Source organism: Misgurnus anguillicaudatus, chromosome 21 (assembly GCF_027580225.2).
Source record: "Misgurnus anguillicaudatus chromosome 21, ASM2758022v2, whole genome shotgun sequence".
NCBI lineage: Eukaryota > Metazoa > Chordata > Actinopteri > Cypriniformes > Cobitidae > Misgurnus > Misgurnus anguillicaudatus.
In genome coordinates, this window is record NC_073357.2 from 35810621 (window position 1) to 36092539 (window position 281919).

The 281919-nt window shown below is 37.9% G+C and overlaps 4 protein-coding genes and 2 long non-coding RNA genes across 11 annotated transcripts; 1 reads left to right on the forward strand and 5 right to left on the reverse strand.

Moving 5' to 3' along the window:
* Positions 1 to 7536: 7536 nt before the first annotated feature.
* On the reverse strand, positions 7537 to 11264 carry LOC129454922 (uncharacterized). The gene is made up of 4 exons (XR_012359960.1): positions 10892 to 11264; positions 10124 to 10156; positions 9849 to 9996; positions 7537 to 8168 (listed from the first exon to the last, which is right to left on the reverse strand). It is a non-coding gene; the product is annotated as an uncharacterized lncRNA (long non-coding RNA).
* Positions 11265 to 31557: 20293 nt separating this feature from the next.
* slc6a2 (solute carrier family 6 member 2) lies at positions 31558 to 62767 on the reverse strand. Its single transcript, XM_073859034.1, has 14 exons — positions 61589 to 62767; positions 60725 to 60856; positions 60276 to 60513; positions 48717 to 48855; positions 46402 to 46536; positions 46220 to 46323; positions 44807 to 44931; positions 44599 to 44711; positions 44371 to 44499; positions 43276 to 43375; positions 38307 to 38407; positions 37962 to 38129; positions 37491 to 37562; positions 31558 to 34089 (listed from the first exon to the last, which is right to left on the reverse strand). The coding sequence occupies exons 1-14, from the start codon at positions 61884 to 61886 to the stop codon at positions 34066 to 34068; spliced, it is 1878 nt and encodes a 625-aa protein (XP_073715135.1). The 5' UTR covers positions 61887 to 62767; the 3' UTR covers positions 31558 to 34065.
* Positions 62768 to 71472: 8705 nt separating this feature from the next.
* lpcat2 (lysophosphatidylcholine acyltransferase 2) lies at positions 71473 to 82337 on the reverse strand. The gene is made up of 14 exons (XM_055205406.2): positions 81879 to 82337; positions 80505 to 80647; positions 79405 to 79622; positions 77946 to 78058; positions 77172 to 77232; positions 76517 to 76575; positions 75850 to 75884; positions 75436 to 75490; positions 75195 to 75277; positions 74990 to 75115; positions 74719 to 74872; positions 73410 to 73508; positions 72160 to 72301; positions 71473 to 72050 (listed from the first exon to the last, which is right to left on the reverse strand). Exons 1-14 carry the CDS (start codon positions 81990 to 81992, stop codon positions 71872 to 71874), a joined length of 1581 nt encoding a protein of 526 aa, XP_055061381.1. The 5' UTR covers positions 81993 to 82337; the 3' UTR covers positions 71473 to 71871.
* Positions 82338 to 83064: 727 nt separating this feature from the next.
* Positions 83065 to 112208, reverse strand: mmp2 (matrix metallopeptidase 2). Its single transcript, XM_073859035.1, has 13 exons — positions 111902 to 112208; positions 110670 to 110896; positions 100803 to 100951; positions 100529 to 100657; positions 100153 to 100326; positions 99843 to 100016; positions 96038 to 96211; positions 95623 to 95778; positions 94230 to 94356; positions 88422 to 88558; positions 85710 to 85873; positions 84915 to 85020; positions 83065 to 84039 (listed from the first exon to the last, which is right to left on the reverse strand). Exons 1-13 carry the CDS (start codon positions 112052 to 112054, stop codon positions 83936 to 83938), a joined length of 1974 nt encoding a protein of 657 aa, XP_073715136.1. The 5' UTR covers positions 112055 to 112208; the 3' UTR covers positions 83065 to 83935.
* A 36-nt stretch (positions 112209 to 112244) lies between these two features.
* Positions 112245 to 182419, forward strand: LOC129444652 (uncharacterized). 5 transcript variants are annotated; one of them, XR_008644555.2, is made up of 6 exons: positions 112246 to 112386; positions 125146 to 125370; positions 154998 to 155083; positions 170432 to 170577; positions 181359 to 181514; positions 181674 to 182419. It is a non-coding gene; the product is annotated as an uncharacterized lncRNA (long non-coding RNA). The 5 variants fall into 5 exon arrangements; XR_012359964.1 differs by lacking the exon at positions 125146 to 125370 and having other exon boundaries at positions 112245 to 112386; XR_008644554.2 differs by lacking the exon at positions 170432 to 170577.
* Positions 180069 to 184822, reverse strand: irx6a (iroquois homeobox 6a). Of its 2 annotated transcripts, none has more exons than XM_055205418.2 (7): positions 184400 to 184822; positions 183362 to 183625; positions 182852 to 182961; positions 182439 to 182734; positions 181701 to 182321; positions 181346 to 181451; positions 180069 to 180637 (listed from the first exon to the last, which is right to left on the reverse strand). In XM_055205418.2, the coding sequence occupies exons 1-7, from the start codon at positions 184463 to 184465 to the stop codon at positions 180598 to 180600; spliced, it is 1503 nt and encodes a 500-aa protein (XP_055061393.2). In that variant the 5' UTR covers positions 184466 to 184822; the 3' UTR covers positions 180069 to 180597. The 2 variants fall into 2 exon arrangements, with proteins under 2 accessions (XP_055061393.2, XP_055061402.2); XM_055205427.2 differs by having other exon boundaries at positions 181337 to 181451.
* Between the last annotated feature and the right edge of the window lie 97097 nt (positions 184823 to 281919).

Consider the following 281919-nt stretch of genomic DNA (forward strand, 5'->3'; position numbering starts at 1 on the left):
GTGTCTATTGAAATAGGACTATTGCAGTGGGAGTTACTAAAATTAATGTTGAGAAACAGCCATTACAATTTTTAGCAGGCTGAAACACATATGGCCTCTCTGTGCCCCATTGGTTTTTAGTTTTCATAACAAGCAATTGTGATTTAATACTGCCTACCTCTAAACCTAACCCAAGCACAACCCTTTCTGCAAATTTATATTTTCATGAAGACATAATTGATTAAACCTCAAACGCACCTCGTTTTCTGTTTACACTACTGGCCCTTGGGGTCTATATGACCTCAAAATTGATAGCATCATTGTAAGAAAAATATACATTTTCAATAATACAAATAATATATCTTTTTTTGTTGTTTACTTAGATCTATACAATAAAGCTGTGTTTTGAGAGATTTAAAGTACTTTTGTACCTGTTTACCACTAAATTCCTCAACTACACCATTAGCTTGCCTGAAAAATATACTTTTTTTAATGAAAATTCACATTAATTATAATCTAAATTTTATTTAAAGTGTTTTTAGATATTGATATAGGTGTTAGGTGTTGAATTCAGCCATCTGTTTTTAGAAAAAAAAAACATAAAAGAATTACAGTTTAGGAATTAAATCATTTCAACCAGCAGATGCCCATAGAGACCCATTTATTTCACTGGATGTGGCCAACTGCTCAAATCACTACTTTGTTTATATAAATATTAGAAGGACATTAAAAATAAATATTATTTCAAATAGTAATTTTTTGTAGTTTTGTAGTAAGTGTGTGTGTCTGTTTGCGTGCTCACGCACGCGTGTATGTGTGTGCGTGTTTGTGTGCGTGCACGTGTGTGTGTGTGAGGGTACATGTGCGTGCATTAAGTCACACCCCTTTATATCTTATTTTCTGCATTTGTGACTGAATTTATTTGCCAAATTCCATACAAATGCTCTCTCTGGCAGTCATACCTGTGTGTGTTTGTGTAAGTGTGTGTTTGTGTATGTTTGTGTGAGCATGTGTTTTCTGCATTGCATTTATGCACTTAAGTACCAGGCCTTCATTTCTGTGTCAACATTTTCAGATTTATGCTGGATTTATTGATATTTATTTTTTGACAAATGGATTTTTTTTGCATTTCCCATTCATTTTCAATTGGGGTCATATTAACCCCAAGGGCCATATTAATAAAACATTTTTTACATACCTAGAACAACCGAATCAGGCCCAGTTTTTTGTGTGTATGTAAAGATAGATTATTTAGCAAAAGTCACAAAATTTTATATCTCTGAGATGAAGGGAACCTTTTTTTTAGACCCCAAGGACCGTTTGAGGGTTAAACTCTTTTTCCTTGAGGGTCGTTGACATACACAATCAATGTTTTCAGGCAAACAGAAATAAGTTACTTGTTTAATAGCTGCATGCACATTTAACATTACAGATAGCATGCACATTATGGTCATGAATCATGGATAGTAAAGTACATCAGGCACACTTACAGGAGACAGTGAGCTAAAAATCTTTTTTTCATAATAGAATTTAACAATTTATTTATTCAGATATCATTGGTGTAATTTACACTGGGGACATGTCCCCACCACTTTTTGAAATGGCTGATTTTGTCCCCACCACTTATTGAAAGCATTTGGTTAAAATGTTATAAACAATCAAGTGATACACTGCAAAAAATGATTTTCATGAAAAAATTCTTAGTATTTTTGTCTTGTTTTCAGTAAAAATATCTAAACATTTTTAAATTAAGATGCTTTTTCCCGATGAGCAAAACGAGCCAAGAAAATAAGTCTAGTTTTTAGACCATAAATATCAAATTTAAGTGATTTTGTGAATTAAACAAGCAAAAAATCTGCCAATGGGGTAAGCAAAAAATCTTGAACATTTTTCTTAAACACAAAATTCAAGAAAAATGCAAGAAATTTAGCTTACCCCGTTGGCAGATTTTTTGGCTTGTTTTATGCACAATATCACTTAAATTTTACATTTTTGGCCTAAAAACAAGATTTATTTTCTTGGGTCGTTTTGCTCATCAAGAAAAGGATCTTAATTTAAGAATTTTTCGATATTTCTACTGAAAACAAGACAAAAATACTAAGTAAGAAAGTCATTTTGTTTTGCACTGCACGACCAGGGTCCAGGGTCACATGTTGGATTGTGTGTTTATGGTGTGTTTTCTTTTACATATGTAATGAATTTCATGGTAATCATTTACTTAACGTGCTGCTGATTTCTACAGTATGGTGCTTTGGCGCTGTTCGTTGAGCTGATGTTGCAGGGACTGTTACATGTGCAGTCGACATTGTTGAGGGTTTTATGCTGAGTATTTTTGTGTTGTTGACTGGCCTACACTATACCCATTTTTGATGTGCCGTTACTCAATATTTTTCCCGTCCTGCTGTAATGTTTTCTCATCTGATCTTTTGTCCCCACCACTTTTCAACACAAACTGACGCCCCCTTCAGATATTATTATGAAACATACTGCAGGAGAGCAACACAATAGCTAATAGTAGGCTAGTAAACATAAATATTTATATAGTAAAAAACAATGCCAAAAGGCAAAGCATCCATTATGTAAGAAAGCTAAATTGTATATGTTGCATATTCAGAAAGAAAAATCAACTAAAGACAACTTAAAGGAATATTTCATTTTCTTAAAAGAAAAATCCAGATAATTTACTCACCACCATGTCATCCAAAATGTTGATGTCTTTCTTTGTTCAGTCGAGAAGAAATTATGTTTTTTGAGGAAAACATTGCAGGATTTTTCTCATTTTAATGGACTTTAATAGACACCAACAATTAACACTTAACTCAACACATAACAGTTTTTTTCAACGGAGTTTCAAAGGACTATAAACAATCCCAAACGAGGCATAAGGGTCTTATCTAGCGAAACGATTGTCATTTTTGACAATAAAAATAACAAATATACACTTTTAAAGCACAACTTCTCGTCTAGATCCGGTCGTGATGCGCCAGCGTGACCCCACGCAATATGTCATGACGTCACAGAAGACGAACGCGAAACTCCACCCCAGTGTTTACAAGTGTGTTGAAAGAGGACCTTTCCTACGTTGTTGTATGTCAACTGATACTAATTAATGTCTTTGTGTCAGTTTATTGTTTACAATGGTCCGCAAATGTGCGTTTTATATATGTAACACGTGACCTACTTACGTCACTACGCATTTACGTTAGGTTGCGCTGGACCGGATCTAGACGAGAGGTTGTGCTTTAAAAATGTATATTTGTAATTTTTCTTGTCAAAAATGACAATCGTTTTGCTAGATAAGACCCTTATGCCTCGTTTGGGATTGTTTATAGTCCTTTGAAACTCCGTTGAAAAAAACTGTTACATGGTGAGTTAAGTGTTAATTGTTGGTGTCTATTAAAGTCCATTAAAATGAGAAAAATCCTGCAATGTTTTCCTCAAAAAACACAACTTCCTCTCGACCGAACAAAGAAAGACATCAACATTTTGGATGACATGGTGGTGAGTAAATTATCTGGATTTTTCTTTTAAGAAAATGGAATATTCCTTTAAAACTTTACCGTGTCTCTTGCGCCCTCCTAAGGCAGAATGTCATCTGTGCATTCAATGGTATGCATACCATGCATTTTGTCTCAAGCCATCCAAACATTTGCTAAAATAATAAACAAGAAGAAAAATGTAATGAAACAACCAAAATAATGTTGATAGCATGCTTGTTTATGAAAATCAAATAAGTTCCTTTAGTTTGCTTTACCATGCAGTAAGGTTATTATCAGAAAATTAAAATGCCAGTGGGCCAGTTTTGACAAGTTCCAATGTCTTGTTGGCTTCATGTGATACGTTTTTTTTACTGTGTATGTAAGCAAGTAAAAACACAGGCTAAGTGGGTTTGTCCTTTAAAGTTATACACTTTACATGTTCCATCTTGTTCACAGATTAATATAAATTGGGATTTTAATAGTATTTGAATTAGTTTTGTTTGATATTAGCCATTTTAATAGATTCCTCTGGACTACTTGAGATCCTGAAGGGTCCAGATGTGCAGATCTTTCTGTTTGTGTAATGGCCACACCCTCTTTTTAGCTTGATTTTTCAGAACATTACCAACTCTTTGGGTATTACATTTAAAGAAGTTAATCATAATTATAGCTTAAGTGCAAGCACTCTCATTCCAGCAGGTTTATAGTAAGTGCTTGGTACATTGCTTCAGGGCTTCTGTCTAAGCACATAACTGCTAAAACATGTGCTTCTCCACTATTATGAAATGTGTTTTTCCATTCTCTCAGTGTTGGTTACAAATGATACTAAGCATCCAGTGAGACATAACTAAAGTAAAAAGTAAGGGATTTCTTTGTTAATAAGATTATCAAAAGTTATATTCTAACTAATTTAAAAGTTCAGATTCCCCTGATGATCAGAATATAAATTCCACTATTGTCCTGTAGATGTAGCCAAAGTTCTTCAGGTCAATTTAGCTGACTCCAGCACAGTCCTTCTTTAACCACAAGAGAGTATTGCTTGGTTTTGTTGTTTACGGAACAGTGAACCAAACGAAAAATGACACACACTTATTACATAATGCTGGATACAATCATATTTCCAGATATTTCTCATGGGAAAGCTCTCTTATTTCCTTCTGGTCTTGATTCAACTGATGTTTTTAAAAACTACTTTTATTAAGCTCAGATTCTAAAGAAGTACAGAAAGTTTTTTGGATATGTATATCTGTTGATGTGAGTGTGAAGCCCTGTCTGTTTAGGAGGACATTCTGGGATAAGCAAGGATTTGTGATGCCCCACACTCAAGTACCACAAGTGGCGTAGGTGACTAATAACTAAAAGTCAAAGTTTTATTTCTGTCTTGAATGGAACCTTTTAACAATGTGCAATCTGATGGACTAATCCCCAATTCCCCATCTCAGTTTATATAGTGTTTGTGACTGAGAGCCAGTTAAAACCAAAAATATGTCTGGTGGCTCTACTCCACACAGTCTTACAGTCCAGCTTTGTGTAGGGGTCTGGGATTTTTTTTCCGGAGTAAAGTCATCCAAGGAGAAGACATACCTGTAATGAAGAGGACTATTATCTCTCAGAGGCTGCATTACCATACTTCATGGTGTGTTTATGTATGCTTGTGTTGGTTTAACTAGCTCTCCTGTCCAACTCTGGAAGGGGATATGGCTTTTAAATTGGTCTTGTAAGCTTGTCAACAACCTAGTGCATTATGTGTCATTCATTTTTAGGTTACCATAATCACTCTATAATATACTAGATTCCATAAGTCTATTATATCATTTATATAATTTAGGCCTTAAGTGTAAAATCATAACATCATTTATTTGAATTAAACTCAGATACTTTAACGTGGTGAAACAATATTGACCCACACTTTCTAATAAACAGTGGTGTTTGCATTTTCTGGCTATTAACTATAAATTTAGGTAGGGCAGATTTTGAGTCATATCGAAGGCTATTTGACTAACCTATGATCAGGGCCAAACGGAATCTGCAGTTTTTTTAGATTTATTTGCAGATTTTTTTTTTTTTTTTTTTGAAAATCTGCGGAATTCAACAGAATGATTTTTAATGTTTTGAAAGGATATTAGAAAATTTGAGTTGTAAATATTACAAAACATTACCTACAGATATATATACACTCACCTAAAGGATTATTAGGAACACCATACTATTTTTGTTTGACCCTCTTTCGCCTTCAGAACAGCCTTAGTTCTATGTGACATTGATTCAACAAGGTGATGAAAGCATTCTTTAGAAATGTTGGCCCATATTGATAAGATAGCATCTTGCAGTTGATGGAGATTTGTAGGATGCACATCCGGGGCATGAAGCACCCATTCCACCACATCCCAAAGATGCTCTATTGGGTTGAGATCTGGTGACTGTGGGGGCCATTTTAGTACAGTGAACTCATTGTCATGTTCAAGAAACCAATTTGAAAGGATCGATTTTTGTGACATGGTGCATTATTCTGCTGGAAGTAGCCATCAGAGGATGAGTACATGGTGGTCATAAAGGGATGGACATGGTCAGAAACAATGCTCAGGTAGGCTGTGGCATTTAAACGATTCCCAATTGGCACTAAGGGGCCTAAGAAAACATCCCCCACATCATTACACAAACCACCACCAGCCTGCACAGTGGTAACAAGGCATGACGAATCAATGTTCTCATTCTGTTTAAGCCAAATTTTGACTCTACCATCAGAATGTCTCAACAGAAATCGAGACTCATCAGACCAGGCAACATTTTTCCAGTCTTCAACTGTCCAATTTTGTTGAGCTTGTGCAAATTGTAGCCTCTTTTTTCTATTTGTAGTGTAGATGAGTGGTACCCGGTGGGGTCTTCTGCTGTTGTAGCCCATCCGCCTCAGGGTTGTGCTTGTTGTGGCTTCACAAATGCTTTGCTGCATACACTGAAAAAAAAAATCCTTTCAATTTACGTAATTTTAATGTGTACATCGGTCCCACATGATCCGATTGTTTAAAACCAAAATAATTTTCTCAAATTAATTTTTATGTGTCAGACCAAAACATTTTAATTACTTTAAGTAGTCTAATAGAAATATGTTGACTCAAAGTGATATTTCTCTTTACTATAACACATTTATTTTGTAATGTTTAAGTAATTTTATTATGTAAGGGGACTAGATTTTCATCTCTAATTCCAACATGCTTTTTTAATGCTTATATTATGGGATTATGTAACTCTAAAGCAATTTCATTATGTCTCTGGCACCAGAATAATCATCCATAATTATCCAAATGTTATTTATTTATTTTTAAATACAAAATACATTTGCATTGGCATAAAAAGCAAAGAGTTTTGTACAAATGTTTAGTGATATTGAGGCAAACCACTGCTTTCAGATCATCAATTCATTTAAATCACTACACATTAATTCATTAACAGCCAATAACTATTACAACAATCAGCACATGCAGTACATACATAAAGGGGCAATTTCCCAAACAGGTTGTAGATTAATCCATGACTAGGCCCTAGTTAGTTATATTAGGATATTTTTAATAAAATAAAGTTTACAAACAAACCTACCTTACAAAAACAACACTGGAGTACATCTTTAGACAAAACAATGGCACTGATATATGGCATTGCAAAAGTCTGGGACTAGGAAAAGCCCCATCTGTGAAACTGACCCAAATGTTTAAAATAGTTACTATCACAGTAGATTTAGAAGTGCTAAAGCACAAACACTGCATTCCAAAGAGACATGCAAAACAGTAAGTACTATTATTTATAAAATGGATTTACAAACTGGAAAATATCACTCCTTCAGAAAGTCAGAGCTACAGCATTTATAAAATGTTAAATCAAAGATTAAACAAAAACAAAATACAACAACCATTTCAAAAATCGACTCTGAGCAGCAAACTGTTAATGTATTAATAAGAGAAAACACATAAAACAGATAAAAAATTCAAAAATGAGCAACACAGTCTTTCTGATCCTTTCACTGAAAGAAACTGTTCGTTAAAGTTACTCTCAATGCAGTTTGGATTTCCTCAAAAATAAAGCGGAGATCAGGGGCACGTTCAATCTCACAACGGTGCACAACGTTTTGCTACGGTTTCCGGGTTGAACGACACGTTTCCTGGAAACGGTGTGCAACGGAATGCAACAGGTTTTAGAAGCGTTTTCTCTTGTTTGGTGGGTGTGTCAGAAATGTCGGCCCAATCAGCGGCAAGATGTATAAAACCACGCGGTAGTAAAGAGACAGCTCGCTCAATGGGTTCAAGTTGGAATGTTGTCTTTCATTCTGGACGGCAAGGTCAGTGACTGTAACATTGAGGGTCTTTTACAGTATTAAACACACATTTATAACGATTTCATCAGACTTCGGAAACATTTAAAAAAGAACACAAAGAATGGCCTCTCAGCTACCGTAGTTGCAACTCTTTCGTCATCACAACAGGGCGTTCAACGCATCACCGTTTCTGTTTAATAAACGTTGTGCAACGTTTTGTCGGGGCTGAACGCAGCCCAGGTTTAAGGCATACATCAGCTCAAACACGATGTTGCAACACCTTCATGGCTTCCAGGACTATACAAATATCCTCTTCTTCATCACAAGAAGCATGTTGTTTGAGAGCACAAATCCCAACATTGGTGTCTTCAAATGACCTCACTGATGCTGACTTCATCCATGCCCTGTACAAAACAAACAAATGTAGTTAAAGAAACAGAAAAAAGGTTACTGTTACAATAAAAGTGTCATTGGAAATTAGTACAATGCAAACAAATATAAATGTAAGTATACAGACCCATGTGCATTACCACAGCATGTTACAATTGGTTACAAATACATGGGTTACAAAGCAAGGCAGCTGCACTGTCCACTGCTCCAGGTGTGTGTGTGTGTGTGTGTGTGTGTGTGTGTGTGTGTGTGTGTGTGTGTGTTCACTAGGGATGCTCCGATCGATCGGCCGATAATGGCATTAAATGACTCGATCGGTGCTCGTTAAATCTGCCGATCTCATAAACCGATCTTTCTGTTTACTTTTGTCATCAAAAGGATCCTGAATGTGGCTGCAATTAAAGACATTTTTTTACGTAGCACGAGCATTTTTTCAACCCTTTGCTCATGTGCGGCGTGCCGATTTGTATGTCTCTCTTTGCCTTTACAGAGATATGCGTATTTTCTATGAGGACGTGCTCCGGTCAACAGCGTGAGGCGTCTTCACATCCCCATCAAACAGCGTATACAACACATATCTATCACGGACAATTGCATCCTCATGCCGAAAGTTTCTTATTTGCATGCGTTTTAAAGTTTTGAGCGTTTAAACTTTTATTTTCCTCACAGCTGCTTGTCTGCGTTCAGCCGCCGCCCACACACACAGCAGCCTGTCATCAGTGCACGTGAACAGAGCGATCTCTCTCTCATGTCTTAAAGCTGCAGTAACCTATTCATCTCTCAATAAAATCACTCTCTGCTCTTGACTAAAGAATTTTTATACTTCATACGAATGCGTGTATATTTAATTAATACAGTAAAGTCTGTGAAGTGTTTTATTTTCAGTACTTTTAGGAGACATAAGTCTTTTTAAAGGCATATTAAATTTCTCTATGCAGAATAAATATTTGTTGTGCTTATTTATTTGAGTCACTATTAAAACAATAATATACCTAATTACTGCAAGTAATATAACAAAGGCAACATCCGTGGTATTATTTTATCTAGAAAAAATGTAACAGTTACAGTCATCAAAGAGCTTGCATATCAGCTTTAAAAAAATCAGAATCGGTATCGGCCGGTCACGAAGATTACAAATCGGTGATCGTATCGGCTGCAAAAATCCTGATCGGAGCATCCCTAGTGTTCACTACACTGGAATGAGTTAAATAAAGAGGCCACGTTTCGAGTGTGTGCTACCACACCTGACAATCACATCAAAAGTGAATTCTCTCATTTTCTCAATCTCATGTTGTTACAGACCTGTATAAATGTCTTTGTTCTGATAAACATGAAGGAAGATATTTATTTTGAGAAATGTTTGCAACCAAACTGTTCATGAGCCCCATTCACTTCAATAGTATTATTTTTCCCCACTATGGAAGTGAATGGGGCTTATGATTGGTTTGGTTACAAACATTCCTCAAAATCTCTTCCTTAGTGTTCATCAGAACAAAGACATTTATAAAGGTTTGTAACAACATGATAGGGAGTAAGTGATGAGAATTTTTATTTTTGGGTGAACTACCCCTTTAAATCTTCCCAGGTGTTTTAATGACTGTGTGCCAAAAGATGTTGTAACTAAAACATACTAAATGTTCTGTACTTCCAACAATGTTTACACATTTTTATGTCTATAAATCTATATTACTTACTTCTGTCATTTGATCATTAATTGTTTGAAGTCTTTTTGCTAGCTGTCATCCTTTCTGATAGAAGAGTTTCATCAGGTTTTTGGATTGGAGGTCCAGGTGACACGCAGGAACATAAGACAGTAGTGATTCTTTTAAATTCAGCATTTATCTGAAAACAAATTAACCAACCATTGTATATTTGAGTACTGCGAGTCAAAGAATAATAATTGTATATTAGTTACAAAAAATAAGATATAGCTCCTAACAGCAGTACAAAAGTGAAAGAAATGACTTACCAATGCTGTGTAGCGCATGAAAGGATGATGGACCTATAAGAGGAAATATTCAGAGGTGAAATCAACACACAACCTCAAATGATGAAGGTCACACATACACAGAACAATAATGAAATTAGTATTATATCTGTCATTAGGACGCAATGTTGGACAAAAAGAGATCTTAAAACAACAAGGTTCTCTTCTGAAAACGTCAGCTTTAAGGTGTGGTCACTTCAAAGCGATTTTTTTTTCAGTTAATATACCAGAAGACACGCGAGAAATTTAAAAAAGCTTTTTCTAATAGAATCAAGTGTTGCTCGTGGCGTAGCGAAGTCACGAATAACTGACGCGGGTCTGTTCATCTGATTAAGCAGACCGTTTGTTTCATACGCAATGTCATTATTAATGTAGTCAATTAATATTATCTGGTAAATTACTTACATGGATAACGTTACTCTGGACAGAATAACTTGGTTAGCGTTTTATTTGTCCTGATACGTTTCCATAGAACAGCTGAGTAAAAAGTGCCTCAAAAGTCAACTCAAATCTGACAGTTTTCAACTCGGATAAAACTACCAAACGTGAAATAACGTTAAACAGCTGACATTTTTAAAACTCTATGTTTTTCTTTATGAGCTTGACTGACTGTTAACTTACTCCACCAACCTCCTCCAAACTAATATTTACTACAAGTCATTGCAATGGCTACATATTGTAAACAAAAATAGTCTATCTAGTGAAGATATATCACGTATGAAGCGAACATAAATAAATAATAGAACTTACTTTAATAACGTGGTGTCCGTCTGATAGAGTTCTTCTGACTGACTGCTGCTGAGTCTTCATTTTGGCGCCCAAAACAAACGATCTTTATTCTTCTTTTATGGCAGTTGACGTCCTTTTCATTGAGCTATACTGCCCCTGCTGCTCAGGAGGTGCCATTTTGTGTGCAAACTCAATTTTATTGCTTTAAGTATTCAATTCAATCAATTTTAATCAATGTGAGAATAATGTGTTCATTTTACATTCAAACAAAACATTTTAATCCTAATCAATTAAATTATGTTTACACAAGGAATATAAATATTTTGTGTTGCATATACATGTTTATTTTATTTAAATTCAAAGACCCACTAAGTCCATTTTTTTCAGTGTACCTCAGTTGTAACGAGTGGTTATTTCTGTCAAAGTTGCTCCTCTATCAGCTTGAATCAGTCGGCCCATTCTCCTCTGACCTCTAGCATCAACAAGGCATTTTCGCCCACAGGACTGCCGCATACTGGATGTTTTTCCCTTTTTTACACCATTCTTTGTAAATCCTAGAAATGATGGTGCGTGAAAATCCCAATAACTGAGCAGATTGTGAAATACTCTGACTGGCCTGTCTGGCACCAACAACCATGCCACACTCAAAATTGCTTTAATCACCTTTCTTTCCCATTCTGACATTCAGTTTGGAGTTCAGGAGATTGTCTTGACCAGGACCACACCACTTAATGCATTGAAGCAACTGCCATGTTATTGGTTGATTAGATAATTGCATTAATGAGAAATTGAACAGGTGTTCCTAATAATCCTTTAGGTGTGTGTGTGTGTGTGTGTGTGTGTGTGTGTGTGTGTGTGTGTGTGTGTGTGTGTGTGTGTGTGTGTGTGTGTGTGTGTGTGTGTGTGTGTGTGTGTATTTATATATATGAAGAGTTTCGTTGCAAAACGAGATAACCACCGTTTTTTTTAATAGTTCAGAAATCTCGTTTTTTGGTTGTGCATTCCAATTAATTTCAATGCAACTGCAGTTGGTTTGTTTTGATTTAAACCTTCATAACTTAAAAAATACAGCTAAGTAGCACCATAAAACAAAATAATAACATGATAACATAATAATAAACATGTTTTGTCAAAATTGTTAAAAAATTTATTTATCTCGTTTTGCAACGAAACTCTTCATATATATATATATATATATATATATATATATATATATATATATATATATATATATATATATATATATATACACACAAATCTCAGAAAATATTTGTTGAAAAATAATATTTTTGTGGGGCCCCACCTATACAGACGGGCCGCACCTGACTGGTACTCCATCCTGTTTAGAGTGAATGCTCCACCCTGTAGTGTTACATCAGTCACATCCCAATCCTTTGGTGTACAGCAGAACAGAAATTAAAGAATCAGCAACAATATCAATGGAAAAAAAATGGGCCCATTCAAGAAAAAAATATACTTTACCCACAGGTGAAATTTGTGAAGTGAGAATTATATTAATGTAGTGCTTTCCTGAATCACAAACTTCAGAGCGTGTGTACTTGCTTTATCACACAAACCTGAAGCAGTTAAAATTAAGTCCATTGTCACTGTTTTCTCTGATATCCAGACAGCAGGCAGTTTTTTTATTTTCTTCTGATTGTGCTTTTGTCACATGCAGATGTTTATGGATTTTTTCACATTGGGAACTAAGTGCTGTAATGTTGCATCACACTGATGAAGTTGATTATGGAATGTGTGGCGCTTAATGGTAGATATTTACAAGAGAAGGGCCAGGTCATTTTACTGTATATATTGTGGGCCATAAACCAGTGTCTTAAATTTGATTCTGTCTACAAGAAGCCAGTAAATTTTCCATTAGCCAGTTTATAAAATTGTTCATATTAAAGATGAGAGAACACACAGATAGATAACCAAAATAATGCATCCCCAATGAACAATTAAATTACGTCTTTTAAAAAAACATTCATTTCCCATTGCCTAATCTCAAAATCTGAGTTTACTTTGTGCTATAAATAGTCTGCCCGGAAAACTCTTTGCTGGTACTACAGAAAACAGAAGCAAAAGCAAGTGCATAACCATTCTGGACGATCAGGAAAGACATCCTTTAAAACCTACAGGAGACAGGGACATACTTGAATTATTTGAGTGTTGTCATAATGAATATGAACATTTACACAAGAAGACAAAACATGTTTAATTATCGTTTTACCTGATTTTTAATGTTGCACTTTCCATTAAAATGCACATTTTAATTTTCTAAAGCACATGGATGGAGTATATTTGGGAAACAACCTTCTGTCAGTCTCTATGTTTGTTTTGCTCGAACTTCCAGAGTTGGTGCGTGTCACAGGTTTAAAACAAGAACACAAGACTCCCATACAACCTTGAAACAGTGTTTATCTCTTCTGAAAATATTATGATGTTTTATGTTTATACTATGACGTTATGTTTTAAATATACAGTGGATTTTGTGTTTATTTGAAATCTTTTCTTTAGTGGCCTTGCCAAGACTGTGATCTTATTATGGAAGATCAAATTGCAAGATAGTCATACCCTATGTTATAATATCAGATAGGGTGTTGATTAATAGATGATTTGATATTTTATAAACATTCATGACCAAACTTTCACCCATTATTGTTCCCTTGTGTCATGACTATGACTGAAAATAACTGACTCTCATACCCCCCCAAGGTTGTGATGGCTATTTCCTCCTGCATTTATGTGGCAGTTTTGAGTAATGTCAAAATAACCCCCCTTCAACTGATCAAGATAAAACCCATGGTATCTGCCTGAACATTTAAAATACTGGAACTGATAGGAATGTGTGATTGTTTCCAAAAATAACCAGAAAAAAAAACTTTCATTAGGCTTTCTGCATAATAGTCACACATTATTGGCATGATATTATTTAATTCCCTAACGAAAAATAAAAATAATTATTTAATTTAAATATAAATACATATTAGGGGTGTAACAATACATCGATAGGAATCGATACATATATTTTATTTCTAACAATCCGATGCACCATCGATGCCACGCGTAAAAAAATCAATTTGAGGTACCTTTATTTTGACATTCTTCACGTCCTCATCACTTGATGTAATGTCCATCTATGCATTTCCGTCAAAGCACGCTTTTTTCATCTGCTAGCGTCAGCAAGTGAATGCGATGCAGCAACAAAGCGGCAAATTTTGGCACAAAATACTGAAAGACTTTGACTGTTGCCATCACAAGCTTGATTTTATGTAACATTTTGCCCATCATTATTACTTTATCTTAATTTAAAAAAGTGTATTTTTGTTAGTTTGTTGTTGTAAATGTTCCAATTGGGAAATAGATTGTAAAAATGTAACTGCTTAACTAGGTTCGCAATATAAAAATAACGATAAATTTGATGTATCTGCAAAAATCTCATTACTGGTGGAGAAAATCGATTTTGTATCGAATCGTAATGAACTGTCAGATTTACACCACTAATATATGAAGAGTTTGGTTCCAAAATGCAATAAATCCATTTTGACAAATTTCGGTAAAAACGTGTTTTCTATACCAAGAAAGTGACTAGATGAAAACCACTATTTTCTGTTACAAACTTTCACATAGCATCTTTAGGTTATAAAAACATAAAAAATTCATATCCATAACTAGATTTTCAAAGATTTATTATAAAAACTGATTATTTTTTCCACAAAATGCAATAAATCCATGACAAGTTTTTATTCAAAATGCTATAAATCTATTGAATAGCCTATATAAATGTGCATTCATCTTTGCCATGTTATATTCATTTAGTTGACTAGTTGTACACACTAATTAAAAATAAAAACATTAATGTCATTAATCAAAACACTTACTTTGTGATATTGAACATTGTCATTGCTGCGGTTATACTTGACGTCGTCTCTTTACATTTTTCACAGCGATCAGCTGTAAAATGTTTTGGTCCTGCTCGATTTTCGTTGACTTTGAGTAAAATAATGAAAGTTTTTCATAAGATCCCCTGGGGTCAATGTGTTAGCATGAGAAACTTGATGCTGTCGGGAGAACAAGCACCCGAGTGCCTCTCGCGAAAATTACTAGATGTTGATGGCTTACGTTTCTTTCCCGTCACAGAAAACCATCACAGGTTTATCAATTCAATTAAAGTATAATTTTATTTTGTTTGTTGATCACGAAGTACAAAGTAGATGAGGAAAACTAGGACTCCGTGTACTCAGCGCGCCGCCATGTTTGTTTACATTGCGTGACTGGTGGGCTGTAAGGAGAAAAGATGACAGAATAACACGGCGGATATTGGATTTTGCGTAAAATTAAGAATTGACTTTTAACTACTGACCTGATATAATACTGATTTTGGCAGTAACTCGTTTTTTTCAAAAATGGCGTTTATCTCGTTTTGGAACCAAACTCTTCATATGTAGGCCTATATACAGTGAAGATCAAAATTAGAGATCAAATCATGAACCCTTGAATGTAATCTTCATCATTCTGAATTTGAAGGAGTTTTTGTAAGCTAGTAGAAGTGTGTTTTACAAAATAACCAAGAAACTTTAACAAAAACAAAACAGTGATCAAAATTAAAGAACAACGTTTGGTGCACAAAGTAACATTACAACTAAAATTTCTGAATATTAGAGTAGTAAAAAATAAGTAGGAAGTATACAGGCCCTTGTTTTGAATAGCTTTTGCACATCTGCGTCCACAGGACATGTCTAGTCTCTCACACTGCTCTAGTGAGATTTTGGTCCACTTCTCTTGCAGTCTCTTCCACAGTTCGGTGACTGTAGTGGGTTTATAAGCCATAACTTTGTCCCCAAGGATTTTCAATCGGGATTAGATCAGGAATCTGGGCTGGTCATTTCATTATTTCAATGTTTTCAGCTTCAAGGACTTTGGCTGTGTGAGAGGGGGCATTGTCCTGCATGTAAATTGCTTTCTGATTGGGCGATGAACGCAGGTAAGGAACTGCATGTTAGAGACTTCTTTACAAACATTGGATTCAGACTTTTCCAAATTTGATATTGTTTCCCATCAGACCCAAATAAATTAAACTTACTCATCGCTGAGTGAACTTTGGACCAGTTTTCCACACAACATGATCCTCAGGAATGGTTAGGCTTTTGATTCTGGTTTAGTAACTGTGGTCTATTAGTCCAAAATCTCTTAACTATCAAAACACTGTATAGCAAGACAGATCCTTACTCTGTTTAGCACTAAACTGATGAGCAATTCCAGATGCAGTGTTGAACCGATTGCCCATTGACATTCTTTGTATTATTCTCTCCTCTCGTGCTTTTGTCTTTCGTGGGTGACCAGCCATTTTGGGGGACTTGAATAAGTTAGTTACATTGTAAAGATGCAATATTTTAGAAATCACAGATTTGGAATGACCAACTTCTCTTGCTATGGCTGAAAGAGTCATCCCTTTGGCCTTCACCTGGATAACCTGCTGGCTCACCATCTTGCAAATTAGTAAAAAGTGGAAAGTTAGGCTGCCAGTTAAGTAGGATTTGTCAGATAATTCTTTAATTTTGATCAGTGTTCTTTTTCTAATATCTCATTTAATTTTATATATATATATTTATATATATATATATATATATATATATATATATATATATATATATATATATATATATATATATATATATATATATATATATATATATATATATATATATATATATATTTAGCTCATGAAATATGCTATATATATATTTGATAAAATTTGCAGAGAGAAGAAGGCTGGTAGTAGCCAAGGTCTGGCAGCAAGAGAAGGCAGTGAGATGTTCAAAAGCAGCCTCGCAGTCCAGACAGGGACAACGGGAAAACATGGAGCAATGTAAGCTCATGTCACACCCAGGGGCTGGCTGCTAATCGTTAAGCCACGCCCCTTCTCAACTTCCACCTCGAGGAGGTCCCCAAAACCAACCCAATGACCAGACAACAACGAGGATATCAGGCTCTGCCCTCCAGGGGGGGCCACGGCCGAGTGAGTGACAGGGGGAGGGGACGTCAAAGAACAGCTCCTGCCTGGTTCCTTCTGCCCGTGGCGCCCTCCTCTTCCTTCCTGGAGGCAGAATCAAAGTAAAATCAGTGTTGGTGTCAATATCTCCTATCTGTGTACCTGTATCGTGCTTCGCGGCACTTCCTGCTCAGGCTCGTACGACTCCTTATCGTCTACTCACTCTCCTTCCCTTTCTCTCCACAGGCAGTGGCTGGGACACAAAGGACACAATTTATCGGACGGGATGGTTCTCACCTCTTCGCTGGTTACAGCTCTGGATAAGTGCAGGTTTCCTCACAGCTCGTTCTCTTAGCGCTCACGCTGTTTTCTCTCTCCACAGACAGCAGCTGGGACACAAGGACACAATGAATCTGACTCAAAGGGCTCTCTCACCTCTTCGCTGGCTACAGCTCTTGGTAAGTGCAGGTTTCCTCACAGTTCGTTCTCTTAGCGCTCACGCTGTTTTCTCTCTCCACAGACAGCAGCTGGGACACAAGGACACAATGAATCTGACTCGAAATGGCTCTCTCACCTCTTCGCTGGCTACAGCTCTTGGTAAGTGCCGGTTTCCTCACAGCTCGTTCTCTTAGCGCTCACGCTGTTTTCTCTCTCCACAGACAGCAGCTGGGACACAAGGACACAATGAATCTGACTCGAAATGGCTCTCTCACCTCTTCGCTGGCTACAGCTCTTGGTAAGTGCAGGTTTCCTCACAGCTCGTTCTCGTAGCGCTCACGCTTGTTCTCTCTCTCCACAGACAGCAACTGGGTCTCAAGGACACAATGAATCTGACTCAAATGGCTCTCTCACCTCTTCGCTGGCTACAGTTCTTGGGAAGTGCAGGTTTCCTCACAGCTCGTTCTCGTAGCGCTCACGCTGTTTTCTCTCTCCACAGACAGCAGCTGGGACACAAGGACACAATGAATCTGACTCGAAATGGCTCTCTCACCTCTTCGCTGGCTACAGCTCTTGGTAAGTGCAGGTTTCCTCACAGCTCGTTCTCGTAGCGCTCACGCTTGTTCTCTCTCTCCACAGACAGCAACTGGGTCTCAAGGACACAATGAATCTGACTCAAATGGCTCTCTCACCTCTTCGCTGGCTACAGTTCTTGGGAAGTGCAGGTTTCCTCACAGCTCGTTCTCGTAGCGCTCACGCTGTTTTCTCTCTCCACAGACAGCAGCTGGGACACAAGGACACAATGAATCTGACTCGAAATGGCTCTCTCACCTCTTCGCTGGCTACAGCTCTTGGTAAGTGCAGGTTTCCTCACAGCTCGTTCTCGTAGCGCTCACACTTGTTCTCTCTCTCCACAGACAGCAACTGGGACATAAGGACACAATGAATCTGACTCAAATGGCTCTCTCACCTCTGTACTGGACTGTAAGCACGTGGTTTTCAATGTGGCTTCTCTCAGGTCAACATACACGGCACACTCTTCGTCCCTGTCGATCAATGGACTTACAAGGTTAGTATACACTTTACAGGGTGGTGGACTTACGACAGCTGGCATCCACAGTGTGTCGGATGGACAGTAGTTCCTATATGGCGCCGGGGACAAACCCTCTCGGCGAGCTCGTTGGTCTGCAGAGGTGCGAGAATGCACACCGTCACACCGGGTCGAGCGCTGCCCTTTCCTCGGTACCCGTTGGGCAATTGAACACTGGACAGGGGCGCCCCGTTGTAGAGACCTCGGGGTGGCGGATCTCCTTCGCCTCTAGCTCTGCGACAATGGAAATCACACAGGTAAGGTAGCAATATTATTGGTCCAAAGTCATACTCACACACCGCCAACTCTACCGTTCTTCACCACCACTCTATAAAGGCCGCCGAGTGTTCGGCTGAGAAATCACTCCAGGATGCCACTCCGTTATTCGAAACTGAAACACACTCACAGCATAAATGTCTACAGGTTTTCTCTAGGGCCGCTTACCTCTTCGTCTTCCCTTGATGAATGAGTGAAGGCGGGGGTACGTCTGACAAGACACAGCAATTTCACTGCAGTACACAGCAATACACAGCACCACTTCAAAGTGAAAGTTTCTACATCCAAAGACTCACCCACCACACCCAGTGCACACAAAAAGACACCCGTCTTCCTCCACTTCGCTCGGGGCGAATACGGCGATGGATAAACACGGCCTAGTGGTTGGATCCTTCAGCTCACCCACCACGCTATCTCAGGGGTAGGGCCGCCCTCCTTCTCCTAGAGGTACTCAGAGAAATTACAAGTCCAGATATACAATTCTTTCCAGTGAAATAAGTTCGCTACTCACGGCTGTTGCACTTCCTTCGCCCCTCGTTTCTCTACGTTAATCCACACTGCAAACACTCCAAAATACAAATGATACAGTTTCCTTGGTTTCTCTCCTTGGATATCGATATTCGTTCGTTTCTTCAACCTATAAGGTTTCCTGTATCTCCGTCAATAGTACGAGGAAGAGAGAGAGAGCATCAATCGCGATCAACAGCACACCAGGTGAGCACAACTCAGCACTTCGATGCACACCAACAACAACTCAAACTGTGATTTAAGCTGCTCCTAAGTATCCCTCCGTGTGATGCGATCTTCCAATCACCCGGCGCTCCTGCTAACAACGCACAGCTGTGCTTAGTTTGGCTGATTACAGCCCTCGCGATGCTACCGGATGTCCGGTGATCCCTCTTCCTGGTCCGGGCGGAAAACATCCCAACTTTTGGTTCCGCCCGAAAAATCTTCACCTTGTGACACTCACATGGAAGGATTTTTTAAAAGCAAGCACATTGACAGCTAGTGATACAGTAGCAGTTGAACCTATTGCCACTCAAAAAAGACTCTTCTGATCAGGGATTGTACTATCAAGTCCTGTTCAATCAATTATTTTCACACGACTGCTGGTTAACATGTAATGTATAGTTCACTGTTCAGTTAAGTGTCCAGTTACTTGTAGATATTGGTTTAGGCCAGCAATTACTACCAGACTTTCTTTATGTCTTCCTTTGATGGAAGTGTTAAATTTGATGACAAAGTGCTTACTTACTGTCATGTTGGCAGAAAAGCAACTTTGATTAAGCGTGTTTCTACAATAATATAGCAAAAATATATATTATACTTTATAGATCTTTCATAGACAATCTCTCTCTCTCTCTCTCTCTCTCTCTCTCTCTCTCTCTCTCTCTCCATTATTTCTAATTTTAATCCCTTTTTCTTCGAGTTTACAACTGCCAATTACTTACACACTAGGGAGTCTTTGAGTCCTTGAAATTCCTATTCCGAGAGGAGCCTTTGATGTTGTCACTCACAAAGTTTACATCTTTGTTGTGAAACACACTTTGGCTCTCCTTTTAACTTACATACTCTCTTATTATAGTCTTTAATGATGGCATCTTATGTAATATATTTCTGCCAGTACCAGGTATTTTTTATCTCATGTAGAAATATATTTCAAATAAAATCTCCAAAGTCAGCTCCTGAAATGAGATTTAAAATTTATACTTTTTTAATTTAAAGGAAAACACCACAATGTTTCAATATTTTACTATGTTCTTACCTCAACTTAGATGAATTAATACATACCTATCCTTTTTCAATGTGTGCACTTTTAATCTTTGTACAGCGCTTCTTGAATGTATTTAGCCTAGCCCCATTCATTTCTATGGCTCCAAACAAAAGTTTTATTTGTGCCACCATACTTGCTCATGTAACTACTCATGTAACAGTCTTTAGATAGGGAAAACATGGTGGCTTGGTGTTTGGTGACTTCTAAATTCATCCCTGTTTGGAGCCAGGAATGTATGAGGCTAAATGCTAACACATTCACGAGGCGCTGTACAAAGATTGAGTTAAGAACATAATAAAATATTGAAAAACGGTGGTGTTTTCCTTTAAAACTCTAATCATGCTGACAAACATCCTTCCTCCAAAATAACTTGCTACTTAAAAGTGGTTTGTTGTGGTTAGGGTGGCCATTCGTGCCAGTTCCGCCGGACACGTCCCGAACATGTTTTCGGGTTCGTTCTCCGGAAGTCGCGTTGTTCAACCGCATACGTCATCACATTTCAGTTAAAATACATTAGAATTTTTTTTTTAAAGTTTATTTCTTTTAAGACATACAATCATTGTAGTTTCATTCTTACCTTGAAATGTAACGGTTGCTTTTCTGAAATTAAACCCGAAATATTAAACCTTGATGGCGTATGCGGTTGACCAACGCGACTTCCGGAGAACGAACCCGAAAACATGTTTGGGACGTGTCCAGCGGAGATGGCACGAATGGCCACCCTAGTTGTGGTCGACATTTGTGCATCATCATTGCTGTCATAGCTGGGCATCCCAGGCAGACATCAGGCAATTGACTGGTTTGTGTACATTGATAGAAAACAATGGTTTTTTGAACATAAAGACAATCTGATATCAGATGGTTCTGACAACATTTTCTAGATTAGGAGAATGTCTTTCCAAACAACAGTAAAGCACTGTCTATGTATTCTGATGTATAGAACTTATAGAAATGTCAGAAATAAGTAAAGTTTTTTTCTTCATAGACAGAAAAATAAGTGGTATAAACAGCTGGACTGGATATTCAATTAACTGTACTTGCTACTTATTGCCAGTAATATACACCATAGAGTCAATTAAGGGTCAGTGAGCACTCAACCTCTATTATACTATGAAATCTCTGTAGGTTTGTTTTGTAAGTTTCATTGGTCACATGCACAACCATTCACAGTATGATGTATATTGAAATGACCCCACAATTTACAACAAGCAATTAAACAGATTAGGAATAGTACAAAAAATCAAAGTAAGTGAAAAATATCAAGATATATAAATAAAAAGTCCACTGTTCAGATTTTATCGGCATCTAGTGGTGAGATTGTGAATTGCAACCAGCTGCTCAGCCTACAGCTTACAATACCTTCCGAAATGCACGGAGAACCTACGGTAGCCGAGACAGGAGTACGTAGTGACTGACAAAACACACTCTATAAAACCGTTTGTCTGTTAAGGGCTACTGTAGAAACATGGCAGTGCAAAATGGCGATTTCCATCTAAGGGGCGTATGTAGATAAAAATATTTATTTTGGGGGGTGATATAATTGCTAGTACCCTTTACCCTTCCGTTACCATCTGAAGTCACACAACAGTTGTGGTATGGTGTTTCATAGAGTAAACAGGAAACAAAGTTGAACATCACAACCAATCTGTGCTCAAGAGAGTGGAACAAAGTCATGGCAGAAAGGAATGGTTGGTAATTAAAAGCACCCTCAGTGGCCACAATCACTATAACTCTACATTCCTTAGTGTGCAAGAGCCACAGCATGTGCTGATATTTCTGAGTGTGTTCATTTGACCGCTTGAACAACCATCAGCTCTGCATTAGCTGGTCATCAGATAACCTATAATGATAAGGCTCTCAAGCGTATCTCAATTGCTGAAATGGACCATACAATATTTATTAAAGTGTGAGTGACGCAAATGCTGGCCCTGTTCGTAAAGACCACCTACATAAAATTCATTCTGTGAGCTAAAGTTTATGATACACACGCAGTTTAATCTCATGCTGTTTAACCTGGGGTGGGGTTGTTGTTTTAATTAAAGGAGGAACGAATATGGGAGGTGAGTACAGACCAAGCTCACATTTAGGAATGTGGTGATTGGGTGCAAGAATGCAGAGTCATGGGTTTTGGGGCACGCTAGGAAGATGCTCACTTTCATACAGTTACGTTCCCATATTTTAATCCATCTCTTTTGTTCACTTTCGACCGCTTCTTTCCTGGAGATGGTCTTTGGACGAGTCATTAAAACACGTGCGGGGAAATGACGTTTACATTAATGCACACTAATACTATGTCAGAGTACTGCTTCTTGTGTTGTTAGTAAACATGCCACACAATGTTTTGTACATGTATATGTAAGGGCTTTCTCTGATATTTTAGAACAACAGGCTTTATGCCCAGCTGCACTACTTCCTGAACTTCAGCCAACTCCTTGTTTCCTGTCTGCCATTATTGGACAAACTGATTAATCCAAGTGTGCCCGACCTCAGTAGTCACAAACAAACTGATTAATCCAGGTGTGCCTGACCTCAGTAGTCACAACAACAATAATCAGACACACCTGGATTAATCAGTTTGTCCAATAATGGCAGACAGGAAACGTGAGCTGTGTCCCAATTCAGGGGCTGCGACCTTATAAGCATGCGACCTTAAATATGAGCACTCGGTCTTTCAAGGTGGCAGCCTCAGAAATCCGCGAAGAGAACTGAAATGAGACGGTCTAACCTTGGGATGACCCATAATTGGCGTCACCTGCTGCGCCTGTTAGCAGGACATAGCGGAAACGTTTCTGACTTATTAAAATAAATATGAAATCAGAAAAATATTAATTTAGTTTATAAAATATGACACGTTGATGTAGATTAAACTATTCAACAGTAGGCTATATTAAATTTAATTAATCAACCTTAGAAATATATGCATCATAATAATAATAATAATATTAACACAAAACATAACTTATAATACTAAAACAGTGACAAACTTTTTTTGATAAATACACACTTTTATTTAATGAAGGTTTTAATTGTTTATTTTAGAATATCCAGCCGCCGTTGCAGGCGCGCAATGAATCTTGGGATATCCTCGGCTGTTAAGGATCCATTCGTTCTATCCTTAACATCGCGGAGAAATTAGGACGCATTTTGAGGCTTCATTCTAAGCATCCTTCGAATTGGGACGGCCTTACCAGCCTGAAGTCGCGCTGCTGTGACGCAATCGGTCTTAAAATACGTCCTTACAAGGTCGCAGCCCCTGAATTGGGACACAGCTAAGGAGCTGGCTGAAGTTCAGGAAGTAGTGCAGCTGGGCATAAAGCCTATTAATGAAATAAACTTGAACAACTTTCACACGCTTGCAGAATGAAACAAAAATGAAAGAGGAGAGCAGCCTAAAATCAGGACCGATGGGAAAATGTTGTGATCGGTACATCATACATGAAATCAATAGGCCGTCTTTTGTGGCTATTTGAACACATTCAACCACATAAGCTATACACCAAAAAAGCAATGAATGGGGTCAAAAGTGGACGAGCTCAAAACGTTTTACACATGTATTTAGGGGTGTCACAATGTTTAAATAATCATCTCGTCGCAATTGTTTGACCTCATCGTGATGATTTCCGATCACTGCAATGATTGCACATCTCGTTAAAAAACACAAGGGGGAGCTGCAGAGCCTGTATAAACGAGACAGTATCAGTTGGCGCCCCTTTACTGACAGTGTAGTGCAATAAATTGAAAAGCTATTTAATGCAGTACAAAAAACTTTGATAAGCAGTACGAACTGCCAGGTAAAACATACATTTCCAAAACAAAAAACAATTTCAAATTTAGGGAAGTGAAGGATGCTATTCTTAAGGATCTGTAAGGAATTGATTTTTTTGTAGCCACTACAGACATAAGGCAAAAAATTTAATTTAAATAATCACAACAATGTGTGAAAATGATTTCATGAACAAACAAAAAATGTATGAGAATTAAATGTTAAAGCATTAAAACAGACAATTAATCATCATAACTGTCACAATTTATTAGCCAAATTTCATAATCGTGACTGCCCTACCTGTATTTAGCGTTGTCCGATTGTGATCAGATCAAACCAAACTCCCCTTAATACCAGGTGTAACCCCTGTGCTGATTGGTTGTCTCCTGATGTGTCTCAAGAGCGGGTGACTCTTTGGCTCCACCCAACCATGCGACCAGCTTGTTCTCATTGCTCATGCCAAAGCTGATATGCATGATAAGGACTCATCACCACACAGTGTTTGTATGAATGCAAACTTTGATTGCTGTGTACATATTTAGTTAGTCTGTTTTTTCAGGGAAAACGTAATAGTGTCTCCAGTGTATCTGGATTTCTCAGAAAAAAAAACAAAGCTCTGTATTTGTTGGATCAGTGTGTTAACCCCATTGGTGTTTTTTGAGGCTGTGTGAAAATGACACCTTCAAAACAAAGTTTGTAGCTGTTTGTTGAAGCCCACCTCAGTGTAAACTTAATGGAGTATTAGCATCTTCTAAAAAACAAAATTCCTCATCCCTTATGTGCGTCAATATCAGTTATCTGCCCAAAATGAGCTAGATTCTACACTTATGTACACTTACTGAAGAAGACCATTGATTCCTGGCTTTCACGGTTACACCCCAAATATTCCCTGTAAAGGGAGGAAATGCCCTGCATTGACCCTGTTTTTTAATGCTTGGAAATATACAGAGCTCTTATGAAAAGAGTTAGCACTGGCAGATATGTTACCACTGGGAAATAGTAAAAGCCTTTTAGAAAAGTAAAGCTAAGCTTAGCTGAACCCAGTTTATTATTTTGTGGTAGAATATAAGAGAAATTTGTGATAAAGTAAAATTAATAAAAAAAAAATTCCATGGTCAAATCGGAAGGCAATGATGTTACAGGAAAATGTATCTCCTAATTTGCTCATAATTGGGGCAGTCGTGACTTAGAGAGTCGGGCTTGTTACCTGAAGGTTGCCGGTTTGAATCGCACGGTTGGCAGGTTGCAAATGAGGTAAACTATAGCAAGGCACATTGCTCCCCGAAGCGCTGCAGTGAATGGCTGCCCACTGCTGCCCGGTGTGTGTGTGTGTGTGTTCACAACTTACTGTTATGGGTTAAATCCGTGGTTCTCAAACTTTTCGGGGTGTGCCCCCCCCCCCCCCCCTTGTGTAGGGTGCATCCCTTCCCACCACCCCAAGGAAAATTCATGACACAAAACTCTCATTACTAATCACTTTAAATGATATTAAAAAAAAATGTATTACTATGTAGTGCTGTGGTTAGTAATCTGATGTTTAATTATGTATTTCATAAAATTTAATAAAACTGCCCAGCCGGCATCATCTCCCCACTTCCACCAGGGGGCCAAGGTTCCAGTTTGAGAATTAACTACTGGGTTAAATGCAGAGGTCACATGTCAAGTATGGGCTACACTCTCATAATCAGTGGCATCCGGTGACTTCTTTTTCGAGGGCACACAATGTAAAAACGTCAAAACATGTATTTAGCCAGTCATGTGTGTGGCTCATCATGTCAGAATATGTGTTCGGCACGTCATGTGAACCTATGTGCATCACATATCATGTCAAAATACAAGCCTGCAAAAAACTGACGCTCATGTTTGCCAGATACTGTATAAATGTATAATCAAAGTTTAGTGTTGAAGGTCTTGCAAAATGCTAAAGCTAAAAGTTCACTGCCAGGCAATATATTTTCTTTAACAGAAGTCTCCTTTCAAAACCTGCAGCGAACGGACGCTTTGGACTACAGCCCTCTATTTCCCGATTTAATGACATCAATAAAACAGTTTTTGACTAAACTCCGCCCACAGGAATACATTGGCCGCCAGCTTTGGCGCAAACGGCTCCGCTAAGCTAAGCTGCTGTCGAATCACAACACACTAAACAAACTACACAATCAGAACTCATTACGTATTTCTGAAGGAGGGACTTCATAGAACAAGGAAGACATCAGCACATTTTTAGGACAGTGAAAACAGCGCTATAGAGATGGGTAATTGTGTGAAAAATACCGCGTTTTTTTTTTTACATGTGAAACATGAACACATGTTATATTGAGCACTGTAAACACAATCAAAGCTTCAAAAACACAGAAAGAACAGGACCTTTAAGTTAGTGTCTTTCGTGTATTTTGTGAACGTGTCTCTTTAACCCTTATGTGTTGTTGGGGATGTTTTCATCCACTAGGGCTTTTTTACTCTTAATTTGGCCACAACTTTTTCTCTGTTTTATCAAATTGAATGATTTTTGGTGACAAATCTTATATTTACATATATTTTAAGAAAATGCTTTGAATTTTTTTAAAAACTCAACGATATACCGTGGGCAAATTTACTACCCTTTCGTGTTGTTAGTGGATGAAAACATCCACTAAATTCAACGGCTGTAAAAATGTATCAGATGAATATTTTTTCCAAATTTTTTTTCATAAATCTGTTAATCAACCTCAGTCCTGATCAAAACTACCAATTCTTCACAAAAAATGCCATGATTTTAACCCTTTAATTGCCTTTTTCACATCTTGGACATGTCAAAAATTGGTAAAAACATGGGCTTTGATGCATTTTAAGTTTTTGTGTAGCATCAGTTTTAATTTTTTTCTCCCTCATTTAATTGTTCGTGGCTATTTTTGCCCCATTGACTTCCATTATAACCACATTTTTGGATTGAAGAGCTATGACACCTTTTTATCATGCATTTTTGAATGTTGGTGTTTTTTCCTTTTGCTAAGAGGTCAAATTTGTAATTTTTACAGTTTATCACCGCGTGGCACGATTAACCCTTTAGTAGCCCTGTGCAAAAACAACAGATGCAAGTGCTGACATGTTTGTTCTTTGAACCAATTGCATGTTCCCCTCTTCACTCCTGAGCTGCTGGTGCCTGTGTCTTTTTTTCATGCACATACGCACACACACACGCGCACACACACACACACCCGCACACACACACGCACACACACACGCACGCACACACACACACATTCCGGTTTCCATGTTTTGTGGGGACATTTCATAGACGTAATGCATTTTATACCATACAAACTGTATATTCTATTCCCCTAACCTACCCCATTCCCTAACCCCAACCATCACAGAAACCCTTCTCCTACTTCACATTTTCAAGAAACATCATTCTGTTTGATTTATAAGCTTGTTTCCTCATGGGGACATCAAAATGTCCCCACAAGGTCACAAAAAAAACCTGGTATTCCTATCTTTGTGGGGACAATTGGTCCCCACAACGTGATAATTACCAAGTACACACACACACACACACACACACACACACACACACACACACACACACACACACACACACAAATATGCTTTTATTATGGAGTTATACTCCATAAAACACAATGTACAAGCCAGAAATTAGGCTTTGTTTTTGCACAGGGCTACTTAAGGGTTAATAGTGCCACATGGTGATCAACAGTAAAAATGACTAATTTGACCTCTTAGCAAAAGGAAAAAAACACCAACACCCAAAAACGAACGACAAAAAGGCGTCATAGCTCTGCAATCAAAAAACGCGGCCACAATGGAGGCCAACGGGGCAAAAACAGCCACCAACAACAAACGAGGGAGAAAAAAACCAAAACTGATGCCACACAAAAACTAAAAATGCCTCAAAGCCAATGTTTTTGCCGATCTTTGGCATGCTCAAGACTGTGAAAAAGGTAAAAAAAAATCCAGTTTACAATCACCCCAAATTTTCCCCAAATCAGTGAGACCACTTATAAACTTGGCAATTAAAGAGTTTTAAAATCATTGAATTTTTGTGAAGAATTGGGAGTTTTGATCAGTACTGAGGTTGATTAACAGATTTATGAAAAAAAATGTGAAAAAATATTCATCTGATACATTTTCGTTGAATTCAGTGGATGTTTTCATCCACTAACAACACGAAAGGTAGTAAATTTGAACAATGCACAAGGGTTAATAATAAACCCTTTTAATGCGTGTGCAGCAGGCACGTATTTTTACATGATGCATGATGTAGGTTCACATGAAGCACCGAACACATATTTTGATTTTGCGCCCCTCGGAAGACAAGTCACCGGTCGCCACTGCTCATGTGTTTGTGCTGTGTAAGGGAATTAAACTAAAATTGCTCAACTAAAAATAAATTTTCACCTTTCGGTAAATTGTAATTATAAATTATGAAATTGAATCTATAATTAGGAGCGCATTAGGGCTAGAACATTTTACATTTTGGCATTGACTGAATGTTAAATTATTCAACACACTGTCTGTCTCTTTATTGAGTGGCTTAAGGTCGTCTTTGGCTGTCGACAGATTTTATCAGTGCGGTCACATGGATTAATCTCCGCCGATTGGATTACTAGGAGAAAACAAGGCCCTCAATATAAAGAGAACCTAAAAAAGTCGCCAAGCTCTCTAATTGCATTACAGCTGTAGAGGGTCTGCAATTAGCCCGCTGTCTGTGTAGAGCCATCTTAAATTTTATTGGCTAAGCAAATTTGATAGAAGTTTGTGGTTTTGACCTTTTTGGTGAATTAAGCGGGGAAAACAGGGCAGACCACATGCAGCAGATGAATACGAGGGAGAGAGAGAAAGAAAGAGAGATGTATGCAGAGAGAAAGTGTTATCAGCATTAAATATCTTCTTGTATCAGGAGCGCAGGGAGAACAGAGTGCGGAAATTCAGAACAGGTCATCTCTCTCCCATCAGTGGAGGATATACAGACCAGAATAACTGAGTTTAGGAGGATGGCCAAAGCATAAATAAAATGAAATAAAAGATATCCTGCAGCTGAAATCATATCATTCTTTCTGTTAGTTTATATAATGCTGCTCTGAGTGCAGTGTGGTCTTTCCCAGGGAAACACTCTGTGTCCTGTAGTACATCTGGGATTAATTATGTAGTCTGTACCTAAAGCTCAGTTAATGTAACTAATAAGGATTAGTTGAACAAAATTTCTTTTTACTTTTACCTGTATGCAATTCAGACAATTGTTTACTTGTAAAGGTACCAAATGTTGTGCTTTCTAAAAGCAAACAATTTTTTAAGCATCATTAAATGTAATTAGTATAAATAATAAATGCACAAACATACAGTAAAGCTGGTATATTTAGTCCAAACATTTATAATACAAGCTGAGCATATAGTGGCCATGCAGTGAAGACTTCAAATTTGGAAAGTGTGTTTACCTCTATTTCAGTTTTGTTTTAATTTCTGAAGCTATTTACCTCAATGTCTTTGCTGAAAAGGTAGTCTGACATTTTCCTTATTCATTATTTTCCTCTAAACATTAGACAAACTGAAGCAGAATAAACCCTCTAATTTCCTTTCAGACACCTAATTCCTGCTGTCGCCTATGTGTAGTCTGACTGTCATTCACATTCATTGGCTTTTGTTCTCTTTTTTTTTGTCTTTTCCTTTATAAACAACCTTTCTATTTCGTAATACCACACCAAGAGTACATTGTTTTATTTTCTATAAGACAACAAGTTGTGTGCATCTAAAAAAAAATGAAACTATAACTATTTATAAATACAAACTATACCTATATTTTTATCATATCAGAGTTTTTAGGTTTACAGATGGATCTTGCAGAGAGCTTTATGATTTGTTATCTTGAAGTCAAATGATATGAAATGACCAGTCTACAGTACGTTTATCTGATCTTGTGTAGTCATGTCAAGATCAAGATACAGGCTGGTATGTTTTGCACTGTCAAGATGACATCACATGTGACTTAAATATGTGTATTTGTTAGTTTGCTAAATTATTGATTGTTTAATAAATAAACAAGGAGCAGATGCAAGAGCCATTAAACACCACCTCTATCAAAAATGAGATAATGCTATTAGCAAAATCCTTTCAGCACATAGATTTTATCAAAAGCTGTAAGTGGAGTCATTCCCCTAACGAAAATTAACCATGGTCTTACTACAGTTAAAACCAAAAAAGCATGGTTTCTGTAGTAAAACCATGGTTGCCACAAAATAACCATGGTTTTGATAACCATGGTTTTCAAAAACCATAGTTAAACCATGGTTAGTGGTGTAAAACCATGGTTTTGCTGATAGTAATCAATACATCAAAAATCTATGGTTACTATACTTTTACCACAATAAAACCATAGTTAATTATAATAAGGGTCAGGTTCACTAACATCTCTCAGGACCTGAAGTGGGGCAATCACATTGACAGAGGTTGTACTTTCTTCGTCAACTGAAAAAGTTCAACCTGCGACAGGTGCTGATGACAGTTTTATTTAGCTGTTGTCGGTTATGTGCACTTCTAAACAGCCAGCAAATCAGGTATTCATTGGTGTGCACCTGCCCAACCTTTAGGACTTGTACATCTCGAGAGTAAAGAAACGGGCAAGGAACATCATCACAGACCTCTCTCACCCTGACCACAACCTGTTTACGCTTCTCGCCTCAGGCAGACGTTACAGATCTCTGTGCACTAACATCTAACATGTGCACGTTTCCCCCCATGCTATCTTCAGCTTGAACAATTAACACAGAATTACCATCTGTCCCTATAGCATTAACATCCTGAACACTGAATAAGTCAATAACAGTTTTTTTATCTAAATAAATACATATATTCACATATTTATTTATACAGCTTTATGTACAATACATAATGCAAATCTGTATAAGTTCCCAGATGTATATTTTCCCTCAGTTATTTTAATGTTCTTCTTTCTTGTCATATATGTATTTTCCTTGTCACATATATTCCTTATGTGTGTGTGCACACTTGACGAATAAACCTCATTCTGATTCTGATCAAATACTTTAACTTTAAATCAACTTAATCACGGCCTTAGGCCATATAGAAATACTAGATTGTTAGCAGAATCCATTAAGAGTCTCATAAAAACTGCTAATTTGCATGTCAGATGCACATTTTTTAAGCTCATAATATTAATATAATTTATATACTCTGGCAAACTCTCAACATGATGGCTGTTCCAAAGTGATGACACCAAATAATTTTGACCAAAATCTAAGATGGCATTGTATACAAGTATGCTTACTGTATAAAATTATTTAAAAGAAGTGTCTCAAAATTATTTAAGAACTCAACATTTCTTTAACAGTCAACCCAAGCAGTTTATTTGATTAATAGACTTTTAATATACAATCCCAGTTGAATCATTTACAATCTGTGTAGAATAAATTATTGGTTTAGGTCCTATTGCAAAACCAATCTGTTTCACAGACTCTGTTGGGTGGTCGTCAGAGGGCAATATAAAACAATGGATCAATTTCTCCATCTAATGCTAACCTTTACTGAATGCACAGAAAGAGAGAGAAGGAGAAACTTCCATGGTATATAAAGTGCAATGCAAAACTGACCCGGGGGCATTGTGTTTAATAGCATTGATGCAGAATGGCCTCTGAATTACTAGCTCATGGTACATCTGGCAAAAAAGAAGAAATAAACTGAATGCGCACACAGGAAGCAGAATGCTATGGAGATACAAAACAACTTATAAAAACATACTACCTTTGTAGTCTATAATCAAAGTCAGCGTTTGTCTTAAAACAAAAAAAACCCACAAACAAACAGTTTATGTTGTTCCAAACAAAACAAAAATATAAATATTTGAACAGACAAAGCACTGATTTCTATCTGTATGTGTACTGGAAAGGGCTTTATTATTATAATGTGCATATCTTTATATATACTCACAATCAAAAGTACATATTTGTATTTATACACATTTTGTAAGCATTGCTCAGAAATGCCAGAGCTGCTCCGTTTACATTCATGTGGCTACGTCACCCCCGATTACACAGAATAATACATTTCTGAATACTTACCGACATCACACAGCATGATATAACAGTAGACACTTTATGTTTAAAATGGTGTACATTCACATTTTATAAAGATTTGATACATATAATATTAGATATATAACAAAAGAATATATTTGAATCTCTTTATATTTCATAATCCACATGTTGTACGTTGTTTGCGTCCAACCAGTGACCATGTGTTAAATACTTTTTTTTTTTTGTTTCGTTTATTTGAAAGGATTCTTCACAAATAAATAAAACGCAAACTAACAGAGATGCCATAATAGGGGTTAATTTTGGCACTTAAAAATGTTAGCGAAACATTCCTTCAAACAAGAACCCCACTGTGCGTCATGTCAGCACATAAGTCAGAAGGATCATTGATCTTGACAGGTACTTGAAATTATGAGACATAATCTGTTAGGTGAACTAGAAGACACACACAAAACTCATAAAACTTGTACAAACAGACCACACTGTAATGGATCTGTACCACAAAAGCTCAGTTATTAAACTGCAGTTGTCAGTGTATTGCAAACAAAATGTTGAATCGGAACTGTTGACATTTTCATTAAATAACTTTATCGCTAGAAAGTAAAGACTTTTAATAAACAATTTTTATGTCAAATAGAAACCCCCTTTGGGGTAAAGCTTTACACATTCATTTAAACTTCCCCAGTTTTAATATACAGAGTTCTGTGTTTGATTCACTGATTTTAAATCAGTAATAAAATGATTTAATAAGATAAGATAATAATATGAATGAGGCATAAAAGTTTTTGACATGTAATATTATTTACTCTTGAATGATACTGTGGCTTATTTGTCCTGTAGTAACATTTGCTAGTGTAATACTTGTTTCTCAGAGCCAAGGCCATAACTCACTAAAGCTTAATGTTGATCCACTGAGCAGACTTACAAAACAAAGAAAGAAAAAAATCCCTTTTACCTAATATTGAAATAATAGCGGATGAGCTCTTAAGCTCATTGGAATCAGCCTCAGTTTATTTTCAAACTATAAAGTTCCCTTGGCATTAGATAGTTGAGGCTCTCTGCTCAACGTTATGCGTCCCTGCACTCTCTACTTAAGGACGAGTGGCTAAATGACAGGAAGTTTATGACTAGATAAGGCACTGACACAGTGGTGTATGTCTGCTTTGTAAGGTGTGTCAGAAAAGGAAAGATGTGCTTCAGATAAATCCTGGTGGACTCTTGATGCAAGCCAGCTGTACAACCAAACCATTCTTGGAAAACAAGGTAGAGAACCCACAGCTGGATTTCAAAACATATCAATGACTTAAAACCCTCAAAGCTTGCTGTATCAAGCGAGAGATCTCGAATATCAAGGGCGTTTCCATTTCTTAGTGTGTGTTACCTAATCTTCAACAACTCTCTCTATGAAATATAGCGTTGGTCATCATGTCACGTCCACTTATACGGATATATTTAATATTTAAGGTATAACATAATTTTATAAATCATAAAAGTGGAAAATACCTGGATTATTAAAAAAATTGTGTTTTGAAAAGTTTGAGGTTTTCCAAAGGTGTGAGATTAACTTGTAGTGTATGGTTAAAAAAATACAAGTGCAACATTAATTTTGGCCTACAATATAGGTCAAGTCAACCACTGAACACAAATGGAGCAGTCTGGACAGTGTGTTGTTGAGAAAAGCCCAAATCCAACTTCAATTCTGTCCTTTTTCTTAGAGGACCCTTTTCATACAATAAGAAACATTTCTCTTTCACACACCATATCTTCTACAGCATTCAAGTAGCATTTTTGAAGATTTCCCACCGGCCTCCCTCCCATCAGATGGCTAACCAATGTTTCAGCTTGAAAAACAAGATATATGTACAGTATTTGACTGTGTATATCATACATTGATATATAAAAGATATAAAGAGTTCAGATGCAGATAAATGCCGCCATCAAAAAAATTATATAAATAATAATGATGTTGATCACCACACACAGTCATAAACAGTGTTGGGGAAAGTTACTTTTAAAAGTAATGCATTACAATATTAAGTTACTTCCCAGAAAAGTAACTAATTACGTTATTTAGCTACTTTTCATAGAAAGTAATACTTATGTTACTTTTAAGTTACTTTGCGTTTACTTTTTCTTACTTGACTGAGGCTTGATCTCTTTCAGGCCTTGCGGGTGTTTTTATGAAGTTCTGCATTCAGAAATCGCATATTTCCATCGCAAAAATATCAAGCTCTGGCCTGTTATCTCTGTTTATGACACAAACTGGTGCGCACATAGAGAGTGTGTAATTCTACATCACTATGTTTATGTCACGGTGATCCGTGTCATGTTTTGTGTCTGTTCCATATTGTCATCACCTGGACAATTGTTAATTATCACCTCATTCATTCCACCTGTGTGTCATTAGTCTTTGTGTATTTATACTGCTGTCTGTGTCACACTTGTCGCTGGAAGATTGTCATTACTACCCTGTCTGTTCCCCGTGTCACATTTTGGATGTTCCTGTGTTTGCTTACCTGTACTCCTCGTGTTTTGTTCCAGTTTTATTATTAAATGTTATTTATTTTTCCGAACTCTGCGTTTGTGTCCTCACTCCACCTCCGTGTCATGACAGTTTAGTTTAATTCAGTACATTATTATTTTTTTAATCAAATTAATTAAACTGAAAAGTAACTCGCATTACTTTAAAAAACAGTAACTTAAATATTAATGTGTACATTTAAAAAGTAATGCGTTACTTTACTTGTTACTTCGATAATAATTATAATCACTGATTCTTGAAACTTTGGCAAAAACATGTCCCACTAAGAAAAGTGCTAATTCTATTCGAAATTAAAAACATTTTCATGGAGAAAAAGAATCAGTGTTATAATCAGGGGGTCCTTTGCACATATGTAAGGTTCTTTTATAGGTTTATTTTTATTTTTTATTAATTTAATGATTATATGCTGGCCCATTGCCTGCAAAATCAGCTGTCCTCGATTAAGAGATAATCATTTCAACTTGGATTTAAAAAGCCAAAAATAATAATTGAATTTAATAATATATTTACCACATGAAAGGGTACATTGTAATATGTTTAAAAATTACAAACAGTGAGTTTTGAAGAATATTTACTATTATTTTGTGATTGCTCAAAATGTGTCCCACATATTCGTCACCACTGTCAGATATTTATAAAAGGCAATAAAATCAGACAACTACAGTGTCAACTGCATTCCTGAGGACCCCATTTTCAAACCTTCAGCTCTACTGCATGCTTCAAGATCGCTCAAGCTCCTGTATGTTTGCTATTTTCTCTTAAACATGTTCATATTTTTGGACACTGCTACTGTGACAACCATAACATCTCAACACCGTCATCTTTGTAAAAAAAAAATATTAGATTAGATTATGAAAAAAATGTATCATTTTTAAGAAGAGGTCTGAAGTAACTAGCAACAGGAAACAAGATGGCTAATGTGAACAACTCATCAATTTTTTTAATCCATAGGTTTTTGTCACCACCGTCAGATGTCACCACCGTCAGGTTTTCTGTCTTTTCTGTCAGGTTTTATGTATTTTAGGAAGTTATGATTTGATATTTGTTCATCACAGTGCTCAGGATTGTTATTTTTTGGACCAAATATTTACATAAAGTTTAAGCAAGAAGCCATTGACTTAAGTGGTATAGATTTTGGAAAAATGAGGCCAATGTCACCACCGTCAGATTAGTGTCACCACCGTCAGACGGAGTTTTGTTTGTTTTAAAGGTGCAGTGTGTAATTTTTAAAAGGATCTCTTGACAGAAATGCAAAATAATATACAAAACTATATTATCAGGGGTGTATAAAGACCTTTTTATGATGAACTGTTATGTTTTTATTATCTTAGAATGAGACGTTTTTATCTACATACATGAGGGTCCCCTTATGTGGAAGTCGCCATTTTGTGCCGCCATGTTTCTATTCTACAAAAGGCCTTAACGGACAAACGTTTTTTTTTACTAATTTGTCTGCGTCTATGATATTTTTTGGTGGTGGCTACCGTAGCTTCTCTATGCGTTTTAAAAGCGAGGGAAGAGCAGTGGACTGAGCCATTGGTTGCAATTCGCAACCTCACCACTAGATGCCACTAAAATTTACACACTGCACCTTTAAATGAATATGCTTACAATATGTTTCTTCAGTGCTGTTGAGTTATTAAATTAATAGTCTCTATTAATACAAAAATATGTTTATTAAATAAAAAATAATTATTTTTTCTATTTAGGCTTAAAGTAAATGTTGTATGAGTAATAACTGGAAAAACGCCTATTTTATGAAAAAAAATATGAACAGGGGAGGTTGCACCGGTAAATTGCTGAGCAGCCAAGACCTTGGTCTATAATGATATACCTTCAGATTTTGTAATTTAACTAACTTTTTTTTCAAAATTAAAACCAAATTTTATCCAAATTCCCAAGAATCACTGTAATAATAATAATAAGCAGCAGCGGCGGCCGGTAACTTCTTTTTTCGAGGGTGCTCAATGCAAAGTTCGTCACAACATGTATGTAGCCCGTCGTGTGTGGTTCCTTTTTTTCAAATGTTCTGCGCATCGAGAGATCCTGTGTGCACCACGTGTCTTGTCAAAATAAGTGCCTGCTGCAGACGCGTCTGAAGGGTTTGTGATAAAGGAGACGCTTGCGTTTATCAGATACTCACATAATCTCATGTGTAATCAGAGTTTACTGTTAAGCGAGTGTTTTGTGTGTATTTTGTGAACGTCTCTTTTATCATAAACGGTTGTGACGCGTGTGCCGCAGGCACTTATTTTGACAAAACACGTGATGCACATGGTTTACATGACGCAACAAACAGCCCAATGATTTTTCAGCAAAAAAGAACTGAATAAACTATGAAGGACATCACAGTGCATGAGTTATGTATAGAATACATTAGGATACTGACTGGATTTTTGAGCCTTTTACACAGGCACAGTGAATAGTGACTGGAGACTTTTTTAGAAGTTAATATTTTTGCATGTACTTAGAGCGTTTTGCAGCGAAAGACAGTCAAATTTGTTAAATACCAATGAAATGACTACAGTGACATTTGTGAAAATAAGGCATTTCAATTCCTGACTAATAGCCTTTTAGTCATTAAATTAAAACATGTCAGACGCACCTAAGAGGGTTTTGCATCTGAACTCTTCATATTTAGACAAATATACAATAGCACCTATTTGTAATGGCACATTTACTACTGTGCACTGGTCTTACCTTGAACTGTCTGACATTGCCCTCGGTCACCATGTGATGTTCATGTTCTGGAGTAATGCAGTATGCTATCCTCTACAATTACAAAAATAATGTCAAACAAAAAGCATAAACAAGCAGCAAAAATGAACCACAGATCCAAACAAAACTTAACCATGTGCTAGGAAACAGATAACAATAGGAAATGTGACATTGTATTTTCCAAGTGTAAGATGACCTCTGAAAGCATTTAAGAGACAATGGTGCTTGTGGAAAACATGAGTATGTCTGAGAACCGAGCTAGACGTCTGTAGCGTGTTTTGCAAGTGACGCATTTACACTTATAAACACTCATTCATGCATAAACATTGAAATGTAAAGCATTCCTGAAATGCTATGACTATACCACTAAAATATATAGAACACTGTAGTTTGAAGAAGAAAAAAATGCATTTAGATATGAATTCATTTACATAATTCATTTTTGTCGCTTACCTCCTTTAAAGTGCCTGGCATACTAAGGATCTTGTAGATGGCGTAAAGGGGTACAAACAGCATGGAGGACAAAGCTATGGACCAGCCAACCACATTGGACCAGTATGGAAAAGTGTACTCATCGTATTTCAAATCGCTTGAGGTAACGATGCTGGCGATCACCACCAACTGCACGCAAAATCAACGTTAAGAAATACAGAAACAACTTCTTACAAAGCACTTCACTGTTTAGAAGTACAGAAACTGCTTGGTGTTGTTTTGGTCAATTGCTAAATAGTCTGAATAATCTTTGGCGTCACCCATTATATTTACGTTTTAATAGTGTTACTCTTCCATTTCACTCACCAGTAGAAAGACTGGACTGATGAACTTCCAACAAACCCTCCAGTAGATTCCTGGTTTAAAGCCCATCATGCGTTCGATATCCTCACTAAATCTGTCGACGCCTAAGGGACATACATACACAGAAAATTAGAAGCATCTGGACCCTCCTCTGAATAGTGGCTTCTCTTGTTACAATATCAGCAGTGATCTGAACATGATTTGAACGCTCTGTACTGTACTCTTGAGACAGAACTGTCTTTAAAAGTTATGTAATATATCTGAAAGAGATTTGAGAAGTTTTGGAAATCAGGAAGCAAAATGATGGTTTGCAAAGGCGATAATCTTGCAATTTGATAGTTTTGAGGATTTCCCCCTTTCTGACATAAAGAGAGATGATTTTTAAATTCATGGGATAGTTTTTGAACTTAAATGACATAATATGGAATAAACACCAGTGCACTAAAGACTTTGGACCACTACTTTAACCCATTTAAGGCCAAATTTTTCTCAGACATGAAAATATTCCAATGATGTGTCATTAGTAACCTATTGAAATAATCAATAACTTGTACACATAAAATTGGTTTGATTTTTTTTTTTTTAAATATCCTTGTTAATGTTGTTAATGCCAATAAGCCACTGTGCATAAACTAATGTTAACAGTTACAACATATTTCTTATCTCACACCAATTATTAATTAAACTCACATTCTATTGAGTTTTATCACATTCTAGTGTTACTATTATACACAGAAACCTTATACAACACAATAGGGATATGAGATAATACTGAGTGAATGATATTATAGATAAAAATATTACTGTATTTCAAACTAACTATCAATGTATTTAAAAATTGTTACATTCTTGGTATGTGTTATATTAGTGCAACCATTATTAAAACATCAATAATGTTCAACTAAAACTGAAAAAATTTATGTGTGTATGTATATATATATATATATATATATATATATATATATATATATATATATATGTATATATATATGTATATGTATATATATATGTATATGTATATGTATATATATATGTATATGTATATGTATATATATGTATATGTATGTGTATATATATATATATATATATATATATATATATATATATATATATATATATATATGTATGTATGTATGTATGTATGTATGTATGTATGTATATGTATGTATGTATATATATATATATATATATATATATATATATATATATATATATATATATATATATATATATATATATATATATATATATATGTATATACAGGTTTTTATATAGTGCCCTCCACAATTATTGGCAACCCTGTTTAATATGTGGTCCTTTTTATTTAAAGCTCACGTAACACACGCTGTTTCTGCATTTCTGATGTTAATCTGGAGTACCTATAGAGTAGTATGACATCCTTTATATCTCTGAAGAGTCTTTAGTTTAATCAGATTTTTAAAAGAAAGATTAGCTTTACCGAATCTTTCCGATAACGTACGAAAAAATGAAGAAGGAGGAGTTATACCGCGGGAGGAGCGAGTACGAGTCATGCAACACTATACAACACTGTTTAACTTCTGATTCACTACATGTTCCTGTCATTTATATAATATGCAAGCGACTATTTCCAACATAAGACAGAAGTCTTACTTACCGCGTGCAACTCGTCATGACCCGGTTGGGAAAATCCACTGCATCAAACACACACGCAAAACTCCGCTGCTACCCCGGATAATAAACTATATCCATTGTTTCCATAAGGCTGGATGTCTTCTCCTTACATCCAAAAACACAGTTCTTCCTTGGTGCAATTGTTGACTTTTGAAATTAAACAAAGCTGAGTGTCGTGATAAGCTGTTAGCAGCTCTAGCGTCTCCCGCTGATTGACGGGTGGGCGGGGTTTTCTGTGGGAAGTTTTCCGCTGGAAGCCCATGTAAAGAAGTGATACATATCGAAAACCCCTGAAACGTCAGTTAGAACTGTAATCGAAAAAAACTTGCCGAAACTTGTACGAACCCTGGCGAAGTGCATTCGACACAGAAATACTCTGTAACACGTCCAACTGCTGTTTTGACACTTTGCCTACGTTTAGCATGAGGAAACAACTATATAACTGTGTTAATAAGTCAGAATGCTTGAAATACCATTAAACCCCCCCTTTAAACAACATAGAACCCAAATGCAAAAAAGACAAAAATCCAACCTTTGATTTAAGTACATTACTTTGGTGGTAAAGAATTTACATGTTTAGAAAAAAAAACTTGAAATCATGCGTTCCACAATTATTGGCACCCCGATATTAATACTTTGTACAACCCCCTTTTGCCAACACGACAGCACTTAATCTCCTCCTATAACATTTCACAAGATTGGAGAACACAGAGAGAGGGATCTTTGACCATTCTTCTTTGCACAATCTTTCTAGATCATCCAGTGTCCTGGGTCCTCTCTTCTTTAGCTCGCCCCACTGGTTTTCGATTGGGTTGAGGTCTGGGAACTGAGATGGCCATTGGAGGACTTTGAGTTTGTGACTGCTGAATCATTTTTGTGTAGATTTTGCCACATATTTTGGATCATTATCCTGCTGAAAGCCCCAATGACGACCCATCTTCAGCTTTCTGACAGAGGCCCTCAGGTTTTTATTTAAAATGTCTTGGTAGTTCAAAGCATTCATAATGCCATGCACCCTAACAAGGTTCTGAGGGCCTTTGGAAGAGAAACAGGCCCACAGCATCACAGATCCCCCACCATACTTCACGGTGGGCATGGGGTGCTTTTCGGCATACTCATCTTTTGTTTTACGCCAGCTTAGAGTGTTTGTTGTCAAAAAGCTCAATCTTAGTCTCATCTGACCAAAGCACATGATCCCAGTTGAAGTTCCAGTACTGTTAGCAATCTCCAGATGTTTATGTTTGTGAGAAAAGGCTTTTTCCGTGCATGCCTCCCAAACAGCTTGTTAGACGTTCTGATAATTGTTATGGAGACTTTTTAACCCCAAGATGCCACTCTTTGATGCAATTCTGTGACAGTAAGCTTAGGAAAATGTTTTACTTCTCTAACCATACTCCTCACTGTGCATTGTGGCAAGATAAACATGGGACCTCTTCCAGCCTTGTTTGTCACTGTTCCAGTTGTTTTAAACTTCTTAATGATTCCTCTGACTGTAAATACGGGCAAGTTAATTCTTGTAGCCATTGCCTTACTTATGAAGGTCGACACACATCTGCCTTACTTGAATGGTGTGTTCTATTGTCTTTGCCATGATGACAAAAGAGAATTAGACCTCTTTGTCACGTCATATTTATACTCCAGAGAAACAGGAAGTCATGAATTACTAATTAAAACTTACTAGATACCCTGACCAACTTTAGCAAGTACAGAAAAATATATTTAAAACTTTTTTTAATTATTTTTTATAGGAATTGTTAGGGGTGCCAATAATTGTGGAACAGGTGATTTTATAATATATATTTTTTTCCTAATTCGTGGACTTTTTAAAAATTATTATTAACTTGTACTAAAGGGTATATTTTTCAAAATCTTCAAATTTCTTTTAGAGATTATGCTTCTGCAAAAAAAGAAAGAATTAATTTGATCGCTTTTAACACATCTTAAGCAGGGGTGCCAATAATTGTGGAGGGCACTGTATATATTTACTTGTATTTTGATAGGCCACCTCCTTGTCATTTCTGGCTTATAACCAGAAACAGAATAATGCCTAAAAGCTGCTGTGTGACAGGGTGTACAGTTAACAAGACAAAAAAAAAAAAACAGAAATACGTCTTTATAAGCTGTCGACCCCAAAAAACGACATTTAAAACACAAAAGTGGATCGCCGATTATGTTTCCCTTTAGTGGGCGTAGTTCTAATAATAGTAGTACTATGAAAAGTTGCCTGTGTTCACTTTTGTGTCTTTAAATGCTCTTTTTTAGGGGTCTACAGCTTATACAAAGTATTTCTGGGGTTTTTGGCTTGTTAGCTGTACACCCTGTCAGACAGCAGCTTTTAGGCATTATTCAGTTTTTTGTTATAAGCCTTTCGCAATTCAAAGTCAATGGAGACGGATGGATTGTTTTCCCCCCAGTGGGCGTGGTTTTCAGGTTATGACGCATTGCGCTCTGTCTCTATATCTTTATGTTAACATACTTTAATAACCTATTGTTTTTTTGGCCTTGATGCAGCCATCATTTTCTCATGATACAAACAGGAAGTAAACTCCTCTGATCATGTGACAATTTGCACTATTCATAAGACATTGCACATATTTAACAGAGACCCCTTATTATTTCTATATATGCAGGAAATAGACTTAAACAACAATCAGTGACATTTTTAGAGCTTTATAAATGTAAACCTTCTTTACAGCCACTAGTGTGACCAGTGAGATTCCAGTCCAAGTTTTCACCACAGATTTAAGTTTTTAAGAAGATTTACCAAAGCTCTAGATGTAAAAATGTCCTCCCTCTTTTTATGTCTAAAGTAACTGAGACTACACGTCTTGTTCTGTACTAATAATTTTAATACTGTGGAGATGCAGTAAATGCTTAATGTTTTGGTCAGTAGCCATTAAGCCACCTGCTCTTGAGTTCTTTTAAATGGTCCTCTGAATGGTTAAGGCAGTGTTATTTAGAGACATGCATTATTATAATGCATTAAAAAGTTGAGTCTTAAGGTAAATCATTTTAGTTTGCAATACGTGACAGGTTCCTGTTATGTGCTATAACTATGCACTCTAATATAAGAAGATGAATGGCATAAAGACTTATCTAATTGTGTGTGTGTGTGTGTGTGTGTGTCATAAGGTCGGAAAAACATGAATGAACATGTAAATGTTCAAAAGTTAACGTTACACCAAAGAAGCATGATATAATTACATCACATATAACTGTGATTTGGGTTGGACCCATGTTGTTAGATCCATATGTTTGTTTTTTATACCCATGTTAATGATGGCATTGTGACATCATGACATATTTAGCATCCACTCACCATAGAACCATGACACTCCAATAGCTTCAATCAGCACCCCAAACAAAATGGATGTCCCTGCTGCATACTTATCCAATAGGGTCAACACATAAATTCCTCCCTGTTATCCATAAACAACAAAAGAAGATAACAAATAATAATATGAGGGATTGCACTAAATTAAAAATAATCAAAACCTTTGTGACATGAAAATAAACATTATTATGATACACTAGATATTGTTGGATTTAACGGGGACATTTCACAAGACTTTTTTAAGATGTAAAATAAATCTTTGGTTTCCCCATTGTCCGTATGTGAAGTTTAGCTCAAAAATAATAGAAATTATTTATTGTAACAGGTTCAAAATTTGCCACTTTGTAGGTGTGAGCCAAAATGTACCGTTTTTGGGTGTGTCCTTTTAAATGCAAATGAGCTGATCTCTGCACTAAATGGCAGTGCTGTGGTTGAATATTGCATATTAAAGGGCGTTATTATCCCCTTCTGACATCATAAGGGGAGACAAATTTCAATGACCTATTTTTCACATGCTTGCAGAGAATGATTTACCAAAACTAAGTTACAGTACATTCACACGGGGCGTAAGCGTTAACGCTTTCCATTCACCTTTAATGGGTGACGTCATGTGTTGCCAAACTAAACTGTGGATCCGTCAGCGCCGCGTCAGTGCCGCATAAGTTTAACATTTCTCAACTTTTCAAGCAGCAACACGTGCGTCAGCCAATCAGATTGCCTTATGCATAAAACCTAGGCAGAGCCAGCCAATTACGTTTATGGAAGATCGGATCATGTGCTGCGGCCACTGTGATTGGCTTTGGCCACACTTCAGACAAGCCTTCCGTCAAGCAGTAATGCTTTCGCCCCGTGTATATGTACCATTGGTTAAGCTTTTCACATTTAGAAGCACTGGTGACCCAATTATATTACTTATATATGGAAAAAGTCATTTTTTCATGATATGTCCCCTTCAAATGTACACAGTTAACGTCTCTTAAAATATTGATGAAGTTTAAACCTTGAATGAAAAGCAAAGTATTACTTTTGTCGTGAAAACTATTAACAGTAACTATCACTTTGTATTGTTCGAACACTTACATTAGTCACACAAAAGAGCGCTACCAGAAACGTCCCAAACGCTGTCGCGAATGTGAAGAACTTTCTGTTCCTCTTGAGAATTTTGAAGTCATCTGAGAGTCCAGTGATTACTGCCTCCATGCCGCCCATCTAAACAGGATACATCAGTAGTGTATTTTTACCTACTTTATTTTGACAGTACAAGTTACTTATAAATAAAAGACAGTGGCAGGATTTATTTGTACTTACAGCGCTGTCAATCCCAAGGGTCAGAAGCATGATGAAAAAGACTATTGCAAAGAATGTAGATCCAGGTAGAGTTGAAATGGCTTCTGGGTAAATAATAAATACCAGACCAGCTCCTGGACACAGACATGCACAATCACTACACAGATTAGCAGAAGGACACTGATACATGAGCATATTTAAGAGCTATAAAGCTGTGGAAGCTACAGACCTTCAGTGGCCACATCCTTTATATCAACGCCGTGCTGATAAGCCATATACCCCAATACTGAGAAGATGGCGAACCCTGAGAAGAAACTGGTAATGCAATTTATAGTGCTGGTCAGGAGAGCATCCCTGCAAAAGACCACAGGAAATATATTACAGCTTACGATTTGCAGGATCTAACATAAATAGAGTAAATACTTTGTATTATAACATCTCCTAGTTAACATCCCTGCTCTTTATTGAAACTCCATCAAAAATGTTGTGGGTTTTCAATAGCCAACATTTAATCACCAGTTTACACAAAGACAGTCATCATTTTGAGCCACAGTAGATTCATTTATCTTATACCGTGAAGAAGCATGTGAATCCGAACAGCTGTATAGGTTAAAAACACAGCTGAATATTGTGCACTAGTATTTTGAATGTAAAATGTGAACATGACTATTGTAAGAAGACACTACTATTTGTTTGATTTATTTTTTTGTTTTTGTTTTCTTATCCGTGGCCCTAGGTTCAGCTAAATGAGCATATAGTGATGTGAAATCAATATTGCCTCATTAATATTAAGCAAGCACATTTACAAGGGATCATTTGAATTTACTTTGAATTAATAAATTAATCAATCTGTATCTTTCACAACACTGCCCTCACTTCACCTCATGCATTTTGTTCACAAGTTAGTATGTATTTTTTTCTTTCATCTTAAGAATGTTTGTCCATAATTTATGAATAAGGTCCAGTATGCTGGATGAGGTTAAATGCTGGGCAAGTCTCCATACTTGCTATCTGCTACATTAGTGGTTCTTAAACTTTTGGGTGTGCATCCCTTCAGAAAATTAATGACATAAAGCAATCTCAAACATAAAATTTAAATTAAACAAAACATACTTAATTATACAATGTAGTGCTGGGTAGTAGCATAGTTTTTTCTAATTTTTAATTGCACCGAATTAACAATGAATTAATGTCTTATAAAAAAGTCATAAAAAAAACATACACCCCACAGTTTGCAAACCACTGAGCTACAGAGAAACATGACTTGGATACGACATCTTTTCAGACTGTTATATAACCACTGGGAATTACAAGGTGACTGCCACCTGCTGGTCCCATCAACAGATCTTCCAAAATGTAATCTCTAGAAACAGCATACTGTACTTGTTTTCCCATAAGAACTCCAACCCATAACAACCATAGCCACAGTGTCTTACCACCTGTCAGTGTTTAGCTGCAGTGTGACATTACTTTGAAGATGCAGCAAAACTCATTACATGCTCCTAACTTAAATTAAAACCTATTTGTGGTGACATGGATCTTCTTTAACCCACACCCTTGCTGAGGTAGTACAGGGTATTTGTGTAATAACCGATATGTTATTAGGGGAGACACTTACCACATGTATAAAGATCTGTCTTACCTGTAGCAGTTATTGTCAAATTTATTGTAGCTAGCGAAGGCGATGAGGACTCCAAACCCAGCTCCTAGAGAGTAGAAAATCTGAGTAGCTGCATCAATCCATACCTGCAGCAAACAAAAATCTATGACAATCTGTCTATTAAAAAAGAGAAGTACATCTTTGTCATTGATCCATTAACATACCTGTGGGTTATTAAGCATCTTCAAGTCAATTCTGAGATATTCCCTAATTCCATTCGCTGCACCAGGGAGAGTGATGCCTCGAATCAGCAACACCAGCAATACTACATATGGCATAGTAGCTGTGATGTACACCACCTGAACACACACAAACAAAACGGTTTAAATATATCAGAGTGTGGATATTGAAGCTTATTCTGAATGGCCAGTGGCGACTCTCTGTTGTTATTTTTTGTTCACAGACACGTGAAACTGATAACATAGCCTCATATAAGAGTACTGCAAGTCATCTTGACAGATGCAGTTTAATACTTACAAATTAATTCAATATAAATATGACAAGCTCTGATGCAAAAGCTGCTGAACGTGCTCGTAAATGAGAGAATAACCAAATACTTTTGCTTCAAATCTGCTAAATCGCAGCCTCAGACTATTCGGAAATACTGGTTTGTTGGCAAAATCCATTAAAAGTCTTATAAAATGCTAATTTACAAGAAAATATGTGAGGCGCTAGGAGGGTTTTGCATCTGAGCTTTAAACATTATTGAGATTTTGTTTACAAATGAATAAACCAAATGCATGTTCACCATGTTTGAACTTTAAATTCATTTAAAGTATCTTGGCTTAAAGTCAATAGGAAATGTTTTCTTCACTGGAGGTTTGCATTTCATAAATAAGCTAATAACATAATCAAATCATTATTTAGTATACATATTGTCAGGAACCTGTCAGATTGGTCTCTTGTTTTTGTGTCTAGTTTAAATTGACAGGGTTCTGACAGTATCATGTTCTGTGTGAGAACACGTGGCCATGGTTTGTTGATAGCTGGCCACGTGTTTTCCTTGTCCTGTCCCTTTTATCCCCGCTCCCTTGTCATTCTCATTGGTTTGATTGTTTGATCCCTTGCACCTGTTCCTCTCTTGATTAACTCCCTTATTTAAAGCCCTTGTGTTTCTTGTCCTGTGCTCGTTCGTTTTGTTATTACATCTAGTGTTCAAGCCAGTGTTTGGTCAAGTGTGTGTTAAGTGTGTGTTTTGTAATTTTATTCTGTTAACTGTTGTTTGCCCCTCGAGGTCTTTTTGTTTTGTTAATATTAAAGTGTTTTCTGTTCACCCCTCAACATCGTCTGCTTTTGGTTTCATCCATCCCTGTTCCTGACAGAACGAACGAGCCAAAACTGAAACCAGCGGACGATGGAGGTCATAACCTGGATCGACCCGTGTCAGAGGGTGGCCGTCTGTTTTACCCTCACGAGCCCGGAGGTCAGGGCAATGGAGGTCCTGTTGGCAGAGATAATGTGGGAGCCTGAGCAGCCGGAGCCAGCGCAATCCGCGCAGTCGGCGCAGCCCGCGCAGTTGACCCAGCCCGCACAGTCGACCCAGCCCGCGCAGTTGACCCAGCCCGCGCAGTCGACTCAGCCCACGCAGTTGACCCAGCCCGCGCAGCCGACCCAGCCCGCCCAGTTGAGGCCCATGCAGTTAACGTTGCGTCCACGTCCTGCTCCTCCATGGTCATTTTCCTGTGTTCCCCTGGACTTATTTTTTTTGTTGTTTTTGTCTAGTTTAGTGTCTTGTTGTTATCTGTAATGTTGTGTTTGTCTTGTGTGTCCCCTTGAGGGATGCCAGGTGGCGTCCCTTAGGGGAGGGGTACTGTCAGGACCCTGTCAGATTGGTCTCTTGTTTTAGTGTCTAGTTTAAATTGACAGGGTTCTGACAGTTTCATGTTCTGTGTGGGAACACATGGCCATGGTTTGTTGATAGCTGGCCACGTGTTTTCCTTGTCCTGTCCCTTTTTCCCCGCTCCCTTGTCATTCTCATTGGTTTGATTGTTTGATCCCTTGCACCTGTTCCTCTCTTGATTTACTCCCTTATTTAAAGCCCTTGTGTTTCTTGTCCTGTGCTCGTTCGTTTTGTTATTACTCTCGTCATCTAGTGTTCAAGCCAGTGTTTGGTCAAGTGTGTGTTAAGTGTGTGTTTTGTAATTATATCCTGTTTACTGTTGTTTGCTCCCTCGAGGGCTTTTTGTTTTGTTAATGTTTAAGTGTTTTCTGTTCACCCCTCAACATCGTCTGCTTTTGGTTTCATCCGTCCCTGTTTCTGACACATATATTTACTCGTGGCAAGTAGCTGTGTAATAGGCAGAATAACATACAGCCAGCCGGTTGTTATAGCAAAAAATCCCTTCAGGGATTTATTTTGCGATAAGAAACCGTCAGGCTGAACAATATTCCTAACATACAGCATCTCAACAGTGCAATATTAATAAAACTTATCTTTAAAAGAATGGCCTAAAACAAACATCCTTTTGTGGTTCTGCACCTTTCCAGATGATTTGACTCCCTTCCACAAGCTGAAGTAGAGGATGAAGAGAACCACAGCCAGACAGAGGGTGAGTTCCCAGCGAGGAAGTCCCAGGTCCTGGATGCCTCGACTCTCGTGGATGTGTAGCACACCACGCCTTGAGGGGAGAAACGGTCAGTGTGGTTAAAACATTCTCTGTTTTCAGTCTGAAATAGAGATTTTGTGATGACAGCAACATTTTTGGTTTATCTTTCACTTTAAATTGAAGTGTTTTGCGTTTGAGCACTTTTATCTGCAGTTAGATAACATTCCTTTTGGAGAAAGGCTCTCCAGGCAATTGTAAAGGGACAGTCCATCTGGGATTCTTTTGAGTGTCTTCCTTATCAAATTATGGAGGTCTTATCAATGAGGCTCCTACACACAACCATAATTATTAAACTGTTAAAAATAACTTTTGATAGGTAACTTTGTCTATCTACTATCTATCGTTCTTAGGTGATAAGATTATAAGCTGGTTTTATGTGGTACTGCACTCTAAAGGAATGCTGGGTTTTTTTCAACCCAGTGTTGGGTAAAGATTGGACAGAGCACACTAATGGGTTAAAAATGACCCAATGCTGGATTGTTTCAACCCAACTTCTGGGTAACTTTTGACCCATCAGTGTGTTCTGTCCAATATTTACACACATTTTTTAGAGTGTGTACATTTGCCTTTCTAGGAGCTTGGTGGAGAAACTTTTCCAAGGCCAACTGCTTTCCTGTGATGCAAAGCAAAGATTTTACAACAAAGCACAATTGTAGAATCTACAGTAGAATCATTACCGTCAAGTGATATGGGGTAAAAACGTTTCAGGTTACGTTTGTAACCTTTGTTCCCTGAGAAAGGAACGAGACGCTGCGTCTCCCTTGCCATACTTCCTGCGTACCTGTTAAGCCGTCTTTAGAAATATTTCAGATAGCAAGGGTGTTTTATACGTCACCTTTTATACTTCCTTGCTCCCTCTTCACGTCACGCCCCACCATTGGTTGAATTTGATATACACATTCGTACAAACTCACCCCTGAAGGCGTTCCCAAAGCATCACTACAGTGACCCAGCGTGAGTTTCCTCAAAAGGGAACCATTGCAGTGTTAAAAAAAGGTAAAAAGGTTCCTATCTTTCACTGGGGCAATACCCTTTCAACTTCAGTCCTGGAGGGCCTAAAAGTTTATAGTATGCCTAGTAAGTCCTTAATTGGCTGCTTCAGGTGTGTTTAATTATGGTTGAAGGTAAACTCTGCAGGACACCTGCCCTCCAGGACCAAAGTTGCCCATCCCTGACCTAAATGGTACATATTAGGATCTTTAAAGGTACTGTCTCAGTGACAGTCTGAGGTCGGTTTTTGAAAATGTTTTATACCATTTCTAAGCTGACCCCCACCTCACTATACGGAAATATTCAATACAGAGGTCATACTCTCTGTCTATTGATCTTATCGAGCACAATATTTCAACATAGGACATGACTATTAGCCTGAACAAACAGGGTATAGGGTAATCTTAAGGCTTTCACTGATAAAACTGAAGCGGCTCTAAGTCTCTTTAATTTTTGTTTCAGTTTGCGAGCGTTTGAAAGTTGCTTAAGTTTATTTCATCAATTGCACTGAAATATCAGAGAAAGCTCTTACATATACATGTACAAAACTCTGTGCAAGATGTTTACTAAACACCCCCTCAGTAATCAGGACAGAAGTGGCCGAAAGTGGACACAAGAGACGGATTAAAATACCAGGTGTAAACATGAATGTGTCTCTCCCATTCACTTGTGATGCAATCTACCAAACCCATCTAAATACAATTTGGCTAGAGCCTGCTTTTTGCCAATGTGTTAGGTCTTCTGGTCAAATGCTATGTCATCTAATAATTATTTATGACAATGTGTGGAAAATAACTAAAGTGGTATGAAATATTCACCCTGAATTACATCAAATGCGTAATATGTGCTTATTTCTTGGAAGTCATATTTCTTGGATGTGTTTCTTTGGATGTTTTTTTAGTCTAGCATCATTCTCCCAAGTCATATATTTAAAAGTCTTGACCTTTAAAGGAAAAGTTTAAAAGTTTAGTTTAAGGATTTTATAAATAATCTTTTATTATCACCGGAGAATCTTTTAACACAGAATTTAGTCTAGGATAACTCTGTCTACAGAAACTTGTCTTGTTATTGTGGAACATTCTTAACCACTTTTATGTGCTTTATGTGTTATGATTATGGTCACTCTTATTTTATGGCTGCGCATGTACTGTAGTTTCTCTTGCATGCGAGCACACACAATAAACACTGTGAGCTAGTCACTTCAAATGATTTGCCAAATCATAAATTACCCATGAAGCCCTATGTCTTCCCCTGGTTCTTGCCTCCCAAGAGGGATGACCAATGTTTCTAGCAATTTATGGCTGCATAAAGGAAAAAGGGATGAATTATAGTGGAAATGTTAGGTTGTGATGATAGCTAGGTTCTGTCTCTCCACAAAATATCGTATCTGTATACGCCCCCTGAAAAGAGTCTCTGTAGAATGAGACCTACATGTAAATAATTCCAGTGCCGCACCTCCCAGTGAGGTTCAAAGAGCAGAAACAGTAAAGGCCATTGTTCTTAAATTATAAACAAGCCCCTAAAGTACTCCCAGAGCTTTGGTGTAATCATTCTTTCCGAAAGCGGTATAATACTGTTCTCTTTGAAAAAACGATGAATTCTTGCTTTAGTGATGTTGATACTGTACACGGGACACTCTCTAGATTTATAAAGCAGAATTCATCAATCTCTGCTTGCTTAAGACCCAAAAGTCTCATGCTAAATGAGTCGTATTTTAAATTCATTACGTCATGTAATCTCCCATATGTGCAATTTTCTGTGTAATATGTCATAGCTCATTTAGATGACATTGACAATAACAATAAAGGACCTGGACTGGTTTCATCTCCAGCTATGATGTCTATATATGGGGAAAACTGCATCCCAACTTGTGAAAGCATCTTGTGAATCCGTCAAAAAACTAATTCTGTCCTGCAGATAAATAAGAGATAAATGGGTGATGAAACCATCATTGCTCAGCTAATGAAGAACACCAGACAGACCCCTCCTGGGCCTTAGGGACGGGAGAGGGTCCAATCCCAGACCAGTGGTTCAGGTTGTTTGACGTCTCCGATTTGCATCATTATTACCAATAACCCGATGGGACATGCCAACCTGCTTGTCCTGCTACAGCTTGACCTTTAATCCACTCTCTGTGGTTTTGTCTGGTTATGTCATAAACAAGCTTACTTAAACTTTTTTACGTTGTGCATTTCTTCAGTGATCTTTCACTTTGCAGACAGTAGTTTTAATTAGGGATCCACAAATATGAAAATTCTTGGCAAAAATTAAAAACCGAAAAAGAGGAAGCCAAGACCAAAAACCGAAACACCAAAATAAATTATGCCAATTATTAGTACCATTGCATTTATGGCTAAGACTGTGTACTAACTTTACTAGGGGTGTGACGGATCACAAAACTCACAGTTCAGATCACTTTTTTTTTGAGGCATGGATCGGATTATTTTTCGTATCTGCTAAAAAGGGGTGGGGAAAATCTAATAACAAATAAAGAAATTACAGACATTTATGAAAAAAGAACAAAGTTCCACATTAAGTAAGGTCTGAAATTAGCATTAGGTAGAGAAATCATTGTATAAATCTTTATTGTATAAATGAAAAATGATTATTTATTTTTTTTAGAGCTAGAGAAGTGATTTTCTCTTTGTCTTGGGTTGTTTGATTATTGTTAATGACACAGACTTAAGTAGGTTAATTGAGGTTACTTGAGGTCTCTTTAAAACCAAATAAGCTAAGACTGGTTTCAGACTGTAATCTATACATACACGTAATACACAAACAAATGTTTTTATTATAAAAAGAATACTGTGGAGATCATTTTGTTTGTATGTGCCCTGTCAAGAACAGAAAGATTTTATGTTCGCTTGCTTTTTAAAACGCGTCTCTCCGTGTATGCACTACTGAGTGCCCTTAAATGCCCACACGCACAAAGAAAGTCGCTCTTCACATAAAAACATTACGTTGTTTTATTACTCTATTCGCAAAATGTATTTTAATGGATTACATTTTGAGACACAGAAGCGCAACTCTCTGGAACTGGACCGGACACATTAAACCACATGTGGGTCTGTGCCATAGGTCTGTGCGTACAGAAAGCTGCTCACTTTAGTGCCTTTTTGTGGTTAAATTGTTTAAAATCACTTGAATGTTAACAATTGTAAGCCTTTGAAACACGTGCAAATAATAAACTTTCCCTACATAAATTTGCGTATATAATCCGTGAATCACATGCGAGCCGATCTGTGATCTGTACTGATTCACGACCTCTGGAGCTAGGGAATGAATTGAGACACAGGGATATTCCCTATTCCATGTTTTTGGCGGAAGAGCACTTAGTTTGCAAGCAGAGGTCGAAGTGATCTTCCGCCGAAAACATGAAATAGGGAAAACATGGAAGTGTTCGGGTGGCTTCTAAATTCATCCCTGTTTGGATCCTAAGGAATGAATGGGGCAAGACTAAATGCTTACACAATCACGATGCGCTGTGCAGAGAGGAAGTGCACACATTGATAAAGATAGGTGTGTATTAATTCATCCAATTTGAGGTAAGAACATAGTAAAATATTGAAAAACTGTGGTGTTTACCTTTAAAAGCATGATGGTGACATGCAGTTGAAAAAGTTAAAACTTTATTAAACTAGGAAGAAGGGGAGAAATTACTTTTATGGTTTGCATTTGTTTATTCTGAAAGCTTTAATCCAGTCCCATGATTTTAATCAGAAATAATATAGATTAATCGGATTCATCTATCTACCAACCAAATTTCATACACTCTTTATTCTGCTTTCTAAGTCTTTCTGACAGGACAGGTGTGAATGCAGCCGTCTCTAATGAAATAATTGCATTCAATTGGCGAGTTTCTGGGCAAACGTTCCCTTAAGAGCTCTTCATTCATCTGAGGTCCTGTCTTTGCCAAACTACACCCCGATACCAATGATTTCAACATATCCTCAGCTATGTACTCACAGCCAAACCATAGCCCATAAAGAGATGTCTGTGGGGTCTCATTACAGCTTTCTTAACCTTGGACCATATTTTAGTTGTTTTCGTAAAAGATGTCTGAAATGTGTTTATGTAATCGCACATTAGGGGTTGTTCTGGCTGACCCCAGAAGTGCAGCATGATTTGTTAAAAAGTGTTGACGTGTTGAAAACAAATAACATTTTGTGAGATTGCAGCCTTTAATATTACATCACATTATTAAACATACAGTCTAGTAGTATGGACTAGGTAGCTGCTGAGCACATGTAAACTTGCTAAAAAAAATCATGTGCTTTATTAACTTACAGATGACCATTTTAAAGAGGTGGTTAAATAGTATTTCATGCATTCTGTTTCCTCATGCTAAACCTAGGCAAAGTGTCAAAAAAGCAGTTGGGCGTGTTACAGAATTTTTCTGTGCCGAATGCACTTCGCCAGGGTTCGTACAAGTTTCGGAAAGTTTTTTTTCGATTACAGGTCCAGCTGACGTTTCAGGGGTTTCTAGACAAGTAATTCTTAAAGTGTAATGCCCCAAACCCCCTCAGTGGTCCGTCAAAAGATGACCTAAACTAGGCAAGTGTTTATACAAAATCGTCACTTATTTAAGTAGTTTTTTAATGCACTTGCGAAACTGTGATATCAGTTCTTGCCATACTGTTTTAATAACGTAAAAATGGATCGGTGGCTAAACCAAAGAGGAGTCAAAAGAAAAGATCAAGTGTCAACGGAAAGCAGCTAAAAATCCACAGATCTATTAGTTTTGTAATGTACTAGTTTTTGTTTCATGTGTAAAATCCCTGTAATTTCAGTAATTTTGGACATTAAGGGTAATTGTTTTTCATTGTTACCAGACTTCATACCCACCACCTCAGTTTTAAACTAATGGCTCTTTGGAATGACATTAAGTGGGACCTAAGCTGTTATACTCTCTTTAATTGCAGGTTTTTTTCACGTGTGCAGTTTGTTGTTCATATTAAGCTGCAAATCATTTCACATTCACTTTTTTAAATAAAATAAAATTCATATAATAATTTCTGAACATAGCATTGCATTTGTGTATAAAAAATAGTTTTTTACTTGAAACAGTAACATATTAAACTTAAATTTAGCTTATCCTTCCTATTTTGTTGTTTTTTGGGGGCGTGTTAGAGTGGGATTCTGTTAGGTGGTCCTCAGAAAAAAATTGGAAGATAAAGTGGTCCTTGGCCTGAAAAAGTTTGAGAAACACTGTTCTAGACGTATCACTTCTTTTTATGGGCGCTTCCCCCGGAAAACCCCGTCCACCCGTCAATCAGCGGGTTAGAACTTGCAAACATCATATCACTCGACAACAGCTTTGTTTAATTTCAAAACTCAACACTGGCACGAAAGAAGAAGTGTGTTTTTGGATGTACGGAGAAGAAAGCCAGCCGTATGGAAACAATGGATATAGTTTATTATCTGGGGTAGCAGCAGAGTTTTGCGTGTGTGTTTGATGCGCTTGATTTCATTGAAAAGTCCCAACCGGGTCATGAGTTGCATGCGGCAAGTAAGACTTCTGTCTTATGTTGGAAATAGGGCATGCATATTATATAAATGACACGAACATGTCGTGAATCATAAGTTAATGAGTGTTGTATAGTGTTGCATGACTCTTACTCGCTCCTCCTGCGGTAGTAAATCCTCTTCATTTTTTCGTACGTTTTCGGAAAAATTCTATAAAGTTAATCTTTCTTTTATAAATCTGATTAAACTAAAGACTCTTCGGAGATATAAAGGTTTACTTTAAAGGTTTAGTATTGTTTGCTTGCTGTTTATCGAAGGATTCTTATTTAAAGATGCCATATAGTTAAAATCTCTACCAAATAATTATATTGTATCCCTCAAAATCCAATTGTCTTGTTTATATGACATCAGTGTAGTGTTAAATCTGAGACTGTGTGTGATTTAACAAGATTTCAGTAATGATGGGATAATTCAATTTAGGACACCCGCCGTGTAAAACAATACAACAGTGCAGTAACTGTTCATTATTCTCAACAAACAGTGATGGACTTAGACTTGTCAAGACTGGCAGAGACAGTGTAGTGAAAGGATATGTGGGTGACGCACAAACTCAGAAAATATGCATTGTTGAGCTTGTCATATTACTTCATTTTCGCTTTTGTCTGGTTGTCGTTGGCTTTCGAGAATAGTGTAGCATGAATGTTCATGTGAGCCCGATAAACCTGGTGCGTTCTATTAGGGGCCTGATTGAGGTACAGCGCTGACAGCTGCTGGTTCAACATCTCTTCCTCTGATTGGTCCATGGCTCTCCCTGTCATTTTTAGCTATTCTGGGCAGCACACTAGTTAATCTAATATGCAGTGTATAGCACACCTGCAGAGTGTGTGAATATGTTGTATGTGTGACAGTAATGAATGTTCTTTAGTGCCCTGTGTGCCATCCCAGGATTACTGGTGGCCGAAGACTATTATAATAGAGCGACACGATGGAGGAAAAGTGGAGGAAATGACAGCTTTCCACATCCCCTCATACACAGAAGACAGCTGGGAAAACGACACTTCAAAGCAGTGCTCGATAGGAAAGTGGTCTGAAAGAGGGGAAACGAACAGGAGAGGGAGAAAGTGAGAGAAACAGACAGTGAGAACAAGACCGACAGATAGTACAAGAGTCAGTGCGAGAGAGAAACATAGCAAGGAAAGAAGCTTGGATTAATTTAAAAAAAGACAGACAACCACACTAGAAAGCATAGCTGAAACAGATTCTTATTTTGGTATTCAAACGTTTTCATTTTATTTAAAATAATATTTTTATACTAATTTTAAGGAATTGCGGTACTGGGACACTGTTCAAACAAGTTAGAACTGTAATTTATGATTTAGCAACAGCATGTAATTACGTATATTTCTGTATTTTGCTAAAACATATTATATTTATCTGTATGGCACTTTGTCTCGCGTGTTGAATGTTTTTACTGGTGAGTGTTAAAGTCCCATTATGAAACTTCCTTTTGTTTGTAGTTTTAACTAGCAGTCTTTCAACATCTATGTTTGGCTTGGCATGCCTGTTGCCCAGAGTTTACATTTTATCTTTTTAATGAAAATTAAGAGTTTCCTCGAATCTTTAAAAGCACCATTTTACCCCAAATCCTTAACTTGTGTGAGATTTAAGCAACAACTCAAGTAATAAGACTTATACTGTCTGTAATATACATTCAGTACTAAACAACCTTTTTTACTTGGTGTGAAAGAATCAGTAGTAACGAAGACATGGGATGAAGAAATATCAATAGGATTTTTGGTGACGTGTGTCTCTCTGATTTTTATTTTTCCACAACTGACTGTAAACAAGGTTTTTCATTGTTCCAGGCATTCCTCTGGTTTGTACTAAATCGAGGAGCCCAATTTTCACTGAAACAAGGAAAAGGATTGCTTTTCTTTGAAGTGCAAACGGATGCCTTCTTTCAGTCAACATCAAAAGCTAAGGAACTGAGTGTTTTACATAGCCCTGTATGGCATTATAGATTGTAGGCAGAGGTTTTGCATTCCAGTTTTAGTTATACTGACCTAAATTTTGTTAAGCAAGTGTTCACGTCCAACAAGCAGATCTTTGTGTCTGTGTTTTACCCCAGAGCACTAGAATTTTTTAAATGAAGGAGTTCTTCATTTAAGATCTATTTGTATGATCAATAAAACAGTTATTGTTTTAATGAATAGATATTGTTTTACATCAGTCAAAACTGCATTTTGATGTTACTAACTAATGAAAATCCATATTGCTGCCAATGCTCTGATACATATGGATCTAATGCACTACACTGTAATGGTGCATTTACACCAGCCGCGCATGAAATTCTAGTCATTCAAGACATTCACGCGGAAATTCGCGTCATGGGAGGGGCTTCTGCGACTTCGATGAGACTGTGCTCGCTTCCTGTAATCACGTCACTACTACAGCAAGGTCCTGATTGGTGGCGCGGAAATCCGCCGAAGTTCAGATTTTGTGTACCACGCCGCAGGAGGCCTAATCGCATCTTTGCATTGACTTAACATGTAAATCACTCGCGCTTGCTACCTCTACCGTGTCTGGTGTGAACCCTGCATAAGGGTCTGTAAAGTTTTTTTGGAGCTTCATGATTCTGAAGGACATGACCAAATTCTAGCTTGAAAGCAAGGATAGGATCTGTTATCCTGTCCAAAAAAACAACAACATGATAACAGTTAGACTGATGATAATCACCTGTCTTCTAATACTGACAGATTTTAACTAAAAAATCTCCTTCTTCACTGAATGAATGAAGCGAATGAGCAGTGATAATTAAAGGCGTAGTGTGTAACTTTTAGAAAAATCTCTTGACATAAATGCAATATAATATACATAACTATATTATCAAGGGTGTATAAAGACCTTACATAATGAGCCATTATGTTTTATTGCCTTAGAATGAGACATTTTTATCTACATACACTGCGGGTCCCTTTACATGGAAGTCGCCATTTTGTGCCGCCATGTTTCTACAGAAGGACAAATTTTGCTTGATAAGTGGTCTCCGATGATGACATGTTTGTCCTGTGGCAGCTATCATAGCTTCTCTATGCGTTTCAAAGGCGAGGGGTGAGCCGTGGACGAGCTGATCGTTACAACTAATAGTCTCACTGCTAGATGCCGCTAAAATTTACACACTGCACCTTTAAGGGGGGGGACTTTATTTGGAATTTCTGATCTGGAGCTTGCTGATCTCTGCTTCAGTCCAGTTTGCCGACATTTTTTGCCGTAAATGTTGAAATGCGTTTAAATCCAAAGAGCTAAACCATAACTTTTGGTTGCGATGACATGCGTGTCCTCACAACTTACGGCATTGTTTCTGCCTCTTGTTCATACAGACTGCTTTCCGTTAATGTTACTGCAATGTTACTAGGTCCCCTTTATGGGACGTACTTTCTCTTTGCCAATTTTAAGGAAATTTTGTGGGATGCTGTGTGAATGGAGTATTAGTTTTGTATCCTCATGATAAACATAGGGAACGTTTAAAAAAAAAGTTGGATGTTTGAGACAAATTGAGCCACATTTTTGAGATGACAACTTGCGGAGATACAGTGTACGATAGATGCGGAGATACAGTGTATGGGCACTTCTCACCAAAAAGCGCCAACGAGAGCAAGAGCACGCCCATCATTATGGAAGTTGTTGGCAGTGCTGGACTTGGTTCAGATAGATTTTGTTTTTAGCTCACAAAATAAGTGTGTGTCACCAAAGAAGTGTGCTTTTATTTTTGAGAGAAACCTTGTTCAGCTTCCCATAGAACCCATCATTTTCCGAGGCAGAAACGAGTTATGCAAGTGTGTTAGTTTGTTCCCGGCATTTCAGTGACAAATGTTTTATAAACAAAGTCCAGTTCGACCCTGGATTCGCAGATCATTTAAAACTAAATGATGAAAAGGTTCCCGCGATAAAGTCCTGGTCATGAATCGGAACCGCAGGTGATAAGTAAAACTGTATTAAATGTCTGTTTTGTTGGCAATCAGCATGTAAGGTAGGGGTCTCAAACTCTTATTATTAGAACCTGGCAGTAAACTAACAAATTAAATTCCTGAATACATTTATTAACTATAATACATTTTTTAACCATGTAGTTGTAAGGCTACTGCTCTAGATGTAACTGCATAGCAAGCAACCTAATGATATATACTTGATATTGAGATGAGACAATTATATGATTGACATAAGGGGCAGATGAGCAATAAAAATCCACACATGCATTCTGTTAACCTCCCCGTCACAAAGAGCGCTGCTCATGGTTGCGTACTAACGAAAGACCCACAACCTCTCAAACGCTTTGGAAAGAAGAAAGAAACGCTTTAACACACGTTTAGACGCAACTGTGAATGGCCCCTTAAACATTTACATCAATAATCAAACAAATATGAAACTAAGTAAATAAAAATCTTTCTAACTATTCTATAGGTACCCAAGATTAGCACGAGTTTAACAGAAACTGTGTGTTATGTGACCTTTAAATGGCCAAAACATATCCTTACAGAACCAAAGCCATGTTTTAAATGTGCTTTTCTGCCATACACACAAAAAACTACATCTACAAGAACAGATTTCATAAGCTGACACACACACACACACACACACAGGCTTACACATCTAAAAGTGTGCAAATGTACCATGCTTTCTGCCAGCCCTACAAAACACTACATGAACAATGGAATGAAAGAATAGATGGAAACAAATCAATAGCTAAGCTATAGTTATATTAGATGCTATCAGCAAGACTTTATAGGCAGCGGCGAATTACTGGTATGACAAAAAGTGAAACAATACCAAAAAAGTGGCTATAAAACTGTGTCGCATAATTGTTCATGGAAATGACAATATTAATGCTAATGCTAATTTCTCAGACATGTCATAAAAACAGTTGAAAAGAAACTGGAGCATGAATTTACGTAAGAATGTAATTTCAAAGGACTTACTCGTAGAACTCAGCGGCAGGTGTGTTCTTGTATTTGGCGTAGGTTGTCCCGTTACCCAAAAAGGTGCCATTAATGCGTTCTGGATCTGTGCAGTTAGGGCTGTTCCACGGGTTGCCACATTTAAGCCAGGGTAGCTCATTCGTCAACGAGGCATATAAGTAATAAAGTGACCAAGCTATGATGACATTGTAGTAAAACCCCACATACAAAGCTATGATGATCACAGTGTAGCCAACACCTGAGGAGGAAAGCAGCACGCATATTACCTTATAATATGATCAAACACTTCATCTGTTTTAAGACCTGTTGGCTGTGATATGAGGTTAATGAAGTTGCAGTATGCTTTGTGAGTAAATTTACATTGAACGTATGGAATGTGTTGCATGCTACATTGTTTCTCGATAATGTTTTTGTCACATTAATTAGACATATATAGATTTTCATCCTACCTTTAAATATAGGGCAGATTTTCCAAACAGTAGCTGCCCCCTCTCTATTATACTGACCCAGGGCAAGTTCCATGTAAAACAGTGGCATCCCAGCAATAAACAGGAACAGAATGTATGGGATCAAAAAGGCACCTGCATGGGGACACATTATATCCTTTTACAAAATGAATAAATGTGGAGTATCACAGATCTTTAGAACCTTATTTTGCATTAAAGTTTCTTCAGGAAAATTATTCATGGTGTAGCAAACAATACACAAAGGACTGGGTAGAGTAAAATGATTTCGTATGAAACCTGTTACCTTTCAAAAACTGTTTAAATCTTATAAAGATTGACCAGCCTTGTGCCACATTTAGCCAAATTGCTTTAAGTGTCATTCAGTCTTCAAAATGAATTTGCTGGAAATCTACCCTTATGTAATCTATTCCCTATATTAATATGTCTGTTTTAATCTATGACAGGTGAATTTGTTGTTGTTTCTTTAGTACAATGGGAGGCCATACCACCACTGACTAAAAAGTATTTATACACATTTGCACAAAACCAGTTGTCTCTGTGATAGATATCAACACATCTCTGTTACAAAAATCTCTGTGACAACTACATTGAGTAACTCATAATTGTTAACTGTTAACAATAGCTTAGAAGTTAACTACATTCATGACACTGGTACAAAAGGTTGGAATCACTAGTTTGAACAGTTTTTCTTAAACTGTTATGACCCTTGCAAACAAAAGTTATTTTTCAGTTTTCAGTGACAAACCCCTACATGATGTTATTTTAATGGTTGTATAACGTGACCACTGTAATGCAGTGACCCTCAGAAATAAATCAATGGAGCATGTCATGAAAAAGTGATCCTACCTCCACCGTTTTTGTAACACAGGTAGGGGAACCTCCACACATTTGCCAGGTCCACGGCAAAGCCTATGACAGAAAGCAGAAAGTCCAGTTTCTTTCCCCACGTCTCCCTTTCCTCCTCATCCGCAGATGCGGAGGTGCAGTCGCGGGAACTCGGAGATGCCACGATAGAGGAGTTCGTGTACTGGACCCCGTTCTGCTCCTTCAACAGGATCAGCTCCACTTCCTTTTTCTCCACGTTAAACTGTTTCAACGGGGCCATAGAGGACAGGTTGTTTTCCGGCACGACCTGGATGTTCATCTTTGCGCCCTTGCTCTCTCGTGGCCCCGAGGATGTGGAGTAAGTGAGGTGCGCGCCGCTCGCACTGACGATGATGATGCTGATGATGATGCTGTGGTGATGATGATAGATAGAAAACGCTACAGCGGCAGTAAGATGGAGATTTCATTAGTTGTTAGAGAAAATGAGTAAAAGTTTATTGCTGTGTAATATCGCATGACGAGAAAGAGCACAGCATATTTGTATCCATTCAATAAGATACACAAAAAAGCGTGACACCGTTAATAACCAAACTAGCGCAAAATGGTTTGCAACCTACTGTATGCGCAAAGGCATTTCTCCAAACAAGCAAAAGAAAACTTTTAAATGACAATCACTCGATTTATTCCCTTACAAGCAAGTAGCTACTACATGGTATAACTATATCTAAGTTAAGTGAAGCGCGGAGTGTAAATGTGTAATAGTAAAAGGAGTGTGTAGCCTACTTGTCAATCTGAAGGGTCCCTCCATAATCCGTCCCATCCGCTCGCTTCAGAAAATGAGAGACTGCCGCTCCGCATACAAGTTTTACTCTCCCCTCCCTACAAGCCAGAGGCTATAAATTGTAAGCATTTAAAACAACATGGAGTTTCTCCACGTGATTGTTTCTATATGAACATCATCCTCTTCATGTTTATATTTTCCCCTCCGCCCCCTGAGGGTGCGCTCTTCATCCCAACACCGTGCGCCACCGCTGGATTCACCTTAATTGCGTCTTTTAACATCCAGTCGCAAAAGTTTTCTCACATATAAATCCTTAACAACTAGATCAGCCACCGACTCGTATATATGCGACAGATATGTAAGCTGTAGCTACTGGTTAGAGCTTATTCGTTCCTGTAGCTCAGCTGGTGGAGCTGAGGTAGTTACGCAAAGGGAGCGGTTCGATTCTCAGGAAACACGCATTTAAAAAAAAGTGTGTGGATAAACGCGCCTGCATAAATATGTAGATTATTTACAAGACATTTAGAGTATTGAAGCCAAAAGCAAGGCGAATTGAATTTTGTTAATTTACGCGTGGAAGTTTGTAATAGGTTAAATTACAAATCAAAAACATACATTTTTACAATTACGTTAAATCTGTCTCCCACCAGTAAAGTCTGTTTTTATTTCCTCTTGCCTGTTTCTTTTCTCTTCTTCATAGATTCAATTAGTTGTTTTCTTAGAAGCAGTAAAAGCATTGTGTTCCATGTGTAATCCAATTCCACACCCGCTTTAGCCAAAGGCGACGATTTCTATTAGATATGGGCGATCAGTTCATCCCATTAAAGTCAATGAATGTCCCCTTAAAGCTCTCCAGCGGTTCTTTTATGAAACCTTTACAGGCCTGTTTTTGTGCAGTTTTGTACATATTCTGGTCTAGATTAGATAACAAAAGTAAGAAATAGGGTTTTAGAGTCTGATTTATGTGTTCATTAACACATTCTTCTTTCAAAGAAGCTGGAATCTCTATTTTCTATTTCAAGGTGTTGCCAGACATATTGTAGAGGATGATGATGATGATGATGATAAAGAAGGTCACCTTTAGAACAAACCACCTTTCCTAGTAACACGAAGGATATTTGCATATTCTGCATCAATATTACAATTACATCCATCTGATGGGAGTAAACAGTGGTATTATCTGGTATGAACCTTCACTTAGCCAGGATCCTTTCTTACAATGTAAATTACAAAAGCACGAGCATCCACAGTATTATTTACATCAACACATGCCTGCATGCATACTGTATAGTAGATTATGTCCAGTTCAGGGTGTAATGATTTTAATCAAAATCTTTTTTCAATTCGTATCTACATCACATCTGATGAAAGCCCTAATATGCAATTCAGTGGAGTAAATTACCCTGATTTAAAATTCTGAAATATTTGTAGTAAACATACACTATACATAAGTTACACATTTAAGTAGGATAAAACCCATACCAATTAGACGACTGATTGTGCCAGGGCTCTGTGTAAATATGTCACCGAATAATAATCAAAGTAATCCCTGACAAATCAATACAGAATACAAATATACTGTAGGGTCATCTGGTCTAAGGACAGTGAGCATTAGCAAGGATTAGGTTGTGCTCTTTCATTTTTAATGAATGTATTTTTTGTGGTTTGTAGATGTTTGTCACTACTATGCAACATTTGATTTAGCACAGATCGATCCTTAAACATAGATTGACATTGAGCCAGGATAGTGTATTAAATGAAAATCGAAAACATTTTGATATTCAAAAATCATACATTGCATTCCTACTTTCTAATTTTTAAAATGACTTTAAATGCATCATGCTTACCTGAAATAGTTTGGAGACTATGTTAAAGTTTTAATTGATAATGCTCATTTAGTATAGCCAGATAAGGCATGATGTAGGCCAACTGTAAACGATCTATAACTAAATTAATTGAGCAGATGCCAGAGTTGTGGACTGTTGACTAGAAACCGATTTTTGTAATTACATACTTCATTTTTCAATAAGAAAACTATTTGAACATTAGGTATTTTATTGATGCTTATTCTCAAAAGGTTTGGATGGATGTACTTTTTAGGCATGCTGAACAGTACAGCCGACAATTATGAAGGTATTCTTGTCTGCTAAAACTAGTAGCATACAGCTTTCAATTTAACTAGATGTCAATATAAATTGATCTGTGCGTCACAACCGGCATGGCAACTGTACAGTACAAGGGAAGGACAGAAATGCATTTGTTACAGATCCCAACAGTAGTGGAGAGAGTGCGTCAAGCTTCTATTTGTCAGCATGAGAGATAAATGTACATAAATAATAATAATGGAAAAATCATGATGGTTTGATAAATGAGAGCGGATGAAAGATTAGCACAAGATGCTTTACAAAGCAACAAATTCTCTTCTGAACTCCTACTGTATTTGTAATATCACCATGATCAGATACTGAACTAAAATTAGATTCAATTTATTAAGTTTTCTGTTTTATGAGAAATGTCACTCCTGTCACAGTATATGGCTCATAATAATGTTACGATAAGTTAAAATGATTTAAGATGCTGTTGGAACTTAAGTTTAAAAACAGTTATTTTTACTCTGCCCATCTATGAGGTAGTGCATTATTTCTTACAAAACACTGAAACTAAATTTCCATGATTCAGATATTTAGACCAGTCCACAGAGGGAAATATCTTAAATGTTAAATATGCAATTACGTAATAAAATAAAACCAATCCACAATACCACACCAATAGGTATCGGCGCAGAGAGAAACTGGTGAATGAAGAAAACCCAGATCTTCTACAATGCAGGCCATTTCTCAGAAAGAATAGATAACTATGATAAATAAACAGAGATGAACTGATAAAAAGATGCTTAGATTGGTTATAGATAAATCAACCTATGTGATAACTAAAACAAGAAGGCATATACCCTTAAGTCCCTAGACCTTAAAGGTCCCGTTCTTCCTGTGTTTTTGAAGCTTTGAGTGCGCAATATAACATGTGTTCATGTTTCATGCTACCCAGTCTCCTGAGGATGCGTATAAATAGCACGAAGTGTAAAACTCGTGCAATAGATACGCCAAATTCCACTTTGCTGTGCATATGATACGCCAGTCCTTCCCATTCACTTAAACGGTGCATCTTTTTTTTGTCGTTTTATGTATTGGTTTCTCTTTTTTTCTGTTTTTTAAACCATTTTCGCTTGGTTTTGGGTTAGATTTGCTTAATGAGGTTATTTAATATACAGGTTTTCCATGTTTTTGTCCATATTCAAGCCATGGTCGCTTGGAGTTGGGGTTAGAGTTGAGGTTTGGGTTAGGATGTCATTTTTATATAAAAAAAGTCATTCTAACCCTAAACCCAAGCGAAAATGGGAAAAAATAGCAAAAAAAAAGAGAAACCAATAAATAAAACGTCAAAAAAAGATGCATCGTTTAAGTGAAGGGGAAGGACTGGCATATCATATGCAAGCCAAAGTGGAATTTGGCGTATGTATTGCACGAGTTTTACACTTCGTGCTATTTATACGCATCTTCAGGAGACTGGGCTGGTTTCACGTGTAAAAAAACATATTATTTTTCACACAATTTACTTATCTCTATAGCGCTGTTTTCACTGTCCTAAAAACAGGCTGATGTCTTCCTTGTTCTGTAAAGTCCCTCCTTCAGAAATACATAACGAGTTCTGATTATATAGTTTGTTTAGTGTGTTGTGATTCAACAGCAGCTAGCAGAGCCGTTTGAGCTTAGCTGGTGAATGACGTATTCCTGTGGGTGGGGTTTAGATAAAAACTGTTCTACTGACGTCATTAAAGCAGGAAGTAGAGGGCTGTAGTCCAACGACCATTTGCTGTAGGCTTTGAAAGGGGAATTCAGTTAAAGAAAATATATCGCCTGGCCGTGAACTTTGAGCTTTATCATTTTACAGGTATTATTTATGCTATTATAGCAAAATTACACACTAACTAAAGTTTGAAAAATGGGATCAGGAAGAACGTGACCTTTAACTTTTAAAAATACATACAGTATGGAGTCCATGAAGCTCTCTTGATAGGACAAGAAATATACAACCTTTTGTCACATCACACCTCTTGTTCTTTACACAATGAACATTTATGCAATCAAAATATGTCATGTGAGGATTAAAGTGTCTACAGTGTATTGCATGTATTGTTTTAGAGGGCAGAGTTGAGAACATCAGCATGGTTTCGTCCAGTGTTTTAAAGAAGGATAATGTGTGGTTTATGTTCTTCATCTGAGAAGAGTTTTACAGTGCTTCCTGCCAATGTCAGGGCCTTTTGGACATTAGATTAGCACTCTACCATTGGAAGCAAATTACGAACATACAGAAAGAAATATAATGTAATGTAGGTAATGATTTAAAGTCATATTCTGATATTTTGACAAGGAAAAGTATACAGTACACTCTTAAAAACTTCTTCACAGTGATGCCATAGAAGAACCATTTGTGGTTCCTCAAAGAACATCTGACTAATGCCGGGTACACAAAAGATTTTTTTAAATCTTAGAAGATATTCAAAATGTGATAGACCACAAGCATGAGAATAAAAAATCCCAGATTTAACCGTTTTGCTCCTATAGTGTGTGGTGTGCCATGATGTGTCGAAGACAGCACACCACACACAAACAGATTTTCAACCAAAGTCTCGACGGTGAACACAGGAAATCCTGCAAAATCTCGTGAGACTTCAAAATAAGCATGGCGGACGATATGCAAAAAGAAATATCAATGATAGTGTTTGGAATATTTTTCACAGAAAATTCAAGGGGAAAAAAAGGGTTTGGGTGAAGTCATGGAGACAGCAGGAACATGGTTCACTTTGCATTAACGTCACTTTGTGCTGTCCATGACTGCTTTTGTCCTCCATCATCTCCCTTTCTAATTGGATATTTTGTTTCACGTGATAACGTCAAGAGCATGCGCACGTTTGTCCTCGAGGTTCCCCCCACACATCAGGATTTCTGATCGTAAATATTAAAACAAATTAGTGTCGCACACCTGAAGTGAATGGATAGGTGCGTAGGATAAGAGGACAAAAAGTCTCATAACATACATGAAAAGCAATTCCCGCACACTATCTACTTGCTGAAAAATTGAATAATTTAATAATTGTTAACGCAACAATTATACAATTTTTCAGCAAGCAAATAGTGTGCGGGAATTGCTTTTCATGATCTTTAATATTAAACATTTTTAATATTTACGATTCACAATCGGGGCAGCTCCGACGTTCTTCCGATCAGGTTCGGACACACCTCACATCAAGGCAAAATCTGATAAGGCAATCTGTGGAATCGGGACAGCTAGGATTGTCGGAAGGGGGGAAATTGGCCCAAAATCAGCCCGATTATCTTTTGGAGTGTATCCAGCATAAAAGGTCAACCATTTTTTCATACCTTTTCATAGTCTATAGAAGCCTTATCTGAAAAATAAGTTTTTGTAAAACAGAAATGGTTTTTGGATGTTAAAGGTTTTTTAAGGAACTATTGGGCCAAAAATGGTTATTCTATTGAATTGTGAATCTCTTTAATTTTTAAAAGTGTAGCAGATCGAAAGAGAAAAGGAAACAGCGAGAATGATACAGTCTCCTTCTAAGGACAAGTATCTGCTGCATACATTGTCTATGCATGTAATAAGAGTTAGTGAGGGATCTGAGATTTTACAACTCGTCAATTAGCCACCTAGCCTGTCGGCACTGACCTTTCCAGAAGAGCCCATGATCAGCCCCCTCATCTGTTCCAACATAGACCGCCCAACCAAAGCCCTGACAGCTAATGCTTGTTTAGTGTTTGCAAATAAAACCCGATTACTTGGACTGATTGTCCGCAATTTGACTAGGCAGACTCACCTCAGGCTGAAAAAAAATGAGCGCGGCAATATCGTGCACAAAATAAAGGTAAAGAGAGAGCGTGAGCTTGAAAGAGCGAGAAACAGTAACAACAATGTGACTTAATTGATTCCATGCAATCTCATCAATTGTGATTAAAATGAAATGCCCCCTTCTTGTTTGAAAAGGTTACAACAAATTGACGGTGGAAATCACAGCTGGTTATCGCAGTGTGTGGAGCAGCAGGGCTTTAATGAAGTGAGTGCAATCTCATTCTTCATCCTGTTGTGTCTGACGAAAGAGAACATTAGCTTCTCATAGGATATCATCACTATAATCGTCCCTGACCTGCCCTCTGATGATATCATATTGACAGCACTCTGTAATTCACTCATTATATATTCTCTTTCTTTGATGCGCAATAGTGTGTAACTTGTATTTTATAACACAACTTAGCATTATAGTAGGCTATATCAAAGCGCTTTGTAATGAACTTGTTTGCCATTAGTGCTGAATGTTTCTAATCTCCTTTATAATTTATAACTACTGCAGATGAAAATGCTCTTTGACTGTGTCCCAAAACTTGTAAGAGTGCAGGTAGAAAGCATTAGGACTAATAAATGAAATTCTAGTCAAACTAAAGTTTAAACGTCTAAGGAGATCAGTGTAGAATGACCCTTGACCTTAGTATTAAAACTTTATAATCACTTGTGATCATTGAGTGACAAAATACTGTATATGTGAAATTACAAATTTGATATTTTACACATGTGCATTGGCACTCTTATTCATATAAAGGCAGTGTAAATTAGAACATCCACCATTGCAGATGTACTGTATGTTTATAGCATCAGACATTCACTACTGATTTGGACTGTTGAGTGGATGAATAGATTCCTGGATACAAAACAAACTGCTTGGTCATTTAAACCCATAGTTGAGTAAAATATAAACAAACCACTGGGTGTAAATTAACTTATGCTACATCAATTATGGCCATTTTTTAGGTTAATTTAAAGGTGCCATAGAATGGAAAACTGTATTTACTCAGGCATAGATTAATAATAGTGTTGGCAACCCCTTTAGATTTTCAAACCTAGTTTTTACCCACACAAATGCCAGTAAATTAATAAATATATTTTAAGGCTGTTTTTAATTTTCCCGCTTCCTTGTTTCAGAATGCATCCCTATACAGTTTGGGGTTACGTGACTGTGTTGTCTGCGTTGAGGGTCAGTGGTTGACACATGATATAATAAAATCATATTTTAACTTATAACTTATTTAAAATGTCATACAAAGTTCATTTCGTTATATTTAACATGTTGTATAATTTGTTTTATTATTCACTTATTTACACATTCATTATGTGCCCCCTCTCGTGTGCATTCCATGCAGTGCATATACTGCATACCCTATTTTTGCACTAAACATGGTAGTGACATTTCACGAGCCTCACGATTGTTTCCTCCTTCTTATGTAAACCTTGTGCATGCAAAAGACAGCTGAAAAACAGTCATGCAATCTCAACATAACACTGACTGTGACGTTACAGTCGTGATGTACATCCCCAACATTAAATTACAAATTGAATTAAGTACAGTGTTGTAACAATGCTAAAAACAAGTTAGCGTTATAAACAGTGGCGGCCGGTGACTTCTCTTCCAAGGGGCGCAAATTCAAAATATGTGATTGTTGCGTCATGTCAAAAAATATGTGCTTGCTGCACACGCGTCGAAGGGGTTTATGATAAAACAGAAGCTCGCGTTCACAAAATACTCGCAAGACATTAACTTACCACTAAACTCTGATTACACATGAGATTAAGCGAGTATCTGGCAAACACAAGCGTCTCTTTTGTCATAAACCTCTTTTGCTCATATTTTAACAAGACGCGTGATGCACATGGTTGACATGACGCAACAAACACATATTTTGAAATGACGAACACACACATGACAGGCTAATTAAATGCTGTGATGAGCTTTGCATCGTGCGCCCTCCACAAAGAAGTCACCAGGTTATATGCTAGTTAATGCTATCTGCTAGCGTAGGCCAAAGTTCTACTATTGACATACAGTTATGTTTTGCAGGGTCTATACTGAAAAAAACTATTTCCAAACAATTGATAATTCCTCAAATAAATATAAGGTCTGTTTACACACACAGAGCTACTAAAAAGAGCTGCTCTGTTTAACAGCCAATCAGAGCAGAGCTCAACATTATTATTCATGACCCTTTCAAATGATACAATAATAGATCATTTCATTCTAAAGTCAAATCCTAGGGTTGTAAATGGACATATGAAACCATCTCTGGATAACCTTTACACTTAATAAAGCCACATACCTTCTACTTAAATATCAGAGAACAATTTAACATATTATTTAAGTGCATTCTTTGCCACCTTTAAACCAACGATTGGGTGTTTCCACATGTTTCATAAAACGTACCCAGCAATTAAACATGCAGACACATGGATGATTATCAGATAAGACAACATCTACTTTACAATCCTTAGGCCTTAATTTCTTAACTACAAACCACAGTTTATCCTTCCTCAAAACACAGTTTTATTACAAACAGACTCCAAAGGGCAAATCAGCTTTTAAACTGGGTGCTGCTGACACCTAGTGGAGGGTCTAAGTTTGTGGGTATTTGTTAGGCTGTTTCAGCAGTTTTCTACAATGTCTCTTGATAATATTCAGAGTGTAAAACTCTTTAACCAAGTGTTCATTCAGCCAGACATAAAAGGCACAACAAATAATATTCTTAATTCAAAGGATTTTTTAAATAGCAAAAATAAGCAATCTTTGCTGTGTTAACAAAAATCATAATTGCACCCTGCATTGCTAAATAAATACCACTGCAGAGGGATCATTTGGAACCAACCCCCCTGGTGCATGCTGTTGTGGGCGTGTTGTGTTGCCTGTTTGCTCACAAATTGGCCTATTTTCAGTGGATGGAACAGAGTATTAGTCTGAACAAGCAGCAGGGACAGAACGCTAACTCAGCAACATCTCCTCTCGATTGGAATGCAAATAAAAACAACATGCAAAGCAAAACCTTTGATTACAAACACACGTACTGCACCAAAGTCCCTCAGCACAGAGAAAGAGTGAGAGAACAAAATAATTGTTTGAGAATTATGCATTAGAAATCTCTTTTAAAGCACTTTTTAAAATATTAACTTTTCAAGATTAACACAAAGTTTTGAAAAGGAGACCTGCATGTAAAGCATTCAGTAAAGACATCCATCAATTTTATCCCTTTCTTTTTTATTATTTGAAGATGATATGCAATCTGCAAATAATGAAAAATTAAGTTTAAGCTACAAACATTATATAAAAAACCTAATTGGAATAAAACATAATTTTGTGTTGCAACAGGAAAATAATTGTTATAGCATATTCATACATACAGTATTCGCCATTTGTAAACACTGATCCAAAAGCATTTAAATAAAACATTAAATAGTTTATAAAATATTTGATGGGGTACACAGAAACCAAAACTACTCAACTATATAACAGCACATGTGCTTTTACGGATAACACTCAACCCAAGCTTAAGGCACATTTTCAAATGGCGTGTCAGAATCTTAGAGCTGAATGCCTTTCTTGAGCTTCATTGTAGCTTCACCTTCTCCTGCCGTGTCAATCGTCTTTTTTTTCCGAGGTGCTGCTCTCTTGGGGATCATCACGACGAGGGCAATGAAAAAAGCCGTTATATTCGGACTCCTCGCTCTGGAGAGCCTGGTATCGCTGTAACTCGATGTAGGTGGTGAAGAGCTTGGCATATTCAGGGTGGGTGAGAGCAAATGTACAGAACTCATCTGAGGAGAGAGAGAGAGAGAGAGATGTAGGCAAAGTGTAGACTCACAGGTGGATGCCAGTTAAGGCGAGGGCAAGAAAAATCTAATTTGCTAAATTTGCCAAACATACCATAAGTGATGTGTCCAGATCCATCTGCATCGATCTCATTGAAGAGACTGTGTACATCAAGATCACACACTCCGAGAGCAGATCGTAGCAAACCGCTGAACTCCTCTTGTGTGATACGGTTGTCCTGATCAATGTCGAAAAGCTACAAAGAGAGTTCACAAGCATGAATGAAATTTTCACATTTCTCTGATTTTCCCCCATTTGCTCTACTGATGTCAGGTTGCATGTGGTTTCTTTTTATACACTAGTTTCAGTTTTCTGTTAACCACGACTACTATACTCTATGCTGTTATGGGTTAACTGAACATAACCACACCGCTTTACTGAAAAAAATGCAGTATGAGATTAAAACAATGTGGTTTTGCAAATCAATTCAACCTACTATTTTAAAGCTTAGACTAACTATTACATACCTCTCTTTTTTCAACGCGTGCACTTAACCGTAGTACAGTGCATCCATTTAGCCTAGCCCCATTCATTCATTCATTCATTAGGATCCAAACAGGGATGAATTTAGAAGCCACCAAACATTTCCATGTTTTCACTATTTAAAGACTGTTACATAAGTAATTACACGAGTAAAGGAACATTCACATTATAACGATAAATATAATGTTAACGAAAACGATAACTATATAAGCAGCCACATTATATGGATAACTTCATGCTAATTCGCATCTCACTGAATATGTACATTCAGCCTTACCTTTTGGCGTAGTCAGTTTCGTAGGAAAAAAGCATTACGTAGTGAATTTCATAGCAACTGCATCAGCGCTGGATAGGTCTACCTGAGGTAATTTTATGTTATAGACCTCCACATTAAGCTTTTCCACTGTCATTTCAAGTGCAACTTGAAGTTAAAATAGATTTGATTGGCTGTCAAGGGTTTGTCGTTCATCAGATGGGGAAAAAAACTCGCTCAGAAAGTGATCCAAACGATATCGTTTATTGTATCTTTATCGTTATAGTTACGGTGTAAACAGTTTTTTGTCTTTAATACAAAACAATTTTCAAAACTATATTTTGTTTTATAGTTATAGGTATAATGTGAAAGGCCCTTAAGTATGGTGGCACAAAATAAAACGTGGTGATTTTTTAAGCGGATAAAAATGAGAACTTTATTGTATGGCGGAAGAGCACTTAGTTGGTGCTAGGCTAAATGGAGGTAGGAATTAATTTGTCTAAGTTGAGGGAAAAACATCTCTTTTGTTTTCCTTTAAGTTTTGACTGTGATAAGATGACACCATTACCATAAAAGCAGTCTGAATTACTTCCTCAGTATTTGCTGGTCGGCACAAAACCGTGACACCAATGACATACTCTCTGAAATCAATGGTGCCATCACCATCCTGCAGAAAGACACAGAAAACATCTGTTTTAAATAGGCCACACTGTAAGTGAGTCCTGAGATAAACATTTTAAAGGGACACTTCAGCGATTTAAGCTTTGTATTGTTAGAACCCCAGTCATGTTTTAGAATGGTCGTGCATCATTCCCTTAGTTTTCCCTAAGACGGGAGAAATACAGATTTCAGTGTTGCACTTCCTTCTTCAGCTGCCATCTTTATGCTAAGCTAAGCTAACAGACGTTGTGTAGCGAGCCAGACTTCAAATCACAATAATAGTAATCGATATGATATGGAAGAGGGTGATTTCGCAAGCGTGATGCTCTAATCCGCTGTTCATTGCACCTTTATGAGTCACAATACAGCAAAGAGGTGAGCCGGAGCCTGGGCTTCGGCTGTCTAGAGGAGCCCGGGGAAGACCGCGCAAATCCTCGGCCTCTGCTGCGTAGGGAAGCCCGGACTGGCTAGAGCTTGGACGGACTAGTAGTGGCTGTACTCTTGCTGTGTGCTTTCTGTATAACATTTCCGCATCAGATCAGGATATGGACGTTTGTTTGGTGAATGGTCTCGGACAAGAAGAGGTACTTTGCGCGTGTTTATTTCACAAACGTGTTTCGGTTTACGAGCACAAGCGCTGGGCCAGCGCGTCTGTGGAGTATACATATTGTGTGCAGGATGCAGCATTTTCTTCTTTGGGAATATACATGTTTGGCCAAGCACTCAAAAATAAATCAGAAACTAAATGAAGCTTGCTCCTACCCAAGCTTTGTACCGTAAATGGACAGGGGTGTCCTGGATACTTATTTTAAAATCCTAAACTGGAAGCGACAGCCAAAGCCTGCAGGGATAAACGGACGTCTGACTAAAGTGAGATTTTTTTTTATTTTCTTGGTTATACTAACGTGGCATTTGTGTACACAATAGCATATCTGAGCGGTGTTCCAATTAATGGGAGTGGCTTGCAGCGCTGTGCATTGTGGTGCATTGTGGGATTTGTAGTTTTCCATACAAATGCGCCCTAAAGTCACTTTCTGTCTTTTCACGGTCAAATAGGCACAAAATTCAAAATTTATGTTACTTTCCACTACAAACATGACCCACTTTCAATAAAGATTAATGTTTCTATCGATGAAATTTCCCTTTAATGAAACGAATAATGCCTCTTGTCTCAAACATTCACATCACATTTTAAGTATTTGAAAAATAAAGCTCACCCTATCAAACAGAGAGAAGAGCTCCTTCAGAGGTGGGCTGATGGGTATTTTTAGAAAGCTGGCAAACTCTTCAATTGTGATCCTTCCACCTTTGCACGAACAGGCCATGTTTGCAAAAGTCTCCAACTCCTTCTTTAGATTGTCCCATTTTAGTCTGAATTTACAATAGAAACATAAAAAGCTTAATAGCTGTCATAGGCTTTCATTTTGTGAGTCTTGAGACTTACCAAGAATATATATATATATATTTGTGTAATGCATACTGCCGTACTTTAATTTCATGCTGATCTTGGTAAACTCCACGAGTCCTGTCTCCATAGGCAGGGTCAATTCTCCAGCTGCTATCATGAGACGGCAGTCTTCATAAGTGTGGTCTGTGACTGGAAGGGCCAAAGACCTAGCAAAACATACACAGACGTTGGTCCAGATAGTATTTTATCTGGCCAGTAAGGAAATGCCTAAAAGTGTATGCTTACTTTGCCATGACAGCTCTTACTGACTGAGCAAACTTTGTTGGACACTTTTTCTCAGCCTCTGTAGGAATCCAAGGAGGAAGAAACTAAAACACAGACACAGTCAGATATTTACCAAAATTATTTGCAAGACCGTTGTTAGCTGTTTATCAGGGTTAACTTGTGATCATCTTTAGATTTACACTGCTCTAAACACCTTCTTGAGATGCTTTTGAAAAATTTCCCATGTTGTACAATCACAAACCTCAATCTCCACCGTTGTATAGAGCTGACAGAGCGTTAGCAGCAGTAGTTTGGCCCTAAAACAGGAACTTGTGGTGAGTGCCCAAAAGAACAGTATTTTCAGGAAGCATTGCCTTTTTACACTCATAAATGCGCAACTTCCATTACAACATACTTCCACAACTACAAATAAAGCATATCTAAGTGATGTGCAAGATTCGTTCAGCAAATGCACATGAGGTAAGATTGAGATTTGAAACTGATAATTCAGTCAAGCAGCAGTCTTGTAACAGTGTTTCTGCATCATCATGCATCCGCCTTTCAATCTGATGATCTTCTTTTATGGTTTTGGGGGTTTTTTTACTGGTAAAGGCTTAATTTTAGGGGTGTCAAACACGCGATGACCATTTTATTAATTATCATTAATATTACTTACATTTTTGGACCCTGCCATGTCCATGTGATTGTGTCCTGCACATAAAAGAAAAGAAGAAAACTGTAGAAAATCTATCATTTTCAAAATTCATAAGTTCATAATAATGCTGGAATGCATGTTGTTTGCACATGAGATGAGCAGAAGATTGTAAGACAACTCAGTTGAGAGACTGAAATACAAATACTCATATTTATAGATTATATTAAAGGGGACATTTCACAAGACTTTTTTGTCCGCAGAGTACTTCTGTAAAGTTTTAGCTCAAAATACCATATAGATCATTTATTTTAACATGTTAAAATTGCCACTTTGTAGGTGTTTGCAAAAATGTGCCATTTTGCATGTGTTCTTTAAAATGCAAATGAGCTGATCACTGCACTAAATGGCAGTACCGTGGTTGGATAGTGCATATTAAGGGGCGGTTATATCCTCTTCTGACATCACAAGGGGAGCCAAATTTCAATGACCTATTTTTTCACATGCTTGCAGAGAATGGTTTACCAAAACTAAGTTACTGGGTTGATCTTTTTCACATTTTCTAGGTTGATAGAAGCACAATTTTAGCACTTAAACATGAAAAAAGTCAGATTTTAGTGATATGTCCCCTTTAAAGTCTACTTGGTTATAATGGATTATTTTGTATTCTATGTTTAAAATGTATACTGACCAACTTATTTGGGTATTTGATAACAACTGGCTGTACTGGGACACCTGGGATGAAGGCACCTATTTGGGGCAAAAAGAGTAACACATGAGAACCTTTTATTCATTCATTTTGTTCATTTTGTTTTTGCCTTCTAACTCAAGATCTTAGTACAAAAGTCTTCTGTCTTCTCTAAATGCCTGTCTGACACTATTGATCACTCCATGCCCTACAGTACAGGTCAGGTAACAGCTATCTGAGTGTTAGGATCACAACTGGTAGATCAATGAATATTAATGAAGCAAACACTGCCTTCTTGTTTGGACTTCGAACAGAATGTAGAATGCACATATTGTGACAGTTAATAACACAATGACCTATAATGAATTATCAAGGTCTTATGCAAATGATACGATATGTAAAACCCTCTCACAGACAAAGTAAAATACTCCCTCTATCTACAATGTGCTGCTGGTTTCCCTGAACCCAGCAAGCCTGAACAGTGCACCTAAACCCAGTGTGTGTCACTTTGTATGCCTTTGCAGTAGGTAAACCGATTATCTGGTAACATAACAGCAACATGATTGTCATGTGATGAAAATAATATCCATACATAAAGCAATACATAATAACAAAATTAAGCTTATAAAGAAAAATAAAGAAAAGACATTCTTCTTACCTTGTTTGAAAGTAATGAGACATGATCTGTTTGTACATGTTCCTTCAGGAAAAAGGAGGACCTAGAGTAGAACAGAAACAAAAATTGATGGGTTCAACATGTAGCTACTGTGTCATGTTGGCTGAATTTGGATGCAAATACTCTAACTTTACAATATAATATTATAATACTGTATGCCTCATTACATATCATACATATAGGATTTTAAAGTTTAACTTATTAATACAGCTCACAGCTTGTTTCACAAAACATTTAACCTTTAATGGGGGGGGGTAATTTTTGAAAAACACCAAAACCCACTTGTAGCCAATCAGCAGTAAGGGGCGTGTCTAATAACCAACACCGTTGCCTGGGTTGCATATGTGTGGGACGGGTCTATCAAATAAAGGTCCAGATTCTATTGTGGTAGGGGCGTGATGTTTAGGTGATTTCAAATGTCAACATTGGCTTTCAGATATAATGGATCCTGCCTTTAACAATGTGTATTTTAAAAAGCTACAATGTTAGAGAGATTGTTTTTATGAAGGACGTTTAAGAACCGGACGTTTCTCTCACTAGCTAAGGAAGTAAAAGTACATTGGGTCAAGAGTAATTTCCTGCTTTTAAAAGTTGGAACGTTGTCTGAAATGCGATTGAACTTGCAATCTTGTTTTTACCAAGTGTGAATAGTAGTGTAGCAGCTTAATCATTCATGGTTAATACAGTAAGACATGGCATGTTACGTTTACAAGTATAAGCATTCAGTGCAGATCTGGTAGAAGTGGAGATACTCACCTGTGGCCAGTGGCCACCTGACTTTGCTCTCCTTTCAATCTCAAGAACAGTGTTTCGACGAGAGTCCGGATCCGTGCGTAAAACAAGCACTGGTTGCACACATCTCAAAAACCCTGGAGATTATAAAGTGCACTTAAATCTTTCAATATTTAGACAATATATAAAGTAATAATAAATAATGTCATTTTTGCATGTGGTTCATAATTTTTAAAAAGGATAATGTAAACACCCTACAGTAAAAAAACCTGGTAACTGATTAACAGAATTAAAAAAACCTTTACGTAAACAGAAAAATACTGTAACCGATTTAATATTTACATTTGATTGTAAAATAATGTTAAAACTATGGTTATTGAATGTAAAAGATCTGAATTACTTTTGTTTTTTTGTAAGTTAAAACAACAAGTCGCCATAAAATTGTCAGTAAAAACAGTAATAATTCCTTCGGTGACCCTTCACATTTGATGATAGGTAATTTAAATAAGCACATTTCTTCTTATAGTTGTCGGCGGTTTCGCACTTGAGCCTGGTTTCACAGACAAGGCTTAGCTAAAGCCAGAAATAGGCCTTAGTTAAATTTAAGCTTTTTTATAAACATGCCTTAGAAAAAGATGTTACTGGTGTGTATCTTAATACAGACCATTGATTTGTACATGCAAGTTGTATTCAGTTGAGACACCTCAAACATTTACTGTCATACATATCAAGTAATGGAATAAACAAAACTTTGCTGTAAATTATCTGGTTAAGAATAGTCAAATATACAAAATGTTTCAGCGATGCATACAATTTTGTCACCATACTTTTAGTAAACAACTGCAGAGTTGTTTACACATTTAATGTATATTTTACTGGGTGTTTTTTGCCAACAACAGCTGATTTTTTATTATGCGACGGTTTCCCAGACAGGCCTTATCCAAGTCCCAGACTAATATATCAGTGCCATTGTTTTGTCTCTACATGCACACCAGTATTGCATTTTGTAAGGTTTGTTTGTAGAAAATATTTAAATGTCCTAATATAACCAAGGCCTAGTAATCTAAACCCTGTCTGGAAAACCGCCCTATATATAATTCGTTTTAGGAGGGATAAATCCACACTCAGTGATGACACTAAAAGAAAAGGCCTCTGTCCTGCTTTCATTATGAACCTAACTGATACATATGAGAAGCCCAGATGCAAAAGCCAATAAATGCTGCCACCATCAAAAATGAGATGTTCTCGGCACATACTATATGATTATTAAATACTTCCACCTCAAATCTGCCTAATCCCGGTCTCAGGCCATAAATAAATACCACTTTGTTTTTTGTTGCAAATTAACAAGAAAGCATGTCAGATGTACTTAGAGGGTGCTGCATCTGAGCTCTTCATACTGTATATACACTAAAACTTTTACATTTCCCATTTGTGTTTCCAATTTGTATAAACTTGTATATTTTAAATATCAATTATTTACTTCCAAAGACGGGTGCATCCAAAGACTCTATCCGGGATACAGTAGAGGGCAGACCAGCTTCGATACTGACAATGGCATCAAAGAAAGAAGAGTGAGGAGCCACGGCTAGAATCGGAGCTTCCGCACTGCTGGCCTGCTTGCCCTTCACTACGACCCTGAAGCCCATCCCAAAGTAATAAAGCCGACCCAGAAAGGTCATCACTCTTTGACGCAGAAACCTGCCCACAAACACACACAAAAAACACAAAGGAAATTACTAGTGAGCCAACAGGGAATTGAAACAACATATTTGCATGTGTGGATGTGCACTGAACACGGATACAAAAGTATTGCATCAACAGCTTTCACACTGATATGCTCATCATGATCTACATCATGTTGCTTTATCAGTTAATCAGTAACCACATCCCTCCAACAGCAACAGTCATGTTACTAAGCTGAGAGTTTATTAATCTGATCAAAAAAAAAAAAAAAAAATGTTAATTCAGAGTCATTTCTAAGAAATGATGAGTAACATGAAAAACAGAATGAAAGGGTTAGTATCACTTTTCAACAGACAGGTCAATAACAGAGTTTAAACCATACACTCAACTCACCAAATATTCACACCTCTCATACGAAAACCACATACGACAAACTCTATGTCTATTTCTATACAAGGTGTCAAATTTATAAAGAAAAATTCACACACCCACACAAAACCGCACGGCCTATCAGAAATAACCTTGAATATACATTTACTGAGTTAAACAATTACTCTTCAGCATACAGCAAACGTACAAATCACAAACTAATCTTGGGCTGAAGTGTACATACTGAGGCGATATCTCTAAAAGACTGGAATGTAAATCCACTACTCATAAAAATAAATGATACGCGTAACAACAAATTTATATATGTAGACACCTTTTGTGGAGAGAGGTGAGAGACAGCCAGATAATAACCAGCTAAAATTTGCTATGCAAATGGCTAGTTATGACTTGCAGGTCATCCATCCCAATCCAAAAACAATGTCTTAAATTGGATTGTGGCAACCAGAGAGGCCAGAGAAAAATCTACCGTGTTAATGTGTAACATGCGTCAAAGTAAAAAGTATTTACCTTCTCCAGCCAGTCATGGGCTCCACGGCTCCTTTCAAAGGCTGATGAAATGTTATTGCGACAGCGACCGGCCACATGACCATCAGGACGAGAAGCAAGAAAATTGCGCGGAGCGGCACAAGGATGATTCCCAGAAGAAAACACTACACAGTGGGCCAGATAAAGAGACACACATAATGAACATCAATTTAACCGAAGGAAGTATCAAAAATAAGACATCTTTTGTTGCATATACACTAACAGGAGGAATTTGACATCACTGAGCTTTATAACACTATATGCTTGACATGTAAGAAGCCTAAGGAGAATATGCATGAAACAAATCATAAGGAGAACTAAGGTGATTTTTTGCATGCAATTTACTGTAACTGTCAAAACTTTATTTTACAGTACGTGTACCCACCTTGTACACATATGTCAAACATGTTGTACTTACAGACAAGTGTGTGGTACCCACTTCCGAGTATACACATGGCTACCAAATAGTATCATTACCGTACCCACCAGTGGTACACACCTGGTAGTGACTATGTAACTCTAGATAAGTACTAGGTAAGCTACATACTGTAATAACGACCAAGTATGTACCCCTGGCAAGTACAATAATACCACCTAACCACCATCTGGATTCCCAAAAGTAAGTACTACACATCTGTCACATATTTACCATATATGCACAAGGCAAGCACAAGCACTGCCAAACAAAGTGCTACCACTTTATCACATGACAATCTAGCTAGAATATGATCACGTCAACTCTGAAAATAAATATGATAATGTTAAAGAAAGTGATAATGTAAATATCCTAAGTACATTCATTCCTACTTCTTCATATGCCCTGTATCTCTCAGTAAATCTTATTGCTCTTTGCAATAAATATATTTTTCTGTATTACTGTTTTATTATATTTTACTTCTTAATTTCATTTGTCTTAACTTTAAGTAAGTACCAAAACATTCCTTGTTTGTGCAAGCAAAAGCCCCATCTGATTCTCATAATGCAATACTTGCACATCATGGAACAATAAAAGCACACATCATGGTTAGGTTTCTCACATTACTCTGGTTAACCATGGTTTAAATATAGTTAAAGTGTAGTAACCATGCTTTGTTTTAGTTTTGGTGTATTGATTAAACTAAATTGTAAAACTATGGTTGAACTATATGTTGTAGTAATAATTTGTGGTAACCGCGGTTAAACTATAATATGTATAGTTGTTTTATTTGAAATAACACCACAGTTAATAATCATAAGGGACCTTCATTAAACGCGAAGAACAAAACCCTATACATTTTATAAGATTATTTACTGAAGGAGCATGTACGAGGTCTCATAAATATGCTGTATTATACACACAAAAGAAACAGAACTCACTTTGATTTTCTCGGCTCTGGTTAATTTAAGGTCGTGCACAAATGGATTGAGGACAGCCGGCAGGTTAAGGGAGTGTTGTCTGGGTAGCTCGAGGACTCTCTGCATCGGCGGCATCTTCACTCATCACAGGAGCTCCTTCATATGTCAAAACTTCCCTGTGCGCACTCCTCTCATTACACAATACATAAGCCCGCTACCGCTCTGCGGATGTGACTCAAAACACAGCGCTGTCCAACTAGAGGGCACACAGAAGCACGTGCAGTAGTTGTGTGAAAAAGCGAGTCGAGTTTGTGTTAGCTGATGTGATCGTGTCTGAATAGATAGCTCGCTTGGCTTTGAGACACAGCCTATACGTCGTTTACGTACTTCGTTTACGCACCATCTCTCCCAGACATAGCCTTATTATGCAAATCCTATTTAGTATTTAGTAGTAGGCTACTCTAAACAGTTGGTGCAGTTAATCTTTAAATGTGTTCAAACATACTGTAAAGGGGCAGTTTCCCGGACAGGGATTAGTCAATAAATTGTAAAAGCTGCCCAAACTGAAAACAACTTGCCCTGACATCTCAAAATACACCAGTGCCCTTTGTTTTGCTTCAAAAAGTCTAAACGTTTGGAAACAACAACAATAGGAAGTCCAAAGTTTCTCTATGATAGTGGGAAAAGATAGATTGTCTTGTCTTTTTATTACCGAATAAAACATAATAATATGTTGGTCTTACTTTATAGCCCAATAAACATACCAAATGTAACCTTTTTGTGAACAATATTGTCATCATTATATCAAAACTATGCTCTTTAGAGAATGAACCGCTAGATGTCGCTGTTTGCCTACATGTGACGCCTTATTATGCATGCTTATGTAAATTAGATATTTTTACAGTAGTACACACAGTCGAAATATACAGTACGTGCACATCTGTAAATAACTCTCTCACTTGCATCATATTTAGGCATATAACTATATTTTTATTTCCTATTCCTTGTGTTATGTATGGTAAAGTATATACTGCAATATGTAAGTACTCATACCCTGAAAACCACAATACATTCCTTGTGTGCAAGTGTACACTTGCTGAATAAAGGGAATTCTATGAAGTGTAGTGTAATGATGGAAACCATTTTTATTTGTCAAATAATAGGCTACCCAGTTTTCTTGATTTTTTCTTAAAAGTACTGAATCTCATTTAAATGATAATTATTCTTTATTTTAGAGAGATAGTGACAAAGTGCACAAAGTATACAATAAAACAATAAAATATAAACAGTTTGCATATGTCATAAAAACCTACAAAAGAGAGAAAATAGTACAAATGATTATTAACCAGTATTCTCATGATACTTGCTTGACATGAGTCCATCATGCAACAAACTCTATACAGTCTTCAGGCAACCCGTGCCTTGAATCTCTCTGTATCATGAGAAGAAAAAACGAGACTAACAAGACTGATGTGCTTTGACAGTTATTTGGTCTCTGTGTTGACAACACAATTATCATGTATAAAAATGTGTCCTCTTATAAAACACAGGCATTTTAATGTATAGTATTTGCTACATAATAAAACATGAATTAAGTCCTTAATCTGAGAACTTGAGCACTATTATAAAATTACAATTGTGCTTTTAAGACATTTTTGGATTTATTCTGTGCAAATTAATATAAAACAATCAAAACAAAAAATAAAGATACATCTCACTGACACTACTGCCACCTTTATATGCAAATGGAAAAATGCCAGCAGTCCTTAAAAATCAGACACACACATGGGTTACATTTGTTAAGGGGCGGAAACCATAATAAACACTAAAAATAAAAAAGCAACATCCCAAATTATGATAAAACCATAATAAAAATGCCTTTTTTGCCTATATTTAACATGCAGGGATGATCCAGCCAGTCAAACTGTCAGACATCTCTGGTTAGCTAACTCGAAATCTGAATAACCAAGGAAGGCAGAATGGTAAATGTGCTGTCATTTGGCAAGGTACCGCTGACCTTGTTTACCTAGTGATGAAGGTTAGGACAGAGTGCCACGAGCTAAATGATCCACTTATGTTCAGCAGCGCAGCCAGTCCTTTTTGACCTCCCCAACTTTGACTGTTTTCAGAGTGCTGTCATCCATTTTGTGATAATGGGAATCTTTGAAGAAGTAGCTAAAACCTGAAAAAACACCATAGAAATGCACAACAAATAAAAAATTTGATAACATTTGACCTTGATTTAAAAGAAATATAATCCATATATTAATAGTACATATTAAATATACAGCTTAATTATACAAAGGATGCGGGTAAGTTATCTATTTCTGTTAACTGACACAATCTTTTACTATGAGTTTCAATTCAGAACATAGAGAAGCAGCTTTTGCTTGCTTAACACCAAACAGCTTAATTACTCACACACACACACACACACACACACACACACACACACACACACACACACACACACACACACACACACACACACACACACACACACACACACACACAGAAACCTTTCAGAGGCTACACAGACTTGTTCTGTTGTGTGCACATAAAGTATGCTTTTTAAGTGCATATGCGTTAACAGGGGAGGTACAATGCATGGGATGTGTATTAAATCATGTGTTTTAAGCACCTTACGTTAAACTGTTAAATACTCTACCCCTCTTCCTCTGTTACACACTGTTTCTCATTTAGAGTGTTTATATTACTGGAAAAATCCTCGTGCTAACCTTGGGCAATATATTGGTAGTTTCATTTTGTTGTTGAAGGCTTAATGCCAACAGTAATTGGGTTGGAAGTAACTACCAAGAATTCTCTACCAGGCTCCAGGTTTGGTCTAACTCATACATACACAAACTGAAAACTGCACACTTTGGATCGGATATCCTTGCAAGAGCCAACAAAACATAGGTGTGGGAGAGGATAGGAGTAAAATGAAAACCCAATTCAGGTTCTTTTACTTCAGAAAGCAATTTGTTAGCAAAGGAATACCACAGACAATGATGGATCTGAAGCCAGGCAACTACATGTAGTTTGTTTATCTCTTACCTTCACCATTAAGACTGAGGGCAGCATCCAGGTCATCGGGCATAAAAGCCCAAGAATCGGCAATAAGTTTAGGGTATCCTGGGTCCATCTTTTTCTTGGCTTCATTGTATCTGAGAGGTAAAGGATAAAAATAGAGGTTACACTTTTATGTTTAATAAATATTTATTTACTCCAGTAAATGAAATGTCAATATAATTAATAAGTAACATTTTATTAGGCTTTATGCATAAATATTAATTAATACCAAAACTAACGAGAAATAACATTGAGCAAAACTTTTATAGCATCTATTTTTCTTCTTTAATAGCAAATTTCTACACATACTTTTATATTTCACTGTTCAAGTAAGTAACATTCATTTATACTGTACATTATAAATTAACATGAATTAACAATAAAAAATAGTTAATGTATTATGAACAAATTAAAATAAACCTAGATCAGTAAGAGCTAAAAATACTATTTATATTTAAAAAATCTTTGGATTTGTTACACGGAAGCAACAAAGCTACCAAAACTTGTTTTAGAAAGTTAATTGTTCACTTGGAAATATTCTTATAAAAGAAATTGCTTCATTGGGTTATTTATTAAAAGAATTTATTCGTAACTGTATTCTGCTTATATATATATATATATATATATATATATATATATATATATATATATATATATATATATATATATATATATATACAGCCATAGTTACCGTCATCTACAACATATTCTTAATTAAACAAAGAAAACAGATCATAATTTAACAGAATAACATTTGTTGGAAAATGTTAAGAAAAAGGAGTATCTCCAAAACTTGCTCCCTGCAAACAGGTATGTCTTCTTGCTCTTGTGAAAGGAGTAGGCAGCATCAATTGCATGTAAATCTGAGGGAAGACCCATGGTGGAAATCTTCTTTGGATAGTCTCTCTCCAGAGTACTGGCCGAATATACCCACATCTCATCACCTATTAGGTGGTTACAAATTATAGTGAAGGTCATTTATTCTTGCTTGACAAGTGGATGCACATGTAAAAATGTATAATGTAAAATATTAAGCAGTTAGAGTTTGTGCCAGCTGCAAGACTGTAGGTAAACATTTCATCCAACGTGTTGTTTTATTACATTTAAATACCATTCTCTACGGATTTAGGACAAACAGAAGCCAACACCTCAGAAGTTCAGCTAATCAGTAAGGGCAAACATCTCATAACTTCATTCATATTATTGAGCTACAACGAACACACTAAACGCAGATCGGAGACTGCAAGATGACGACACATGATACATTTTAATGAAATCAGCCTTACAGCAAATCAGTAAAGATGAAGATCAGTCTGTTTAGATACATTGTTAATAATAATGAGCTACCAGAAAGTGAACAACAAGATGACAACACGCAGGGGTGCGGAAAGCAGGGTTGCTGAGGGGAGCTGAAGCCCCCTCTAACTTTACATGATTGTAAATGCAACACACATTCTGGTTCATTTATATTTATTTAAGAGCACCTATTTCATTGCTATAAAACAACATTATTTTGTGTATTTGGTATAATACAATGTGTTTGCGTGGTTTATGGTTAAAACATACCGTACATTTTTGTCCAGATTTCACTCTCTTCCTGAAACACGGATTAGAAAAACTCTGTGTCCCTGATTGGCCAGCTAATCTGTACGTTGTGATTGGCCTGAATACCTCCGACGTCAGCCGGAAATGTGACGCTCTTTACCATGTTTGAAAGATTCGCTCACAATGCTATGCTAATAGGAGTTAACTTACAGGCTGTGAGTCTGAAGCGGGAGGAATTATCATAATGTTGGTCTTGTCTACATCACCAATCCCAAGAAGTTAACTGTTGCCTAAATTTTGTGTGTTTGCTGTAGTCCAAGAAAAAAGATTTAAGTTGGAGATGATAACTTGCGTCATCGTTTACTAAGCAATAAGCCCCAAGTAGCAGTGGGTTACCAGTGCATTTTATTACAGCCAAGGGGTGTTGTTAGGCAGGACGCGAAGCGGAAGCTAAAACCCCCTTAGCTGTCATAAAATGCACTGTAACACCACTGCTTCGCGGGGGTTATTGCTTTTATAAAACGGTTATTTCATAAGCATAGCAGAATTTCATAAAATGAAACACAAATAAGTTGTAATTATATTAGTACAAATATTACTCTTCCGCCAAACAAAGTAATTCCGCAGAATCTAGTGTGGCTAAAACAGAGTGTAGTTCCCAACCAACACAGACGGAGCAAAGACACAATGGAAATATGATTAAAGACTGTGGTGTTTATTTTTATAAATCAACATTCATCTAAATAAATATACATTAACATTTATATCGTGCAACTGTTGAAGTGATGATCAAATATGTTTGGAAGCATGCTTAACTCTTTCCCCTTCAGCATCTTTATTGATGAGATGGCGCAACAATATTTATTGACATTTATCTGATTATCGCCATTAATTGTGCAATTGTAGACAAATTAAAAATATGATTAAAGACTGTGGTGTTTATTTTCATAAATCAGTATGCAGCAACAGTGGCGCAGTGATACTTATGTAATGCGGTCTGATCCGTGGGTTTACCAGGTTATTTTATCACGGCTTAGAACGCATTTTAACCAATCAGAATGAAGAACCAGAACTGCCCGTTTTATAATTTGTGGTTTGTACCTTTTGCATATTGTTAACATGTACTAATAAGGGTGTCACGATTTCGATTTTAAATCGAAATCGATCGAAATTAAGTCACAACCTCGAACTTCGAATTAAAAAATGGGACCGTCGATGCTGCCGCGCCCCCATGTCACGTCCGGCGGAAAAAACTCAGAGGTACCTTTAAAAACATGCATATCATGAACAGGATTACTACCTAGTGATCTGACTTCGGACAGAGCGCAGCTCTCTGCACGTGCGCGAGAGTGAGAGAGGCGCCATGATGCAGATGGTTATATTTTAAACAAAAAGTAAAGTTTGCCTCAGCTCGCATGAAATGCATAAAACTGAACAAATACGCAAGGATTACTACTTAAGTTTATGTTATGACTTCGGACAGATGCGAGAGCGTGTGCACGTGAGACAGAGAGAAGCGCAGCTGGTCATGACGCACTGGATTTATTTCAAATGCTAGTCCAAGGCGCGCGCATTAAGTGCATGTGCATGCAAGAAGGAATCCTCTCTCTACAAGCTCTCTCGCGAAAAGTGAAGCCCACAAACCCCCAATGCAAGGAAAAGCACGCAATGTGCATGTTAATGGGAAACTATAATAATAATAATAATAATAATAAAAATAATAATGGCATAGCATTTTTTGTCTTTCAAAAAAATAAAGTAAAAATCGAGAATCGAATTGAATCGTGACATTAGAATCGAAAATGTAATTGAATCGAAGATTTGGAGAATCGTGACACCCCTATGTACTAATACACACTTACACACCAAAGGAAATTTAAAACCGTGAATTTGTGGATTGTCTATTTACATTAAGTGCAATGAGATTCCTGTATTATTCTGCATCACCTGCAAAGAAGACAGTCTTCTCCTCCAGAGGGTTCTCATAAGCTGCATCAATCTTCTCTGGAAGATCACTCCAAAATGTTGAGACCAGCATAGGGCCTGTTGGCTTCCTCCGGGCATCAGGAGACCTGAAGAGGAATCTGCAACAGGAGGGGAGAGAAAGAATAAATGAAGAGATCAATGTATTATAACACACCATAAATCAATCATATAATGGTTTGCTTTGAATCTAACAATATCAACAAGCTTGTGTGAGGGGTATGGTAAAGGGTGGGGTGTAGTGAGAAAGGAGAGAGAGAGAGAGAGAGAGAGAGAGAGAGAGAGAGAGAGAGAGAGAGAGAGAGAGAGGCACTTTGGTTACAATAAGGTTATTCACTGAGCAGCTGTTTCTTGTTATGGTTGAAGTCAGTGAGTTAAGATCCACTTGGACATGTCCAAACTTGAATGCTGCCCTAGCTTTAACCACAGCAACAATACTCACCACCCCGGACCTCTTTCCATTGACCTACTTTTCAAAGGCCAAAACATTTAAGTCTCACAGAAGAAGACTTGCGGACTGCTCAGCAGACTAAACTATTTTGTGAACTACTTTGTCAGCAGTCATTTCTCTGAGTCTGTATGCTAAACTTTAGATCACAACACCAGGTTAGACTTTTACGATCCAAATGACGTATTTAACAGTTTGCCCCTAAAGCTCAATCTTTTACAGCTGCACACACTTCTGAACAACCCTAAAACACATTACAACAGAAAACTCTTGAGCTAAGTCATTAGTTCAGTTCATCTGATACTTGCAGCTGTTCTATAAATTAAGCAATATGACACAGAAAAAAATTATTTTACAGAATTCCTCAGATGTAGCTTATAATTATGAGCCAAAGATAAGATACAATAAAGACTTTCTGGTGCAGCTGTATAAACAAAACATTAGTGAACCTTTTGGGGGTGCGCTCTCTGCCCTTACGTACTCTCTCTGTCTCTTTATATCCCTCCTTCTCTCTGAAATGGCTTTAACAGCTGTAGCATTTATCCAGCTGGGCGAATATCTGAGATCTCAAGTCATATTGCCCACAAAGTTAAGTGAGATTCAATGGTGCAGAGATCAACAGATTCACAGAATTATGCTGTAATATGATCATAACTTTGTGATAATGACATTTCCAGGGCAGAACGATTCTATTCGTAGCTGCCACAGACTAACAGTTTTCATCAGTGAAAATGGAGAGACGCTCTGGGAATTGAAGAAACAAATTTACAGGCTGTGCTATACAGATTTTTTGATGTACTTTAACTCTTGGAAGCAGGAATCCCTTGGAATTAGGGTTGCAAAATTCCGGGAATTTTCAAGGCTGGAAACTTTCCATGGGAATTAATGGGAATATACAGTGAGGAAAATAAGTATTTGAACACCCTGCTATTTTGCAAGTTCTCCAACTTAGAAACCATGGAGGGGTCTGAAATTGTCATCGTTGGTGCATGTCTACTGTGAGAGACATAATCTAAAAACAAATCCAGAAATTACAATGATGATTTTTTAACTATTTATTTGTATGATACAGCTGCAAATAAGTATCTGAACACCTGAGAAAATCAATGTTAATATTTGGTAAAGTAGCATTTGTTTGAGATCAAACGTTTCCTGTAGTTTTTCACCAGGTTTGCACACACTGCAGCAGGGATTTCTCTAGATCAGTCAGGTTTCTGGCCTGTCGCTGACAAACACAGAGTTTGAGCTCCCTCCAAAGGGGTTTAGGTCTGGAGACTAGCTAGGCCACACTAGAACCTTGATATACTTCTTACAGAGCCACTCTTTGGTTATCCTGGCTGTGTGCTTCTGGTCATTGTCATGTTGGAAGACCCAACCCTGACCCATCTTCAATGCTCTAACTGAGGGAAGGAGATTGTTCCCCAAAATCTCGCAATACATGGCCTCGGTCATCCTTTCCTTAATACAGTGCAGTCGCCCTGTCCCATGTGCAGAAAAACACCCCCAAAGCATGATGATACCACCCCCATGCTTCACAGTAGGGATGGTGTTCTTGGGATGGTACTCATCATTCTTCTTCCTCCAAACACGTTTAGTGGAATTATGACCAAAAAGTTCTATTTTGGTCTCATTTGACCACATGACTTTCTCCCATGACTCCTCTGGATCTTCCAAATGGTCATTGGCAAACTTAAAATGGGCCTGGACATGTGCTGGTTTAAGCAGGGGAACCTTCTGTGCCATGCATGATTTCAAACCATGACGTGTTAGTGTATTACCAACAGTGACCTTGGAAACAGTGGTCCCAGCTCTTTTCAGGTCATTGACCAGCTCCTCCCGTGTAGTTCTGGGCTGATTTCTCAACTTTCTTAGGATCATTGAGACCCCACGAGGTGAGATCTTGCATGGAGCCCCAGTACGAGGGAGATTGACAATCATGTTAAGCTTCTTACATTTACTAATGATTGCTCCAACAGTGGACCTTTTTTCACCAAGCTGCTTGGCAATTTCCCCGTAGCCCTTTCCAGCCTTGTGGAGGTGTACAATTTTGTCTCTAGTGTCTTTGGACAGCTCTTAGTAGTTGGATTCTTACTGATTGTATGGGGTGGACAGGTGTCTTTATGCATTTAACGACCTCGAACAGGTGCATTTAATTTAGGATAATACATGGAGTGGAGGTGGACATTTTAAAGGCAGACTAACAGGTCTTTGAGGGTCAGAATTCTAGCTGATAGAGAGGTGTTCAAATACTTATTTATAACTTATTTTTTTTATTTATACTTATATTATTTGTGTTACTCAATGAAAAAATCTATTAAAGATCTAGTTACAATTAAATCCGTCAAGCGTCATTTTTTAAATTTGTATTACCTTGCAAGCATGTTTGCTTATGACCAAACAAAATGTTTATTTATGTTTGTATATGATATAGTTTATATAAATTTCCAAATAATTCCCGCAAATTCCCATACATTTCTGTTAAGTTTCCAATTTGGAATATTTTCAAAATCCCCAAAATTAAGTTACCATGGAAAGCTTCCAGAAATTTTGTGGAAACTTTCTGCCCCTTTGCAACCCTACTTGGGATGCAAAAATGAAATATATTAACTATAAATTGACTCTTTTTACTACCTATGTTTTGTCATAAACACTCAAGTTTAGATAATTTAAGTTAAGTATCTAAAATTCCTCTATGTTTTTATTAAACTCTGTGAGGAATAAGTGCTGCAATACTGAATGTTGCTTCTGTATGTAGGTTCTTGTGAAGAAGATACATACAAAATCTATAATGTATTAAAAAAGCATTGCTGTATAGGGGAGAGCGGGGTATGTTGTCACACTTTTCACACTGTCTAACATTTACTGAGCACCATACATCAAAATGGTATAAATCTCATACCAAATGAAAGAAGGAAGTCTTGGGCACATATGTTGTATTCATAACATCTTTATATCTTATCTCATTACAGAGTTGTAGACTGTTGAATAGTGACTGTGCACTTGTGACAATTTGCCCCATCGGAGGGTAAGTTGTCACACTAGGGCGGGTAAGTTGTCACACTAGATTATCTAAAAATAAGAACACAACTACTTAATTGTGAATATTGATTTTAATTTTTAAACTCAAACCAAACTGGAAATATAAACATCCGTGCCTGGAGAATCTGGAAAAACAATTATTTCAATCCAAATAATGCACATTTCAATTAAGTGGCAAGACCACTTTACTTTGAACTTTGGTTCAAATGTTCTATGGCTTTCACATAAAACCAGATAACTGAATGGAACGCTGCAGATAACTTGCTTAACTTAACATGTTTAACCTCTGAACAAAACAGATGCCCTGTATGACTAATAGGACTCATCTCCAGAATCACAATTCTGACACACATAAATTGCCTGGCCTGAGGTGCAAGCATCATGGGCCCAATTGTTGCATTTTACACATTTTACCCAGGTCTCCTTTGGACGACTCTTTGAAAATGGCTCTACACAGACGAGGCAGAAGCACTCTTCATCATCTGATGATGACTCTTGCATGATTTTTCTTCTTTTAGCTGCCTTGTTTTTCATAGGTCCAGATTTCTGCTTCCCTTTCTTTTGAAACAGCTTTTTGCTAGATTGAGGCTTATTCTTTTCTATATCATGTTTTCTGAGCATGTTCGATGTCTTTGTTTGTACAGGGGCAAGTTGTCAGATGTGACGACTTGCCCCAAAGTCATTGAGACAACTTGCCCCATACTTACTTGTGTGCTAATGTTGTCTAAATCTCAAGTTTAGCTCATCATATCACTTTAGCTAAAGTATCAAAAGACACTTTACGGTCTCCTCTATTTTGTGCAAAATAATCATTTTAAACATTCACACCTAACAAAGTTGTATTGCATAAAATGTAAAGTGATTTTTTTTTACTTTTTAAGCAGAAAAATAAGAAAATTGTGCTAACCTCAGATTACAGTGATCTTGACCACATGTGAACAGGAAGTTCACTATAGAAGAAGAAGTCACATAAAGTGGCTATTTGATTTTTGAGATAGAGCCTCTAGTGTTGGAGTTATTAACAGTGTGACAACTTACCCGTGTGACAACTTACCCCGCTCTCCCCTACCTTTTTAAAATGTTGTAATTTAAATGACATGAATTGGAATTTATTTCATGGGATGTTGTTTATGTTGGTTATGCACCAAAACCCTTGACCCAAGAGCATGATGTCGAAAACCAATGACAGCAGTCTTTATACTCTCAAAATGTTTGCTTTGGAAATGTGTAAATGCATGATTCGCATCTCTGAATATATAATGAGCAGTAGAGCAGGAAAAGTGAAATGTGTATGCTTTTATTTTGAGTGTTTCTCTGGGACCATTGCTAAGGGTTAACATACATGTAAGTAATTAAAAGGCTACAGAGATAAAGCCACAATAATGATAATGAATAAGACATTCAGTAGACACTTTCTGTGGTTTAAGTTAGGCTCATTTATGTTTGAACCTGTTTTGGAGAAGTACTATACTTTATGTGTATTGTCCTTTGAACCAGAAGATTGGTTATGGCTTAGATTTAGGATACAAACATGCTGAGTTTCTGATTTTAATGTCTACTTCAAGACTAAGCTTTTTAAACCAGACAGTACAAATGTCTATAGTCAGCGAAGTGGAAAGTGTTTACATAATCGTGCAATGCATTCAGCATAGCAGTCAGCAACTTCAGTCCCCCACTAAAATATTTTGTTTAACTGATGGCCTAAAAATGTCCCCTGACATAGTAAGGTTTGTGGTAAAGTATTTAAATGTTGAGATGTGGGATAAGGTTCGTGGACTTTCCCTTCTCTACTCAGTCTTGCCACAAGATCACGCCGAGTATGCAGGCACTAGCATTTTAAACTAACAATGTGGCTTAAGCTTCAGCATAACTCAGATTCTTGTGCTACTTAAATCATCAAAGTATTATTCCAGTCACTACAATGCAATTATTTTTCTATGATGATTTTAAAAAGATATGGTTAATGGCAAATAAATTGGGTCAGAAAGTTTTCCCAAGATGACCATTGGGCCATTTCCAGTGCATGCAAGCAGAAAGAAAGTAGCGGTTTTGAAACCACTGGAAGCAGATGAACAGAGGACCTGGCAGTAAACGCATGAAAGAAATAGCTTTGACTTTTCTTTGACCTAGGAAATTCTTGCCTGGAAATTTTATGTAAAAACCAGTACTGTTTTCCTGCTTGAATTTAACTTTGACAATTATATTAACTTGAATGTTTCAGTGCAAAGAAACACGCAACATGCACAATATTACTTTGAATCAGATGAGAAGTATGCTATAATTACCTGTCCTTGAAAAAGAAAATCTCTCCTCTGATTTGGGCTACAGCATCAAATATGATGTTCTCATTACATATGTCCATTGGAGTGACTGGTGGAGTGTTAGTGGGTAATGGTTTGTCTGTTGGTACACCTGTACAACAAAGAAAAAGAGATATACAAAGAAAAAGAGATAAGAAAAAGGTAAAATACACAGTGCCAAATAATGCATTGAAATAATATGTTAAATTGTTCTTTGATATTTACATAGAAGGTATGATTTACATGTCCATTTACAACCCTAGGATTTGTCCTTTAAATTAAATGGTCTATTTTTGCCGTATTTGGAAGGGTCATGAACAATAATGTTGGCTCTGCTCCACTCTCTTTGAGGCTCATTCCAGTAGCTTATATTAGCAGGGTTTAACCGCCTTAACTAGGTCGTCCAAAAAAATAAATAATTCGCTGCACAAAAGGCCGTCAAGTGCATCGCGGAGCATAGCGCGAACGTGCTTCACACCGCGAGCGGGTACCGCGCCACACTGCCGAAATGAAAGAAAGACGTGGTCCGTCATTGTCTGGAGGATAACTAGCCAGTTGATAAAACATCTCGGAGAATAGCGCGAATGCGCTTCACACCGTGAGCGTGCACGCACGCCACATTGCCGAAATGGTCCGTCACCGTCTGGAGGATAGCCAGTTGATAAAACGCTTGTCCGTCAGAACTGTAAGTGGACTTATGTTTTGGGTTTATTTAAGCCTGTTATTGTATTAGTCTATAGTTCTTGCAAATTTAAAGTAAGTTAGCTGGTGATTTTGTTGTTTGAGCAACCTGCTAGCTAGGTTGCACGTGCCTGTTGATTCGATATAATTGTTGAACGCTCTTGCTCACGTTATTTATGTGCATTATTTACATGCTACAGCAGTTACACTCCTTTAAGATAATGTAATTAATGGTGGGAAATAATATGTTTTTAAAATCTTTGCGCTATCTATCATCTTTCTACAACATCTGCTTCAGTTTGTGTTTATTAACCCTTTAGTTTCACTTCATCATACAGATATTCCCATTAGAGGTATCTGTTAATTCATTAGTAATCTATTATGTGTTCATTTTCTGTCATAGTTTCTTTAAAATTAAGTTTTATTTGAGTGTTTTTAATAAAAATATTTTCATTTTCATAATGACGCATATGCCCCCCCCCCCATTTGATTGCATTTCCGTGTACAGAGCTCTTATTATTCATTTATGGCTATGTAATACAGTTTTTCTTTTATTCCATGGCACCTTTAATGCATATCAATAATCCTTTAGTTTGATCACTTTAAATGTCTGAATAGCTCATTAAATATGATAGACATTATGTCAGTACTTTATAATTTTTAATTTCAACACAATTACTATTTTTTTTACACTTACCATAGAGTTCCTGGATGCCTTTAGTATCATCATCAGACAACCTTAAGGTTTTGGTGAAAGTGTAAGTAGGAAACATAAGAGCACCAGGGTCCTCCGAGTGTTCCAAACCCAGAGCATGGCCAAACTCATGGGCCGCCACCAGGAATAAACTGTAGCCTGGGAAACAGGGACAGAGGCGGATTTAATATTTTGGCTAAAGTCAGACAGCCGTACTTAGAATCGGACAGGATGTGACTGGGCGTGAGAGCAAAACAAAATACCTATGATTTTAAAGGGCACATCTAGTATGCTGCTTGTAAACCAAGAGATCGCTGCATGAACTGTGAAATTGCAGTCAAATAGTACTGACTGCTTAGCCAGTTACTGTAAAAATGAACAAACAATGAAACCCAAAAATAAAGTATCGCTACACCACCTTGGTCGGGACAGAAACCCCACTTTCGGTCATCATCAAAGCTTTTGGTGACGGCACACCACATCTTCCCATCACTGCGGCCAGAGGTGGTGCAGGAGTCATAGTTGTTGCCCAGGAATTTAAAGGGGAAGACACAAGGAGCGCCTTCGGAATTACCTCCAACCGTCGACATAGCTGGAAACATGAATGCACAAAAGGTTGGCAAACACTGAATTGACATTATAAAATTGTCTGCTAAACACAAAGACCAAAAAGTTGGAAAGACAAAACTTTCAACAACTCTGAAATACTAAGAGGATTAAAAGCACACAGTTATACGAAAGTATGTATGATTTTAAATCTGAGGTCACTGGCTTTAACACTGGTACTTACTGGTTAACCTGCATATTATCTAAAGTTAACTCAAAGTCTTTAAACACTACAGGACTGGAGCTGGAGTATAGAGACACAAAGTCCCAAAATGATGGCACCTTCTGTATGGTGCAACAGAGCTGTATTTTTAACGTTCAGCTAATTTTAGGTGTTTTTCTTTGTCTGTAATGTAAAGTGAAGGCTTGCACAACTCTGGTGTTGTTGTTCAGATTTTTCAGTCAACACACACGCGCGTGTGCGTGCACACACACACACACACACACACACACACACACACACACACACACACACACACACACACACACACACACACACACACACACACACACACACACACACACACACACACACACACACAAGTGAGGGCTGCATTCCCAGGGAATTACAACCAGATGAGGATTTCTGTGCTCCTGGTTTACTTAAGGCAGATTGCTAACACAATGGAAAGTATCTCGTAATAATAAGAGAAATTTTAACAGTCTACTGGAAATTTAAAGGGGAATAAAGACTTATAGCTATGTCCCAATTCGAAAGCTGCAACCTTCTACAATCTCAGAGGGCGAGCACTCTGTCTTTTAAAGTCGCAGCCTCCGAAGGTCGCAGCTTCCAAAGTCCATGAAGAAAACTGAAATGAGACGGCCTAGCCTTCGGAGGATCCATAATGTGCCTTACCTGCTGTGCGCCTGTCAACGGGACACAGCAGAGACGTTTGGCATTTATTTAAATAAATATGGATCCAGAAAAACGTTATTACTTGTATTTTAGAAAATATGACACGTCTAACCTACTGTTATAAAAAAAAACTAGGCAGCCTACTCTACTATCCATGTTTATTACAGTTTTTTTCGATTGCTAAACGACAGTGGGCACAACTGAAGTCACATGTGCAAAACTCTAACTACAGTCTGCAATACCAAAAGTCACGTGAGCTAAACTGTACATATCACCTGCAAAACTCACTTCAAGAAACACAACTCTAAACACATGACTCAAAACAGCTCAGTGCAGCCAAACACTAAACACAACCCTCAATGAGATAACACACACTGTCACACACAACACACTGAGAAGAAAAACACTAACATCAAACACCAATACACAAAATACTAACTTTTTATCTTTACAGATTGAACAATTTCAGTGACTTCATACAAAGTAATGTTTTCTTCAAATAATTATTTATTTATTGATTGATTTATCACATGATTTATTTAAATTTTTAGAACAGAACAATTCTTTAAGGTAAATGAAAATTTGCAGTTTGCTTCAATAGTCTGGAGTAATTTATGGAATTACAGTAATGAGAAAAAAAGGTAGAAACTAAAAGTACATACTGTAATTCATATATGAAACTTTTTTTATAATTGAGTAGCTAATCGTGCCTCTCTCTAGCATCAGGCCACTACATGCCACCCTTCTCCCTCCACAAACCCGTCTTCCTTGTTCCATTTCCAAAATTAGTTTTTCTGAGCTCTCTCTCTCTCTCTCTCTCTCTCTCTCTCTCTCTCTCTCTCTCTCTCTCTCTCTCTCTCTCTCTATATATATATATATATATATATATATATATATATAAATATATATAGATATATATATATATCTATATACACATCATATTTATATGAAAGGTAATATTTTATATATATGAAATATATATATGAAATTGGAATTTATATTTATCTGAAATTGCAGTCAGCAGTGTTTGAAAGGCACAAGACTGAAATCAATTCTGTTTTGAATGTGTGGTTCACAGTTTTGACAGCAGTGTGTTAGCATTTGAACAAAGTGCTGTAAATTCACAGTGTTGTGCAGGTTGTGGTTAAAGTCATGGGAAAAGTGTGTAGAGTTTTGAAAACTGTGTTCAAGCAATGAAAAATGAACTAGAGTTTGGTCCACATGAACTGTTGCAGTGCAGACTGTAGTTAGAGTTTTGCACATGTGACTTCAGTTGTGCCCACTGTCGTTTAGCAATCGAAAAAAACTGTAAGTAAATGTTCAATAACATTAATTTCAGTTAATTTCAGCATAGGCTTAAGGTAATTGTCAAAATAGTTTTTCCCACTTGTCATCCTGGCATACTCAGGGTTTCCACACCTTAGTTAACTTCACTTTCAAGGACCTTTCAAGTACTTTCCAGGTCCAATACCCTCAAATTCATGGACTAAATGTGGGGACACATTTCAAGTGAGAGCAAGGTTACATCGTGTTACCATTTAAGATATATTGTTACAGTTCCTTTTTGAGGGAACTCGCGCTGCGTCACTGCAGTGACACTTTGGGGTAAGTGCGTCTGAATGTGTATATCAAATTCAACCAATGATGAGGCTAAACAACAAAGACAGGGTGACGCAGGAGCCAGGAAGTATGGCAAGGGAGACGCAGCGTCTCGTTCCCTTCTCAGGGACGTTTTCGTGTGTCAAACACAACATTTTGGTATGAATCAACATTCGCATACAGAAGATACAAGCATTTAAAGTGAACAGATTAGCCCATGTGCTTAAAAAGTCTAAAATTTTTATGATATTGTCTTACACTACACAGGGAATAATATGGATTTTTCCAGAAAACTTCTTGCATAAAATAGATTCAAGCACTTTCAATGACCTGTATCTACAGTATGAATGTATTTTCTCAAAAACTTCACAGGGCCTTGAACCCCCCCAGATCCACAAACTTTCAAGGATTTCAAGGACCTGTGGGAACGCTGCATACTGTAATGTTGCCTATTCTTTTTTACAGTTAAAATGTGTAAAAATGTGTTTTAATGTGCATTTTGTTTAGCCGTTACAAGCGCTCAATGAATTTCGGGATAGAATCGGCTGTAAAGGATCCATTCGTTATCCTTTGCAGCCTAAGGAGGTCGCATCCTTCGAATTGGGACACAGCTAAAGTGTTGCATTTATTTTCTATAACTTCTATAACTCTGATCTGCAAACCTGTTTTACAGAGAAAAATGTAGGCTCAATTTACATACGGTTATGTAAGGAATAATTGACGACGGGCCATTGAATTATAAGAAAATAATGCACACCAAGGTGGTAATGCGGCACGATGCGAAGCGGAGTGCCGTTACACCGCAGGTGTGCATTATTTTCAAATAATTCAAAGGACCGGAGTCAATTATTCCGCTTATACCACGGTTACCACAAACATTGCTCTGGTGCCTATTTTTAAGACATTTGAAAAGATAGGTGTGCGGTTTACAGAAAAATAATCAACACCCATAGAACATTTCTCAGCCAATCAGAATGCAGCATTCAACAGACCCGTGGTATAATTATTAATAACATATGTTGCACAACCAACTGTATGCATGTTCCACATTTTAACACCAAATATTCACCCATTAAATAAACTGCAAGCATATCAATCTTTAGCTAACGTTAACTAATGAAGTAATTTTCAAAGCGTCTGTGAAGGAAATGTGCAGACTGACCTGTCTCAGGACAGAATCCATAAGACTTATCCTTGTCATAGTTTTCTGTGGTGGCACACCAGCGGTACCCATCATCCCTGCCTGAGGTAGTGCAACTATCATATTTGTCTCCCTGGAACGTGAAGGGGAATTTACAAGGGGCTCCATCTCCATTTCCTCCCAATGTGAACAGCACTTCAATGCAGGATAGACAAAATTGGTCGATCAGTGAAAGCATTTGCATTTTATTCCCAAAAGATATTTAAGCAAACTTTTAAATAAATTCTTATAGCTTGTGGTATCGTACTACAGTACAATCAAGTGTACTCACGCTCATGAGGACAGAAGCCATACTTTCCATCTTCATCAAAGTTGTATGTGGTAGAGCACCACAGGAATCCATCGTCTCGACCCTGAGAGGTGCAGCTGTTGTACTCCTTGCCCATGAACAAGAACGGAAACTTACAGAATTCCCCCTCGGCATTACCATACTTGACCCTTACCACTGAATAAAGATTAAGAGAGAGAGCCTTATGTAATTACTGTACCTTAAATATGTTTGTACAAATGAAAATTCCCAAGATGATTTAAGATCTGTAAAGGTTTAGTAAAATTTTTTAGATTTCTATAGTTTGCCTAGATTTAGTATACATTTATCACAGAAGCTACAAGATACAATACATTTTAAAATAATAAATGGTACCTACCTTGTCCCTCTCCTAACGTCCACAGCTCATCATCATCAAAGTGAGAGTCTCCTCCTATACCAGCGCCAGGAGCAAAAGCATGAGCCAGCAGACCATCTTTTCCATCAAATGGGTAACCATCACCATGCTCTACAGACAGGATAGCACATTTAATACAGAAGTGGTCACAACTAACATAGTATGAAACAGACGTTTGAACTTTAGGTGATATATTTTTTGTTTTAAACAGATGGAACGGATCTAAAAGACAAAGATCCATGATTTTCTGGACTACCATTCCGGCCGAAGTTAATCATGATGTCAGCTTCTCCTTCAGTGATCCTGGTAAAGTTTAGGGGTGTGACGTCACTCCAGACTTTAAATGCACGATAGAAAGCATCATCGATTGTTTCTTCATCCAGATCTGGGGTGTGACCTAAAATCCTGTGGAATGAAGAAAACTGTTTTGTTTATTCACCACAACTCTCCAAGTTTAATTTCTTGATTATTTTAGAGTTCTTTACCCGTTCTTTCTGTATTTTCGAAGCTTTGATTGTGTTTACAGTGCGCAATATAACACTGTAAAATGTGGTATTTTTCACACAATTTACTTATCTGTATACCAGTGTTTTCACTGTCCTCAAAACGGGCTGATATCTTCCTTGTTCTATGAAGTCCCTCCTTCAGAAATACGTATCGAGTTCTGATTGTGTAGTTTGTTTAGTGTGTTGTGATTCGATAGCAGTTTAGCTTGCCGTTAGCTTAGCGGCGACTGACATATTCCTGTGGGCGGAGTTTAGTCAAAAAACTGTTCTACTGATGTCATTAAAGCAGGAAGTAGAGGGCTGTAGACCCAACCGGTCGTTTGCTGTAGGCCTTGAAAGGTGAATTTTGACAAAAATATATTGACAGGCAGTGAACTTTGAGCTTTATCATTTTACAGGTATTATTATGTATGCTATTATAGCATCATTACACACTAACTAGGGTTAAAAAAAATGGGATCAGAAAGAATGTGACCTTTAAGACTTCTTTATTTGATCTCGCTCAAACTTCTGTCAATATTACCGTGCCCAAGGCCGAAGTGCTGCAAAACTAAGTGCTCATTCTCCATACAATAAAGTTCTAAATTTTTATTTGCTTTTTTATTAGCATTGTACTGTACTGTAGGACAAAATCCAGTCAAAACCTCCCTAAGATAATAACATGTTTCGCAATGTTAAGATGTTTGGAGTTTCTGAAACCAAACTGGTGCCATCCAACTCTCAGTACAAAGAAACTTCCTATTACTTCTTTTCCTTTGTCATATAATAAAGTGACATGATGTCCCAAATTTCACTATTAGGGCCAGTTCAATACAACCACATCTGCATTCACAGTGCTTATAATACAGTTACTGATCACCTGCTGGTGTGCACCAAGCTCTGGTTTCTCCTAGAAGATGCTCCATGTCAAAGCAAAACCGGACTGTCAAATCCAAACCTGCACTGACATTTAAGGCAGCATGAAATGGTCCCTAAAGGACACCGCATGCAGAAAAAACATGAAGCAACATCAGAGGCTGCAAACACATTTTAGGAGTTGGACAGATCTACAGTACAAAGTTTTTCCAGTAATCAGTGAGAAAGTTTCCTCTTCGTAAATTTCTTATGCAGGCCACTTTAATTACTCTCTAATGTCAAGATACCACTAACCATGCACATTAGGAGAGTCTTCATGCAACAAAAAACCAACTAGAACTTGGCAAAATACATTTCAGACCTCTTGCCTTAGTGCAGCAGGTATTTACTTGTAGCTAATGCCAAACAAAACATCACATTACAATCTAACAACGGCACCTTAGCAATTGCCAAAAGACTGCAACTACACCTTTTTTGTCATTTTGATTTTTATTCTTAACTTGTGTTAGCTGTAATATTGTGTATTCTCCGACTAAGGACTATCGCTGCAAGGCTTAGACAACACTACAGTAAATATGGGTAACAATAGCAATTCATTTAAGTCAAGACTAGTCTCAGCCATGCCCATATGCCCTACTGACTGTTTGATGCATATTGCAGACAGAATTAATAAGTCTTGATCAAACAACCATTAATCTAACTGCCTGAAGTTAAGCAGTTTCTAATAAGTCCATCTGGAAACAAAGTCAACAGGAAAACTACAAGTAAGCAAGGTTTTATCAGAGTTGGAGCTAAAATCTTTGACCCCACAAACCCAGCATTTGCAACACATTCTCACTTCCCAAGGCGTCAAAATCTGAAGCATGTCCAAACGCCTTGAGAGTCAGTATGAAGACGCGAAGGGTGCCCCTATGCGTCACTATATAGACGAAAAGGGAACTCCGTTGCTTTCTTGCTAATCCCTCAGCGTCGGATATAGACGAAAGGGAATCCCGGAAGGTGATGCCGTCACGTTATGCGACGATCGACAGGATCATGCCGCTTCTGGACGGTAACTACTCAATTTTTTTCCAATTTTTAAACCATTGTTGCTTGGGGTTGGGGTTAGACTTGAGGTTTGGATGTCAGTTTACTTTTTGTCTTCAGATTTTTAAGCCATTGTTGCTTGGGGTTAGGGTTAGAGTTCCGGTTTGGGTTAGGATGTCTGTATTGGTTTATACCCTGTCTTCAGATTTTTAAACCATTGTCGCTTGGGGTTAGGGTTAGAGTTGGGTTTGGGTTAGGATGTAATTTTATGTAACAGAAAGTCGTTCTAACCCCAACCGACAATGGTAAAAAATTTGGAACAAAAATTGAGTAGTTACCGTCCAGAAGCGGCACGATCCTGCCGATCGTCGCATAACGTCTCACCTTCCGGGATTCCCTTTCGTCTATATCCGACGCTGAGGGATTAGCATGAAAGCAACGGAGTTCCCATTTCGTCGATATAGTGACGCATAGGGACACCCTTCGCGTCTTCATACTGACCCTGAAGGCGTTTGGACATGCTTCAGATTTTGACGCCTTTTGGGTTAAAACTTAGGTTATTTAGCATAGGTTAAATAACAACCCAACATGTTGGCTTCGTCCCTTTATACCCAATGCTGGGTTAAAAAAATAACCCAGCATTTTTAAGTGTGGTTCTTGGCCAAAATAGGTTTTTATTGGACCAGACCTTGTAATGTCTATATTTGTACTAGCCTTTAGCTACTCTAAATGGTCATATAACTCCTTTAACCAGGCATTGTGAATTTATTTTGTAAGGAATGATTAACGATGGGCTGTTGAATTATTAGAAAATAATGCACACCCAAGGTGGTAATGGGGCACGATGTGAAGCATCCGTGGGTGTGCATTATTATTAAATAATGTAAAGAACCAGAGTCAATTTTTCTGCTTATAGTATATCACTTTTGCCACAGAAATTGATAAGACATTGCTCTGGTGGTTATCTTAAAGTCGACATGAAACGGAAGTAAAATAATGAAGCTCACAGATAAATAATTTGTAAAAATACCACAATATTCCAAAACAATTGACAGTTTTTAATTTAAATTTCATGGTGACTTTAAGACATTTGACAGGTTAGGGTGCGCGTTTTACAGAAAAATAATCAACACCCATGGAAAATATAGCATTCAATAAAGCATTTAACAGCATGGATAAAGCATTCAACAGCCTGTGGTACCATTGTTTCTGTTAAGTACATTTATCCAAACTGGTCAGTAAGGCTCAACCCTAATGTTTTGAGGAATTAAGCAATGTTTTTTTCTCTGAGAACTGTTAGTAATGTGCATGAGGAGGAGATTTTTAGAAAGTATGTCTATTATAAATGATATTGATTTATAAGTATATTGTTTGATTATGCAACATTTCTAGATAGATAAGCAATAAGAATGGCAATAAAAAGACTGAGACACTTTTTCCAGAAATCTGCAAAGCAGGACTGAAAACCGGTTAAAAACATACTTGTGGTCATGACTCATTTAATGGAAACACAGCCAGGGCATGGAGACCAGCAAATCTTCCCAAGCTCCCATACTGTCCTTGCTTTTCTTACAATGGACTGTTAATGTTTTAGTTTTGTCACTTTGTAAAAGGCCAAACATACTTTGTAGTTCATTTTCTGCAGTCAGGACAATAACTTTATAACTTCTCAGTTTAGATCTGTTGTTGCTTTTAAATTCCACAATAGTTTTACCTCCAAATTTCTTGTGCAACATGCCACAAAGGTCCCGCTGGGAGTATGTCTGGAAAAAGTTGTTTTGCTCTTTGTGTTCTTGACTGGTTTACTAAGTCATAGAAAAATTGTCCAAACACTCACAAACCCAGAAGACCACATTTAACATAAAATGATATTTGGCAGGCACTTTTATCTAGTGATCTAGTGACCAATATACTGCAGTGGCTGATATATTTAGAATTTTTTAATAATTTGAAGTGGCCAAGAAATCTTTTCAATTGACCAATACATCTTTCTGTTCTTTAAAATGTGTTGTTCCTAATGAAAAGAAACTCAGCTGTAAAGTCTGACAGTCAGTAAAATGATGACCAATTGTTATTCATTCACTGTTATACATGCATAACAACACTCTGGCATGCAGCAAAGTCCTATTCAAACAGTAACGTGAGGTGTCGGATCCACAGTACATACTGAATGTGTTATAAATAAATGTATATACATTATATATATCAGGGTTCCCACACTTTAGTTAACTTCCAATTCAAGGACCTTTCAAGGACCTTCCAGGTCCAATAACCTCAAATTCAAGGACTAAATATGGGGACACATTTCAATCCTTTTAAGATACACTGTTACAGTTCCCTTTCGAGGGAACTCGCACTATTGTGACACTTTAGAGACGCATCCAGGGGTAAGTGCATTTGAATGTGTATATCAAATTCAACCAATGGTGAGGCTTAACGACAAAGACAGGGTGACGCGGAGCCAGGAAGTATATCGCTATCTGAAATATTGCCAAAGACTGTGTTACAGGGACGCAGGAAGTATAGCAAAGGAGACGCAGTGTCTCGTTCCCTTCTCAGGGAACAACAGTTACATACGTAACCCAAGACGTTTTCATGTGTCAAACACAACTATGCAAAAAAAGCATTTTGGTATGAATCAATATTCTCATACAGAAGATATAAGCATTTAAAGCGAACAATTTTTCATGATATTATCCTACACTACTACACAGGGAATAATATGGATTTTTTTCCAGAAAACTTCTTGCATAAAATAGATTCAAGCATTTTTAATGACCTGTATCTATGTATGTATATTTTCAAAAACTTCCCAGGGCCTTGAACTTTTTCCCCCAGATTCACAAACTTTCAAGGATTTCAAGGACCCGTGGGAACCCTGATATATATATAGAAAAGTACTTAAAAAGGGTACATTTTTAAATATTATGGATAACAAATCTTTATTTAGTCTCTTATTTACTGTAAGTACATTTATGTTTTATCTGCCTCATATCAGCCACATCGCTTTCTCAAATCTATATTGGTTGACCCCTACTTTATCCAAAGTGAAACATGTTGATTTTATGTAAATATGTTCTCTAAATTGAGTGTGAGTAATTCTCATGAAGTGGGCGGAGTTAACTTACACAGGTGTGTGCAATCATTAATAAAAAGGCCGCTACTCTCTTGTGTGTGAGTGCAGGCTAAACGCCAGTTTGTGTCTGAGTTGTAATTCTTTTATCCTCCGTTATGTGTGACCGGTTACAAAGTTCTAACTGAAATGGCAGCGCCAACAGGTTATGGGCCCAGTAAAGACTTTGGGAACCGATGGAATCGATTATGTTTCGACGGAGAGGAAAAGAATTACGAATTATGGGAAGCAAAGTTCCTTGCACACTTGCGTCTTCTGGGATTGAAATCCACCATACTGGGTGAAGCATCAGCTGTGGATGATGAAGGTGCGGATGAGGAAGACGGTGATAGTAAAAACGAAGAGGCATACGCAGTTCTGATCCAACTATTAGACGACAAAAGCCTGTCGCTTGTGATGAGAGAGGCCGCGGATGATGGCAAGAAGGCGTTAGAGATTTTGAGAGATCACTACGCTGGTAAGGGAAAGCCACGTGTGATAAGTTTGTATACGGAGTTGACATCTCTTCAGAAAGGTGTAAATGAAACCGTTACAGATTACATTATTCGTGCAGAGACTGCCATCACAGCATTGCGAAATGCGGGAGAGACTTTAAGCGATGATTTATTGACTGCCATGATTCTAAAAGGTTTGCCCGATACTTTCAAACCATTCTCCATTTTCGTTACGCAGAGTGATGAAAAACTATCATGTGCAGACTTTAAAGTAAAACTAAGGAGCTATGAAAGCACCGAGAAGTTTAGCACTGCTGGTTCGGGAGAGGACAGCGTAATGAAAGTTAAAGGAAGGGACAACTGGAGCATGAGACTTACCTGTTACAACTGTGGCCAGAAAGGTCATAAAGCCGCGGAGTGCACGGTGGTTGCTGGAGAGCGCGGAGACAATGGTGTAGTTTCTGTAAGAGCACCTCGCATAAAGACGTGCACTGTCGTCGAAGAAAGCGGGATAAAGTTAAGCAAGCAATGGATGAAGAGGAGGATCACACATTCGCGTTTATGGTGGAGCAGGTGAATAAAGTCCCGGTTGATGGAGTGGAAATGAAAGGTCTCATGGTAGATTCTGGAGCTACTAAACACATCATTACGGACATTGAGAAGTTCGTGGATTTCGACTTAAGTTTCAAGCCTCAGAGCCACATTCTGGAGCTGGCTGATGGAGAACAGGCCAGTGGTATCGCGCTGAAGAAAGGTACCGCTAAATTGCGTTTGAAAAACAGCAATGGCCGCATTGTGGACGTGATGTTGACGGAGGCACTTTACGTGCCATCATTTTCTCAGGACATCTTTTCTGTCAAAGCGGCAATTTCACACGGAGCGACAGTAATCTTCAAAGAGGGACAGAACCGACTCATTCACAAAAATGGTACAACTTTTGATATTCATATGTATGACAGACTGTTTTATCTGAGTACTGTTGTTAACGAGATTGATGAGTGTAATGCATGCTTTGATATTCAAACATGGCATGAAATACTGGGTCATTGTAATTATGATGACGTGTTAAAGTTGGAGAATGTTACTGATGGGATGAAAATTAGAGGTAAAATTGACAGATCTAATTTGAAATGTGAAGTGTGTGTAAAAGGCAAATTTGCTCAGACTAGAAATAGAGATCTAGATGAGAAAGCAAATGATGTATTTGCACTTGTTCATACAGATCTGGCTGGTCCTATAGAACCAGCAGGAAAAGATGGGTTCAGATTTGCCTTAGCATTCACAGATGACTATTCAGGAGCTGTGTTTACTTATTTTTTGAAGAACAAAAGTGACACTGCCATAGCCACAGAGAAATTCATTGCAGATGTTGCACCCTATGGTAAAATTAAATGTTTAAGATCAGATAATGGAACAGAGTTTACATCCTCTGTATTTCAGGCATTGCTCCGCAAAAATGCCATTAGACATGAAACCTCAGCTCCTTATTCACCCCATCAAAATGGGACAGCTGAAAGAGCTTGGAGGACTTTGTTTGAAATGGCAAGATGTATGTTAATTGAGAGTAAATTACCAAAGGAGTTGTGGACATATGCGGTACAAACCGCTGCTATAATCAGAAACAGATGTTATAATAGACGTCTGAAACAAACTCCATACTATCTGATAACTGGGAAAAAGCCTGATCTATCCAAAATGAGAGTGTTTGGGTTAGAGTGTTATGCATACAAGTATGACAAGAAAAAGTTGGATGCACGATGTGAAAAGGGTATATTTGTTGGTTATGACAAAAATAGCCCTGCTTATCTTGTCTTCTATCCAAACACAGGGAAAGTACTTAAGAGTAGACTGGTGAAGTTTGTCACAAAAAGTACAAATGAAAGGGATACTCAGACAGTGGATGATGTGGATGAATATGTGGAATACAGGAAGGAGGTGGAAACCTTCGTACCAAAACAGAACAAGACTAAAGTAATTCCACAAGAAATGAAAGTTGAGGGAGAAGTCAGCACAACGGGTGAAAATGAGAGCAGTCAAGGTACTAGATATCCAAAAAGGGAGAGAAAACCCCCTAAGTACTTTGCAGATTATGAGTATGAGATCAAAGATGATGCAGATCAGCCATTGACTATTGACTATTGCTATCGTGTTGCATGTGATGTTCCCCAGACACTGAAGGAAGCCTTAAGCTCTTCAAAATCAGAGCAGTGGGTTGAAGCTATGGAGGATGAGATGAACTCTCTGAAAGAGAATAATACTTTCACATTAACAACTCTACCAGAAGGTAAACAGGCAGTGGGGGGAAGATGGGTTTATGCTGTGAAGGAAAATCCTGATGGGAGAATATATAAGGCCAGGTATGTGGCAAAGGGTTATAGTCAAGTGGCAGGTATTGATTATAATGAGACATTTTCACCTACTGCCGATATAACTTCAGTACGTGTTCTAATGCAGCTTGCTGCACAATATGATTTGAAGTTACATCAGATGGATGTTAAAACTGCATATCTGCATGCTCCTATAGATTGTGAAATTTATATGAAGCAACCTGAAGGATTTGAAGTTGAGTCAAAAACAGAAGAAGAACTAGTATGTAAGCTCAATAAATCACTGTATGGTCTGAAACAATCAGGACGAAATTGGAACAAAATGTTGCATGATTTCTTAATTGAAAATGGTTTTGTTCAAAATTCAGCAGATTATTGTGTTTACTGTAAACAAACTGACAAAGAAAGAATCATACTGATAATTTGGGTTGATGATCTTATCATTGCAGCAAGTAATGATCAAACACTCCTTGATGTGAAGGAAATGTTGGGAATTAAATTTAAGGTTAAAGATCTGGGAAAACTTCAACATTTCTTAGGCATTGACTTTACGTAAGAACATGGTAAAGTTAAAATGAATCAGGAAAGATACATTTGAAAAATTTTGGAAAGATTTGATATGACTCACTGCAAACCAAGATCAACCCCATGTGAAATCAAAGTGAAATTTGACACTGATGGTGAACCTGTTGACCTAAAGAGGTATCGAGAAGTGATTGGAAGTTTGATCTATTTGATGACAAGTACTCGCTCAGATTTGAGCTTCATTGTTAGTAAATTGTCACAATATCTAAGGGCACCAAAAGAACAACATTGGGTTGCTGCTAAACATGTGTTGAGATATTTGAAAGGCACAGCAGACTTGGAACTATGCTATAAGAAAAGTGATGTAAATCTTAAACTTGTGGCTAGCGATGCAGACTGGGCAGCAGACTTGAATGACAGGCATAGTATTACTGGCTACTGTTTCAGTTTGTCTAGAAATGGGCCTGTTATTTCTTGGAAGTCTAAGAAACAACAAACTGTTGCTTTATCCACATGTGAAGCTGAATATATGGCTTTATCAGCTACTGCACAAGAAAGCTTGTATCTGACCAATTTAATCAATGAAATGGACAATGTACTTGAATATGCACCAGTGACTATTTTTGAGGACAATCAGGGTGCCATTGCACTTTCAAAGAATCCGGTCTGTCGACAAAGGTGTAAGCATATCGACATAAGGTATCATTTTGTTCGATCTGCATTAAATGATGGCAAAATAACTATTCATTATTGTCCTACAGTTGATATGGTGGCAGACATCTTAACAAAATCTGTGTCTAAAGCAAAAATGGATAAATTTATGTGTTTTTTATTTGGAGTGTGATGGATTAATTGTATTTTGGAACTGTATGTATGTGATGCACTGTGTTTATATTCTGTCAATTTAAGAACAAGTGAGGGTGTTGATTTTATGTAAATATGTTCTCTAAATTGAGTGTGAGTAATTCTCATGAAATGGGCGGAGTTAACTTACACAGGTGTGTGCAATCATTAATAAAAAGGCCGCTACTCTCTTGTGTGTGAGTGCAGGCTAAACGCCAGTTTGTGTCTGAGTTGTAACTCTTTTATCCTCCGTTATGTGTGACCGGTTACAAAGTTCTAACTGAAATGGCAGCGCCAACAAAACACATAGCATTTAAGAAATAAATGTCTTATTCCCTGAGAATCAAACCCATTATCTTGGTTTTGGCAGTGCCACGCTCCTTCAGTTATAGGAAAGGCACTGTAATATGTCTAAAGACGACCCGACAAACAGTGGAGAGCAATAACTGGGCATGGTCTGGAGTAAACACACACCTGTAAGTGACGTTTTTCTGTCCCCACTTGGGTTTCCTGTGAAAGAAATTGTAATTGGCTACATCAGGAACTCCACATCGTGGCTTCTTCATGATCTCTACTGTCTGCTGGTCAATCTCCCCAGTTTCCGGTAAAGCAAAGAACTTTTGCATCTTCTTCAGTGTGTCCTTCAACACCATCAGGTTACACCTGTCTTTTGGGCAGCCATAGAACTTATTTAAATAGTGCTGTGGAAGAGAAAAGGTGCAGAGGAATGTTCACTCCCCTTCATACTTTCCTAACCACAAACATTTAAACATCAGGGTGAATTCAGGTTGATTAGGACCAAAGGCGTATTTTCACTCAGATTTCGATGTCTAAAAGTGTCCCAATCTTTCTGAATCCACCCTATATTGTGTTCTTGTGATACAGAACACAAAAGTACATGAAGCAAAAGTAAGAACTAGCAAGAATCTGCAACCATAAAATTGTGTTAATTCAATTACTGTAAAACATGCAGCATTTTTGTCAAATCAACATATGTCACTATAACTCAAAAAAATAAGTTAAACAATTTAAACTTATTTTTATAACTTATGTCAACTTATTAGAGGTAGAATGGCAAGGGGACATATCATGAAAATCTGACTTTTTCCATGTTTAAGTGCTAAATTTGGTCCCCAGTGCTTCTAAATGTGAAAAAGAAGCTAGTTTTGGTAAACCATTCTCTGCAAGCATGTGAAAAAAATAGGTCATTGAAATCTGGCTCCCCTTGTGATGTCAGAAGGGTATAATACCGCCCCCTAACATGCACTATCCAACCATGGCACTGCAATTTAGTGCAGAGATCAGCTCATTTGCATTTAAAAGGACATACCATTTTTGCTCTCACATACAAAGTGGTTATTTTAACATGTTATAATATATTATCTATATGGTATTTTAAGCTAGAAAATCACATACTTACTCTGGGGACACCAACGATTTATTTGACATCTTAAAAAATCTTGTAAAATATCCCCTTTAAAATTAAAGGGTGAATTGATTTGTAAAAAACAAGTTGTTTAAACTTCATGCTGCATTTTTTACAGTGATGGTATTTAACAGAGAGAAAATGAACAGACAAAATTAACAAATAAGGACACACAAAACACAATCATATTTCAAGGTCAAAATCAACATATGTTTAATTAATATCAATCACTGTTAACATTTTACACATTCAGAGGACTATACAGTTAAAGCAGACTCACCAGGGCCACCTCTTTGTCTGTATGGGAAGTCTCATCGCCTGGAAACTTGATGATGGGTGAGGGCGCAGCAAACGTTTGCAGGGAAGCAAGAAACTGCACGAGGAAAACTTTAAGGACAAAATGCCTACAGTTGAAGAACTTATAGCACGCCATCTTGGTCCGGTTCAGAAATGCCTGGGTTTAATAAAGGCGTTTGAGAGGTGTTCTGCAAGCTTAAAGTTTCACCGACTGTACTGCAGATGTTCTTTGTTTTCCTCAGCGACTCATCCTGCACTCGTGCTCTGTCTGTGGGATATGATCTGCGTGCACGCGCACCGTTCAGATGTTGAGCTGCAGCCGAAACTGCGCAGATCCAACGGTTTACAAGAAGAGCAGTGAAATAGGAGACGTGTCAACGGGAGCGAGCAGAGATGTGAGCGCGAGCGAGCGTGCATGATACACAGAGAGGCTGAAAGTTCGAAGAAATTTTACTTAGACATGCCCAAGTAAGGTTGTTCTTCTTACGATCAATTTGTTTTGGTGAATTGGTGAATAAAACACGACGGAATACATTACACAATGCCACGTACAGACAATATAACCAAAACTCATACATGGAATTTAGTCATAGTTTATAAAGTTAATCAGTTTTGGGAACGAAAGTTTTTTGGCAGTTATAGTTGGCACGTGCTCTGAAACGCGTTGTGAATGCACAACAACAGATTAAATCGAATAAAATTAGCATTTAGCATCATTAGCTGTAGTTTTTATTTTGGCGAACAAATGTGTGCATTAAATTCACACCTGATTTTTTTTTAAATGTACACATGGCTATAATTCTGTTGCGTGATATCCGAAATTATATATATTTTCAAGATCCATATAGTTTAAGAAAAGCAAAGCCTCCCCTCTGGTGGCGAAATAATGAAAATACACTTAGAAATGTAAAGTTAAAAGTGATAAATGTGTATTGAAAATTTCTGGCTTCATATGTTGTTGCAGTATTTTTTTCTATAAATATATATTTGTATAATTAGTGTCACAATCCTATTGTAAATCTATATTAGTCCAAAACGTTGGCCCTAACCCTATTTAAAACTGAAGAGAGCCATAGATTGGCTCCAATAATCCTGAGGGTTCATTTTTGCCTACCCCAAACTGCCTAAAATAAATTCTCGGCCTCTTATTTGCCCTAAATGTGATATTGTTTTTGTAGCAGCTTATGACTTGGTGCCATGTCTATTACTCATCAAGATTCCCAGTTGCCTTTGTGCATTCTACAGTCTGTATATGCCTTTCTATAGCTTGGCCAAAACTGAATAATAATTATCATCAAAAAATATCATTATGTCCTCTCTGTGACAATTGACTTTTTTCTTTGTTAGTCAAACCTGTGGTAGAGTTAATAATAACCTTACAATTTCAACCCTTATATAAATCACCAAATGACTTCTCAGATATGAGGGATTTGTTTTCATATACAGAAATATATGAGAATATGATTATTAGATCAATAATCTCCATGTTATATATATATTAGATTATCTCTAGGGATGTCTTATATTGATATTGTGCTTATGATGTGACAAATAATATGCTATAAATGCAGCAGATAGTAATTTATTAGAACGTGTGTCCTTGAAAAAAAATCAAAATCTTTAGTAAGTGTGCCCTCTGGTGGTAGACATAAGCTCTTACATGCTTTGATGTGTTCTCTGTGGGGTTTATTGAACTTCAGCAGGCCTGCAGTTCGCCCGTGGATTTCCTTTAACTTCTTTTGACATCTCTCTTTTCCTCCAGTGGGGGGATTAAAGTCGACAGTATATTGATGCGGGCTCTTTATTGGAGAAAGCTGGAGGACTTAGCATTGAAATCGAACAGGCTGAAAGCTCCCAGAAAGGATTTCTACTGCATATCTCACCTCTCAATTCTCTTTGCAATGAGAGGAGTTAATTTTTTATCGTTTGCGGATGGAAAGGGAGAGAGAGAGAGTTTAATGTTCACTTGGCTGTGATGTGTGAGTGTTCATCTTTTTTCAAAGATAAGACTCATTTCACGCTCAGGACAATAAACAAAAAGGAACCTTGGAGTGATTCTCGGTTCACTGTCTCCTCGTTCCCCTTTTCTGCCTGCTTGTGCACCTCTCACTAGCTTTCTCCTCTTATACGATGAAAGCGCCGCATGGCCTATCAATCAGCGAACACAGAGCACTAAGAGGTGTCCTGTTCACTCAGGGCTTGAATGCATTTGTGCGTATGAATGCACAACAGGCATATGGAGACTGAGATGATAAACTTTGATTTGTATGCAAATTGTTCCTTTTGTTCTGCATGTGTTGACTGCCAGAGATCCTTTTCTTGTAGCTTGCTCTCTCCTTTTCTATTTCTCTCTCGCTGATGCTCGACCCCCCCAACACACACACACACATTTTCTCGACCAGAATGCAAATGCAAACTGATTCATCTGTTGGTTGATAAAACATTTAATCAACATCCCTGGCAGAGTTTAAAACTAAATAGGGTACATTCATAAGATGACTCTGTAGGACTCGGAAAAGCCTTTGACAAAGTGAAAACATCATATTTCACACTGTCTGGCATTTCTCTCTATTTAGTTCCTCTGGGTCAATCTCCGTGTCTGTTCAAAGGACGTCCCTTACACACACACACTTACAGATTCTCCATGTTGTCACTAGTGTAAGGGGAATGGTACATGGCTAGCAACTGTCCTCTTTCACTTTTGCTCGCGTCCAGCTGGCCCTTGCTTCTCCTCTTGAACCAGCGCTCTGATTCTTGACTCCAGATCTCCTGGCTGGATGAATCGGGACAGTCACCATGCCCAGTTGGTTCTGGCTGTTGGGGATTCATTTAGGTCGTGTCAGAAGCCCTGTCAGCTCCTCAGTCCATTTGGGACATGTTCTGACCATGTTCATGTGTGCCACTGAGCTGTGACCTCTACACTGGGCTCTTGTGGTCCTGTTCCAATTTGGATGTAAAAGTGTACAAGTGCTAACAACAAAGTGAATTAATTTTTTCATAAAGGGCAAGTGTACGATTCTGACCTACAAAGGGAATTTCAGGCTGTTCACTTGAAACTCTCTCCAAAGGCACATGATTTACATTTACTCAGAAGTACTTTTTGAAGAGGACATTTCATCACTCTATGTTGTGGGCTATTTTATTAGCGCATCAAAGTTTGATTTTAATCAAAAAGATTATCATGGTTATACTTACACATAATGTTCTTTACATTATGTATGATGATTTTATTTAGTAAAGACCAAATGGCGTTTTCCCAGGGCTTATCCTAGTCCCAAAATGCATGTTTGAGCTGCCTCAATTTAAAACACCTTGTACTGACATCTTAGCATACTTTGCCAAACATAATGGGGCGGTTTTCGGACAGGGCTTCTCCTGCATGTTTGAGCTGCTTTAATTAAAAAAACACCTTGTCCTGTTTAATTTTAACATACATCAGTGGCATTGTTTTGTCTTAAGATGCACACCTGTAGTGTTTTTTTAAGGTATGTTTGTAAAGACGTCTTAAATTACCTAATATAAATAAGGCCTAGTCCTGGATTTACATTAACCATGTCCGGGAAACCGCCCCAATGTGTCTAAAAATAATTAAACAAAAAAAAAATCTTTATTAAACACACTCATTCCAAATGGCTGTGGAAAAAGTAAGTGAACCATTAATAACTGATTCCCCCAACGGCAGCAATAACCTCAACCAGGCGCTTCCTGTACCTATGGATCAGACCTGCACATCAGAATTTTAGCCCATTCTCATCTTTTATATTCTTTGGACGTCTCATGTGTATGGCCCTCTTCAAGTCAATTCATAGCATCTCTATTGGGTTGAGGTCTGGGCTCTGACTTGGCCACTCCAAAAAGCAGATTTTGTTTTTCTGAAGCCATTCTGTTGTGGACTTTCTCTGGTGTTTTGGATCGTTGTCCTGTTGCATCACCCACCTTCTTCACAGTTTCAGCTGATGTACAGACATTTTCACATTATCCTGAAGAATTGTCTGATATATTTGGGAATTCATCTTCCCTTCAATGATTGCAAGCTGGCCAGGCCCTGATGCAGGCCAAAATCATGTTGTTTCCTCCACCATACTTTACAGATGGGATGATTTTCATTTTTCCATGATGATATCTCTTGCCCTTTTTAAGCCAGATGTAAGCGCTGTGTGTTTTTTCCTAACAGTTCAATCTTAGTTTCATCCAGGGGCGTAGCCAGTAATGGGCCAGGGCGGCACTGGCCCGCCCACATAACTTCCTGGCCCGCCCAGGAAAGTTTAATCCAAATAAATTTTTTGTTTATTTTTATTATTCAAATGTATTTAAGAAAATACATTAATATAATCCTGATTTATTGTTGACCGGTGTGTGTATAATTTGCTTTCTAAATAAAATGGAGTTGTTAAAGCAAGTTGTAGGAAGCCTCCGGAACGTAATTGGTTGCTAGGGGTTCTGACAGGTACACTCTGTGGGGAGCGACGGGCTCTGGCAGCCAGCCAGCTAACGTTGCTAACTGCTTTTTTAGCTAATATTAAAATTGCCACAATAATGGCTAAAGTTTCTTTAATGTGTTATTTAAAAAAGCAAGAGTTGAGGAAGACGATACGCCACTGCCTCCATCTGCCGAGTCCTACCAGCCCAGTTCTTCAGACTCATCAACCCACAAGGCGGCTAGTCAGGCGCGCTGGCGGCGCCGGTTGCCCAGACTGACACAGGTTGACCCGCCGATCTAACGGCAATTGATGAACCACGTACAACCCAATTTGAATCCACGAGTACTACTCGGCTCAAAAACCTGTGCCTTTTGTCTTTTGAAAAATAACTCTGTGACTCTTTGGACTATAATGAGATCATTTCTGTTTTCAACATTAAACCCAGGCGTTTGCGTCTTGTTTTGTAGAATGAAAACAACAAAGGTAAGCCTGTTGTTTAACTCATTTCCTTAATTTTTGCTCGGGAAGTGATTTAACTGAAAGTGGTGTGTTGTGTATAGATGTATGCCTTATAGGTTAAGTTACATTGTTTAATTTAAACGTGTTGCTATTTTTTGGCACAAAAGCTTAATTTCCACCAGGCTGATTGCACTGTATATGGTTGATTTAATATAAATTAGGCAGTGTGTTGTTATTTATTTCAAACCGTGCTCTGCTGAGAGTTTTCATTATTTCAATTTCCTGTTACTTTTAGCCTACTTTATTTCAGGTGAACTGTTTTTGCACTACTGACTAGCCTAAATAAGACTGCCTGGCCTGGTTTGTCCAGCCTTTATTGAGCTATGTGTTGGTTGAACATGTTTAGACAGTGTTTTATTATTGCCTTCGCCGAAAATTGCTTTTTGCAGATTGTCTATTCTTTTTTCTACTCTTATGTTTAATTATTATTTAAGTCATTTTATTCTAATATAAACTAGTGGCCCACCCACTTTTGCCCCGGCCCGCCCAAAATAAAATTTCTGCCTACGCCCCTGGTTTCATCAGTCCACAAAATATTTTGCCGATACTGCTGTGGAGTGTCAATGTGCTCTTTTGCAAACTTTAGGCGTGCAGCAATGTTCTTTTTAGTAAGCAGTGACTTTCTTCGTGGTGCCCTGCCTTGGATGCCCTGCTTGTTCAGTGTTTTACATATTGTAGGCTCATGAACAGAGATGTTAGCAAGTTCCAATGATGCATTCAAATCTTTGGCTGTCATCCAGGGTTGTTTCTTTACCTCATTGATGAGTCGTCATTATAATTCGTTACACTTATATAGCACTTTTCTGCAGCACTCAAAGCACTTTACATATGAAAAGGGGATTCTCCTCAACCACCACCAATGCGCAGCATCCACCTGGATGATGTAACGGCAGCCATACTGCGCCAGAACCCTTGTAACCCTTTCCAGCTTTATGTAAAGAAACAATTCTTGATCGTAGCTCCTCTGAAAGCTCTTTTTGGCGAGGCATGGCTCACATAAGCGTGTTCTTGTGCAGTGCAAACTCCAAAAGTTTAAGGGGTTTTTATCAGTCAAAGTTGTAGTCCACACCCCCAAACCTTTTATCTTAACAAGACCCCAGAGTTGCAATACCCTTGACTTAGATGAAGATCAGATCACATTTTATGACAAATATTTTCAGAAAACCATGAAATTGCAAAAGGTTCACATACTTTTTCTAGCCACTGTATATCGCTACCCAGTCTCACGAGGTTTCGTGATATAGTCACGTAATTTTTTGATTTCTTTGTGATATTATCAAGAATTTCTGCGTTTTTTCGTGATCGTATAACGAATTCCTGTTTTCGTGTGATTATCACATATTGGTTACTCAACTGCTTTTTCCTATTTTTAAACCATTGTCGCTTTGGTTTAGGGTTAGATGTGTTGCTTGCATTAGAATGTCACCTTATATATTGGTTTATACTATTTTTTCGGATTTATTTTTTTATATGTCGCCTGGCGTTAGTTACCTGGAGTTGGGTTTGGGTAGGGATGTCTTTTTATGTAAATCTAACCCTAAACCGAAGTGACAATTGTAAGAAAATAGGGCAAAACAGTTGAGTAACCAATACGCGATAATCACACGAAAACAGGAATTCGTTATACGATCACAAAAAACGCAGAAATTTGATAATATCACAAAAATAGAATAAAAAAAGTGAATATATAACGAAATTTTTTGAGACTGGGCTGTATATCAATGAAATCGTTTTGTATTAAGATGTACACCAGTATTGTTTTTTTGTAAGGTTTGTTTGTAAAAACTACTTAAATGTACTTATATAACTAAGGCCTTGTTCTGGACTAATCTAAAACCCTGTCCAGGGAAACCGCCCCTATATCACAAAGAAATTACTTAAGTTGGGTTTTGAGTGGATCACATTTCTGAACAAATGAACAGTTAAATCTGAAGTATTTCTGTGTAGTTAATTTTGTGAAACAGGCCATTGCATGCTGGTGCGGTTACATGACACATTATAGCACAGTGATGGAAATATTATGAATTATTGAACATGGAACCATTATCTCCAGCATAGTTTATTAATGACTGCATTAATAACAAGTTACGCACGTAGTGATTATTTCGCTATTGTTGTAACTATTTTCCCCTTAAGCATATTCTGTAGGCCGGGCAGGGTGTCGATGACTCCAAAGGCTTTGGTCTGATTGACGTTTTGCTCAGGAAAATGGCCCAGAACAGCATTTGTGAAATTATTTTGATTTACCCCCTTTTTCTAGTGCTTGTTTCTTTTTGAGCACAAGCTTGTAAACACTGATGGAATAACTCGTTCCATAATGACGAAGTGGGCGCGTGGAGTGTCTCATGTGGCGTCTCTCCGTCTCAATAATAGGTCAACAGCTGTATTTAAAAAATTAATCACATTTCTTGGCAGTCGCAAAGGTTAGCCCGTTGCGCTTGAAGATGGAACCAGAGCACTCTGATCGGCGGAAAATCTCGGTGGAGATGAGCGGAGCTGCCTTTGATGAGACGAGCATGTAAATGATTTGTGTCTTTATAGTTTATAGGACACGCGTGTGCGTATTCTTCACCGTCGTGAACGCGCTCAGCAGGCGAGTGTGGAAACAAGTTCGAGAGATTGCTTTGCCTTTGCTGTGTGTGCATTTGCATGAAACATAGTACATACACATATCCCTCACAGTGCAATCAGACCATGACTGACATTTAGATTAGTAGGCAATAGTACTTCATCTAAGTGAAACATATTCATAGTGCTATTTGCTGTTGGTGCAGACAGTGGTGTAGATGAGTTTACAGAGAAAACTCAACCTACCCTTCAGGCTTTTTTTCTAAATCTGTTTACCCTTTACCACTTTAAAATATTGATGTTTTCTCAAGCCTCATACAAATTACTCTAAGGGATATCAAGAAAAGTGTGAACATTCAGCTGAAATATTCATGGCTACCTTGAATTGCTTTTAGTTATTTTTAAATATTCACATAACATTACAGATTTTTTTCTATCACAAGGCTGACAGAACAGGATGCTTTTTAACTTTAAATTGTGTTTGAAATCATCTTTCAATGCCTATAAATACTGTGAAATTATAAATTTTTGCATTCTATATGTGTTTTATGTAGGCATGGGCCAGTATGAGATTTTGGCGGTATGATAACCTTAAGCAAAAATACCACGGTGTTGCAGTAGGCCTAATGCCATTTCAAAAGTAAACAACAACTTTTCAACTGGACTCAATACATTTTATTTTTAAGCAACATACAACATGTACACAAAAATAAGGCCCTAAATTAAAATATTCTGTAAAAAAATTATAAAAATTATCAAATTAAAATGTATGAATATTAATAATATTAAATGTAAACATCAAATCAATTACATGACTTAATTATTTAACTTTTAATTTTGTGTAAATACAGCTTATACCTTGAAAACGGTAATCACATAAAATTTTAGTGGTTTTGAAACCTTGACTGTTTAAAACCTCGGTATACCTTGAAACCGGTAACCAGCCCATGCCTAAGTATAATTATTTAGAATGTGATGCAATTGTTACGATCTTTTCTTTGGATGTATACATCTTATAAGTCCACTGTTTCTCTTTCTGTCTATTTCTCACTTTCATCCCTTCAGTGTGCAGTCATGTTCAGGAATCTTTTTCCCAGCATGGCATGTGATGGTGTGCAGTTTTTCACTGTATTTCGTTATGACTACATTTATGTCTATCTGTCTTTAATAGATTCATACATAACTGTCTGTTTTTTGTGTTTGTTTATGGGCGAGTTTTGATGAGTTGCTACACGTTTGTCTCATTTAGATTAATATGTCCTGTTTCTGCTTAGTCCTGCTGTCTTTGATTGAGGGTAGTTGTAAGATACTCAGGTAAGCACAGTTAATCAGCTTTGGTTGTGTGATTGTAAGAGCTGGATTTCATAGGATGCGATTTGTATCTGACATAAATGGTTCTACATCAAATAGCATATTTTCACAACGTAGAGCAAATATTAAGCTGACGGTTTACTGTACCGAGTTCCTAAATCTTCACTTAACTGTTTGCACTGTTTGTTATTTTTACAATTGTGTGTGTGTGTGTGTGTGTGTGTGTGTGTGTGTGTGTGTGTGTGTGTGTGTGTTTGTGTATTAAACATCACATTATGTTTATCACACTAGGGCTGTCACAATAATTTAATAATCGTCTAATCGCGATTGTTTGACCTCATTGTGATGATTTCAGATCACCGCAATGATTGCACATCTCTTTAAAAAACACAAGGGGGAGCTGCAGCACTTGTATAAACAACGTTGTAAAGCCATAGCCATTCCATACAGTGGGAAAAAAACATTTTAAAAAATGCTGCAAAACTTTGATAAGCAGTATGAACTGCCAGGTAAAACATACATTTCCAAAACAGCAATTCCAAATTTAGGGAAGTGAAGGATGCTATACCTAAAAATCTGTAATGAATAGATTTCTTTTTTTTGCACCCATTACAGACATGTGGTCCAGTACCAATATGGCCTTTGTAGGATCATGTGTGAAAATTATTTCATGAATAAAAAAGAGAGGTAAATGTCAAAGCAATAAAACAGACAATTAATCGTCATAATCGTCACAATTTATTAGACAATTAAAGCAACACTATGTAGTTTTTTTACCTTTAAATAATGTTTTAAATAATAGTGTTAGAACAACTTTTAACCGGACAAATTGTACTGTTGCTGCAACCTGAGCAACCTCCTAGCTGCTACAAGCTCACTCTGAAAGTGGCGGTGGAGGGTAGAGCACACAACTGTTGCGCTTTTCAACCACATGGGGGAGCTGTAAGTCATTTTTACATGGAAACTACATAGTGTTGCTTTAACTGCCAGCCAAATTTCATAATTGTGACAGCCCTATATCACACACTATGTTCTAAGTTATACATATTTTAAAACAGATTACATGCTTTTTACAAAAAAATTTTGTTTACATTTTTTAAGAATTTTGATTTCACATTATGTAGGCAGCCAAGTAGACAATAGTGGTTATCTAAACTATAGAAACAAACATAATATCTTAATTCATTAATTAGTTTTGTTGTTTTTGCAATGTTATAGTGATCATATATAATTGTTTCTCGGTCTCTTTGATAGAAAAAATCCAGAAAATACAGAAAATGTGTATATAGTATTAAAAAAACTGTAAAAAAAAAAAGTAAACTAATGTATCAAGTTTTTAGGGTAAAATCCCCTTCCACTTGAGCAATAGCAGGAAACTGCAGGATCTCTTAAACCTAAATAAAATTTTAAAGAAATTAGTCTTTTAACTTCATTCTGCTCAAAAACGCTCAAGAGAGGTTACACTAAACACTGACGATGCCTAAAGAATACATTTAGTCCTGAATTTTTTTTTACTTTTAAATGATTTCAAACAATATTTTATTAACTAAAATTTGTGAGATTCAGATATTGTTAGGGGGAATGGAAGTCAATAAGGTTGATATTGCAATAGAATAAGAGCAGTGCCCTCTAGTGCCCTCTAAATTAATATTCCTTTTGGTAGAAATTCCTATATGTTATCACATTATTAGGCAGATTTTATAATAGAACTGGACTATGTTCTCTTTGGATGTTGTTCAAAAGGCCTTGTAAGCGGAGTGGGTCATATCCAGATCAGAGGCTATAATTTAAAGACTTTCAAGTGTTAGGACAGAGTCAGTCACGCTAGTGGTTTTCTTATTAATGTGTGGACTGAAACGGCAGAGTGGCGTCTGTGTCTGCTGCCTAAAACTAGCACCTCTGTTGTGATGTGTGCCTGTGTTAAGGGAGTAAAGATGTTGATTATTCGACGTCTAGCAGGCGTCTTGCCTCCCCTCATTCCTGTTGCCTGTGATCTAAACTCAGTCTAAATGGCCTCTTTTTTTTAAGCACTACCTGGCACGCCAGGCCTCTCATGTTCTTCCTACTTGCCCTCTGTCTTCCTCACTTACTCGTACCTTTCTCTACCCTCATGTTCTCAGTCCAGGATATTGAGAGGGACCTTTGTCAGGAAGTAGAGGCCCATAGGGTGTTGGGGGGAATGAGACACAAAGCGAGATTACTGGATCACTTTTCAGAGTGTAAGTTAAAGAGACGCAAAGTTAACTTCACTGCCGGTACCAGACACTTCTGGTTAGAAGCCCGAGCATACTGAAAAAAACATTTAGGTTAAATTTTTATATGTTAATTTTAGTAGATTTCTAAAGGATGTTTGAATAATTTGTAATGGGAACACAAACAAGAATAATGATTAGGAAAATATTTAAATTGTAGTTTTTTAATACAAAGTTTTATATTGTTAATGTTGTGTGTTTATTAATTAGCAAATCAGTGTTTGCATTAATAATGTTTGCTTTTATAAAGACTTTGTGTTTGCCTGAAGCAATTCAGTGCTATCACCTTTGCTATTTCTGCTCTTTTAAAACAGTGTATTACTAAATAGTGTTTTAGCGATCATCCATTGAAAATACATTGCATTGAGTGTTGTCAGTAGATCGGTGCCATTTGAAAAATCTTCAATTGAAAATACTAAAATCTTGTAGAAGTAGAATAAAGGCCTAGATTAAAAAATCCCCTATTGTAAGATGTCTAAAGCATCAAAGGTGCTTGTGTGTCTAATAAATAAATGCCATGTTTTTAGCTGTCAGATGTTAGGTGCAGAGCATTGTCGCAGCTGCATGAGTACCTGACAGCGTATGAATCAAAAGCAACAATACACCAGCAGCCATTAATATGCAAACAGAGAAGACGGCTTAAGTTTAATTTATATAATATTCCCAGAAGAATCATTATTATTCTAGGGATCTTGCCAGTAACGTTTGGCCTATAAAGAAATTAACTTTGTCTCCTTGTTAAGTACAGCAATGCATCAAGCTGTAATCTCTGCAATAGATGAATCGCATTTCATATTATACAAGACAAATGTATTCATATTTCATATTTTTCTAATTTTTCCTGTCTGACCATCTGTATGTATTAAGTCTCAGTAAGATTAATCTCTTGATCCTGTTGGAGTCGGAGGCAGGTGTTTCTCCTAATACATCTAAGAGTAAATAAGGCCTAGTATCAGGACGTAATCCCCTGCATTATTTTTTTTATATCTCACACCAATGTCACAATTGCGATTGTGTTTGCGCGTATGCGTATGCGAACGACGGGGGTAGCATATGCCCAGACATTTCCTAAGAGCATCATTGTGAATATCAGTGGTGTATGAAATTGCTTGGAATGTCTCGGGATCATAGTGCTAAATCATTTAAAAGCCCCTTTCCCCTGAAAGGGGATCAGTCTTGACAGGAAATTGTGTGTACATGTGTGCGTAAGAAATGGGAGAATCGGAGATGAGTTCAAAATAAGAAAGCAAGGGTCAACTTTATCATGACCTAGATCAGTACTGGCTCCAATATTCTTGCTCTTTCCAAATCATCTTCCCATTTATAACGCTTCCAATGCACAAGTGATGAGGATGTAAAATGCAGGATGATATGTTAAATCCGAGTTTGAATTTAGCAGTAATTTTGCCTTTTTTGTTAGCTTTTCTCCATATATATATATTAATATATAGTCCACATTTTCATTCCAAGGTACTCGCAGATGTACACGTCTCTTCAGATGGACTTTAAGCATACCGATTATGATGGCCATTTGCTATATGAAAATGAATTTCTGAGCCCACCAGTTCTTTTCATCTGGGACTGATCTCAGGTCAGGCACCATGAGGCTCATGCACGCTGGGTAATTCATCCTTCGTATTATCTCAATAATGACAAATTCGTAGCCTTATGAGTAGAGATGTATCCGCTGATGAAGCTTTGGATGTTGTTTAAAAAGGGTTTGGATCACTTTTGCCCTCTAATCCGATGGATAATGAGGGCGTCTGTCGCCCCAATGGAATTGTTCTGTAATTTTAAAGAGCAATTTACGGTACGCACAGGTAATAACTGTATAACTACCATTATGCACTGCAATTGTTTTATTTATTTATTTTTTGGTCTGTGTTGGGATACAGTGAGTAATTTATGAGCTTTTTTGATGTGTTGTGTTGATCTAAATGTATCTTATTTTATATACATGTGTATCTTTAAAGTCTAGTTGTTTTGACGTTTTATGTTCATTGTTCACTGTCAAAGAGATTATAAGATTATTTCTGAGACTTCACAGCTTCAAAATGTATGCTGTGTTGGTATCCGGTCAGGTTATTAAAACCACAGTGTGTTAGGAAGAGTGTATTGAACCCTGTCTTGGTTTGTGTGTGTGTTTTTAAATTTAGACTTCCCTGTCAAGAGTCTAATTGATGACTACTAGGCACTTTTCGGAAGCTAAGGGCACGGAATCTGGTTGGGAAAGTCCCTGTTGCGTGTCTCTTGGGCCTCTGGTTGAACAAGGAACACTGCAAGACTGGCAGGGACACTACAGCTCTGCATGAAGTGGCTGGGTTACACCCACCCTCCTTCCTTCCTCCCAGCATGCATTTGGCCTCTTCATCAGCAACAAGGTTAACACTTGTGTCTGGGGACTGGTAACGCCTGCTTTCTATCTCTCCCGATACACGTTGCATCCTATGCTTGTTTTTGGTCTCTCCCCTTCGCTGTTGTTTAGAAGTCAGGCTAAGTAAAAATGGTAATCTAGTTTTTTTCCCCTGCCTTGTAATTTGTTTTAATATAGGTCTTTAATTTTCATGGTAAAGCTGTGGTTGAAATGCCTGCACAAGCTCACATGCGCCGTGACTCCCGGCTGGCATTCATTAAGGCTTGTAATTGATTGCACATGGCGGCTGAGCATGTGATATGTACGTGTTCCCTCACGCAAAAGGTGCGGAGGGGAATTGCCAGGTCGTAGCATTGTTAGCCGTTTCCTTGGGGGGACAGATTTCCTTTGCTTGCTTTGCACGCGTGGCATGCTGTTAACCAAGCGACGGGCCAGCGGTAAAGTTAAATACCACATGCCAGAACTTAAAATCGGTTCTGACAGTTAAGGCACAGAAAAAAACGGGACACCATCTCCATATACTTAAAAAAAACACAAAAAAGTCGCTCGCTGTCTACTCATACCCATGCTTTCTCATATCTAAATGTAAAAAAAACATTGCCTTTTGGTAAAAAAAGGCAATGATCAGGTAACTGCACATGCTGGACATGTGTATGCAATTACACCGTGATGTACACAAACTCTTTGTCATCTGTAAGATGACTGATGGCTGTGAGTAATCGCCACATCTGAAATCTGATCTCTGGGGTTCTTTTGAAATCGCATCTCATCTATATGTCAAGGGACTATTTAAAGGTATCACCACTTTTTCAGATGTGTTCTGTAATTAATAATGAATAATGGCTAAAATGTCTATAACTGAAAATCATACTGAATTCTTAACAATAGCAGACGTTTAAACTGTCACACTATATTGTTTATTTTGTGGTCGTAATAAAGTATGTAAAATGTATGTTTCAAATTTATAATAAGATATTACATTTAATGACCTAGCGTGCTTGAACCTAAGACATGATATTAGCCCAAACGCAGACTCCGATATGCTATACTTTATATAAAACTCTGAAACTACTAGATGTTTGTGTGCACATCTGCTTCGTGCCCTACTGCAGGTGAGAATGAGAAGTTTTCAAGGCCTGTACTGTAACCTCTCTTCCCCTGCCAGTAATCTCCCCAGAACCCTGTAATCCTGGGCGCATGCGGATGCCGCCGACGGGAATATTGCTCTTCATATTCTTAATCTGCTCTCAAATGCCTTTCTGTTCCCCCGATGAAGCGTCCCTGCCCGCCGTGTTTCACTGGGAATTAAATGTACTACACAGGATTCACGCAGAGGTAGATATCAGTGTCTCGCTCAGGAATCCAGCTGAGAAGGAGGTCGTGGTTGAGCTTTGAGGAACATCCGTGCTCGCACGAGGCCTCCGATTGCATACTTTTCATAAACAGAATGTATGAAAGTGTGGAAGTAGAGGAGAGCAAGACAAGGAGAAAACCAAAAACTGGCACTGGCGTGTGAAGTGCAGGCACAGGAAATTTAAGGAGGAGTAAAGCTGTTTTAAGTTGACCTGGTTAAGCTGCGTGCCCGTTTCATGTGACAGAGAGAGGCTCGCACACCTCATTGAAGGACTGAATATTATGCATTAACAGCTTTTAGAGTAGACAGGTAGACAGATGGAAAGACAGACGCAGGCAACCCGCAGTGCCTCGTATTAGTGCACAACCTAGCGCAATGCTGCGCAGTATAGAGCTTTCAGAAATTTTCATTAATCACCCTCAAGATATTCTGACACACAATCCTTCACGTAAATATTAACACGTTTCGCATCTGTAACCTGCCTTAAATAATCTGCAATGTGTTTATAAAAACTGGTTTAAATGCTTAAAATAATAGTAATTTAATTATATGTCATTGTATTTTAAAACGAGAAGAAACCAGGACTTTTTTTCCTGTTTGTCCCTGTTAGACTTTGTATATTGTAGGCAGACTGTGCACCTAGCTAGCCTAGCCTGGTTTATGCCGTATTGTATCAGTGTACTTTGCATTTCTAAGCATAGAAAAATTATAATTTTTAACAAATTTACATCTGGGAGAAGGAGCTAAGAAGAGGTCGGGGTTGAGCTTTGAGGAACACTCATGCCCTCATAAGACCTTCGATGTATTTTTATGAAAACATCCATCCCATGCTGCTGTATATAGTGAAGTCGTTCTTTAAAGGGACACTACTTCACTTTATTTGAAAATATGTTCATTTTCCAGCTCCACTAGAGTTAAATATTTGATTTTTACCGTTTTGATATCCATTCAGCTGATCTCCGGGTCTGTTGCTACCACTTTTAGCATTGCTTAGCATAATCCATTGAATCTGATTATACCATTTAGCATCAAGCTCAAAAATAACCAGAGAGTTTCGATAGTTTCCCTTTTTAAATTTTCACTCTTCTCTGTAGTTACATCGTGTACTAATACAGATGGAAAATTAAAAGTTGCGATTTTCTAGGCAGATATGGCTAGAAACTATACTCTAATTCTGGCGTAATAATCAAGGACGTTGCTGCCGTAAAATGGCTGCAGGAGGCGCAATGATACCACGCAGCAGCTGAAAATAGTCCCCTTAGTATCTTTCAATAGCAGGGGACTATTTTTGGGCATTGCGTAATATCATTGCGCCTCCTGCAGCCATGTTACAGCAGCAAAGTCCTTGATTATTACGCCAGAATGAGAGTATAGATCCGGAGATCGCCTGAATGGATTCTAAAATAGAGTGTCACTCAAATATTCTCAAAATTCCTATGCACTATTTATAATTTTTCCCATTCATTCCCATTTTGATGGATTGGACAGCTCTTAGATTCATCCAGAGTGTGTGTGTCAGCAGGTGAGGTCTGTGTGCTAGAGAAGTGTAAAATGTGCCAGTTGGATTGACACCCAAATGACAGATACCAGTGAGACACACTTTGGCTTCAGACACCTTTGATTATTCACAAACAAAACATTATCAATGGCTTCACTCGTGGATTGCCATCCTCTGTTTTTCTTTCGCTACCGTACCATTTCTACCCCACCCCCATTATTCAACAAAACATGCAAGTAGACTAAAATGTAGTGTAGAAGAGAACAGTTTCATGCAGAAACCCTCTCGCATTTATAAATGAATTGAGGGGAGTCTGCTCGGCTCACCGAGCGGAACTAGGGGGCGATGGTGTGTGATGGAAACTCATTCTTCTGAGACAACACACTGTACATTTGCATGCAATGCTTTTCTGTCCGTGTGTGTTTGTGTTAATTCTCCTAGTCCAAAAAAAGAGTCTTGTGTCACAATCCTCAGCTCTGCAGAGATACTTCAGTGAACAGAGGACAGTTGTGGTTTGTTTGTTTTGTGCACCTTTGAAATTCTGTTTTTCCTTGCCGTGAGCCACATTTCCAAGTCCATCCACTTAATTGTCTCTGTCCCAATTTCAGTGCCTCGCATAGAAAAATGCTGATTAGTCTTTGCTTATTCGCTTCCTCCTTCAGGTCACCTTGTAAGGAGGGTCGTTTGGTGGGGGGGTGGCAGCTGAGTGCCACACACACTCCTTAAGACTTATGAGTGTATCATAACCTTGACCAAGACAATCTGTTCCACGACACTTTGAGAAGATTCCTCATGATGTGCCACCGAGCCGTTGGGACTTACCTCCTCTGTTCTTTCCTTGCGTTATCAGCTTGGTGCAAGATCACCCTCCGTGCCGCAGAACAGCTATTACTCCATTTGCAAGATAAATCTGGACCACTTCGTCAAATCAATCACAACTGTCGCTTTATCCACACAGAGTATAGCATTAAATTAAAGCCTTTTTGCCACATGCAGTCCAAATAGTCATCAATTCTCTGCTGTATATTCATTGTTTGGTTTGACAGGTGTGGGCAGGTAATGAATGATCAGGTAGTCTAATTTGAAGCGCGGTGGGTCGGCTCGGACGCTAGGCGGCAGTTGCTTGAGCTGCGATTGGGCATCTCGTGTTGGGTGTACTCCATCTTCATCTGTTTAAGAAACACTGTTATTTCATGTGTCCTCTTTTTTGCACGGTTGTCCTACACGTGTAGACATTGTCCGCTAGCAAGTGTATGAAATGTGTATCAGGGTAAATATTTGTGTGCTGCCAGGTCTGGGGGACGAAACAAACAAGTGTTCCTGCAGGCCCTTGGTGAGGGACCCTACAGGCTTACATCATGTCTACAACGTGGACTCCAAGGAAAACAGTCGTTCTGTTCTCATGCCGCAGTTTTATCCCTGTCCTCCTTCTTGTTATTTGGTAATAAACATGTCTTGTCCACTAAGGGATGACATGAAAAGAAAGATTTAGTGAGCAGCTGTGGGATATTACTTTTTTATTACGTGAACGTGTCATTTATTTTTGACATTGGATTAAGTATGTTGGTTTAAATAACATGTCTTTTCTGCCGATTGAGGTCACTGCAGGGTGCGTGACGAATATCATTTCAGAATGCTGGGGGAAACGTCAACATTTGGCGGCGTGTTTATTTTATTCTGTAAAACACAACGTAAACAGCTAGCACAACATATTTTTAAGTGTTTTCTGACAATAACAGAAAATGCTTATGGAAGGTAATCCTCAAACGTTTAACTCAAGTACTGTCAATTTCCCTAATGCAAAAACAAGGATCACCTTACGCTCATGGCCCGAGTCATGTTGCTCTTTCTCCTTTTCTTACTCACCTTGCCAAATGTGCTATTGTGTTCCACAGATGAGAAACGAGGGGCTTTCTCTGCTGCTGATACCCGTTATTTGATATCACAGCCCTGCAACAATTCATCCTAATGTGCTGTTTAAAGGATTTGTTGGCTCATAATGCATCGATATTAGTTTAAATATTGCTACTTTGCAAAGCTGTGCAGATGGGCCAGGCTGATGCAGCAGGCATGAGGGAATGGGCTGAAATGCTCAGATATGAGATGTATTAAATGCACGAGTGATTCTGATGCGTTTTACTGTAATTGATTCTTTTCAAGGCGTCTTCTCACTTTTCACCACCTTACTAGCTCTACAAACTCTCTCTCTCTTTCTCTCTCTCTCTCTCTATAGTATTTCTCTCCCTTCGTCTCTTTAACACATGTTTTAAGGAGCAGTGGAGTGTGACGTTGTGTTTAATATTATACACGCCTTTTTCTAAGGTCTTAACTTCCAATGGCTAGTTATTAACATCATTTGTAAATAGAGTCGAGATCTATTATGATAAACTATAAGAATATACAGCAATTCAAAGCTATCTGTTCTCATTGAAGTCTGTCATAAACATTATGGCATTAATGCATACATTTTACAATCTACAGCAGGTACAATGATGGTGGATTAGTGTGAAATCTTCCTTTTATAGGCAAGATCATCGAAAAGGTTGTTTTCAATTCGCTGAACAAATTCTTACTCAATTGGCTATCTGGACAATTTTCAATATGGTTTCCGTCAGCATCACAGCACAGAGACAGTGCTCATAAAGATAATACTGGGTAGGTCTCTCTGAGATGGTCCTTAAATGGTTTAAATCATACCTAAAATGGAGAGGTTACTACATAGTAGACACCATGGGCCCTATTTTAACGATCTGAAACGCAAGTCCAAAGCGCAAGTGACTTTGTGGGCGGATCTTGGGCGCTGTTGCTATTTTCCCGGCGGGAGAAAGAAGTCTTGCGCCGGGCGCAAATCACTAAGGGGTTGGTCTGAAGTAGGTTCATTATTCATAGGTGTGGTTTGGGCGTAACGTCAAATAAACCAATCAGAACGCTATCCAACATTCTCTTTAAATGCAAGGGCGCAAGTTCCATGGCGGGTTGCTATTATTATGACGGATTTGACAGGCGCACGCCAGGAGCGGTTCACAGCCGAGGAGACCCACGTTCTTGTAAAAGCAGTCAAAGACAGAGAAGTTGTTTTGTATGGGGATGGGAGAAACCCGCACAAATCAGCGTTGGTTAAACAGGCGTGAGAGGAAATAGCCGCAATTGTCTCATCAGCTGCGCCAAGCACAATGATGTCAGGAGACGGGGGGATCCCAAGCTTGCCAGCATAAATCGGGCACGCCGGGCACACAGGAGGACATCGCTGCGTCCACCCTCACCGCTGAAAGGGTTTGGGGTTTTGAAATCGGACACAAGAAACGCAAGCAAGGTCCAACCCCAAAGTACACTTACAAATCAAGTTCACATACATGAAGGTTTCTTATGAAAACATTTTAATTATTATTTAGATAAAATAAACGTAATACAGCCACACAACAAACTTATGAAAATATTTTAATCGTTATTTGCATGATAATTGTTTAACGCTGCCGCACAAAATAAATAAAAACTATCACCACAATGCTCACCACAATGATTTCCCTTATCTCATGTATTAATATTTTTTATTGTAACAATTTATGATTTAATGATTTCCATTATCTTATATTTTTTATTGTAACAATTTATGATTTGCAAAGATAACTGTTGCATCTGTGTAGATTAGATAAGCAATGCGCGTTCTGCACGCTATACATTATGGTCAAGCATGCGCCCTTAAAATAGCATAATGAACCACGCGCAACGCGCCACTGACTTTAGACTAGTTTTTTTTGGTTAGTAGCGCAATTGCTTTTTGAAACTGCAAAATAGCATAAGAGATGGTTTGCGCCGGAGCACGCCTCCTTTTTTGCGCTGAACCGCCCAGGGAGCGCAAGTTCATTCCCTAGTTTGCCGACGTGCGTCTTTGGAGGGAAAAACCCGCTGTGCGCCAGTGCAAAATACGAAATGATACATGCGTCACTGACAAAGTCAATTGCGCTGGGTGCAAGATAGGGCCCCAAGAATCTGAGTGGACATCCATGACATGTGGAGTCCCACAGGGCTCAATTCTTGCACCGCTTCTGTTCAATTTGTATATGTCCCGCTTGGTCAAATAATGAAAATTACCCAATTTGCTTTCCACAGCTATGCAGATGACACCCAGATATACTTAGCCCTGTCACCCAATGACTTTGATGAAATCAGTTGGATGAGTCAAAACTTCCTCCAGATAAACAAATGCAAAACTGAAGTCATTGTATTTGGAAATAAAGATGAAACTCTCAAGGTTAACACATACCTTGACTCTAGGGGTCTAAAGACACAAAATAATGTCAGAAATTTGAGTGTAATCTTTAGCCTGAGTGCCAGCCGATCTTAGCCCCGCCACCACAATTTGAAAAACGGGGAAGATCGGTCTGGGGATTCACCGTTGAGGAGCTACTATGCGAATACCAAAACCGGCCAACAAATCAAATTGTGAGGGCGGGCTTTATACGATGATGGACAGATGATCAACAGTAACGTATCAACCACGTCACCAAAGAGCGCGTGTGTTCAATCTGTTTACAATGAAATGGCTGCCGCTGGTGAATTCAGATGTGTGGATTCTGACATTGAGTCTGTTCTAAAAGATATCGACAGAGCATTGATTTAAAAAGAGGAACAGAGAAACGCGATCAAGACATTTGTTTATGTTTTCGCCGTCCTTTCTATGGAGGACAAAGTTAAAGAAGCAACTGAAATGGGTATCATGGCGATGCAACTCGGCGTGCACGACGAGATGGATATAATTAGCGGTCGTTGCCAGCTTCTTTTCGGAAGCCTGGAATCGTGGTTGCTGAATAAGTGGAGGGACGTGCTAGGCTCCGATATTTTTCAAGCCAACGTAATGGGTAGCTATCGTCGTGGATGAAGTTCACCTAACGTACAAATGGTAAGAGATAGTCTTACTGTATGACTTAGTAAATACTTAATGTTGTGATATAAATGAAATGTTGTAAACATAGTAGGTGTTGATGTACCTTCGCTAACTCAGACTTAGTATAATTACAATGATGTTAGTATCATTGTAGCGAAATAACTAGCAGTTCGGTCAGGCTGCTAAAGACGCCATTTCAACATCACACACTCCGTTGCTCTGATTGGTCGTATGTCTATCCAATTGAGTGCAGAGGCATTTTTCGGTTGAGACACGCCTCATAATTTTAGCTCAATGGAGCGGTATCAGACTCAAATTCTGACTAGAATTGAGTATGACAACGTCAGGCTATGTAATCTTAGGGTGTTTTCACATATGTTGGTGCGCACCGTGGTGCGGCCTCGGAGCGGACCAAAATACGTTGTATAATTTTTCAGTTAGTGCGGTCCATGTTCAAATTTTTTTTACTGTACTCGAAATGCCGCACCGTACACCACGTGACAACGGTCAGCGCTGTCACTGGTCTCTGACAACTCTTACCGTCTCATGACCACCCCCACGACAACCAGCCTGACAGGGAGAGCGCAGCTAGCCTGGCTCCGCCCTCCTACATGCTTCCGCTTAATTTTCATTTTGCTTCAGTACTACGTCTGGGACTGCTCTGTAGAGTTTCGTTTTCTCCTGCAAAAATCTGCAGGACCAATCAGCGAACAGATGGGGGTGGCTAAGAACGATGATGTTGAGGTTGTGCGTCAGTTTGAGTGGTAGTTCAGTAATGGCAGCGGAGAAAGACGTGAGAAAATCTATTTGGTCTGTTGTTGCAAAACTGCCGAATATACAGAAGTTAAAGCTGGAGCAAGAACCAGGTTTGCTAAGTTTTGTTTGTCTGATTATTCGTACTTGTTGTCTCCGGCCAGTTTCGGTGCATGATATACGTCACGCCCTAACGTTAGCGATTGGTTATGGCAGATTCAGAGTGAATCTGGGCAGATCCAATAGTTTTAAACTTCAACAGTGGACCCTCCTTAACGGAAGTAACACTTTGCAATGGAGCGTGGCCAGACTCTCTGTACAAATGAAATGAATGTACGAGAGTCTGGTTGGACCAAGCTAGAGCGCAGCTATCAAGATGTGAAGATAAACGATGCACGTCTTTGCGAAGTTTCTTTGCTTTAATGCGAAATTGCGTAGCTGTTCTATTAAAGCCTTTCTCACGGAGCCATTTGCTAAAAAGCCCGTAATGTCACTATTTGTGTGTGGAGGACAGCTATGCATTTATAAAATCTCTGCAACAGACCAGGATTGGCTTGTTTGTTGTTAACCCACAATATAAAACCCGGCTCACGTCACAACGGAAGCCCAGTGGCTCAAACATGTGGAGAACTTCCTGTATTTGGTTCGGCCCGAGGTCCAGCAGTGTTCACACCACAGGTGGGTCGCCCCAGAGTTCGGCGACAGCCGCTCCGAGACCACCTATTTAGAGTGGTTTCGGAGCGGCCGTTTAGTGTGCACCCGAGTGCGGCTGTTGTGTTCACACTGACCCAAACGAACCATACTCGGAGCGACATGTCATTTGGGCCGACCTAAACAGTGTATATGTGAAAACACCCTTAGAGTCTGACCTTAGGAGGGCAAATTGTAAGATATTTGCAGTAAAATATCCAGAATCCACTAGGTCAGTGTTATATATTTTATCCTGCTGATTACTAGCAATATCTCTAATGTTTTCAACTACTTGTAAATTATGAGAAAATTGCTATTCTAATCTAAACAGTGACACGGGGCAGTGCAGTCGCCGTTCAATGACGTTAATATTCACGTTACCCTTTGTTACCGCCTTTACTGATGTAGAAACCACATGACAACAGTTTGGTACTCTTTTGTTTGTGGTAATCTGAACACTGAATTCTGTGCTGTGTTAACACACCATCGAATTGGACTAATACTGTAACATCTATGACTAACAATTTAGTTTTGAACATTAAATGAAACCTTACGTAATGAAATAAAATTGTCATCAAATACAACATTTATTAAACTTGATTACTTTACCTTATCGATGAACAAGATTTCTCATTCCGGTCTGATTGATGGCCATCAGCGGTTTTGAGTTAAAGACAACAAATCCCATCATTCCACGCTACTTCAGAGCGTCATTAATCTATGTCATTGTTATTATTTTGATCATGCGCCCTCTAGCGGCAGATTCTACAAATTGTATCTTTAATTTCAGTAGTCATGTAAAAAGCGATAAGCAAATCAGCTTACTACCATCTCTGAAATATAGCCAGAATCAGAAGTTTTGTCTCAAGACAGCACTTAGAGAAATGTGTTCATGGTTTCATCACCAGCAGGGTATATTATTGCAATGGACTCCTTACTGGGATCCCCCAAAAGGCCATAAGAGAGCTACAGCTCATACAGAACCCTGCTGCCAGAATTATGACCAGAACCAAAAAATCTGAGCACATCAGGTCCTTACACTTAGAATACATTTTGAAGTATTGTTACTCGTTTATAAATCACTTCATGGCTTATGACCCAAATACATGACTGATATGCTAATTAAATATGAACGGATTATTCAGATCATTGGGTCAGTTAGAAATACCAAGGGTTCGCTGAAAACAAGGTGCATGAGCATTTAGCTATTATGCCACCTGTAGCTAGAATCAGCTTCCAGAAGAGATCAGATGTGCTTCAACTTGCCTTGCCTTGGATGGTCATTGGGTTTTCAGAATTGTGAGTGAGACTGGCACATTTGTCTTTGTCAATGCTGTTTAACAAGAATATAAATATTGTAATTATATTTTAAGTTCGGGACCTGTCAGCGCTCTGCAAACTTGTAGTCTTTTTTTCTCAACTAAATATATTGTTTTTGTTCACCCAGCTCATTGTTATATTAATTCTCCCGAGCTGTTGTTTTTGTCAGTGTCAGCGACAGGGCAAAAGTGGGTGTTTTTGGGGTAGTGACTTGAAAACAAAAAACTGAGCCATTACCTACATGTGCTGTACTGGTAAACAAAGCACACGTTATTTTAGAAATGAGGTAATTAAGCAGTTCCAAAATGAACTCGGCGCCTCTCTGAGCATGTCATTTGCATGCCTTTGAATATGCTGTGCGTCTCTAAGGGGGTTTCCTGCTGGTGAGATCCTCATCGCCTTGCTGTTTTTGTTTTAAACACCGTAAATAAACAAAAAAGCATCGTGGATGCCAGACTGCTCTCTCTTTCTCTCCTTCACTTCTCTCTTTGTCCTCCTCCGTACCAACTCTTTTTCTTTTCAGATGACCTACACGCAGGTCCTACACCAGAAAAGACAGAACAATGAGATTTACTCACAATGAAGAGAGAGAGAGAGAGAGAGAGAGAGAGAGAGAGAGAGAGAGAGAGAGAGAGAGAGAGAGAGAGAGAGAGAGAGAGAGAGAGAGAGTGACAACAGTTAAGTTGAGTAACAGATCTTTTCGTTTGGTCTTAATTAGAAGGACCATACATCAGTGAGGCAGTATACTCCTCTATTCATCCAGCTGATTGGGGACATGACAAATGAATGAGGGAATAAATAGGGTGTCAGAAGAGAGAGGTATAGATGGATGGCTTCTTGTTGTGAAGAGAATGGAGAGGTACAGTTAACCCTGGCACTGGGCCAAGCCCTTTAGTCTGCTTATTCTCTCACTTCAGCCCTCGAGCCTTAGTCAACCAGACACGCCCTACCCTAGCTCCTGACCCTGCCACCACTTCTATTTATTAGGAAATCAACACCCTTATAGGAAAACACACACACAGATACACATGTTGGTCTTCTGGGGCCCGTTTCAGAAAGGTGGTTAAGTGAAAACTCTGTTTGTTAACCATGAAATGAGGGAAACTGTTTCAAAATGAGAGGTAGGCTAAACCAGAGACAGCGGGGAAGTCAAGTCTGTTTCAGAAGGAGAGGTAACTTGTACTCAGAGTCTGTTTCTGAGGTAACTTACTCTGTAAATCTAATCTGGTCGGGAGCAGGTTTTATCCTGTAAATTAAGAGTTTCTTGTGGTCTCCTGCCCATTTTTAAAGGAGTAGCAGTGTTTAATCTTCTTAGTTGCTTTAGTACATTCATTCATTGTGCACATTTTTATTATGTACAGTGTAAAATAATTTTTTAACTGTCTTTAAGCTATAATCAAATTGCCAGTGCAAATCATTTTACTTTAGTGCTTTATATATTTTATAAATTACACTTAAATTAAAAATGTAGTCTATATTGACAAAAATTTTGTGCGCTTTTTTAGAGGATCCTGTAGATGATGAAGCTGCATTTATTTGTAGGAGGTTACATTTATGTTGCGAGAGGATTTTGAGACCCTGGGTGGATTTTTGTCATATCCACTAGCATTTATGTGAGCGATATTATTTTTCTTGGCAGTCATTTTAGATATAGAAATATCCTTAAGTTACTAATATCAGCCTTTGTGGCCGTGCTCTTACATCTGAACAGTTGCCTTTACATTTCTTATAAATCCACTCATCATTATCGCTGGTCTAGTGGGTAGTGCTGTGTAAGTTCTGAGTGATTGTCTGAGCTCCATTGATGATGGCTTTTCATAGTGGTTGTGCATACACTTGACTCAGAGTTAACCTACTCAGAGTCGATTGAACTAACTCAGATCAGCTGTTCTGTAACCGAAAACTAAGAGTTTCCTATCTCAGTGAAGGTGCTGAATTATTTGTGATCGATCAGGGATCGTTTTTCCACTTGACGCGAAGGTGCATTAGGGCGTTAAAGGACAAGTTTGGTATTTTACACTTAAAGCCCTGTTTTCAGATTGTTTATGATGAAATAGAATGGTTTTGACTGAAATTTAGACATATGCTGCTGGCCCGAAAATTTTCGGCTTCTGTGGTATCAACCCCCAACCCCACAATGGCTGCATAGGTGCACTGGAACAATCCTTCCTAAAATGCATTAAACTTTCATTTACAAAGATGTGAAACAAACCGAGTGGTCAGGGGTGTTCACTGATATGCTCATACAAAAATCACTGCAAAAGATGCCTTCCAAAAGGTGTTTTAACATTCGTTGTAAACTTGTGAACCTATTTTTCCAAACAACACAGAGTGGCGAACGAAAGCGAGTGGCGGCCGAAATCATGTGGTGACCGAGTGGCGTCAAAAATCGAGTGCGACCGAAACCGAGTGGGGACGAAAATCGAGTGGCGTCAAAAATCGAGTGGGGACCGAAACCGAGTGACGACCGAAATGTTGTGGCAGCCGAGCGGCTACGAAAATCAAGTGACGTCTGAAACCGAGTGGCGATGAAAATCGAGTGGTGCTCGAAACCGAGTGCCGACGGAAATCGTGTGCCGTTCAAAATCGAGTGCCGACAAAAATCGAGTGGTGACCGGGCACCATAACAAATGACATTATAGAAACAACAACAATATTACACACCCATCACCATTCGTGCTATAATTGATAACGCTTTCACGTATTAAAACTTTGTACATAAACTTGGGTCACCAGTGTGAGGATGCACAACATAAAAAAAAAACATTCGACAAAAACATAAAACAAAAATCGAGTGGCGACCGAAACCAAGTGGCAACGAAAATCGAGTAGGATGTGCCTGAAGCCGATTACGTTATTCGGAAGGGCACGGATAATGGCTTCAAAATGAATAAGGAATTCATCCGAATAACAGAAAAAAATATTGGGCCAGACACAATCACGTGTTTGCTGGAACAGCTCTAATTTATAAACTCCTTAAAGCACGAATAATATGTGTGTGAAGTAAATGAGTGCAATCTATGAAATGACATGAATGACATTTTCTGTGCGTCTGTTATCGAGTGGCAACCGAAATCGAGTGGCGACCGAAATTGAGTGGCGACTGAAAATCTAGTGGCGACCGAGTGCCGACCGAAACCGAGTGCCGACAAAAATCGAGTGGCAACCGGAACCGAGTGGCGACCGAAATCGAGTGGCGATCTAAACCGAGTGGCGACCAAAACCGAGCAGCACCCGAAATCGAGTGACGACCGAAAATGAGTGGCGATGAAAATCGAGTGGTGATCGAAACCGAGTGGCTACCAAAATCAAGTGCCGACCGAAACCGAGTGGCGTTGAAAATTGAGTGCCGTCCAAAATCGAGTAGCGACCAACCCGAGTGGCGACGGAAATCGAGTGGCAACCGAAATCGAGTGGCGGCCGAAACTAAGTGGCGACGAAAATAGAGTGGCGACTGAAACCGAGTGGCAACCGAAACTGAGTGCCGACCGAAATCAAGTGCCTACCGAAAACGAGTGACAACGAAAATTAAGTGCCAACCGAAATCGAGTGGCGACCAAACCTGAGTGGCGACCGAAACCGAGTGGTAGCTAGTTGACCCTTCTGTTTACTTAGCTGATAAAATGTGTTGTGCTTTTCTTTGGTATTAATTAGGGATGTGCCTGAAGCCGAATACGTTATTTGGAAGGGCACGGATAATGGCTTCAAAATGAATAACGAATTCATTCGAATAACAGAAAACATATTGGGCCAGACACAATCATGTGTTTGCTTGAACAGCTCTAATTTATAAACTCCTTAAAGCATGAATAATATGTGTGTGAAGTGAATGAGTGCAATCTATGAAATGACATGAATGACATTTTCTGTGCGTCTCTTATTTAGAAATGCAAGCTTTTTGAATTCATTAAAACATTTTAAAAGAGCTGCTAATGTCATACTTCTTTTAACCCAACTGTAAAAAATTTACCCTTTTCATTTTGTTTTATTTAATTACACAAGACCAGAAAAGCTTGATAAAATGCTGCACTATAATAATAAAATATTAGTTAATAATTATAGACTTCGGAAAGAGATGATCTTTTATTATTTCAAGTTGAAGCAAGCTTAATTGTCAATCTAGGTGAATATAAAATAAATAAGTAAATATATTAAAATATTTGTTAAGTAAGTAGATTGATTAACATAAATAGATTAAAATAAGTTTTGAGAACCTTGTGGAGATAGCCCTGGCATTGAGTGTCGACAAAAAACGAGTGGCAACCGAAAGCGAGTGGCATTGAAAATCAAGTGGCGACCAAAATCAAGTATCGACTGAAATTGAGTGGTGACCAAAATCGAGTGCAGACAGAAACCGAGTGCCGTCCGAAACCGAGTGGTGACCAAGTGGCGAAGAAATCGAGTGGTCGACAAAAACCGAGTGTTGAAGAAATCAAGTGGCGGCCAAAATTGAGTGGCGACGAAAATCGAGTGTCGACAGAAATCGAGTGCCGTTGAAAATCGTGTGGTGACCAAAACCGAGTGCCGTCAAAAATCGAGTGGCGACAGAAATCGAGTGGTGTCGAAAATCGAGTGGCGACCCATATCGAGTGGTGAAGAAATCGAGTGGCGACCGAAACCGAGTGGTGACAGAAATCGAATGCCGTCGAAAATCAAGTGGCGACCGAACCCGAGTGGCGACCGAAACCAAGTGGCATTTTCTGCGCGTCTCTTATGTAGTAACGCAAGCTTTTGGAAATCATCAAAACATTTTAAAAGAGCTGCTAATGTCATACTTCTTTTAATCCATCTGTAAAAAATTTACCCTTTCTTTGGTCCAGACCAACCTTATGAAAGGTGACTAACAGAAAATATACTTAGCATACTAACGTTTTGGGAATCGTGCCATAGAGTTAAGAGAGAGGTTAAGGAATAGGTTAAGAACTACTTGGCGATAAGACAGTTTTGGGGAACCGGGCCCTGCTCTTTAGTTACGAGTTAATGATTTTTTTCACATTCATAGGGTCCAATGAATGACTGCAAGTGAACGTGTTACACTTGTAGGGAAGATGTAATTATAAATCAGACACGGTGAAAACAGATGCAGGTTTTGAAGAGAGTAGATTAACGGCCGGTCACACACAATGCTCTGTTAAATTCAACCCGGCTTTCTTTTGGTATTCGAGCTGGCCGGGCTAATAGGTTCATTCAAGTGTTTCACAGTGAGTAAAAGAGCTAGTGAGATCGTAAGATTGGTGTGAATTAAATACTATTAAAGACATCAATGGAGATACAATTTAGTCCTCTCTCTCTTGCGCCATCTCTCTTACTCTTTGCTGCCAGTTATAGGAATTATTCTGCAAACTATAGGAGGACCGAATAATGTAAAATAGTTTTTCTTTATAATTTTACAATGATTAATGTGGTTCTTCCCATCATCTTTCTGCCTATCCATCCACCCGCCCACTCAACTCTCAGCCAGACTTTTATTAGAAAATAGATAAATAAAAACTGAATTAGTTTTTCAGTTACTGTAGGTACGCTGCACACTGGCTAAACAAAGATGTTCAGGCATGAACCATTGAGAGATTATACATTACCGCAATATCCGATTTAATAACTCAGATTTCCTTTTATTGTTTTTCTATTTTCATTGTATTTCTTTTCTAGAGCTTAGGCGGCCCTGCCGAGCTGTGCTTTTCACAGTGTGTTAACAGAGACATGCAGAATGAGGTCGGTGTGCTAGCTGCAATACAGAGAATCCTCAATCAGACGACTTGAAATTGGATTCATAGTTCACTTCATGGAAAGAATCAGAAAATATTAAATTATTTTTTATTAGATTAAATTAATTATAGAAAGACTGCATATTTGATATAGGCTAAAAGGGCTTTTAATGTGCTCAATAAGAGCCTTCAGCCTTTCTTGGAATATGCATAAATCTATCTCTGCTGCATATTACAGACTGTTCCTTTCCACTGCCTGCTTTTATTTAAAGTATTATTCATTCTTTAATAATAATAATATATGCCTTTCATACTCTTAATCTAGTCTTCACCCTTCCCCAAGCAAATATAAGCATGCACATTGTACATGCACATAGGTGTGTGTGTGTTCATACAGTATATACGCGTGTGTGCACAATGAAGAAAAACAGAGATGAGGAAATAGTTTATTTTCAGTTTCATCCTGTTTGTGGTGTCATAGTATCAAATTTTCTGCACAGTGACACAGAGAGCGAGAATCATAGTATGCTAGAGATGCTATGAAAAGGTTTTTGGCCCTCTGCAAACAAGATGTACGTATGTTGTTGGAACATAAAGATAGTAATTGATTAGCGAAAGATATTTACATTGTAGTCAAAGTAAAAAATATACAGAGAAGGACAATATGAAGCTCAGATTAAGGAATTGTGGCAGGGCAGAATTAGGGCATTGATATAAATTTGTCATTTGGATATTCCCCATGGTGCTTTGCTTCTTAGTGATGCAACTAAATAACCTATAAGCCCTCTGGGGTTAAGACCTAAACATGTTTAAGTTTTTGAGGCAATCAAGGCTTATTTTCTGATATTTTGTCTTCTGTAAAGCAAATTCAAGAGGACATCTGTTCTGTTATGAATTCCACATAAATCTTAAGCTTTTCGATGCTTCAAATGAGGCTTCATTCAAACTAAATGAATGAAACATGATGGTAAACCCTCACGCACTGGAGGTTGTCATGCAATATTGAGTTGCGTATAATCACTGTGTAATCTGTCTGTGTGCCAGGGGAGGGTGGAGCTAAATCCCCTTATACAACAATATCACGCCAAGATCACAAACTCTCTCTACTCTCTTTAGTATTGAAAGCTGAGAGATACGTCTGTGAATGTCAAGCAATTGCTCTGGCAGTCAAAGACACAGAAATCAAAGTGGGATATTTGCTTATATTTGCTTATTTGGGATATTTGGTTTATTCCGAAATTTAGCACAGGTCACCTATTTAGATATTGTGATTATTTTGTTTTGTATGTTTGTTTGTGATGTTTGAAGCACATTTGTGTGTTCCTACTCTGACATCAAGTCATATCAAACCTTTACAGGAGAGACTTGAGGGGTAGAGGGAAAAGTTTGTGTCACAGTGTTTTAACTCTTTCCCCGCCATTTTTAAAAAAAGTTGCCAGCCAGCTGCAGCATTTTTCATGATTTTCACTAAAGTTTAATGGCTTCTGGAAAATGTTCTTCTATAAATATATAAACATACAATATATTAAACAAACAAACAAAAAGTTTAATCATACCTGCATTTGTTCTCTTTTTATCACCTTTCAAATATGGGTAGGTTTTTTAAAAACACCAAATTTTGAGCAAAAATCTAAGATAAATTGTTTTTTGTGAAGGACTTTTGATAGAGATCAGATTCAGAGCGATCCTCAAAACATCTATGGAAATACAGCTGTTAGAGTTAACCCGTCAATGGGGGGGGGGGGGAGTTAAGGAAACTTGTGTATGCTGAGTCATAAGAGTATTTATGTAATAAAAGTAGACTTTTCTAGCCTGTTCCAACCAGACTCTCGTACATTCATTTCATTTGTACAGAGAGTCTGGCCATGCTCCATTGCAAAGCGTTACTTCCGTTAAGGAGGGTCCTCTGTTGAAGTTTAAAACTATTGGATCTGCCCAGAGTCACTCTGAATCTGCCATAACCAATTGCTAACGTTTGGTTGTGACGTATGTCACTCAGTCTGGCACACGACCTCAACGTCATCGTTCTTAGCCACCCCCCTCTGTTCGTTGATTGGACCTGCAGATTTTTGCCGGAGAAAACGAATCTCTACACAGCAGTCCCAGACGTTGTGCTGAAGCGAAATGAAAATTAAGCGGAAGCACAAAGGAGAGCGGAGCCAGGCTAAGACTTTTCGTGTGAATATTTTTAATTATTTAACCCTTCTGTGCTTTCATCATTAAAGATATGGCTAGTGGCGGCTGGTGCTGAATTGTTTTGCATTCAAATCCACACAGAACAAAGTTTAGTGTTCTTACGTAATTCAGCCTGAGGGTGGCGCTCTAAATTGATTGACAGGCTCTACAATATATAGAAAGCGATCTTAAAGACGGTTATTTTATTATGTTATGTGGTTTGTGTATTGATGTAAGAACACTGAATATAAATTTCTACAGTTACAACCCAGTCACACGATAAGTCATGTTATAGTAACGAAAATTTGGATTAATTAATTTCTATGTTCGAATGGCTGTTCGTGTCTGTGGCACGACTTTCTGTATCGTGTCATTTTATATTTTGTTTTCTCATCGTTGTTTTCTATTTTTTGACCATCGTCGCTTGGGGTTTGGGTTAGAATTGCTTTCTGCGACTTTCTAACCCAAACCCCAACTCTAACCCCAACTCCGGGCGAGAATAGTTTTAAAAGCGGACGAAAAACATGTAGAAACCAATGCATAAAAGTACATCCTAACGCAAACCCCGAATCTAACCCTAACCCCAAGCGACAATGATTTAAAAATAGGAAATAACGATGAGAAAACAAAATATAAAATGACACGATGAAGAAAGTCGTGCCACTGACACGAACAGCCATTGATAGAAACTGTGCTGGGAAGGACAAAAAAGACATTCGTCTCCAGAGACACGAAAAACAGCAGAAATTTGTGTCATCAAACACGAATAAATGAATCAAAATTTTCGTTACTATAACACGACTTGCTGTGAGACTGGGTTGACAGTTAGATCTAGTAAATTGTAGATCCCAGATCACAGCCTGGCCTAGTTCAGAAAGCAGCGGTTTAGCCTTCTGTCATGTCTTAAATGCCTTTCTGTTTTTTTTTTCAAGGCAAAGCATTAAGATGACACTAGGGGCGCAATGTTACCAAAACGTTAAAATTGGGAAAGGTACCTCAGCATTGTAGTTCCTTACTTATGGTCTCTCACAGGATTGTTTCTCAGCCGTGAGCAACTCGCAGTGCTACGCTAACTGTGCTAATGTTGCACAGCTGCCTTCTGGAGATTTAGCCTACTTTAGCCTTAGACTGACAGAAATAGGTTGTTTCTTTCCAAAACATGATCATTATTTTATTTAACATGGCCTTTTGTTATACAAATGCACACAGATCAAACGCACAAAAATAGTATCTTGCCAAAAAGTGTCATATGGACTCAATGGGTTAATTGCCTGCCATTTCCTCCAGGAATGGTTTTAACATTCAGTCTAAGAGACTTTTCTGTCCCTCCTCAGGTAATCCTAATTCTCCAGGCATTATTGAATTTATTGGGGGGATCTGTAGATGGGTTAAGAGTGAATCAGACATCTAAAGTTTCTTGCCTACACGGCTTGATTCTCATTCACCTCGGCAGATTTCCGTCAAAACAAACCAACCTTTTAAAGCTCCGGTTGACTTTGAAGTGATGGAGTCTCTCAATCTCTATTTCTCGTTCTCTCTCATTGTACAAAATTAACAGCCAAACATTGCCTGCGGGCCTCTTTGATGTTTAGAGATTTTTCCCTCAGTTGCGTGGATATGTTGGGCAACGTGCACTCCTGCTCTAACATTAACACTCCAAGCAGTCATAATCTTGATTGCTGGAAGGTAAAAGCAAATAAAACATAAGAACTCCCTTACGAAAGGAAAATATATTTACCAATATATTACTTGAAATATATTGTAATATATTGCAATATATTATTTTACTTTCCATTTTCCAATATATTATACATTGGCAATACATGGAATAATATATTGATGGTACATATATTCTATATATGTGTAATATATTGCAGTATATTGCAAAATATACAAATTATTGCCATTTTCAATATATTGTACATGGATATAATATATGTGTTTAAAAATATATGCAATATTATATTTATAAATATCTGCAATATTGTATTTTGATTTATATGCGAAAATGTATTAACAATATATGTAGAGATATAGTTTCACATATATGTTTACTATATGGTAGAATATATTTCAAATATATGTAAAATTATATGGAAATTTACATGAAATATATGTAGATATGTGTTTGATATATTGTGGAATACATTTTAAATATATGTAAAATAAGATGGGAAATATATGTGCATATATGGGAATATGTATTAAAAATATATGTAAAGATATAGTGTCACATGTATGTTTACTATATGGTAGAATATATTTCAAATATATGTACAACTATATGGAAATATATATGTAGATATGTGTTCGATATCTTGTGGAATACATTTTACATATATGTAAAATTAGATGGAAAATATGTTAAATATATGTGCATATATGGGAACATGTATTAACAATATATGTACAGATATAGTGTCACATGTATGTTTACTATATGGTAGAATATATTTCAAATATATGTACAACTATATGGAAATATATATGTAGATATGTGTTTGATATATTGTGGAATACATTTTGCATATATTTAAAATTAGATGGAAATATATGTACATATTTATTGTAAATGTATGCACAATATGTGTACATATATGAGAAAATGCACATACAATGTATGAATATATTTGGGATATATACAGTATATGTACATGAAACATCTAAAATATATAAATACTTAAATATGCAACCTGCAATATACAAACATTTACACCACATATTAACACAGACTGATGGGTAATCTATCAAAAGCCACCCTTATTTTCTTTTAATCAGGAAAAGATACTAAACCCAATTTGAGGTACAGAGCTCTATAGGCCTATTAAAACCACATGAGGTTTTGCATATGGTCAGTCAAAGGAAATGTGATTGGCTTTACATTACATTACATAAATGTGTTGCATTGCATTTACATAAATTACATTTTTAAAAGAGTGCCATTAAACAAAAAATATACAAAATATAAATTAAAGCAACTTAAATTACCAATGTCCATTTCAAAATTTCAGCAGTGCCATTATAAAATATAAAGACAATATCAATAAAGACAATATCAATGAACAAAATGCACAGACAATGATGAACAAATAAATAATAAACAAACTTTCAAGAAGTTTTGGGAACCGTGAAAAAGCAAAAAAAAAAAAAAAAATTTTCCAAAAGAACAGTCCATTATCCTGGTTAGGAGTCCACCTTGGTTCTTCACTGATGTAAACCACTTACATAGCTTTTGCTCTTCACCTGGTGTCTTAATGCCATTAGCTTGCAGATTCTACTGTTGATAGATTTTCTGACATCAGCTTCCTTGGCCTTATAGGAAACTGTTTTAAAACAGCATCTGTGGAGCAGAACAACAAGTTGTTCACAAAAATCTCTCAGAGATGCAATAAAAACTGAAAAGCACCAGGTCTGAAAACTTATATACCTTTTAAAACTTGAAGTTTCCTTGGAGCCTGCTGACATCAGCCTTCTTCTTCTTCTTCTTCTTGAGTTTTACTGGCAGTTGGCAAACAACTTTTAGTGGCATTACCGCCACCTACTGATTAGGAGTGTGTGTGGGTCAGGATCATAGGTCAGGACCTATCTATCAGCCTCCTTGTTGCTGGTGTCTGTTACGCATCCTGTCCTCTCTTCGCGCCTGAATCTCAGCTTCCTACTCGAGCATTTTATATATATATATATATATATATATATATATATATATATATATATATATATATATATATATATATATATATATATATATATATATATATAAAATATAGTGCCCTTTTTGTTCTTGATTGCAATATATTTTGTATCATATATACATGTATGTTTCATGCATATATTGCAATATATCAAAGCATATAAAGACAAACTATTACATGTAAAAAATACAGTGCCCTTTCTGTTCTTGATTGCAATATATTTTGTCTCATATATACATGTATGGTATATGCATATATTGCAATATATCAAAGCATATAAAGACAAACTATAACATGTAAAACATATAGTGCCCTTTTTGTTCTTGATTGCAATATATTTTGTCTCATATATACATGTATGGTCTATGCATATATTGCAATATATCAAAGCATATAAAGACAAACTATAACATGTAAAAAATATAGTGCCCTTTCTGTTCTTGATTGCAATATATTTTGTCTCATATATACATGTATGGTTTATGCATATATTGCAATATATCAAAGCATATAAAGACAAACTATAACATGTAAAAAATATAGTGCCCTTTTTGTTCTTGATTGCAATATATTTTGTCTCATATATACAGTACATGTATGGTCTATGCATATATAGCAATATATTAAAGCATATAAAGACAAACTATTATATGTAAAAAAAATAGTGCCCTCTTTGTTCTTGAATGCAATATATTTTGTCAAATATATACATGTATGGTCTATGCATATATTGCAATATATCAAAGCATATAAAGACAAACTATTAAATGTAAAAAATATAGTGCCCTTTTTGTTCTTGATTGCAATATATTTTGTATCATATATACATGTATGTTTCATGCATATATTTCAATATATTGGAAAATATAAATATTAAATTCCATATATGGGAATATGTTGCCTAATATATTACATGATATATTCCAATATACTGCAATATATTTTTGTTTCGTAAGGGCTGCCATCATGTATTGTTGTTAAGTTACAAAAACAAATGTTTATATTTATCATATTTATTTATTTAGTATGTAAGAAAATACTTTTAATGAAGTTGTATTACAAATGTACAGGCTTGTCAGCCTCAATTACTGGTTGGATTATGTTCCCTGTCATTGTGGTCTCTACTGGGGAAGCTAGTACTAAACCATGAGAGAAAGTCTATGGGAGAAGGAGGGATAGAAAGATCCTTATTGAAACTAATCAGGAATATTAACCACACACTAATACCAAGCTCTTCTCATTGATGTAATCTGTTTTGATTGTGGGTTTGTGTGACTTTGATTAAAAGGGAAGGGGGGCACCAGATCACTATCCCCAAGGGAGATACCCTCATTATCTCCTAAAGGCCTCACATGACCCCTGCAACACACACATATACAGCAAGCATCGGCCTGGTGTCTCCAGACGGAAAGTTTTAAATCCTTTGCAAGATTGTTAATCCCTGTGCGAGTGTCTTTTCCTTTTCTTCATCGTCTTCTTTAACTTTCCCACTTTCACTTCTCTCAGCAGATTGCGACTGCTATTTTTGGGTCAGTATATAAAAGAGCAGTTTGTTCAGATGTTGTGTGCCGAAGAAAAGAATCACATAAAAACGAGGCCTCTGTGATCACCCAAGAGCCACCAAAGTTTGTGTCTGGTTTGATATGTACATTCAGAGCCCATTTTCCAGTTTATGCTGACTTTTAATATTTGTCCACCCTATTCGCATATTTATTTGGTCAATAACATAAGCTGCATTTCTTTGTACTGTAAGTGTCCCCATGTAAATTACAGGTAGCTGTTTTAATTTACCTTAAATGTGCAAAACTGTATCTCTGGTTTACTTGCAGTAAGTCAACATGTTTGCGTCAATGTTTCACATTTTTAGTCAGATGCTAAACTAAACATAATAGGTGAGCGTGCAACTGAAAGTACATGAATATTTAACAGTATGGTTGAACAAAATGCTGAATCATTTCACACTGTTGTGCAACTTTTTCTATGCTAACTCTGTGCTGGGTGAGATTTTGTTGCTTTTCCAAGGGTTAAAAGCCTGGTTTTAAACCAAGGTAAAAGACTGTAATGGCAGATCCCATCTTCTATGTACATGTACAGTAACAACTTCATCCTCCAACCATGTTAGTACCAGCCATATTAATCTACTGTCAGCCAGTGCTTCCAAGTCCTGCATACATAAGAAACCTGAACTCTGAGAAACATCAGATGATGCTTTCTCACAGAGAAAATCTTTTTCCTCCTCCTAGAAATCGTTTTATTTACTGCTCTTTCTGTTCTTTAGTAAATCTTTACACAAGAAGTGTTGCCTGTAGAAGAGCTTCGGACAGATGCGCCGACCACAGTCCACTAGGTCTGCATATACGCGTTTGCATGTACTGTATATGTCTTTGCTTTTGTGCATTTGGATGCCTTTTGGGGGCCAGTCCATTTAGAGAAGAGAATGTAAACAAGTGAGAATTTAAAAAAAACATGAGTCATGTTTTTTTGAAGTTATGTTTTAGGGGCTTTTGTGCCTGAATTTAGAAGTGGGATCGGCAAAGGACCTCCAAAACGGCAATCCAACTTGGGTCGACGTGAGCGCACTGGTGCTATATGTCGGCGCTATATTCAAAATGCTATAAATCTATTGAATCAATATATGAATGTGCATTCATCTTTGCCATGTTATATTCATTTAGTTGACTAGTGGTATACACTGATTAAAAAAAACATTAATGGCATTAATCAAAACACTTACTTTGTTGTATTAAGAACACTGTAATTGCTACTGTCATCCTTGGAATGTCATCGCTGAACTTTTTTCAGAAAATTAGATTTTCGCTGATTTTGAGTAAAATAATGGAAAGTTTTTCATGAGATCCCCTGTGTGTTAGAATGACATAAGCTTGATGCTGTTGGGAGAACAAGCAACAACACCAGCATTTTTCCTTCGCCCGAGTGCCTCTCGCGTAAATTATTCGATTTTAATGGCTTACATTTCTTCCCCGCAACAGAAAACCACCACAGGTTATCAATGCCATCAAAGTATTATTTTGTTTTTGTTTGTTGATCACAAAGTACAAAGTAGATGACAAAAACTAGGATTTTGTGCGTATTCAATGCACCGCCATTGTTGTTTACAATGCGTGGAATGGTGCGCTGTGATTTGTTTAGGGGATTTATTGTATTCTGCAGAAAAGTAGGCGTTTATCGCGTTTTGGGAAAAAGGGAGAAAAGATGACGGAATAACTCAACGGATTTTGTGTAAAATTAAGAATTTACTTTTTTAATACTGGCCAGATAAAAAACTGATTTAATACGGTAATACGGTAACGATTTTTCTTTAAATGGCGTCTAACGTGTTTGGGAACCAAACTCTTCATATTTTCTCAATTTGCATATAGGCCTACTAAAAAAACTAAATGATAGTTTAGCTAATGTTTAGTTAACTTTATCTTTAATAAGAATGCAATTCTGACAGCTCCATGTGGCTCATTTTTCCAAGTATAAACCCATTCCACTGGATTACACAGATTTTCCTCAAATTCAGCACAATAAAATATGGAAAGTTAAAGAATCTCCCATTCTTGCTAATTTTGAGCATCATATAGACTCTTTCTTAATCACACGTTTCTAGTTACGGTGCAGAATTTCTATGCTAAACATTGAATTAAATAATTTTGACATGCATGAGCCCAGCAAAATAAACCAATTCATCCCTGAGTCTCTTAAAGATTATTTTCCAGGGTTGCAGTTTCTTGAATTTCTTTTCATGAATATCATCTGACATACTCCATGACAGCTGTTATAAAGGATTTATCTTGAACAGGACATCGTTGCAGTGTTCCACTTTTAAGATTTTTCTAATCCCCGTTTTAATTATTTCTAATTGCAGCAAAAAAAGGTCAGTGGTTACCGTAGACTAGATCAAGGCCAAGACCAGCTTAAGTTTCTCTGTTTTCCAGGCCTCTTTGAAGATTTAAGATTTACTAAATTTCATTTTGGATGTAGATTTTGTCTTGAGTTAGCAACAATTATTAAAGCCCACATGCTCAGAAAAGTTGTTTATTTGTTGATTTGTAAAATCCTATGTTGTTTATAGAGATCATAAGTAGGCTATACTTTGGACAAACACGAGCAAGGAAAATATAGCATCACAAATGGACTACAGTACTGTATGTACGTTTGTTAACTTAGATTTATGTGTTTGCTAAGCAAATAAAATAAGGGATGAAGTAATGTAATTTAAAACACAATGAAAATGGCCAGGGTTGGCTCTGGGCAGAGTATATGAGAGAGAGTCACTGCAGCTCCCGCAAATAGCCAGTGGCATTCAGTTGTTTTCACAAATGAAATTAGGAAGATGATATCCACAGGATCTGATAGTGTCACAGACATGATTGCCTCATTAAGATTGTGTGAGAGGAATTTAAATGGACTATCCATCATGATGAAAAACACAAAACTACACCCAGTTTATTTATATAACTGCAGATGTTCTGCATAATGCATATTCATGGGTGCTTCCATCTTTACCAATAGCCCTTTGTCAAATCACCTCTTAATTGTTTTTAAGCATTTAATTAGAATCACTTTCACCTCGTTTTTCATTTGTACCTCTCAGTTTTTAAGTCTCTCTCTCGTCTTTTGACACACCCACCTTATTTTAGTTTAGAATTGTTGCTGTAAACATGTTGACAAATGGCCCTTTGAAAGCCCGGTTACAAATGACATTTATTCTGCAACAAAGCGGTTATTTGAGTGGCCTCCCTGGGCTTGCTTTACACCCACTTCACTGTTCAGCTGTCTCATGGCCAAGCACCTGAGGCTTTTGGCCCACCCATGACGCTGCTTTCATGAAGGACCTTATTTAGAAATGCAGCTGAGGTGAGGTTTTTTAAAAGCACTGCGCTTACAAGTTTTTTCTGCTAATGATGTTTGCTGGCATCAGTAAGTGTTCTTCTATAATATGTAAATACAATTTGTCTTGGCATTTTGCAACATTAAAAAAATAAATAAACTTGAAAATTATTCTGGGCAGCCCAATGGCCATTAGCTTTTGAGTTATAGTGCTGTATTTTTTGTGGTGTTAATGCTGGAAGAAAAGATGTAATTGTTATTATTGTATTTCCTTCTGTGGCATGGTAGCTTTAAGTCGGGTTTCTGTTGTTGCTTTCTTAACCTTCAAAAATGGCCTGTCTTTCTGTGGGCCTTGGTAAGAAATTGGACTACACCATACCTTATTAAAGGGACATTCCACTTTTTTTTGAAAATATGCTCATTTTCCAGCTCCCTAAATTTAAACAATTGATTTTTACCGTTTTGGAATCCATTTAGCTGATCTCCGGGTCTGGCGTTACCACTTTTAGCATAGCATAGCGTAATCCATTGAATCTGATTAGACCATTAGCATCAGGCTCAAAAATGACCAAAGAGTTGCAGCCATATTACGGCAACAAAGTCCTTGATTATTACGGAAGGATACTGTGGTTCCTAGCAGGGCCTGAAATTAACACCCGACCACGGGGATTTTGCAATTGGCGGGTAACACTGTCAATCTCGGCCACATTGGCGGGTAGCCAATGCGAATCAATGATGCGCAGGTCAATGTATAAACAACCCGCTCCCGACCGATGTTTTCAACTAACCCACTCGCAATTGTTTAAAATAGTTAATTGGCATCTTAATTTCAAACGACCCGACCGACCGTGACCCGAATATCATTAAAAATATTGATAATTCAGTGATTCATTAAGAGGATGTGACTGTTGTTTCGCAACGTTCATGCGATTGGAAAGAAGATGAGGCACTTCTCTGTCTACGTTTGGATGTGCGAGTAAGTATGTTGGTGAGATGGGATGAGAATGCAATGCTGATATAGGCTACAGTACAATCGCAGTTGCCAGATGTGTAGTGCTGTGAAGGATCAGAACTCTTGATGTGTAAACTTTAGAGAGAGTTGCGTTACTGTGTCTTACACTATAGTACATTAACATACATTTTGCGAATAGAGTAATGAAAAACAACGTATGTGAGGCTTTTATGTGTGCAGTTTGGAATTCCCCCTCCGTCTGTGTGTGCGCGCGCGCGGGTTTAAGGGCACTCAATAGGGCACAGCGAAGAGACGCGTTCCTAAAAGCAAGCGTAGATAAAATCTTTCTGTTCTTGACAGGGCACATATAAACAAAATTATCTCAACAGTATTCTTTTTTAATAAAACATTTATTTATGTCTTAAGTGTTTGTATAGAGATTCAAAAAACAGTCTGTGCTTATTTGGTCTTAAAGAGACAGTAACCTCAATTAACATACTTAAGTCTGTGTCATTAATGTTAAACAACTTAGAAGAAATCACTTTTGTAGCTCATAAAAATAATTATATTTAATTCATACAATAAAGACATTGTTATCATTTACTATTCAGGCAAAAAAAACCTGGCTGGTAAAAAGTCACTGTGGCAGGTGATCAAAAAAGTTAACTTCAGGCCCTGGTTCCTAGTCATATCGGCCTAGAAAAATCGCAACTTTTAATTTTTTGTCGGTCAAAAGAGTCAATTTTAAACAGGAAAAATATCGAAACTCTTTGGTCATTTCTGAGCGTGATGCTAATGGTCTAATCCGATTTAATGAATTATGCTAAGCTACGCTAAAAGTGATAGCGCCAGACCCAGAGATCGGCTGAATGGATTTTAAAATGGTAAAAATCTAATGTTTAACTCTAGGGAAGCTGAAAAATTAGCCCATTTTCAAAAAAAGTGTAGTGTCCCTTTAAAGATGATAATCTCTAACCTCAAATATAGAATTGTATGTCCTGCAAATTTTCACATTTAACTCCGCACATTAAGGGTCCTACTCATTAAAGGGATAGTTTACCCAAACATGAAAATTCTGTCATCATTCATGTTTTAAACCTGCATACATTTCTTTATGTAAGATTTTTTTTACTATTGAAGCCAATGATGCTCCTGCTCTCTGCTTAATTACAATTATCTTCTGTTGTGTTTAGCAAAGCAAAGAAATAAATACAAGTTTGGAACAACTTGAGGGTAAGTAAATGATGACATATTTTAAATGTTGTGATACACTATCCCTTTAATGTTAGTACTACTAGAAGTTGTAGTAATTGTTACAGTGTCATGAACTATTGCTGTGTATTGATTTGCATACACAACTGCATCCGAGTGCTGTGACACCGTGGATTCAGTCCGTTTGATGGAATCAAGTGTTGATAAAGAATAGAGTGTGTGCGTTTGTGGAAACTGGAGATTCAGTCGTGAGTGTTTCTCAAAAAACTGTAAGGGGTTTAGTGATTTAGTTTGTGTATGTAGAGTGAATATACTTTCACTAAGTGTGTGTTTGTGTACTTGAGGGGATTTGGTGACTATGTGAAGCCCCTCTTTAGTGGACCATTGCCTGAGTGAAGAGCTTGGTCGTAGTGGATGGTTGGTCCAGGACAGAACAGCCTTTCATTGACACGCACAGTGGGGCTCCAACCTGCAATAAATGAACATTCAATCTCATTGAGTTTCTATTGCGCTCTCACTTTGATTTTTTCTTTCTCTCTCTCCAATTACCCACTTTGTTCAGGATACAGGTCAGATGTCCATGCATGACCTGACGTGTGGATAGAGAGAGATGGATGCAAAGGGAGGATGGGGAAATGTGCAGATTAAGTAAGTGAAAACACCAGAGCAGCATGTGTGATTTGTAGAAAATCTACAAAGCTAATTTTTACTTTTACTGGTATTCATGTCTCGGGTACTTGAGTTGAACTGAAGCATATAGCATATCTCTGTTCACCATGAAGTTGGTTGTGTAGAGGGAGGTGGAGGTGGCTTGTTTTTCTTTGATTAGCCCCATATAAAATAAGCAATACATAACCCTAAATTTAATTTCACCTGGGGCAGAATCAAACTGTCTTTTTCTTGGTGTGTGTGTTTGATTATTTACACCCAAGCAAGACCCAAATATGTTTGTTTCTGAGTACTTCTTTTCATTGCTATTTTCTATGGATTCACACTGTGAGATTGCATATATTACTGTCAACGCAAACAAATCATTGCATGAAAAACAATTATAACATTAAAGGAAGAAACAGATGGTGTTACCTAAACAAATTGATGTTTCCTGTTTAGTTTTTTTCAGTTTCTTGTTTATTTCAGTGCTTCACATTTTTGCAAAGCACCTTTATATATTTTATAACATTCCAGAAACATAGTTTATAACAGTCTATAAATAAGGTGTAAGAAGTAATAAAAGTTGAGAAATTATTAAATTATAGAATACAGGTTATTATAATAAAAAGTCACTTAAAAATAAAATAATCTTATATGCAATTTAAAAAAATGTAAAAACACCTAAAGACAGTAAATGAGCTGAAAATATGTGCAATGAACATGTACTGTATAGTGGGGGGGTTTGGGGCACAACCGCTTTTTGGTTTTGGCTCAATTATTAAACATTTTTGAGTTTAATTAATTGTATTTTTACACAAGCAACACACACATCTCTGCTACAAATTTGAAGTTTTGTCTGTAAAAAACATACTAAAGTCTCAAAATCAAATTCTGAGATAATACAAAAATCAAAGTCTGATTTTAGCCATTCATTTCATTATGATTTTAATCTTTGACATGATCTTATTCAATCAATATTAAATATATGAACAAAAATAAATTTTGACACACAATTTTTGATTTGACAGGCACATTTACAGTATTTTGTTGGCATCCAGCAATCATTAGTGTGTAGCCCATTTAAAACAATGGGAAGAACTACGCTAACATTAGCATTTTTTTATATCGCAAGTGCTGAGGGGTTAGTTGTAACACAGTGTTATAACTAACCCCGCTGGGTGAAAATATTTTCAAGCCTACCAAAAAAGTTGCTAAGAGCTGCAGACATATTTCAAAATGCTATGTTTTAGTCAACACTCTTTCATCAATAGTCCCTGTCACACATGCAGTCTTTACTGGTAATTTACTGGTAAATTGCAGTTAACAGATCATGTGTGAACAGAACCTTTCCAGTAAATCAGTTCTCCCAATTTACCAGTAAGACAGGTTGTAAGATTACCAGTAATTTACCGGTAAGCGCTATGTGTGAGCGAAAAATATAGGATTACCGGCATTTAGAACGGACGACGTCAGATCGCGCTGACAGCTTCAGACCAATCATAATGTTTTAATACAGATGACGCGTTTACCCCCGCACTGTTTTAAGGACGTTTCCACACACACGCTGCTTGAAAGTCGAGCACACCTGAAGTTTAAGTCCACATTTCTTTACCAAACTTGTTTAAAACAGCTTACCACCTACTTGCCAAATTGCCGACGTCCTTAGCACGCTCTCTGTGAAGCCTAAAGTGCAAACAGTACTGTTGATTAAAACGCATTTTCGGTTTGACGTCGCCTCATGCAATGTTGTTTGGTCATGAGCAACTTCGCGACTGTCAGAGTTTACCACAGACGTAAAAACAACAAAATACGGACCGTGGTTATGAACGATGTGGATTTTTTACAAATACAACACTGAGCTCAACGTGCGCCACAGGTACTTCCGCTTTCTCAACAAATTTACCAGTATTTTGATACTGATGTGTGAATGATGTCTTACTGGTAAAAAGACGGAATGTCACTGCGTGTGTGAACAGCACATTTTTGTATTTACTGGTAAATTAATTCTGGTAAATTAATGGTAATTTACCAGAACTCTTGTGTGAAAGAGGCTAATAACTCAATGGAAAAGCATACCTTATTTCCCGGACTATAAGTCACACTTTTTTTCATAGTTTGGTTGGTCCTGCGACATATAGTCAGGTGCGACTTATATGTCAAAATTAATTCATACTGACTAACATGAACCAAAGGAAAACATTACTGTCTACAGCCATGAGAGGGCGCTATATGTTGCTCCTGTATCCCATGAAAAAAACTGTTAACTGAAACATTAACTTAAAGACAACGGAGAAAGACTTAACAAACAAAATGTCCCCCAAAAGAAAAATAATTTTCTAAATAAATGCAACTTATAGTCCAGTGCGACTTATAGTCTGGAAAATACGGTACCTTTCCATAAATTTGCGAGAGATCGTCTTTTGGCAGCTGAAAACAGTACCGAAAAAACTAATTGCTCAACCCTCTGCAACAATGTAAATGGTCCCTGTTCAGTGTTTCCCATACATTGATTTATTTGTGGTGGCCCACCACAGAATCAACATTGGCCCCCACAAATAGAATTTTCATGATTCCCATTTACATTTTTATTTCACTATTTAACAGCTTAATTCGGCTTGAAATATAATCTGATATATAATACAGATCAAATACAGATACAGATCAAAGAGTAGAAGTAAAACATATTTCAGATGCCAACACTAGATCAAACGCAAACATGACATGATGACATCACATATATGCTAATTAGCTGGTGACGTCATCAACACCACAGTCTCCTCAAAATCCTGTGGGAAACACTGCTGTTACAATTAACTCCACATTAGTTTGTGCACACCTACTCACTGTAGAAACTTTGTGCAATTTTTGTATAATTTTGTATATACTTATTGTACCGTATATGCTAATTGTACTACTTGTACAGCTCTATATTGTTGCTCTACTTATACTTGTACTTACCTTGCACTGGGCTTAGAGAAACGCCATTTCGTTCTGCTGTGCAGAATGACAAAGCACACTTTGAGTTGATTTTAACTTTATCACATTTTATTTTATCTCAACCTTATTGTAAGTTTTTTAACTTCCCAATGGATATCAAATGTACTGTATTTTTAAAAGAAGTGAAATGAAAAAGAATATTGATCTCATGCCAGGCTCAGTTGCTTGGCATCCTGTTGAGTTGCCTGTTAGGACCTTCTGTTTCCCTTTGACACTCAAGCAAAAAGCTGGCAAGATGTTTGCTGAATACAGCAGAAACTGTTTTTGAGGTGGCCCTATTAAAATTGTGTCAAATGAGTGTGTGTGTGTGTGTGTGTGTGTGTGTGTGTGAACACAACCTGCTTTTCCTGTGGCAATGCTCCTATTGGAGTGTGGCCTTTGGATCCATGCATGTATATATCTTCCATGTTCCTTGATGGAATGCCAGGACTCACATACATACATTCTGTGCCCCGGCTTGTTTAGGCCTTAGCCCAAATCTATCTGTCTGTTCCACCACATAGGATCAAACGAGGGTTTCTCTGTAATCGGTTGTTTATATGAGAAATTGTCGTTGTCTTATTAAGGTCCCACATTAAATAAGGGTCTCACCCATTGGAGGAAAATCAAATCATAACCGTATACTGGTTCTGTCAGATCAGCATGGAATGGAAAATAATTTTTTGGGGCAACAGTGAATTTTTTTTAAAAATAAGGCCTAAATAGGAAGAATTTAATATTTTGACAAAACGTAATATTTTTACTAGAGATGCAGCGATATTACATTTTTCCACTGATACCGATAGCCGATTATTCAGACTGATATCTGCCGATAGTTTGGTGCAGTGGTGAGGGTACAAGGGCCAGGGTGGCACTGGTCCACTCAGATTGAGGACTGGCCCACCCAGTCAGAAGAGACACAAAAAGCAAAAGAAATCACGCATAAATTATAATAATCTTTTTAATAATAATCGCTCAAATACGCATTATTCAGAAATTATTAACTATTTATATAGAAAGTTTATAATTGGCATGTGTTTCTAAACCTTGCAAATGTTATCATTCAAGCCATTTTAAACAATAGGAGCGCAAGATGTTAAAGTGAGCTGTTTTCTGTGCGCACAGATGCACACACATACTCAAATGGAGACACACTCATAAGCGCATGCACGGAGATGTGGTTTTAAAAAGCACACAAACACAACACCTCTCTGCGCTTGACAGGACACATACACACAAAATCATCTCTAAAGGGGGTCGCACACCGGACGCGCAGCTCAGCGTCGCGCATTGCCGCGTTGAGTCGAGTCGCGTCTAGGACAACTCGGAGGTATCGTAGAACCGGAAGTGCACATTAAATAGCGCAAGCTTCGTCAGATAGCGTCTACTTCAAAATGCAAAATATACGTTAGCAGCCACTGTAAATTGTTAATGATTTAGGACAAATATGATGTTATTTAATGTTAAACTATGTGAGTCAGGGCGCCGCGGACAGGCGGCACCTGTCGGCGCTGGTGTGCGTACACTCATAGAAAACAATGTGCGGCGCTAAGCTGCACATCTGGTGTGCGACCACCCTTAATACCACAGTTTTGGAAAGCATTCTCATAAAAACAGTCAGTTATTAGGCTATGTCTTAAAGTGAACACAAACAGTACAGAAAGAAATCAGATGTGTGTGTGTCAGTATATGGATCTGTGGGTAACACAGGAATTAATACAGAACAAATGGTTAGTTATAAATTAAATATTTAAAATTTTTAACATTTAGTAATCTGTGTAACTATGAAATATTTTTAATTAAAGCATTGATTAAAAATATATACATTATGATGAGTCTTGTGTTTTTAAAGTCCGCTATACTGTTTGCGTGTTACACGTTTCAGGTAAAGTTAGCATACCTTATGCCTTTACAGTACCATATTATACTTAACATTAAACTAGTGATGTTTCTTTACATGTCCTATAGACTGTTTCATCGGACGCACATGCGGTGAAGCGATACACGTCTGGTCCGAACTTTACTTCCGGTTTCAGTTTTTTTAATGATCTGACTAGTTGCTAAACTGAACTCTTGAACAAATACCTTATCGAAAATAACAGATGTTTTGGTTTCATAAGGGGCCAGTCACACCAAAAGCGTTTATGGCAGTTGCAGGCGCCTTTTTTGAATGATATTCTATGGGCAGGGCGCGTTTGCGCGCTGTTTATGCGCGCCGAGCGCCTTGCGTTTTTTTTGCCGCCTGCCGTGCACGCGTTTTTGAAGGAGCGCTGAGAGCGGAGAAGCGCCCGACGTCATTCTTGTCTTTCCATTGTCCAATCGAATGAGGGGAGAGGCGGGCCTTACGTTGTGTTGAGGGAAGTTTACAGTTGCTTTGAAGAACCGGACTCCACTCGCTCACTCTCTCCTGCGTGTTTGTGCACCTCTCACCCTCAAACAAGGTCAGAGCAGGCGTCCTCTTTTTAAAGTTTCTGCTAATATGACAGTTAACAGCAAAAGAGCGCTCACGCTTCAATATTTGATTGACAAAACAGCCGACTCGGTGGTTGCTTAACAATATGAAAAGCCGCGGCGCACTGCTCTTTTTTTAAAAAAGGCAGTGCGTGGCGCCTTGCGTTTGCAAGCGTTTAAAGCGCTTTTGGTGTGACTGGCCCCTAAGTAATCTATGTGTTGTTTATTTTGCTTGTTATATAAATAAACTACGTTTTAAGTACTTTCTTGTTATTTATTCTTAGCGGAGTTTACCGGAAGTTACGTGTGGACCACGAAGGCCGCTTGTTTATGTTGTTACTGCTAAAACCATCTATACACAAACCTCAAATTTGATTTATTGGATATATACCATGACTGTCGGCTCTTTTTAAACTATCTTTTGATAGTGTGAAAATTGCTTTATTGACCAATACCAATATATTGACCAATGCCTCTCACATTTCAGCCCCGACTAAACAGAGTCAGGTGTGTGTGTGCGTGCGTGCGTGTGTGTGCGTGTGTGAAAGAAAGAGAGTGTGTGAGTGTAATTAGTCTGTTGGGCTCTTGTTTTGAGGGCGAGCAAAGGTACCAGATGGACTTGGGGAGGGGGACTGGCTTTAAGACAAGCCAACAAAACAAGACAGAAAAGAAGAGGAGATCGGAAATGTGGTGAGGACAAACAACCAGGCCCATCACTGTCAGGATGTGCTGACTCCCTCCTCCCTCGTCCTGCCATGTCCTCCGCTGCTCTAATCCTTTATCACTTCATCTCACTCGTGCAGATGAATCTGGATCTCCAGCGGAGGTAATGGCAGTTATAATGCAGCTAAAGTCAGTTAGTGTTCTTTTGTGGGAGTGAGCCGTAATCCCCTATTAAGCTCGAGAGACTGTGTTTGACCCGACTATAAACACTGCTCACACCCCCTCCAATAAATATTCAAGTAAAGAGGCTTAAGAAAGAATAAAGAAATGAATTGCTTGTGTCTTATAAACACATTTAATGTTTTTTTTTTTTAAGTCTTCATATGGTGTGCTTGATGCGATTTGCTGCTGTTGTTATTTTTGCACTTAATCTTCTTGGATTTCAAGTCCTAAGGGTAAATCTTTATTTTTACCGTGGCTATTTGAGTAAAGTACTTTGTTGATATTTTGTTGTGGTGCTTGTTGTTTAATTACAGTTGTAGACAAAGTGGATCACATCGTAAAAAATATTATGTAGTGCAGCTTTGTTTTTTAAACACACAATATGGAGTTTTATCTGCATTCTTCTGAAATATTTTCACAAGTATATGTACGTACAGGTGCACCTTTGATCTGTGCTCTGAACTGTGGCCTGGGAGATGCAACTGAGAGTCAGATAGAGGAAATGGTTTAAGGTATGTTTTGAAAAAAAAAAATACTAAAGTGCAAAGAGACACTGACGAAAAGAAGATGCTCTTAGAAGATTGCACATTGAGAAACATACAATGAGGAAAAGAGAGATCACCTTTGTGTCAGAAAAAACAAAGCAAGCAAGAAGAAAGATAGGAGGGGTTTTAGCTCCCCAGACTTTGACTCCTGGTTGACAGGCTGTTGGGTCTCAGACCATACGGGCCTGTCTCTTCCACTATCAACCCAGCTGTACCCCCCCTCTGTCCCCACACCTGACACTTTGACACGGGCACAGCAGTGACAAATAGCTGGAGCTTTCACCTTCTGTCACCCTGTCTGGACTGCACTAAATCAGCCCAGTGATACTGTAGCCTGGACCCACTGACAGGTCTTCTGTCACAACACGGCACTGATCGGGGTCTCTATGGGTGGTTTAGCCCAGCGAAGGGGGGCTCTTTCTTCTCTTCATAATGCATTGAGAGTTAGTGCAGCAGCTTGTCAGTTGATGTGGCATAGGATGGAGGTGAGAGAGAGAGATTGCATAAGATGGTTAGAGATGTGTCAATTTGTTTGTGTGTGTAAAGGGTGTCAACTCAAAGTCATTTATTGTCATATGTACAAGTATCATGTACACAGTACAATGAAGAAACTTCCTTGAAGGGTTCTACACAGACTGAAGACCGGGGGGGGGGGGGGGGGGTTGCTTAGATATACTTGAAGGACAAAATTGCCACCAGAAATTTGAAAGGATTGGAATCAGGGTCTAGAGTGTTATTAAAATTGACTCAATAAAAGCAACAGAAGTCTTTGGAATGCCCTCATTTACATAACCAAGTAGAAAAAAATGCAATGTAATTTAGCAGTTGGAAATAGATGTTATAGCCCAGCTAGTTAAAAGAAATGCATAGCTACACACTTGACTACAGCCCTTTTTACACAGAGATTTCGGTAAATAAACTGATATTGTGATTTTTTTCCCCGGGATTGTTTAATTTTGGTTCATTCACATTGCCAGTAAAATCACATTTCACATCTTGTAAAGATCCCTTTAAGACATAAGGGTTTAACTTGTAATATACAGTACTTGTAATCGTGCACTTGGTGTCAGAGGCGTCATGCACATTCAAACTGAGGGGGCACATGCCCCCTTGTTTTTTTTGTTGTTGAGCCAAATGGCTTTTGCATGCAACCTCAAAATCAAAGAAGCGCCCATTAATCTGTTATTTGACTTTTAATTTGTTTAATATGCACAATATTATCAATTGTGTGCTGCATCCTTGTCACTTTTCGGAGATAGTATTTTGATCGTGTTACATTACTTTATACTGGCGGCAGGTGCTGCAGACAGCGCAGACGTCATCAGTTTCTCAGCGCACTCACGGGCTCTTTGCGGTTGCTGCTGCATTTGGCTATCTGAGGAATTAAAACATGTAAGAAACGCTCACAACATTTCCAAACCCCAGTACGTTAATGTTAAGCTCCTCTATGTAGAAAATGTATGGTTTAAAATGTGACCGTCTCAACATTATATTAGTAGATTTCTAGATTCATCTTCGTTCCACGCCAAAGTTCGCCAGAGTTCACGGGGGTGCGGAATCACACATGTTCACATATGAGGTGAAATTTGATGCAATAATGCGTTCCTCTAATCATTTTATCTAAACATATTTTTTAAATTATTATTGAACATTAAACTCAATCACATGGTTATTATTTATGTCATTTTTGTTGTTTATATACTTTATGTATTTAAAATTACATTAATTTTATAGGATATTGCAGTTGCTGTGCAAAATGCATTAATGACACAATTAAACAAGTCATTTATTAAAACTTAAATAAATAAAACATGCCGTTTCAGATGTAAATATGATACCAATATGTCATTATTCCAATTGAATAGTATTTGATATGAAAGTTATTCAACACTTTTATTTTGGAGGTTTTTGCATGAAAGAAGTGGTGTTCAAGATTGTTAGAAATGTAAGTGCCATTGAAAAGACTGAAAGCTCTATAATATTTCGTTTGATGTCTGTGTATGCACAAATTTCTGTGAGCTGTGCACACTGTGCCCCCTTAAAAAAAATAGGTGCATGACGCCCCTTGGTGTAATTTCTTTCTCGAGAATCCATGTTTATGCACTAAATAATGCTGGATTGTTTTTAACCAATAGCATAAGTAAATATTGGACAGAACATTGGGGTTACCCAATGCTGGGTTGTTTTAACCTAATTGCTCAAAGAGTTGCATGATAACTTTGTCATAGTGATGCCATGTACATGCGTCATCATTTCAACACACCACTTACGGCATTGTTCCTGCCTGTTGTTCACACGGGACATTCCGGAACTGATCCTGGGATTGACCCCAGGATTAATTCCAGCATGTGTTTACGAACACAGAATCCACTTTGCCAATTTTCTGTGATCAGCACACTGTGTGTAGGAATTTTTGATTGCAAAACAAAGATATGAATTTTCCAAGTGTATTTTTTGTTTTTGTTACTATGTTCAATTTCCTCTCTCTCTCTCTCTCTCTCTCTCTCTCTCTCTCTCTCTCTGTATGTGTGTGTTTATTTTGTGTATGTTCACAAAAGCTGCTTAAATGAACCCTTTTGTTCAACAAGGTGTTTTTTAGCAGAATGTCTTTATTGCACTTATTGCTATACATTTTTGTGTGTCTGAGATGTGTAATTGTTTTTTACAGTTTTCATCAGAAAGGTTTATGTTCAGGAAAAATATCTTCCTTATGCCAAAAAAGTACTTGTATGTGAACAGTTGTTCTCCTTGAATCTGTATTTAAATTTAAATAGACAGGTCCTGAGAATATCTCTGGGGTAGAGTCCTGTCTATACAGCTTATAGGACTATGCTACAGTGACTTCATGTTCTACTAGAGAAAGATAGACAGAGAAACCAACAAAAATAGATTATTTAATGTTTCCAGAATGTAGGATCCACCATTGCCCGCAGCTAAGTTGTTAAATTGATGTCCCTGTTTCTCTTTTTTTTCTCTCATTCTTTCATACTTTTCCTGTCAGTCTGCTTTCATCCGTCAATCCTTCTTTCTTCTCTCTTAGGCTTTAGGGGCCAGATGCATCTAACAGCACATTTAGCTAAACTACAGTATGCTGAGTTTTTCACCCCCCCCCCATTCTCCTCTTCTCTTTTCTCTCTTCCTTTTATAAATCCCATCCCCCTCTCATTCCCCTATCTCCCACTGCTAAAATGGAATTGGATCAAAGCTGGGAGGAGGGAAGAGGGAGAGAGAAAATACTCTCATTGGATTTTATTGAAATATTTATAGTTCAAGGTTGGCTGGCTAAATTGAATATCTATGCTGATCTCACTCGCCTGTTTAACTTGTGCTTAGGCAAATATGTTTCCTAGGTGATAACCTTTTATGTACAGGTCTGACTTCATTGAAATGCATGAAGATAAAAACATGTCACACTTCAGAGAGGCTCGGGTCCGCCGCGCTGCTGTCTCGATTATTCAAATGATAATTGACCCCCACCTGTAGCCGGCTTATTTTCTCTCCTCAATCACTTCATTGGCTTTTAAGATATGGAATAAATACTATTTTGGTCATTTACATTACAAACCCTTGCAGAATGTCAAGTACCTCTGGCAGAGGGGAAATGAGACTGTGCGAAATATATGGCCAATTATTATTTCCAGTCCCGTTAATAATGTAAACAACATTGATACTAAGCGTTGAGTGCCGCGGCTCCATCCATTTTCTTCCACATAACAAATGCGTTGATGTTTATCATCATTTATACGTATCATTTTTCAGGTGGAACGCTGTGTAGTGGCAGGCCGTCTGAAGGTGATAAATTGACATCTAGTGTCAAGCCTCTGAACCCTGTGATTTAAAAGAGCAGTGATATAATATATCATAATATATCACTTTCTTAGGCTGAAGGTAATGTGGTCAATTATTTCAACATATTTGCCAAAAGCATGCACGAACCACTACGCCAGTATGACTCTTGCTTTGTAATTCGTGCCAACCCTGCATTCTTACCAGTTCATTTTGTTTTTTTGTGCAGGATCCTCAAAGGACCCTTGTTTTTAGAGTTTGAATAATTTTAAATATCTCATTAAAGAGTAATACCTCCCCGTTATTAAATGTGATTGACCGTACGCTTTGATAACCCTCTACCTCTCCTGTAGAAACAAATGGCCGCAGTTTAGCTCCTAATGAGCAGGGATGCTAAATGTCCTCTTGCTTCATTAGCGGATGCATTAACCAGAGCACTGATTTAAAAAGAGCTCTAATGAAAGACGTTGAATGTTTCTCACTTCGCTGCCGCTGCCTGTTTGCTCAGAGCCAGCCAAAGCTCCAGAATTAGAAATGTTTAATTATGAAAATGGTTACTGTGGAGAATTTCAAACACACACCCTCCCCAGATCATTAGTTATGGAGTGATAAAAAAAAAAATAAAAAGAGAAAAAGAAATAAAGGAGAGAGGGGAAAAATTGAGAAGAAATGCTCTCAGCAATGAAGGGTTCATATTTCAAGCTTATAGCCGCTAAAAGGGTGTACTCAGAAAATCAATTTTATGAAAGTCCGCTCAGCACTAAAGGGAGCTCTATGCAACCAGGCAATCTTAAACTAACGTCCAAAAGGACGGCAAAGGCCCTGATTCATGCTGGGTATCAGGAATGCATTCCCCTTGGCTCACACATTATCCTCCAACTTGAGGTCAAAGGTTTCTTCCTGGTTTAAATCAAGTGAAGGTTAACACATTATTTTTTACTTTTTAAATGCATGCAAAATGTGTCTTGGAAAGAGATGTCAAATATGCCGAGCTGCTGGCACTTTCTGTATTCATTGACTGGGGCAGACTTTCCGAAAGGAGACCAGGAATCATGTGTTTGGTGATACTGGTCTTGATCTTATAAGGATGAAATGCGATATACAAAGGATGCCCAGAGTGCACTAGTTTGTCATAGTCTGCTGTCGGAAAATAAACGCCTGCCACTCATTCTATACTCGCGCTCACGCACATTTAGAAGCTGTGGCGAAATGACATGTGCCTGCTTTTTCATCTGTCTGTGTGATGGACTCCCACTTGGAGAGAGTCCTCCAGGGTGGATGAATATGGCCGACACATGTGGGGACCTCAAATGAAACGCTGATGCTCGGAAACAATGACACGTTGCATGTGTTAGGTCCCGCTATGCTGCTGGACATGTGTAACTGAGTTTGTGTGTGTGTGTGCTCAGTACATTTGTTTTCTTTTTGACAAAAAAAAATAATATGTGCATATATTACATGTTTTTGTTGTTTTGGGAGGTCATTGAGATGGTACATCTGGGTGACTCTGCCCACACTCCTCATCGGGGATTCCCATTAGTTAGATTGATCGTTTCCTTTTTGTCCCCTTTGATTCACGCAATACACACTTCCCTAATCAGTACACTGCCTTATGGTGCAACACATCTGTGCATATCTGCCATAACACACACAGGCACGCATATGCTTGTCCTATATGGAAATTAATTAGCATGCATGCTCATATACCATTATATGGATGCAAGCATGTCACAAACACTAAATATGACCCCCTAAAATGTGCCCATTTGGATACATTTGTTATTTTATTTATAGTCGTCTTATCTTGAAATCTTATATTAATATAATTTTTTAAGATTATACACTTAGTCTGGTGAAGCTGTGTCCTTGTGCCCTCCAAATGCTTTAAACAGCTTCGAGTCAGTACGGTACTATTGCATACATATTCACTTGTATTTGAATGTATTTTATTATGTTCCCAATGGAGAGTAAGGATTTACTGCTTTAGCTAAATTGATCCTTTATGACCCCAGACACTTATATGTTTCCCATCATGTTTTATCACATATTGAGGACTGGTGGTGATGATGATAGCAGCAACAATGTGAAACTCCTATAAAAAATTAAATCTCTAACCCGATATTTGAGTAAAATGCCACATGTTCATCTACAGTACAGACCGGGACTTTGCGATAGGTGGTCTTAGAATCAGCAAATACACAAATACTGTGCATATCATCATCAATTACATATCATGAAAAGTTTGCCTTAAAATAACATTTTAGCTTACAGACAAAATCAGAACCAACATTTTCGTGCAGTTAATAGCGTTTTTGTAGGCATGGGTTGGAGCGTTTATGTGTTGGAAAAAGCTGGAAATGTCTGTATATCTATCTGCCCGCTAATCCAAATATGTCATGTTTACTCAAAGGAGAAGTAATATATATAATTTGGCCTCTCTCCTAGCATACAGCAGGATTTCATTGATTTTAACTGGCACCCAATGATATTTAGAATGAAAATATTTCGTTTCAGACCAAAGAGTTTCTCTATGACTCATTTTTAGTTTGATGAGAGTTTTTATAAGTGTTATGTTGTAAGCGAACTGACATGGCTGCTCTGTATGACAAATAAACTTTAAAAGTTTTGTTACATGTCTACTGCCAGCCACACATAAATATATTATGACAAATGTACAGTATACACACAAACACGCCATGAACTACGCATGAACTGTGTGGATAACAATAAGCAGTATAAATTACAGAGTATAAAGCTACGCTAAACACATTAGACCAGTTGTGGCCCTACGCAGGGGTGAATTTGAGTCCACGGAGAGACTGAAATGAATGGGATTAGCAGGTCCGTGCTAGACTACAGGTCTACCTGGGTCTCTGTCACTCCCGTGGGCTGTTGCCAGAGCTGTCAATGTAAGTGAAACTCCATGTTGTGCCTGGAGAGATTGGTCTCTAGAGGTCAGTGCAGTTCCACTAGTGACAGCTGCACTCGCAGTCCTGCTGTAGAGCCAACATGGCCGCCTGCACGCCAAATGACTGTGGAGGGAGGGCAAAATAATTAAAGCAAGGATCAAATATGTTTCCATGACAAGCAGTCACATTCACACACGGACAGACAGATACACAAACACGCAGAGGAGTACAGCTCTCTAGGGTCTCTGACCTTGTCTGTAACATTGGTGTGTGTGATGGTGTAGAGCTCATGAATGAATGTAAATGAAGGACTGCTCTGTGCTTCATTCAAAGCTCTGTAATTGTTCGGCTGTATAATGCATACTTATATAATTGATATAATGGATTAACATATGCCAATTTTTTACATATTTGGACATATACAGTACTGTGGAAAAGTCTTAGACCACCATGCCACAATTAGATTTGTTGTTTTTGCAATGTTATAGTGATCATATATAATTGCTTCTTAGTTTCTTTAATAAAATACATCCAGAAATCACAGGAAATGTGTATATAGTATAAAAAACGGTATAAAAATGTAAACTGATATGTCAAATTTTTAGGATAAACTCCCCTTCCACTTGAGCAATAGCAGGAAACTGCAGGATCTCTTGGGCCTAAATGAAATTAAATCCTAATTTCTCATTTTAAAGAAATTAATATTTTTACTTCATTCTGCTCAAAAATTCGCAGGATGTGTTTAGTGCCAAGAGAGGTCACACTAAACACAGACGATGCCTAAAGAAGACATTTACTTTTTGTACATATTTCCTGTATTTTTTGTTTGTATCTTAAAGGCGGAGGATTTTCTCGAATTTTAGGGAAAAGAACCGCCTTCTCCACTTTTTTATAAAATGCAATTGCGCAACACTCCTGATTGAGAACTAGGAGGACCAATAGTCTTGATGATCCACCCGGAAAAAGAAAATCCTCCGCAATACCTTTAATAAAATAGATTGAAAAATAAATATCGATGGACATTAAAACTTCTAAAACAACAAGTATGGTGGTGGTGACATAAGACTTTTGCATAGTATTTATTTAATGTTTTTTTTAACTTTGCGTCTTGTACTCTCTAAAGTTTGGCTCTATAAAGAACCTTTAACATTCACCGAACCTTTCTGTTGCATAAAAGGTTTTTTTTGAAGTGAGAAAAATGGTTACAAGGTAAGAAAGAAATGTTTTTCTTAAGAGAATTTGACTTTAAAGGTTCTTAGGAGAACGAAAATTCGTTCATGTATGGCATCGCTGCAAAGAACCCTTTTAACCTTTATTTTTAAAAGTGTAATTGGCGATGCTGAACTATAGTGCAGTTTAAATTGAACCCTATGGTATAGTACTGTGTAGTAAGTGGATTTTTCGGGCACCTGTATTTGATTGGAGACGTATTCTGTAGGACTGAGGAATTCACTCTTCCACTTCTCTGTTTCCGTCTTGCTTTTAGGCAGCACCTTTTTATCTGCTGCTGAAGTACAACAAGAGATCAGAGCAAATGCACCGAGCGCTGCTTTAGCGTAATGTCATTATGTCCAGTTAGTTTTAAAAAGCCCTTTTTCATAAACATTTACAATGTGGGGCACAAAGGGAGCTGCTGTTCCGCCTGCTCTGTTTGTATTGTGGTTGTGGTCACGTTGGGGTTCAGCTGACTTGTGTACAGAAAACGAGTGGCAGAAACGTGGCCTGCTCTGCTCTGAGTTTTAAAATTAGTAACAAATTTAATATGTTTTCTATGCTCGCATCCCCTTCCACAGAGATTGCGAAAATGCATTTCGAGTTTGTCGTGGGGTTCCGCCGGACGACCGCAAAGAGGCAGAATCGGAGGGAAATGCATAACAGATGCGAGAAGCATCAGGAGAAGAGAGGGGAGCGGCTAGATTTCAGGACCACCAAACATGCGGTGCGTACAAATGATCTGAACAGCTCCCACTTTACCATTCTCAGACCGTTAGTGTGACGTAAATGACAGAACCATGCTCCTGTTAATGACATAATAGTGATTTATTGCTCTCATTTTGAGGATTGCTATCCCCATAACTCCTAATACAGAGGAAAATATGTATTTTGGATAATGCACCCCTGCCATAAGGGCTCATGGGCAGTTAAAGCATGGGAAGGAACATATTACTGTCATAAATCTACATCTCTAACCTGCTGTAAGAAGACGTGGAGATATTAGAATCAAGAATGACTGGAAATAAGAAAAATGAAAAGGAGGAAGTAGAGTTGACACATTGATATCAGTCCAGTAACTTTTATTTTAAAGCATTTACGTAGTGTTATATTAATGGCGCTCGGATTGTATTAGCTCATTTTTACTTTGTGCTCGGCTTTTCTGGCTTGCCGTTTGCTTGAATTGTTTCTCTGTCAGACAGTTGTGTTTTTCCCTCTGCCTCTTTATCATCAGTTTCAGAAATAAAATGTACTTTTTTTAAAAAGTTGGCGCTAGATTTTTTTGTGATTTTTCACAAAATGCCTTCCAGGAAAATTTTCTTCTATAAATATATAAACGTACAATATATAAAATAAAAGAACAGACCCTCTGCTTTCAAACAAACAAACAAATAAAACGGGAAAAAAACTTTCATACTATCTTCATTTGTTTTCTTTTTATAACCTCTTAAAAAAGTTGAAATAATTGCATTTTTATAAAGGACTTTTTTTAGCGATCATATTTAAAATGATGATCAAAACATAAACAGAGTTTTCTATGTTGTTAAATTAGTACTTCAGTTTTTTATAATATTGATAAGAGCACCACCTAGTGGATAATAGTGAAATTATAGATTTCCGTAGAAGCTCATCAGGGAAGCGTCATTGGCAGGGCAGCCCAGTCACACGAAATTACGTACATGTAGTCACGTAATTTTTTTTGTGATACTGTTACGAATTTTGGACATTTCTTTGCTACGGTTTAGGGTTAGATTTACATAAAATGACATCCTTACCCAAACCCAACTCTAACCCTGACGCCAGGCGACAATGTTTTAAAATGTAAAAAAAAATCGTATAAACCAATACTTAAAGTGACATCCTAACGCAAACACCAAATCTAACCCTTAACCGAAGCGAAAATGGTCTGAAAATAGGAAAAAGCAGTTGAGTAACCAATACATGACAATGACACATAAACAGAAATTCGTGATACGATCACGAAAAAACGCGGAAGTTCGTGACAGTATCAAGAAAACGAATAAAAAAATTACGTGACTATATGTACATAATTTTGTGAGACTGGGTAGGGCATGGAAGCATTTGAGATAACTCGTCAATAGTAGGGAAAGGGTTAAATGTTTAATGCTGTTTTTATAGTTCTAGTCATAGTTGTCTGCTATAAGTGAATGGCATGTTTATGTTACTGTATATGTCATGGTTATTATTGGCTGAGCACGACACAATGTTTTTTTACAGCTCTCATAAATTCACACTATATTCTGTCTCAAAATTATCATCATCATCTTCCAGTGGCTTTCAAGTAGACTGCTGCCCATAAAAGGCACATCTCATAAGTTATCATCACTGCAGTAATAACTTTAACCAGTAGAGGGAGGCCACTCATTTATTTCCTCCATTTTCTGAGAAACGGCAACCTTGGCTGATAACCCCTCATTATGAGTGATCCTAAAGAAATGTGTCACTTATTATTTTTAGCCGGCCACATCACGGGCTCAGGGTTTTCTTGAAGTATCATTCGTAATGTAAAGATAAGCGTGTTCCAATAACCGATTCCTCCCGAACAGCTCATGGGAGCTGATTATATGTGACTTCACATCAGGTCGTAAATATTTGTCAGCCCACCTTTGAAACAGGCAAGCCGTGGCACTGTCAGCCCTCCCACATGAAAGGGTGAATGGAAACGTTTAGGGTTGGGAGCCGAATCAGTCATAGCTGGAATGAGATGGCCAATAAAATGCATAATTATGATGCTCTGTCATTGGCCACAGCCCAGAGGGCTTTTTAACTGGGCAAAAAAATCCCACACGCGCATAATGGGCCTTTTTATGGTAGTCTAGTCTAAAAAAGTGGGCTGTGACAATGTGTGGTCTGCATTCAATGCCCAAGGCTGCTGGAATATGCTGTTTACCTAGCTAGAACAGTATGAGGGCGTGTTGCAAACGGCCCCTTTTGATTACACCGTGTTCTGGAGCACATGGTTCTAGGACATTGCCAGCCAACAATGGTTACCCTTCAATCTCACCCGCCTCTTTTGGAGTTCCTCGCAGGTTGTCTCCCTCGCTTTGTGTGTAAGCATCAGGCTGCAAGTAATTGTCATGAGTTCATGGTAAAGTTTCCAGAGGTTTTCTGGAAATGAAGGTGTCAAGAACTGTTTTAAAACTTCACAAACTAGTACTTTTACAGTGAGACAGACTGAATTGCATTACTGAATATATCTTTAACAATAGAACAGATTTGCGTTCTTTCTCAGTCTCATCCTAATAAATCTTGATGGATGGTAAATGTAGACATAGATTCTCTGCTGTCAGAATAATTTGTGTTTGACTGCCTAGCACGAAATTTAATGTAACAGAAGAGCAGCAGACCCCTAGCAGTTAAAAAAGGCATAGTGCTGTGAACTACCTCAAAGATTAAAGTGAATTCAACCTGATTTACTTTCTAAAAGGTTTCTCTTTGTTAAATGTTGTTGTTTCTCATTTAAACACATCATAGTTACAATGGTGGAATTTTGGCAGGGCGATGTTTCACATTTAAAGGTGTGGTTTGAGGTATTGTGGATAGTTGTATATGCAAGATGCAAAGTTATTTTCCAAAAAATCGCTATAGGGGAAAAAGCCATCATTCTGTAAATATAAACCATGAATTTAGTAAATTATAGTTGGAGGTTGCAATGAAGGAGCAGCTTCTTTTCTGTCTGTTATCACCTAGCATAATACACTGGAAAAAAAGATTCATTGAATTTAATAAATTTTTTTAAGGTAAGTGGTTGCAAACAATTTATTTAAGCTACATTTAAACAAAAGTTTTATATTTTATTTTACTTAACTAATCTTTTTTGTTTAAATGTAGCTTAAATAAATTGATTGCAACCACTTACCTTAAAAAATTGATTAAATTCAATGAATCATTTTTTCAGTGTATGCACAAGTATGTACAAGTAAATATAAGACAAGTAGACAGCGAATATCTCTAGTGATAAGAGTTTCTAATTCCAATTTTTATTTTTACTTAAACCTGTGTTTAAAAAATTAAATTGCACTTTAAAAAGTCAGAAAAATGTTCATCATCCGTGGAGGCTGTCAAATAATTACACTGAAAAAAATGATTCATTGAATTTAATCAATTTTTTTAAGGTAAGTGGTTGCAATCAATTTATTTAAGCTACATTTAAACAAAAAGATTAGTAAAGTAAAATAAAATATAAAACTTTTGTTTAAATGTAGCTTAAATAAATTGATTGCAACCACTTACCTTAAAAAAATTTATTAAATTCAATGAATCATTTTTTCAGTGTATTAGGCCCATGTGGCCATTTGAACCAGTGTAATTGTGTCAGTTTTAAGGGTAATTCATACTATAATTAAATTAGTTTTACCTGCAGTGGGTTTCGTGTTTCAACGTCATTGAAACTGCGTAGCTGAAGCTAAGAAAATAATTAAAGGAACAGTATGTAGGATTGTGGCCAAAACTGGTACTGCAACCACAAAACTTGTGGCTAAAACTGGTACTGCAATCCCACAACAGGTGGCCAACACACAACATGACAACATAATAAAGCAATAAACCCCGAGAAGCAGTGGGTTACCAGTGCATTTTATAACAGCTAAGGGGCGTTGTTAGGCACGACGCGAAGCGGAGTGCCTAAACCCCCTTGGCTGTTGTAAGATGCACTGGTGACCCGACGCTTCGAGGGGTTTATTGCGTTTATAAAACGGTTACTTCATATGCATAACGTTAGCGGGATTTTATAAAATAAAACCCAAATAAATTGTAATTATATTAGTACAAATATTACTCTTCCGCCAAACAAAGTAGTTCCTCAGAATCAAGTGTGACTGAAACAGAGCGCAGTTCCCAACCAACACAGACGCAGCAAAGACACAATGAAAATATGATTTAAGACTGTGGTGTTTATGTAATAAATCACCATTCATCTAATTTATACATTAACAGTTATATTAATGTATAAATTAGATGCAAGTGTTGAAGTGATGATCAAATATGCCTGGAAGCATGCTGAACTCTTTCCCCGTCAGCGTTTTTTTTTTAAGTTGCCACCCAGTTTTAGTTTAATGCCTTGCAGAAAAACATAAAATATCAAATGAAGAACAGACCATCGGCTTTCAAACAAATACAAACAAAAAAACTTTCATCCTACCTTTATTTGTTCTCTTATCACCTCTCAAATTTTTGTTTTAAAAGCGGAGATAATTCCATTTTTGTGAAGAACTTTAGTAAGAGATCAAATTCACAGCCATGAACAATACTACACTGTGTTTTCAGTGAATGCGTCAGTGTTTAAGTTGGGAAAGATCGCCACCCAGTGGATAATAGCGGACGTATGAACTTGAGTTATAAAATCCTCAGACAACGTTTTCTCTATCGACGAGATGACTCAACAATATTTATTGACATTTATCTGCATATCGCCATTAATTGTGCAATTGTAGACAAATTAAAAATATGATTAAAGACTGTTGTGTTTATTCTCATAAATCAGTACGCAGCAACAGTGGCGCAGTGATACTTGTGATGCGGTCTGAACCGTGGGTTTACCGGGGTATTTTATCACGGCTTAGAACGCGTTTCAACCAATCAGAATGAAGAACCAGAACGAGCCGTTTTATAAACATCAGTTGAGGGCTGCAACTCCACTTTTTAAATGACAATATCCTGGCCGGACCACTGTTGTCAGTCATTTAAGTATTTGAAATAAAAATGATTTCTTAATGTCTAGTGACATATCAGGGCCATTTTATGATTAATTGATATAAATTTCTTACATACTGTTCCTTTAATGATATATTTTCATGTATATAATTTTCCTGTATAGCTCAGTGGTAGGGCATTGCGTTTGCAGCACAAAATTAACCAAGAGAACACATATTGATAAAAAAATGATGTATAGCTTGTAATGCACTATAAGTTAAAGGAGCATTTCACCGGTAGAAACATTAATCTTTATTGAAAGTGCGTCGTATTCGTAGTCGAAATGTAACATACATTTCGAATTTGGTGCCTATTTGACCGAAAAAAGGGGTGTTTGTAGTCTCACCCGCTCAACAAAGATATTGGACTTCCTGCTTTCAATGATGCAAAATGATGATTTTTACATCATTGAAAGAAGGAAGTGCAACACTAAAATCTGTTTTTCTCCTGTCTCAGAGGAAACTGAGGAAATGATGCACCACCATTTAAAAACATGACTGGGGTTCTAACTATACAAAGCTTAATGCAAATGGGTGAAGTGTCCCTTTAATTTGGAAAAAAGCGTCTGCCAAATGCATAAATATACTAGTCAACATTTGAAGTGGATCAAAAAAATTTATCAAAATTGTCCTAAGACAAAAATGGGTATTAGGGATTGGTTTTATGTAGCCTTTTTTGAAGGGTTTTGATCCACTTCGAATGTTGACTAGTGTATATATAAATATAAATGTTATCTAATTCTTAGCAATAAACAATGTTGCCATACTCCTTCTTTTTCTCATCTTCGTTTTACTTTGTGCTAATCATTCTATTTTGACTATTTGATGAATATTGTATCTGTTGTCCCATTCCTGATCACGCTAAGTTTAAGTTAAAATGAATGTAAGATAGTTACTTCAAATTTAGGCTGAACCCTATAGTTCAGGTCAGACAGGTCACTCAGAGTGCACTGGAAGTAGCGAGGTACGAAAGTACACTGTCCGCCCGCAAGAAGCACAAAGCCAGCCTTTCATCAAGCACTTCGGCCACCTATAGGAAACCGTAATTATCTTTGACAAAACTCATTAGCAAGGACCTTGTAGCAACATCGGCTACCAGGAATTCCATGAGGAGAAACATGAACAGAAACAAAGCCCTGCACACATTTCATTGCGCCCTTTGACAAAATGTAATGAAGTGTGTTCATTGTCCCCCTCATCAACATTTGAACCCTGAGCCATCATTGCAGAGACCGTCTCTCAGATGCCCTCTGTGGCACTGTGTGGGACACATCAAATGGCACCTTCACTTTACCTCTTTTGTCTGCTTTTGGGCAAATTGTTGTTAGTGATGTTGTTGTTGTTATGGGCCTTATTAGTATGAATTGGCCATTGCTGTCCTGTCAGAACCAGTTAGCTGCTTTTACATTAAAACTCTGCGAGCATACTGAGGTCAGAGAGAACCCCCTCATAGCCTAATTTTCAATAGTTAACCCTCCCCTGACCTTTGACACAAATAATTGAGGGTTTGTCAATTGTGCTCCACTTCCTCACAGTCCAGCGGAGAATGATATACTGTTATTGTTCATTACCCTCATTTACAAAAATGTTATTCTGCAGGATGCATAGATGCATAGATTTATATTTATGTCTATATAATCCATACAACCGATTGCATCTTGCCTACAAGTCACTTAAAGGTCATAATATATACAAATACTGCAACTTCAAGCATATGAATAAATGTGTGGCTGACTAAACAGAAGATATTTTTTTCCGTTAACCTCTTTTTTTTAAACAGTTATAGTAAAGCAGCATTGTTTTACAAGGCTAACCTGATGCTTGGCAAAGTTTAAAGGCTTATTGTAAATTTGCAGTTTATGAGATATTGATTATATGATAACAACAGCTGAGTCCTACTAATAAGTCCCATAATAACAAATGTCAGTCCCTTGAATACCTTTATAAAAACAGCTGCAGATTATCCTACTAATGGCTTTGAATGTATTCTGCTGTGCTGGGAAACACAGTCAAACCTAGCTGAACAATACAAAGCTTTCTGTTATATCACAATGAAGTGTGTACAGCGTTATTGATTATAAGGGATCGTTTTGTTGTCCGAAACGATGCTTGAGCGACAGGACTGGAAAAGAGCTTAACTACAGAAGAAAGGCTGTCTAGGGTGGGTTGACTGCACACTTAATGATCAGAGCTGTGTTCGGTCATTACACTCGACTCATTCACAAACTCTCACATACATGCTCATCCTCGAAGGTTCAGGTTATCTTTTTAACTTCATGCAAAAGCCTTATTGACAATGACCTTTGATGGCATAGTATTGAAGGTTTCTTGTTTATCCATCATCCGGGGATGTTTATTTCTTACGTCTTTATTACTGGAGATTAGTGAAAATCTGTTTTGGATTAGGCCTCTATCACTACAGCAGGCCATAATTAAGCATAGCGAGATGATTTGACTATGTGACACTGCCTTGTTTTGATATCCATGCATCCATCCTTTTGTATGTCTTTGCTTATTAATATAATTCTGGAAAAATTTGAGGTCAATTCTAATGAAACTACAAATAAATACGTTGTGTATTTATATTTGTCAGTAGGCACGACCAGTATTATAATGCATCCAGTTGACCTTGCATAATGCATGCCATGTGTCCCCATGCACCTATCCATTAGACTAATGCACAGTATCAACTACATCCCGCAAGGATGTCAAAGAGATGAGTTCTTTGAAGAGAACACATTGTAGGACAATATGACATTTCCAAAGTCCCCTTCCTAACTCAAAAGCACATCTTAGACTTTTTCCACCCTTGTTGGTCTAGATTTAATATGGTGTAAACTTGTTGTAAGACAGGCTCTTAATTGATCTATTAGTTGCAGCGTGAGCCTGATGCTGTGTGGCAGAAATCCATGCTATTATTGCTGGTTCCCTCAGGTATAGCGCTACCACACTAATCCCATTGCACATGCATCATTACCTTCAATAATGTTTGGCAGCTCTTCTTTACAGCTCCCATTTTAATTACCTTTGCTTTAAATATTTAACACAAGGCAAACGTCTTTATGTGGCCCTCGTACAAGCTACGTGGCACTTGTCAATACTAAATCGCTTTTCTAGCCGTAGTATCTTATATAAAGGTAACGACAGTATAATTGCCAAATGTTTGAACATGGATGGGTCTGATGAAGAAAAACGGGCCCCTGTCATTTCTAGTGCCGGTACTCAACAGTGTTCTGAAGTTATTTTTCATGCCAGTATATTTCTATCTTTTTAATCAAAACAGTATACAGAATATGATTTTGAGGGATTATATTTAGGGAGATTTGTAGAAATAGATCTCGCCTGTTGGACAGATTGCTTGGTAGTGCAGATCCCGAGGGATAATCCATATGATAGTCAGTTGACCTTTAATAAAACAAAAATATAGGAGGCATATAAGAGGCAAAGCATGCCACCTGCATCTTATCGTTTTCCTCAGCAACAAAACTATAAAACAGCTACCAAAAGAGCTTAAATTGGAATTAAATAAAATACATACTGTTATGTCATAGACGTCCTAGACACAGTAATATTAATAATAATAATATTATATTAAAATAATAATAATACTTTTAATAAATAATTTTAACATGAAGAAATACATTATAGATCTTTTTTTGTTTTTTTAGTCTTTTATAAATCAACTTTTATTACGGGTTTAAAAGTTAAGTCCTATTATTTATCCCGATATTGTAATAATCATGTTTGTCTATTTTAAAATGAGAATTTCTCTGCCGAAAACACTTCGCATAGCTAGACCACCCCCTTTTTCAGTTTGTCCACAAATTGACCACAGCTTTTTGAATAGACCTAATACAACCCTAATGCTCTTATTACATGCCTTAATCTTTCAATCCGTCCTGAAATAATGTCTATCTTTCTGCGACTTAATTTACGGGCCCTGACCTGTAGGTCATTTCTTAAGCGTAGTTACTTCTTTAGTTTAAATTATGTGTTTCATTGCTGGCTAAATGTAAAAAAAACGGACTTTATGTTCTCATGTAAACCGAAAACAAATGCAGCACAAATACATGCATATACGCAATCATTATTTATTTATTATATAAATTACATTAAGTATTTTATTTTCCATTATTTATTGTAAAATTCTGAACATGTCTTGCTTTTGCTAAGCGTGTTTAATCGGGTACGATCAACTTATAACACCTGATGCGCGTTTCGGTGCGTTCACGCGCGTGGCCGTTAACATTATTGGAGCTGGATGATGATGATACACCCGCTCGAGCGCAGTGGAGACAAAGCTGCATTCATAACCTGTCCTTGTCTGACTTTGAGCCTGAACAGTCAGAGTGTTGATGCAAATATACCGAATAAATAATCACAATTAAACGGTGATGTCCCTTATCAGGGTCTGAATTTATGAACTTTCAACTATGACCTAGATTTGAGTCATGGGGATAAACTTCAAAATTAAAACTGGTTGATGAAGCAATAAAATAAGAAATAATCACAAGAAAGGAATCAGTTCTTATAAAATATTTTATAAATGACAACACAACATTTATACACAGTTTCTTGATATAAACAACTCCTCAGGAGCACATGTATCTCATCTCATTTATTGTTGAGTAAACAAAAGTAAAAACACCAGCTTCCAAAAACATAATCACAGAACATTTAACACACAACCACAAGGAAATAAACATAACAACACAATCTTGAGATGACATATGTCAACAAATAAATAAATAAATAAAGCAAACAAACAGCCAGACAATAAATAGATAAATAGGATTACTAAACTACGATTGCCAGTGCAAACATAAAAAATCACAGACAATGTATTCTCATACGTACACCAAACATTGCATAAAGTTATTGACACCATAAAATCATATTGTGCAAAGTTATGGCTGCCTCCAGTTTTCACAGTTCCAGAAAGGGCGCATGTACTCAACTTGTGCTACAGTTTCAAGTATCTGCTGCCATCGGCTTATAGTTTTTCATTGCCTCCGTTCCATAGTGCATAATGTAGATCATAAAAATGTCCCCGTGTTTATTGGCATTTTCGCAGTCCTAATTAAGAAGAAGAATGGAAATGTAAAGTATGAGCCAATTTTGTGAAAGTTAGGGTATTGGTAAAAAATGCATTATAAGATACACAGAGGGTTTGCCTCATTTTGCCTCATTTCTTCAAATTACACACATACAAATAAATGCTAAGTATTTATTTGTTGTTGTACAGTTGCTGAGACTGTCAGTTCAAACTGATGAATGTTAATGTAAAACACTCTAGCTGAGCACTGCACAGCACAAATGTTTACTGTTATCAGATACACTTTACTAGAGAGTACTGTATGTAATGGCATTACACAGTGTTCACTTGAATCTATGCAGACTGTGGGGCGATGGATTGCATGTAATTCTAGATGATTGGATTTCATAAACAACAGTTTACATGTCTACTACATTTTAAAAATTTGGGTTATTTTCAACACAGCCTTGGGTCAAAAAGGAATGAATCCAACCCGTTGAGATGCAGTTTAGCATATGCTGCTGGGTTGTTTCAACCCAAAATGCTTTGTTGTTTTAACCCATTTCTGGGTCAAATATTTAAAAAAAAAATGCTGGGTTAATTTAACCCAACAGCTGGGTTTGTTCCTTTTTGACACAACACTGGGTTGAAAATGAGTGTAGACTTTAAAATTACGTATAAAGTTGAATCACATATATGTGAAGTACACAATGTGTATATTGTACGTTACTGAAGCTCACCTGTCTCACCTCTTCATTACAGGTCTGAATGCAGTGATTTTAGTATCCTGGAGTGCTGGACATGTATTATTGAGCTCAGTGTGTTCTGTCTCTGTCTTTCCTGTGCTGGAGAACCCTGCAGTAAACACAAACAAAACTGCATTTGCATTGGCAGTCACCTACACCTGCACACACACAGGTAACAGCAATTTAAATTCGAACTATACAAATTTAGCACGAACATATGATTGTCACCACTGACTATGGCTTGAATGATTAGCTATGATGTTTTCACAATTATCAACAGTTGGAGTTAACTGTATCAATGAATATACTGCTTTCTTTTTGGTTTCCACAGTTTTATAATTAACAGTAAAATCTGTACCTTCCACTGAGGCATACTGGCAGGATTCAGACAGTCCTGAATAGGATGAAGAGTGTATCTGAAGGTTCTTGTAGCTCCCAATCGTGTATGCTTTATGTATCCCCTGCAGTCCTTCCTGGTAAAGATTTTCAGTATTGCTCAAGTTTGTAGGGTCCTGAAGGGCCTTCAGCTCACCACACTGCCCTCCTCCAACTGTGGGCAACCTGACTGTCTGCATCTGACAGTCTCCAGGCCCAATCCGTACGTCTCCTTGCTGTGTGGCTAATACAACCCCTGCGGCAGCTGTGCGTGCCAGCGACCAGATCCGGGGCTTTTCCGATGTCTCAAAATGAGAGAGTGCCACAGTGCTTATGGAAGTGGACTGAGGTGAGGAGGACTGCTGTGGTTTGGAGCCGAGCGGATCCAGATAGTCCGAGTTCAGAGGTCCCAAATTCTTCAGGCCACAGGGAAAGGATGAGAAGTTCAGCTCAGGGTTACAGTCTCTCTTTGGTGGGGAGGAAGTTGCGAGGTCATCCTGACACGATTTCTCACAGTCACTGTCCAGCTTGTCACATTCCTCGTCCTCAATGTCGTCCAGGTCACTGAACTGCAGGTCTTGCTCATCCTTACTCTCTTTGGAGTCTATGCAAGAGCAGTGAAAGGTACTGAGATTACACAAAAGTGAAATTCACAAGGTTGCTTTTAAACAACATGTTTTATTTACAGAAATTAATATTACATATAAAAAGTATGAGGTACCTTTGGTAATGCTGTCCGGGTCAGTCTTAATGAGGTCTTCTTTCCTGTCATCACCTGCTTTGTTTTTGGGGGACCAGGTCATCTTATTCTCTTTCTTTAGTCTCCTTCTTGCATTGGCAAACCAGGTGGACACTTGTGTGAGAGTCATTTTAGTGATAATGGCCAGCATGATTTTTTCACCCTTTGTCGGATACGGGTTTTTCCGGTGTTCATAAAGCCACGTTTTAAGAGTGCTTGTTGTCTCACGTGTAGCATTCTTTCTCCGTGTTGACCCATTAAAATCAACAGTCCCATATCTGAATCAAAACAAAACGCAGCATTTTTTTTAGCATTTTATGTTATAATATAAAAAATATTTATAGACAGATACTAATTATAGTAAATACTTATTATATTAAAAAATTAAAACTTACCTATCATACTGGTATTGTCCCAGTGAGTGGTCATATGGATAGTAGGCAGCGGGTTGGGTTATAGTACCATGAAGACTCCCTGACCCCTCTTTGATTTCATATTGTGGGTTCTATAGATAAAGTAAAAATACCTTTAACATGTGACAGCTGTACCACACATTACTGCCATTTGTTGTGGTCCTGTATTATACTTAACTTTTAAAAGGACATGCATTATTTACACTTTATAAGCACTTTAAATTATCATTGTAAACACGTTGCTTGTATACTTTCAAAAAAAATGTGGGGTAATATCTTTCTCATTAATCTAAGTAGGCCCTATTAAATCAAGCAGGTGATGTGCAGTGTCTCTTAATTCTCTGTTTATTTCTTCTGATTACTTAGAGTTATTTTGCTCGACAGCTTGATCCTCTTAGCAACCCAAAATAATCAATAACATGCCGTGACTTGAATGAGTCAATCGATTGAACAGAGGACCTGCGCTATATCTGACGAGATTGCTTCACATACCAGGCTGGAGTAGATGGCGGAGGGGTCGGCACTGTACGGAAAGTAGTTGGCGTAGCCCTGACCGGCTGCGGCCGCAGCTGCTGCGTAAGGAGACCCGTACATCCCGAGGGCAGCGTTGAGCTCCGAGCGCGTGCTCGCCAGCAGCCGGTTCTCATAGGAGGGACAGCAGAATGAAGCTGCGCTCTGAGGCGCGCTCGGTCCTTCTGTCACCGACCTGGAAATCGAATCGCAGCAAGTCGTACTGGTGTTTGCCGACACGAAAAACTGCATGAAGAAAATTGTAAGATAGATGTGTCATTCATGTTTGCGTTACAGGTTTCCGTAGTTTTCTTAATAAAATAGAAAAATAAGGTAAGCTGCAATAAATTAATTTGTTAAACGAAAACATTTGAAATTATACTAGATACTTTTATTCTTATTCAGTATTTTTTTATTAAACATATAAAAACGTGCCTTTTTAACTTTAGTAGCTAAGAGTAAATTTATTAAAGCTAAAATAATTGAAATATTTCAATTTTAGCAGTCAATTTTTAAACCTAATTTCTTATGAGTTAATTTACTTGTGTTTAAAAACTGTTTAGTTGCTTAATTTGTGTTAAGTAAAACTTTCTAAAGAAGTAAAAAAGCGCAGCATACTTTCACTCTGTAATGATTACTTCTTTATAAATTAAACCTATACATTTTAAAAGTCATGCTGTCAAAATCGCCTTTATCTGAAAATGTATAATTAGTTTATACACAGAGACTCAAAAGGCTACCGGCAAAGGGAGGAGTCTGGCTCTCACTCTAAACAATTACATGGTAAAGGTAAATTACACGTTTACAACAACACGTGAGGTCATTTATAATTAAAATTACCCATTTCTATAAATGTTGACAAACACAAGGTACAGCGTAACTTTACTTCAGCGTTTACTTTGAGTGCAGGAAAAACTGCTTCTGTGTTAGATATCCAGAAATGACAACAGCTTGCAAAACGCACTATAACATCAAATCTCATGAAGCTTTTACGTACAAAAAATATATTTGCATGCTTACCTGAGAGGTTGCATTGTAAGGATATCCAAACTGCGAGAAAGACATAGCTGCTTCTTTTGTTACCATAAGCAATATTCTTCTCCTGCTGATCGATTGAAACCAAATCTACTTTAAATCCACAGTCTTACACACATTTCCACACTCGGCCTTTCGCTCAATAATAGATGACTGCACTTAACTGGCAAGCACTGAGGATGTTTACGCCAGCCCTGGTTTTATATGTATATATAATCTCCTTAGTGAAATAAGAAATTAGAGTTAAGCTTCATCAACTACAAAAATATTGTTGTTAAACAGCTGTAGAAAGCTTAAAGGATAACGTAGGACTTGCAAGATATGAACTTGTGGTTGTGCTATTATTTGTGCCTCTATAGTTCTTTAGAATTCATCCGTGCACGGGTAACGGTGTGTGACGTCATTCTAATCCCGGGACAGCTCAGATAGAATGATGTCTTTGCCAATCACGTCATGCTTCGCGCTTTTCTTGAGGTGTGTTTTGCACACCCTGTCCCCTCTGTTTTTTCACCTTTCATTTTCCTTTTTTTTAAACATTAGAGTATTCTAAGACTTTAAGCAAATACTTGTATTGGTATTACCAGAAATTATAAAATTTTATAGAATAGACATAATCTTAAAAAAATATTGTTTTATTCTGATAATAAATATATGCACTTTAAATTAATGTAACAAGCATTCAGGCTTTATTTTGGCAGTATTTCATCGTAAAAATTCTATTTTGGGGGGCAAATAATAAGCAAATGATCAAAACAGCTGTTGGTTCTGATTCAGTTCTCATAAATACCTATTTTACGACACATTATCACGTGTTTAAATCTAATAATGTGCATACATTTAGGAGAAAATAAATGACTAAGGTTCAATCAAAATAAAATGTGTTTATAGTCTTTATAAAAAAGTTTATGTTCTTGATTTCTTAAACCTATTGTTTATTTCATTTTTACATGCAGGACCCTTAGTCGATCAGAGGTCCGACCTGATGTTAATTGCGATGATGTTTCCATCTCTCTCTATTAGAGAGAGGGCCAGTCCCTCACATCTCTGGCAGGTCAACACAAAACTGATTGATGCGTATCTCGGGACCTATGCGACCATTACGAGAAATGCGTAATTGCGTCAATTAACAAATGGATATGGCCTTGTTTAACCAGCGAGTTACACCGTGAAAATATGCCTTTGAGGTGAAATTAGACGATCCGAATGAAACAGGGAGTGAGAGAGGCAGAGAGAGAGAGGAGAAATTAGCGGAATCTCTCAAGTCTAATTATACGGCAGCAGTGGGAGGCGACGGGAACAGCATTCTAATTGAAGTATGCGCACTTAAAAGGGACTGTAGAAATAAGACTCCCTCGCGCAGAATGAAGTCTGGATAAAGGGTAATACATGCAGTTTTATTAAATGTTGTCGACAATATAATTGGAAGACTACCCCTCTCTGTCTCTCTATTTCTCTACAGAGTGTGACTATCTCCTCTCTCGTCGCTTTTACTGTTCCTGCCCGAAAGGGATGAGAACTTTGTCAGCGATGATCTCTTTGCGATTACAAGTTCACTCTTTGAGAGGCGCCAGAGAGCCGCAATTTGTGTGCAAGTGCGTTGCGGGTATAATGACAGGATTATATCAATACTTTGATACGTTTAGTCCAAGTTAACACAGTCTCATCATGTTTTGTCCAACATGTGCAAACTTTAAACTAAACAAATTACAAGAGGGATGCACATATTAACAAATTGTTTTGGTTCTTACACTCTCCGAATAAAGGTGAAGAAAACGAGAAGATACAAAAGTTGTCACCGGGAAGGTACCTTTTTAAAAAGTACACTTTTGTACCCAAAATGTGCACATTGGTACCTCAAAGGTACTTTTTTAAAAGTACCCACCCAAGTGACAACTTCTGTACCTTGTGAGTGTAGTAGGTAAACGCTATTTTCCTGGGTTTATTTAACCCAATGGCTGGACTCGTCTCTTTTTGATGACATTGTGCTAAGTAAAATACTTTAGTGTAAAATATTACATTTTATTTATATAGTGCTTTTCACAATTGTTTAATAGTTCAAACAGCTTCACATTAATAAAAACAAGAGAAAGCGCAGAAAAATCAGTGGACAATAAAATTAGCAAAGTACAGTGGCTAAGATTAAACCGTACTAGTGAGCAAGTATGTAACATATATAAGAAAGTTTTAAATTAAGCTAATGCCCTTTAAGGGGATGAAGAAACTGTTAAAATACTTTCATTAATCAAATAGGAAAATAGTAACAGAATATACATCAAATCTGTGGGGTTTAAGCATTTTTACAAAGATGTCTAATATAAAGCATGCCACAAAGTTCTCGGCTTACATGTGAGAGTTTGTAAGAGGAGTTTCGAGGAAGGTCAGAATCTCATATGTGATAGTTCACTGTAGTTTTTCTAAAGCATTGTGCAAGGGCACACATGATAGCCCAAGTGCATATGGGCACCCTCATCCATAATGCATGAACAGAAGCGCGTAGTGATCAGTACTGATGGGTGGGGGAGTAGAAGTTAAATCAGCCTTAACTGAAGAGGTAGATCGCACTGACCAGTCCTCCACCACACAGATCACTTTTCATCTCATATTGTGCTTTCAGGGTCTTAAGTTCCGATACAAACACATCCTTATTATTTGTCTGAAAATACATTTGGTCTGCATTTTTCTGTATGTAATAACATGGCTCGCTAACTGTATATAGATCTCGTAAGAGATTTTCCAAACTTTGAATAGCATTCTCAGGCAATGTGAACGGTCCCTTCATTTACCTTCATGAGGGGTGTATGTGTGTGTCTGGGCCTCTGTTAGCCTTGCATAGGGATTATGAAGGCTCAAAGCCTCACAGCAGAAAGGTTAAACCAACAGCCAGCTTCACCTTCTCATTTAATACATTTCTCAGGCTGCTTTAATGAATTTCACAAAGCTTTTCTGCTTTTTCATAAGACAGATCAGAGCTTTTTATGAAATAATAATAAGGCCCTGCTCAGATAGGGGCAGAGTGAAGGGGAGGGGACACTCAGGATCGAAGCGGAGTGATATCTCATTAAACAAGTCTGATATTCCTGATATATTCAGATGAATCCCAGACATACAAGATCCTGAATTATTGCTCACTGTCTCTCCTCGCTTCATTCCTGGCCAGGTATTAACACTGCCAAATTATCGCAAAATTGAAAAGAAAGTAATAAATATTCTAAAGAGAACACCTCAAACATCACATTAATGGATGTGGCCATAACAGTGCCCGGCGAAATCTGAACAAACTTGATTTAAGCAGATGAATAAATTGGCCAGAGAATGAGAGACTTTATAATGTAATTACTTTTGCCCATACTGCAGATGTAATAAAGTTATCAGTATAATTGTTTTAATAAGCTTTGCATTTGAGGCAATAAAGAAAGAATTGTTTAAAAAAATATAATTAATTTTTACTAAAATGTGTTTTTCGCAGATTAGATGCATTTTTGTAAAAAATATGCAAATTGTCCAAATCGTTTGTTTGTAGAACATCCTAATAAAAAATAAAAGAACAAATAATATAAATAAACGTATAAACATAAAGAGTTTGTGTGAATATGACTGACAGGATCATATCAGTGTTCTTGTATCACGGTTAAACTGACAGAGCTAGTGTGTTTTCCAAAATGCCCTCTAGTGACTGTGCATGTCTGTGCACACGCATAATGATCTAACTGCTCCAACTGGTCAAGCATGTTTAAAACGCACATTACCAAATCTTTTCGTCTTGCCAGTAAACTCTATGGACAAATAAGGCCAGTACATTAGTTTCTTAGTAATTATACCCCTTCTACATGATGTGGACTGCAGCATCTGCAACAACTTATGTGGTTCTTAAACTTCTGTGTATATTATTTAGGAAACTTTTATTGGTCAGAGTTTAATCTTTCATAGTTCAGGAGACTTTATTAAGATAAGTTACTCACTCTCAAAGTTTCTCTTAAAATTCTCCTTATGAGAAAAACAGTACATACAAATATGAAAATTATTCACAAACAGTAATAGTATACAGCTTTATAGTATACTTATATGGATTGTAATGCCCAGGTAATTTCACTGTTAGACTTAACTGTAATTTCTACAGTTACTTACCACAAAATGCCCAGGAAAATACCCTTATTTTCTTTTCAAGTTCATTACTGGGTATTAACATTTAATTTACAGTGATTTACTGTATGTTTTGCGGTAGACTGCTGTAAAACAACAGCAGTAGTGCTACTGAAGTTAAATAAAACTGTTATAAAAGCATATAAAATGGACAAATAAAATATATATATATAAATGAAATACAATTTATTTTTTATGCTTTTAGCGGTGAAGCAAATTTCAAAATGTGAATTGTTTTTCAGCAGTGTAAATAATTTATTAAGAATTGTAGGTAGAAACAAGAAAGAGATTATGGATAAATGCCTGACCGTCAAATTTGAATTTGACCTCAAGACTTCAAAACACTAGTGATGCCAAGATTTCACATCTCGGAGTGTCGGGAGAGTAACAGTAGAGGCTACTTGGGGAGCATAGCCAGTAACTTTTATCAAGTGACTCTGTGGCACTGTGGTAGTGTTACAGACCTATGACACAGGTGACATGGGTTTGATTCCCCTTTAAGGCAATATATATTTTTAAACTAGGTTACAGTAAGGGTATTATACTGTAAAATGAAACTGTGGTAAAGGCATCATACTCTAAAAACATGTACAGTTATGGTACTGTAATGGGGCAGTTACACATTGCCAGTGAGTTACTGCATATATACAATAAAACGTCTAACAATTTTTTTTTTTTTTTTGGAAGAATGTAGTGAGTTGAAATGTTAAAGGAATAGTCTACTCATTTTTAATATTAAACTATGTTATTACCTTGACTAAGAAGAGTTGATACATCCCTCTATCATCTGTGTGCGTGCACGTAAGTGCTGGAGCGCGCTGCGACGCTTCAATAGCATTTAGCTTAGCCCCATTCATTCAATGGTACCAATCAGAGATAAAGTTAGAAGTGACCAAACACATCAACGTTTTTCCTATTTAAGACGAGTAGTTATACGAGCAAGTTTGGTGGTACAAAATAAAACGTAGCGCTTTTCTAAGCGGATTTAAAAGAGGAACTATATTTTATGGTGTAATAGCACTTTTGGGAGTACTTCGACTCGGTGCAGTAACACCCTTCCTCTCCCATTATGAGAGGGAGAAGGGGAGTGGACTTTTCAGGCGAGTCGAAGTACTCCCAAAAGTGCTATTACGCCATAAAATATAGTTCCTCTTTTAAATCCGCTTAGAAAAGCGCTACGTTTTATTTTGTACCACCAAACTTGCTCGTATAACTACTCGTCTTAAATAGGAAAAACGTTGATGAGTTTGGTCACTTCTAACTTTATCTCTGATTGGTACCATTTAATGAATGGGGCTAAGCTAAATGCTATCGAAGTGTCGCAGTGTGCTCCAGCGCTTACGTGCACGCACACAGATGATAGAGGGATGTATCAACAGTTCTTAGTTAAGGTAATAACATATTTTAATATTGAAAACGAGTAGACTATTCCTTTAAAATGATTGAGTTTTGATTGTATGCTTTGGTCAAATCTAAAGATTCGCAATCTCCTCAAAAATTTAGAAAATTCTGAGATCCAGCAGACGTAAGCAAAAGTCTCCATTTGGTCTCCATCTTATGCTACCCTGAAGAAGCAACGGACACTAAAGAAGTCTCATTTTTGATCTGTCTTTCATTTAGGTACAACTTTTCTCTCTTCTGTGTCTTTTATCCTCCCCCTGTCTGTTCTCTGTGCTTGTGGCCCCCTGAGAAAGGTCCCATCTGCAAATGCTTGTGGGTGGTTAACCAAACACTGGTGCCAATACATACAAATATGCTTAGTGTTTGTTTGCATAAACACTTTACGCTGCACTGTTTTCGTCTTTTTTTAAACAGTTGGCGGGAGGTTGAAGGACTGTGACAGACACACAGTTTATTGCTAAGGATACAGTTCATTGCTAGGTCCCAGTCTCCAATTCCTCAGTCTGGATTGTGACACTGCTGTGGTTTTGCTGTATAGGGAAGGACAGCAGATTAAGTCTAATTTTTGCAAACATTAAAGCAGACCAGGCTGTTGTGATGTCAGATGTACTTTTCCACTTTCTGTTACTTCAAAGCCTTGTCTTGGGTACCATGCAGTATTAGTAAGAAGTCCAACTAATTGAGAGGTTTTCTTTCACTTTTGATTTTTCTCCTGGATTAAAAGAATGCCAGAAGAGGAAAAATGTTGAGCATTGTAGGGCGGGAGAATTAAAGATTAAGTTACATGTACAAGCAGAAAGAACATGCGTTTATCCCTTATTATGATGGCACATTTTAGTTTCAGGTTTTCATCTCTGGGATTTGGAAAAACCAAAAGTGACCAATTGGTAGTCATCATAAAGTAACTGTTGTTATTCTGTAGGTTTAACAAAATTGACCTGACTGCTTTTATGTGCAGGTGAGAGTGTACTGCTTTGGAGGTACCTATAAGTGGGAACAGACAGAGGCTGATCATGTGCCTACGATCTAACCTTACCACTGCTGGACTAAACAGCATCTCTTACATTGACAGTTCAATTGCGGTGGCCTCTGCTCCTCATTTTCAGTCAAGGCACTAGAGATTTTTTTTTCTTCATGCTTGGTCTCAAACGCAAGCCAGATGGTTCTAAAAATATTTCCTCCACACATTTTTATTTTCATCTGCCCTGTCAGGCCCTGTTGTGTCAGTCAGTCCCCTGTGCTTATTGTTGCTTTTATCTGTGTTGTGATATGAATTCAGCAAACTAGCATGTCTTAAAGTATCAAGTTTATCCTTATTAAAAAACAGATGTTTTTATAATAATTCATAATGATGGTCATAATAAGCTATATATGAGTATGATCAGTAAAACTACAGTGCTATACATCAGTTTGCTTTATCAGTTATACATTTTATATGTAATCTTTATTGTAAAACTCATTAACAAATAGAAGAAACACACATTACTTACTGTAAAAGAGAACATCTAAGAAAAATATTTTCATCCCAGACGCAGCTTGGCTTCACATCACTCTCATGCAACACGCTAGGAATGTCACCCCTTTCTTATTTTTGCAGTATTGTGGATTTTCATCTCCAGAACACAATGCTATTACCGTGGAGTGCCATTCAGACACAGCTATGCATTTTATTTTTTCTATTAAAATCACAAGACTAAGGTTATTTTCCCAAACCAAAATCTGGATTTCACTATAGTAGGCCTATTGGGAAAAAATCCCTTTGCCAACTTAAAAGCAGATGTTATAAAGCTGCAAACATCAAACGGTTTCGTTAACTGTACAGAAAGTGAAATGAAATACCTTTGATTGTTGAAGTAGCTGGTTATTGTAAACTAGTTCTCGACATGGCTCTTACACAGCCCTTGACCTTGGCTTGGCTGCGCATACATCATCAGATTTCAAAACCAGCTACAGATTTTCGTTGTTACTGCTAATTGCTGATTAGCAGATTGTCAAGTTTACTTTAGAGTCAGAGAAACTTGGATCAGACCTCATAGGTGTTTGGTTTATTGATTCTCTTTAAGCAAACACAAGTTCAGCTGGCGTTTGGCTACTTGAAATGCAATATGGTGCTTTTAAGATTTTTATCCAACCAGCAATTTTATACCACATATATTTAGGTTTGGTTACTCTGGGCGACTTATATATTTTAAGAAACGAGTATATTATATCAATCTGGTTTGCAGTGTGTATTGTGTGTGGTTCTTTCTCTGGTTGGTGCGTAACACTCTGGGTCCATGGAGGACAGGCAGAGGATGAATTAGTGAACAGTGGAGCTATAGCAGAGATGTAAAGATTTTCTTAGAAGACTGCTGCGTTTCAAATCTCAGATTATTGAGTAGCTCTTTGTTTGACGGACTGACACCCCAAATGAACGCACTCGGTCCCATTCTGTGAATATTTTACGCTTTGGTGGATAGCATAGAACTCTTCCATCCTCGGATGGAGAAGGAGAGAAAGAGCGTAAACTCTCGATCCTTTTTAATTCATCAAAGCACCTCCTAAATGAGGCCCGAGTTAAACTTTCATTCCACACATATAAGTCATACAGCAAAAAACATTTTTTGGGGGGGTGTGAGGATCCTTGCCTGTCTGAGATTCATTATGTTTTGAAGGCAGGAGCTGAGAATAGAGAGAGAGAGAGAGAGAGAGAGATAGACAGAGTGATTTAATGATGACTCTCCCCTTTTGATAAATGGAAAAAACCCTCTTATTTTCTAAGGTTTATGTCATCCATTATATGATTTCCCATATGCATGGTCATCCTTTACATGTTTTGCTGACAAACTCTTCTCCGGTGCCAGTCAGATGATCCACCTCCAGCAGACAGTCTGTTTATCTTCTAAAACATGTTTAAGTCTGATTGTGTAAATGCATAAATTCATAGTTCACAGTGACATTTATATTACAGTCTTCACACAGACGTGTTATTTTCCAAATGAGCAATTTTTTGTCAGTCAAGTCTCAGTGTGTATGCTCTTGTTGAGAAAAAAATGCATGACTCAAAGTTTCCCTTGCAGTCAAATAGAAGCAAAACTTTGTGCTAATACAGCATGCACAGAACCTACAGAAATAGTACATTAATGATGTTATTTCATATTTTCAGACAGATTTATCTGCGTCTGGATGCTAATTGGTCCATTGCTCATTGTTATTTTTGTTGCAGAGTAACATACTGATGTCAGGAAGTATTTTTACTTGTATTATTGAATTGAATGGTTATAAAAGAACAATTTTAATAGACATCTGTCTCCTTTCATGTGTTTTAGTGTGCTAACAATTTAAAATACAATAAAGTCTTATAATAGTCATTGCTAAAGGGGATGCAGGCACCCTGCTTTGCATTTCACAACCCCCTCAGCCATAATTTAATAAAGCACGGCATCTCATACCCTATTACATAAATAATAGAAACATACCTAAAAAAATAAAAAATAAAGTGGTTGTACACTACAGACAATGTTAAGTGGGCCGGTACGTGCTGGTACTCAGTACCGCCACTTCCAAATATACTGTAGCTCTTGAGCGTACCACTACCTCTCCGTGTGGCCGGAACGTGCTTTTAGAGTACCGGTACGCTCATTTGCACATCTGTTTGAATCAGAGGTTTTAATGCTTTGGCTGCGCTGTCGCTTTTCAGAGCGCCCTTCACAATGCACGCTTACTAATTCGTCCCACCCAGAGCAGAGACTACATTACCCATACACCCTTGAGTTTTACTAGTTAAAAGCGCATGCGTCGCTTTTGCTGCTGTCAGTGTCAACAACTCAACGTGGTCCGGGGAGGTGTGCTTGTGTGTGAAACGTGCAACCATAGCTGCTCGGTCAGACGTAAGCTTTTTCCAATACCCTTTTGTAGCTACGTGACAATCTCCGCTGTCAGTTTGGCTCCCCTTGACGCATCTTCGGATTTCCCCAGGCGATGTGCGGAGTAAAAACATTATTGGAATTGTAATATATTTAGTTTAATTGCTAAACTACAAGTGAACAAAATTTCAATGAATTTGAACAACGCACACAGGAGTTTTACTGCCCGCAAAATGGAAAACAATGCGACAAAATAAAATGATGACTTTCGAGTTTCAAAAAGCCTTTTTTTTATTCTTGAACCCATAGACATGGTCTTGGTGTCATTTGAAAGCAACACTAAAGAGTTTTTTTTATCTTAAAATAACGTTTCCAAAAAAGTTTCAGTCATTCATCCACTCGAAACGGGGTGAACGGCACTTTCACATTCGCTTTGCAGCCCTCTATCGACCAAAACCGCACTAAAGAAGTTTCCAATCGTCGTCGTGGTCCTGTAGTTCGAGTGAAAACTACAAAAACTTGCTTTATGGCAGACCTACAATCCAATCAGAGCCAGCTTTGCTGCAGTAGGCTAAATTATTTACGATAGTGGTAATGGACAATTTCGCTTCCAACCTGTAGGGGGAGCAAAGAGCAAAAACTCTTTAGTGTTGCTTTAAAGCTTTTTTCAAGCCAGTTTTAGCATTTAAACATGTTGAATATTTTACTCACATACCTACCTTTTGCACATTTTTTTTATGTTTAGTAGCTGTTTCTAGCTCAAACAAATCCACAAACGAATAAAATGATTTATTATTTTTTACAAGGTCGTCTGTTGACTGCTGTATATAAAACCCCTTCAATATAGTTGTTGTTACCTCAGGGGAGGAGTCGAGTCAGCAAAAAAAAATAAAAATAAAAAATAATAATAGAGTACCGGCACCTCTTTTGGGCCACTTAAGGCACTGACTACAGACACTGTAAAATTCCTGATCTTTATTTCGGAAGCCCCCCCCCCACACACTTTCTTGGTCTCTCTTCTTGTCACATTTCCTGTTGCTGTCTGTGAGTGTGAGCACGGTGCAGGGGTCAGGTAGCTCAGCACCGTGATAACCTCTCATAAGAGCCGCCAGCACGGCTGACACTCACCATATGGCCCTCTGACCCTGTCTCCTTGGGAACAGGACATGACATAGGAAGAAAAAGACTAGTGGAGAGATTTGTTCTCGGTGGAAAGGGATGGAAAAGATATGTAAGGATAACTTGGAAAAACTGGGAACATGATAATAAGCTGTTTTGGAGAGCCATGTGGATTGTGTTAAAAAAAAATCACCAATTCAGTTCACAGCAGAAATTCTTGTTGACTGACGATAAGGACTTTCAACGTAGTACACGGATAAATGCATTTGTATACGCATGTCAGGAACGATGTCTCATTTTGGGAACGAGTCTTTTTTTATCTCGGTGAGATCAATAATCTCACACCTGCACAAATGTGTACACACACACAGACTATCAGGACAGTTCCCTTGGGTTGAGGGCACAAGGAGGGGAACTTGCAGTCTGGCCTTATTAGAATGCTCCGTGTGTGATGAGAAGAGAGGAGCAGCAGCTTTCCCAATGCAGACCCCACGTCACACGCAGGCTGCACCGGTAGACAGGGGCCAATGCCCCCTGACCCCCCCTCTTCCTCTTGGGAGATAGTCCAGGTCTGCTTTCTGTCAGGGTGTCTTCCACACCACACCCCAGGGAGCCACGTGGTGTGGGAACCCAGTGTTTCAGACCCTATGGTTATGTGAGGGGAGAGATATTTCTCTTGAATCCTCTTCTCCTCCTCTTTTCTTTCGATCGATAGTGTTAATTGGTCGGCTCTGTCAGTCCTGCATTGATTGTGACCACTAATAAAAGAGATATTGATTGGCAGTTTGTTTAACATTGGCCTGCGCGCAGCACACTGCCCTTTAATGCTATTCCTACAGCAACCTTTTCCTGTTTCCAGCATTTCTTAGTGTCATAAATTATGTTGGTCGATTCGTTTTTAAGACTCATCGCTTGGGTGACAGCCTAATGTGACCTAAATAATTTTGCCTATAACTGTACACTTGTACGCACGGTGCAGATTTCATCTACTCTCCGATACTTTAATCTCTTCAAGACATAAATTAAGATGTTTCTAACACTAATTTATATTGCGTGAGGGCACGTTAAACGTAAAAGTCCTCTGCGTGTCCCCTGAGTCTGCGGAAGGACTTCAGAAACAGTCTTAAGTACTGTACTTCATAGATTTAATTATCTCCATTAACTATTCAGTGATCAATAGAGTTAGTTTTATCCAATCGATAGGTGCCCAACCACCAGAAGGACGATGTGCATAAGTTAATATTTGCATTTGAAAGTGGCTGATGTCACACGGCCCCATTGGAAATCCATAGCGTTTTGTGCAGCTGTATCTTATGTGCCTGTGTTTATGGCTGGCCGCTATTGATTCAGCCCACTGTATTTACTGCCTGGACAGTGCCATAGGTTTTAATTGTCACAATGTTTTTAGGAGGCAGATAGAGTGGTCACGCATTCTCTGCTCTTCTGACCTTACTTCTCATTCACCTCTCTGCCATCTACAGTACCTTCAATATCTTGCTTCACTTTGTAATTTCATCTTTTTTCTCTCTCTCTCCCTCCCTCTCCTTTCAGTTTCTCCTTTTTAGTCCTTGTAGTAGGGAGAACTGATTTCCACGCACAACCTTGCTCATTTGTTTGTGTGTGTGTGTTTTTATTTTTTTAAATGGATACCTCTTCAAACCCCAGGGAACTGGTCTAGTCACTTCTAAGTTTGCGTAGCTGCTTATCGAGGCCTGTTCCCAATGGATCTCTGTTTGTTTACTAACTCTTTTTACGATGTAATCTGTTTTCTTCTGATCTCTGACCGACAGCCCTGTATGTTTCAGCCCTTTTGAACATATAACATTGCTTTGATTTTATAGCCATACATTTTTCATACTCAGTTGATCTTTGTACAGTCAATTGACTTATATCTGTTTTCCCAAATGATTTGGATCAATGTATTTTTATGTGTAATAAAAGAAACAACATAAAGCTTTTGAAAGTATTCACGTGCAGCTAATGGATCAATACTAGTTGATGTCATATATTTATCTTTTCTATTGACTTCCTGATATAACTAATGTGGGTGGCATCATTAGCTAAATTAGCCATAAATATAATTTCCTAAATTGTCTATAATGACAGATATATTGAGGACAGAAGACACAGCGTGTTTGGCTTACTCCAAAACTGAAGCAGCTATTGATTTTAAAAGTGATATTGACTTTTTTTGCAGAAATGCTGGTGTTGGTATATATATACAGTGGGGAAAATAAGTATTTTGACATATCAGCATTTTTATCAGTAAGGGATTTCTAAGTGGGCTATAGACACAAAATTTCCACCAGATATAGCCATCAAGCCAAATATTGAATTCATACAAAGAAATCAGAACATTTAAGTATACAAGTTGAGTCATAATAAATAAAGTGAAATGACACAGGGAATATTGAAAACACTTTATTTAATACTTTGTAGAAAGCCTTTGTTGGTGATTACAGCTTCTAGACGCCTCTTGTATGAAGAGACCAGTCGCCTGCATTGCTCAGAAGTGATTCTGGCCCATTCTTTCACACAAATGGTCTTTAAATCTTGAAGGTTCATTGGGCCTTTTCTATGAACTTTGATCTTCAGTTCTCTCCATAGATTTTCTATGGAATTTAGGTCAGGTGATTGACTGACCACTTCATTGTTTCCTTGGCCTTGTGTTTGGGATCATTTTCTTGCTGAAATGTCCACCCTCTTTTCATTTTCAGCTTTCTAGTAGATGGCAGCAGATTTTTATCCAGAATGTCCCGGTACATTTCTCCATTCATCCTGCCTTCAATAATATGAAAAGTCTTAAAGTACCCATTGCTGAAAAGCAGTCCCAAACCATTATGGTTCCACCCCCAAACTTAACTGTTGGTATGGTGTTCATGGGGTGGTGGGCAGTGCAATTTCTTCTCCAAACATGGTGTGTAGAATGACTGCCAAAAGTTCCATTTTGCTTTCATCTGACCATACTAGTCTCCCAATAATCCACAGGCTTCTCCAAATGCTCTTTTGCAAATTTAACCGAGCCTCAACATGCTTTTTGTTCAGCAATGGAGTCTTGCATGGTGAGCGTGCATGGATTCCATGGCGGTTCAGTGCATTGCTTATAGTTTTCTTCGAAACAACAGTACTTGCTGATGCAAGGTCTTCCTGTTCTGCCCGAGTGGTTCTCGGCTCTTGGAGAACTGTCCTGATTATTCTTTGGACTCCTCGGACAGGGATCTTATGTGAAGAACCTGATCCTGGCCGGTTTATGGTGAAGCGATGCTCTTTCCATTTCCAGATAATAGCCCCCACATGGCTCACAGGAACATTCAGCATTCTGGAAATGCGCCTATAATCATTCCCGTCAAAATGCTTTTCAACGATAAGATTACGAAGATCTTGAGAGAGTTCTTTGCTTTTACCCATCATGAAGTCGTTCCTGTGTGCCTCTAAGGTAATGAGAAGCCTTTATAGGCCATCAATTAGGACTAAAGCAGCTGATATCAATTAATACTGATAGTAATCAGGGTTTCTCTCTCAATACTGACAGATTTTAGGTGATGATCTGGCTTTCTATGCCATTTTGCACCTTGTTCTCTTCATGTGTTCAGTATTTAGTCCCTGTCTCATTTTACTTTATTTATTATGACTCAACTTATATACTTAAATGTTCTGATTTCTTTGTATGAATTCCATATTTGATGTAGCTTGATGGCTACATCTGGTGGAAATTTTGTGTCAATAGCCCACTTAGAAATCCCCTTACTGATAAAAATGCTGATGTGTCAAATACTTATTTCCCCCCCTCGTATAGCCATTACTGTGAAATAATCCTGTGAGTGATACAGAAAAGTGATCAAATGCCAAATTATTTGAATTGCCGAATTTGTATTTTATTTGATAATCTATACAGATGAGAAAACCTTTTAATAAACAAACAGGTGTCCCTTCAATATGTAAAACCCCACCACCCAACCTACAGATTTTCAGATATGATTATGTTGCCTGGAATAACATTAGACCAAGTGGCTGAGGACACTTTGAAAAGTGAGTTTGGTTTAAATTGCTCCCCGCTGTGTTTTTAATCTGTTAAAAATCAATAGAGCTTTTACTGTCACTCTGAATGGGAGGCAACGTGTATTGATGTCCAGATGTCATTCGGAGAGGATTTGAAGCCTCTATTCCTCCTCTTCTCACATGGGATGGTGTGATATATCAGTTCGTCCTGTTGTTTAGAGTTAGTAAAGCTTTCTGTTGTATGCTGAAAGTGCAGGATGTTGAGCATTGCTAGCTTCTCTTCAATGTGCTTGGTTTACACAACAGGGCTTATTTTAAAGCCTTTTATTGATGTCCTTTTCAAAAAAACGAATACAGTCTTAATGGGTATTCACTGTAAGCTCTTACACTTAGCTTGGCTCGTACAGGGCGAAGGCAATTTATCTGGCAATTCAATCAGAGAAGAGAAAGTTTAACATGATTCAATAAGGCTTTCCCTATGTCAGGTCTCCCCAAAAGAAATAGGTGGAAAACATGGAAAGGAGACATAAAAGAAGAAGGAAGGGACAAATGAATGAAAAAGGAGGACAGAAAGGAAAGTGAAACAAACATGAGAATAAAGAAAAGAGATTGGCATGAAGACGAATATATATGTTATATACAGTATAAGTGAGTAATTGACTAAAACACGTCCTTGATGAAATGTTTTTATTACAGATTTACTTCCAGAGTCCTCAGTATCATTGTATTGCTGGTGGGCACTTAGAGGCCTACAAAGCAAAAGTACGGATGAGTCTGACTGTATGGTTTTGGCCTATGGGACTGTGCTGGTGGCCCTCTGTCTCTCTCTCTCTGCTCCAGTGAGCCTGCAGTCTGTCATTATTTATTTAGCCCTTAAGTGTTTAAAACAGAGAGGTCTGGAGGGACCAGGAACAGCTGATGTAAATCTCCATAGATAAACTGCAGGACAGGATGAGATGTATTATTTTTTATTCTTATTCAGAATCTTGGAAAATTAGATGGATATAGATATATTAATGCTGTGTGTAAATGTAGTGATTTGTCATAAAGATCCTTACACAACAGGAGGGAGAGGTGAGGGGTTGAGAGAGTATCATATTGTCTGAGTGTCTGTGTAATGGGAGATCCACATGAATAACTGATCTTTGACTGAAGGGTCCCCAACGGGGCATCACTGGCCTGAAGCGATTGGCCTTTGAGATAACATCGTCATCAGACACCCCCGGGTCAAAGTTCGCCCATGGGACCACAGAATAGGCTTCTGCTTTTGTTAACCAGCGTGAGTTTAGATGTCTTAAATAGGTCTTATCAATCTTGTCTGAGCTGTGCAATGATTTATTGTCTGTTTATGTTGGAACATCTCAGATCATTACTCTCTTACAGCAATTTAACTGTCAGCTATTGAACTTGCACTCAGATGTGTCACACCTTTAACACTTTGAAGTCCTGCAACATTTTGGACGCCCTTAGTATACGAGTAGTGTGTGTGTGTGATATTAAATTGTAATTGTAATGCATACAGTACTTTTATTACATTTTATACATAATTTACATTTTGTTTTAATGCTTTGTGAATCTTATCACTTGCATGACTGCAAATCAAATTATGTAGGTGAGGTGTCGTTACTTGCTTCATGTGAATATTTTAAATTTTTGCGAAAAGTAACAGCTCAACAAAACTGCATATTTACGCGACTCTCATTTTAGGATGCTTTAATGTAATACAGTTGTATTTTGGTGATAAATCAATAAACACATTGACATTATCAGCCTATATGCTTTGATCTCTAATAAGTTAGCCATTGATGAAATGTAATGTACAGTCTTTTTCGGCATACGGCTAATCGTATGATTTTTTACAAAGCGAATTGCACAAAAACATATGATCATACAATAAACAATAATGAAACCTGACCCCTAACTCCACCCCTAACCCCAACATCACAAAAATGTACGAATGTGGTCTTTGAAATTAATACAATTTAGCCATCTCATAAAATATGTACAAATTGCCATAAGATAGCATTGGACATACTCATAAATGGGTCACATACATACCAAGGGGTGCTGCTTGTTTCCCCCTTTGCACTCTTCTTCAGACTCTTTTTTTTGTTATTTCTTTAACTTTATATTGATTTTGGATTGTCCAGTTCTGGCTGCCTTGCGCTCCGCCTTTCTCCTTCAGCATCTCTTTCTCTCTTGCCTCTCTTCAGGTTTAAAAAATCTGGTCCTCAGTTAGAGCATCTACAAGCAGAAAGTGGCCCATCAGGGAATCACACAAAACACATCAAAAAATGATGACACACACCTATACTGATCAAAAGAGGTTTGAAGTAGTCTAGCAGATGCCAGCTGAGATTTCGGTGTGTTTTTTCTCTCTCCAATCAGACACAGAACTGAAAAGCATCTACTTTTATTTACTATTGCGTTAGGTTTGGCATGCAAACAGGCCAGGGGTTTAAAAGAAAAGTCAGCGAAACAACATTAAGCAACAACACGAGAGCATTCGCTTTTTATTGCATTTTCGAGCTGAGTGAAGCGTTGCAGATCTGCTGCAGTGTCTCATGAAAACACACCCAGTCAATAACCTTAAATCTGTGGAGAATTTAAGCCGAAAATTAAAGGAAGTCAATAAACTGCATTGCAGATGGGATATTTAGATTAAACTGCACTTAATGTAATTTCTACACAATACTGTGTTGCAGAGCCTCTTATGAATTGCCCAGTTTTTCAGTTCTATATGCTAGACTAAATGACTTCTGTCATATCCTGCTAAACATAACCTGGTAAAGGTTATTAATGGGAGCAATAAAGGGCAAATTATAGTGTGAAAGCAATGAAAAAATAAATATCATGAGTCATAATGTGCATTTGTTTGTTTACTTTCGGTGGTTATTGCTTGTGCTGTGTGCTTTTGGTTACTGTCAGGGATGCGGCAGCAATGCTTCACTCTTTGAAAAGCAAAAGCTAATTTTCATTTCACTTGACAGAGATATTATGTGGCACATTTGGAGCAGCAGAGAAACTTTTATTTTTAACAAATTAACTAGCCAAACGTTATAATTATTTATCTGCCCCATTAAATATCCAATTTCCTACATTTTTTAATCAAATATGAGTCTATTGTATATGGCACGTTAAAACTCAACTGTTATAAAACATGCCTACATCTGTGAGCACACACAGACTTATCTAAACTGTCCCTTAATCATATTCTCCTTTACAGTATAGTGAATCAAGCTTATCATCAGCCCTTCTCTGCAGCAGACACAGCAGTGTGTATTGATTTCCATCCTTCTCCATAATGAACTACTCAGCACAGCTTTATCACAGGGCCGTGCCGCCATTGGCTGGCAGTAATATAAAATTAGGCAGCATGCAACCAGCCTGTCAGTATCGATTTCCCCACCCAGATTACTTGTTACAAAAGAATAGAGCTGTCTGTGGCATAATTAAACAAGTTAACTCCTTGTCTCATAAATGTAAGTCAGCATTGATTTATAGGGACCTGATTTTCACGCAGGATAAAAAGAAAGTGGCGCTCTGTTTTATCTTGATGAGATGTTCGTGGGATTTGTTTTCTTTCTCTCTGTCTGTCCTGCGGCTTGTTTCTCAGGCAGTTGCATGAAAAGTAAATGGGTTTTTGTTTGAGGCTGTTTCTTTCTGTGTTTTTTTTTCTCACCAAGAACCATTATTCTCACCTGAGTGACTTTTATACTTGTCTTTCAATAATGTTATTTACAATGTATCCCCGTGTAACAATTTGCTTAGTCAAAAAAGCTTTTTTTAGGCTGGTGTGTGCAAAATGAAACAAATATTGTTTGCCCACACCCAGAAATACATTTACTGACAAACAATCGATATGTGACCCTGGACCACAAAACCAGTCACAAGGGTATATTTGTAGCAATAGCCAACAATACATTGTATGTGTCAAAATTATCATTTTTGTATGCCAAAAATCATTAGGATATTAAGTAAAGATAATCTTCCATAAAGATATTTAGTACATTTCATAAATATATATAAAAATATATTTATGATTAGTAATAAAAACTAATAACTTCATTTGGACAACTTTAAAAGGGACATTTCACAATACTTTTTTTAAAATGTAAAATAAATCTTTGGTGTCCCCAGAGTACATATGTGAATTTTTAGCTCAAAATACCCCACAGATAATTCATTATAACATGTTAAAATTGCCACTTTGTAGTTGTGAGCAAAAATGGGCCATTTTGGGTGTGTCTTTTAAATGCAAATGAGCTAATCTCTGCACTAAATGGCAGTTCCATGGTTGAATAGTGCAGATAAAAGGGCAGTATTATCCCCTTCTGACATCACAAGGGGAGCCTAATTTCAATTAGCTATTTTTCACATGCTTACAGAGAATGGTTTACCAAAACTAAGTTACTGGGTTGATCTTTTTTTGCACCCTCAGATTCCAACAAAGCATCCTATCCTAACAAACCATACATCAACGGAAAGCTTATTTATTATATTATATTTATTATATTAAAAAATTGACCTTTATGAGTGGTTTTATGGTCCAGGGTCACATATAGATACAGCTGAGTTTAGCAACTGCATAGTTCAAGATTAACCCTGAACTCCAACTGACACACATAAAGAAATAATTAGTCACATATGAAGGAAAAATAAATGCTAATTTTTGTCATTTTGCAGTGTGAAAGTGCTTCAGTGATGCCAATTTTGATAAGGAAATGATCAAAGAATATACAGTGGATTATGTTATCTGATCAAGATTAAGACAGCAACAGAATGAAAGAGATGAAATAATAAAGCACACACATACACACACGCACGCACACATGCAGAGAGTAAGCGCTCTGTGCTGTGCCCCATAAAGCAGTTCTAAGCAGGTGAACACTTTTTCCACACTGTTACCTCTGCTAATTACAGAATGGAGCTCAGTCAAGGGGAAAATGCACCGTATCTGAACAAACAGTTGAGAATCAGTCTTTCAGGCCTCACGCTAAAGCCCCGTTTTTGTACAGGGTGGGGGGTCAGCGGGCAGGTTGGGAGGGGGGAATGTAAATTGTTTGATGAGCGTATGTAGCTCTTGTCGCTAGCTCAGATGCAGGCTAGATGCAGTGTTTTCCCTCAGTGGGGTTAAGGGTTAATGAAACGCTCCCTCGCTCCCCGATTCTCGTCTTCTCCTCCCGGCACAGTGATAAGTAGCTAACCAACGGTGCCTGTAATTACAATCTTACAGAAACTGGCCAGATCTGTATATAAATCTCACCATCCAATTACAATGTGTAATAACTTTGCACTCAAGCTGGTAATGAGCTCTAATACTGCAGCATGTGATAATCCCCTCTGGATGCTGGCTTGATCAGATGTTGGCTTTGTAATTAGACTGGCAGAAAATCATTATTTCGTGTTCAGGAAAAAATGAGGTTGGTGGGAAGTTAATTTTGCTCGCGTTCTCTGAAGCGTAGACAAGAATTTAATGATTTAATCATGATTGTTAGCTATTTTGCAATCAATTTGTAATGATTGTGTCACAACAGAGGGCTTTGCTAGGGAGAAAGACCTAGGAAGTGTCGCTGATATGGCATGTAAGCGCGTCTGTGTGATCATGTGCCAGTCAATGAGATGAGGTCTTCTTTGACTAGCAATGGCGGAGCGACACAGTCTCGTTCATTTCAATGGTAGCTTGGTGACTTCCGGCGAAGTGTCACAGTGATTATTGGTTACAGGAAGTGGGCATGTCCAGCTACTTGACAGTTAAAGGGACACTTCAGTTTTTTTTGAAAATATGCTTTTCCAGCTCCCCTAGAGTTAAACATTTGATTTTTTAACTTTTTGGAATCCATTCAGCTGATCTCCGGGTCTGGCGCTACCATTTTTAGTATAGCTTAGCATAATCCATACTGTTGGTCTTAGTACACAATGTAACTACAGAAGAGTCAAGTTTTAAATAGGAAAAATATCTAAACTCTTTGATTATTTTTTAGCGCAATGCTAATGGTCTAATCAGATTCAATGGATTGTGCTAAACTATGCTAAAAGTGCTAGCGCCAAAACACCGCAAACGGCGATAGCGTCAGAGTGACCGGAAGTCATTCATTTTCAAGGAGACCCGGAGCAGCGGCGCGCCATGTCTTGAATGGTGTGAACGTTGAGGAGAGTTAAAGGCGGAGTGCACGATTTCTGGAAAATGCTTTGAAAAAGGAAGTCGGCCGACTACCAAAACACACTTGTAGCCAATCACTGTTGTCTGGGTTGCTTATGTGTGGGGCGGGTCTATCAAAAGAAGGTCCAGATTCTATTGGGGTAAGGGAAAGTGTCTGTTTAGGTGATTTCAAATGTCAACATTGGCTTTCAGAGATCATGGACTCTGCCTTTAAAATCGATTCAACTTGATGGTAATGAGCTATGACGCGCGGCAACCAGTCGGAAGGCTGAAACGTTTGGCAGCAATCAATCGGAAGGCGTAAAAAGATTCCAGAAAATGCATTCGAGCGTCAGAGTGTCCACTACTCTATTTCTATAGCGTCATTGGCAGGGAAGCTAGAACGTATTTTAATTACTGCAGTGGATAGGTACTCATTTGATTGTAGTCGTTAGGACAACCAGAATTAGGAATACCTCCTAATTACTGGCGGTGTGCACGCACTTTAATAGTATGCACATTATTCTGATGACTGAACCCCACAGGTCTGCATATACCACAATAAAAATAAATTCCTTTCTATAACAAATCATACTAAAATATATTTCATTACTTCGATACCACACCTTGTGATCGTTGGGAATGGGTAATATCTGTATTCTTTGAAGAAGTGTCAAGGTTCTTAAAAATATCTCTTCTCTCTGGTCTGTGTGTGTGTGTGTGTTTCTGAGAGGAGGACTGGATTAAATTATCCAGTGCTGTTATTCTCTCTCTTCATCCTGATAATCTCGAGTGATTTGCACTGAAAAGCATATCGATGCAGGTCTGGCTTTTTTCCTTAGAGGCTCTGCTCTATAATTGATACTGTTTTGAAGTTTTCTCTGGAGAGCCTTTTTTTCAAAGAGTTTGGGCTTTTTGATCAATTATTATAAAACACTATCCTCAAATATTTGAGTGCACCCAGTATGTTATCCTGTCCGTTTTTACTTTTCTATATTCAATAGCACACATATTGCATCGACCAGACTTTCAATGAATCATGTTTTGATAAAATGCATCCTTCACATAAATACTTATGTGTATGCATATTCAAATGCATGTTTGAATGCTTGTGTGTGAGGATGCAGATCATATATATAGAGTATAAATAACACCTACCCTACAATAGCTTTTTGAGACCAGCTAACTGCGCTACCTTCTCCCCAGGAAAGAACCTCTTTAGAAATGGAGAAGGAGTAGGAGTGAGAGACCCTTGGGTCTTTCCAATGCATTGAGAGCGATCTGAGATCTCGGTGCGCTCCTCCTCTCCAACTCCTTATACCCCACTGCCCACCTGCTCAATATCCCAGAGCAGCTTTCAAGTGTTCTTTGAAAAATCTGAGCTTGTGTTCCTTCCATTACTCAATAGCCCCGTCCTTGCAATCTTCTTACAAGAAACCCATCCTCCCATGACCTGCCTGAGACCCTAGAGATACCAGAAGTTCAGCTTAGATTAATAATTAGACTACACCCCATACTCTGTAGTCACAACTGCGCCCTTGTATTTGGCTATTTCAACACGATGAATAAATAATATCTCTGTTAGCTCTGTCAGTCTAGATACTATCGAAATCGCTGTGGGCACATGACCTGGCACAGATCCGCTCCTCATAAATCTCTCCAAATCATACCCGCAAGGCACGCTGGCACGGGCCCTCACCCAACTTACATGAAATATTACTGTCAACCTATAAAGATAATTAGGCCAGTCTCATCATCACGCCCTCACAATTAAATATGACCCCTTGTGTTTTATGAGGGCTTGAGTAAACCTCACACCCTCCCAGAAATCTCTATAGAATACAAGGACTTTGTGCTAAACCACGCAATAGATAGCATAATGTATACATTTACAGTACTGTGCAAAAGTCTAAGGCCACCATGCCACCATATGATTTGTTGTTTTTGCAATTGTATAGCGATCATATATGATTATTTCTCAGTCTCTTTAATAGAATACATAAATTTATATGTAGTATTAAAGGGATAGTTCACCCAAAAATGAAAATTCTGCCATAATTTACTCATCCTCATGTTGTTTTAAACCTGTATGAATTTAATTTTCTGATGAACACAAAAGAAGATATTATGAGAAATGATGGTAAACACCCAGCATATGAAGAGTTTCGTTGCAAAAAGAGATAACCACCGTTTTTTTTATTGTTCAGAAATCTAGTTTTTTTTTTTGGATTGCAATTAATTTAAATTAAACTGCAGTTGGTTTGTTTTTATTTTAAAATTAATAACTTAAAAAATACAGCTAAGTACCACCATAAAACAAAATAATAACATGATAACATAATAATAAACATGTTTTGACAAAAATGTTAAAAAATGGATTTATCTCGTTTTGCCACGAAACTCTTCATAGTATCCATTGACTTCCATAGTAGGAATAATAAAATATGATGGAATTTAATGGGTACTGTCAACTGTGTGCTTTCCATCATTTATCAAAATATTTTCTTCATAATTTATCACAATACTTCCAAAATATTTTTTTCTTACTATGGAAGTCAATGGACACTATATATGTTTACCATCATCTCTCAAAATATCCTCCCCTGTGTTCATCAGAAAAAAGAAACCCATACAGGTTTAGAACAACATGAGCATGAGCAAATGATGACAGAACTCTCATTTTAAAGTGAACTATCCCTTTAAAAACAGTATAAAAGTATAAACTCCCCTTTCACTTGAGCAATACTGTAGCAGGAAACTGCAGGATCTCTTAAAGGAGCATTTCACCCATAGAAACATTAATATTTATTAAAAGTGCGTCATATTTGTGGTCGAAATGTAACATACATTTCAAATTTGGTGCCTATTTGACCGAGAAAGGGGTGTTTGTAGTCTCACCCGCTCAACAAAGATATTGGACTTCCTTCTTTCAATGATGCAAAATGATGATTTTTACATCATTGAAAGAAGGAAGTGCAAAACTGAAATCTGTATTTCTCCTGTCTCAGTGGCAACTGAGGAAATGATGCACGACCATTCAAAAACATATACAAAGATTAAGGTGAAGTGTCCCTTTAAACCTAAATGAAATTAAATCCTTTCTAATTCTTATCGAATGACTTCAGGACTTCAGTCTCCTTATAAAAGCTCAAGACGTGTTTAGTGCCAAGAAAGGTCACATTGAAGAAGACATTTAGTTCTGAAAATTGTTTTGTTTTTAATTTTGTGTACACATTTCCTGTATTTTCTGCTTGTATCTTTTTTTTTAAAAAGAGTGAGAAATAAATATGGATGGACATAACAACAAAGCTAGTGGTAGGGGCTTTATGTTTTTGTATTTCGTATTGAGATAACAGATAAAAATGTGGTTCATGTGCAGATGACACCTATTACAATGTTTGCCTACATCAGCACCATCTTACAACAACTCACAATACCTATTGTATAGCCACATCTATTATCATACAGTGATTGTATTATTCTGCTCTCTTTGTAACTTTGTGCCAGCCCGGTTCAGAAGGCCTTCGGAAAGCACTGATTCATCTCTGTAGCCTAAGGCCTGTAATACTCTGATATAGCTTGCAAATTCTTCTCTCCTCGCTTCTACCATGACACATCAAACTGTCATTTCTGTTTCAGGCTCTCTTATCTACTAGTACACTATCAGGGCAGAAGTAGGTCGGGACTCAATTTTCCCATAATCCCCATTATTTACCCTCGTATGAAACATATGCCCACTCTGGAATGAGAGAAAGGCTTATAATAGGCTTGTAAAGGGAAGATAAATGTGATAAAATGACTGAATTGGGCTGGGACAATGTGACTGAGCGAACATCGGATTGAGTAATAACCACTTTATCTCTTCATGCCAGTTTTTTTAACATATGAGGAGCTCTAATGCAAAAGCCTCTAAATGCCAACACTGTCAAAATTGAGATGCTCTTAGAGGGTTTTGCATCTTAGCTATCTTTACTGTTGATAACAAGAGCAGCATCACACTTAGCTCCGTTCTTTGCTCAGGTTTTATGTGTGGGCACTGAAATAAATACTGTATGGTAATTCCCCTGCAGAGAAAAGCATAAAACAAAACAACATAAGTATGTTGTGGGTTGTGTTTCCATCATCAACAACAGTATGGTGTATTTTTTGCTCTCAGACATCTTATTTAAACCAAGCTGCACATTAGTGTTGGGTGTGCACCATTAAATGCTTCCAGTTTGCTTTTCAGTTTATGTTTGTACAGCATCACACTGGAGTTGCCCAGTCTGGATTTATAAATGTACCTGTAATTTGGCTTTATTGCGAAGTCTGTTTTGTCATCAAATGCTGTGTGAATGTCTTTGTATTTACACTCAGGGAACTCAAGGGTGTATTTGTGTTTGTATGTTGTGGGTACAATGATATAAACACACTCCTACTGACCTTTGGTTAGAAGCTTTATTTATGCATCAACCATAATGAAGATCTTATGAAAATAATGACATGGAGGATTATTTTAAGGAGAGAGAGAGAGAGAGAGGTAGAGAGAGGGAGAGTCAGAGAGAGATCAGTTGAAGGTCAGAAGCAGGCAGTCTTCCATTAGCAGAGTCTCTGTTTACTCTCTGCTAGACCTCACCAGGGATTCAGTGGCATATGCTTGTGCCCCCGGCATCCCAGAAACGGCCCATTTAGCCAGCCAAAGGCAGGGGGCAGACTGGGGCTATGTCCCAGGGCACTGCTCCTGGGCAGCGTCATTTATCTAAAACTCTCCCTCAATGCCAAACACCTACCGGAGCCTGCGGGATTCCCCTCTGCCCTCTGTTTAAGTACCATTACTGGCTGAATTGTTGCATCTGTGCAGTGCGGTCGCATATTGGCAAATGTGTGCGATCATTTTTATGTCATCTTTTGTTTGTTTATTAGAAAGTTTATTTATTTCATGAAAGCTTATGAGAGTTTTGTCCAATTCAAATTTGTGGCAAATTGATTTTCAATTTGTTTTCCTCTGGGACTGACAGACTAATATAAAAATGATGGAGTGGTTTTCAATTAAAAACAAGTGATGCACATCATTGGGAAAAAGTTGTTGGCTGATATTTAAGTGTGATGATCTCATCAAAGTGATATAGTCACGTAAACAATTTATTATATTTTTCTTTTATGATAGGTCATGTCCTCATGTCATTTTTTACTTTGTCTTTTTTGATACAGTGTCATCACTGTCATCACATTTAGGATGTGATTAAAGGATTTTTTAGGAATACAGAGATCCATTCTGTCATTTTAATGAAAAGAAAGAATTGGACTTTTCATTACTATGGAGCAGAACGAGCTGTTTTCAGTTGTAGCAGAGAAGTTAGTGCTTACTGTACTGTATGTTAGATGTGGCTTTTCTGTATTGACTGTTTATTGTTTGGCCATGTTTTGTTGACATGTTTGTTCAGCTGCATGTCAGAGAAGTGTTATTTTAGTCTAAGTTAACAGTGTGTTAACGTTTACAGTGTTGGCAAAAACCTTCACTTCCAAAAAAATCGACAAGACATTGTAAACAGTTGCAAAATCACTAAAGATGCAACTTGAAACATTGCAAATCAGAATTCAATGAAATGAAATCACTAAACCACACATAAGAGGAAGCTGTGTTGCATGTGGCAACAACATTCGGGTTGTACTCACAAGGGACCCACCCAGGTTTGAATGTGCTCCATTGGTCGTTTCCCAATCCCCACCCTTTCTCTTTCCAGTCACTCTTCACTGTCTATTCTGAGTAAAGGTGATCAATTTGGTCAATATCCTAATATACATGGTAAACCTCCTCTAACCAGGTAAAAAACTCTTGTAGCTTAGAAATTTGACAGATGCACACCGATTTGTCTTCTGCACGTTTAACTGATTCTGCCAACAAACTGGTATTTCTAAATGGCCTGAGGCCAGGATTAAGCAAAAATATTCGAGGCAAAAGTAATTGATGAACCTATAATATGTGTAAAGAGCATTTGGTTAATATCATTATCTCATTTTTGACAAAGGTGGTGTTTAGTGGCTTTTGCATCTGAGGTCTTCATATATATTTAGTAGGTATAAACATCTTATTTTTATTTATTTTGAGTGTTGGCGGTCTGACCACACACAAACACACGGATGCACACTCTATGGAAACAAAGTGCAGAAGGATTGATTCAATTGTTTGCAATCATCTGTTTCTCCAGAGACCGCTTCTCGTTTGCCAAATATAATAAATCCGACTGTATTATATAGCTTTTCTGGAGTGTAAGGCTACATTCACAATAGATGTGAAAGTTGCCCAAATCCGACAGAGCACAAATCAGATTTTTTCAAATCAGACCCAGGCCTAAATCAGATACTAGGGGTGCGACGGATCAGAAAACTCACGGTTCAGATCACATTACGGTTTTTGAGGCATGGATCGGAGTATTTTTCAGATCAGCAAAAAGAAAAAGGATGGGAAAATCTAATAACAAATCAAGAAATTACAAACATTTATAAAAAAGAACAAAGTTGCACATTAAGTAAAGTCTAAAATTATCTTTAGGTACAGAAATCGAATGTGATAATAACACTATATTTATTGTATTGATTAAATGTAATTATTTTTTTAAAGCCACATAAGTGATTTTCTCTTTGTCTTCAGTTGTTTGATTAACATTAATGACACAGACTTAAATAGGTAAATTGAGGTTACTGTCTCTTTAAGACCAAATAGGCACAGACTGGTTTCTGCTTCTAATCTATACATACACTTAAGACATAAACAAATGTTTTTATTAGCAAAAGAATAGTGTGCAGATCATTCCGTTTGTATGTGCCCTGTCAACACAGAAAGATTTTATGTTTGCTTGCTTTTTGAAACGCGTCTCTTCGTGTGTGCACTACTGAGTGCCCTTACGCTCGGGCACACACACAGACAGAAGGCGAATTACAAACGGCGCATCATAAGCAGTCGTCCCACATAAAAACGCTACGTTGTTTTTCAGTGCTTTATTCGCCAAATGTATTTTAATCCACTGCGGTATGAGACACAGTGACGCAACTCTCTAAAGTTTACACATCAAGAGTTTTCAATCTGCTGATCTTTGAAGGATGATCACGTCTGGACCAGACACATTTAACCGCACGTGGGTTTGTGCAGAAACTGTTCACTTTAGCGCCTTTTTGTGGTTAAATTGTTTAAAATCACTTGAATGTTAACATTTGCAAAGCTTTGAAACATGTGCAAATTATAAAATTTCCCTTTTTAAATTTGCGTATTAATTTGTGAATCACATGCGAGCCGAATAGTGGGTCATGATCCGTACTACATATTTGATATATTGCAATGCGACTTCAGTCTGGATGGCCATGTTGCATTTTATCCAACTTTTACATCACTGAAATACGACAGACGTCACAATTATACGCTGGAAGATGACTTCATGTCTTATTCTACACATGCGGGTCACTTCAGGGCCATATACGGTTCACAAATGAGACTCATTTAAATGATAATGTGAACAACAGAGCTAAAAATGTCAGCATTAACACCTGCAGTGTGAACTCAGCCTACGTCTCTCAGTCCTGGTGTGCTTCCATCAGTTACGTGTAGTATACATCATGCTAAACATTTCAAAACGTTCCCTTTTACGCACTTACGTGATTATGCATGTCAATATGATTTTGGTCATTTAAAACGAACATCTCAAAAGAGTGTGTGTTTTCACTGTTTAGTGAATATTTTACAGAGAAGTTTAGATATGTCAATTTCTGTGAATTTCCAGGCAAGATGCTAATGCTTGGCCATCACATATGGTAGATATTTGAGAGAATGTATTTTAACTTATTTTCACAGTTTAGTGTCCTGGGAGCTGAAAATGGAATTTGTGGACAATCAATATCCATAATGCCTTACTTTTGTTTCTTGATTCTCTCCTGAGAGCGTACTGTTGTAAAGAGGTTATGGTGCAGGAGAGGCAAGGAGAGATGAGTCTGTTCTGCATGATGTCTGTGTTTGAGAGATTTTGGACCCCAAGTCTGAAACCAGCCTCTCTGGAGAGGCAATTTGAGACCATAGCCCTCCGTTCTCAATTTAGTGTGATGCACTCTGGGAAACAGCTTGCTCCCACTGTTCCTCTCATAACCGCTTACTGTCAGAAAATCTGTGCTTTTTACAGCCCTCCTCAAATAACAGCCTGCATATTGACAGCTATCAAAACAACTGAATCAGCCATGCTTATAGAGGTTAAATTGAGTGGAATGTTTTAACCGACTTGCAAATACAGTATGATACATCAGAAAGACAACTATAAAGAGTATGTAAGTGTGTGAATACATTTTTGTTTATAGGAAAGGATGTGACTATCAAATGATATAATGTACTGTCAAATCACTTCAGCGCTAAATTCTGTCCTTCCAGAAAAAATGCTGTTTTTTGTGATTGTTGCAGGCAAAAATCCTTGATCTTGCGGCACGTTTTTTTTTTTTAAATGCGATGGAATATGCAGGATATTTATGCAATTTCATGCAATGAAAATTGCAAAAATTGCGTTATTTTCAGCTTTTTAATGATGTTCACATTGCGTAATTACGTCACTTCATAACGTTCCCATGGCCTCAGGGAACATAGCTGTGCTTGTGTGAAGTAAAAGCAGAAAGTTGAAAAATTTTGCAAAGATATACTGTATGTGACTTTTTGCTACAAAAATGCGGGGATTATGAAATCAAGCCCCGCATATTTTGCCCGTGGAAATCTGCAATTTATGCGGCAAAGGTGCGTCATATTTGAAAAAATGCGGCCCCTGCATAAATATTCAGACTTTGGCTGATTATGCAGTGAGTCATGCGATTGCATAATTGTGTTTTTCTGGAGGGAAATGGCCTGGTCTGATATGCAGTAATATTTAATAAATAAGAATAGTAAAAACATTCAGAGCATACAGACAATAAGGAAATTATTTTTTATTTGACTTATTTAAAGGGGCCATGGCATGAAAATCTGACTTTTCCCATGTTTCAGTGCTATGGTTGGGTCCCTATGCTGCTATCAACCTAGAAACTTTGAAAAAGATCAACCCAATACATTGGTTTTGGTAAACCATTCACTACAAGCACATGAAAAAATAGGTCATTGAAATTTGGTTCTCCTTATGATGTCATAAGGAGCTCTTATAATAATAATACCACCCCTTAATCCAACCACAGCACTGCCATTTAGTGCAGAGAGAAAACAATTCACAGCACAGTTGAGTTTTAATTGCAACAAACCAGCATCATTGTGATCAGTGTTTGCACTTCATCCGCTCATGTGCATTTTAAAGGACACACCCAAAACGGCACATTTTTGCACACACCTACAAAGTGGCAATTTTAACATGCTATTATAAATTATTTATATGGTATTTTGAGCTAAAACTTTACATATGTGCTCTGGGGACACCAAAGACTTATTTGACATCTTAAAAAAGTCTTGTGACATGGCCCCTTTAACTTTCACATTGAATACAGCTGACTACTGTTAAAGCATACATTTATAGCAGTTTTTAAAGATACTAAATTCAAATATTTGAATAACATTTATACATTTTAAAGGCTTATGGAGTCTCAAAAAGAATGTTTCAAAACAAATGACCACCCAGCTATCATTGTTGGGTATCAGTAGACTAAAGTCTAGTCGTCAGCGTTGACCACAATTGCTGACGGCGACTTTTAAAGCAGGATGTATCTGATTGTCACGACATGCTATGTGATTAAACTCTGCTTGCAGCTATGCCTCTGTTTTGATGCTTTAACAGTGATGTTTTTATAATGACTGTTTCATTGTGTTTTAGACGAGCAAGGCTTCTATAATCTCTTCCCTCTTGTTTAAAACCACATCTTTATAAAATACTCTATTCTATTGGCTGTCATCCTTTTGAATTCACATCTGTCAGCAATACATTTAGTTTATCTATCGGACAGCATTGTCTTTTTGTTTGAGTGTTTTTTAGTCTATGAAAGAGGAAGAGGAACTGGATGCTCCCAGTGAGGTTGTGAATGTGAACTTGTTTGCCTGCGTATGTTCTCTGTTTTTTGCATCTGGCCTTCTAGCACCTCTTCAGTATCAGATTTAGAAAGACCTATTCGATTTATGTGTAAAGTTAAAAGTCAGCATAGTCTTAATGCCAAAAAATGTGCATTCATAAATATGAAAGCTTGCATTGCTAACATTATCGCTTATTGTTCTTACCCCAGGCAATACAAAATATACAACAATGATCAAAGACGCTTTACCACTCATGTGAGCTGAGCTTGATATATGACTCAAAATACATGAGAGTATTGATGTATTTGAGCGGCATGTATAAAGGGTCAAGTTGAGAAATACTGCAAGAAATTTCTGAATTATGAATTCTTGTTTTTACATGTTTCAGATGATCGCGTCAGACTCGGTCTGTGGGGCGTGCTGGAACTTGAGCCAAGGTTGAATGTACCAGTAACATAAAAACAGTGGAGTGTTCTCTGGGCTATCACACTCCTTTGATTTTATTGAGTTTGTTTTTGTCAGGTCCTTCTAGAGTTTCACCGGAGAGAATCTGAATCAGGAAAAACGGATCCTTCTTTATACTTACAGCTGCTGTTCAAAGGCTTGAGACCTGTCAGTCAGACAAAGAAAGAAAAGAAAGAAAGAAGGAAAGAATATCACAGGCCTGTTGAACAGATGGAGTTTATATCTTTCTATGTGTGTTCCCACTGGTTTGATGTTGTCTGGACTGTATTTCTCCTGTCCAGCTCAGAAACACGCAGTGTCCCGGTTTATAGGGATATGATCATGTGTGATAATTTAGGATGTTGTAGGAAATGCCCTTCAGTGTGACCCTCATCATGACAAGGGAATCACAACAAGAGTGTAAAAGTGAGAATTAGAGAAAAATGATTATTATGATTTCCTCTCTTTTTTTGGAATTTCCTCTGGAGCTCCAGCAGGCTCTGATAAGCACCCCCTTGTGGATGGCGGAGTCATCACACCCTCATCCCCTTACCTGAAATTGTTCCTATCTCTCATTAGAAACATCACATTTGGAACAGTGTGCCAGAAAATTGCTTCTAGAGTCTGGCTATAAATCATAGAGCTATCAGCGTTAAAAACAGACAGAGGCCGAGGAGATGCAGGCTGTGAGGGCATCTGTAAGGCAGGAACTAGTCTCTCCCTCACGGCACACAGCTGGCAGACTCACGTTGAGATGGACAACCATGCCAGATCCACAATACTGACTGCTATACCGAGAAACTTTATATGGTTATGATGATTTATCTGAGTGATGGATTGAATATGCATGTGGATCAATAAAAAAAAATTAAAATTTAGTAATAAAAATGTAGTCAGTTTATGACATGATGTGATGTGCCAAAAAACGTGTTGACTCATCGACAGTAAATTAACTCAAAAAGGAGTAGCAGTTTAAAATCTGCAATAGCAGGGGAGAACTGAGGTGAAAGTAAAGCAGACTGAAAGTAACAAACCGATTTTTTTCAGAGCCCTGACTAGATTTGCACTCCATTTAGCATGAATATCGCATTATTTCAACATCGTTTTGCACGTGTAGGTCAAGAAAGCTGTTTTTCGACCATGATAAGTTAATTCCTAAAGCATGTTAACGCTTTGTGGTTCTCATTTTATGTGTTAAAGTACTGATCAATCTACATGTTCTTTGGTGCTGTAACACATCCTGAAGTTTGCATTCTCAGTTTTTTCAAATAAAAGTAAATCGGGTTTAAATGTCAGGAGTTACTGTCAGTACGAAAGTAACACTTGTTACTTTTGTCCCGCTGCTACTGTTGCAATATGTGAAACATTTAAATGATTCTAATTTGATTTAATTTTAGTGTTCATATTGTTGAGAAAATGTTTTTTTTTCTTTCTTAACAATTCAAGTTTGTACTGTCTGGTTGCTTTTGAAACATTTGATGAAAGTGAAATTTGAAATGAAAATGTAATGTAAAGAAAACAACAAAATGTGTCTTCAGTTACATATAACAAGGTAATAGTCATGTATATTTACCAAAAAAAAGTGTAACACAAAATCTATCTTGTTCTATTGTGTTACTTTTGACCCACCAGCTGACAGGGTCAAAACAAAGAAACAATTCGCTACTTATGTTCAAAGTCGTTTTAGATTTGTTAAAAATTGTAAAAAAAAAAAGTACTTTCTCCCTTACTCTCCACTATTTATTTTTTTTACATCTTTTTGGTAGTTTGTGTTACAGTGTTTGCCTTTGTACAAAAAAAATGCTGTGTTATTTTTAACCCAGCGTTTGGTCAAAAAGGAAAAACCCCAACCCGTTGTGTTGTATTTTAACTCATCATCTCAAAATGCTGGGTTGTTTTAATATTGTTGGGTCAGATATAAACATTTCTGGGTTAATTCAACACAATAGCTGAGTTTGTCCCTTTTTGACCCAACACGGGTTGAAAAAAAACTGGATTTTTTTAAGAGTCTACTTAAAACCTTTATCTTTAGCATTTAAAGCGAGAGAGAGTGAGGGTTAGTTTTTTATAGATAGTAGAGCATTCAACATTTACCTGTCAAGTATTCACAGATAAGATATGTTATAATTGTTTTATTGTTATTTTTAATTGTTCTTAAGCAAACTAATACTAACTTTTCTGTGGAAAACTTGTTCATATAAGGCAGCGTGAAGTGGAACAGATATGCAGAATAGACATGCTCTAAAGTGAAAGAATATTTATGCACAAAAATAGTCAAACACTGACAAATTGACAATAGTCCAAAATTAATGTTAATACACTTTAAAAGAGAATTTCACTCGTAGAAACATTAATCCAGTGGTTCTAAAACTGGGGGCTGGGGATAAGGCTACTAACCAACAGCACTACTTTGTATAATATAATGTTGTTGTTTTTTATTAAAATGTTACGTTTTAAAACAAATTTGTCATAAATTTTCTTTGGGGGGGCGCGAAGGAATGTACCGTATAAAAGGGGGGCCGCATGCTGAAAAAGTTTGAGAACCACTGCATTAATCTTTATTGAAAGTTTGTCATATTTGTAGTCGAAACGTAAAGAATTTGGTGCCTATAGATAGGTTGCTCGGCGACGTCATTAACTGCTTGCGCGCGCAACCAAGAGGCAGAAAGAAGAGACGTGCATTGTGTTGTAGGCTAGTAGCTGTGTCTGTAAGTCAAATGCCAAGGAGTTGTTGCGTGGATAATAGTACCAATAGAGTCAGTGCTGGGTGCTTGATGCTAACATAGTACCAGTAGATAGATAGACTATTACGTTACTAGCCTAACATTATAATTCATACATGTATCACAGTAACACTGCAAAAATAAAGACAGAAAAACAGATCCAACTAAAATCAAGTTTTATTTATATACAAACAATAAAAAACGCTCCAATAATTAAGGTTGTTGCAGTAGCAGACCAGCTCACCAAGCAGGCTTTCTGCCTCCTGGATGCACGCTCACCCTGTAATATTTGTAAACTGGCAACCCGTCTATTTGACCGAGAAAAAGTGTGTTTGCAGTCTCACCCGCTCAACAAAGATATTGGACTTTCTGCTTTCAATGATGCAAAATTATGATTTTTACATCATTAAAAGAAGGAAGTGCAACACTGAAATCTGTATTTCTCCTGTCTCAGCGGCAACTGAGGAAATGATGCATGACCATTCAAAAACATGACTGGGGTTCTAACAATACAAAGCTTAATGCAAATGGGTGAAGTGTCCCTTTAAACACTACATGGATATTGTCATTACTGTTTAAACCAGACAAATATGATATTTAGTTCTGCACTCCCTTTAAGTGACTGCATATTTTGATGCATCTCAGGTAGTTTTGCTCCAGGAGAACTATGTGTATTTTAGTGTATTTAAGGCATGGAAAAAGCAAATAAAAAACGCAGATGTTTGAACTTGGCCAGCAGCCCACGTCTGTGTCCATGGAACTGTATTTGACAGTGTTTGATTCATCCTGTTCACCCTATAGGTCAAAGTGAGCAGATATCTGTGTATGTCTGTGTAGGGAAATGTTAGCATGCAGTGGGATCTGTTTGGAGCCGCGTGAAGTGCTTCCTGATGTGGGCTGCCCTGTCAGAGGTTAAAAGGTAGCATCAGTTTTTGCTTGGACTTTGAATGTGCATGTCTTTCTCTATTTCTATTTCTCTCTCTCTCTCTCTCTCTCTCTCTCTCTCTCTCTCTCTCTCTCTCTCTCTCTCTTCTTTTTCTTTCTTACTGTCTCCATAAAACGTCCAATCCATCTGGGTCTAATGCTCGGCCAAAACATCAGTATTCATCTTGCTCTCTCTTCTTTTTCCACCTCTTCCCCTTGTGTTTGTTTTTATACTATGGGGATATGATAGCCATTTAATAATTCATTTTTTAGAGTGTAAACCCATGCAATGAGAAATTCTGATTCATCCCTAGCGTTGCCGGCTGCCCACTCCTTGCATCATTTAGACTTGAGAGAAAGCCACGGCTCGCTAACACTCTTTAGAGTTTAGCTTTCTCCATTTTGTTTGGTGGAAAGTTTGCTGCGGACAAGCGGCTAGCAGAGTCAGGGGTTTTCTTTCTTTTCTCTGACGACATGCCACTTTAAAAACAGACGAGACCGCGACGGCCCTTTGATCCGTCCTAAGTCAGAAAGAGCGAGAGTGGAGAGAGAAAGAGCGAACACTGACCAGTAATGATCCTCCCCCCACTGTGGTCTTAAGATTAAAGAGGAAATATTCTGTGAAGGCATTTGTATGTGTGTGTGTGTTTGAGGTCGAGTTGTGGAGTATGGCTAAATGTGTCTCTGTAATTGAATAGTTTGCCTGGTTGTGCTGTGCTGTGGTCACAGAAGCTCATTTAAAGCTTTGGCTAGCTTAATCCTTCTTGTTTTCTTACCCTAATCCTAAACCTTAAACATCACACCTAACCAGCCAGCACTCGTCATTTGCAGCTGTCCGTCATCCTCTTTACCCTGCCTAGTTTGCTACAACTAGCCAATCAGAAAGACATCAAAGAATAGGTCACCCAATAAAGTACAAATTTTTGTTTACCAGTGGCGGCTGGTGACTGCTCTTCCAAGGGGCGCAAACTCCAAATTAGTTGTCGGAGTGTCATTCAATTCAATTCAATTCAATTTTATTTATATAGCGCTTTTCACAATTGTTAATTGTTTCAAAGCAGCTTTAGTAGATGTAGGGGAAAACACAGAAAATCAATAGATAATTTATAGAAGTAGAATATAGCGGCTAAGGATAAACCGTACTAGCGAGCGTAGTAATAATGTAACGTATACAGTAAAGTGCTAAGTTAACCCAAAGTTGGCTGACTCTCCCAGGGACGAAAAAACCCCCTAGGAGAAAACCTAGTGGGAAAAACTCCTAGAAGAACAAAAACCCTTAGGAGAGATTAATATATATTTATATATATAAACACGGTAGGGATAGGAAGCGGGTAAGCCGATTAAACTGGTTCAGCCGGTGGTCGTTGGTCGCGCATCGGCTGGGCATCACGTTAAAGGACAGCCAGTAGATCAGTGATGTGATGACCTTCACAGCAACAGGAAGTGGGTCTGTTTGGCTCATTGTCCTCGGGGTCGATGACGAGACAGGGAGAGAAAAACAGAATTCTATTAGCGTAAGGGCCGTTCGCATGTAATGCAAGTGTCATACAGTATTGTGGTTTAAAAACCCGCTCGGTTCCAGACAGGCTACCTATTGCGGCACTAGTTTATTACCCATATGAGGTATGTGAGTGCTTTGTTCTATACAATGTGTTCATGTGTGTTGCTTGTGTTTTCAAAATATGTGTTCGAAGCATCGAGTGAACCTCTGTGCATCAGGTGTTTTATCAAAATTAGTGCCTGCTGCACACGTGTCAAAATCGTTTATGATAAAAGAGACGCTCACGTTCACAAAATACACGCAAGACACTCCCTTAAAAGTAAACTCTGATAACGCATGAGATTTTGCGAGTATCTGGCAAACACGAGCGTCTCTTTTATCATAACCCTTTAGACGCATGTGCAGCAGGCACTCATTTTGAAAAGACACAGGATGCACAGGTTCGGCGAACACATATTTTAAAATTACGAACCACACACACACATGCTGGGCTACATACATGTTGTGACGAACTTCACATTGTGCGCCCTCGAAAAAAGAAGTCAACGGCCATTATTGTTTACAGTCACATGTTTGACTTTTTTATTTTGTGGCATGTAAAAGGTGATTTTCTATAATTGAATGCATATGAGGATGGGAGTTGTCAAGCTTTAAAATTCTTAAATAACTGTCTTTTTTCAATGTGTGCACTTAATCTTTATACAGCGCATTCTGAATGTGTTAGCATTTAGCCTAGCCCCATTCATTCCTTAGGACCCAAACAGGGATAAATTTAGAAGCCACACAAAGATAGGTACATGTATGTATTCATTTCTCTATGTTGAGGTAAGAACATAGTAAAATATTGAAAATGTCTGTTTCCTGAAGAAATTATTGAGATTAGACATTGAATTGACCAGTTTATATATATATATATCGCTCATCTCCTCTATTCTCTTGTTACTTTTCCCATGAATTCCCATGAGCGTGACAACGAAAGCAAGGATAGATCAAGATTTAAACAGCACTCCCTCTACTCCCTGTTCCCTTGACAATGATGTTTCCAATTTAAGCAATATAGTAATTTTGTGTTTTAAGATACATATTCCTTTTGATAGTCACTGTTGCATGCTTATTTAGAAATGCATCTCTGAGTTTAGAGTATGTGTGTGTTTTAATGGTAGGCTCTAAAGCCGGTGTAATGTTTAATCCTAAAACTGTTGTCTGTATTGTCAACCTCTTTTAGTTTTGGTGTGATCAGTCCATGTTTCCTGGGTGGCTTCTGTCAGTACGAGAGAATAAATATAGCCTTGGAATAAACCATGAATACATGGGTGGGTTCAGAAAATCACAGTGGCACAATGCCACAGTGAGGGACATGGCCTTCTGTCGGCCTTTGACAAACAGCACATGCCTCAGGGTGGAAACATCAGCTCTCTCTTTCACACACACACAGATGCACAAACATACACCGCTGCTACCCAAACAAGCCAGAAAATAGCTGTTCCCTGCTTCCACTAAGGGAAAAATTGCTTACTCACCCTCCCACATGCCTCATTTCCTCTACTTATTATGGAAAGTAATGGTGTAAGTGGCCTCTGGTGGCTGACCTGTGATCAGTGTTATTTTTATAACTCTTCATTTATTTGATGCCGATTGTATTATGAATAAAAGCAGGAGATCTGCACAAATAATCATGGCTCACACAAAGACCTCAGATATGCACAAATATAATTGTTGTTTTTCAATCGTGTTCAAATGTTTGTGTTCACATTTGAGTTCAATGACATTTGTCAGCATTGCATTAAAAGGAATAGAAGCACAGTATGCATCCACAGTGGTATCATTACTCTCTGCTGGCCATGACCACAACAGGAATGCATGCAACCACTAAGTGCACATAACCCCATCTTTAATTCTGCACTGAAACCCCTTTGGACACTATATTTTCATATTTAGCCACTTTATTAGTTACACCTTGTTAGTACCTGGTTCAACTCCCTTTTGCATTCAGAATTGCCTTAAATCTTCGTGGCATAGGTTCAACATGCTGCAGATTTGTTGGATCTCCCGCTCCGACACATCCCAAAGGTGCTCTATTGGATTGAGATCTGGGGCCTCATTTATAAAATGCTGTGTAAAAACCATCCTACATTTGATCTTACGATCATTTAACAAAAATGCGTGATTCATAAACCAAACGTACGCGCAGAAAACGCGCGTACCCCTTTCAAATCTATAAATCGCAAATGAACTTGAACTTGTGCGCGCAGCCGAGCAGTTGCAGATCTCCGCCTTTAAACAATGCGTAATTAATGTCAGACATATAAAAGAGCGCTTGTCAATGTCTAAACCCAAGTTCAAACAACAAGAATGGCTTATACAGTATTGTTCAAAATAATAGCAGTACAATGTGACTAACCAGAATAATCAAGGTTTTTAGTATATTTTTTTATTGCTACGTGGCAAACAAGTTACCAGTAGGTTCAGTAGATTCTCAGAAAACAAATGAGACCCAGCATTCATGATATGCACGCTCTTAAGGCTGTGCAATTGGGCAATTAGTTGAATTAGTTGAAAGGGGTGTGTTCAAAAAAATAGCAGTGTGGCATTCAATCACTGAGGTCATCAATTTTGTGAAGAAACAGGTGTGAATCAGGTGGCCCCTATTTAAGGATGAAGCCAACACTTGTTGAACATGCATTTGAAAGCTGAGGAAAATGGGTCGTTCAAGACATTGTTCAGAAGAACAGCGTACTTTGATTAAAAAGTTGATTGGAGAGGGGAAAACCTATAAAGAGGTGCAAAAAATGATAGGCTGTTCAGCTTAAATGATGTCCAATGCCTTAAAATGGAGAGCAAAACCAGAGAGACGTGGAAGAAAACGGAAGACAACCATCAAAATGGATAGAAGAATAACCAAAATGGCAAAGGCTCAGCCAATGATCACCTCCAGGATGATCAAAGACAGTCTGGAGTTACCTTTAAGTACTGTGACAGTTAGAAGACGTCTGTGTGAAGCTAATCTATTTTCAAGAATCCCCCGCAAAGTCCCTCTGTTAAAAAAAGGCATGTGCAGAAGAGGTTACAATTTGCCAAAGAACACATCAACTGGCCTAAAGAGAAATGGAGGAACATTTTGTGGACTGATGAGAGTAAAATTGTTCTTTTTGGGTCCAAGGGCCACAGGCAGTTTGTGAGACGACCCCCAAACTCTGAATTCAAGCCACAGTACACAGTGAAGACAGTGAAGCATGGAGGTGCAAGCATCATGATATGGGCATGTTTCTCCTACTATGGTGTTTTGCCTATTTATCGCATACCAGGGATCATGGATCAGTTTGCATATGTTAAAATACTTGAAGAGGTCATGTTGCCCTATGCTGAAGAGGACATGCCCTTGAAATGGTTGTTTCAACAAGACAATGACCCAAAACACACTAGTAAACGGCCAAAGTATTGGTTCCAAACCAACAAAATTAATGTTATGGAGTGGCCAGCCCAATCTCCAGACCTTAATCCAATTGAGAACTTGTGGGGTGATATCAAAAATGCTGTTTCTGAAGCAAAACCAAGAAATGTGAATGAATTGTGGAATGTTGTTAAAGAATCATGGAGTGGAATAACAGCCGAGAGGTGCCACAAGTTGGTTGACTCCATGCCACACAGATGTCAAGCAGTTTTAAAAAAACTGTGGTCATACAACTAAATATTAGTTTAGTGATTCACAGGATTACTAAATCCCAGAAAAAAAATGTTTGTACAAAATAGTTTTGAGTTTGTAGAGTCAAAGGTAGACACTGCTATTTTTTGAACACACCCCTTTCAACTAATTGCCCAATTGCACAGCCTTAAGAGCGTGCATATCATGAATGCTGGGTCTTGTTTGTTTTCTGAGAATCTACTGAACCTACTGGTAACTTGTTTACCACGTAGCAATAAAAAATATACTAAAAACCTTGATTATTCTGGTTAGTCACATTGTACTGCTATTATTTTGAACAAGACTGTATTTCCAAAAACCTGCAGCAATCGGACAAGCAAAAGTGCGTACGTCTGATCAGACCCTGACGTGGTGCTGAGCACATTTCCACGTCAAAGACAGTTTTTATAAATATGGACTTTGCAGTGGATTTTTGCCTACGCACACTTTATGATCAAAGGTTGCAAAAACCCAATGATGCAAAAATCATTGTTTTTTTTTTACATTTTTTACATTTTGGTAAGTTTTTCTTGAAAGTTGTAATATTGCAGCATTGGGCCTTTTGTGTAGCAGAATTGCTGTGATTTCAATCAATGTCTGAACAAATGTTAATAACATCTAAAAGTTAATCTTCAGTGTCTAATGCTTATGTACCTCAATAATAGTATCCAATATATCCATATACATAATAACACAATACATAATAACCAGACAAAACCATATTTTTATGAAAAATTATTTATTATAAAAATATGCTCAGTTTGTATTTACAAAACCAGATAAACTGAAAGAAAACTGGTATTTACTGTGTTTAGCTGTGTTTAAAGACATTTTCAATGATAGTAATGCCATTTTGTTGTTTATGAAACTTCTCTCTTTTGGAAACTGTACTCATTGGTGTTATCTGTCAGAGCTGTGATCATGTCTTCTGCCGCAAACCTTCGGAGGTACTCCAGTGGTTTATGAAAGGAGATGGCATCATAAGTGATGCCAATAACAGAAATATCAGTATTGAGACTGATAAAATCCTTTTTCAGACAGTAATATCTGTAATGGGGCAAGGTCTGTGTGCATGAATGGCTTGGTTTTGTTGGCGTCATGTCCACATTATCATCATATGGACAACGTTTTTAATTTCTCTTTTATAGTTGAGAAGCATCACCACATTCCTCCTCATCAGTTATATCAGAGTCCCATCTCAAAGTCACTTTTTACAAATTTAGATGATATAAATGACATCATACCACATTGTAGATAAGACAGTCATGCCTGGTAGAATTCTGAAATAAAAAACACACTGATTATTTTCATGCTTATTAATCTCGATGCAAATCATTTCCAATCACATTTCTACATTTGAAAGGATTCACCCATTCCACAGAATTCACCAATACTGTCTAGGAAGCTTTTTGTCCTCTATTTTAATGCTAATATCACCTATACCCACCACCCCGCATTCCAAAACATTATCACCTGACCGTCATGCAGAAAACAGATATTTGAGCAAACAAAGCCAATGCAAGAAAACAGGACCAGCTAAGAATATTTTGTAAACAAGATACAAATATTTTAAAATATGGCACATATCCCTACTGAAAAATCCAGCTAAGACCAGCATAAGCTGGTGAGCTGGTTTTAGCTGGTCTCCAGCTTGATTTTAGCTGGTTTTGCTGGTGTAGGAAGCTGGTTTTGCTGGTGTAGCAAGCTGGTCTAGCTATGTTTTGGTCACTTTTTAAGCTGGTTTAGCTGGACTTAGCTGGTCATGCTGGGAGGACCAGCTTAGACCAGCTACTGCCACCTTATACCAGCTAAAACCAGCTACCAGCTTATGCTGGTCTTAGCTGGATTTTTCAGTAGGGATATACTTTCAAATTCTCAAATATATTATTGATTTCCTATAAACGTATTTAATAATCTTAAAACTTTGATTAAAACTCAAAATAGACATTTAACATTAATATTATATTTTGTTGCTACAAAAAAATGATTAAAAAAATTTTTTTTTAACAGTTTAGAAGAACAGCAAATTCTTGTAATGTGCAAGGTCCACAGGTACATTTTGTTACCCTTCAGACCCAATGTTGTAAAACTTCAACATTGACATAACAAGCTTAAAATCTTATATAATCAAAACATTCAGCTATATCTTAAAATCTGCATGATCTAGACATATAACTAATGACAGAAAAAAATATTTTAGGCATTTTACTTACATGATTGTTGATTTATTGTTCCTCACGGCAGTTTTGCAGGTTTTGTAAGTTCACGGCCAGCAAAGCAAACCTATTTACAAAGTCTACCATTCAAAATCATTACAGGGTCAAACATTAGGACTTTGTAAGTGTAATTGTGGTTTTAAAGAGAAAAAAACATGTACAGGTATACTTTACTAGATTTTAAACTGATGTTGTAATATTGCAACCGAGGGTTTTACAGGGTTAAACTTCAATCATGTTAAATGCAACCTGCAGTTTCACTAATAAACATTATAAAGTCATGTTTTTATAGCAGGTAAAGCTCCTTAATATAACCTTAATATGTCATATTATGTTAAATTGGCTGTTCATTTATACAAGAACGGCATTTTAGGTTTCTGAAAACGCAAATTTTTGAAGACAGGTTTTAGTGCAAGTTTTTAAGGACAATATCTTTTTGTCTTTGTGTAAACTGGGAAAACTCAAATCTGTGATAACAGTGAGATCATGCGCATGTGTTAATTCAGTCTACAAACCTATCTCATCATGTGCCCAAACAAACTGCTAAATTCTTTGCTATCTTGATTGTTTGTATTTATCGCTTTGTAGAAAAATGCATATGTGCGCAGAAGTGCTTCCTAACAAAGTAACATCGCCCCTACTGGCCTGCATAAATAATTGAGTATTCACAGATCTGTGTAAACATGGATGTTTTTGGCAGCATTGTCTTGTGTAATAAATATTTTCATTTTTATATAAAACGTTTCTGTTTTTTACCACGTTGTTGAGATATAGAAACAGACCTGCAGGGGGAAAGATTAAAATGTAAAGCCAAACACACAATCTCAAATTGAGAATCAAGTTGAGGACATGAACACACAGACACACACATCTATGGCATGGGGTGATTTAGCAAAGCAAGTGCTTATTCATCATCAGTGTCAGGGTTGGTGGTATACTGGACATGGCAGATGTTTTAGCACCTGCACTAGGAGGTTGTGTGAGTGAATGAGGTCTGTGCTTACAGGTGTTTAAATGGAAGATTGCCTCTCTTAGACCTCATAACACACAGCTTTAACCTCTAACCTCACAGTCTCCACTGGGCCGGTCTACAGTCTTTCAACAGGACAAAACAGTCTTTGTGCCAACATACTGTAGGCAGTTATGTGTATGAGTGTGTGAGGAACTGAGATATTTCTGCGTGCATATAGAGCTGTTTACACTCTTATCTCTAAAGTGTTTGTGGATCAGGTGTCAGTAAGGATACTCTCTTGTGCATCTGTGCGCTTTTTACTTTGCTTTGTGCCAAGCTCTCTATGAAGCACCTGGTTGCTGACGGTTGATACCTTTCACTTTCCCCTGTGAATGTTTATGTGTCAGCTGACAGAATTCCATAAAGTCTTTATAAAACGTCCTTGGCTGTTGGTGCACTGAATGGCTCCTTTGTTTTTGAATTCCCATGTTTTTCAATTCCCACTATTTTTGTTTCCTGGACTGATAATTGCTGAAGCGACAGCAGGCTCTGCTGCTTTCCTCTTTACCCCCCTCCCCAGTTCTACCACAGACCAAACACTGAGGCTGACCGCTCCTGACAAACACTTAAGCACGCTTCAAACACACCTACGGTCAAATTTGTCAAACCTTCAACCACCTTGACTGCGAGAAGGGAGAAGAAAAACAACAAAATCTGTGGACGTTTTTCTTTTGTTTAGCTTTCAGATAATTTGAAACATGCTGGAAGATTGAAGGTGTCCATGTGGAGCTTTTTACATTTCTAAACGAGGGCCCTGGATACGGAGGTTGTTATTATACTGTCAGCTGTAACAGACAGTTTGACAGGGCCGACAGAGATCTATACAAACTGTGAAGTTCAGCCAAACTGTGAGCATTTCGTGCTAATTAGAGTCATTACCACGGTGCTTTTGCTTGCGTTTGGTCATAATAGTTTGTTTCAGAGGTGGAAAAACACCTCCTTTTTGAAATTAGAGTAGGATGTGTTTAAAAACCAGACTGCTCCACTTGCAGAATACAAACAAGGTACTGTATCCCCATGTGATCACTCACGACTATATTTTATACATTTATGCATTAAACAGTGCATTTGGGTGTGGATTTTATCAGTACACACCTTAATCAAACCTTTGACCTCTACCTGTTCAGGTACACAAATTTTAGTACTATTAATTTCTTTATTTCTATGTTATTGTAAACATACAGGGCGAATTCCAAACAGCCTCTTTGCACCCTTCAAGGGAAGATCAAAAAGGGGATGACGCATAAAAAGTCACCCCAGATAAAGATAAAATGATGTTGTTGTTGTTGTTTTGCTTCATTTGCAAGGCATATTTTAACGGCCACACAATAAGACATAATTGTGCTACTCCCTATAGTTAACACATTAAGAGCTTTGATCTTTGAAGAGAATGGGGTACAGGGATGATCAATTTCAATTGGAAATCTTATGGCAGTTCTTGCGTGTCTCATAACTAGTTGTCATAATGTGTGTTTCAGAATGTCACACATTTTGATCGCTAAATAAAATATGAATAGTTTTTTTCTTTTACAAAGTATAATTTTGCTTTAGACATCAGTTATTTAATTCTGTTAAAGTGATACTCCACTTTTTTTGAAAATATGCTCATTTTCCAGCCCCCCTAGGGTTAAACATTTGATTTTTACCGTTTTGAAATCCATTCAGCCGATCTCCGGGTCTGGCGCTGGCGCTTTTGGCATGGCTTGGCACAGTCCATTGAATCTGATTAGACCATTGGCATCGCGCTGAGAATAATCAGGGAGTTTTGGTGTTTTTCCTATTTGGAACTTGGCTCTTCTCTAGTTACATCGTGTACTAAGACCGACGGAAAAATAAAAGTTGTGATTTTCTAGGCAGATATGGCTAGGAACTATACTCTCATTCTTGCGTAATAATCTAGGACTTTGCTGCTGTAACATGGCTGCAGGAGGCGCAATAATATTACACAGCACCGGAAATTAGTCCCCTTGGTTACTTTCAATAGCAGGGGACTATTTTCAGGCACTGCATAATATTATTGTGCCTCCTGCAGCCATGTTACAGCAGCAAAGTCCTTGATTATTACGCCAGACTGAGAGAATACTGTAGTTCCTAGCAATATTTGCCTAGAAAATCGCAACTTTTAATTTTCCGTCAGTCTTAGTACACAATGTAACTACAGAAGAGACAAGTTTTAAATTGGAAAAAATATCAAACCTCTTTGTTTATTTTTGAGCGCGATGCTAATGGTCTAATCAGATTTAATGGATTGTGCTAAGCTATGCTAAAAGTGGTATCCCCAGACCTGGAGATCAGCTGAATGGATTCCAAAAAGGTAAAAATCAAATGTTTAACTCTAGGGGAGCTGGAAAATGAGCATATTTTCAAAAAAAAGTAGAGTGTCCTTTTAAGCTGAAGAAAGAAAGTCATATACACCTGGGATGGCATGAGGGTGAATATATTATACAGGATGCTTTTTATTTTCTGGTTAATATTTTTATAAAAAATACCCCAAAAGACAGAAACCCACTAACTGCACCATGCATGAGAACCCAATGCATGGTCTGTGTGTGTGCGTGGCAGATCCTGGGATTGTTGAGCTTCACGGTGAGAATTGATCCTCTGTCTTTGATGTCTGAGAGGGCAGGCTTAACCACCCTCTCCCAGTGTTTGCTTTGGCCCGTGCTCCGGCACAGCAGCACTGGGCCCTAGTAGCTCCCTTTAATATGATCAGTGGGCCAGTTCTTTTCATCAGTCTGGAGGTCTAATGCCTTTAACTGGCTTATGCTGACCTCTTCTATCCCCCTTAACTCAAACATGCACACAAACTCACCCGCCCACCAACACACACACACACACACACACACACACACACACACACACACACACACACACACACAATCGCATCATTCCCATCCTGTGCTTCAGCCCTGATGGCCTCTGGGAGTCACTGTGTCACTGGGGCGTGACGGTGGCAGAGGCTTCTGGGTAACAGATGCATGGATCACCAGAGGGCTTGTGCTGTACATGTCAATGCACCTGCCGTGAAATGACTACATGGGGAAACATGAGCATTAAAGAGAAGATTATACATTGCAAATGATTATTCATGCTATCGAAACGTGGGTGAGTGATGTGCTCCCATATATTGAAACATCCATCAATTTTGATGACGCCAAGGCACTTGCGGGTCAAATGAAAGTTTAAATATAAACTTATTTAGTTTTGGAATGGCTCAAGTCAAAAAGAGAAGAATAAAGTAAAGCGATAGATCAAGCAGTCACCAGAGAAGTGCTTTTCTCCATTAAAGTATTTAGGGTGAGGGATGTGATAAGAGTGTGTTATTTTAGCCAAGCTTTTATCAGGACTGTCAGACCGTCCTCCTGTTAAGAGCAGGTGAATATGGCACAAGGCTGTCCTTTTCCCTCGGCCATTTACAAACTATAATGTGCTCTGTGCTGACAGAAACACCGTATGCTGTTTTCAGGCTGTGATACTGCAAAAAGAAAAGTTGTTTGCTGTATATTTATATGTATTTTAGTTATTTGAATGTGCTTTTGTTTAGTTTGTACATGCGCATATAAGTGTGTGTTTTTTAGCTCCTTCATTGCAATCCTACTGCCATCAAAAGTGTCTTCCTTGTCTGGCAAAATTTAAATATTGCTTCCAAAATCCGTATTCATAAGGCCAAAAAAACCTTTTCATAAGTTGTTTTGAATTGCAAATTTGTCAAAATCAGCCGTTGCAGAGCAGGCCAGGCCCATGGCGCTTATCCTCATAACCAGTAAGCCTGGCGACACAACATTGGCAACACACACACACACAAACACAAACTGTCATGGCATAATTATGTAACCCGAACCTCGACAGATTATTTAAATGTGTGCTGAAGGTGTCATCCTCAGTGTGCCCATGGCGGGTGAGTGGTGTCACATCTCAGAAGTGAAGCGGGTGTAATGGGCCCCCCCAAACACACACACACACACACACACACACACACACACAGAGAAAGAGAGATACGCACATCAGTCTAATCCGAGACAGTAGTATATGCGTGTATATTTTAGCACATGTGTGTTAGTATGTTACCTTTGATGGGCTGGATTAAAGTAAATCTCCACTCCTTTGGTGCAGTTCAAACACGCAGGGACAATACTGCACACCGCAGCCCAGCTAATGAGAGATAAACCTGAGCCCAGAAACGTGTGAGACGACACATCGACCTGATTAAAGACGTAGTCGCCCTTGTTCTTGCATTCCATCTATTTCTTCTTCTTTCTATTCTTTACCGCTGCTTTTTTCTTTGTACAACTTTCAATCCCTCTTACTCTCGCTTTCCCATCATGCATCTGGTTGCATCTCTCTCTTCCCAATTTTCTTTGTTTACTCTCTTTTCTCCCTGAGATCGTGGGTCGACAAAGACTCAAGCTTGACTTTATTGGTGTGATGGGCTGTGAATGTCTTTTACTGCATATAAATTAAGAGCTTTACATCTCTCTTCTGTCCTGTCTGTGTGTGTCTTACTCATTAAGAGAAGGGGGTATGTGTTATTGTAGGGGTTGTTGACTCTGCAGATTTAAACCTGAGCTCTTTACTTTGTGGTTTGATAGCTTAATTAAACATGCAAATCTGCTATCTTTATAAATCACGCTTGGGGTCCCCCGCAAAGTGCCTCATTCACAAGCATCTCTTTCATCTTACATTATATATAAAATTCTGCACATCTAAAATTACTTGAAATTAATTTAACATCAGTTCTGAGTGTAAAAAAAATCATAAAAAGTTTTATTTCTTTTTTATTGAGACAATTTTAAGTATTTTTCTGCTGTTTTTGTTCCTTAAAATGTCTGTTGTTTTATAGAGATGAAACAGAATATGAAATCTAATAGATAACATTTATGCAAAAAGAATATACAGTATATATAAAACGTAACATTTTAAACATAAATAAAAAAAATACCTTCACTCTTAAAAGAGTTAAAAACAACACATTTTGTGTCTAGATAAAGACAACACATTTAATATGTTGTCCTTAACTAGACACATCATTTTGTGTTGTTTTAACACATCTTGTGTTGTCCTATTAATTTATTTCAACACAAAATCAACACATCATTGGTCTCATTCACTAAGCATGCATACGCACAAATTTGTAAAATGTGCATACGGATGTTTTAAGTTACATCTCATGATTCAACAAAAACTTTTGTAAAATTTATTTTAAATGTATGCAAAATTGTAAGAACAAGGAAAAATATATAATATATATAACAGATATATATTATAGGGTTCTTTTCCTTGTTCATGATTATTGCATACGTGTGGTCTAAGTTGTTCTTACGTTTTTGCATACATTTAAAATACATTTTAGTATGAAAGTTTTTGTTGAATCATGCTTAGTAAGTTAAAACGTCCGTACGTACATTTTATGAATAAATTTGTGCGTACGCATGCTTAGTAAACGAGACCCAATGTGTTAAAAATTAACACACTTTCTAAGGGCTCTATCTTACACCCGGCTCAATGCAGCGCAAAGCGCGACGCAAGTGTATTTTGCTAGTTTCGACCCGGTGCAATTATAATTTTCACGTTTAGCGCCACGTTGTAAATAGCAAATGCGTACACTCTAAATAAATGTTATCTCTTGTTTGTTACAAATAAAGTATTTTTACAGTACAAACCTTTTCTTACATATTTGCAAATTATTTTATGAGATTAAAATGATTATGTAGGATATCAATACATTTACAGCAATTAAAAGCCTGCTATTTGTACTTCTATGACTGAAAGAAAACTGCTTTTAAAAGTTTTAATCCAAAAAATTTAAATTTTCAATAAAAATGAAAACAACACAATTTCTTTACATTATTCTTAAACTGAGGGTTTTCTTCCTTCGCTTAGTTTTCCAGTTTACAAAGTCCATCATCTAAATAGGGATTAGACATATCGCCAGCGCAAATGGCTTTTAAAGGGGATGAGAGATAATACTATCATTGGTTTATAGCACGTTACGCCCAAAACACACCCATTACTCATTACCAGAATGGGTACAACCCTTTTCGACCGTGCGCTCGGCGCACAAAGCATTTTTCCATTTGTTAAATTAGCAAAAGTGGCATCGGACACGTCCATTTAGACCATGTGCCGTGCGCGTTAGACAATGTGCTTAGATCGTTAAAATAGGGCCCAAAAAGTGTATAACCTATATAAATTAAAATCAATTGCTTTTGTTCTATTATATACTGTAAAAAATGTTGCTGTATTAATAATAATAATAATAATAATAATAATAATAATATTACCTTAAAAAAACAAGTAGAAGTCGCTTAACTATGATAAGTTAAAGTAATGTAAAACATATGTTGATATGATATATTGATCATATTTTCAGATAGTGTACATTTATTTATTTACTTTTTAAAACTTTACTCATGGACTATACGGCAACCTCACAAGCCCAATTGATGTCAACAACTGAACTGTTTTATGACATTGATTGGAGACAGTTCTTTTGGCAGAAAAGCATCACTGATTGTCTTACAAATGACCCCTGTAGCTGTGATACTGACGCACCATTGTGCTGCTTGTGTTGACACGGCTCCGTATGCTCCGAGCTGGATGATGAAGCTGTCCGGCAGATTTGAGATGCGGTAATCCGCTGCTGAATAAGCTCAGAAGGATGTCTTAAGGCGGTAGCGGTGTGGTGCCACTTATGTAGGATTGAGTAAGTACCCTCTGGTCCTCTGGCCCTTCTGTAAGGGAAGCCACCCTGAGCCGGGGAACAGATTTGGGCCTCCTGTCTCTCAGACGTCTTACAAAAGAAAACAGAGTGGTAATACAAAGAGACACTCTGACATGATCTGATTTTAATAAGCTCGATGTGCTGGTGGTGGATTGAGATGATTGTTGGGGGGGGGTGAATGGAAGGGTTGCGTGAACGTGATGCACACGCAAACGCAGGGTGAACGGAGGTGCGGCCGCTCTGGGGAGGGTCAACGGTTGAAGAAACCGAAGTTGATTACGTTTGTGTGTACACTTGTGTGTATGTGTGTGTTCCTGATGGGGTGAGGGTGAGACTCCTGTGTGCAGCGTGATCCCGGCGAATCTCTTCTTTGAAGCGGAACAGATGTGGATTTGCATATGTGCGGGTCCCAGGCTTCGGTGGAGATTAGCGACTGGTTTTGTGAAAGGTGCATATTTAATAAAAGCCTGAAGCGGCGCCGGGCGCAGAGCAGACCCTGCAGACACACGGGACAAAAGCGATGGAGTGCTGTAAACAGACAGAAACAGACCCTAGACCAGATTGAACTGGCCTTTGAGTGGGGCTGTGACAAGACTTTAAGGGTTTGCAAACATTCTGAGGAGAAAGAAGGGGGAAAGTTAATAAGAGGGTTTATGACTTGTTCAATCTCATCAGCAAGTTTGTTTGTTTGCACTCTTGTCTTTTGATGTAAGGTTGTGCTTTTTTCCTCCTTATTCATGCTCTGGATCTTTTCTGTTGTAATTTGGGATGAGGGGGTGGGAGGGGAAGAAGAAATAATGGATTTAGCGGAGAATATTGGAGATGAAAATAACTCACACATTTCCCATGGGGCAGTGAGATGCAGCATAAATGGAAATAAAGAACAAACAGACCCAGGAAACTGATTAGCATTAATGAAAAGATATTTCTAATGATTTGATAGTTAATCTTAGTTAGATTTAATAGTTTTAATGAAGGAAATTTAAATCATATTTAGGGTATATTATATATTGAACACTTCAGTAGATGACAATTTATAGAATTGGTTGTTCCTGGCTGAATTTTTTTTATTTTACGTACACATGTGTGTGTGTGTGTGTGTAAATATTATCTCAGTCAGTAAGGTTAAAAAAACTTTTTCCAGCATTCACACAGTCTGTCTGATCTGTTTCTCGGTGAGTTCTTCTATATTCATCCATTGAGATCTGTTCTGCTGTTTATTTTCAGAAACTGTTTTTTTTACAGGCGCTGATTTTCTTTTTTGCTCTCTTGTGTTTTCCTTTTTCCCCCTGAGCTGATCCATAGAGTTGTAACTCTGCTTCACGTCTGAACGAAGCCGTCCGTTTGCTTCGCTTCAATCTCTCTGTTCCAAAGAGCCAGAGAGAATATGAGAGACTGGTAAAGGAAACATAGAAGAGAAGTGGGCAGGTGCAATAGTGTATATTTTGCGCAGTGAAGGGGTTAAAGACAAAATGAAGTTGTTTGGGAAGTCAAAAAATCACAGGGCCTGGTTTGTATCTCTGGAGTGATGGAGTGGGCTGAGGATGAGGATGTGTACGGCAGGTTTGTGTGTCTCTGAGGTGGCACACGGACTCTGTGGACTTAATCCACACTCACACATCCTCCTAATGAAGCACATCACACCCCTGTATCGCTGCACACTGAAGTCAGTCTATCCACATACAGTAGAACAAAGTCATAACACCAACATCAATATTTCAGTCTGCTTTTTATCTCGGTGCTAACATGATAACGCCACTCTGTGGTTTCGGCTGGGCAAAAAGAAAAAGGGGAGAGCAGAAAAAAAGCAAAGCATGATAAGGGTTTTGATGTTTTGTTTTTACAGTGTGTACAGTTTATAGTTATTCTTATTTGATATAGTTTTTCGTTATAATTATGAGCATAGTAAAACACATAGATATTCGATTGTGTCTTCTCTATATGGTTACAATGTTCATCTTCAGTGGCTCATTTGAGCAAAAGCTTCATGAGAATTTTGAAAACCACCCTGGGATTTTTTTATTGTCTTTTAAATTGAATGATCACACTTTTTCTCTTAAGGGGCTCCAAGCATCCTAATAAAGTGGATACAGGCCATTCATAACGAAGAAGAGGACTGGAATAAAGAGAGATACTAATACACTTAATATCTAATTCGAAATTAAATGTATAATTTTGACTCCTCCCAAGGGACGCGTGATCGCCTCGTTGCTATCGAAAAATAGGAATTAAAATTCACATGTATTCTACAATAATTAAACTATTACAGAGCAACCCAGGCTCGGTTTCTGATCAGGACCCTATACCCAATAGCAGGGACTCAACGTGCTGGTTTTCATTAATTGATTCTTTGTAGAGGGAGATGATGAGAGGCGAGTTACCTGTGTCCCACGCACACTAGATGAAACCCTATGTGGAAATTGTGATGGGGTCATCTCATTTAAGCCCCTGTGCGATGCTATGTGTCTGTGTGAGTGTGTTTGCATTTGATATGCCCAAAAAACGTTTGCTGTGTGCGTGCGTGCGTGCATGCGTGCGTGTGTGTGTGTGTGTGTGTGTGTGTGTGTGTGTGTGAGGGCACTGGTCTGTGAAGAGCCACAGAGAGGGAAAACGCAGGGCATCCTTTATTTATTTGTGTGTGAAATATTTATCTGTCACAGTGACGTGGAAGAATGGGGCTGTCAGTCTCCTCTGCCCAGTCGAGAGTGTCGACAAGCTGGCGGAAGAGCCTGGCGCAATCTCCTGTGAATAATTGCTGGAATTTCACTTTTGGGAATGCTCGTGTGTGGATGTGAATGTGTGTTTGCTTTGCATCCGAAGTAAAGGTAAAATACATACATCTACCTTTGCTACACACAAAATTTGTTTTCTATTTAGGTTTGAGTTTCCATTTACTTTTATTTTCTTTTTACTGAGCCAGTTTTGTATTCCCTTTACCCTTAATAATACTCTATCCTTGACACAAACCTTTTTGCATTTTATATTATAATTAATACATTTCTTCACATGGTGGACTGTCGGCACGTCCCCAGTGTAAGTGATTTTAAGTTTGACTGTTCTTAAGGGGGCAATGTACAATGCATATTTTGTCCCCACCATGAGCTCGATCCCCCTCCCCACACACAGACACAGACATGTAAGGCTTCCAATAAATAATTCATATCTTTACCAAACAATGAAGTCAATCAAGCTTGAAAACCAAATCAACCTTTAAAAGCACACACACGCAGTTCTAATGTACATGTTTATGGATGCTCCTGAGCTCCAGTATGAAAACATTGTCTGTGTTGGTCTTGGATCAGAGGAGGGAGATGTAATTCAGAGTGAGCAGCGTTTAATTGTTTTAGCACTCCTGTCTCTTCAGGGAACTCCTCGAGTCCTCTCATGCAGATAAACACACAGCATAAACAATAACAGGCTGGCTTACAGCACTCAGTGAGATTTTACTTCAGCTCGGATGTCTGGGAGGAATCCTGTGTGTCGAGTGGACCATTTTTGTATTCTTAAATTGCTCAAATAAGCATCTCGTGTTGTTCAAATCGCAATTATTCTGCACCGGGGGTTGTATGATTCCCCGACTGTTTGCTTTTACCAGCACCAGTCATGGGGTCATATTATATTTAAGTTACCGTAAATGCACCATTGTGGGATCTAAATGCAAATGACTGAGAAGACGCGCACACACATAAGTGCATATATTCACACAATGAAATGCAAGGTTTATGCATGCATAATTGAGGTGTACCTTGCTGAGGGAGAGTGGCTGTCATATCTAGATGCTCATGCCACATTCCAGCAGAAAGCATCTCTGAATAATGAAGAGCCACAACACACATACAGAATGCAGGAGGAGAGGTGCATAAACATCAGTGTTTAAAAGTCATATATATATACACACACTCACCTAAAGGATTATTAGGAACACCTGTTCAATTTCAATTCTTGTGTTCTTGAGAATTGGAATTTAACTTTGATGTAGAGCGAGAACACAAGGACGCAAGATCGCTGAAGAGCGCATATTGAGAAACAGACAATCTCCTGATCTGCAAACTGAATGTCAGGAATAAAAGGTGATTTAAGCAATTTTGAGCGTGGCATGGTTGTTTGTGCCAGACGGGCCGGTCTGAGTATTTCACAATCTGCTCAGTTGCTGGGATTTTAACGCACAAACATTTCTAGGGTTTACAAAAAAAGTTGTGAAAAGGGAAAAACATCCAGTATGCGGCAGTCCTGTGGGCGAAAATGCCTCGTTGATCCTAGAGGTCAGAGGAGAATGGGCCGACTGATTCAAGCTGATAGAGGAGCAACTTTGACTGAAATAATAACTCGTTACAACCGAGGTATGCAGCAAAGCATTTGTGAAGCCACAACACGCACAATCTTCGGATGGGCTACAACAGCAGAAGACCCCACCGGGTACCACTCATCTCCACTACAAATAGGAAAAAGAGGCTACAATTGGCACAAGCTCACCAAAATTGTACAGTTGAAGACTGGAAAAATATTGCCTGGTTTGATGAGTCTCGATTTCTGTTGAGACATTCAGATGGTAGAGTCAGAATTTGGCATAAACAGAATGAAAACATGGATCCATCATGCCTTGTTACCACTGTGCAGGCTGCTGGGGGTGGTGTTATGGTGTGGGGGATGTTTTCTTGCCACACTTTAGGCCCCTTAGTGCCAATTAGGCATCGTTTAAATGCCACAGCCTACCTGAGCATTGTTTCTGACCATGTCCATCCCTTTATGACAACCATGTATCCATCCTCTGATGGTAACTTCCAGCAGGATAATGCACCATGTCACAAAGCTCGAATCATTTCAAATTGGTTCCTTGAACATGATAATGAGTTCACTGTACTAAAATGGCCCCCACAGTCACCAGATCTCAACCCAATAGAGCATCTTTGGGATGTGGTGGAACGGGAGCTTCTGAACTGGATGTGCATCCCACAAATCTCCATCAACTGTAAGACGCTATCATATCAATATGGGCCAACATTTCTAAAGAATGCTTTCAGCACCTTGTTGAATCAATGCCATGTACAATTAAGGCAGTTCTGAAGGTGAAAGGGGGTCAAACACACTATTAGTATGGTGTTCCTAATAATCCTTTAGGTGAGTGTATATATATATATATATATATATATATATATATATATAAACTTTAATATATGGTTTAAAGCAGTAACATTTACTGTTGTGGTTTTATTCAATTAAAATTAAAGTAACATCACATTGATAAAATATTGTTTAATTCCTGCATATTAGTGAGGATTCAATTTTTCGATTCACATAATGTATTTTATAGCAAAATGCAAACTTTCAGATAGTTACTTTAAAAAAAGGATGTCATATCAACATCTATTTTTATTTTACGTTATTGTTTAAACTTCATGCTGCAATTTTTTTTTTACTGTGCATGCGAAATTAAATATACAACCTAAAACTACCTTATGACAGGAGCTCTAAGATTTAGGCAAATATTTCTAAAACAGGGTGTTAGAAAATATATTTTTTCCATCCTTTTTATTTCCGCTTGCATTGGAGTGCCTTAAAATAGTTTTTTCAACTCCCTTAGTATATGTACAGTAGCATTTTGAAATGATCTTTGTTTTTATTGTTGTTGTTGTTGTTGTGTTGGCCCCTAGGGATTCTGTCTAAAATTGTTGGTCTAAACTAAAAGCAAATATTCAGTAAATTATTTTTGTGTAAAATTAAAAGGAATTGATTTATGTTTAAATATAGCAGTGTGAGGACCGTCAACTTCACCTGAACAGAATGAAATATTTAATAAAGTTTAAAATTATCTCTGTAATCATGACAAAGTATCTACTAACTCCTTATATACTGTAAATTAATCTGATTTATAACTTATATATTCAACAAAGACAGTAGCTCTGAGGATACTGTGTCAATTCTGCTTCACCCTGCATGTTATTTCCCTCCATTCGGAAGAGTCAGATCAATGTGTTACCCTCAAAGATAAAACAAGTTGAAAACGAAAGGCTACTATTCAGGTTTATCTTTTTTTAAATCAGAAAATCCTCCCACCATTGCCCTGTTTTCTGTCCATCTTCTTTCCTCACTTTAAAGGACCACTGGCCATACACAAGATTAAATAATAAATTAGAGGGTGGTCATAGAGCACGCCGGGCAGAGTGGGCTTCACAGCTAGACTCACTGCGGAATCAATTATTTACAGATAGGGCCGAGATTAAACAAACGCTCCAGCTATGAGACAAACCCCACCACACTAGGACCCAGGAAACGTGCGTGTTTGTGTGTCTAACCGAGAGTGTATTTGGTGAGTGTGTGTGCCAAGAGCAATTCTAAAGGGAAGTGAAGGCGAGGGAGCGTAGGCCCTAGACCTGAGGGAAAAGTCAGCCATGAATTAGTAAAGTGCAAAAGTAGCTAACCATGTTCAGAGGCCAACTTTCAGAGGTAACTGTATGTACCTGGATGTTTGGTGTGTGTGTGTGCACATCTGTGAGGTTGTGTGTACCGTAGACGTTAACCCTTGTGCTTTTGTGTGTACAGAGAGATGAGAGATGATCCTCCTGCCATAAGTGGCTAAAAATGTTTTTTTTCCACTGTGATCTCTCAGTTCTATTCTTACTAGCATTTTGCACATGAACGCTGTATTTACGTTTTATGCAGTAGTTAAAAATAAAGCATTTTAATTTCATTAAGGACAAAAAGAGAATCCAAGTGGGACTGGTTTCATTTAATACCGTATCACAGTCATTACTAACAGTGGACTGTGGGACTCTAAAGGACCCTGGTGGGTTAGACAGATTTTAAGATTTTACATGCAAGATGTCGTGTTGGTTTTAAGTCATGTCATTGTTGCTGTGACGTGTGAATGACAGAGTGACTGTGGTCTCAGCTGCGAGTGAGATATTTTAACTCACGAGGGAACGCCAGTGTAAAACGTACCATTTGATTTCATTTTACACGGGGTGCTGAGTGTCCATGAAGGGGGGAAACACAACTCTCCCCAGGCTCCCTGCCCAGCACGGCCCAATATCTTACCTAATTAAGTTTAGAGCGGCGTTTTCATTTGTTAATCACTTAAGTGCTTCCAGGATAACCTGATCTTCAAAGGTCTGGTCCCAGTAGCCCCCAATGTCAAAATGCAATTATATGCATGATTAGCTTGACCTGTTTCCAGATCCCCCCCCACGCACAACCTGTCCAACTCCTCTTTCTCTGTGTCTGTCAGTCTCTCCTCTTGCTCATTTGCATGTTAAGAGCAGTTGTTGGGTGTGTTGGTGAGTGAATGACCTTGTACGTGTGTATCTCACTGTGTGCAGCAGGGCTCCCCCGTCTGGTGGCAGTAGGTAATGCAGGGGAGTGTGTATTGAGAGTGGGTCTGTGACCCTGCAGGTCGTATGTGGGAAGCGTATTTGTGGGCATGTGTGTGGAAATCGCAGATAAAGGTGAGGCAATCTTGAAAATCAGCGGGGAAAGATGAGAAATAAATAAATAAGAATAAAACAATTTATGCTGCTTAAGGGATAATACGATCAGGAATATTAATCAAATCATCTTGATCCAGGCTGCCTGTGCTCTGTAGTGCTTAGCAATCCCTCTTTAATCTGATTGTGGGCAGATAAGGTGCTTTAAGGGATGCCATTGTGCAGCGCTTACTGGTGGGGTTTAACTAACTACATGTGTGCACTCAACTGATCAGTGACTCTTAAAGGAAAACACCACCGTTTTTCAATATTTTACTATGTACTTACCTCAACTTAAACAAATTAATACATACCTATCTTTTTCAATGCATGCACTTAATCTATGTAAAGCGTGTCGTGAATCTGTTAGCATTTAGCCTAGCCCCATTCATTCCTTAGGATCCAAACAGGGATTCATTTAGAAGCCACCAAACACTTCCATGTTTTCCTTTTTTAAAGACTGCTACATGAGTAGTTACACGAGTAAGTATGGTGGCACAAAATAAAACCCATAAAAAATGACAACTACATTGTATGGCAGAGCACTTAGTTTGCAGCACTTCGACCTTGGTGCGCAGTAACATCATTCCGCACTTCCGCAACTTATACAACACGGAAGCAGCGCCTCACGTGAAAGAGAAAGAACTCAGTGTATGTTTTAACGATTGCTCTGAATCTGATCTTTATCAAAAGTCCTTTAAATTGAAACCTACCCATATTTGAGAGGTGATAAAAAGAGAACTAATGAAGATAGGATGAAACATTTTTTGTTGTTGTTTGAAAGCAGAGAGTCTGTTCTTTTATTTGATATATTTTTTTGTTTATATATTTAAAGAAGAACATTTTCTGGAAGGCATTAAACTTTTGTGAAAAATCATGAAAAATGCTGGCGCTGGCAACTTTTTTTTTTTTAAACGCTGGTGGGGAAAGAGTTAAAAGCAATTTTTGTGTAATATGAAACTGTACCTGTCAAAATTATTTGCATCCCGGTTAACGTGTTATTCATTTTGAGCAGTTGTTATCTGGGAATAACAAGCCTGCAAATGTTGCCACTGGCCAATCAGAATCAAGCATTCCAATGAGCTGTGTAATAATATCTAATAAAAACGGCATACATACAGACACAGGTGTATTACTGCCAAGCTTCTATTTATACTTCGAAATTCCCCCAGCATACCATATAAAAGCACACATATGTATTCGCAAACACTTTGTTCCCATGCACCTAACACTTTTCCTTTATCTGCTTTGCCATCTTTGCCATGCGGGTCTAAGATTGGTGAGACTTAGGGGGTGGAGTTAATTACATTTAAAGGAATATGTGAATAGGAGGTCTCATGTGCTGTCTGACATGCAGTCACCCTCATACACACAACGTCTGTCTCTCAGGAGGGCGGTCCCTGGGTGCTCCATTAGACAGATTCACAATAAAAGAAGTTGGAAAGGAGGGGTGGGGAGAGTCCTAGATATTTGCCGTGTCCTGTGTGTGTGCTATTCTCGATACAAACAGAATCACATACACACACTCAAACTCATTAAAACAATAAACAAAACATAAAAGAGTATTCCAGCTACTGACTTTCAGACTGTTTAAAAATGTGTGTCTGTCAGTTATGTCTGCTTTGTTTGTTTGTAATGCCGCAGCCACACTGTGGTTTGGATGCTGGTGCCCAGCATTGTATGTTGGTTTGCTAGTTTCCACACTACACTTATTAACTAGATAATTACCAGCAAGAGACCCTTGGTTAACCAGCTTTGCCAGAAATGGTCTTGTCAGGATCTTAATTGTTTTTTTAATACCCCCTACATACATATACATAGAGGCACAAACAGTATTTATAAATCTAAAACATTTTTTTCTTTGTAGATTTCCCACTCTTTATTTGAAAACGTCTCATCTACATCATTAATTCACCTCAAACTAATAAACTAATACTGTTTCTGTTGGATTTGAAAAAAATAAAAGTCTTTGTACTGAATTCAGTATTAAAATGTTTTATTAATTGCCATATGTTTATTGACTTCTCTTTCATGTCTGTTCTTTTGTTCTTTCTTTGTAGTGGCAAAAGATCCCTGTGCGCTATCATTTGGGAGCTATCTGAAATGTCAAAGGTGTCCTTTTGATGTCAGGTATGGGCCTCATGCAATGCAGCACCTGTGTGGGTCGCTGTATACATGTGATTGGTAAGTGTGTTACATCCAAAACGTCACTCTGTCCCTGTCGTGTTCTTGACTTCATCACCTGCTTCTTTCCTTCATTTAGTAACTGGTGTGATTGTGATCTATTGATATATACATATTGAATATTTGAGTTGTAGATCTCTTTGAAATCAGAGCCGGACAGTAACGGAGTACATTTACTTGAGTACAGTACTTAAGTACAATTTTGAGGGATCTGTACTTTACTCGAGTATTATTTTTGGGGAGTACTCATGAGTTTACTCAAGTACATTTGAGAGGCAAATATTGTACTCTGTACTCCACTACATTTCTATCCATAACCGTGAGTACCCGTTACTTCTTCTAAAAAAAAGGAAAAAAGAAAAATCTCAGAAACCCTCGATTTGTTGTTTCCCTTTTCTCAAACGTGATTGGATTGTGCAGGCGACACTGATTGGGACAGCCTATCAGCTATCACCTTCAGCTTTCCGCCAAAGTCACAATAGTCAGATTTAGATAAGAGAAGAAACCATGGACGAAACAATGGATGAAGATGCAGCAGGTCCATCCCGGGAATGTGACAACCCGTGGCTCCACCTCGCCAGACTATTTTAATTTTCTAAACAAGTTAATGATAGTTTTCGCTATAAGTGTTTGCTGTGTCTACCAAAACAGAGCTTCATCACCGCTTACAAAAATTCAACCCCTTGAGAGCGGCAGGGATCACTGGTGATCCCGGATTATTGTTGTTCAAAATTCATTACTCTTCAAAACATCACACTCTTACGTGATCTGGACAAACTCAGCATCACAAGACAGGTTTAAGACTCTAGCATCAACATTTGACCACTGTTTGTTATTAAACTGGTTTGCAGTGACATTAATTTCTTAATTTATGCCAGGAGTGCAAAATAATTAATCTGTAACGTTTGTTATTTTGAATAGAAATCATCAATCATAAAACATTCATTCTCATCTTCTCCGGTTTATTTGTATTCAAATACATAAAATATACAGAATCCGCCAGGGCTATTAGTACAATGGTGCGCATATTTGGAGAATTAATGATTTATTATCACATGTTAGTAAAACAATTAGTCTTACAGAATAAGATTTCTATTCATTTTCCACTGAATTATGTGATCTGAAGAGCTCAAAGAGCATACGGACAATAATCTCAATCATCTCACGTGGTTCAATGTGCACTGTGGCAGTAGTAATGCAAAATTTAAAAATGTACTCTTGTACTCTTGATACTCAAGTACTTTTAAAAACAAGTACATTTACTTTTACTTGAGTAAAACTTAGCAAGGGGTAACTGTACTCTTACTCAAGTAATGAAGCTGTGTACTCTGTCCGCCTCTGAAAACCATGCATACTCCAGAAACTGCACAAAATTCCATTCATAAATCCCAGTGAGCGGAAGATTGTGCGTACGTGCGTCCCGCCCCCATCTCCTCCCTGAAACAACCATAGATGGAGCGTATAACCCTTAGTTTTATGGGCATAATGTGGTCTGCATATCATTTTAATATGGATTGACGTTACAAAACGCAAGGAAATTATCGTTGCTGTCCGATTAAAACCCTGCATTTTCAAAAACCGCTACTTACCCATACGGCAAAAAGTATATATAATTTATAAATATATTTATATATATTTAAATATATAAAATGCATTTTAAAGCATTAAAAAATATATTTAGCCCTTCAAATTTTTAATTCAAGGAAATATATTCACGTCGCATTGGAAGAAAAACTTTGTTACGAACCTGTAAACAAAAAGGTTAAAATTTGTTTAAACTTAAAAAATATACTTTATAAAATTAACTTATTTCGTGTATATTCAAAATATACTTTTGGCCAGAGAAATTATTTTTTTTGCCTTATGGGTTTTTATGAAATTATAAAAACAAACACTGGCATTGTCAAAGTTGATGCTGGTTTTACATATGGCCAGACATGTGTCATTATATTCATAACATTTTTAATGGAAACAAACTCATAGGGAGATGAAATGTTTTTGACCAGCGGATGATGGAGATCGTTTCGGGTCATGTTCGTCTTTATCTCAGGCAGCAACTGCATCAATTATACCATTGAACGTGACTTGCATTAAGACTGCAATATTACATACCTTATAGAGAAGTACAAACTGCTTAGATTTACAAATGACCTCCTATTAACATCCGATCGTGGTGAAATCTCAATCCTTATATTACTACACCTTAGTGCAGCCTTTGACACAATAGATCACAGAATCCTACTAAGTAGACTAGAAAACTATGTTGGCATCAGTGGTCAGGCGTTAGCCTGGTTTAGATCGTATCTAACCAATCGCTATGATTTTGTTTATGTAAATGAGGAAGAGTCATATCACTCCCCGGTTAAATTCGGCGTACCACAGGGATCAGTTTTAGGCCCTATCCTATTCTCATTATATATGTTACCTCTAGGAGACATTATCAGGAAACATAACATAAGTTTTCACTGCTATGCGGATGATACCCAGCTTTACATCTCGTCACATCCTAGCGAAACCCACCAGTTTGCTAAGCTAACAGACTGCATTAGTGATATTAGAGACTGGATGGCACATAACTTTCTTATGCTAAACTCCAATAAGACTGAGATACTTATTATTGAACCAAATCGCTACAAACATAGTATGTCAGATTACAAGTTGTCCATAGATGGCTGCACGGTGGTGCCATCTTCCACGGTTAAGAATTTACGCGTAATGTTCGACAGCAATCTATCTTTCGATAGTCATATCTCCAACGTCTGCCGCACAGCATTCTTCCATCTTAGAAATATCTCAAAAATATGCCATATGCTGTCTGCATCAGATGCAGAAAAGCTTATCCATGCTTTCATGACCTTTAGAATAGACTATTGTAACTTGTTACTCCGGGGATGCCATGCAAATCAGGTAAACAAGCTACAGCTGGTTCAAAACGCCGCCGCAAGAGTGCTTACTCGATCTAAAAAGTATGACCACATTAGTCCAATTCTGGCATCTTTACATTGGCTACCAGTTAAATATTGCATACAATTTAAAATATTACTAACCACCTACAAAGCCTTAAATAGCCTAGCGCCCTCGTATATTAAAGAACTACTATCAGAATACAATCCACCACGTAAACTGCACTCACAAAATTCGGGTCTCTTAATTATCCCTAGAATATCAAAAGTGTCTAAAGGTGGTTCGAGTATCAGACACAGTCGATCAATTTAAATCTAAACTTAAGACATTCTTCTTTAACAAAGCATTCACATAAAATATGTCCAGTAAATGTACTTTTGCAGCAGTAGTTATTTTGTCTAGAACAAAGCACTCACACACCTCATATGGGTAATACACTATTGCCACAATAGTTAGCCTGTCTGGAACCGAGTTGACTTAAACAACTATAATGTATGACACTTGCATTACATGCGAACGGCCCCTACGCTAATAGAACTCTGTTTTTGTCTCCCTGTCTCGTCCTCAACCCCGAGGACAATGAGACAAACAGACCCAGTTCCTGTTGCTGTGAAGGTCATCGCACCACTGATCTACTGGCTGTCCTTCACCCTGATGCCTAGCGATGCGCGACCAACGACCACCGGCTGAACCAGTTTAATCCGCTTACACGCTTCCTATCCCTAACCGTATCTATATATATATATATATATATATATATATATATATATATATATATATATATATATATATATATGTGAAGAGTTTGGTTCCAAAACGCAATAAATCCATTTTGACAAATTTCGGTAAAAACGTGCTTTCTATACCAAGAAAGTGACAAGATGAAAACCACTATTTTCTGTTACAAACTTTCACATAGCATCTTTAGGTTATAAAAACATAAAAAAATTCAAATCCATAACTTGATTTTCAAAGATTTATTATAAAAACGGATTATTTTTTCCACAAAATGCAATAAATCCATGACAAGTTTTTATTAAAAATGCTATAAATCTATTGAATCAATCGCCTATATAAATGTGCATTCATCTTTGCCATGTTATATTCATTTAGTTGACTAGTTGTACACACTAATTAAAAATATAAACATTATTGTCATTAATCAAAACACTTACTTTGTGATATTAAGAAGTCATCGGTTGTACTTGTCGTCCTCGCTTAACGTTTTTCAAAGCGATCAGCTGTAAAATGTTTTGGTCCTGCTCGATTTTCGTTGACTTTGAGTAAAATTATGTAAAGTTTTTCATAAGATCCTCTGGGGTCAATGTGTTATCATGACAGTAACTTGATGCTGTCAGCCCGGCCAAACAAGCACCGGTCTCCCGAGTTCCTCTGCGTAAATTATTACATGTTGATGGCTTACGTTTCTTTCCCGTCACAGAAAACCATCACAGGTTTATCAATGCTATCAAAGTATTATTTTGTTTTTGTTTGTTTGGTTATCACGAAGTACAAAGTAGATGAGGAAAACTAGGATTCCGTGTACTCAGCGCGCCGCCATTCTTTGTTTACATTGCGTGAGGTGTGCTGTAATCTGTGGAGGAGTGGATTTATGGCATTCTGTAGAAAAAGGGGAGTGGCGTTTATTGCATTTTGGGAAAAAAGGGAGAAAAGATGACAGAATAACACTGCGGAAATTGGATTTCGCATAAAATTAAGAATTTACTTTATAATACTGACCTGATATAATACTGATTCTGGCAGTAACTCATTTTTTTCAAAAATGGCGTTTATTGCGTTTTGGAACCAAACTCTTCATATATATACATATATTAATCTCTCCCAAGGGTTTTTGTCCTTATAGGATTTTTCCCACCGGGTTTTCTTCCTAGGGGGTTTTAAGTCCCAGGGAGAGTCAGCCAACTTTGGCTTAGCTTAGCACTTTACTGTATATGTAACATTATTAATACGCTTGCTTGTACGGTTTAACCTTAGCCGCTATGTTCTACTGCTTATATTATCTATTGATTTCTGTGTTCTCCTTTACATCTACTCATGTAAAGCTGCTTTGCAACAATTAACACTTGTAAAAAGCGCTATATAAATAAAATTGAATTGAATTGAATTGAATTGAAAAGTTCAGTACAAACCTTAAAAAAGGTTTCTTATATAAAGCTGCTTTGTAAGAACGTCTCTTTATATTAAGCTAAACTTTAAATAGGCTATGTTATTAAATGTCCTAGTGGTATGTTACATTATTTTTCATCATCTTACAGGTCATAAAGTTTATTGTAGCAATGTAGGCACTCGGGTTTGTTTCTGTCATTTGGCCTAATAAAATTAAAACTATTAATTTTTTAAAGTTTTCTCTATGATAAGATGATAAACACTAACAAACTTCTTATCATTCCTCAAATACATGAAACATTAGCCTTTAGTGTTTGAGTGAAGAAAAGACTTATTCATATAGTTCTTTTGCATTTCAAACACGCAGACACGCTCATGACAGATGTGTGTGGCACTCCATTCACCATAGAGGCTTTGTCTTTTCAATACTTTTCATCTGTTAAATATTTGCTACTCAAAGGCAGGTGCGACACCTAGATGCAATTTGAGTGCTGATCTTCATGAATGAAACAAAAATATTACATCTAAATGTGTATAAAAACAAGAACAGAGTTTGTGTTCTTTCACTCAGCTCAAAAAGAGTGCGTATGCACAGTGGAGAGCATCCGTACGGTGCGCACTTATTTACGGCAAGTTTATTTTTTATAAATCCCGATATATGCGTGGAAAATTGCATACGCATATTTCTTTGCCCATTTTGTGTGTACGCAACGTTTATACATCAGGCCCCTGATTCTGACCAAAATCCAACGTTCATCCAACGTCAGATTCTGACCAAAATCCAATGTCAGATTCTGACCAAAATCCAACCAAAATCCAACCAAAATCCAACGTCAGATTCCGACCATAATCCAACCAAAATCCAACGTCAAATTCCGACCATAATCCAATGTTAGATTTCAACCAAAAGCCAATGTCAGATTCCAACCAAAATCCAATGTCAGATTCTGACCAAAATCCAACCAAAATCCAATGTCAGATTCTGACCAAAATCCAACAAAATCCAACGTCAGATTCTGACAAAAATCCAACCAAAATCCAACCAAAATCCAACGTCAGAAACCAACCAAAATTTAACCAAAATCCAACCAAAATCCAATGTCAGATTCTGACCAAAATCCAACCAAAATCCAATGTCAGATTCTGACCAAAATCCAACCAAAATCCAACGTCAGATTCCAACCAAAATTCAACCAAAATCCAACCAAAATCCAATGTCAGATTCTGACCAAAATCCAATCAAAATCCAATGTCAGATTCTGACCAAAATCCAACAAAATCCAACGTCAGATTCTGACCAAAATCCAACCAAAATCCAATGTCAGATTCTGACAAAATTCCAACCAAAATCCAACGTCAGATTCCAACCAAAATTCATTCAAAATCCAACCAAAATCAAATGTCAGATTCTGACCAAAATCCAACCAAAATCCAATGTCAGATTTGACCGAAATCCAACCAAAATCCAACGTCAGATTCTGACCAAAATCCAACCAAAATCCAATGTCAGATTCTGACCAAAATCCAACCAAAATCCAATGTCAGATTCTGACCAAAATCCAACCAAAATCCAATGTCAGATTCTTACAAAAATCCAATGTCAGATTCTGACCAAAATCCAACCAAAATCCAATGTCAGATTCTTACAAAAATCCAATGTCAGATTCCAACCAAAATCCAACCAAAATCCACCGTCAGATTCTGACCAAAATCCAACCAAAATTCAACGTCAGATTCTGACCAAAATCCAACCAAAATCCAACGTCAGATTCTGACCAGAAACCAACCAAAATCCAATGTCAAATTCCAACGTCAGATTCTGACCAAAAACCAACCAAAATCCAATGTCAAATTCCAACCAAAATCCAATGTCAAATTCTGACCAAAATCCAATGTCAAATTCCAACGTCAGATTCTGACCAAAATCCAACCAAAATCCAATGTCAGATTCTGACAAAAATCCAACCAAAATCCAACGTCAGATTCCAACCAAAATTCATTCAAAATCCAACCAAAATCCAATGTCAGATTTGACCAAAATCCAACCAAAATCCAACGTCAGATTCTGACCAAAATCCAACCAAAATCCAATGTCAGATTCTGACCAAAATCCAACCAAAATCCAACATCAGACTCCAACCAAAATCCAACCAAAATCCAATGTCAGATTCCAACCAAAATCCAACCAAAATCCACCGTCAGATTCTGACCAAAATCCAACCAAAATCCAACGTCAGATTCTGACCAAAAACCAACCAAAATCCAACGTCAGATTCTGACCAAAATCCAACCAAAATCCAACGTCAGATTCTGACTAAAATCCAACCAAAATCCAACCAAAATCCAATGTCAGATTCTGACCAAAATCCAACCAAAATCCAATGTCAGATTCTGACCAAAATCCAACCAAAATCTAACGTCAGATTCTGACCAAAAACCAACCAAAATCCAACGTCAGATTCTGACCAAAAACCAACCAAAATCCAACGTCAGATTCTGACTAAAATCCAACCAAAATCCAACCAAAATCCAATGTCAGATTCTGACCAAAATCCAACCATAATCCAATGTCAGATTCTGACCAAAATCCAACCAAAATCTAACGTCAGATTCTGACCAAAATCCAACCATAATCCAATGTCAGATTCTGACCAAAATCCAACCAAAATCTAACGTCAGATTCTGACCAAAAACCAACCAAAATCCAACGTCAGATTCTGACCAAAAACCAACCAAAATCCAACGTCAGATTCTGACTAAAATCCAACCAAAATCCAACCAAAATCCAACGTCAGATTCTGACCAAAATCCAACCAAAATCCACCGTCAGATTCTGACCAAAATCCAACAAAATCCAACGTAAGATTCCAACCACAATTAATTCAAAATCCAACCAAAATCCATTGTCAGATTCTGACCAAAATCAAACCAAAATCCAACATCAGACTCCAACCAAAATCCAACCAAAATCCAATGTCAGATTCCAACCAAAATCCAACCAAAATCCACCGTCAGATTCTGACCAAAATCCAACCAAAATCCAACGTCAGATTCTGACCAAAATCCAACGTCAGATTCTGACCAAAATCCAACATTAATCTAACGTCAGATTCTGACCAAAATTCAACCCAAATCCAACCAAAATCCAATGTCAGATTCTGACCAAAATCCAACGTCAGATTCCAACCAAAATTCAACCAAAATCCAATGTCAGATTCTGACCAAAATCCAACCAAAATCCAATGTCAGATTCTGACCAAAATCCAAACAAAATCCAATGTCAGATTCTGACCAAAATCCAACCAAAATCCAATGTCAGATTCTGACCAAAATCCAACCAAAATCCAATGTCAGATTCTGACCAAAATCCAACCAAAATCCAACGTCAGATTCCAAACAAAATTCATTCAAAATCCAACCAAAATCAAATGTCAGATTCTGACCAAAATCCAACCAAAATCCAATGTCAGATTCTGACCAAAATCCAACTAAAATCCAACGTCAGATTCTGACCTAAATCCAACCAAAATCCAATGTCAGATTCTGACCAAAATCCAACCAAAATCCAATGTCAGATTCTGACCAAAATCCAACCAAAATCCAATGTCAGATTCTGACCAAAATCCAACCAAAATCCAATGTCAGATTCTGACCAAAATCCAACCAAAATCCAATGTCAGATTCTGACAAAAATACAACCAAAATCCAATGTCAGATTCTGACAAAAATCCAACCAAAATCCAATGTCAGATTCTGACAAAAATCCAACCAAAATCCAACGTCAGATTCCAACCAAAATTCATTCAAAATCCAACCAAAATCAAATGTCAGATTCTGACCAAAATCCAACCAAAATCCAATGTCAGATTTGACCAAAATCCAACTAAAATCCAACGTCAGATTCTGACCAAAATCCAACCAAAATCCAATGTCAGATTCTGACCAAAATCCAATCAAAATCCAATGTCAGATTCTGACCAAAATCAAACCAAAATCCAACATCAGACTCCAACCAAAATCCAACCAAAATCCAATGTCAGATTCCAACCAAAATTCAACCAAAATCCAACCAAAATCCAATGTCAGATTCTGACCAAAATCCAATCAAAATCCAATGTCAGATTCTGACCAAAATCCAACAAAATCCAACGTCAGATTCTGACCAAAATTCAACCAAAATCCAATGTCAGATTCTGACAAAATTCCAACCAAAATCCAACGTCAGATTCCAACCAAAATTCATTCAAAATCCAACCAAAATCCAATGTCAGATTCTGACCAAAATCCAACCAAAATCCAATGTCAGATTTGACCGAAATCCAACCAAAATCCAACGTCAGATTCCAACCAAAATTCATTCAAAATCCAACCAAAATCCAATGTCAGATTCTGACCAAAATCCAACCAAAATCCAACGTCAGATTCTGACCAAAATACAACCAAAATCCAATGTCAGATTCTGACCAAAATCCAACCAAAAACCAATGTCAGATTCTGACCAATATCCAACCAAAATCCAATGTCAGATTCTTACAAAAATCCAACCAAAATCCAATGTCAGATTCTGACCAAAATCCAACCAAAATCCAATGTCAGATTCCAACCAAAATCCAACCAAAATCCACCGTCAGATTCTGACCAAAATCCAACCAAAATTCAACGTCAGATTCTGACCAAAATCCAACCAAAATCCAACGTCAGATTCTGACCAGAAACCAACCAAAATCCAATGTCAAATTCCAACGTCAGATTCTGACCAAAAACCAACCAAAATCCAATGTCAAATTCCAACCAAAATCCAATGTCAGATTCTGACCAAAATCCAACCAAAATCCAACGTCAGATTCCAACCAAAATTCATTCAAAATCCAACCAAAATCCAATGTCAGATTTGACCAAAATCCAACCAAAATCCAACGTCAGATTCTGACCAAAATCCAACCAAAATCCAATGTCAGATTCTGACCAAAATCCAACCATAATCCAATGTCAGATTCTTACAAAAATCCAACCAAAATCCAATGTCAGATTCTGACCAAAATCCAACCAAAATCCAATGTCAGATTCCAACCAAAATCCAACCAAAATCCACCGTCAGATTCTGACCAAAATCCAACCAAAATTCAACGTCAGATTCTGACCAAAATCCAACCAAAATCCAACCAAAATCCAATGTCAGATTCTGACCAAAATCCAACCAAAATCCAACATCAGACTCCAACCAAAATCCAACCAAAATCCAACGTCAGATTCTGACCAAAAACCAACCAATATCCAACGTCAGATTCTGACCAAAAACCAACCAAAATCCAACGTCAGATTCTGACAAAAATCCAACCAAAATCCAACGTCAGATTCTGACCAAAATCCAACCAAAATCCAATGTCAGAATCTGACCAAAATCCAACCAAAATCCAATGTCAGATTCTGACCAAAATCCAACCAAAATCCTATGTCAGATTCTGACCAAAATCCAACGTCAGATTCTGACCAAAATTCAACCAAAATCCAACCAAAATCCAATGTCAGATTCTGACCAAAATCCAACCAAAATCCAACATCAGACTCCAACCAAAATCCAACCAAAATCCAACGTCAGATTCTGACCAAAAACCAACCAAAATCCAACGTCAGATTCTGACCAAAAACCAACCAAAATCCAACGTCAGATTCTGACCAAAATCCAACCAAAATCCAATGTCAGATTCTGACCAAAATCCAACCAAAATCCAATGTCAGATTCTGACAAAAATCCAACCAAAGTCCAATGTCAGAATCTGACCAAAATCCAACCAAAATCCAACGTCAGATTCCAACCAAAATCCAACCAAAATCCAATGTCAGATTCTGACCAAAATCCAACGTCAGATTCTGACCAAAATTCAACCAAAATCCAACCAAAATCCAATGTCAGATTCTGACCAAAATCCAACCAAAATCCAATGTCAGATTCTGACCAAAATCCAACCAAAATCCAATGTCAGATTCTGACCAAAATCCAACCAAAATCCAATGTCAGATTCTGACCAAAATCCAACCAAAATCCAATGTCAGATTCTGACCAAAATCCAACCAAAATCCTATGTCAGATTCTGACCAAAGTCCAACGTCAGATTCTGACCAAAATTCAACCAAAATCCAATGTCAGATTCTGACCAAAATCCAACCAAAATCCTATGTCAGATTCTGACCAAAGTCCAACGTCAGATTCTGACCAAAATTCAACCAAAATTCAACCAAAATCCAATGTCAGATTCTGACCAAAATCCAACCAAAATCCAACCAAAATCCAATGTCAGATTCTGACAAAAATCCAACCAAAATCCAACGTCAGATTCCAACCAAAATCCAACCAAAATCCAATGTCAGATTCTGACCAAAATCCAACGTCAGATTCTGACAAAAATCCAACCAAAGTCCAATGTCAGAATCTGACCAAAATCCAACCAAAATCCAACGTCAGATTCCAACCAAAATCCAACCAAAATCCAATGTCAGATTCTGACCAAAATCCAACGTCAGATTCTGACCAAAATTCAACCAAAATCCAACCAAAATCCAATGTCAGATTCTGACCAAAATCCAACCAAAATCCAATGTCAGATTCTGACCAAAATCCAACCAAAATCTAACGTCAGATTCTGACCAAAAACCAACCAAAATCCAACATCAGATTCTGACCAAAATCCAACCAAAATCCAATGTCAGATTCTGACCAAAATCCAACCAAAATCCAATGTCAGATTCTGACCAAAGTCCAACGTCAGATTCTGACCAAAATTCAACCAAAATCCAACCAAAATCCAATGTCAGATTCTGACCAAAATCCGACCAAAATCCAACCAAAATCCAATGTCAGATTCTGACCAAAATCCAACCAAAATCCAACGTCAGATTCCAACCAAAATTCATTCAAAATCCAACCAAAATCCAATGTCAGATTCTGACCAAAATCCAACCAAAATCCAATGTCAGATTCTGACCAAAATCCAACCAAAATCCTATGTCAGATTCTGACCAAAGTCCAACGTCAGATTCTGACCAAAATTCAACCAAAATCCGACCAAAATCCAACCAAAATCCAATGTCAGATTCTGACAAAAATCCAACCAAAATCCAACGTCAGATTCCAACCAAAATTCATTCAAAATCCAACCAAAATCAAATGTCAGATTCTGACCGAAATCCAACAAAATCCAACGTCAGATTCTGACCAAAATCCAACCAAAATCCAATGTCAGATTCTGACCAAAATCCAACAAAATCCAACGTCAGATTCTGACCAAAATTCAACCAAAATCCAACCAAAATCCAATGTCAGATTCTGACCAAAATCCAACCAAAATCCAACGTCAGATTCTGACCAAAATCCAACCAAAATCCAACGTCAGATTCTGACCAAAATCCAACCAAAATCCAACGTCAGATTCTGACCAAAATCCAACAAAATCCAACGTCAGATTCTGACCAAAATCCAACAAAATCCAACGTCAGATTCTGACCAAAATTCAACCAAAATCCAACCAAAATCCAATGTCAGATTCTGACCAAAAACCAACCAAAATCCAACATCAGATTCTGACCAAAATCCAACCAAAATCCAACGTCAGATTCTGACCAAAATCCAACCAAAATCCAATGTCAGATTCTGACCAAAATCCAACAAAATCCAATGTCAGATTCTGACCAAAATTCAACCAAAATCCAACCAAATACCAATGTCAGATTCTGACCAAAATCCAACCAAAATCCAATGTCAGATTCTGACCAAAATCCAACCAAAATCCAATGTCAGATTCTGACAAAAATCCAACCAAAATCCAACGTCAGATTCCAACCAAAATTCAACCAAAATCCAACCAAAATCCAACCAAAATCCAACCAAAATCCAATGTCAGATTCTGACCAAAATCCAAACAAAATCCAATGTCAGATTCTGACCAAAATCCAACAATATCCAACGTCAGATTCTGACCAAATTTCAACCAAAATCCAACCAAAATCCAATGTCAGATTCTGACCAAAATCCAAACAAAATCCAATGTCAGATTCTGACCAAAATCCAACAAAATCCAACGTCAGATTCTGACCAAAATCCAACCAAAATCCAATGTCAGATTCTGACAAAAATCCAACCAAAATCCAACGTCAGATTCTGACAAAAATCCAACCAAAATCCAACGTCAGATTCTGACCAAAATCCAACCAAAATCCAATGTCAGATTCTGACCAAAATCCAACAAAATCCAATGTCAGATTCTGACAAAAATCCAACCAAAATCCAATGTCAGAATCTGACCAAAATCCAACCAAAATCCAACGTCAGATTCCAACCAAAATCCAACCAAAATCCAATGTCAGATTCTGACCAAAATCCAACGTCAGATTCTGACCAAAATTCAACCAAAATCCAACCAAAATCCAATGTCAGATTCTGACCAAAATCCAACCAAAATCCAATGTCAGATTCTGACCAAAATCCAACCAAAATCCAATGTCAGATTCTGACCAAAATCCAACCAAAATCCAATGTCAGATTCTGACCAAAGTCCAACGTCAGATTCTGACCAAAATTCAACCAAAATCCAACCAAAATCCAATGTCAGATTCTGACCAAAATCCGACCAAAATCCAACCAAAATCCAATGTCAGATTCTGACAAAAATCCAACCAAAATCCAACGTCAGATTCCAACCAAAATTCATTCAAAATCCAACCAAAATCCAATGTCAGATTCTGACCAAAATCCAACAAAATCCAACGTCAGATTCTGACCAAAATCCAACCAAAATCCACCGTCAGATTCTGACCAAAATCCAACAAAATCCAACGTCAGATTCTGACCAAAATTCAACCAAAATCCAACCAAAATCCAATGTCAGATTCTGACCAAAATCCAACCAAAATCCAACGTCAGATTCTGACCAAAATCCAACCAAAATCCAACGTCAGATTCTGACCAAAATCCAACCAAAATCCAACGTCAGATTCTGACCAAAATCCAACAAAATCCAACGTCAGATTCTGACCAAAATTCAACCAAAATCCAACCAAAATCCAATGTCAGATTCTGACCAAAAACCAACCAAAATCCAACATCAGATTCTGACCAAAAACCAACCAAAATCCAACATCAGAATCTGACAAAAATCCAACAAAATCCAATGTCAGATTCTGACCAAAATTCAACCAAAATCCAACCAAAATCCAATGTCAGATTCTGACCAAAATCCAACCAAAATCCAATGTCAGATTCTGACCAAAATCCAACCAAAATCCAATGTCAGATTCTGACAAAAATCCAACCAAAATCCAACGTCAGATTCCAACCAAAATTCAACCAAAATCCAACCAAAATCCAACCAAAATCCAACCAAAATCCAATGTCAGATTCTGACCAAAATCCAAACAAAATCCAACGTCAGATTCTGACCAAATTTCAACCAAAATCCAACCAAAATCCAATGTCAGATTCTGACCAAAATCCAAACAAAATCCAATGTCAGATTCTGACCAAAATCCAACAAAATCCAACGTCAGATTCTGACCAAAATCCAACCAAAATCCAATGTCAGATTCTGACAAAAATCCAACCAAAATCCAACGTCAGATTCCAACCAAAATCCAACCAATATCCAATGTCAGATTCTGACCAAAATCCAACGCCAGATTCTGACAAAAATCCAACCAAAATGCAATGTCAGATTCCAACCATAATCCAACCAATATCCAATGTCAGATTCTGACTAAAATCCAACCAAAATCCAACGTCAGATTTTGACCAAAATCCATTGTCAGATTTTGACCAAAATCCAACCAAAATCCAACATCAGATTATGACCAAAATCCAAAATAATCCAACGTCAAATTATGACCAAAATCCAACCAAAATCTAATATAAAAAACTTTGCGTAGATTCCATCCTTAAAGTGTGCGTACACACATAAGGAAGAATTTGCGTACGCACAAAAGTTTTCAGATTTTTAAAACTAATATTTCTCCTGAATATATAGTTCATGTGTACCTTTAGTTTCCATGTTGCAAATCAAATATCTTAACTGCTATCTGCTCCATCTGCTGGTCAATTAGATTAACACACTGTAACTTAAACTGCTACAATCTCATAAAATATTGTAGTCTTATGATAACTGTGTATATGTATGGTTTGTTTTCCTATAAGCTTTCCTGCAATTTTTTAAATGGTAATATAAATGTCTTAAGAATTGTACCAAATTTTTATCATACAGCTATAACTTGGACAAAAGTTCTTGGAGTAAATGAATTGTGATAGATTTACTCACAACAGTAGCAAGCAAATAATAGTTTGTTCCTTTGATATTTTGAGGATTTGTTTTTATTTGCACTGAACCACAGTACAAATGAGGAAAATGCTAATTGGAAATACAAAATAAAACATACAAATCCAAATGATCTTTTAATCATATCCTTGTTTTACTGTTCTACAAACCACTACACCAAACAAGTGAAAAAATGAAATACCTAAAGGAATTGTGTTAATGCTCTTAACGAAAACAACCAGAAGCGAAACAAACACTGTTTTTAATTCTCTTGGTTTTCATTTCGTTTTTTAAGAGTTACCAGAAGTACTCTTATATTTCCACATAGTGTCTGGAGAGAGAGAGAGAGAGAGAGAGAGAGAGAGAGAGAGAGTTTCTTTATGTCCTCTTTCTTTCTTTCTTTCTTTCTGTTCTCTATGTTTTGTTCTGAGGTGACATAAGTCTGTAATGGAAATATGGATAATTACTTATCATTTATCCTGCTTGTTTCAGCATGTTAATTCTCTTGATAAATAAATCTCCAGCACAGTGTGTTCTTTGCTTTGCTTGGCCCATTTTTTCCTTTTTGTACCTGTTATAAAAGCACTGGTGTCTAACCAGCAGCCCTCCCCTTTGTTGTTTCCTTTGATTATTTCTTGTGTTTACATGGTAGTCATTTGTTTTACTGATAGTAGTGCCAAATTAATTGAAGTTTGTGAACACACACAATGCACTTGTTCTTTTCTTAAACATCTCCAGACACAGAGGCATACATATTTTCTTTGTGGGGAGGGGGAGTTGTTAACACAACAATAACCAGAACTTGTAATTACAACCCCCACCCAATAGTATTTAAACAGTGATTAATGAAAATGTGTACAATTGACACTTCAACCTTCCTCAATTTTCAAAACAAATCTATACCCTTGTCTAGCCAAATATAGGTCGATGTGAAGTTTGCCGTGTATGTGTTTTTCTACAGGTTGGGAAATTTTTGAAATTGCTTATAATTTCAAAGAAAAAAGTTGGTACACCACATGCAAGTACAAATGAGATATGTATGTTATCTTGTAATATTAAAGGAGGGGTGCAGCAGTTAGATTATATGGGGTTTATAGATTATATTGGAGACCATATAAGCCTCCAAATAGTAGTCAAAGCAAAGGGTCAGAATGAGTTTTCAGACTGAGCAAGACTGGTATGTGTTATAGTGCAGAAAAAATCTAACAAGCAGAAACCAAAACTGAATTTTCTTTTACTCAACTCACAGGTCACCAGGTTTATTTAAAAAATGTATTTTTTCCTTATTGATAGTTCTCGATTTTAGAAGATAACAATACATTATTTTTAAATTGTCACTAGCTTGTGTAAGTTATTTCTGATTATTTAGATGTCATCAAACAAAACTGAGATGATGAAAGATTTTGCAAGTGCTTTGCGACTTCATGAATGATTAATCTGCACATTTGTATGAGTGAAATTGGGATAACATGCATTTTCACTTCATTTGAAACCTAAAGCTGAGAGACTGCAGCTGTGTCTTAATTCATCAATATTTTATACTTAATTATTTTCTGAACAAATGTATTATTTTAGGGGAAATTCCTTTCTTTGCTTCTCTTTAGTATTTCCAGACATAAAGTAAAATAATGTAAATGAAATATTCCACCTCAGAACTGGCATTGTCAACATACATTCACCTATTTCTATATGTAAGCACTCTTTATGTATACATCCATAAGTTACATGTCACATCAGTATTGCACTTTTATAAGTAACTTTTAATATAAGTATCTTTATTTTATTTATAAAATATGTATATTAAAATCTGTATCTATATATTTCATATGTATGAATATATTTCATATCAATCTTACAGAATTATGTTTTGTTATTGTTGCTAACACAACATACAGTTGCCCCCTCCTGCAATCATTACTCCATTTGTGCTCAAACAATCATACTTCTTACTCCATTTAAACACGTATTAGTTAACATTGTTACAATCCTATGATGTGAATCAGCACCAGAGGCTTTTTTTAAAACGCATTCAAAGATCACGGAAACTGTTACCTGAAAACATACCATTGTCAATGGCATGAATGTGGTAATTGACTGACAAATACAATCGGCATGCTAATCTATCACTAGCAGACTGGATTTCTTTGTGGGAGGAGCTGACGGCCCTTGTAATAGCCATAATCTGAGTGATGACACAACAGTCAGAGTGTGTGTTGTGTTTTGCCTGGTGTTAATAGCCCAATTGTGTGTTGGTGATGGGGTTAATAAGATGATGAAGGTGTTGGCGAGTTCAGGGGTCAGGAGAGGGCCAGCTGCAGGCCTGATGGCGGCCCCAAACATGGACTAGTGGCCGAAGAAAGCCTGGGGCCACCAAAGTCACTTCAGGACCTTGTCTGCTCCTGCTAGTGAAGTGATGGATACTCAGCCCAGAGGGCAAATGACCCCAAAACAGCCAGCTATGAAAACACTGGGACACAATATTGCATGTTTGAACTCTGTTCCAGCTTTGTTGTGGAGAATAGATAGAGTTTTGGATGACTAGAAGACAATCTGGATGGATGGATCAGTGACATTTGTGAATGATGATTGAACATGCAGAGATCATCTGAAGCCTCGGTCCACTGCTGTAAGTGTCTTCTGAACAAAGGAAATCATTGGGATGCCTTCAGGCCTCTCGCCTTCCTCCCCACTGCTCCTTCATCTGTGCTGTTCGTTAATTAAACTACGCTAATTAAAGTGGTGTTTGAAGATTGAAAACCTCCAGTGTAAACATTATTTAAAGTAAAAGATCTTCAGGGTGTGTCCATTAAAGTAAAATAAAAAGCACTGTTCTGCCATTATATATAATCACACACATTATCAAACCTATAGTGTCTTTAATATCAATATTTGTATCCCTTAAAGCCTTTAACCCTGGGAGGTATGTCTGCTCATTGGAGCTTCTGGGCTGTAAATGCTTTTAACATACCCGGTAATTATGCTTTCGTGTTGCATTGAAGATTTGCATTATTACAGATGTCAAAGAAAGGGGAGGTGAGGGTGGGGGGTGAAGCGCTATTATCATTATTTAACCTCGGTGTGTTGCCCAATGCATAACTGTATCATTATCATTAAATTTTAATCATCCATGCAACCGCCTCAAGTGTGTGCGTGTGTGCCTGTTTTCACAAGCCTGCTGAGCTCTTTAATCGCCTGGCCCTTTTAATCACAGACGTGTTTGAATGAGACAACTCTTAAAGACTGTGTGGCACACTCGATTACATTCTCCTTTACTAATGACAGAATGCAATGCAGGCAGACTGCGGCCCAGACGGGAAGCCAAGAGACGGTGAGAAGGCAAGAAGACATGCATGATGACTAAAGAACTTTCAGTGTTTTCCGCACTTGTATATCTAGCTTTTTTCGTTGAGATATTTTTGTCACACAAACAAAATTTTGATTCCACATAAACACCCACCATCTATTATAAGCTGTTTAGTGCTGTATATGTTTCAAAAATGGCTTTACTGTGGTTTCCTCCGCTCTCAATCTCTCCCTTCATGACCCCCCAGAACGCAAACAGTACCTAACCGAGAGAAACAACTTATCTAACGCACGCTAAAGGAAGTTTAGCGTGAGGCGCATCGGGTGAGCTTTCAAAGACGGCAGGAAAATTTCAACGTGGGTATGTGGGGGGAGCTGCGACAGTCATAAAGGCGAACCTGCGCTAGGACATTTTCTTCTACAAAGGTGTACAGATGAACAAATTATAGACTAGAGAATGACAATGCGACTACAGATGTTTGCTCTCCCTGCATCTCTTTCTGCATAATCCCGGTTAAGGGGAAGGCAGAGACCGAGTGCGATAAAAAGTCCAGGTTTTCAGAGAACAGTGGGTTGCTTATTAGAGAAGCTTTGATCGCGGAGCCTTTGATATCTCCGCGCTCATCAAGAATTCACTTTCAGCCGTAAATATAGGTAGCTCTGAGAAGTGTTATGACACACACACTTGCTCTCTCGCAGCCACTTTAAGTTATCAAAAACATTGCAAAACATGGAGGGAACTATGGGGGGAGAGTCTAAAAGAGAACGCAGGGAAGAGACACGGAGAGTTGGGCGGCAGCTGTTATTCCCCCCTCCTCAAAACCAACAGGATCTTTTATCTGTTTTCATATTCTTTTATTTGGTTCTTTTTATTGTATTATTAATATTAATTTATTTTTTTAATTCTTGTCATATGTCTAAAATATAATAAAATGCAAGACTAACTGCTGCATATTGACGTGTAGAAGCCCGAGAAGCTTGAATTTTTTTAAATACCTTCCAATGACCTTGTAACATTTACATGTGTCTTAAGCATCTTTGGTAAAGTATATGTTTTGCTTGTGCATTTTAATCCCATTATCTGAATTCAGGAAATTATGCCTCACAAAAGATGTTCATAGATTCTAATGCTACTGCAGTGTGCCTGAGGGCATGAATGTGAATTATGGGACAGGGGGGCTATTGGTCTACGGATGACACATTGCCACAATGACTTCTGATGTGACCCCGATCATTGGTGTGTTTATGGAAGCAGGTCATGACTTAGAAGGATACTCTGTCATATGGCCTTCACACAAACACACACACATGAATAACAAATGCAAGCACAGACATATTTTCCTGTTTGTGTTTCCGTCTTAATGCGCACACATCTAAAAGTATACGGCCTCTTAAGCGCATACACACACAGACGCGTATCAAGCAACATATTGTACTCATCCTTGTGTTTAGTAGAATTTTGTCCTCAAGATAAAAACAACAAACAGACCTCAACACAACAAGATAAGACAGGAATTCTCCGCTCAAGTAAAAGTTTCCTTAATTGGCCTTGTAATCCTGCCGGTGTCAAAAACATAGCGATACCAAAAAACTCCTGTCCTCATTAAAAAGTACAAGGGTGCTTTTGAGAGCTCACACACAGAATTGATTAGAAAGGTAACGCTGGGTGTGATATTCATTTCTTTCATTGTTCTGCTCCCAGCTTTCTCCCTGCATTCCAATTACGGCATTGTAGATCAAGCAAGGTGCTAGATTAACCAGAGAAACCTCACTAACACAAAGAGAATTCCTAACTTAACAAGGTGTCATTCCTCATTGATGGTACCCTATTGGAGTGTGCGACGGCTGTCCCAGAGTAATTATGAGAGCTGCGTTTGAATGTAAATACATGCACGTGGACCTCTGAAATCAGTTGCAATGTTTTTAATATATCTTTGCTTCAGAGTCTTTGGATTTCCCAATAAACTTTATTACATATTGTGGGTTTATAATTTTTATTATTTTTCTGAGAAGAGAACATTTCTGAGGTTTTATGGGTAGCATATTGAAGTTTTAAAGTTTAACCCAGGTTGAAATTATAGAAGTCACTTTGATCAAAGGGATCAGAGAGGCTGATCAGAAAAAGAGTTTCAGAGGATTTCAGAGTTCCTCAGCTGAATGTTTAAGCGAAGCTTCCCTGAGATGAGGGAAATGCATTGCAATGTCCGCCGGTGCCGAGACTCCTCATTCATTTTTATCTGAGTTCACCTTCATAGGCTTTATTAAGTTCAAATGTTATGTTTGGTGTTTAAATTTAAATAATCACAATTAATGAATACACCGTTTTGAAATACAGCAAAGAGAGTAACACAATTTTCAGCCAGAAAGCTATCTCTAGTGAGTAAAAGGGACACGCTACAGAAATTTGCATAAATTGTCGATTGTTCTCAAAATATCTGTATATCTTTATTGTTTTTATCATCAGTTCCATCTTTGACTTCATATCAAAGATGATTTTTCTGAACCTGAGCACAACAGTCTCCATGAACTTCCCTTTACTTTATAGGACTCATGCTTTTCATCTTTGCTGGATATTTTATGCAATTAATCCCTAAAGCTATATTTGTGTAGAAAACACAGAGTGGGAATGGAAGGTGCATACACACACACACACATCCATAAGCACACTGTGGGAGACGATTAATCTTTCTATTTCTGTATTCAGAAGCAGCTCATAAACTATTTAGACATTTCAGCCCTAATGGAGATTCTGGAGGCACAGTGGGGCATCTTTTATACATCAATAAGGCCAATTATCTGTTTAACAGAGAGAGGCTGTGTTGCCAGATTTGCCCTTCCCCAGTGTTTACACTTACTTTTTTCTTCCTCAACACCAGAGGGCAGACCTGGCACATTGACCCCCCCACCAAATAACTACCACCACATGATCAGGTAGGTTGGTTGGGTGGGGGTGTAAGGTGAAATCAGTCTTTAAACCCCCTTGTTTGTGTGCCCTGGCAAGACTGGCATTGCATGGCACAGCTGGCAGTATTTAAGGACTAACTCTGATTGGTGAACATCACCTACACGCAGCAAAAGAGTTTCTCTGAGAGGAATGCACTAGGTATATGAAACAAAGATTTAAAATTGTTAATTTAATAGGTGTGATGCAGTGAAATAAAATTAGCATTTAATTAATGCTATGGAGCATTGGAGGAGCATGGAGGTGACACATTGACTCTGGACGCTGTTGAAATCCTTCTCACATAGTTTAACATTAAATAACATCATATTTGTCCCAAATTGTTAACGATTTACATAGGCTGCTAACGCTCTTGAAATAGACTCTGACTAAGCTCACGCTATTTAACGTGCACATGCGGTGTGCGATACTTGCGAGTTGTCCTACGCAGCACTTCTCGCACGGTGTGCAACCCCCTTGAAGCACCCGGCTAGGCTTTCAAGGTATGTGCAAGCAAATACAAAAATTAAAAGACAGTCAATGCTAATGTAAACCCTGGTTGGATAAGGGTTTAAAGTTGGATATGAAGATGAAATCTGACGCATTTAGCTTCAGTGTTAAAACTTAATTGCTGTCTGTGGTTCTATATGGGCTACAATGGCAATAATTAAAAAAATTATATGGGGAAAAGGAACTATAAATTAGTTAACTATAAACTATAAATTTGGAACTGTGAACTCAAATTTTTGAAATATGAACTGAACTAGTTCTTTTTAAAATTTGTGAACTGAACTTTGAACTAGTTCATGTAGAAAGTGAACTTTTCCAACACTGCATTGCAGTATATACTCTTGAGAAGAAATGGATGGTTCCTGGTACTTCCTCTAAGAGCCATAACCACCGTATTTATTGATATTTAGATTGTTGGTCATTGGATTGTTGGTCATGTTTGATCTTCCAATTTCTGACTATATGTTTGCATCTATTTTCTTCCTTTTTATATGATTCTAGAAAAAGTACCGCAAGAAGTCAAGCATTGGCTGACCTACTCACACACTTCTCCTCCAGACAGCGACTTGTCATGGCCCTTTAATCCACTGTAGTTATTCCAAGGCTAGGTTTGGATGGCCTGTCCCAGCCTCCCTCTTTCCAAAAGCCAAAATGTAGCCATCCAGCTGAAGCTTTGCCCTGTCTCTTTTTATTCCAGAAACCAGCCTCATCACTCCATGGATGACATGCCAACCTTCACCATCCCTGGCCATGCTCGCATTCATGTGCTCTGTGTTCTAATCAGTTTCCAGAAGTCGAGACAGCTTTTTGAGCACATCTATGTGTCTGTCCTGGCCCAAACCTTTAGCATTACATTCCCACAGTCCAAGGCATTGCTTCCCAACATGGAGGATTCATACAGCACAGAGTTTTATATTTGTAAGCCTTACCAATTTGACCATGGCTGGTCCATCAGCAGGCCTCATTAGCTGTATACCCAGAGAGTTTGCGGCCTCCCTAACTCTAAGCTAACTTTTTACTGCCAACAGTGGGCTGCCAAGAAGGAAAAGATGGGTGGAGAAAGAGAAAAATAATTTGGATGTTTCTAGCTGGTGTGAGTTCAGTGTAACTGTGTGTTTTATGGAAAGGCAGATGGAGGGCAATATGGTGTTCATATTGTTTGACTGAACCCAATTCTAGTCACGAAAATCAAAGCCATTCAGACACATGTCGTCAAAATATAGCTTGAATTACAAATTCATAATTTCAAACATCTTCTGACTGAAGTGTATTAGAATGGCATGAGAAAGATTTTAAACAATGTGACAATTAAGAAAAACACAGTGTCTTGATCCCCGCGGTGGTGTATATTTACAGTGTGGAAAATGTGTGCTGAAGGATTCAGCCGCACCACTCACCACAACAACTTGACAATGATCATTTCCTCTTGGTGCTCTATGTTCAGGACAGATCAAATACAGAGAAGTATCAACAGTAGGGCTCTCAAAAACCATGTCATTGTGTATAGATGTGTGTTGTTTGGCGCCCAGACTAGGAAAATTGTGGGAAAGTACACATCTCGGTGCCAGCTCAAACCTAAAACCGGCACAGCCAGCTGGGGTTTTGGTTTGCCCTGGGATGGTTTCTCTGTAATATTAGATGTTTCAAAAAAATAACTCCATAGGGGAAAATAATGTCAGCTTTTCGAAAAACATGCGGTGACACACAGGTGAAAGTCAAAAGGAACCTCAAGAGGACCTCTCCTGTCACCCAGACAAATATTAATGATTATGTCTTCTGGTTAGCAGCCTGTGAAAGCCGCAAGCTAACCGAAGCTGGTAAGGTAAATCAGTGAACTACACAGAGAAAGAATAACTACTGCTGACACTCGCTGGACAGATGATGTCATTTTATGGCCCCTCAAACAAATGCTTTTTAAATCCGGAATGATCTCAGAGGCATTGTAGATGCTTAACCTTTGAGTTATTCCTAATGTGTTTTATTATATAACTGTGTCTCTAAAGTATTTTTGCTTTGGCCAATGAAAAGCCACTCACAAGGGAGAACATAGAGCTGTGGTGAATTAAGCTCGTGATGGTATGTATGAGGGTAAAGCCTGAAGGCCGTTAAAATACTATGATTAGACAGGCACTTGGTCACTCAGCACCTGCTTTATAACAACGGGCAGTTATGACATTATTGTACAGAGCACAGATGTCTCAGGGACACCTGTGGATCCATTTTCCCTATTAACACATAGATCATATGAACCTTAATCCTAATTGTTCTACTCTAACATGTACAGTGATTCTGATACTTTTCAAACGGGGGAAGTTGTGTGGGTAGGGGTGTTTAACCCCTAGTTTGGATCATTCCCAGCCAGTGCGGCTCCTTCAAACTTGGGCCAGAGTGGCCGTCAAAGTCCAGGACTCTCAAAGCTTGAGATTTGAGACTGAGCGAATGAGATCAGGTTACACCGGAGGTAATCCTCCCAAAGCTATTTTCCTCTAGCACTATAGTGCTTGGATATTACTGTGGCAATAAGTGATTTTAATTGGTTGTCTGGCGTGACACGCAGACAGGCGCGTGCCTTTGGGTAATTCAGCTTTCTCTGTTACCCGCTTTGTCTGCCTCACTGTTCAAATTAGATTGACAGTGCAGTAATGGTTTTGTGTGGATATGCTGGTTTGTACAGTAAGTTGATGGCTGGGGACTTATGGCTGCTGATTACAGTTACATGTACTGTCATCGTCTGGGCTTTTGTTTAATTTGCCTCCTCATTGTCTGGCTCACGGGTTCTGTTTTCTGGACAGCTATAGTCTGGCACTCTGCTAATTGAGTGCCAACTTCCCGAAAAGTTTTGGATTGCCTGATTAGCACTGAAGTTGTCTAGCAGATGATTGTTTTGGATAGTTGCAATTCCAACCCACGCCTGGACAGCTGCACAGCTTTGCAATGCGCCTCGGGTCGAGTATGGCTATAGGACTGGCCCTGAAAAAGCACACTAACATGCTGTTTAACATTTTTACTACAATGTACCTCAACATTAAGACTCAACATGGGCCTATTAAAGAAATATAATAACAAAAATGGGAGACGGTGCATTCCATTAGGTAATTGCCATATCAAAGAGATTTCCTGCAATATGACAACAATAGGAGGGTTTCAGATAGTTTCGTTATAATTTTTTATTTGTGCATTTTTGCATTTCTCACATCAATCTCACAGTTGTACAACATTGCTGCCAGTGCCAAAACACAAAACCAATCTAAACCAAAAATAAGAGCATAAGTAGGGCAGCATACCCAATTTGGTGTGGATTGGTAAGAAGAATACAATAAAAATGCAGATTTTGTTGTTTTTTCACCCCTCCACTCCGCAACAAGCGTCCTCAGAGCTTTCGTTTGACAGAAATTCACCTGATGCTCGGAGAGCCCGTTTAAGTGTTGGAATTCACTGGGGGGCTCATTACCAAAGCAATAGGCCTTAAATTACTTTACAATGTTTACATGGCTTGGGTGAAGAAGCTAACAGGAGCTGGAAGAGAAAGACGCTTGCGTAGGTCTCTAGTTCCTTTGGGCACTCTGCCTCTGGAGTCAGGAAGAGAGAGAGAGGGGGAGGAGCTGCGCCAGTCCCTCTCCCCAGGGACACGCCTCTTAATATGGCTTCTCCTCCCCCTTAGTCACCCTTTGGCCCTGAGGGCCCTATGGACCCTGGGCTAACTCTGGCACTTTTACAGCCTCATCATTACTGAGATCATAGACTGACACAACCACTAACAAGATGCCGTATAGCTGTAGACCAAGAATCCAGACACGGCACACTGTAGGCCAGATTGAGGGTGGAGTGTGGGCCTGTTCTCAAGAGCAGTTTAGTTTTCCTTCTCCAAAAAAAAACCCTGTGTTATTGCTAATTGTGAGAGATGCGCACATGTATTTGAACTCTTCCCTTATTTTTCAGTATTAGATTAGCAAATGATCCATTACAGATTTCTTTGTGAGTCAACAGCAGAAACAGAACAATGCATTTTTACAATATTAACTCAACATGTCTTGAGGGTGGAGTTGGCTGGCTACGCCAAGTTACATGGGGAACAATTGAAGAGATGGAAGTAGTTTGGGATAAAAGTCTCATGAACAGCTGCTTGAGCAATGGAGATATAACAGCATGTGATATGCAGTCTCCTGACTTCCTCTGTGATTTCTGCATATGCCAGTTCTCCGATTTCAAAGGGAATACCCAAATGGTGATATCACGTTAAATCAAGACAAAGCTAAGGCGTGACTTTTATATGTCGAATGCCACTTTCATCCTCGTTTGAGCTATTTTGATCTTGACTAAAATCAAGAATGTAAAGAACTGGGGAATGCATGTCACTGCGCAGACAATGATAGCGAGGACAGATGGCGCTCATTAGGCCTGCGCTGAAGGGAAAAATGACATTAAATGAGATCATCTTCCATCTTGAGTCCATCTTTTGTCATTTTATGCTAAACTTCGTTTTTGATTGTAAGCAGTAAATGACAAGAATGTGAGCATCATAGCTTTCTATTTAACATCATTCACAGCCTTGGAAAGATGATTGGTATAATCTGTCTGTCTGTCTATCAAGAAAGATATCTGATTTGACTTTATGTAATTACCTTGTATTCTGTTGTTGTCTAATGCACATTTTTTCTCATATCCTTACATGTTTTTTTCACTATCCCTTACTATGGCGTTTTATTGTATGCCAGGACAGTTTTTGTGTGATATGCAGTTCTGTTACAGTTACAGGTATGAAGTTATACTGAACATCTCAAGCACGTACATACTCTTCAGAGTTACCTGGGACTACTGAGGTGTTTCGGAAAGTTTTGATATTTAATATTATAGAACTGCAACAAAGGTTTGCACTGTTGATCAACAGTTTATCCTGCTTTGACTTCGTATAGAACTGATTTTCTTAACAGGCTGTATTTTGTGATTTTAAGTGACTTTTTGAACACATGATAAATGGTAGGGTTTATCCAAACCGACTTACATTGCATTCGTTGTATACTTTTTATCAGGGATGTATTCGCAGGTGCTGTTACAGAAATGTTGATATTAAATATAGTGGTGCTGTTGGATATGTAAAGTTGTTCAATTAGGGCCCGAGCACCGAAAGGTGTGATTATTATTATTATTATTATTATTTACATTTTGGGTGCCTTAACATACTCAAAAACTCTTGAAATTTGGCACAGACATCAGAGTCGTCGCCCATTAGGACCGGCCAAAGCCTGGAACACGGGTGTGGCAAGGTAGCTCTGTAGCGCCCCCCTGTAATGCAAAAACAAACATTGGTGCACAGATCGGGCAAACATGTATGCACATGTACGAAAGTTAGTACGACTTTCGCCCTTAAACATTTTAGCACCGCCCAACAGGCGATGAACTTTTAAATACTCCTCCTAGGGAATGTATACGATTGACACCAAATATAGTGAACATGATGCCATTGCACTTTTTAAATTGCGACGGGATGGGATTTTTGATATCTCAAACGGTGCTGCCATAGCATTGCGTCAAAGTTTACTTTTACTTCAGACATATTTAAGGCTCTTGGCGTGCTTAGATTAACTTGAAATTTGGCACACACATCACAATGTCGGCTGTTAAGTGTTGACAAAAAGGTCAGACAAAAGCGTGTCTCTTTAGTGGTTCACTAGTGCCCTCGTTTGTCTAAAATGTGGGGTTTGTTGTACTTACAGTACCCAAATGGGTCAGTAACAGCATGTAATAGTCCACTGATATTTACCCACTTGATGCACGTGCCCACCATGCATCGTTTTCTGGGAGGCACCATATAGCATATAAAAAAATGTGCGAGGGCCCGCCATCGCTGCTTGCAGCTTTATTTGTTATTGTATTGCGTATGTTTGAATTAGGGCTGTCAAAAGATTAATAGCTATTACGTATACAACATTTTTTTCATAATTTATGTGTGTGCACATTAATGTTTGTATTTAAGAAACATTTACATGTATATTTATATATATTTTTGATATATTTTTAAAACTTTTATTTTGTATGTGATTAATCGCGATTCATCTTTTGACAGCCCTAGTTCAAATAAATGTTTTACATGATTTTCACAGGAATACTGTATGTTTTCCAGTATTTAATATTTGATGTTTCTCTCATTATTTCCCAGCGTTCTTTAAGCATTGTTCTCCAACCAGTGTGTAGCAAAAGTTCTGTTCTTATTAGAAATAATAACTCTGAAACATTAGGTATAAGTGAGAAAAAAGGAGAAAGAAAGAAGGCAGCGAAAAAGACAGCAAGCAAGACATACGGATGGTAGGGTGGTATCAGATAAAGGCGAGTTGGAAGAGGAAGTGTGAGAGCTTCAGTACTTTGACTTGTTTTCCTTTATCGCACGAGGATCTGAGTGGTGGGAAAAAGAGAGGAGGAAGAATCACTGTGCCACAGACAGAATAAATAAGAGGCTTCTCTTGAAAGCTCTCACTTGATCTCATTGCTGTGTTAGTTCACTGGCTCCTCAGCATGGCCGTCGACTCGGTGAGGAGAGAGAGAGAGAGGGGTCTTTGAAGGGGAATGTGGGTGTGAGTGTGGGCTCCAGCATTGTTCCAGACCCTCCCAGGGATGCCTACCACCCTAACCCCCGCTGTCATTGCTCGATAAGGGGAAAGGAGGGGGGAAGGGAGGCCTAGTACCCGGCAATCTGTCAAACAGAGGGTTTTCATAAAGGTGAGAGTGAAGGCAGGGAGGGGAGGATGAGAGAGAGAGAGAGATGGAATGAAACTGTGACAGCGAGATGAAGATGAGACTTGACAGTTCTCTCTGGGTTTCTGTGATTAATTGGGATCAGGTCACCTCTCCAGTGTCTGGACAGTAATCGTATGCAGTTTCATATGGCGATTTACATAGACACCCTCTGTCTCCCTCACTGGGGGAAATCTTGTGAAACACACAATGCTCCGCACCGCACTCGTCAACTTATTTATATTACCGCTATGAATAATACCAACGCAGACGGAAAATAATAACACCATCCAACCCAGATTCTCCGTGTTTAATTTGTATTCTGTGGTGTTGTGGAATTTTTATTTAAGGAGGCATATTTGGATAGTAATCTTAAATAATACATCCCTTTATTTATTTTTTATTTATTTATTTATTTTCCCAGACTCGGCTTGGATGTGGAAGGTAGTGCAGGATATCTTTTGCAAGTAGTGCTCCTTAGAAGGTGGTTGTCATCGCTGCTCTAACTTTCCCTTTCACAAACTCTGTCTCAAAGCAAAAGGCCTTTCAGAAGCCTGGATGGGTACCTAGACAATGGAGGTGCAGGTAGTGAGAAAAGACACAAGATGGTGAATAATTTATGGCAGAGAAAATCTAAAGAAAAGCATGTGAAGCAAGAGAGTGTAGACAGTGGTGACATATCAAGCAACAATAAAGACATAGATAGAGAAGAGGAGAGAAGACACCGGCAAAAAAAAATAACACTTCAGAGTTTGTTGCTTTCGAAAGGCACGGCCACTTTTTAAAGTTGTGATTCTCTAAGTTGTTTACGAGACGCTGCACAGCCCTAACAGCTAGAAGTTCTGCTCTGAATCAACTTTTTTGATACCAGGCTTTTGCTTGTACAGACACATGTATTGCTGTGCAGAGCAAGACTTGACATTGCCGTATTTTAAGGAAGAGGAGATGGAGCAACATTAAGCATGCAGAACCTCGCTTTTTTTAAACCCTCTTGTTTATACACAAAACTTTTCAAATGATGAAATACCTGAAATATCTGAAAAATCTGATGTGTGCACAAACCGTAGAGCAATACATTCTCCGGGACCAACTTTCAAAAATCAGTTTTCTTCATTTTAATTATTCGTATTTTTAAAATGTGCTAAGATTTAAAAATGACTCTTCTTGACATGAGACTCCTGGTCAATTTCAAAGAACATACTATGAGATTAAGTGAATTGTCAGGGCTTAGTATAGTAGACTGTACAGTACAAAAAACGAAGTGTGACTTCCACGCTGCAGAAGCCAAAGTGTTCATGTTGGTGCTCAGATCAGTAACAGCATGTCATTACGCGGGTTGCACAGCGGGCAGAACAGGTGAACCAGACGCAAGTCTGACACTCAGGCCCCAGAGATCCCGTCCCGCAGACGGCTGCCCAGACGCCCAGCGAGTCCCTGACCTGCCAGTCCAGTACCATCGCCGGTTCTACCGGTGACGGCTGTGACACGCGAGAAAACTGTCCGTGCTGAAATCCGTCACTTCCTTGCTACTTTCATCCCCCGCTCACTTCAAAACGTGACACGTGTCAACCGTAAGAAGCTTAGAGATGCTGAATTCCCCCCATCTGACGCTTTGATGGTGATTCCGCCCAGGGCGTTTGTCATACATAACTTAGCCTGTAACAATGAAGAACGGAGGCTGGTTGAATGATGGGGATAAAGAAAGTGGGTAAGAATGCATATATTGTAAAATCCCTACTATCACCATGGGGCAGAAAATCAAAGTATGCAGCGAGAAAGTGGAAGTGTGTATCACAGGCTTGTCATAGTTCCTCTTGTTCGCCCGTGATTTCGCCGGATGCCTCTGGTCTTACGACGGAGCGTGGCTGTCAAAGTCTCCGTAGAGAGTGTCAGGGCATCTGTGTCCCAGTTTTACTGCAGCAAATCTTTCAATCCCATTGATACCCTGTGTACTACATAGCAGACAACAACTGTGAAAAAGCGGTCGGCTTAATACATGGATGAAATGCTTCACATTGCATTGTCTGACATTGTCTGTAATCTAGATCCGATGTATTCTGTATTAAATTAAATATGCCATTTCATATTTCAGCTAAAGAGTTTGAATTAACAGTAAGAAGTTACAAATTATGACTGTGACAAACATAAATATGGAACATAGGCCTGTGGCAGACTATCAAATATGTCTGGGTTTGGCAGAAGATGCCTGTGTTTGTGGTTCAGCTAATGTGTCCATCGTTGGTTTGGATGGCTTCACTTTTCACATTTTGTCTGTGTGTTTACTGTAACTGTTAACCTTTGGCTAAACATACCCTGCTAACTTTGTGATTGAGATGAGTGAGCTCCAGATGGCAGAGAAGAGGGTTCCTCTCATCTATCCATGTTCAGACTGCCTTCATGACTTTTGAGAGCGTCTTTAAAGATTGCATCCACAAATGTGTTCATCCAACCAGCTCAAATCACCTCACCTGTTTGGTTTTTCAGACAAAAATGTCTCTTAACTTTGATATGTTTCTGTTGAATTTGATATCAATTAAGAAAGTACTGGCCTCAGTGTTTGTTTTTACACATACACAATCTACTGTATGTTTGTGCAAGTTAATTGTATTTGTACTTTATGGTAATTTGATCATTGCTGGCACAAGATGAGTACATGTTAAGTCAATGCAAAGACGCAATTAGGCATCCTGCTGCGTTCTGCGCTAATTGAGCGTCGTACCAGGAAACACGCGAGTTGAAAAATCGGAACTTCGGCAGATTTCTGCGCCGTGTTAACCAATCAGGACCTTGTTGTAATAGTGACGTGATTTCAGGAAGTGAGCAAAGGGGGGGAGTCTCAGCGGAGTCACAGAAGCCCCTCCCATGACGCGAATTTCCGTGTGAATCTCTTGAATGAGTATAATTTCACGCGCGGCTTCCACGCTCGAATGAAGCGAGTGAACTCAAATGTTCAAGCGTCCAACTACGCGTGAATAGTGCGTTTTTGCCGCCTCTACTGTGGCTGGTGTAAACACAGCATAATGTTGCATTTACACAAACCACTTTCAGGTGTCAAAATTGTGTCTACCGCGCCTAGTTTGCCGCTTGAACAGTTTGAATTTGCTAGTAGATGGCATCAGAGGCAAAATCCGCTTCTTGTGGGAGGGGCAAGTGCTATGTCTGTTTGCAGGATAGCTGATGTTGATTGTGCATTTATCGACAGAGTTACCGGTTTGTATTTAGTCACCTTACTATAGGGGGAAAATAAATGGCGCGGGTCGATAAACGTCACGTGACTTAAAAGTGAAATGTGTATTTACAACTTACTTGCCCAGTGTCCTCACTGACACTGACACTCTTCCAAGCGAGGTCCTTTTTATTCCTGTCTCTATAGAAATAAGAACTTGTGTCGTATATCTCTGGGTTACGGCTCACGGACAATATCAAGCGTTCCTTCATGTTGAATGAGTGACTCCGGGCGGGGCTGCCGCCACAGCAGCAAGCATGCTCCTGATTGGTTAACGCGGCACGAAAATCCGCCAAAGTTCAAATTTTTCAACTCGGGCATACACCGCAAATTCGCGTCAAACACAAAATGCACAAAAAGCACCATTCGGGCATACCGTGTCTACCGCGCCGCGCAAAAGGCGTCATTCCCACGTTAACCCTTGATGCCTCTACCGCGGCTGGTGTAAACGCAGCATAAGGTAGAGAAAAAAACGTTCTGCTGCCTTTACAATGAACATATTAGTATCCCCATTTAATTCCCATAAAATTGTCAGTGTGCCATCTGTGTGAACGCAAACAGGTTCTGTAATTATTTTTGGGATCACTCCCGTAAAGGAGGCCTAGTAACATTAACCTTAACATTTACGGAATGGGTCCTGTGTGAACGAAAGGCAGAAACAATGACGTAAGGGTTGTGTTCTATTGATGATGCATGCGTCATTGCCTTAACACAGGGGTATTGAAAGCAGAGATCCGGAAGCTCCTCATTATGAGGCTGTTTACACCTGGTATTAAGATGCGTTTTGGTCAATTAGATCAAGTGGACAACCCTAAATACAGGTGCAAACAAGGGTGTGAAACGTTTTGAGCTCGTCCATTTTTGACCACATTCATAGGTAGCCGAAATCAACCGGATTGCTTTTGTGGTGTAGAGAACGCGCTTGTGGTCGAATGAGTTTGAGCAGCCACACATACTGTAAGAAAATTAAAACTTCTAAAACAACAAGTTTGGTGGTGGTGGCCTAAGACTTTTGCACAGTACTGTCCATGTACAAAACGCTGTGCAGCATGTATATCAACAACACAAACAGTGGACTCTGACCTAATATCAATGCGTGTCAATTTAAACCCGACTCGCCCACAGACCACCCTCTCAGAGTAATCAGGAAAGAAGCGGTCGAAAGTGTACAAAAAAGATGGATGAAAATATCAGGTGTAAACGTGAATGTGTCTCTATCATCCACTTGTGTTAATACCTGATATATCTTAATATCAGGTATAAACAGCCCCTGCGTGTGAACGCACGCACAGATTCCAGTAAATCATTGGCAGTTTGAATGAACCAGAATCAAACAATCCTCGGACAAATCTTGCACACATTTTCCGTGTTTTTGTTCCGTAATCTGTCTGGCTAGTCTGTAGTGTGTCTGGTAACATTTTTAAGATTTAAAAGAAAAACAGAGACAGATTCAAGCTGGAAGATTTTATAGTCATTTCCAGTGCTTTAAGTGGGCCGGAACGCCCCGGTACTCAGTACCGCCACTTCTAAAAATAGCTCTTGAGCGTACCACCACCTCTACGTGCGCCCAGAACGTGCTTTTAGCGTACCGGAACGCTCATCTGTTTAAAAATCAGAGGTTTAATTTAATCATTTGGCTGCGCTCCGCTTTTTCAGAGCGCCCTTAATGTACGCTTCCTAATTCGTTCCACCGAGAGCAGAGACTACATTACCCATACACCCTTGCGTTTACAAGTTAAAAGCGCATGCGTCCTTCAGTCAGTGTCAACGTGCTCTGGAGAGGTGTGTGTTTGTGTGTGAAACGCGCAACCATAGCTGCTCGGTAAAAATGAAAATACAATGAACACGTAATATATGCCCTCCTTGTTTTAGACTCTGAGTAGTAAAAGAACGCCGTCAGAATCAGAGGACTCGCTGACATCCCACCAAGCCAGAATGATAGCTGCAGGTCAGACGCAAGCCTTGTAACGTTAGGTACGTGATAATCTCCGCTGTCGCGGCTTTCAGTTTGGTTCCCCTCGACGCAACTTCGGATTTCCTCAGGCGATGTGCAGAAAACACTCTTGAAATTGTAATATACATTTAGTTTAATTGCTAAACTAAAAGTAAACGAAATTTCAATGAATTTAAACGACGTGCACAGTAGTTTTACCACCCGCAAAATGGAAAACAATGGGACAAAATAAATGACTTTAATCAGAGTTTCAAATGGCCAGTATTTTGTTATTCTTGACCCCATAGACATGGTCTTGGTGTCATTTTAAAGTTTTTTTTCAAGCTTTTTCTATCTGAACCACTAGTTTTAGCATTTAACCATGCTGAAAATTTTACTCACATATCTACCTTTTGCACATTTTATTTATGTTCAAAAACTCTTTCTACAGTAGCTCTTTCTAATGGTATTTTTTTCAAAATCCTTTTGCACATTTTATTTATGTTCAGTAGCTATTTCTAGCTCAAGCAAATCCACAAATTTATTAAAGGATTAATTATTTTTTACAAGGTCGTCTGTTGACTGCTAAATATAAAACCCCTTCAATATAGGAGTCGAGTCAGCAAAAAAAAAAAAAAAAAAATAGAGTACCGGCACCTCTTTTGGGCCACTTAAAGCACTGGTCATTTCCAAGAATCAAATCAACTCTGCAGTAACTGATAAACCTGTCCTTAATGTAGGACATGAATCCCTCTCCATTTATCCTTCTACCATAAACAGTACTCTTACAGATGTGTTTTTGCAAAATATAATGATTAGTCAATTTGATTTGTACTTAAAAAGTTAAGACAGCAGAAGTTTTTTGCAGTGTACAGAGCTAACTATTTCTAAAGCAACCGAGGCAGATTCAGACACTGGTAGGCTACATTTTCAGGAATCCAAGTTTCATTCTCAGTATAGAGCTGTCACATTTCAACATATATTTGAGCAAGCATCTGATAAACAAAAACACCTCTCTAATTCAAAGATTTTCTGGTACCTGTCAAACACTTTCACTCATACAGATGACAAGGAATTTTAAATGAAAATGGAAAACAAGGGTTTGTATTATCTGAGTGTTATCCAATACAAGAATTCAAACACATTTGACTGACAGCTCTCCCACCGAGTTCACTCTCTTTCTCACTCCAAACGTCACTTTCCCAAACAGCTAATCAAGTTCGCAGGAAGGCCGGCAGAAGTCTCAGAAGTGCTCACTTCAAACCCACAGGCCAGCACACTGATGAAAGAGACGACATCCACTGCACACACTCTAATTTGAGTTGCAGCAATGATGACAGATCTATCAGTCAAACACGTCTGTCTACAAATAAAGGCAGTGCACGAAAAGGCAATATATAGATGGAGAGAAAGCATTGGCCATATCCATTAAACATGGAGCGCAACAAATTTCTGTTTCATTTGTAAAACAAATTTCATAGAAATTGTTGTTTCTTTCAATTCAATAGAACAATTTACGTAAGAACGGATTATTGACAGAGAAATTTGTTCAGCTCAGGTTTTCAGGTAGGTCCATTAATAGGAAAAAAAACTTTTGGCCACCTAAACACAAACAACCAATGTCCTGTCAAATAACGCTTACCCAACCTTTAAACAGTAGTTGAACATAAAAAGGATATTAGAAAACCAAACAGTACTTTCAAATGATATCTGTAGTCATTTTTGTAAAATCACATTTTTGTGTTGTTGTTGTTTCTGAAGGAGCCTACAAAAAGGTTTGTATTTTTAATGTTTAAAGAAAACTGACATGTTAGACCAAAACAAAACTAAAGCTGATACCACAACAAGTCTGAGTTCAGCAGGGGCCTATACCATGAAGCCGGTTTAGTTGGTTAGCCAGCTTTGTTTAGGATTAGTTTGTGCAAATCCTGGGTTTTGGGTACCATGAAAATAGCTTGTACCAACAAGGCCTGAACATTGGCTTGGTTTTGTCAACCTGAAACTAATCCTGTAACCCTGAGTTTGTTTAACCATTTTCATGGTACGGGCCCCAGGACCACTTGAGAATAGTACATTTATTGACAATCTGAATTTGGCGAAAGTCTAAGGCATCAAGGAGCTAAGCTGCCATACTAGACTGTTAAGATGCATCCGTAAGCAAATATCCCCCAGCCAGAGTAACCAAATATTTCTTAGCTATACACAATGCAAAAGGGGTACAGCAGTTACAAAGAGATGACAAAGTTGTATGTTCAAGGAAATTCAAACGCTGTATGACAGAAGTACTGAGAGGTGAAGGAGTGGTGGTGGGTGCAAATGTCTGTATGTTACAGACATCACTTCATGCGACAGCTTTGTTTTGTATCAAGACTCAACAATGGCACGAAAGAAGACGTGTGTTTTTGGATGTAAGGAGAAGAAAGCCAGCATTATGAAAACAATGGATATAGTTTGTTTATCCGGGGTAGCAGCAGAGTTTTGCGTGTGTTTGTTTAACCCTGGATTTCATTGAAAAGTTCCAACCGGGTCACGAGTTGCATGCGGTAAGTAAGACTTCTGTCTTATGTTGGAAATAGGCACCTGCATATTATATAAATGACACGAACATGTAGTGAATCATAAGTTATCTGTCAGTGTTGTAAAACGTGTTGACTCATGACTCGCTCCTCCCGCAGTTCGTAACTCCTCCTTCTGAATTTTTTCATACACTATTGGAAAGAATCGGTAAAGCTTATCTGTCTTTAATTAATTTGATAAAACTACAGACTCTTTGGAGATATGAAGGATGTAATACTACTCTATAGGTACTCCAGATTAACATCAGATATGCAGAAAGAGGGTGTGTTATGAAAGCTTTAAATTGAAACTAGAGTGGATGCATACAGCTTGTTGCCATCACGCTAGAACAAGCTAACACTGATTGTTTCTTGTTTCTCTTCTCGGGCAGATGATTTCAGGATTCTTTTTGAAGTGGGCCTATTGTGTCCGTTTCCCGGGCTTTTGTTCCAGATGAAAGAGATTCTCCATGGTAAAGATTGGGTTGGTGTTCTCCATGGACAAACATGTTTTCATACATGACTCACTGTAGCACAGACATGTGGGCTATTCTCTTTTGCTTTTGTTCAGAAATTTCAAACTTAATTTTAGAGAGGTATGTTGAGGCTAAGACAAAAAGCGCTCACCCCCAAAGGCCTTCAGATTGGAGTTGGTGCTTCAAAAGGCATTTTTGGCAAGTCCATGCTTTCTTTGTTTCTCTCCAGTAAATTCAAAATTGGACATTTTTGACAGGTAAGAAAAGAAAGGAGAAGAGAAACTGGAGTTTTTTAATATTACAACTGTCCTATTAGACAGAAGTACTATCTATTTGCACTCAAAGTAAAGCAAATTCTCTTGTGAGATGTTCAGTCCTACTGCAAGTTTGTTTTATCAGTGATGCAAACATATGTTTTCTCAGGTTGAGTCTGTACCCTGTGGTGTGGATTCTCTAAGGGTACACCAGGCCTACAGGTAGTGCGCTCCTCTGTTTGTGACATTGAATTCATAGCACACATGCTCTCACTTACACACACATACTTCAGGCTGTGGAGCTGCATATTTTTCACACTTGCTGTATAGCAGATCTTCAGATTCTGGCAAGGCTAATGCTGAGACAGCAAACACACACACATAGAGAAAGTGCAAGGCCCCAAGTCCTTGGATTCTCTCCCCTCAGAAGAGTTTGGATCTATGTGTTTCTCAGAGGTGTAGTAGACAGGCAGAATGTTCAGAACTTCTCCAGCTCATTCCTCTTCCGGGAATTCTTGTCCAGAATTTTTTAAGAGAACCCTGCTCCTCTTTCTTTGCTCTTCTTCCAGATGTGAGCCTAATTCAAAGCCATGCATGTCTTTATACACATACTGGGCACGGAGAAATATATGGCAAGTCTTCTGTGGTTCTCTGGGAAGTTATCAGACAAGTTTGGTGTAGCACAGTGTGATTTTTATGTCAGCACTCTAATTTTGAGAATGTTGTTGAGTAATGAAGTATT

Bases quoted from the DNA above. Each gene is read 5' to 3' on its own strand.
- slc6a2 (XM_073859034.1), bottom strand. From the start codon at position 61,886: ATGAACATCCAGGTCGTGCCGGAAAACAACCTGTCCTCTATGGCCCCG. The intron at 43,376-44,370 runs GTAAGTGTTCGA...TATGGATAACAG, and splicing joins CGCTCTTTTGTGTGACTAAT to GGAGGAATTTATGTGTTGAC. The intron at 34,090-37,490 runs GTAAGACCAGTG...TTGTTTTTCAAG, and splicing joins GCAATGTCAGACAGTTCAAG to CTGAAACATTGGTTAGCCAT.
- lpcat2 (XM_055205406.2), bottom strand. From the start codon at position 81,992: ATGCCGCCGATGCAGAGAGTCCTCGAGCTACCCAGACAACACTCCCTT. The intron at 80,648-81,878 runs GTGAGTTCTGTT...CCCACTGTGTAG, and splicing joins CCAGAGCCGAGAAAATCAAA to TGTTTTCTTCTGGGAATCAT. The intron at 76,576-77,171 runs GTAAGAAGAATG...TGCCCCAAATAG, and splicing joins TCTCATTACTTTCAAACAAG to GTGCCTTCATCCCAGGTGTC.
- mmp2 (XM_073859035.1), bottom strand. From the start codon at position 112,054: ATGGCGTGCTATAAGTTCTTCAACTGTAGGCATTTTGTCCTTAAAGTT. The intron at 100,017-100,152 runs GTGAGTACACTT...CCTGCATTGAAG, and splicing joins TGGCTTCTGTCCTCATGAGC to TGCTGTTCACATTGGGAGGA. The intron at 94,357-95,622 runs GTAAGTGTAAAA...TTTGTTGTACAG, and splicing joins AGGCATCCAGGAACTCTATG to GTGTACCAACAGACAAACCA.
- irx6a (XM_055205418.2), bottom strand. From the start codon at position 184,465: ATGGTAACAAAAGAAGCAGCTATGTCTTTCTCGCAGTTTGGATATCCT. The intron at 183,626-184,399 runs GTAAGCATGCAA...TTCTTCATGCAG, and splicing joins CTTACAATGCAACCTCTCAG to TTTTTCGTGTCGGCAAACAC. The intron at 181,452-181,700 runs GTACAGATTTTA...TGTTTACTGCAG, and splicing joins CCAGTATGCCTCAGTGGAAG to GGTTCTCCAGCACAGGAAAG.